Genomic DNA, 288,358 nt, shown 5'->3' with positions numbered 1-288,358 from the left:
TAGGCTTGCTCTGCTTTCGACGAAATGGCCTGGCCGAAAGTTTCTCAGGGCCAGCGCGGATTCCGTCAGCACTTACCACGTGTCTGTTGTGAAACCCAAGTAGCACTTCTGTGGTTGAAGAGCGAAGAATCAGGTTTATTGAAAAAGAAGTACAGCATAAATTAGTACGAAAGCCAGCAAGAAAGTGAAAAGTGCATCTAAAAAAACTTTATTTAGCAGGGCAGCGCTCACAAAGAACCGATTGACTCGGCGGTGGCGTCGCAAACAAGCGTGCTCGGCGGTCGTCGAACAGAATGCCTGAAGTTATTAGCCACGCTGGAAAGCTGCCACGCTCGAAAGCTGCCAAGGCTTCGATATGAGGAACCAAAATCGACTCCAACAATCTGAAAAACTGTGGAAGCAGTGGCGCATGGACGCGATAAATCGATATAAGACTGGTGGCATCGCGCGTCAGTGAATGATAAAGCCGCGTGCCCGCATCTTTGAGCGTGAACGAACAGATTCGCGGAATTACCCCACTCTCAAAGGAGCATCGCCCTGCAGTTCTAAAACATGCAACATCAAAAGAAAACAAAATACAAAATACCGCACAAAATAAACACGGAGAGTAGTAACACTGTCCTTGAGGTTGCATAAAGGGCCTTTAGACGGACGAAACGGAGTACTTCTAGTCGTGCGCAACGTCACTGGGGAGCTATCATCCCCTCAGGAGCTACCTCCTAGTGCAGCTCATCTAGTCGACGATTACCCTTCTACAGGTCGAAATAGCTGTGCAAGTTTTTCACTGAATCCGCGGCGATGAATACCCGTTAAAACCCAGACTCGGTCCTCTAGCTTGTATTCTGCGTTGCGTCCTCGTAGGTTGTAGCGTTATGATTTTCGGTTACCTACGTCAAAGGATTATCGACGAATGGATTTCTAATTGCGATTTTAAGTGAAAAGATCATTTAGTCGCATTTCTCGAAGGGTGTGCACCCACCTCAACCTAAGATTACGAGGTGCAAGTAAGGTTGAGTGAGATCTCCAGTCGCCTGTGGAAAAATAAGGTCACGATGCCTGAAGAGACCTGAACCTCAAATAAGTAGGTTAATGTTAACTAAGGTCAGCGACCGTGTTTGAGTTTGCATTTGAGACTGGGTGCTGGCGGGCAGAGAGAATGCAGACGATCCTAGCCTCCTTTCTTCACCCAGTTTCTGTCTTCCACTTGGACTTCCCCAGCTGCCCTGAACAAACTCCCTGCTATCGTGTACCAGACGGAGGCCATCGCCCGCATCGAGTTGCAGACGGCGGCAGTTCACCGACCAGTTCTAGTTTACATGTTACATCTCAAAATCGCACTGGTGCTCCTTCTGTCCTGTAGTCAACTCTATCTCGAAATGCATCACCGGGCACGCCGTATTTAAGCGACCAGTGATCGCACGCACGTTAAGTGTGTCTTGGCGGGCAGCAAGAATGCAGACCCTTCTAAAGACTTTTTTTTTCACCCAGTTTCCGGCTTCCACCTGGACTTGGCTAGCTGCCCTGACAGAACACCCTGCCATCATGTGCCAGAGCGATGCAATCACGCGCACAGAGTTGCTGGCAGCGGCAGTTGACCGACCAGTCCTTGGTTCCTTGTTCCACGTGGAAGCCGCGCCAGTGCCCCTTCTGCCCTAGTCAACCACATTAGCAAAAGCAACACCGGACGCGCCGTATTCAAGCGACCTGTGGCCGCACGCGTGTTAAGTGGGTGTTGGCGGGCAGAGAGAATGCAGACGATCCTAGCCTCCTTTCTTCACCCAGTTTCTGTCTTCCACCTGGACTTCCCCAGCTGCCCTGAACGAACTCCCTGCTATCGTGTACCAGACGGAGGCCATCGCCCGCATCGAGTTGCAGACGGCGGCAGTTTACCAACCTACTATTGTTTCTGTGTTTCAAATCCACCTAAGCTTCCTGTGCCCTAGTCGACCATATCACGAAAACCATCAGCGGGCGAGCTGTATTTAAGCGACTGGTGATAGCGCACGCCTTTAAGTGGATGTTGGCGGGCAGGAAGAATGCGAAGCCTTCTAACGTTTTTCATCTTCACCCAGTTTCTGTCTTCCACCTGGGCTTGGCCTGCAGCCCTGACGGAACTCCCTGCCATCGAGCCCCAGACGGAGGTCATCGCCCGCAACGAGTTGCAGACGGCGGGAGTTTACCGACCAGTTCTAGTTTCCGCGTTCCAGCCCAAAACTGCACCTGTGCTCCTTCTGCCCTAGTGAACCACATCACCAAAAGGATCACCGGAGGTGCCGTTTTTAAGCAACTGGTGATCGCACGCACGTTAAGCGGGTGTTGGCGGGAAGTAAGAACGCAGTCGAGCCTAAAGCCTCTCTTCTTCACCGAGTTTCTGACTTCAGCCTGGACTTGGCCTGCTGCCCTGATGGAACACCCTGCCACCGTGTCCAGACGGACCCAATCGCCCGCACCGAGTTGCAGACGGCGGCAGTCCACCGACCAGTTCTTGTTTCCGTGTTCCATCTGGAAACCGCACCAGTGCTCCTTCTGCCCCAGTTAACCATATGACGAAAAGCAACACCGGGCGAGCGGTTTAAGCGACCGGTGATCACTCGAGCGTTCAGTTGGTGCTGCCGGGCAGAAAGAATGCAGGCGCTTCAAAATACCCAGTTTCTGGCTTCCACCTGGACATGGCCAGCTGCCCTGACGGAACACCCTGTCATCGTGCCCCAGAGGGATGAAAAGCCCGCACAGAGTTGCAGACGGCGGCAGTTGACCGACCAGTCCTTGGCTCCGCGTTCCAAATGGAAGCAAGCCACACCTGTGCTCCTCCTGCCCTATTCAACCACATCACTAAAAGCAACACCGGACGTGGCGTATTTTAACGACCGGTGGTAGAGCGCGCCTTTCAGTGTATGAACCTAGGAAAAGGTGCAGCGCCAAAGCATGCAACCACAGTAGAAGGAAGGAGAAGACACAAGCGCTGACTATCGAATGAATATTATTCAAGGAAGGCACACCTTAAATAAGGCGAGGTACACTGGTGTAGAGGAGGTGAACGAACAATCGTGAAACATAACCGCAAGTCCAAGAAAGCAACAAGACATGTTAGCCGCTTCTAAACTGCCGACCTCTGCTGCAAAGATTGATAATGAGGGTGTGCTGATGCAAGTGTCACCCCATCTCTTAATATAGTACACTTCCAGGCTAACATGCGCAGTCTTGTCGGCACTCTTACCCAGAATCCTAGTCTCACCCAAACGAGCCACGCATCCTCTGTGCTTACTTACGTGCGCAACCAAACATGCGTGCTTATCTTTTAATAGACTTAAATTTCGGGCATGTTCGTTGATGCAGAGGCCGGTTTCGCCTCAGTGGATGTTGGCGGGCAGCAGGAATGCAAACCCTTCGACGTTTCTCTTCTTCACCCAGTTTCTGTCTTCCACCTGGACTTGGCCTGCTGCCCTGACGGAACTCTGTTCCATCGTGTCCCAGACGGAGGCCATCGCCCGCACTGAGTCGCAGACGGCGGCAGTTCGCCGACCTGTTCTTGTTTCCGTGTTCCAACTCAAAGCCGCACCAGTGCTCCTTCTGGTCCTCCTCCTTCTCCATCTTTCGGTCATGCACTTGACGCTATCACAAACCACATCACCAAAAGGAACACCGGGAGTCCGTATTTAAGCGACCGGTGATCGCAAGCGCCTTCAGTGGGTGTTGGCGGGCAGCAAGAATGCAGGCCCTTTTAATGACTTTCTTCTTCACCCAGGTTGATCTTTAATATTCCTTGCATTCTAATTGCTCGAGTAATCGCTGCTCCCTGCTCGTCCGACACCCCTTCGTTCTGTTACGTTTGGTTACAGATTGTTTTCACATATTGAAAATGTTGCTTTTTTCCGGTGATATGGAAGTAAACCCTGGTCCATCTGACAGGGAAGTAAACAAATGCAATGCTGAAGTGCTTGCTGCCATAAAAGCTCTCACGAGTACGATGAAAGCACGTCACGCTTAAGTGATGTGTTCACTTGAGGTATAGTAAAAGCCAGTCACAAACTCTCAGAGGAACCAGTGTCCGGTATCGCCCTGAGATTAGAAACTAAGAAAAATTAAGGGTTCTGGAGAGTACTCCAAGTGTGGATGCGACCCAAGTTCATTGCGCTGTTGCTGGTGTAGTGCAAAGTTAGGATGTGGCATTGCAAGCACGGCTTGACGACTCTCAATTGAGGATGGATCGTGCCATGAAAACTTAAATTCTTATGGACAGAAAGTCGATCCTTCAGAAACCTAGGCCACAGTGAAGAAAATGTGCGCACCGTTTTTACAAATCATTTGTCTTTATAACTGCTTGCGGATGCTATTTCATGAGCGGATACATTTGCATCTTTTGTCACCGACACAAATCGTCGTAGAGTTGTGAAGTTTGCTCCATTTAGAGCCAGAGAGAGTTTATTAGCAAGAAATGCAAAACTGCAACGCAAAATACGAACACGCCCGAACTGCAAAATACGGGTGTCGTTCTACTGGAAGGTTTTTAAACGCCAATGATGCAGTTACTTAAAAGCCCATATATTTCGCCAATGCTACCACTCAAACCTACAACCTAAGGTATAATAGAGTATACATAAAATGCAAATGCTACATCCACTGCAAGGAAACCGATAACGCCTGCGAAGTAGATCCACCTCGCACATTCGCCTCTGGCAACCCCACATTTTCTTTAGAACCACAACGCGCTGCAGATTCTCTATAGCGCACTTGGCTCTCATAATGTCGCAACTTGTTCAGCACGCACACCTGGCTCTCCGCCCTTGGATTCAGCGGTCATTCAAACGAAGCACATCGGTGACTATTCATTCCTTCTTGCGAACATAAGAAGCATATTAAACAAGCGAGGTACCTTATCATGTTTTATGGACACGTGCGTTATTGTCGTTTTAACTGAGACTTCGTTGTCAAGTGAAGTCATCACTTGTGAGCTATTTTCTTGTGAAAAGAAATATGCAGTGTATAGACATGGTCGGAGTGACCGATCAGGGGATAGTATCTTGCCTGCTGGTTCTGAAGGCATACGATTTTACGCTCTCCTGATGCAATCAGAGTTTGGATTTCGTTGTCAATACATTACCTTAAACCATCATAATGTAATTTTTTGTGCGCATGATCAGCCTCGGCTTTCTGCCACCATATTCCATGATGGTTATATGTTTGAACAAAGCTGCGTCTAGATACCCAAAAATGTCGATTTCGCTTCTGGGAAATTTCAGTTTTTCTGGTATTCCGTCCAATCCTCTCAACCCCGTCGTAACTACTAATTTAACCGAATGCTTAGAAGAAATGCTTTCGCATTAATATATTCGTCTGCGGCGAGTATATAGCGAGAGACGTTCGCCATGGTTTAACCTATACTTAAAACACCTAGTAAAAAAAGCACGCTTTTCATCGTTGCAAGCAATTTGACGGTGACAGAGGAAAGTTAGCTTATCAATCTACTGCAGTGCAGTATAAACATGCCCTCGTCCATGCAAAACCGAATTATCTCCATAAAACTCCTCCTTCTTTACTAACTTCATCATCATCATCAACTGCCTGACTACACCCACTGCACGGCAGAGGCCTCTCCCATGTCTCTCCAATTAACCCTGTCCTTTGCCAGTTGTGGCCACCGTATCCCCGCAAACTTCTTAGTCTCATCCGACCACCAAACTTTCTGCTGTCTCTTGCTATATGCTTGCCTTCTCTTGGAATCCACTCCGTTACCTTTAAGAACCAGCAGTTATCTTGCCTTCGCATTCCATACCCGGCCCAAGCCCAATTCTTCTTGATTTCGAGTAGGATGTCATTAACCCGCTTTTGTTCCCTCACCTACTCCGCCCTATTCCGATCTCATAACATTACACCTATCATTTTTCTTTCCATAGCTCCCTGCGTTGTCCTCAACTTAAGCTGAACCCTCTCTGTTAGCCTTCACGTTTGTGCCCCTTAAGTGGGTAGCGGTAATATAGAGCTGTTGTGTACTTTTCGCTGAGGGATATTTTTAAACTCTCATCCATGATCTGAGAGAACCTGCCATATGCGCTGCACCCCGTTCTTATTCTTCTAGTTATATCCCTCTCATGATCCGGATCAGCTGTCACTACCTGTCCTAAGTAGACATTTCTCTTACTATCCAGCCCCTCGCTACCAATTGAGAACTGCTGTTGGCTTGCTAGACCGTTGGTTTTCTGCATGTTAATTCTTAGCCCTACCGTTCTCCTCTGCATGTCTAACTCATTGATCATACTTTGCTGTTCATGTCCTGAGTGGCTTAGCAAGGCGGTGTCATCAGCGAATCGCAGATTACTCAGGTCTTCTTCATTAACCCTTATCCCCAACTGTTCCCATTCCAGTCCCCGGAATACCTCCCGTAAACAGGCAGTGAATAGCATAGGCGAGATCGTGTCTCCCTGCCGGACACCTTTCCTTATTGGAATTTTATTGCTGACTTTATGGAGAACAATAGTAGCTGTGCAATCGTTATAATTATCTTCCAATATTTTCACATAACACTCTTATACGCCCTGATTCCGCAATGGCTGCATGACAGGTGAGGTATCCGCTGAGTCTAATGCTTTCTCGTAATCAATCAAGGCCACATTTATTTACTTTTCTATTCAACATACGCATAAAGGCCCTCGTTCGAGGGTATAACATATGGTCAGTGTAAAAAAAAAGAAATACATGCATAAGGATCATCGTCAACAAGCAAAAGAACAATAAACAATGTAGGTATAACATGGAAAAATAATTGAGCAGAACCGAGTAAATGCAGCTTTAAATGCAGAACCGTAAATGCAGTAGCAGTAGCAGTAAATGCAGAACCAAGTAAATGTAGTAGCTTTAAAGAAGATGATAAGGCACAGCGGCATGAGAAATATTACAGTGTACGTATAACGCGCGAAAAGAACAGAAGCAAACGCAAAAATACAGCAAGTGGAAAAAAAAATTTCAAGTGCCAGCGTCGCTGCGGATGAGGTCATGAAATGTGGAGGCGTTAGATTCAATGGCTTTGTGCGCTGGTAAATTGTTCGACCCTATGATAATGCTTGGTATCAATGACTTCGCAAGTGCAGGTCAACGACACGCGATGCGTTGGTCGTTGTGCGTATGGTCGAGACGCGGAAAGAAGGCTGATGGTGATTGGAAAAAATCCGGGTGAAGTGATGGATGGTGATACAGTTTATTGAAAAGTGCTAGTCATGTTAGTTTACGGCGGTAAGACTAATTCGGCGTGGTTATATTCTGCTCATTTCTCTGTCACCTGATTGATAGTGTCAATAAGGTCTATTGTCGAGTACCCTTTACGAAAGTCTGCCTCATCATGGTTGAAGGTTTCCCTGACTCTATTGGCGATTATCTTATGTAAATAACTTGTAGCCACCGGACAGTAAGCTGATCGGTCTGTAATTTTTTAAGTGCTTGACGTCTCCTTTCTTATGAATTAAGATAATGTTAGTGCTCTTCCAAGCTTCTGGTACTCTCGAGGTCACAAAGCATTGCGTATACAGGGTGCCTAGTTTTTCTAGTACAATCTCTCCTCCGTTCTTCAACAAATCTGCTTTACCATTGAGGTACGAGGGTTGGCTGGGACTAAAGGTATTTGAGTGCCTGACGGAGGTCCCAGCCCCCTCGTGTACAGAACCGACAGCAAACACGGAAAAATACAAAATGATTACAATCAAAGTTAAACAACCAATTGTACAAAAAATGCACTGAGGTACCACTCTTACATAATGAGTAATAATCTATACAAAAAAGGAGTCTTTTTTTTACATAGTTCATTCATTCATTCTGAATTTATTTCAGACAACGCAGAGGTTGTCCAGAGTGCCGTGGCAAAAGGCAAACATTGCCTGACGAGGTCACGCCACCCGGGTGATACAGAATAAACGGATACCGATAAAGTGGAAAATATGTGCTCTTAATATATGCAAATCAATTGCATACCTGTGCTAAAAGAAAACAAAGAAAATAATTGTCAGGCGGTAAAGCGGAATGAAACAAAGGAGATCAAGCACTTCCCCTTTTACGTTGCTCCTAAGGCTTTCTTGACTTCCTTCTTCGTTACTGGCGGGATGTCCCATTGCTGTGCTCTACTGCCTCTCGCTTCTAGATTCTGATTACATACGCTACTCTATAGGTTGGTGTAGAACTCCTCGGCTACTTTAATTATCATATCCATATTGCTAATGGCACCGCCCTCTTTGTCTTTCAGCGCATGCATCTGATTTTTAGCTATGCCTAGTTTTCTCTTCAGTGCTTTTTGCTGAAGTTTACAACGTTATCGGCATGCGTGAATCTGAAGAAGTTCGTTTCAAGAACGATCAAGGATTTTTTTTGCAGATAGATAGTGATGTATCCTACTCAATAACACATTTTCATCATCCTTTTTACATGTTGCACCAGTAACCTTCCCTATTATTTCTGCACATGACTTGTTACAGGCGGACCCTGTGCTTATTGACTGTATAGACGTTTCTAAACTCATACAAGTTGCGAAAATTTCATTGTCACCTGGTATTGATGCTATTAACTACAAATTTCTGAAAAGCACCACGACTCACTCATCTATAATATACTCGTATGACTTTTCTCAGTAAGTGCAAAGCGCCACGTTGCCCGACGACTGGAAAGTGGGAAAGGTGGTTCCGGTCCATAAATCTGGCGACGTCCAAAGCCCCCACAACTAAAGACCAATCTCAATAACGCCGATTTCATGCAAGCTGCTTTAACACATAAAATATTCTTGCTTTATGTCTCATCTTGAACTTAACCTTTTCTTCACGCCTAATCAGCACGATTTTCGCAAACACCATTCCTGCAAAACTCAGCTGCTCGCTTTTATCAAAGATATGTTTTCTGTTCTGGATTCTTCATCAGTTGTGGATTGAATCTTTATCCTTTTGTGAAGAAATTTGATACTGCTTGCCATCAACTACTACTTTTAAAGCTTAGCGAACTAAACCATGATACTAACTTTATGGTATGAATTGAGAGTTTTTTGCATGACCATACCCAGCATGTTCGGTGACTCACCTGTATCTATATACTTGACATCCGGGGTGCTTTTCCCACCTATATTATCAGCCTCTGTGATTCCACTCAATCACAGTTATACTTTACGCTGATTTTTGTGCATTATATAGGGAAATATCTAACCCTTCTGATACAGTCGCCCTTCAATCTGATCTTGATAACATCTCTAGTTGGTGCCACACCTGGTCTACAAAACTAAATATCGGCAAGAGCAAAGCAACCAGAATAACACGTACGCTCAACCAGACTTCACACATGCATTTCCTAAATAATTCTCCTTTAACTTCTGTCACCAATTACAAGCATTTTGGCGTATATATTACCGCTAACCTATTATAGAAAAGGCACACTGAAGATATTACTAATTATGGTAACCGTAGAATATTTTTCTTCGCCGTGATTTTTTCCTCGCTCCTGTGTCCCTAAAACTACTTCCATATATGTCTCTTTATTGTCCACCCGAAAGTAGAGTATGCCTGTTCTGTCTGGAATCCCCACAGTAAATCATTATTGCAAGCCCTCGAATCTGTCCAAAATAGCTCTGCTCGTTTTATACTTTCTAATTACTCACGTTTAGCCACTGTAACGCTTCAGTTAGAAGAACACGTTAAATCTTCCTGATCTTCCCTTACGCAGCCGTGTTTCTTGTTTGCCTTTCTTCAGAAAATATCTTTCACCAATGATTATTTAAAACAATCGCTTTTTCTTATCCCTGCGTATTTCTAGTCCCGCATGGAGCACCGTTTCAAAGTTGGCGTTCCAAGCTGGATGACTCATCTTTATTCCGATTCATTTATTCCAAAGACTAGCACGGACTGAAACCACCTTCCCGCCTCCGTCGTGTCCATCACTGCACCCGACGCCTTCAACTCTGCTCTGTATAATCACCTTAAATAATCTGTCTATTACACTTGTATTTTTGTCAGTCACCCAGTCCTCTCTGTAACGCCAATCGGGCCTGAGAGTAAATAAATGAAATGAAAGGTGAGGTCAAGTGCCCAACTCTGAGCCCCAGTGCCCCTTTCACAAGACGCGTCCTTTAGCAACACGATCTGCAGGGCGATTTGGGCTGGCAGGACGACGAAACAGCGGAATGGCACACGGACAAAAAAGTCTGTTTCGCGCTCCTTTTTTTTCTTTGTTCGTGTGCCATTGCGCTGTTTCACCTTGAACAACTCCATAGTTATCGCATTTCCGCCAGTTTCACCAACAGATCCGATTTTGTAGTTTTTTGGTTGACGGAATGGCTACTGGAGAGGGGGAACGTAACAAAGAAATGCGATGAAAAAGGAAAGTATTCACATTTCGGGACCCGTGAGGGTCCCTTGCTCAGAATACCTGTAGTGAATGAGATCATTGTGAACAACTCTGGCCGCCAAACGTAAGTCTCGTTTCATTTCCCCCGTTCCTCTTATGGTCTCAACTTGGTTTGGGGCCACAAATCGTTTTAGAGATGAAAAGACATTTTCCTTGATGACAAAGCGACATTTGTCCGCCGGCGTGTGCCAGATGAAGACCCACTGCGCCGCAGCAATTGAGCCGCTGCGGCCGGACGGGGCCGGCACGGGAATGTGGGGGTTTGGCATGGGCGGGTCCGGGCCCGGGGCCCCACACGTCGCCGCTCCGCCTCCTGTGGCAGCCCCCGTCCTCGCGCCGAAAGGGCGCCCGCCATCCGCTCGCGGCTCCTCCTTCCCCCATGAAATGAGAGCAACTGGGGCGGCACCTTGGCAGCGGGCGCGGCTCTGAGGGACACTTTAGACAACTCTTGGCGGGAGTAAAAATCGATTCTGTCCCTCTTTTTGCTATGCTCGTGTTCGTACGCAATGTATTACGTGATCACTGTTGGGTTCCGAGCGAATGTCGATGTTGGCTAGCCCCAGGGATCCGTGCAAGAACTGCCTTTGCGTTGCCGCACTTTGCTTTCAGAAACGAACGATGGTGGCAATCAATACCTGCATTTTATTTTTCGAACTTTTCCAGACTACACAGCTCTGTATTCAGTGAAAGCGTGGTTAGAGCGCAGTGGTCTAGCGGAACAAGCCAACTTCAATTCCTCCCTGCAATAATGCCAGGGCGGCACGAGTAAGTGCGGCAATGACACTATTTGGCGAGTTACAGCTGAGGAGGCTTCCCCGAGTTGGCTGCGGGTGAGGATGTTTTTAAGGCTGCGACACAGCGTGCATGCCGTCAGGAAAGACATAGGCGCCAACTTCGTGAGCTGGAAGTGTAACACTTCCAACTGTTCATGAATGCTCAGCTGTCATGCTTTAGAAATGAGGTTGTTGGTATTTGGCAGCCATGTGCTGTAAAGCTCGGGATTTTAGAAGTGTTGAGGCCTAAGGGATTCGGATTCAGTGTAGGTATTCATGGGTGCTGTCGCATTAGCCATCCTCCTTTAATGCAAATAGCAGCATTTACTAGTTGCCTTTGCACTGGGATCATTATCGCAGTGTATATCATAATAAATATATAATTTTTCTCCCTTAATCTTCAGGCATTGTCGCTGCACACAGATAGATTCAAGCTGCCATCAAGGCAATGAAAGATATTCGACTTTCTCGGAAAAGATGCACACTATGACGCGAGGGGCCTCCAGTGTGACTCATTCGCTGCTTTTGTCTACTAATAAAGCTAAGGTTGCTCTTAGGCAAATATGAGTGTTTTTTCTGTTCTTTCAATACGTGCCCTTCATGCTTGTCAAGAACACGAATCATGTAATAATTATGTGCATGCTGCTACGTACTATCGGGCTCAAAGTTAAGAGACCCCTGCGAGTGCATGCCGAACTGTACCAAACTGCATGCGGGCGCCGCCTGACGAAGCAATCCTGCTGTCGAGAGCGATGCTCATATGCAATATGGCACTTTTCAGCATGCACCTGCATTGGCCTCTTAATTTTGCTCACGATAGTATGTCCAAACATTTGAGTATCACTATGAAGACATGTTAGGTAACAAATTTCTTTCTGGATGCTTCCTTCCTTTTACGTAATCATCCCGGAATGGTACACCAACCGCTCAAGGAAACAGTAAACCAAAGCACGCCAGAGCTGGTATCAGCCGGCTGCGTCACACCAGATGGGAACACACTGTGCCATGTCACAGAACCCATTTCCGAAACCCTGGTCTGGGAACGCCAGGCACGATAATTCGCGAATTTTCTTTTGTGCAAGTGTATCACGGTCCTCTAATTTTGAGATTACCACACGCACACAGTGGAAGGACTATCTAGCTCGGAACACTCTGGCAAGGTAATAAACAACCAATAATCTCTCGACTGGATGTATTTAGATCTTTCAATAAACAGTAAGTTAAATGTGAACTGCAGGTCAATCAAATAAAAATGGGAGGTAATAAAGAGGCGATTAAAAGTTAACTTCCAGGAAATTAAATATGAACTGAGAGGTAACAAACGTGCAACAAAATGGGAATTGAGAGTTAATAAACTCTCGACTGCATGCATTTACATCTATAAATAAACAGTATATTAGGTGTGAACTACATATCAATTAAATATGAATTGAAAACTAATAAACACACAACAAAATGTGAACTGAGAGTTAATAAACTCTCGACTGCATGCATTTACATTATCAATAAACAGTCAATTAAGTGTGAACTGCAGATCAGTTAAATATGAATTGAGAGATAATAAACATGCAACTAAATGTGAACTGAAAGTTTATAAACATGCAACTAAATATGAATTGTTGGTCTATCGAGTTGAGTTAATAAACAGCTAATTGGAATACGGTGGCCAATTTTAAATTGAAACTCGACACAAAAAGTATATAAGTTGTGAATTGAATATCAAAAGAATTTATTGCCAGGAGTCAGTAAGTAGTTAATTAAAATTTGATAAAAAATTTTGTAAGGGGCATGCAAGGCATTCCCGCTTCACCTGGGACGCTCTTTATCTGTTGAACTCTTTCCTTTTATCTGTAGTGTCGTACGCGTGTCGAGTGTGTGTTTTTCTTGGTGTTTTCGTTTTTTATTGGCTCCTTTCTTTTAATAAATACGGCTTCGTTTTGTTTTGTCTGATCTGTTTGTTGTCTTGTACGAACCTGCACGCGAAAGTGCTCCCCTTCGGCAGTCGGGGACGCGTCACCAATTCGCGACACAGTCACTGAACTCAGAATCTCCACAACAGCAGTAGTATGAACCATAAGCTAACGCATTTATTCCCTATCGAGGGAGCCCGTCGGTTGCAGCGGCCATTGGTCGGCTGGTCCCTGAAGTTACTAGGGTCCGTGCCACTATATGGGGCTGGATATGATCAGTTCAATGACCACTCTACGAGTTAGGAGGTCTGCAGGATTGTCCGGTCCGGGACAATATTTCCATTGTGATGGATTAGTTGGTTCTCAAATTTCTGTTCCCATTTTGCAGACAAATGGCTTCCACTTGATTGCGTCGACTCGTATTCAGGTGAGAGCGATTGTACTACTTGTGGTAGTCGACCTTGAAACTCGGATAGCTGCGGCATATGCATGGTTGAACAACCTCGCACTTGTCAGTGCTGCCAGCAGCCCTAAGCGAGGCAAGATCGTTCCCTTAAGTGGGGCCAGACGAAGCTTTGTGAGAAGCAAGCGTGGTTCTCTGGGAGTGGTCGTCATGATGTAGCGTACTCTTAGTACGCTAGGTAGCCTGCGTCCGCCACCGATTTGCTGCGGGATTGACAGTGCTTGTATTTTCAGCAGCTGTCGTACCCACTCATGCCATTCCTTCTGAAGGCCTTCAGGGAGATCCTCATCCCACGCGACATCACGTGACCAGAGTTTTATTGCGAAAGCAATACTACTTGCACTTTCACGCCGTTGCCGTGCCGCGGCCGGTGACCACCATCGTGCCGCGGCGGTGACCACCATTGACCTTCATTTGACCTTGATTGCATTAGATTGAACTAGATTGGATTAAATTGGATTAGATTACATTGCATTTGACTGTATTGGCTTGGATTAGATTACATTGCATTGGATTGGATTGTATAGGATTGCATTGGATTGGATTGCTTTAGATTAGATTAGATCACATTACATTAGAGTGGATTGGATTGGATTGCATGGAATTCGATTCGATTGGTTTGGAGTGGATTGGATTATATAACCGATGCATCACCACAAGTCTAACCACAAGCACCACCACCACCTACACTACCAGCTGTACCATGGCGTACGTACGGATATTGCTTTCGCAATTACCGGGCTTAACCAAGCTAAGCCACAGCGAATTTTTTAAAGAAGATTCGTACGAAAATGAAAGAGGGCCAAGTAGACCTAAGGGGTCGAAAATTTAATTTAACTGAATGTTTATTGTTTCACGGATTCTCTCCGTGCAGGGGGCAGAGGTAAAGGCAAAATGCCTGACAGAGCCTCTGCGCCCCTACAGTTCAAGGCAGCATGACGTATCATTCACATACATATTTGCCAAACATATCTTTAACACATAGCAGACAGCAACGAAAAATTCAATTATTCAGAACGCATATATCTTCAAAGCATTTTGTACTGTCCGACTTTGCTTTAAGGAAGTGGAATAGTCTCGATATTGAAAATCTGAAGCTGTCTTGTTCGGGACGTAAGGCAATGCCGAGAACATTGACTGACGTCCCTCGGACGTCAGTCAATGTTCTCAAATGGGGACTGACGTCCCCATTTCTTTGCCAGCTGAGTGCTGCTCCTACTTCAAGACTTTTATTGACCCGTGCGAACTCCTAATCCATTTCCGAAGGATCATGCCCGCTTCGTGCATAAGGTCTCGCGCCTCGCGACACATTTCAAGGGCTTCTTCGTCTGTGTCTGCACCACTTGTGACATCATCGACATAAAACGATTCGGCAAACATTTTGGCAGCCGGTGCTTTGTCGGTGGGTGCTTGTTTCAAGTGGTAAAGAATGATCGCGTTTAGCGAAAACGGACTACAGGTGCTCCAAACAGCACGCGTGTCATTCTCCACTTTAGCATGTCGTTTTCAGAATACTTGGAAATGGCGCCATCTCTGAACCAAAAGAAACGAAATGCATCTCGATCGTTATCTCGAATGGAAATCTGTAGAAAATCCTTTTCGATGTCGGCTGTCAGGGTAATGCGGCGTTTTCTAAAGCGCATAGACAAAATTGTCTACAGACTGTCTATAGACAAATCCTAGACAAGAGTCTATAGGCAATACAATGCCATAGACAGTCTATAGACAATCTATAGATTTATGGCCATACACATTAATATACTTTCGTCTATAGACGATAAATAGATAAAAAGCAATATCTATAGGAAGTCAATAGAGTCAATAAGAAGTCTTAGAGTGTCTATAGACCATTTTTATAAGGGCGGAATCTTCACTAAGTCTAGATACAAATTGTCCTCCTTTTCAAGACACTCATTAAGTGAACTGCATCCTTTTGGCATGTGAAGATGCATCAAATACTACCCTCACCTTTTTAGTCAGGGCGTGTTCTCTGATAACTTCTTCGTGCGGCATGTAATGAAGCTTTGCGGGGTTTGTAGCAAGGCTATCAAGCACTTCTGCATGTACTGCAGTGAGGTATTCTCTTATCATCTTGTCATAAATATCCGAGTAGGTGGCCGTTGCTCGAAAGTCCCCATAAAAGCTTCGTAAGTCTCGTTACGGCTACTTCTCGGTTGTCGGAAAGCTCGGCTGCCTGCTTCAACGGTAGTGCAACTTCATATCTTCTATCGCGCAATCGGATAGTTCGCCCAAATTCTCGCTTTGTCGTACTAGTTGATACACGCTTTACATCAGGATCCGAGATTCCCACGCTTACAAGTTCCCAAAAAGAGCGCAGCCATTCATAGCTTTCTGCTGCGTTCGCTTGGAGCACACAAACCATCATCCATGACGCGCCTTGCTCTGCTCTCAAGCACGTCGTAATACCTTGGAAAGTTCATCCGAGTGTAGACTCCAAAGCTGTTAGTGACTCAGTCGAGTCACATCTGTAGACTTGGGTAGTCATAACAGTCCTCATCTGGTCTGAGCCAATAAGCATGCTTTCACCATCTCGCGTGCCGATGTTGGGATGTATCAGCTCGTCTGCGATGGTCTCGCCGATCTGCTTAAATGACGCCACAAAGGACGAATCCATGGGCGTCTCTTCTATATCCTGTGAAGGATCTCAAAGGCACGTAAACTGACCTCAGTTTCTGAAAACTCCATGGCTTCTCAAATGCAGTTCTACAATTCTTCGCGTTTTTAGCCACCTGGTGGAGACGTTTGCAAACGTATTAAGAGCAATGGTGATAGAGCCCATAGGCTTCAACTGCAAATGCCTCGACAACGCTTTGGTGACGAATGTGCGCTAACTGCCCCCATCGAATATTCCTCTAATATAGCGCACGCATTTCGGCCCAGTGTTCAGGCACGGAACGTTTGCAAAAGCACGCGTGAGTGCAATGAGGACGGCTCATTAGGCCTGTCCTGTCCGAAAGATGTGCAGACTGCCGAGACTGCGCTCATGTGGGCTCACCTCGACCAGTTTTCCGGTTCGCACCCGCGTTGCACATACTCTAAGCATGCCGACCGTTGCAGGTGGAGCAGGTAATCCTGAGACGGCAGTCTCGCGCTTGGTGCCCCTTTTATGGTGCAGCGGAAGCAGCACATGTTCTTAGAAAGAAGTTTTTTCTTCTCCGGAAGAGGAAGTTTGACGTGGCATGACTCTGTGAAGTGTTCAGTCGACTGACAAAGCACGTCGGCCTCGACGATCTTTGGAGAGTCCCCATGAAGGACAGTCGACGAGGGTCTTGTCGCACTCTCGTAATAGCTGGCCGAGTAGTGACTGGGTTTGTGATGGAATTACCGGGTCTCCGCGGTCTTGGTAGTCAGTCTTCTCCAAGCTCTCGATTTCAATTACCAGAAACGCCTGCAAGCGATCCAGCTCGGGCGCAGTTGGAGCGGCGTCTTGGCCATAAGTTGCTGAGCCAGTTGGACATGATCAATGGTACTGCAGGACCATGCCATGCGGTATACCGTCTGGAGAAGAATATCGCAGAGCATTCGGGAAGATGATGTTTTGCGCACACCCCTAAGCTCTAGCCTTCAGAAGTTCTTATGTATTTGGTCATGGAGCTTACGAAGTCCCGTCGTGTCAGTCGGTGAACGAATGGGCGGCAACATGCGAAGCCTGCAGAAATACTCCTGCTCCAAATGTGCCCCGTCTCCGAAGCGTTTCCTGAACATTACAACTGCATCTCGTAGCAGGCTCCGGTTTTAGAGAGGCCCGCGATGGCTGAAATTGTGTTTCCTTTTAGGAAAAGTAGCAAATACAGAAACTTCTCTAAGGCAGTGAGAGCAACGTTTTTATGCATAATTTGCTCAAATTGTTCCTAAAGCTCGCCCCAGCGGTTCAAGTTCCTAGAGAAAGGAGTGATGGTCACCTTTGGTAACTTGGCTCCAGGTCGTTCTGGAGATGTGGCGACAGCTCGACCAACAGCTGTAGATGGCGGGGTAACCATCGATGAAAGACGGTTCTGGTAACTGAGAAGTTCGGACAAGGTGCGCGTCGCGCGTTCTTCATACTTGAAGAACGCCGCACACTCAGCTTCAAAAGTTTAGTCATCGCAGATGTGGAGTTGGAGCTCATCATTAATCCTCTTCAGCTCGTCTTTGCCTTCAGGCGCTCGTACAGGGACGTTAGTTGGCTAAGTGTCGGATTATCGGATGCCAGGAGGGCACTTGCCTGGATGATAAGTTGGGTGCTCTGCGCCCTGGAGCCCTCCGCCTGGATTTCATCCTCTCCATGAGGAAGCCACTCTCGGAGCACTCGGAAGGTCCAGGGTCCATTCTCACTGCGCCTCTCGGGTTTCGGAACCCGAATTTTGAGGATGGGCCACGGGCAGGCACCCAAAGACTGTAATTCTAGAGGCCCGTGTACTGTGCGATTTCAGTGCACGTTAAAGAACCCCAAGTGGTCAAAATTTCCTTAGCCCTCCACTACGGCGTCTCTCATAGCCTGAGTCGCTTTGGGACGTTACACCCTCAAAAACCATAAGACAAACCATGAGTTCTTGGACGGTTGGAAGGGGGATTTAATGAGTGTACCATAAACAAAGGTGGAGTCCAGAACGTCCCATCGCATGTCCCCTTGCGCGCACTCCCAGTGGTCTTCCTATTCTTCGCTTGCTGGGCAGCAAAGACGATAAAGAGGTTTCAATAACAGGCAAGCTCCTTTTTTCCGTTTTCTTTTTTTTAACTTTCTATGTATAGGGGGATGCTGGAACATGACTTTGAGGAGTGAGTATAGTACAAGCTTCCTATGGCCGTATTTTGAGAATCTATTCTCCTTTAGTCTCCCTCTAAAACGGGTTAGAAATCTTTGAATTAGCGCTTAAGTGGCAGGAAAGTTATGCTTAGAGGAATTAGAATGGTATACCTAAGTAAACGGAGCACGCTGTGTAATCGCCTCTTCCCTGCCGGAGATGAAACATTGTTTAGCCATGGTGACACGCACTGGCGTCCACTACCATCATGCGCGTACCATAGCTCCGCACTCTGAATTACGCAACGCACGAAAAATATTTGAAGCATCATGGCAAAGTTACATCTCACCTATAAACAACCGTCACGTAAAAAAAAATGTGGGAGCAGATTCATAAATTAAATGGCAGTCTCTCACCGCTCACAATTCCTCTTCTGACAACATCTGGCGCATAAACAAGCATAAGGGAACAGAAAGACATATTATGGAAGCACTTTTCTGCAGTTCCTAGTTCGTCACATTATACCCATTCATTTCTAAAATACAAAAATATAGCCGAAAAGCAAAGACCCCAACAAGTGGAGGTACTAACGAGCAATACAATAAATTGATTACCCTCCAGGAAATCAACAGAGTATTGTCTGCCGGCAAGAAGCTGCTCCCTGACCCGAACAAATACACTATAAATGATGGCCCGTCTTTCCCAGCCTGCTGTCGAGGCGGTTTTAAAATTCTTTTAACAAGATATTAAAACTGAGAAGAATACCTTATGTACAGAAGAAATCTATCATTGTACCATTTCTTAAAATCCACCAACCTCCCATAGCAGCTATAGACCGATAGCACTTACGAGTTGCCCAGCCAAATCCTTCGAAAGTTTTGAAAGTGTCCTGAATATAAGATTGAATTTTGTCCTTGAATCATGTGAACTCCTTGACATTCATCAATGTGGTTTTAAAAAGGCATGCTCGACAACTGACCATCTAGTTCGCCTCAAACATACAATCAGAGAAGCTTTCCCTTACAAAAATGACTTTTGAGCTTCAGTTGACGCCTTGTCGAGCTCCTGTTGAATCAACTGGAAACCAACATGAACTCAATGTATGTTGAGCCTACTCAACACCTGCTACACGGAATTTTTGTTGAGCGTAGTCAAGAGATTTACTGTTGAGCAATTTCTGTTGAATTTAAGTTGAATCATCTCAAGTCAGCCGTTTCTTAGCCTAACTAAATGAAATCATTTCGACATGCATCGTGTAAACAGAACCTGATCACATTACACATATTAAGAACGCATGCAGCACCCATTAAAACTCTCATAAACCGCTCAAAGTCATTTTCTTGCATAGAAAAAAGGGCAATATGCTCATTCAGGCATACTTTGGAGGATTCGTATGTGCTCTCATAAAAAAGGGCGCTTAATTAATGCTTTATTTAAGTTGTTTATGAATGGATCAAGGTCGTCAAATAATAGACCGTTGCATATGAACTTGATTACTTCTACTACACATAAAATAAATAAATATTAATAGTAATAACTGACATAACTTTGCTGATGGGCAGGCCACAACCTGCGCAGGTCGGACACCCCTGAGTAGGACTATATAAGGGCGAAGCCGAGGTTGCACTTAAGATCGTAAGATGAACTCTGTCAGTTCTTCCTATAGCCTCGTGTGCAGCACTGTCCCATGCTCTTTATCTGATGGATGTGTACGGCTAGGGTCCATGTATGTATATATATTTATATACATACGTGTTTGTGCGTTTGTGTGGAGCACTACGTCACAGGGGATGACGGCTTCACGTTAACGAGAAATTGCAGCAATAAATATGAATATACCGCCGAAAATTGCATTGGTAGTCGGTCCATCTGGCGCAATACGAATGTATTCCCAGAATGTTTTTGCTTTTTTACCCCAGCCAAGATTCAGAATGGCGTGTTGATTCACTCCCGCAATTCCAACATGAATTCAACATGAACGCAAAGCAGAAATTTCATTGAGAATGCTCAACTCTAGCACAGTGGCCACTTTTCCAATGAGTTTCAACTCGGCCTCAATAATTCCCCAACACTAGCCCATCCTGGTCACAACAAAAATTCAACACGGCGTGTTGAGTCTGCTCATGAGAACTTCAACACTGTCTCAAGAACCATTTTTGTAAGGGTTTAAACAGAGACAGCGCTGTCTTGCCGTCTTCTTTGATATGGAGAAAGCATACGACACAACGTGGAGGTTTGGGATTCTTCGCGACCTTGCAGAGCTAGGCATCCGCAGCAGCATGTTAAACGGCCTAAATGATTTCCTGTCGAACGCTCATTTCAAGTACGCTTGGGATCAACCCTTTCCAGTTACTTCGTTCAAAGGAACGGCGTTCCTCAGGGGTGCATTTTAGGTACAACGCTCTTTGTGGTAAAGATGAATTCAATTAACAAAACAATCCTGAAGTCCATTGTGTATTCAATCTACGTCTACGATCTTCAAATAGCCTGTACGTCTTCCAACGTAGCAAGATTCCAGAGACAAATACAGTTAACACTAAAGAAACTAGAGACATGGGCAAACAAAAACGGATTCCAGTTCTCACTAAAACGAGGCCTACAATCCGGCCCCACCTTACATTTAAACCAATCCGAACCACGAATAAAAAATGAAGCAAAATTTCTAGGCATTACTTTCGACAAAAAACTAACTTTCCTACCTCAAAAAAAAAAAAAAAGCCTCGCAATCCTTCCGAAAGCAGTGGGGTTCCGATAGGACATGTCTTTTACGAATTTAACGCTGTGTAGTACGCTCTACCTTAGATTCTGAATGTATAGTTTATGGGTCAGCGAGACTATCGTACCTCAAACGACAGTATCCAGTACACAATTTAGGTTTGCGTCTTTCCACTGGTGCACACAGAACACGCCCATAAACAGTCTTTATGTGGAGACCAACGAGCCATCACTTACAGATAGATGAGCTATGCTCACATGCTCATACATTCTAAAAATCCGTTCACTGCAGAAACATGTATGTTACTCTATAGCCACAAAACGCCAATCTAGAACACTCCTTGACAACAAGCCGCGGGCTACCAGGCCGCAGATATTGCGATTGGAAGAAATATTCTAGGACCTTGGCGTACTAAACACATTGACCGGTATTGCGCAAAGACGAGGTGCACTGCCTCCATGGTACAATATTCCTGCAATCTGAGATTTCACTCTTATACAGTTCCGCAAAAAACAAACTCTACAACCACATATATTACAAGAATTTCTTGCACTCGAGAAAAAGCACAGTACTTTCACAGCTTTTTATAAAGGTGGTTAAAAAACAGATCTTTAATGCTGGAAGCGCAGTGGTACAAGGAGATTGGAATCAAATAGTAAGGCTTCCGCAGTGTGCATCCATCTTCACTGACGAATATCACGCTAGCTCGGTAGTCATACAAAAAAAAAATAGTAAACAAGAACCTCTCAAAAATTATTACATACACAGACTCGCTATGTTTGGTTTCGTTTATGTGGTTTAACGTCCCAAAGTGACTCAGGCTATGAGGGACGCCGTAGTGCAGGACTCCGGAAATTTCGACCAACTGGGTTTCCTTAACGTGCACTGACATCGCACAGTACACGGTGACTCACTAAGTGCACTTACAACCATTCACTCTGGAAATGCAATCATCACGCTACTTGGTGACGTTATACACAACATAGCAACAGCCATAGCTCAAGGACAAAAAACAAACTCTGCTGGGTGCCAAGCCGTATAGGAGTTGAAGGCAACGAGAGAGCAGACTTGAGTGCTGCAGCCCGCTGCAAGCAAGTAAACAAATCAAACATACCCTTCAATGATTGCACTTAGTACGCCGTAAATTAAGGAAAAAAATGGCAGTTAGCGTGGAACAATGAAGTAAGTAACATACTACAGTTGATAAAGCCAGTTTTAGATTAATGGAACTCCTGCACGCACCAGGAACGTTTCAAGGAAGTTATTATCTGCCGGCTTCGTATAAGACACACACACCATACTCATAACTTGCTACCGACAAAACAAGAAAAACCTCTTTCTGAAAAGTGTGCTGAACAATTAACAGTAAATCACCTTTTGCTTTCATGCATGAAAGTCGAAAACTAAGGGAAAGGTATTTCACACAGTTTTATAATGACTACATTCCTTTGCACCCAATGTTATTGATGGGAGAAGATGCAATTGTTGACATGTCTTGTGTGTTTGGTTTTTGAAGAGAGGCAGGTTTACTCGACAAGCTCTAAATTTTACCTACTGCCTCGTTTTATTTCTAGATGCACTTCAGCCACCTTCTCATTCCTGAGAAGAGAATTGAGGTTTTCTTTCGGTCTGTTGGGAGGCTCAACATCCTTGGCTAGGATGGCTGCTGAGGTTACCTGACCTTCTGTAAAGCTTTTACCATAGGCCATTTCTAAATTTTCATCTTTTATCTTTACTAGGTAGCACGAAATAGCGAATTAGGAGGCCTCTGTAAAAGAGTAAATCAAGAAGATCAGCCGAAAAGCGCGTGCAAGATCAAGCACAGGGCATCATATCTAAGACCCTGTGTGACTTCGGCTGTATATGAGATACCGCTATTGTGTGGTGCGTCCTACATTGGACAAACAGGAAGGTGCATCAACGAGCGTCTGATGGAGCACTCGAAGTCACTCAAGACCGGCACAGGCACCAACCTGGTCATTCACTGTTATAGAAATGCTCTTGCGTGCCAGCCCTCGACAGGACAGACTTTGAAAAGATATTACGGGAAGCGCACGCGTGAGATACATGAAGCTTACAAAATTCAAGATCGAGGTGACACATGTGTGAGCAGTCTGTCCATCAACCTACTGTCGAAAGAGACTGCGTATCTGAAGAAGTGATCTTATCTCTAGTAGAAAACTTTTTAACCCTTTTAACCCTTTTTAACCCTTTTCTACCCAACCGCATGCCCATTATCCATCCTTCACCTGCATCTTGTTGTTTTCATTTTCTCATGTCACCCTTCCCACAGGCATCGTTCCTTATTAAAATGTTATATCTTTTAAGATTTTATCGCCTTTATCCGGCCTTTTACACCGCCCCTGACGTTGACTCAGCTCACAGCTTGCCTCGAGACTATATAATGAGTGTGCACCTTTCGAATAAACTTCAGTTGTAAGTTAGCGGCTGTGTTGTACGCCCTCTGTCCTGTGTTTGCGCTGTTCCCATTTAGCAATAACTTTTTAGGCCCATTCCACCAACGGTGATTCACAGTTTTGTATAACATCCTCTATAAAACATTTCTTTATACCTTGAGCTTTGCGCATGATTGCCTTAGCCGCTTATGCGCCAGTAAACCCAATACACCACTACTTTCTCCGCGCCTGTACGTAGAAGGTCCTATATCAGAGCAAACTAAAAGCAGCCCTCTACATGCAGGCATTATAACCGAACCTATAAGGTGCCTTGCTTTGAAAACAATAGCAAAAGTCGTGGGGTCACCATGTGTAGCCACTTCACTGCGTTTGAAACATTCGCAGTTTATTTTCATTTCCCACCTTATGTAATATGCGTTGTGGGGCCAGTTGGTTCATTCTCAGAATTCTTTTCTGCGCTCACAAAGACGGCACAATAAGACAAGGGAGACAGGACGGACCGTCCTGTCTCCCTTGTCTTATTGTGTCGTCTTTGTTAGCGCAAAAAATAATTCCCGTCCTGTCTCCCTTGTCTTATAGTGTCGTCTTTGTGAGCGCGAAAAAGAATTCTCACCTTATGTCCCAGTTAATGGTAGTTTGAAATGCTTAATGCCAAGCTGACTAATCCCAGCTTCTGGTGTCATCATCATGACCATCAGCCTGACTACGCCCACTGCAGGGCAAAGGCCTCTCCCATGTCTCTCCAATTAACCCTGTCCTTCGCCAATCGCGGCCACCGTATTCCCGCAAATTTCTTAATCTCATCCGCCCACCCAACATTCTGCCGCCCCCTGCTACGCTTGCCTTCTCTTGGAATCCACTCCGTTACCCTTAAGGACCAGCGGTTATATTGCCTACGCATTACATGCCCTGCCCAAGCCCACTTCTCCGTCTTGATTTCGAATAGGGTGTCATTAACCCGCGTTTGTTCTCTCACCCACTCCGCCCGCTTCCGATCTCTTCACGTTACACCTATCATTTTTCTTTCCATAGCTCGCTGCGTTGTCCTTAACTTGAGCTGAACCCTCTTTGTTAGCCTCCAAGTTTCTGCGTGGAAAACTTAACCGTACCTACAGAAATGTACCTTAACCGTACCTAAGATCGAGGATTAAGGCGACTCTGGTTCGCCCGACCTTCGAGTGCGCTGCGGTTGTGTTGGACCTGGGCTGCTAAAGATACTGCCTTTTTTTCTTTATCAGGTCTTGAGCTTACGTCATGAGTTTCCAGCATGCTGAAGAAGCTTGGACTGGGACCTCTCCATATACGACAGGAAAATTAAAATTCTTTTGAATCTCATCAGAAAGAAGGTTTACAAAAGTTTTACAGGTTTACAGCGCTTTACAGAAGGTTTATAGCGCTTGTGTTTGCATCCTTCTCGTCTCGTCCTTGTTACTGCTGCGCTGCGATTTTCCAGTATGCAGAACCAACTACCCAGTCACAATGTTTTAAGCAAATTTACAAAAAGGTTGTTATTTTATTCCGCCACCCAAAATATCGTCACGTCCTCACGCGCTTCGCAAAGAAAAAGTTACTTCAAAAATTGTTATTTTGCGCATGCCACCGAGACGCGGAGCTGTCTATTTGTTGAAACCCCTGACGTCTCTGTATCTAAAAACTCAGTAAGGACTGCTGATGTAATCTCTCTTGCCTAAGCTTCGTTTCGCTGGCGCTTCAGTATGTGAAATGTTAAATAAACTAGCCCGCAAAACGCGCAGTCACTCATCGCTGCAGAGTAGCATAACTGATCCGCCAACCACCGGTCTTCCCCTGAGCGTCGTCTTTCTTCCCCTCTTCCGTTACACCCGCCGCGTCGTTCCGTTCGACGAAACGTGCTCGCTTTCCCTTCACAACAAACGACTTTCTGCGGTGTACGTGTGGGCGGCTATGACGACCTTCCGCGCCTCTTTTTAACCGACTCGGCGGATGCCTCGACGACGAACGCCAAGCCTTTTGTTAGAAGTTTAGGAGCCAGTGTCACCCTTCACGGGATTTAGCTTGGCGGCATTGTCGGCTGGTCGCTGCAGGAGAGCCCGTCGTTGACCCGCCGCTTCGCTTCAAGTGGCGCAGGAGGAAAGAGATCGTGTTTGCTCGTCCCTCTGCCCGGCTGACGCACAGTTTGTTTAGTGTGCGCCGCTCTCGACAGCCCGGCGAGTGGAAAGGAGGCGCCACCTGACAAAGCAGCAGCTTGATTGGTCACCGGGGGAAGCCGCATTCCAGGCGTATCGTTCCCCACTGGGACAATTACTTTGCTCACCGCAAAACTGGCTCCCAGCGGACCCACCGCGGAGTCAGGCAAGGGCCTCGCTCTTTGTGGCCGTCGACCAATTTTCTGGCCGACGGATTTGCGACCGCTTCTCGAAACCCGCGGAACCCTTTTCAGGGAGCTTTCTGGCGGTGTGGCTTTGTGCGACGGCGCGCTGGTCTCCGCTTGTGGCGCAGTCAGTGGCGAGGTCTTCTGCGCGTGGAGCGGTACCTGCTCGAAGCTTGTTCGAGCTGATTTTCTAGGGACGAGGAGCGCGTTCGCTCTTTCACACGCTCTGACTGCGGCGACATGCGAGGTGGGCTGCCACCGGAGGGGAGGCAACGAAAGGTGTAATTTTTGTAGAAATAAACAAGTTCTCTTTTAAAATTCAAGATTCGTTTTTGAAGTCGTGTGTGAAGGTAGGAGGGAACGAAGAAAGAGGTGCCGCAGTGGAGGTCTCCGGAATAATTTCGACCACCTGGGGATCTTTGACGTGCACTGACATCGCACAGCACACGAGCGCCTTTGCGTTTCGCCTCCATCGAAACGCGGCCGCCGGGGCCGGGTTCGAACCCGGGAACTCGAGCCACTTTTCCTGTTTCGTCCTGTCCACACTTTCAAGAATATTCAACATTACGACCAGCTTAACAGCGCCCACTGCAGGAAAAATGCCGTTAGTTCTGACCTCTAGTTGACTCTCTCCGGCGCCTCGTGTGACTATCTTATTCCTGCAAACTCAGAGCACTACTGGTTAATTTAAGCACATTCAATACTGGCCAGTATTTGCTTCAAGCATTATTGTTCCAAGCACATTTCTGCTGACGTACTTTTAAATCGGAGCCGAAAGTTTGAAAAAACGGCGACAGAAGGCGCTCTTCTCTGAAAATTTTCCAACGGAATCGCACTGACCATAGCAACGCACTCTTTCGCGTGTGCGTGCGCTCTTAACATATTTTAAACGCAAAGGTACGCGCTGTCAGATCAATCGTGATGTACATGGCATGCACCGACGCCACATCCATGTTACCGGGGGATGCCTGGTAGGAGCGATGGCGTAGAAGTAGAGCATCCTCCTCGCGTGCAAGAGCACCCTGGTTCCATTCCTGGTGCCGCGCAACTTTCCACCAGGTTTGAACAAAAAATCACATGTCGATTGAATTGCACAACAACGCCTGCGGTGCGGCCTGATCTCGGTGACCAGAAGCGACAATGCACTCCCCAACTAAAGCAGGATTTGGCCCCCCTTGTGTAGTACTTCCCCATAACCTTCTATGAACGGACCAATTAACCCTCGGCCCTCAGACCCCAGCAGCTGCGGAGCAATTGACCAAGGCGACGGTCTAGCTGTGACGCAGCGAAGGGTGCTACGAACGTCTGGTTCCGGATAGGCCACCATTGAAAACTGAACCTGGCAATGTTTAACACTAGAACCTTAACCACTGAGCCTAGCGTAACAGTGCTCTTCCAGGAGCTAGATGAGGCGTATACATTACTACGGGGCGGGTACTGTGCTCTCGTGGATTAGCAGACAAACAAGAACTAGGTGTTGCATTCCATATCAGTAAGGATAGTGCTGCCAACATGCAGGAGTTCTGGAGTATTAACAAAAGAGTAGCAGCTATCGTAATTAAGTTAATTAAGAGCTACAAGCAGAAGGCGGTGCAGGCCTACGCGCCTGCATTGTTGAAAGCTTCTATGAAGACGTGGAATCTGTAATGAGAAAAGTAAAATCGCAGTACGCACTGCACTGGTCGGCAACTTAATACAAAGGTATGCAACAAGCAGGCCGGAGACCAGGCGCTGCACAACTATGGCATAGGCTGCAGGATTAGCAGAGGGGAGTTATGAGTACAGTTCGCACAGAGAGAAACAATATACGGATCATGAGTGCCTTCTTCCGGAAACGACAGAACAGGAAGTGAACTTCCTTGCAAAAGCCCCAATGATGACATCAACAAGTAAATAGATTGCATACTATCCCAAGCAGCACATGCATGAAACTCAAGCACTAATCCCCCTGCAAGCTGTCTCGCGGAAGACGCAGGCTTTTTGAACACGGTCTGCCACGCTGGAACAAATGCGTACCAAGAAGTTGTTTGAGTGCTTCCAGCGGTCGCATGCCACAGGGCCTTTGGGCGTTCGATCGGTCATGATTGTTCGTTCGGGAGGATAATAAAGAAAACGAAGTGCTTGCTTGTTCAGCCAATAATACATGGGCGCACAAGTAACCCAGTAAATCTGCTCACAACCAAGCACAGTGCGTAGATCCGGTAAGCGACTGATGTCGGTCACGTTGCACGGCTACAAAACCCATTTTTTTGTTGCTATTCGAAGGAGCATATGCGGCTGGTCTTGTTCGCACTCGGCGGCATTGAAAAAAGCAGAGCAAACTGTCACTACACGAGACCGAATTCATTGGCCCACGCCGCCGGCAGCGTAATATTTGGCAGCCACTCCAAGACTTCACACATACATGGGCAATGCGGACAAACACGACAATGTGGTCGCGCTCCTACTGCAGGTCATAAATCTAATCAAGCAAAGTTGCCGCGCTCATCCCGGAACGATCGCCGCTGCCTGTAGCACTTTGTCCTTTGCGGCTTCCCGTAAGCGAGCTCCTTCGATCACAGCGCATTTTAGGATGGCGACCGGGACTGAACAGTCACGTGACAATTTTTAAGTTTCTCGGACCTTACTATGGTCTCAAGAAAAGAAACCACGCTAAAGTTACACTGAAGAAAACAGCACAAATAAGAAGTTCTCAACATCCTCTAAAAATTTGCTAGAATGTTTTGCGCAAAATTTAACGACGCATGTGTTGGATAATTTATCTTTGTTAAACAATTAGCAACTTAAGCGGGTTTAAAAACTGTGAACAACGGGTTAAGGAGAGTGCCTGTATCACTGCTCTTCCTGGAGCATGTTGTTTTTAAGGCTTGGGGCGCCTTGGCTAACACGTCAGGCATAATTGCACTTTTTACTGGTCGCGTTTCGAGCGTCCGATTTAGTGTGCTGATTACAAGGATGGAATTCAATATGGCTGCCTCCATTAGGGAGTTATAAGCTGCACTTCTCGCGTTTCTGGTTTCACCGTGTTTAACGCAAATCGTAACCTTGCGGTTGCCATGGTAACATCCGATATATATATATATATATATCCCTGCTTGGCAGGCGTCAGAGTCGGGCCACTTAGTCTCAACATTCGTGTAAAATTTATGGGCCAATCGTCTGCCTCAGAAGCTACCGGATGCTGTCATATGATTCAGCGTTTCATCAACAAAAGAAAATGGCTGTGGCTCAACTTGGTTAAGCCGGGAAATCGCGAAAGCAATAACCATGGCTACGCCCTCGCTCACATGATAGTCGTGCTGTTGTGGTGCTTGTGTGAAACTTGTTGTACACCTTGGTGCTGCTGTGGTGATCACTTGGCTAATCTATGTAGCTCGCACGTTCTCGCCGAGCCGCATACTGGGCACGTCGCTTAGCGAGTCTTGTTTCACGCTCTTCCTCTGTCTCTGTAGCTCGCCGCTCTCTTTTACGCGCATTACGACGAGCCTCCCTAGTGGTAGGCGGCATCGCCGCGAAGCAATGTTAAGGCGCTGGTGGTTGGCACAGCTACTGCTTTCTAGCGACGTGAGTCGAGCCTAAATCTCTTCAGCGTAACGCCACAATCGCGCTCCTAGCGGAGAGCGCAGGAGTTAAGGTATGACGCTACCTTTGAAAAATCGTTTTTTTGTAAAAATGACATTTTTTCTTTTTTATATTTCGGTAATCCCAAAACATTCGAAAATGTTTTGCAGCATGAATAATGTTCGTATCTTTATTTGTTCAAAAGTTATAGCCAACTTTCGAACAGGTTGTGTACAGTTCTGAAACCGAAACTGATATGGTTTGGTAACAGAAAATGATAACTCAGCGATAATCAGCGGCGTATATTGAAAATTTTCCTGTTTTGTTTTAGTCTGATATGTAAAAGATTATTCAAAGGCCATTTGTAAGGCTTACTTTTTTTAAAACATTGCTTTAAATTTCCACAAGAGGGATGCAAGACGCTACAAGCGTCTCAGTTGTTTACTTCGCGCGCACTTCACGCTATCGCTTTGAATGCTAGCGGATTCGTCCTTCAATGATGGCAGCAGAAGTACAGCAGATATTTGCAGGGAAGCAGGCATCGAATCTGGCCACCACACTCTCGTAGCATGTTGCACCAGAGACCATTACCGTGTGACGAAGGCCCAGCGTCAATCAACGGGCGAGGCAAAACATCTCCGCAAGAAAAGACGGGCAGCAACAAATGCCAAAAGAGAGCTCGTGTCAGCTAAGGAGGGCCCTAGCTATGAACCTGGAGGATTTGAACTTCCTAGGGCATGATGATCTTGTTTCTACAAGGATTGAAAAACTTTAATCTTGTTTTTCTCAAAACTTTATTTTTCGCAATTTCGTGTTGCGCAAACAGTGATAACTTCCAAATGCATAAATATTTTTCAATTAAATTTTGCACGCTCGTTCCTTTTTTACTAGCCTGTGCAATGAACTAGCATAAATGAAATCGAATCATGAGTTTTGATATAATCATGTTTTATGTGGAGGAATGTAGGCAAAAATGACACATTTTTTGTTTTCTTTATCATTTTTGCTATAACTTTTTTCTTAATTATCGGATGGCAAAGATCCTAGTTGGTTGCACAGTATGGCTAGTTGGCTAACGCTGTGCCGAAAAGTTTGTAATTCCTGCTCTTCATTCACCAGTTATGAATGTTTCCATAACAGCCATGTTTGGGCAATTTTTTGTGGATAATAAATGCCAGCATGGCTTTTTTCACTCTTTTGTGCTTTTGAATATCATATAAAATGGTGCTTTATAAGGTAAATGTGAAATAAAAATTTAATGCTCAAAATTTAAAAAAAATTTGAAAAAAGTGGCGTCATACCTTAAGCGCCGGTGGTCGTGGCCGCCGCGATCTGCTCCGGCGGTGGCGCGCGCCGTTGCTCAAAAGCGCGCTTCGAACGCGGAGGCCACTCCGTGGTGGCAGTGGCACCGCCGCGGCTTGCGACGGCGCGAGTCGGTCGCCCTTCTCTTCGGCGTGACGTCACAAAGTACCTGTTGCGCTCCTAGCGGAGAGCGCAGGCGTTAGGCGCCGGTGGTGGTGGCACCGCCGCGCCACGGCAAAGGCTGAAAGTGCAAGTAGTAAAGCTTTCGCTTTAAAAACTTACAAGTTGAGTTAGGGCCTAGCTTGTGGTGGGGGTTCGAATCGGCGACCCATGTACCCCCAATTCCACGCCTTTACGAATCTTCATATGAGCATTGTGGCTCAACCCTTTGTCGCAAAGTGTTCGGGGTGGTGGCATATGATTTAGCGCTTCGTGCATCATAAACTGTCTAGTTAAGTTAGAGCCTATCTCACGGCAGGGATTCGAACCGGTGACCTATGTTATGTGTTTTAACGCTCGATATTCGATCGCTGCCTCAGCGTCGGCTAGTTTTTCTCTGTTATTTCTAATTGCGGGCCCCTGTTACAAAACACGATACAGCTGCTATAAAGTGGAATTTTCGCCTCCTACAAAGCCTGCTACAAAAAGCTATTCGCCATTGCCACCACTGAGATGGGGACACAACATGCCAAACGCAGGCGACGCCAGTGGATGCGTTGCTTATTAACCGGCCGTGCCAGTAACCAGAAAAAGTGGCACTCACGCACCTCCAAACCAGGCTTATGGTCACAGCGTCTTCTAGCGGCTGAGCGGCGAAATCTAGTCCGCAGAAAGAAAAGAATAGCTGAACTATCTCGTTGGTATGGAAGGCTACTGGACTCTTACTTATTTTCTGTGAAGAGTTGAAGGGCATCTTAGTTATATCAAGTCACGTTTATTGAACATCAATAATAAAAGCAAAATTATTATTTGAAGTTAGTACTTTAGGACGTCCCATGATTTAAAAACCGTCAGTGGGACCTCCTAACACAAAATAGGTAGTTTAAACAGATACTAAGACAGTGGTTGCTAGTTACAAACAACGATAAAAGACAGTCATAAAATCGCGTATGTACAAACGAAGGCGAGAAGCATTAAACAACAACAGTTAAAAAGGCAAATTTACGGGAGTGACAATCACATTCTTGGCAGATGGCTGATACCACGCAGGTGCAGTAACTCACGTACAACTTGTCATTTTTATTGAGCAAATTCCTGCATGAAAATCTTGAATTCAGCAGTTTGAACAGTAAAAATTGGAGGACACTTACACTTCACCTTGAGAGTAGATGCGATAGCGCGCTTTCCTTATTTTCTTTTGCACTTTCTCTCACCTTCGCGTTCACTTAGTGCCCCTTTAACACGTTTGAACCAGCGGCTCTTGCGGTAGAGGGCCTGGGTTCGAACCCCAACGCTGACGAATTTCTCTTTTCTTTTGAAACTTTTGGGAATAATTCCGCCACGTTTTTGAGGTCTTCCTGTCAATGGCATGTCACGGCTACGGCTTTACGGCTTTGCGACCAAACGAACTGCATACGCTATCGCGTGATAAACGCTTCGAGGTAAAAACTGAAAGCACGACACCCTTGGCTTTACACGGCCTAGTGAAGTTATCGCTTCAATAGATACGCGATTATATTGGCAAGTGATCCCAATTTCTGAGCAAATAATGGCACTAACTGCATTTTCATTTTCCCCCAATTTTTCTACCTTGTATCCTTTCTCGATAAAATGTATTCATAACATTCTTCTAAAATGAGCCTCATGGCATTCCGTAGCAATGTGATACACCGTACTACATCGATGCACTGAACTACACTCAGGTGAAAGCACTTTGTCATGTGCTCAAATGTCTGCACATTATTCAGCGTTTTGCACAGTGTTTATGTGCATGCAGCTGCACGGCCACGCTCAAGCTGTCAATGGCAGCTTTTCTCGCGTAATGAGGCCCAGCTCTTCGTCGGAAATAACTGAAACCTAAAGCTAACCACGCCGTACACGTGTGCTAACCTTTGGCTGCCATTTCTACGGAGGTATTAACGATTGTCATTACCTAAAGGGGGCATTACCGACGCAGCACGAAACACGATGACAAAACTAGCACACGGACAGCGTGTCCTGGTGTTTCGCGCTGCGTTGGTAAAGCCCAACTTACTTGTCCACTTTGTCTAGAGGGGGCGCCTCAAGAAATCCAGTATGGCAGCAGCGTTAGGGCGGACTCCTTCTGTGGGCAGCCTGTAGGTTATATCAAGCTTTTTTTTTTAATTAAGGCAACCTTGTGCGAACCAGTTCATCTAGGGCGCAAGAACTAAACGAGAGACAAGAAAGCAATCGCTATCAAGCGTCTGAAAACGGTAAAGAGTGAAAGGAGCGGCTGACGGTGGACGAGTGTTTTGTAGTAAATTTAAAAACAGTGAAATCGAGAACGAAGACTTTAATAAAACGGGTGAATGACTTTTGATCTTTGATAAACCAGCGCAAAAAGACAAAGGACAAGTAGAAGAAGGAAGACGTGGACGGAAGCGCTTTTTTTCTAAATGAACAGAGCATTAAGTACAATTCTCTAAATTCAGCAACATAGCGTGCTGCTTCCACACAAATGAAGCTAGTAAAGTCACACCCATTAGTGCTGCTTTTTAAGCGAAGGGATTTTTACATTTAAAAATTTTATTAACCACCTTTTGATCTAAATATGAACCGCGCAGCCAGTATAACGTGTTTGAAAATTCATTTAAGCAGGGTGTGCCGATGAGGAAGACGTAACTGCTAGCCTGAACAAAGACAGGCGCAAACAGAGGAAACTCAAGTTCGTCTTGCCTGTCGGTTCATAGGTTACATGTTTGTTCAAGCTACCATTTATCTGAAGCATTCATAACAGTAACCCCTCTTAACCTTAAAATATTTTGGCTTTCTGTATTTCACAGCATCTATTTTGCCAACCCCACTTGTCGAGCTGAACTGATTATTCCGGTAGCATGCGTTTCATTGCGTACAGATGATGCATCCATAAAGTAGTACTTTCATGCCGTAAAAAAACCTTATTTTCAGGCATCTATGCCTAAGACTTCAAAAGATTGGAACCACTTTCCTGGCCTCACAGCCGACATCCAATATCTCCTCCAATTTAGGGGAAACCCCTAGGGTGCCGTAAATCTCATTTCAAGGGCAATTTCTCATTAGCATCCAGCTAAGCGCAGCAACCTTACGGCTAAAAAGAAAACAGCCTTGCAGTCAGTTTTCCTTTATACTATGTCCGCATATCGGTGCGCATCACTGCGTTTCCGCAATGGCATGCCTTACTGGCATATGCTATTTTTCATGCGCTGTATTCTAGTGGCGCTTTCCACACGTTTTGTCACTTGAAGTTGAAGTTGAAGTTTATTTCCTTTGTTACGAAGGAGGAGCCGGGACTAAAAGCTGTGGTGACAGCTTGACAAAGGGTCCCGGCTCCTTTACATTCCCGACAGTACAGGAGGAAGACGATGGCTATACTCATACATACGTACATACATACATAAAAATATATCAGCAAGATTAATACATCACTCACTGCTGAAAAAAAATAAATCAGCATTTTACAGACCACTTATGCACATCATGCACTAACGAACACACAAAAAAGGAAATGCCATAAATCATCACAAAAGAACACCGCAAATAAAATTAAATAAAAATAATAAACGGCACCTGAAATTCAAGGAAAACAGTTTGTCCGGCAATATTCCAGAATTTCAAGTTTTGATTTGTTGGTTATATCAAAATTTTCTTGGATTAATTTGTTCAGCAGAGTTGGAAGGTTATAACATACGGATTCATTCACATAGTGGGCTTTTGGTGTTGGGGCAAACCAGGTTTCTCTATGTCTCGTGTCACGGCAGCTGGTGTTTTCTCCGAGTTGTGCAAGCAAAATGATGAGATTATTGGGGCGTTTTAATTGAGATTTATAATTTAATAGTAGTCTGTAAGTATAAAATGCGAATATGGGAAGAATTTCATACTTTGCAAAAAGACTAGTGGTAGAAGAAAATAATGGTACATTGGCAATACATCGCACTGCTTTTTTCTGATGCAGATGTATCTTTCGAAGATTAGTTATGCCTGTTGTGCCCCAAACTATGTTACAATATTGAAGATGAGAAAGTACTAACGCATTGTAAAGCATGATTTTTACCTTTGTTGGAAAGATGTGTCTAAAACGCGCAAGTATACCCAGGGCTGAGGCAACTTTAGAACGAATGTATTCTATGTGTGCATTCCAAGATAAATTGCTTGAAAAGGTTACTCCCAGTGTTTTTACAGACTCAACGAGTTCAATAGGCTGATTATCGAATACGGCTTTGATAGCATGTGATATTTTCTTTCCCTTAGGACGGAATAACATAATTTTTGTCTTTATCAGATTTATTCGCAGATAATTTGCTTCTGCCCATAAGCCGAGTTGAGTAAGTGCACTGTTTGTTTGTTTTTCAATGTCTGTTTCGGAAGTACCTGTGATAAAAAAAGATGTGTCATCAGCATATGATACTATATGAGCGCTACTTGTGCAGTGGAAAATATCATTTATGTAAATTAAAAACAGTAATGGCCCAAGTATGCTGCCTTGGGGCACTCCGCATGTTATAGAGAGGGTAGAAGAAGTTGCTCTGTTTACATCTTCGTACTGAGCTCTGTATGATAAGTAGGATTCTAATAAATTTAGCGCTACGCCACGTACACCATACCTATTTAATTTAAAAAGAAGAATATTATGATTAATGAGGTCAAATGCCTTAGAAAAATCGATATAAATACCAATGGCGAGTTTATTTTCTGTGAAAGACTTTATTATAATTTCTTTCTGTGTTAGAAGCGCCGTTTCAGTAGACCTGTGCTTTCTAAAGCCATGCTGGAAGTCAAGTAATAAGCGATTGTCATCAAAATATGAGGTAATTCTGGTGTGGATTATTTTCTCAATACCTTTAGAAAGCACAGGTAGTATGGAAATCGGTCGATAGTTATTGAGTAATTTTTTATCTCCATGCTTAAATACTGGTACCACTCGGGCAATCTGCATTTCTTTAGGGAAAACGCCAGTGGATAAAATTAGGTTATATATGTAGGTAAGAACAGGGCAAATGACGTCAAGAACATGCTTGACAGGCAATATTTGCATACCATTCGAGTCCTGTGATTTGCTATTTTTGATATTATTTATGCAAGCGAGAACTTCAATTGAATCAGTTGGGGCAAAAAAAAGAGATTGCGTACTGTCGTTACCTTTCACGTACTCAGCGTAATTGCGGCAGATACTCACGTCCTGGTTAAAGTGTTTAGTTTGTTCAATAAAGAAGCGGTTAAAACCATCTGCCAACAAAGTGCCGGTGAGTAGCTTTCCCTCATGTGTAAGGGAGTCAAGCGTAGATGCATTGATGCCGGGATGTAATAATAGGTTCAAATTGCGCCAAACAGCATCTGGACGTTGTGCGCATTCACCCCGGAACATGTTTATTAAGAAAGAATCTTTAGCCTGCTTCAGTTTAGATGTAACTTTATTTCGATAGGTCCTAAATTGTGCAAGTATTGTTAAATCTTTTGTTTTTACAAATTTGGCAAACAACGCATGTTTATGCTTAATCATATTCAGTAATTCTCGCGTTAACCAAGGTTTTCGCGCTTTCTTCGGTTTCTTTACTTGCACTAACGGAAAATGTAGGTGGTAAATATCTTTAAATATGCTTATAAATTTTGAATATGCAGTATTACTATCACTGTGTGTGTAGACGGACTCCCATGTTTGGTGTTCGATTGCGCAGCGGAATGACTCAAGGCGAGAAGGATTAATTACTTGGCGATAAGTAGTTTGCTCTGTATTCCATTTGATCGGCAAGGGCTTATTCACTAATAGAAATATTCCCAGATGGTCGCTCATGCTAGTATAAATAGTTCCAGCGAATATTGTGTCAGTGTCAACATTAGTAATAAACACATCTAATAAAGTAGAGCTTTGCTCTGTGATCCGTGTTGGATGAGTGATAACATTTGATAGCCCATATGCAGAAATAGTAAGGCTCAGTTCATTCTGGTTTGGCGTAGGTATGAGCATGTTGACGTTCAGGTCTCCACCCAAAAATATATTCACTTTCTGTTCCACAGCATACTCAAAAACTTCGTCTAAAAAGGTCAGAAAGTTGCTAAATGTACCCGATGGTGGTCTGTACACCACGCAAAACATATTATCAAGATGGCGCAAGGTGAGCACTTCAAAGTCAGGTGTGATAGCACAGAATCGTTCTTCGGTATCACAGATAATATTCGCTTTTACAAGAATAGAAACACCACCCCCTTTCTTGTCCTGATGATTGCGAAAGAAACACTGATAACCTGGTAAGTGAAATACAGCCGATTCTTCTTCATACCACGTTTCGGTAAGCATTAGCACCGTGAATGACACTCCGAAAAGATCTAACAAGGCATTCATTTCACTTTCTTTGTTTTTTAAAGAGCGAACGTTTTGGTGAAAAAAAGATAGGGCTGGTTTTTTGGTCAGAACTAATTTCTGAATTTCCTGTGGTAGGAAGCCCATATTGGCTGGACAACAAGTTATATAGGTTCAAGAAATTTACACCATCTTGGTCATGTCATCCACGCAAGTGATAAGGATGACAGGTGTGGTATCTGATTTGCGAACATAAATTTTTCCGTTCTTGACCCACGCGTACTTCCAGCCCTGCGCTTTTTTCGCTGCATTTGCAGCACCGAAGAGGCGCTTCATGGCTGGGCACAGGTGTTCGTTTACAAAGATTTGGTTGTTTGGTTCTAGCCCCAGGTCATTTGCCGTAAGTCTGCACTTTTTAGCTTTTTCCAGGAAAGAGTTTCGCCGAGCTCTGCGTGTAAACTGCAAAATTATGTTAGGGGAGGCAGTATTTCCAACAGTTTGAACACGATGACAAGCCTCAATGTCACAGTCCTCCAGAGGCATGTCAATTTCTTGAGCCAGTTTTTTGGACAGTTCTTGTAAATTTTCGTTGTCTATCTGTGGCACTCCTTTAATTTCGATGTTGAAGGACCGTGAGTGCTGTTCGTTCTGCATGAGTCTACACTCTTGTTCCTTTACTTGTGCACACAGAGTTTGACGTTCCTCCTGCAGCGTTCTGATTGTTTCTTTCAGATCCTTGTTCTCTGTTTCAACTCTTTTCACGGAATCTTTTATTTCTTCATAGCTTTGGTTAATAAAGCCCATGCTAGTCTTAATTTCTCTTATATCTTTCCTGAGGTCTCGCTCGATACTTTCTCTCATGTCGCGAAACTCTTGTTTTATTTCACGCTTCAAGTCTTCAAACATTTTCTGAAGTTCTTTCGTCATTTCTCAGACGTTTTACAACCCAAAAAGGCACACTAGTTCTAAAACAAGACGCGCATCAAAGTGCTTGGCAGCAATATGGCAGCGGATTCACACTGAATAGTTTTACATGCAGTAAATGAAAATGTTTGGTAGCCAACCTGCAAAATATGGGCGGAAGATATAGCACGGCCGTCGTCTCCGCTACCGTAGCTGCCAAGTGATGCTTGATGAAGCTCTCGCAGATTATGTAGCCTCAGTCGATGTGACGTCACGCCGGGACATCCAATGGCTGATGGCCTCCTTTCCCGAATGACAGTGTTGGTGCAGTCACGTGGAGCTGCACTCGGCAACAAAGTCTGGCCGCGGGAGCTGCAGACACGTCCGGTAGAAAGCGATGCTGCAAAATATGGGCGGAAGATATAGCACGGCCGTCGTCTCCGCTACCGTAGCTGCCAACAAATGGTCAAATGAATTTAAATTTTGATTGGTGCAAGATCTGGGGAATGCGGCTTAACACTTTGGAGGCGGTCTTTCTTTGCTTCTCTCGTCAAAGCGCTCCGCTCTCCCTTACAGCGTCTGTAGAAAGAAACCAAATATAAGAATTTGGGTGTCACAACTGATAGCAACTGATCATGGAATTTACAAATTGAAAATGTGTGTTATTCGGCCTTGCGCAAATTATATTTTTTGCGACAGAAACTTAAAAACTGTCCACCTAACGTAAAATTACTTGCTTATTATTGAATAATTAGACCTGAACTTGAATATGCCTGCATTGTTGGCGACACGTTTACTCAGTAAGATATAAAATGTCTCGAAAGGATACAGAATAAAGCCTTGCGATTTATCTATTCCAAATTGTCTGGATATGACTCTCCCTCACAAATAATGTGTCTTAATGACATCGAGATTTGTGAGAAGCGAACTAAAATCTATGATTGCGGTTACTATCCATGCTTTTTAATGGAGATTTAGCAGTTAACCCTTCATCCTGTCTCTCTCGTTCAACTTCTAGGCTTACTCAATACCATCATCCGAATTCACTAACCCCTTATTTTGCACAGACGTATGTATTCAAGTTTTCATTTTTTTACCCGATCTGTAACAGACTGTAATAACTCGTTGTTGCCTGTTTACATTGACTGATGCATTGTTTATTAGTATTAGTGTTGTTTTTACCACCCTGCTTGGACCTGAGCAAGGTCTGTGGTATGGAATAAATAAATAAATAAAAATATTTTATTCGAATTCCTGCCTATCGCCTTTAAAACGTCTCAAGTGAGGAAGAGTATAACCAATTAAATTAAATTAAGAACAAGGACGCGATGCGGGTTGGACACCGGAGCAGAAAAGCCCTCTACTCATCAGCAACACAGTACGGTTGCAGGCGAACACGACAAGGCGGCCGTCGCTAATGCCCAAGAAAACCGTCTTCCTAATCCCGTCTGTGAACTGGCCGAGACTAATTGAGACAATGCGGCTGCAAGAGCCGCCCTAAAATATACTGCGCCAGTAGTTCATATAGCACTTCATGCACGACTGGTGGCGACATAGACCACAGGTTTTTGCTCGTTCAGTGATCGGTGTTTTGCAGAGAGCCCAAATTATATTTCCTCTCGACCACTTTGCGCACGTTGGTTCCATTGCTCAGAGTGAAACAAACTGGGGAACTTTTTTTGTCCATGATGTTCCCACGTTAGGTTAGCCAATCCATTAAAGCCAAGAAAACGAAGCTTCTGAAGTGCTAAGTAACCTGGTGACTGCTGACGCCATCTTTCTGGGGGGTTTGGAACGAGAACGCTTGGTTCGCGAGCATTTCCAAGTCTTGCCTATTTATAGAGATTCCTCCGTAAGCGCCGGTTAAGGCCGTCCCACCTCTGCTGGCCGAAGCAGACAGCCGCGATGGGCCCTCCCCTGTGCGCCGGAGTAAAAAGAACTGCGGGTGATTCCGAAAAGCAGACGACAAACAGAGAACAGACGCGCCACCGCCAGGCCGTAAAGATACATCCTCCAGCAAAACAAGCCGCTCCGTGGGCGCTCATGGCCGAGAAGGTAAGCACCGACGGGGCTGAGGCAAATTTAGACGCACATCAGTCCCGGCCGACGAAGAAACGCGGCTGCCGGCGCCGACTTGGGAGGGCAGAGCATATGGCGCCATCTTCAGTCCATTAGCGGGATCGCACGGACCTGCGCAGATCTGCAAACAAACAGCCCGGTAGATGTGAGGTGCAGCGGGCCTGGAACATGTCGGTCGCCGTGGAATGCCATATGCGCCAGGAGCTCTTACGTGTCAAGGGATACCAGGAAGGCGGAAAGAACGCTTACAGGACAGCAATACTCGTGACAGTCCGGGGCCGATAGGCGTATACCAAATTATCGGCAACAGAAACTAGGTATTCTTTTTCTGATAGCACTTTTCTAACAGCGATGCTGGCGGGTTCATATTATTTCACTTACGAAGCCTGTCAGTCACCACCTGTAGGTAATTATAGGAAGGGTTTAAGGGCAGCAGCGACGGCAAACCGACTGTTTCGCTGATTCTTGTGTGTTTTACGCTGCAGAAAGAAGAGAGCTGTACCCATCGTCGCTGTCACCTGGACGTTTCATCGACCATCGAGGGCATTTCTGACGCATATGACGTCACTACCGACGTCACCAGCGCAAACCTAGAAAGAAGGCTCCCACCCCGGATCTGGCACTCGGCAGCAGCGACGGAAAACCGACTGTTTCGCTGATTCCTGCGTGTTTTACGCTGCAGGTTGGTGTATCAATTGGACTTTGTCGAACGGGGGAACTGTGTAGCTTTTGCTGTTGCTGCTGCCGAAGCTTTTGTTCTTTGTATGTACCAAGTGAATCCCGTAGTGGTGCCTAAAGGCTCGGCGAATGATGACAGGGATGCCAGAAGCGAACTACGTGAGCTTCGTGCTGAAATGAAAAGTTTGAAAGACTCCATGAATTTTATCAATGCAGAATTTGAGGAAATCAAAAAGAAACTAGCTGAACAACAAGATTGAAAACTATCCGTTGTACCGAAGACCAAATCGTTTTGAACAATAACCTTAATGCTGTGAACCAGTGGTGTAATCTTTGGTCTATGGAATTAAACAGAGAAAAATCTGTCCTTCTTCGGGTAACAAACAAGAAATCTGCGGCTCAGTTTTTGTACAAAATCAACGAATATCCAATAGTTCAGGTCAACGAGTGTAAATACTTAGGCGTTACGATAACTAACGACTTGAACTGGACCAGCCACATTAATAAAATCTGTACATAAGCCCTCAGGAAACTAGGGTTTCTTCGTTTCAAATTAAGGTCGGCCCCTTCCAATGTTGAGCTGCTTGCATACAATACCCTTATCAGACCTCAGCTGGAATATGGCTGTACAGTATGGGACCCTCACTTGAAAAAAGACGTAAATAACCTAGACATGGTACAGAGAAAGGCAGTTCGTTTCATATGCAATTCATACCGCAGATTAGAGTCACCATCGTCTCTAATGAGTGCTAACAACATTTTCACCTTAGAAAGCAGAAGAAAGATTTCCAGGCTGCGGTTTCTGTATCGGCTTTGCAATCACCAACTTGGTACCAACGCGCGATTGTTCATTAATCCACGTGAGGGACGTCAAACTCGGCACTCCCATCTTTACAACCTGGAACCAACCTTTGCGCGTTCTAACAGGTTTAAAAACTCATTTTTTCCACGCACTGTCTCCCAATGGAATGCACTCCCAATAGAAGTTTTTTCCGCGCATGATGTATAGGTTTTCGAAGAACGTGTACGAAAAGAAGAACTTGTTGTTGGGCTAGTTGGCAGTTATTCATAATTAAATTCAAAGGCGCCAAACCATACGCGCACACACACACACACAGGAGAAGAAAGAAAGACGAGACAGAGCGCCACTCACAACTGATTTAATGTGCAGAAAGACACGTACATATATGTCACTGTCGGTGCATGCGCAAGGAAGACATTCAGCTTCGTGAGGATAAGCAGCGATCAAAAAACGCTTTTTCAGCCTTATACAGGTTTATCGCCGTTTCGCTGAAGCACAAGTTGCCCCTCTTTTCGATATGGAATGCTTCTATCAGTTCTCTGGCTTTTGTCACACTACTCTTTGCCAAAATCCGCACATCAGAAAAGCATGGTTCACAAGTGCGCGACGGGCAGGTTCTGATGTACATGGGTAAATGGGGGCCATCTTTATTTTGTTCTACATTTCTTTGGTGTTCTCTGATACGCTCATTGACACATCGCCCGGTTTGTCCGATGTAGGAACTGCCGCAGGAGAGGGGAACTTCGTACACAACCCCTACCGCACATTTCGTGAACGGTCGCCCATGCCTGGTACCGCAGCCACTTTCTTTTACTTTTTCTTTTCTTTTGGCTATTCGAGAGCAAAGGCTTCCAAGCTTTTGGGGGGCGGTAAAAACGAGTGGCACCCCATGCCTACTCTCAACCTTCTTCAGGTTGTGGGACAACTTGTGCACATACGGCACAGCCACCGGTCTCACCTCTTCTCGAGGGACCTCCTCCCCTACTCCTACTACCTTCTTCTTCAACTTCCATAGGAGGCTTTCGGCAACCTGTGTCACGACCTGCAGAAGGCCGGTATCTGCATTGGTTCGTGTGCCGCCCCGGTTTTATGCAACATTTTTCGGTCACAAATTGACGAAAAGCTTCTGCAGGTTTTGCCAACTACCATGTTTTTAAAGTTTTTAGATACATTGACGATTTCTTGATTGTTTTAACTAAGGACGGCAGCTCTAACTTCGCTGGTACAGTAAACAGTGTTTTATCCCTTTTTAGACAACATGGAAAAGGCTTGGATTTTACTTATGAACTGCCTGAAAACAATCTTTTACAGTTTTTAGATTTAAACATTGAGTTCTGTATGGATCAGGTGTGTTGGGCATATGCTCCACGTGCAAAAAAGGGGCTTCTGCCATTTGACTCTTCGCATTCAAAACTAGTCAAAAGAGGAATTGCTTCACTTTGCCTTGAGTCTGCTCTAGGGAAGTCATGTGTTCACAAGATGCGACAGAGTTTTGATAATCAATTGGTTAGGCTGGCTTCAGCCGAGTTCCCTCGTTCGGTCGTGACACAGGTTGCCGAAAGCCTCCTACGGAAGTTGAAGAAGAAGGTAGTAGGAGTAGGGGAGGAGGTCCCTCGAGAAGAGGTGAGACCGGTGGCTGTGCCGTATGTGCACAAGTTGTCCCACAACCTGAAGAAGGTTGCGAGTAGGCATGGGGTGCCACTCGTTTTTACCGCCCCCCAAAAGCTCGCAAGCCTTTGCTCTCGAATAGCCAAAAGAAAAGAAAAAGTAAAAGAAAGTGGCTGCGGTACCAGCCATGGGCGACCGTTCACGAAATGTGCGGTAGGGGTTGTGTACGAAGTTCCCCTCTCCTGCGGCAGTTCCTACATCGGACAAACCGGGCGATGTGTCAATAAGCGTATCAGAGAACACCAAAGAAATGTAGAACAAAATAAAGATGGCCCCCATTTACCCATGTACATCAGAACCTGCCCGTCGCGCACTTGTGAACCATGCTTTTCTGATGTGCGGATTTTGGCAAAGAGTAGTGTGACAAAAGCCAGAGAACTGATAGAAGCATTCCATATCGAAAAGAGGGGCAACTTGTGCTTCAGCGAAACGGCGATAAACCTGTATAAGGCTGAAAATGCGTTTTTTGATCGCTGCTTATCTTCACGAAGCTGAATGTCTTCCTTGCGCATGCGCCGACAGTGACATATATGTACGTGTCTTTCTGCACATTAAATCAGTTGTGAGTGGCGCTCTGTCTCGTCTTTCTTTCTTCTCCTGTGTGTGTGTGTGTGTGTGCGTATGGTTTGGCGCCTTTGAATTTAATTATGTGTACGAAAAGCTCCGCGTTGATGTTACTCTTCGCTTTTGCGATTCATTTCTTTTCCTTCTTTTTCTGTGTTTGCACTGCATGCTGCGCGCTTTATACCATTCGATTGCTTATGATTGCTTGTGTTGCTTTTTTGTGATTGCTTGCTAATGGTGGCGCTGAATTGCGTTTACTTATTACCTGTATTGCCCTCCTGCTTGGTCTTCAATGACTGCAGTATGTTTTAAATAAAAAACAAAAATAATAAATAAAACAAAGATCTTAACAAAGAGAAGAGAGAGAGGTCTGCGAAAAAGGGTCAAGGCTAATGAACATGCCATTGAACAGCTTCAGCGAAGAATGGTTCAAACAGAGCAGTACTCTCGAAGATGTAAGACGAAATAAAAGGCCTTGTGCAGAAAGAAAATGAAAATGTTGCTGAACTGGTAACAAAGGTAGGCAGTGCTATAGGGGAGACTATCACTGCTGATGACATAGAAGTTTGTGATCGCGTGCCAACTCGTGAGGACGGCAAAAGCAACATAGTTGTGCAATTCAAATGCCGCGAAAAAAAAAGATACTCTTCTGGAAAAGGCTCGAAGCAAATACATAACGAATGAACAAGTTGGCTTCGTAGATAAAGAAAGTGTGTTCGTTAACGAACCTTTTTGCCCTACGCTGAAGCGACTTCTTTCCTTGGCGATAAAAAAGAAATGTGAGTTTGACTGGAAGTTTGTATGGGCCAGGAACGGAAAAGTTCTTGCTCGGAAAGCTGCGGGAAGCGACGTGGTGCGAATCGAACACGATAAAGACTTGTCAAAGATTGACTAAGGTGGTTTGTTGCTAGTTCCTTGCTTTCATCCTCATCATGTTATATCGAGAGTTCTGCTCACCTTCTGATATAACACTGCAGGCACCAACCCAGGCCTTAACATCGGCTGTCCATATCAATGCACGTTCGTTGGCATCAAAGCTAGAACAATTCACTATGTTTCTCGACGAATTCCGGTTCCGAATGCATGTCATCATGATTGCGGAAACATGGTATCACGATGAAAGCCAGACGCTAACATTAGCAGGCTATAAACACTACTACCAAAACCGAACTGAGGGACGTGGCGGCGGCGTAGCGAGGCATATCAGGGATGATGTGTGCTGCGAAGTGGAATACCGTTTCACGTGTACTACTGCTGATCTGGAGGCGTTATGTGTTTGCAGTGGGAAAGATATGTTTTCCGTAGTATATCGCCCTCCTTCCGAAAACAAAAACGATTTTTTGACTTTCATCGAAGAAATGTTGGAGTACGCTTTCTTTCATCAATACCGTTTTCTTATGGGAGGCGATTTCAATATAACTTTGCTGGAAATGACGCGCATTCAGTTCAGTTCTGTAACACACTTCTGGCATCTGTCTTTTATTCTGTTATCAATACACCAACACGGGTAACCGACACAGGCGAGTCTGTCCTTGATCTTTTCATTGTCAACTCGGACATTTCTGTACATACAGCTGGCACCATATGCTATGACTTAAGCGACCACTCTCCAATATTTATTGCGTATTCCAGCTATAGACCACGAGAAAAAACAAGCAAGGACGTACCTGTGTATAGGAATATATCGAATGGTAGTATGGAATCCTTTCGGGCCCGCCTATCAAACAACGACTGGTCTCCAATTTATAACGAGAATAATGCCTCTGAAGCTTATAACAAATTCCTGCTCATGTTCTGCTGCCTCTATAACGAATGCTTTCCATACAAGAAAGCAAGAACAAAGAAAAAAATAAGGAAGCCATGGATAACACCCGATCAATTGAAGGCGATTAAGGAGAAACAAAAACTCTTTCAATATTTCTTGCGTACGAGAGAAATGACAGCACTAACAGACTTCAAAAAGTACCGAAATAAATTGACTCAAGAGTTAAGAAAAGCAAAGATTGCTTATTATAATAACCTCATATCTGATGCTTCAGGAACCGGTTCTCGGGAAGTGTGGAAGGTGATTAATGAAATTCTTCAACGGAAACGTCGGAAGTGCAGCCCCCCTGAAATGTCAATAGATGGCAAATGTATTTCGGGTGTACCTTTAGCTAAGCATCTCAATGCGCATTTTGTAGACATGATAAAACCAACCTGCGACGAAACAGGGTCAACGCCCACTGGCAAACAAAATGCCACCGTATTTCTGGAATCAACGTGAAATCGAAATTTGTAGCGCATTCCTAAACCAGAGAAACACCAACTCAGTCGATGTCGACTATTATCAGATAAAGCCTGTCAAGTTCGTAACTGACGTTATTGCGCCTCACATGACATATATTCTTAACCTCGTCCTCACAACTGGCTGTTTCCCAAGTCGAATGAAACAAGCAAAGGTATCGGTCATCTTTAAAGGCGGCAAAGAAAACGACGCGGCTAACTACAGGCCGGTATCTATATTACCCGTGTTTTCAAAGGCCCTAGAAAAAATAATATTGGTGCGCATAGAAAAATTTTTCTCCAGACATAACATATTACGAGAGTACCAACATGGTTTCCGTCGAAGCAAATCAACCGAAACAGCGCTACTAACAATGAAAGAGCTCATCATCAAAAATATTGAATGCAAGACGCTTACGCTCGGTATTTTTATAGATTACAGCAAGGCCTTTGACTTTCTAAACCACAAAATTCTGTTGAAAAAACTTAGTGCTTACAGTGTCCGCGGTGTATTTTTGGTGTTGTTCAACTTTTACTTGAGTGATCGAATGCAATGTGTCAGTATTGGGGGCCACACCTCATCCTTTAAGAGCATTTCATTTGGTGTGCCACAAGGCAGTCTTTTGGGGCCATTTCTTTTCAATGTATATGTCAATGACATTGTTTAACCCAATTCAGATGCTTGTTATGTTCTTTACGCTGACGATACCAGCGTGTTTCTTTCTGGCCATGACATACAAGATGGTTTATTGGTTTATTGGGGTTTAACGTCCCAAAGCGACTCCGGCTATGAGGGACGCCGTAGTGAAGGGCTCTGAAAATTTCGACCACCCGGGGTTCTTTAACGTGCACTGACATCGCACAGTACACGGGCCTCTAGAATTTCGCCTTCATCAAAATTCAGCCACCGCGGCCGGGATCGAACCCGCGTCTTTCGGGTCAGCAGCCGAGCGCCGTAACCACTGAGCCACCGCGGCGGCGCCATGGCATACAAGAGGTGATTGCTAAAGCAGAAACTGAGATGACAAAGACAATCAACTGGTCCAATGCCAACGGTCTTAAGATTAACGTAAAAAAATCTAAAGCCGTAATTTTCAAACCAAGTGGCAAACAGGCTGTAAGGCATCATCTTTTAACACTCGGTACTGCTACTATTGAAGTTGTCAACCAACATAGGATTTTAGGAGTGACATTCTCGTCTGATATGAAATGGACACACCACATCGATTTCTTGCGCAAATCCCTATCACCGGCTGCGGGAGCATCGGCTGCGGGAGATAATGTCGGCCAGATGCCGACATTATCTCCCGGAAAAAATAAAGGTTCACATTTACCACGCATTACTCACGTCACATTTAAACTATTGCTCGCTTGTTTGGGGAACAACGATCAGTAATATTAACGCAATTTTCCTTCTACAGAAAAAAACTCTTCGTAATATTGCTAATGTATCGTACTACCATCCGACAGAAGAATTGTTTGTGAAGTATAAAGCAATAATAGCAAAACATTATCTAGAATTTCGCTTACTGCACACTTTCTTTTACGCAAATAATGCCCTTCAAACGTTTTTAAAGAACACCGCAAGTTTACGTAAACAAAAAAGCGATGGTCGTACTCGCAGTTGTGACAAATGGTTTGTACCACATCGCCGTACCGATTATCTCTGTCAGTCCCTAAAGTACCTGCTTCCATTTCTTGTGAACGATTATGAAAAGAAGGATGTATATTTCGAGACCTACAGTAAAAAACAACTGCGACAATATTTTGTAACCCATCAAACAACATGTGTACAATAATCATGCTAACTTTGTATTAGAGTACGACTGACATATGTGAATTCCGCTATGTTTTCTGGTGTTCAGGAAGAATTGAGGCCGAAATCCGATCACCTGAAATTCTCATTAACAACGATTGTTTTGTTAATTATTGTACTGTATAGTTGTTCGAATGATTGTTTGAAGATGTGTACTCACAGTGTAATTTAGTCTGTAACCACTGCTGCCTTGTATGGGCCCCCAGGCACCTTTCAAGCTGTCGTAGAACAGCTTTTTCGCCTGGGGGCCTTCTACCTCGAGTTGAAAATAAATGAATTGAAAGCGACATATATCCAGTTTTTTGGGGGGAATAAGCCTCAGGTAAGCCGTAAGGTCTATAGGGATCACGAAGTGCAACAGCGATTTCCAGACGTCCACTCCACTCTTGAATAAAACTGGAAAAAATAAAGGAGTGTTCCTGCATGCAGCACAAAGCCGAAGTGCAGCATTATGGTTTAGTCGGGTGATACATTTGAAAAACACTGTAGCGCAGCAGAAGTGGAAAACACAAACAGAAACGAACAGCATGGGCGCTTACTTTCAACAACTTTTATTCTTCACGAGCAGCATACTTATACGCCAGAAAGAGGAGATGTAATCATTTGTGCAAACAGTGTCAGTTAAATACAAATGCAAGTTCTTTATCGCAGAGGAAAATGGAAGGTGTGCTTATGCACGTGCGACCTTTCAGCTTCGATGATCTCACGCGTTATGTTTTCCCTGTTTTTCCTTTCTGGTTAACATCCCTGCCTTTCCCTCTCTCTCTCTCTCTTCTCTCTCTCTCTCTTCCCTAAAGCAACACATTTTTCAAAAAGTGGCTTGCAATTTTTTTACTCGCACGAGAGAACGTGATCTGCTAATGTTCGTCTTCGTCCGTTTCTGACGTTGCGAGCACGTTCCATTTAGGCGCTCGTTTAAGCACCTTCCCGTCTGGCCCATATACTTCTTCCCGCATTACAAGGGAATTTAATAGATGACACCTTCCTCACACGTGACGTACGGATTCTGATGTTTAGTTGTGCATCCACTTAAAGAGGATATGCGTACAGCTGTCCTATCTATCGTTATGTTTCCGCGAAAATCTGAAATATTAGATTAATCACTTCGCTTTATTAAACCGCTTACGCAATTCAAACCAACCAACGTTGCATCCAAGTTGCAACGTGGTTTCAGAGTCCGTTATTGCACGCTTTCAATGCATATTATAGCTAGAGTACATGGAATTCCTTTTGATCTTATACCGATAACTCCGTTACCTAAATGGATTATACGCCATACAGGTGTCTTCTATCGCTAACACTGTACAGTTCTTTAATAAGCCTCAAGCGTTGCGGTGACGGCTTAGTTGCCCAGTTTTCAAGTTTGTTCTCTATAATTTTGTTCTCTACGACATAACTGACACGGAACTCCTCGCTGACTTGCCAAATTTTTGTGTTTATCGCAATGACCGCAAAGATAGGAGGGGAGGAGGCGTGCTTATTGCAACCAGGCAAGAACTGTCATGCACGGCCATCAACCTTTCATCAGACATCGAAATATTATGGGTCCTATTCCACTCTTCACCAAAGTCAGTTATCGTTGGCGAATGCTGTAAACCCCCTAATAACAGTCCAAATTTTCCGCACAAATTTAATAATGCATTAAATGAAATCAAAACTATGCATCCTAACGCCGGCATTTTCGTCTTTGGTGACTTAAATTTTCCTAGCATTGATTGGCAGAACATAACCGCTGCAGGATGAAATGGAGCTAATGAATTTCTTGATATCTGCCTTAATTTTAATCTGGTGCAAGTAATATCCTAACCAACGCGTGTAACAGAAGACAGCGCTAATACTCTTAATCTAGTATTAACCGATCATCCAGAATGTGTTCATTCCATCACGTATCATCCAGGTGTTAGCGATCACTAAATAATACATGCATGCCTCATCATTAAACCGCTGCCCCGTGTAACAAATAGGCAGACCATTCGATTGCATGATCAAGGAAACTATGCTGCAATTAATAACGAACTTCGCACCTCCTTAGCCCTTGTGGAACCCAACTTTCATCAAAGAACGATTCATGAAAACTGGGTATTTTTCAAAAAGAAAATTGAAGAATTGGTAAAGAAATTTATTCCAAAAATAATCATACGAAACAGCCCACGAAATCCATGGTTCAACAACTGTCTAAAACGTCTGGAAAACAAAAAGAAACGCCTCTTCCGCTCAGCGAAATTGCATCCCAGTGAGAACGCTTGGAATAAATACTATGTGGCAGAAAAAGCGTACCTAATAAAAACTCGCGAAACCAAGCGTTCTTTCTTTCAGTCGATTTGCCTAAAATGCTGACAACTAACCCCCGTAAATTCTGGCAAGTCATCAACCCACAGCACACGAGCAACATTTCTCTTGCCGACGCATCAGGTGAACCCATCTCAGACACAGACTGCGCCAATCTATTTAATGAGGCTTTTTCATCTGTCTTTACGAAAGAATCACGTATTTCACTGCCTTCAGAACCAACATAATATCATGGAACCTATGCCTCCGCCAATATTCTCTCCAACAGGAATCTCATCATTAATAGAAAAAATGAAGCTGTCATCCTCCGCCGGCATCGATCACATCAACACTAAAATACTAAAAAACACAAAATATACATGTGCATCTTCCTTGTTGTTATTCACGCAGTCACTCCTCACTGGCCAACTGCCCAAGGATTGGAAACATGGGAAGGTCGTTCCAGTCTACAAATCAGGTGACAAAAATTCGCCCTTAAATTACCGCCCCATTTCCCTAACCAGCGTAGCCTGCAAAATCATGGAGCACATCATCTATACCCATATCATGGCCTTCCTTGATTCTAACAACTTTTTTCACCCGGCGCAGCATGGATTTCACAGGGGCTACTCCTGCGAGACCCAACTGGCAACTTTCTTACATGATCTGCACATCAACCTTGATTCTAATCAACAAACCGACGTCATATTTTTAGATTTCGCTAAAGCATTCGATAAAGTACCCCATAAACGCTTACTGACAATACTTTCCAGATTAAATTTGCACCCCTACATACTGATATGGATTGAAGCCTTCCTATCTAATCGCTCCCAAGTTGTTTCTGTTAACAATACAAACTCTAACTCTCTCCCGGTAACGACAGGTGTTCCTCAGGGATCTGTACTCGGCCCGCTACTTTTTCTAATATACGTTAATGATTTGCCATCACAAGTCACCTCAACATACGCATGTTTCCTGACGACTGTGTAATTTATCGTGCAGTTACTAAACCCGCAAACCAAGCATCTCTTCAGATTGATCTTAATGCGGTCCAGAACTGGTGCGACCAATGGCTAATGGAACTTAACCCCCATAATTGCAAGCTTTTATCTGTCCACCGCCGTCGTAATCCTCTCATTCGTTCCTACGAAACCTTTCATGTGCCCATAGAACCAGTTCAGTCCTACAAGTATTTAAGCGTAACTCTTTCCACTGACCTTTCCTGGAGTTTGCATGTCAATAACACAATATCATCAGCCAACAGAACGCTATAGATTCCTAAAACGCCATCTTCGTCGCGCTCCTCAACATGTTAAGTTACTAGCCTATAAATCGTTCGTCCGGTCAAAGTTGGAATTCGCATCACCAGTTTGGAATCCTCATCAAGCTTAGAGCCGCCGCGGTGGCTCAGCGGTTATGGTGCTCGGCTGCTGGCCCGAAAGACGCGGGTTCGATCCCGGCCGCGGCGGTTGAATTTCTTTGAAGGAGAAATTCTAGAGGCCCGTGTACTGTGCGATGTCAGTGCACGTTAAAGAACCCCTGGTGATCGAAATTTCCGGAGCCCTCCACTACGGCGTCTCTCATAGCCTTAGTTGCTTTGGGACGTTAAACCCCAAACCAACCAATCATCAAGCTTATCACATTAATTCTCTTGAGTCCCTCCAAAATCGCGCGGCCAGGTTTATTCACGCATCCTATGCTTTTGACATTAGCGTTTCTGGCTTGAAAACGGCATCCGGTTTACCGTCCTTATCACTCCGTCGTCGCACTTCCAGCTTATCATTATTTCATAAAATCTTCAATAGCCCCATGCGCGCCACTCCTTATATTCTTCCTCCCCCAGCACGCATATCACACCGCACCAGTTATTTTCATGTGGCCCGTCCACTCTCGCGCACTGTCACCTTCGCCAATTCCTTTTTCCCCGAACAGCTGCAGACTGGAACGGCCTGCCAAGCGACATTGCCACCATCACCTGCTCATCCCAGTTCAATGAAAATGTAAAAAATTATGTACAGTTGTAAGAACGTCTTCTTTATATGTTACCACCCCTTATGTAATACCCCGGGCATGGGGCCTTTAAGGAAATAAAATGAAAATGAACTTTCTACATTACGAACAGCCCATACCTTTGCCACATAAGTCGTGCAAAACCCGCGCTTTTCCAATAAAATTTTAGTTGACAGTCAGCTTCGTCTACGTTCTGTGTGTTCCTTTCTGTGTCTGCGTTTTGTTATTTCGGCTGTTCCCACCAAGAAGTATGAACCAACTAGTTCAGTTTTCTACCCTTTTAAAATGTATTAGTAGTGATAGAGGGGTTCGAACTATTCCATTCTTTTATGGCAAGCGGGAAAAATGAATATCTGAAACAGTCGGTTCGGAATGCGCACTCTCTAAGGGTTAATGGGTGCTTATGCCGGGATGGTCTGGATTTATCTACAGATATATATAACGAAGTATCTATGTTTAATGTGTTATGTACTAATTGGAACAATAATTTTAGTCGTGCTAGCCTGGCGCATCTCTGTAAAGTCAGGATACATGCTTGTTTTAGTAGTTGGGATGGTGAATCACTGGTCCTGTGTTAAAGATAAATCCAATTGCCTTTCGCTGCACTCCTTCTAGTTTGTTAATGATCTGTTGTGTATAGCGAAACCAAATCGTGTTTCCATATTCGAGAACTGATCGTATAAATGTGTTATATGCTAACAGTTTGGTCTCCGGTGGCGCTTCTGGAAGCCGTCTTCTAAGGAAGAACAATCGTTTTAAAGCAGATGATACTGTACTGTTAATATGTGATTCCCATCTTAGGTCATGTGAAATGATTAATCCAAGGTATTTGTGTTCGTGAACTCGGGTGAGCGGTATGTTATTGATGCTGTACACATATTCGGATCTTTGTTTTTTACGGGTTACAGATGTCTTTCGCCACAAAACATGGCATATGGGTGCCAAGCGATATGCTTTCGATGAGCCTTCGCAAACAGTAAAAGAAATATCAGCAAGTGCTTCACGGTCACATCAACAATCACCTCTTCCTGAACCGTCAAAAACCGCGCCAAAGACGCTCGTCTATCTACCTTTTGCCGATATATACACTAACATTCGTACTTTTATTGTTTCCATTCTTGTTTCCATTCTTGTTTCGTCATCCTGCATCAACCTGCTGATCTGAACCGAAACTTGGCTGAAAAGTTACATCGCAGATGACGAAGTACTAGCCGCCTTGCCCCATTTCCAGCTTTTACGAAACGACCACGAAGAAGCACGTGGCGGCGGTGTACTTGTCGTAGTCAGCCAGGACATATGATGGGTTCTAGTTTATTTATATTTATTCGTAGATACCTTCAGTGCCCGAAGGCATTATTGCAGGGGGGACGTACAACGAAATCAAGCATTTTCAAATGCTGTAGTCAGATGATGAGGCACTCAAACCACACAAGGAACAGCCATAAAATACAGCAAAATCAGGCATACACGCGCGTACAATAAATGATGCAAAGTTAAGATTGAGTGATTCTATGAATAAAAGCACGCAACGCTTCCACAGATGTGCAGTCAACGATATTTTTGAGGAGTTTGTTCCAGACAGATATGGCATATGCGGAAAGAAAGAGTTCTGATAAACATTAGTTCGACATTTGATTTCTCGCACCTTACGAGCAGCGTGCTGATACAAAAGGGGACATGCAAAGTTTTATCAATCCCGGTTTTGCTGTAATAGATGCGATAGAACATTTCTAGTTTACTGTACATGCGCGTATGACTGTGAAGTTCCCAGCCAAAAGATTCATTTGTTGCTGAAACGCCGTGTCAAAAGTCGTAATCATTGGCGACAAAACGGGCTGCACGGTTCGGTACGCTTTCTAAACCATCCGATAATGTAATCATATATGTGTCCGACACCACGATAGCACACTCAAGAATAGGTCGCGTGTGAGGTACAAGTCATCTATATTTGTTGGAGCTTTATGAGAAGTTCCCAGGAGTTGTCTACGCCATCCCTTGTGCAGATTGCAACGGTGTTTACATCGGCGAAACCGGAAGTTACAAGAAGCGCTTACAGCAACATGCTCGTGATGTGCAGAAAGAAGATACCCGCAATAACGCCTTGGCAGAGCACGCGGTGACGGCAAATCACAAAATAGATTGGGACAAGGCAAGAATCATCGAAAAAAGAAACTGACAACATCACGGCTTCATCTCGAGTCCCTGGTGATACAGACGACGGCTCACACGCTTAATCGTAACGAGGGCAATCTTAACCCGATTTACGCGCGATCCTTACGGCGATTACTGTAGCTTTTAAAAGACGAACCCTCTTGGTGTGATTCCATTGTGAACAAGGCCCCCGTTCTGGGCGCCGAACCGTCAATACAATTTTTTCATTTTACTGGTCGGCGTCTCATTGTTTTGAAATGTATCCCCCCGGCCAGACGGGATTCCGTCACACTCTTGACTTCATCAGCTTTATGGAAACTATGCCGGAAGAAATTCAACATTCTGGATGCTTTGTCTATCACATGTTCAATGTGGGTTCTCCACGTAAGGTCCTGTCCGAAATGTACACCGAGGTACTTAGATTCGGAAAATTTTTCCAAAGGAGCAGAATTTAAACAGTACACAGAGTTTATTGGGTTACGTTTTCTTGTAAAAGCAACATGCTGTGACGAAGACGACATAGTTGGCAGTGGCGCGGGACGGAGCGCTCGCGTTAGGCCAGCGGCCATTCAATAATCTCTTGCTTATCGTTCATCTCGCCTCATTCTTCGGCTGCCTGCCACGTAACAATATTTACATTTATTTCAATTCAGTGTCATTTTCCACTTCATGCACCATTGATGGATGCTGTCTAGATTTTGCTGCAGGGTGCGAACATCATGTTCGATGACTACTGGGCTGTGCACGATGCAGTCGTCTGCGAACAAGCAGATTTTGCAGCAAATGTTCTTGACAGCATCATTAATATAAATTACAGACAACAAAGGCCTAAAAACTGACCCCCTGAGGTACACCGGATGTAATACCTGCAGAGTGGGATGTAACGCCATGAAATGCAACATATTGTAATCTACAGGAAACGTAGTCGCGAATGCATGTAATTACTGCGTATTGGATCCCGAGGGAAGTAAATTTATGCAATAAAAGGGCATGCGGTGCACACTCAAACGCTTTTTTAAAAACCAAAAATATGCAGTCAGCTTGATTTCCACAGTTATAAAACGAAATAATATCGTGACTGAATTCGAACAGCTGTGTAGAACAAGAAAGCCCAGACCTGAAACCATGCTGTACATACGCACAGAAATTCAAGTGGTTTATAATGGCATTGTAAATAATATGTTCGATAATCTAGCCGTTTACGCTTGTGAGAGAAATTGGTTGGTAGCTTCAAACCTCACTTCTGGAGCCATTTTTATGTATTGGGACTATGTTAGTTACTTTCCATTCAGTGGGAAGACAACTAGAGCCTAATGACTTTTTATGCAGCGCAACCAAATAATGTGCTACCGCCTCAGCGCATGCTTTCATAACATCAGGTGGAACTTGATCAGGACCAATAGCGGTATGAACATTGAGCGATTGCAGTTGCTTCAAAATTCCATTATACGTAGCGGTAATAGGTGGTATAGGTACAGAAATAACTTGAGTGGCTTCAGGAAGGGAGCGAAAGGGAGCGCTAAAACCAGACCGAAAATAGCGATTAAAACAACAAGCTTTGTCGTAATCATCAGTGGCGTGAGCTCCGTCAACCGATAAGTGTGGAACGCCAGCCTGTTCACTTCCATGAGATTTTAAATACTTCCGTAGCCTCTTAGGGTTACGCTGAATTTTTTTTCACCCAAAGAAGCAAAGAATTTATTTTTTTAATCTTAAATTTAGCTTTGATATCCCCCGAAAGGATCTTCATTGCTTGAAACGTGCGTGAGCAACGGCTTTTCGAGTACAAGGTGAGAAGGCGGTGCGGCATGTTGACAAGGGGACGGATATCCTTATCTAACCTGGCTTATCATTCCGCTGCTTGCAAGATACCACTTTTGACGGTACATGTATGCCAACAAGAGCTTTGAAATTGTTTTTACAGAGTTCCCAAGTTTTCTCACAGTCTAATGCATGACTGATGTTTAAAAAATCAGGCAAGAAGGAAACAAGATCATGTGATGAGGATGCATAGTTACCTTTGTTGTAAAAATAAACGTTCCCCGATTGCTTATGCACGGTCCATGCAACTAACACCGTAAAACACGCAATGACACAGTTATGATCACTTAGACCAGGGATTATCAATACTTTATCTGCTGCCGAGGTTGTGCTTGAAAAAACTAAATTTATTATCATTTATTTATTTATTTATTTATTTATTTATTATTTATTTATTTAATTTTTATTTATTTATTTATTTATTTATTTATTTATTTATTTATTTATTTATTTATTGGTACACCAAAGGCCCCATTGAAGGGGTATTACATGAGGGAGTGGAATACTCAGCAGTGCATTTCTTTTATGGACGATATGAATGACGATGAGTCAGACTGATGGTGTTTCGCAGGTGATTCCGGTCCCTGGCTGTATGAACAAAAAATGATGACAGATGCGCAGAAGTGCGCGCAGGGGGAGGGTAGACGGCCATCCCGTGGTTTGTACGATTGGAGATGCGATGTGCGGGGCTCATAATTGAGTTAAGAAATGAATTACAATAGAACTTATGAAACAGACATAGTATGAAAATTTTTTGGTGGTTCGCTAAGGTTGTGAAATCAGCATTGCGTTGTAGTTCAGTTACACTTACATGATAAGAAGAGGCTGAGAAAATGAAACGAGCTGAGCGATTTTGTACAGATTCGAGAGTAGTGGAAAGGTTATTTTGATCAGGGTCCCAGATCGCGCATGCATATCCTAATTTGGGACGAATAAGTTTTAAGTAAGCATGGGATTGCACTGATGGGGGTGCTAGTCGCAGGGTTCGCCGAAAGTAACCAAGCATACGATTTGCCTCGTTAGTAACCTGAGACATATGAAAAGACCAATTTATTTGATTATTGGATTATTGGGGTTTAACGTCCCAAAGCGACTCAGGCTATGAGGGGCGCCGTAGTGAAGGGCTCCGGAAATTTCGACCACCTGGGGTTCTTTAACGTGCACTGACATCGCACAGCACACGGGCCTCTAGAATTTCGCCTTCATCGAAATTCGGCCGCCGCGGCCGGGATCGAACCCGCGTCTTTCGGGTCAGCAGCCGAGTGCCGTAACCATTGAGCCACCGCGGCGAAAAAGACCAATTTAGATCAGGTGTCAAATGAATGCCTGCCGCCGCGGTGGCTCAGCGGTTATGGTGCTCGGCTGCTGACCCAAAAGACGCGGGTTCGATCCCGGCCGCGGCGGCTAGAATTTCTTTGGAGGAGAAATTCTAGAGGCCCGTGTACTGTGCGATGTCAGTGCACGTTAAAGAACCCCAGGTGGTCGAAATTTCCGGAGCCCTCCACTACGGCGTCTCTCATAGCCTTAGTCGCTTTGGGACGTTAAACCCCATAAACCAACCAAATGAATGCCTAAATACATGTAAGTGATACTGAAGAGATTTCTGCATTCCCGATTAGATATCTTGAAGATGGTTGTGAATGACGGCGGTGAAATGATAGCAGAGATTTTTTTTTTCACATTTAAGGACATTAGCCATTTATTACACCAGGTTAGTACGTGCTGAATGTCAGACTGAAGCAGCAAGATGTGAACGCTGTTAGTTATAGGCCCGTAGATAACGCAATCATCAGCGAACATGCGAATGTTAGAACTTATGTTAGCAGGCAAATCAGTCATATATATGAGAAGAAGGGAGCCCAAGACGGTGCCCTGAGGCACCGCAGACATAACATAGGAATAAGAAGATGAACATATATTAGCAAAAACAAATTGCTGTTGATTAGTGGGAAAGCTGCATATCACATTAAAGACAAGTTTGTTAAGATTGAGACGCGAAAGCTTTAGGAATAGTCGTTTGTGAGGAACTTTGTCAAAACCTTTTTTCAAAATCAGGGAAGAGGGCGTCAATAGGAATGTTAAGGTCAATGCTAGAGCTGAGGTCGTTAATAAAGAGGGCTGACTGTGTTTCGCAAGACAAACCTTTTAGGAAGCCATGCTGGTTAGGATGGAAACAGTTGACGGACACTGGGAATTTTATAATTTGAGAGAAAATTATATGTTCCATTAGTTTAGAAGTGATACACGTGATAGATATTGGTCGATAATTATGGCGGGAAGATTAAGGCCATTTTTTGGGAACTGGGATGACTTTGCCTATTTGCAGTCATGTGATCTGAAAGCTATGAGACAATATGACGCTAGATGCATGCTTTGTATTTTTAAACATTTTATTTTTAAATCCGGCGACACCAGCTGAGGAAGTTAATTTCACAGAGTCGATTTTTTTGACAATACTATCAGATTCGAAGCTCAAGTCCGGCATAGGTGGAAACTTGAAGGGAAATCGGGTAATGCGTTATTTGGTTCGTGAGTGAAAACTGAGCTGAATGATAAATTCAAGACTTCAGCAACGTCATGATCTTCAATTGGATTATTATCATCGTCACACAGTGCTACATTTCTGATGGGGTTAGGATTGATACATTTCCAGAATTGACGCAGGTTTGTACGAATCATATCGGGTAAGGTAAAAGAAAAAAATGAGGGTTTAGTTTTATATACTTGTAGGTTATGGGATTTTTCTGCTCCGTAATAATTTTGCCACGTGATGACGTTATTAGATTTTTGGCGGTTCGGAAAAGTCTTTTCTTTATGTTATTCATTGTTTTAGTGCGGAATTGAACCAAGGAAATTCATGGAGCTCGGTTACGGTGATGGCAGGTATAAATTTTTCTATTAGAGCGTGCATTTTGTTTTTGAACAGTAGCCAATTAGTTTCAGGAGTGCGATCTTGAAAATCGGTTAGAAACCAGGTTCGGAACGCATCAAGTTCACTGTTGATGCTTTCATAATCTCCTTTGTCATAAAGTGTGACTGTTTTAGTTCTTTTTTTGGGAAATTGAGCTAAGTGGTTGAGAAACGTGGCGTGTATTATTTAGTGGTCACTGATTCCCGGTAGATTCAAGAGTGATATTAAGTTTTTTGTATGTGACGTTAGTATCAGGTCTAATATATTAGACGATTGAGCGTTTCTTGTTGGGCTGGTGATCAGTTGGGTCAGACCAAAGTATGACAAGTATTCAAGAAATCGCGAGCACAAGAATTAGTCGCGTCAGACGGGTTCTGCCAATTAATTTCAGGAAAGTTGAAGTCACCTAGGACCAAAAGACAAGCGTGCGGAAGTTCAGAAGTTATCATATGAAAGGCGTTGCGAAAGGAAGGAATGAACGAAGCATCACTGTCTGGAGCAGGATAGCAAGCGCAGATAACTGTCGGTGGAAATGAGGATTTAGCTTGCAAGGGTGGAAGAGCGGGCTAGTTGGTAGTTCATCTTGAGGAAAAACACAGCGCACTCCTAAGACACGGACAAAGAAAGGCAAGACGATACAGCGCTGACTTCAACTGATTATTTTATTGTGGAGCAACATATATATACTTTCGAAAAGTGGGCGGGAAGACATGAGTAACATCTGCTGTGTTTGCACGCGACCGAAAGATAACAAACTGCAATTGAAAATAACGTGAGGGCAAGGGTGACCCTTGGAGGCAACAAAAAATTAAAACTAGACAAGATAAAGAGGCAAGTGGAGGGGCGATTAAAGGGATCACGCTTAAAAGGATGACGCTCAAAAGGAGCAGATGTTACTCATGTCTTCCCGCCCACTTTTCGAAAGTATATATATGTTGCTCCACAATAAAATAATCAGTTGAAGTCAGCGCTGTATCGTCTTGCCTTTCTTTGTCCGTGTCTTAGGAGTGCGCTGTGTTTCTCCTCAAGATGAGGATTTAGAGCAGATGAATAATATTTCGATTGGAGAGTCAATCGGCATAATATGAAATTTCAGGCTGACATGCTGCGATGCGTTGCTACTAGAACGCCACCAACTGGTCTACCTATGCGGTCGCGGCGGAAGACATCACAGTTGCGGAATGCGGTCTGTATACTTCGCTATCCGTTGTGTTCGCATTTAACCACGCTGCTGTTAGTATCACTACGTTGCTTTCCGTGGCGTTGATAATGCTAAATAGAGCATCGCGTTTAGGCAGGAGGCTTCCAATGTCAATGTAAAGGACTGAGAGTGAGTTGGCAGAGCTTTTTGTGTGTGCTTGGATGATAGCTATGGCGTTAGGTAAACCTGATTGCGATGCGCGATCGAATGTATACGTGATGCCTTCGATTACCATCCTGTCGATGACGGAGGGTAATTTTGTTGTTGACTTTTAGCGCAATCTATGAGGTTTTTACGGGCAATACGAGTGTTACGGGAGTAGTTTTCGAAAACGCTGTGATCGGTACCCTTAAAATGTTTTGCCTTTGAAAGAAGCAGTTCCATAGTTTTGAAGTGTGCAAACTTGACAATTATGGGCCTGTCTGTCCTTGTTAGTATTGAAATGACCAAGCCGGTGGGCCCGTTCTATGTCCGTAGGTTGAATTGTGAGATTTACTTCAGATTTGCAAATATCGATTATGAGTTTCTCGGATTCGACCCAGGTTTCGCGGTCAGTATCCTTCACACCAAAGACCAAAGAATACGAGGTTGGGACGATGGGCCCTGTCCTCGATGTCGTCTAGTCTATGTACAAGGTCTGAGAGATTGTTCGCGTTTCTTGGGCGAGGCACTGGACGTCGTTTACTTGGGCTTTAAGTGGGTCTAGGGAGGCGCAATCTTCTTCAATTTCTGTTAGTCTTGATTTTATCTCTCTAAACGCTTCCTCTTGTTGAACCAGTTTTGTATGAATTGACTTCACCTCGTTGAGAAAGGTTGTTTGCCCATTTTTTAACTCGTCCAATGCTTCAAGCAATTCATTGTGCGAATCTGCATTGCCTGAGCGGCTGTTATGTTCAGGTCCAGGATTTAGTTGAATGCCCCCACATAAGCAATAGAAAGTGGAAAATGACTAGGCGTAGTCACTCGCAATGGCAATACAAGAAAGTGGACTCGGCAGCATTATCAAGCCAGCGTAACAAGTACGCTTCGCAAAAAAAGGGCAAGAATTGTTTACCTGCACGAAGTAAAGGCGAGTCAATTTAGCGTGACTGTCTTTGGAAGTGCTGCCGAGTCCACTGAAGGGAGTGTTGATTGATTCTGGGGGGCTTTATACGTGGTGATGGCGATGTGGATTGGGATCTTCCATCCAAGATGGAAGTCCTCGAGTGTTGCTGTCTAGTAGGCTCATTTACGGGCTGCGTTTGATCCCTAACTGCGATTAATTCTGCAAAGGCTAATGCCAGTGCAGACTTGTTGGTGAGTATGGATTTTTTATCTTTCCATTCGACGTTGGGCATGTCAAAATCACCACCCAATATAACATGATTATTCAGTGTGGAAAGGAACCGTGACAGGCCGCTGTAGCACTCGACACAAATTTGACCAGGTGAGCGATGAAAGGACCCTACTGTTACGATACCGCCACTGCGCTTAGAAATATTGCACCATTGCAAGCTGCACTTCACTGCACGCTGAAGACACTGCTATTGACTTCGAACAAAAGCATGTCCTTGCAAGTACAAAACACCGCCCCCGTGAGTGTCCCTGTCACTCCGTTGCACGTCATAACCCGAAGAGAAAACCTCGGCGTCACCAATACAATCATACAACCAGCATTCGGTTCCGAGTACGACGTCAGGCTTTACTGAAGTATCAAAGTGGCAAAATCGTCAGTTTTATTTTTTAGGTTACGACAGTTCACAACAAGGAAGACTAGTTATCCCCGCCGCGGTGGCACAGTGGTTACGGCACTCAGCTGCTGGCCCGAAACACGGGGGTTCGATCCCGGGCGCGGCGGCTGAATTTCGGTGGAGGCGAAATTCTAGAGGCCCTTGTACTATGCGATGTCAGTGCACGCAAAAGAACCCCAGGCGGTCGAAATTTCCGGAGCCCTTCACTACGGCGTCCCTCATAGCTTCAGTCGCTTTGGGACGCTAAACTCCAATAAGCCAAACGAAACCGAAGACTATTATCGGCCACTGGATTCGATCGATGAGAATGGGGCAACCCGGGATATCCACAGCGAACTGGCCACATTATCGAGAGCCCCGCACATTTTTTGGAAAACCTGAAGAGGACGTTGACGAGTGGCTGAAACACTACGAGCGGGTGAGCAAATACAATCGCTGGAACGCTGCTACCAAACTGGCTAACGTGGTGTTTTTCCTTGCCGCCACTGCCCTTGACTGGTTCGATAATCATGAGGATACACTGAGTTCATGGGCTACCTTTACGACCGAAATCAAGAAAAATTTTGGGGATGAATCGGCAAAGAAGAAGCGTGCGGAACAGACATTGCTTCACCGCGCGCAAGTACCCGGAGAAACTTGCACGGCATACATCGAAGCCATCTTAAAGTTATGCAAGCTAGTTAACTCCAGTATGCTTGAAGAAGACAAAGTCGGCCACCTTCTAAAAGGAATTGCGGAAGATGTTTACAATTTCCTGATTAGTAAAGAGAGCCTGAGCACCACCGCTGACGTAATAAAACATTGCAGAACATTTGAATCTCTTAAGCTGCGTAGAATCACCCCTAAATTCGGAAGATTGGCCAATGTCACCTCTATAGCCAGTGTTGAAGCCTGTCCTCCAAATTCAATGGCTGATATGATTCGAGAGATTGCGCGCGAGGAATTGTCCAGATCCCGGGACACCTTCTGCCGCACAGATTATCTGCGGCACAGTTCTGCACCGGAGGAAGATGTTGCCGCCCTGTCGACTCCGTGGGCTCAACCTAACCGCACTTTACCCATGGACGATCGGAACGTTGCCCAACGTTATGGCCACCAGCCGACGGAAAGGAGGCCCACCTACCCAGAAGACGTGGTTCGTCAGCAGCGAGATCCTGGCTCCAGCCAACGTCGCGGCTTTGTTCGCCAGGACTTTTATGGCGGTCGCTGGCGTTCTCAACCTTCGTGCTACCGGTGTGGCATTGCAGGGCATATCGCCAGATATTGCCGCCGTCGTTTCCCGACTTCTCAAGACTGCCAACCCCCAGCGCCTACTTACGGACAAGTGCACACCGCGCAGCAGCGACCCCCAACGTCCGCTTGGGACCCGTACCGTACGAGCACTTTGCGGAGTTCATCACCTGCATCTGACCGCAATGTGACGCCGCCACCTCAGCGCCAACGGCGGTCACCTTCTCCTCGACGTCGTGCATCCCCTCCGCCTCCGGGAAACTAGGAGGCGCGGCCGATGGAGGTGAGGCCGCCGGCAAGTCGATGACGTCCAATATACCTCTGCCCGTGTTTATGTTGAAGAACAAACTGGAAGTGTTTATTGATGGTGTGAAAACAATGGCTCTTGTGGACACTGGTGCTACCGTATCCGTTATGAGTTTGAGGTTTAAGAACCGTTTAGGTAGGAAAGTGATGTTTAGTGGTGACCGTGCAGCGTTATTCCGTGGTGTCAGTGGTGAACCTTCGGTTCCACTTGGTGTGTGTGCTTCGGATGTTGTTATTGGTGGTCTAACGTTTAGAACAGAATTCGCAGTGCTACCACGGTCAACGCATGATGTGATCCTTGGGATTGATTTTCTGCAAGAGTGTGGTGCAACTTTAGACTGTCGTACGGGAGAAATTGCTTTGAATTCTTCACTACTTTCAGCTCTTGTGGATAACTCGACACCGGATTTTGGAGCATTTGCGGTGGAAGAAGACACTATTGTACCAGCTTTCTCCGCAGCATTCGTGCGGGTTTCCTCTATTTACAATCAGTGCGAATCTTTTGAAGCTGTGGTAGAGCCTACGACACTCGCCTGCTCTAAGAAGAGTATCGTCGTGCCTCGCTGCGTCGTTCCCGTGGTGAGAGGCCGTACCGAGCTGTGGACAGTGAACCACTCTGAAGAGCCAGTTGTGTTGCCCCGGGGCCTCAAACTCGCCCGTTTCGAGGAAGGTGTGTCAGGTTCCGTCGCGACGTTAACCAACTCTGTCAGTGAGCAGCACGTGAAAAGAGATATGGAGACCCAAGTTAAGGCTATGATTAATCAGGCTCTTCCCACAACCGAGCGTCGCACTCTAGTGGAACTCCTTCTGAAGCACGTGTTCGTGTTCGACTTTGCCAAAGACGATTCTACACCACCGCCTACCAGTCGTATTCATCACACGATCAACACCGGCTCCGCACCTCCTATACGCCAGAAGCCCTATCGAGTCTCAGCCACTGAACGTAAGTTAATAGATGACCAAGTTCAAGAGATGCTAAAGCGAGGCATAATTCGAGAGTCTTCCAGTCCTTGGGCAGCTCCAGTTATCCTTGTTAAGAAAAAAGATGGCACATGGAGGTTCTGTGTTGACTACCGTCGCTTAAATACGGCCACGAAGAAGGACGTCTACCCGCTTCCACGTATAGATGACGCAATTGATTGTCTGCACTCCGCTTCATACTTTTCTTCTATTGATTTGAGATCCGGCTACTGGCAAATCCCCATGCACGCTGCAGATAGGGAAAAAACGGCATTCATAACACCAGACGGACTTTACGAGTTTAACGTTATGCCTTTCGGATTATGTAACGCACCTGCAACATTCGAGCGGTTCATGGATACAATCCTGCGTGGCCTTAAGTGGCAAATTTGTTTATGTTATTTGGACGACGTTGTAATTTTTGGCAAAACGTTTAGTGAGCACAACAGCCGCCTGGATATTGTGCTTGATTGCATGGAACGAGCTGGCCTTATCCTCAATTCCAAGAAATGTCATTTTGGGAACCGTGAAACAATTGTTCTTGGTCATTTAGTTGATAAAGAAGGTGTTCGACCAGATCCAAAGAAAATTGAAGCTGTCAAAAGTTTTATTGTGCCTCAATCAGTGAAAGAGCTGCAGAGTTTTTTAGGGCTCTGCTCGTACTTTCGACGCTTTATAGCGAGGTTTGCGGACATCGCTTACCCACTCACGTGTTTGCTGCATAAAGATGCACCGTTCAATTGGACTAGCGAATGTGACGCAGCTTTCCGACATCTGAAATTTCTTTTGACCTCGGGCCCCATCCTACGCCACTTCTGCCCATCTGCACCAATTGAAGTGCATACTGATGCAAGTGGTATCGGTATCGGCGCTGTACTTATACAACGCCATGGTCACGATCAGCACGTGACAATATAAAGAAGCGTTGCGGCGCCCATCCTCAGCGACTAGCTATCTTGCAGTTTCGACAACCTTTCCAGAGGCGGTGTCATAGGTGAAGCACCGATTGCTGGCGTATAACTTGTTGAAACGCAAGTGAGCGCTCATGGGCAACAATCATAGACTCGCATAGCGCACAAAAGACTCAAATCTTCTCGGATCGCAAATGACTTGCCTTTAAGCTTCCCACCAAACGACCAAACGCGGTCCTTGTCTTTGAAAGCGCAAAATTTGAGTATTATCGGCAGACATATTTTCATCGTATTTGCACAAACGGTGTGCACGCTCAATGTCAGCCTCTTACACCGATTGTTTTAGTTCGGACTGAAAAAAAGCCAGCGCCTTTTTCTCAGATTGCTGCCAGGTCTTAGTTGCACTATCCTCTACAGGAAAAACTAGTAGGTTATTTCTTCGGGATTGGTTGTTAGTTTCATCAATGTCAGTTTTGAGAGCGAGAAGATCACGGCACAATTCAGTCAAATGCAATTCATGACAGTTCACTTTAACCATATTTTCTTCCAGAGGACGTACTCGATTTAGTAGACTGTCGAGCGTGCTAGCCACGGCACAGTGCTGCACTTTTACGGATTGCAAGTTCTCGAGCACTTTGGCTTGACCTCCCTCTAGCTTTTTTAAGGGTCATCAACACATCGTCAATGGTGGCCGCAGCCACATCCTAAGGGCCAGGGTATGTCTCAACATCTCCCGACACTATAGCAACATGAAATGCGACCAAGCACTGTACGCTACAGAGAGCATATCGAAACATTTTCGGATTCGGTAAAACATATCTATTGTTTGGGCACGACACCGCATAGTGCATCGGTTCGAGGTACGAAAACAGTATGAATTTCGCACGTAATTGACCTGGGTAAACAATTGATGCGAGCACATCGAAGAGGCGATGTCGTGCTCCTGGTGCCGAATGCAGTAACGCCCCTTATGTAGCTGGGCCATATCGCTGGGAACGCCTATCACTCCTAGTTGCCAAACGATTTGTTGTCCAGAAGCCAACGCCGGGGAAATTTCCTTGACGATAGGGAGAGTACAGCTGCAAGTAGGCCGTGGCTTTTCAAGGGACTTGGAGCCGGGACAGAAGAAACCGGCGAGGCTGGTTCCAGTGAAGCTGGAAAATATGTTCACGCCCACGGTGCCAGCTGTGTGAAAGCCAGGACTTGGGTAAACAACTGACGTGAGCACATCGAAGAGGCGATGCCGCGAGTCTGAACTGATCTGACCTCGAAATGCTGTCTCTTAGCTTTCAGGCTACACCACACTTGCTTTTACAAGGTGTCTGTTACAGGCCACCACATCAAAATCGGGATTTTTATTGTCAGCTGAATAACTCACTGAGTCAACTTATAACAAAGCACATTAATTCTTCCTTATTGGCGATTTTCATTTTTCGTTATTGATCGCATAACCAGACTTTACCGACAGGTAACAGTGGGGATGGAAGAGAATTTATAGATTTTTGCCATAATTCAAATCTCACCCAGGTAGTAAAAGAACCGACTCATGCAACACAAAATTGCGCAGACATCTTAGACCTCTAATTAACGAATCAACCAGAAAGAGTTCAGCCTACTGCATACCTTCCTGAAATTGGAGACCACAAAGACATTCAGGCTAACGTTACTCGCCGCGGTGGCTCAGTGGTTACGGCTCTCGGCTGCTGGCCCGAAAGACGCGGGTTCGATCCCGGCCGTGGCGGCTGAATTTCGATGGAGGCAAAATTCTAGAGGCCCGTGTACTGCGCGATGTCAGTGCACGTTAAAGAACCCCAGGTGGTCGAAATTTCCGGAGCCCTTCACTACGGCGGCCCTCATATAGTCTGAGTCACTTTGGGACGTTAAACACCAATAAATCAAATCAGGCTAACGTTGAGTTTGCACCCATTCATCACCAAAAATACGACAAAACTCTCCGTCTCTATGATAAAGGCAATTATGTGATGATAAATAATGAACTTAATGCATTTCATTAAGTTTTTGCCCCGTTTTGACTCACGAAGCATTCATGAAAATTGGTCACTGTTAAAGTAGAGAGCCTTGTCAATAAATTCATTTCGCAATTCAGTTTTCGCATTACTTCACAGAAGCCATGGTTCAGTAGAACACTCAAGCATTTGGAAAACAGAAAGGAACGTCTTTACCGCTCATCCAAGTTTCAGGGAACAAGTGGCGCATGGGCAGAACACAGCGAAGCTGAAAAATCATATCTGGCTGGTATACATGACGCCAAGCGCACTTTTTTTTTCATTCAGACCTAACTAATATGCTTGTCAGTAACCAGAAAAGTTCTAGCAAACCATTAACCCGCACTATACTGCCGAGATAACACTCAGAGATGAATCCGGTACAGATGTCACTGATGCTGAGTACGCCACCTTGTTCAACGCAACTTTTTCATCCGTCTTTACTAAAGAAACAGAAACCTCATTTCCTACGCCACTTTCAAGGATCGATCATGCGATGATGCCGCTCTCATTCACGTCATCGGGTATTTCGTCCTTAATTGATAACCTGAAAGTTTCATCTGCATCTGGCGTTGACAATATTAACTTGAAAGTTTCAAATACCAGCGATATTTGTTTCCAATTTCTGTGCCAATTTTCTCAGTCATTATGGTCACTTCAACTGCCAGGCAATTGGAAAATCGGAGAAGTCGTTCCAGTCTACAAATCAGGCAACAAAGATTCACCACTTAACTACCGTCCTATTTCTCTCACTAGCGTACCCTGGAAACTAACAGAACACGTCATCTACACGCACACCATGAGCTTCCTCGATTCGAACAACTTTTTCTATTCTTCACAACATGATTTTCGCAAAGGCTTTTCATGTAAAACGCAGCTGGCATACGACGCCAGCGTGTCATCAGTGGAAGCAGATTCCGATTGATTACTCCTTTAACTGCGTCGCCGTGTTGCCAGTCTTTGCTTATTTCACAGCATTTTCCACCGTCTACTTGCCTGGGCACCCTACGTTGCACCATCAGACCGCATATTTCACGGTACACATCATCCACTCAAAGTTTTCCGTCCATGTGCCCGCACTGTGACCTTTGCCGATACATTTTTTTTTTTCGTGCTGCTGCAGACTGGAACGACCTATCTAAAGACATCGCTGCCATCACATCCTGATCCGTTCACCTAAAATGTTGCAAATCTACTTTCATTCTATTAACACTTGGTCATCCCAATGTTTGTTTCAAGCCGTTATGTAACACCCGTCGTCGGGTCTTCAAGGAAATAAAATTAAACAAAATCGCAAGAGAAATCGAAGTGAAAATAACGAAAACGCGACCCACGTTGGTCTGAATCAGTACTCAGACCTCCGTGGGTTGCGTTTCTCTGATGGCACTTCCCCAGTTAGGTAGCGGTGCACTCTACGCACGGTTCGTCTCTAACGCTACTGTCTGCTTGTGCAGGAATCATCTGTCTGCTGTATCAATGAGCGACCTAGGGCAAAGAAAGCCATAGCGACGACTAGAATAAATGTGAATAAAAGCAAGGATGTTATCTTCCGACCGAGGTATGAACTTCTGCGTACTAATAAAAAAACTATTATTTAATTCAGAAAAATTGAAGTAGTAGAAAAAATTTAAACACTTGGAGTCGTCTTTCACGAAACAATGTCGTGTCATCATAATGAAGATACTGCCTTGTCTAAAGACGCTCGATTCGTAAGACACGTATATCGCCTGAAAACAATGTTTCCAGCCAGGATTAATGAGCTTATATACAAATCTGTTTTTTATCATAATAAAGATACTGCCTTGTCTAAAGACGCTCGATTCGTAAGACACGTATATCGCCTGAAAACAATGCCTCCAGCCAGGATTAATGAGCTTATATACAAATCTGTTTTTTATCCCATTTGAATAACTGTCACCTTGTCTGGAGCAAGACCACTCTAAATAATCTTGACAAAATTTATCTGCTTCAAAAGAAGGTGATATGATGTATATTCCCGTTTAGTTTCAACCAGAATACAAACCAGTACTTTGATGATGCATGTATTATGAAAATTTTTTGCATTTATAGTTTTCAATTACTTTCGAGGTACAAGAAGGAGCTACTTCGTCATACTGGTTATTTAGGGAGACTCGCCTGCCTAACGCCGAGAGGAAAGCTGTATAACACTAACCAACACTCCCCGCAACAGACTAAAACTCCAAGAACAAACTACGGGTTACAAATGATTGCCTCCCAGCTACCAAAACACATAAACACGTTACATCATTAAAATATCGATGTAATCAGTACGCCGATCGGTGCTCTTTGTAAGCATTTCCTGCGCTTAGTCTTGTTCTATAATATTTTCGTTTTTCCTTTTGGTTCAATGTGTGCATCATAAGTTTTTGTTATCGGGATATTGTTGCGTAATGTGTATTCTTTGTCCCCTGATGCCTTTGTATATGTAGGGACCGAGGGCTCGTCAAGCCTTGCTGGCTTTTTTCCTCAGCCTTTCTCATAGTTCTTTGAATGAATCTGTATTATTACAATTATTATTATTATTATTATAACCTGTGTTTGATCCCTCACCCACTCTACCACTTTCCGATGTCTTAACGCTACATCTAAAATTTTTCTTTCCATAGCTCTCTGCGTTGTTCTTAACTTAAGCTGAACCCTCTTTGTTAGCCTCCATGTTTCTGCCTCATAGGTGAGTACCGGTAAGATACTGCTATTGTGTATTTTTCTCTTGAGGGGTTTTCGTAAACTGCCATTCGTGATCTGAGAGAACCTGCCATATACACTCCACCCCATTCTTATTCTTCTAGTTATTTCCCTCTCATGATCGGATTAGCTGTCACTACCTGCCCTAAATAGACATATTCTCCATGGGCGTCCGGAGGGGGGGGCAAGGGGGGGCGGTTGCACCCCCCTGGAAAATCACTCACTCGAACCGTGAGTGATGGCCGCACACCAGGGGCGGTGGTGCGCTCAGTCAAAAGGGTAAAAGCAGCCCCGCATGGTCACATCTGCGAAATGCCGCGTCCGGGCGTGCGTCGTTCCGCCGTTTTCAAACCACGCCATCGTTAGCTCTACTGAAGGGCGACCTGTTCCAGACATACAGCGGCACCGGCGAGCATGTGTTTCGAGCCGCCTTGAGATGGGTGTCTGTTTCTTTGATCTCTAGAGAGATAGCGACACGGAGGCAGACAGTGCACGGGGCATCTTGTTTTCGCCTATGTCGTTACGCCGGTCACCGATGAATTCTTGAGGAGGGAAGGACAAATCAGCCGTGTCCACCCCCGCTTTGTCGGGCTGCTCAGGGGCAAGCGGGCGATGAGTTGGCGCCGCCGCCGCTCGCTGTCTCCTCCGATCCACGTGTAGCGCAGTTCGGTAGAAGCGCCGCTTTCAGAATCTCCGGCAAAGGGGATTAGCTGCTTTTGTTCACGGCGACGCAGTCTCCCGAGGCGCCCCCACACCAGCGTTCTTTGCGTCTTCTGTGAAAACCAGCGCCTTTGGTCAACGCAGCCCGATGGCGCCTGCCTGGTTCGCCTGTCACCTCTGGCTGGGCCTCAAATCACAACAGCGCCCATGTACTGTGCGTGTCAGTGCATGGTAAAGAGACCCAGGTGGTCGACATTACCCGGAACTCTGTACTACTCCATCCCTCATAGCCTGAGTCGTTTTGGGGCTCTGAACCCCATAAAAACACAAAAACAAATTTTCCGACCGGAGTGGCGAGTGTCCCTTCCCCTCGGAAGTTGCGCGGCGTTCCTTTCACCCCCAAAGTGCGCATTCGGGGATACTGCGGCAAGTAAGCCCTCGCACGTGTGCGCGCCTCTGTGTTTGTGCTTGGGTGTTTTTAGTGGCCGGTTGTCAGCGAAGCTGAGAACAACAAGACAGCGGACGAGAAAACGACGAGCGGCGAGCAGTGTGTGTGGGGTTGCTCGACTGTGCGGATGCGCAAGCAAGATGGAGCGAGGTGTATGAAGCTGCGAGCGTGCATTTATCTTGTAAATAAGTTTTCGTTGTATATATAGTCATCTTTTGTTTTCAACGTACGCGTTCAACAGTTTTTCCAATCAATGTGTATGATGAGTGTGCACCGAGAGCGTGTAATGAAGCACAGAAGTGAATTTATCACACGTGTAATTACGCAATTCGCCCAGAAAAATCCGAGGCGCCTACAGTTGCTGTTCAAGGAAGACTGACTGAGTGACTGTAGTTGCGTGTTTGCGAACATATTGTGCTGTGTGCTGGTCATCAATCCGGGTGAGTCGAGAACCCGTATGCAGGAAGACTGAGCACTCTTCTCCACGAAATGATATAGCATCTTTTTGCATTTTTTATTAATTTTAGTTGTTTCTTCGTTGATAAACTCCAATGTACCTCTCCTAGCCGCGCTTTAATTTGCTGTTTGTAATTTTTCTTTCATGTGTGCATTTTGTTTAATTTTTATTTATATATAAATAAATAAATTTACTCCGCAAATAGCGCCTTTTTGCTACGAACATACCCCCCCCCCCCCCCCCCCGGGGCACCAACGGGGCCCCCCCCTGCAAAAAATTCTGCGGACGCCCTTGATATTCTCATACCACTTCCAGCACCTCGCCACCAATTGCGAACTGCTGTTCTCTTGCTTGACTATTGAATATAACTTTGGCAATGCGGTGTCTTCGAAAGCGCTGAAGAATCTTCACTAGGTCTTGATACGAATTGTCCTCCTTTTCAAGACACTCATTAAGTGAACTGCATCCTTTTGGCATGTGAAGATGCATCAAATATTACCCGCCTCACCTTTGTAGTCAGGGCGTGTTCTCTGATAACTTCTTTGTGCGGCATGTAGTGAAGCTTTGCGGGGTTTGTAGCAAGGCTATCAATCACTTCTGCATGTCCCGCAGTGAGGTATTCTCTTATCATCTTGTCATAAATATCCGAGTAGGTGGCCGTTGCTCGAAAGTCGGCATAAGAGCTTCGTAACTCTCGTTACGGCTACTTCTCGGTTGTCGGAAAGCTCGGCTGCCTGCTTCAACGGTAGTGCGACTTTATACCTTCCATCGCGCAATCGGATAGTTCGCCCAAATTCTCACTTTGTCGCTCTAGTTGATTCACGTTTTAGATCAGGATCCGAGAAAATATTCAGTGAGTCTAACCCCTTTATCCGTACGCCGTCGCATTGAGTCACTGAAGTTTCTGCATTGCATTGTCCCCGCTTCTTAACTAACTCACATCACGTGCATACTCCTCCAGATATTCCCTGATCGACTACGAGTCACCATAACCTTAAAATTTATTTTGCTCGCACTGATGATTTCAAATAGTTTCTTGCCGCGAACTATTGAATCCTGGAACTTAATCCGTGGAACAATCAGGTCACTGCCATTAAACGCCTTCCTGTTAGAAATTAATTTCACCTCATTTTGTGTTTTGCTTGTTGGTGTTACAGTGTATTGCTGCATTTACTTTTTGGTACTGCCTCATTGTGTTCTATTATGTTATTCTTCGTTACTATTTTAGTGCTCTGCCTTATTTCTAGTTTTGTTTTAATTATTTATTGCCTCGTATTAAGCTAATGGGGCTACAGTATGCGTAAATAAATAAAACAAACACGCTTCGAAAGAACGGGCATCGCGAGTTGTTGGAAGCGCCAGCTATAGTGTTGCAACCAGTTTTGTAGGTAGGGGGGATCCTGTTGGCGTAAGTGGGCTCAAGCAGTTACACTTACAGTGTAGTTACACTTCACTCTCGGCGAAATTGCATTAGATCATCTCTGCTACATATGCCCAAACACAGTGCCCTGCCAAAAGGAGTGTCGGGTTTTGAGAAGGGGAAAGGTATATATCTCATTCTTGGAAGAAGCGGTCCATGCAAGGAACGCAAAATTTACGTTTGCAAACAGAAAAATGGCTGATATTTGTATTACAGATACTGAAATTTACTCAACAGACCGTGGGAGCGGTAGAAGAGATGTCGCGCGTTTCCGTAAAGCTGTTCAATGAGACGATCGTCGTTCCCTGGTTGGAGCACGTTTCGTGCAGATATGTCCCTTCAGATGTAAAGAGCGGCACCATGGGAGAGCTTGAAACGTCGATTCTCTTAGCAATGGCCTGAAGGCAGCCACATGCCTCGTGACTGTTAGTAGTGACCACAGAGTGCCTCTGCGGGTGGCTATTTGCACCCAGCAGCCCCTGAGCCTCCCCATGTACAAAACATTAGCTTGCTTTACCCCTGCGATTGAGTCGGGAGCCCACCGAAACGGTACTCGCCGCTGCAGGCCATGATGGCCCTTTGGTGGTCGCGCCAGATGCTTTGTCGATCTTTCTCACGTAAAGTCCGAAGAGAGGGAGGCGCTGACTGCCCTGCTGAAAGAATACTCGGAGGTGTTCACTGCGACCAACTTGCATTTGGGCTGCTGTGGCTTGTACAACAAACTCATGTTGTTGGGCAAAGCAGTAACACGGCCCCTTGTATTCATACTATGCAAATCTGAATAAGCACCGTACTGCTGCTTCAGCAGACTCCCCAGCACTTTGCTAGCTCAAGTTGAGGGCACTGCAGTTTCTTCAAATAAAGGTGCCCGTAAAAGAGACGCACGAATTCGCAACATTTCTATGGCCGGCTTTCGGTTTGCTCCGCATGCTTGATGAACGGGAGAGAACTGTTCGCAACAGGATAGATGAAGTGTTGGTTGATCTGCCTGCATTCGCCACAAGTGGAGACAAGCAAAGATCAGCCGGTTAGTGAAAGCCGTGCAAAACGCAGGTTCCTTGATTTCAAGGAATGGCACGATGCTGGCCGGGAGTTAGGCAGCGATCCTTGCGAGGCTGCTGAAATGACAGAGCAAGTACCCAGCACTTTCATTTCTTGCAAAAAGAATTCTTTGCATCCCAGCCACAAGCGCCAGTAGCAGACAAATTTTTAGTGCAGCCGGCTACATATACTCCAAGAGAGGAGGACCTGGTCAAAACCGGAGACAGTGGATAGCTTACTTTTCTTGCGCAAGATGATGCAGACACTTTTCCTGCTTTGCCCACTCATGTTCCTGTGGAATAGTTTCCGGATGAATCGTTTTGTGTGATTAAGCAAAGAATTTGCCCCAAGAGCTATATTTACTAATAAGCAGCCGTATTTAAAATGCCTATAATCCATAGTTCTTTAACGTTGCATTGCTCACAATAGCTTAAAATAAAATGCCTTGGCAAAAATTTTTTAACCAAGTCTTTGCTTCTGTCGGTTCTTTAATTTTAGCTGTGCCCTTCTGTGTTGAGGACATTCTCTAAGCTCTCTCATTTTCATGTAATTTTATGTGCTATCGAGGAGAAAAGTTTGCGGGACGCGTGTTTATGGAGCGGTTGTTGTAGCTCCGCCTCGCTCCCGGTTTTGTATGAAGGTAACACAGACCTAAATGCTCCTTCCTGTGGTAACAATATCTGGGTAGCGAGGTGGAGTTACAACAAACCTTTTTCTTAGAACTCGCGTCCCGCACCCTCCTGTCCCAATAGTAAGCAGCATTGTTTTAAGGCATCTGCGCAGAATTACTTTGGTGGAAGAACCTGGTCCATACCAGAGTGCCCGTGCAGTGCTCTACAAGGGGCAGCGTTAGTGCTTTGTCCTGCTCGAGCTTTTCGCTGGCCTCCTTGAGGGGTTCCAAAAAGTCGATAAGCGTCAATAATGTCTTGTTGATGTCCTCCAAGAGTGAATTTCCCCTCGAGTCCAGAAAGTCCTCCATCCCATCGTACTCCGCTAGCACGGACTTAGCCACGAACTTAGTCGAAATGACGACAAAGCGGTGGTTGGCTCGAGAGGTGCGCTTGGGCTCGACCAGGCTCTGGGACTAAAAACCTGACCTCATTCTTGGGTTCACCCCTACCTGCACGGCTCTCCTCGGGTCACGCAAAGTAGGTCACGTGACAGCATGATGTCACTCGGTGCGCTGAAAAGGCGCCTACCGAGGCTGCTCTCGCCACAGACGGCGGCGACATGGACAGGAATGAAGACGCAGCTGCAACTAGTCGCTTGGACGAGCTCCGGTGTTGGCAGTTGTGCGGAACACACTCATCGTTACAGCCGCCAAGCCGCGTCTAGCTTCCCGATACACCAGAGCTTTCGCTCTATAACCAGGTAAAACAGTAGGCAAGCCACAGCACGACCCAAATAGAAATGTAGAATCCTGGGAGACCTTATTACTCAACCACGAAGCAGAAGTGCAACTTAAAAAGTCATCGGTCTCGCCCTGACCACCACAGAGTACCAAGGGATTCCGGCTGACGGTTAGAGGTAAGTCCTCTCCCGTCATTTTTGAGCAATGCTAATAACATTCATTTCTAACTCTGCTTGCACGTTCAAGAACTAGGAGGTCGGAATTTCCGGAGCCTTTAACTACGGCGCCCCCTGGCCTTCTATATTTGGTCTGCTCACAACCCGGCGGTCTGGTTGCGACGTCACACAGGCACGTGACCTATCTTGATCAATTTGCGAAATTTGTGACACCAGATGCAGGATAAGCAAGGAAGGTGGCAGCCATGATGTCGCATCTGTAGCTTCCAGCAGTACCTACTATGGGTACATTATTCTAGTACACTACGCTATGGATAAAATGGCCTGCGAAAGGAGCCACATGCTTTGTACCTATCATCATCAGCCTGACTACGCTCAAAATGGTACGAAGTTTTGAGCTCTGTACAAGAATTGGGGCAAAAAATTATGACGCACCAGAAGTCTTGCAGCAACCAATGATTTGATGACGTGGTTTTGTGCCACGTCACTGATACAGGAAATATTTACATATCAATCTTCGCACGCACGAGCCACACACCTTGTGCACGATTCATCGCATCCGCCACAGGCACGTTTAGACATGATGACAAAAGCAGCTCTCACTTTGACAGAACACAAGGAACAAGGGAGGCACCACGAGCGCTGGTGGAGTCTGTGTTCTGTCAAAGTGTGCACTGCCTTTGACATCATAAATCTGCACCAGCTTGCCCAAACGTCTGCTCCACTACGTTTAGACAAGACGGAAGCGCGTGCGACAGGGCTGTAACCAAAAGGGGTGCTGCAGTGTCAGCTGAATTTCTCCCTCAACCCCTCCTTTCGGACTTTTTTTTTTTGGCCCGTGATATTTACAGCGCATTGATATATTAAAATGTAAAGGTGAAAATAAGACTGTCGGGTTGTTAACAAAAATAGTTCGTGCTCTGAAAGGAAGTGGAGGTTATTGCAGAATATAGCCACTCTTCTTTGCCATCGCACGACGTATGGCACTCCAATTGCAGGCACAGTTCACCCAATATAAGATACCTTTTCATGTCAGCCTACTTGTTCATTCTTTGCACTGTACTCAAATGATCGAAGTGTCGCAAAAGGTTTTTTTTTTAAGCGCCTCTCGCGTCCGGGCGCAGGTTCACATGCACGGGGTAGAAGTTTTGACAAATGCCATTCGTTCGCAGTTGCTTAGTTGTAGAGCATAAGCTTTTGTGTTGTTGTATATTATGTGAAAATGTAAATATCCACGATTTTTTGTAAGAGTTTTTTGTGACAATAAAAACGTTCTTTACGAATCAAGTCCTGGAATACTGTGTGCACTCGTATTATGTAGATATTGCAATGAACGAACAACTAATCCTTTTTTTTATTTTTTTTTTCCAGAGGCGTATAACACTCCCTGGAAAATATTTCTTGCTAGGCCACTGACATGCGTCACCAACTCCCGCCACATCAGACTTTCTCCTCTCATCTCCCTAGCTTACTGAAGGACTTGGACGCCCCTTTCCTCCATTTCGAATGCGCTTCTCTTTCCCGCTTGCTCTTCTTTCCTCTCCACTCTCGGCTCTGCCTCACTCGATTTTTGCCGTCATCGGCTGTCTAATACTTCAAGCATTAAAATGTCGCTGCACAGAAACTGCCCACACAGTGGCGGCGAACGCCACAGGCACAACAACGAGGTAGGGGTACAGTGTCCCGTTTATTACAGCCGGAACGAGAAGGAAGAGGCGCCATCCTAGGGATAACCGCCGTCGTCGTCCTCATCCGCCATCTCCTTGGCGTACTCCAGGTCCTGTTGCTCCCGCTCCCGCCGCTCCTGCACACGTGGGAGAAGGCAGGGGTACCGGGAAAGAGAGGTTACCGGGAGCGCTCCTTCGGCCTACCCTGCTCGGTAAATCAGTTGAGATGTTCACCGGCGCGCGTGGCCAAAAGGGCAGTCTCCCAGCAGGGATACCGATTGGACATTCCCAGTGTGTGGGGACTGGCTCCGCAAGTGGTACTATGGCAGGAACTGCGGGGACGAGTGGTTCGGAGCTGTCTCCAGCATGTGCTTTGCAAGTGGGCTAGTGTGGAGGAGGGTATATGATGCGGCTTTGCCTGTAGTGCTGTAAGACGGCACACTGATTGAGGGGCCTGGCAAACACATGAACGCGCACATTTCCGAGGATGCCCTCATACCCAGGACCGCATATAATACCCATTTTCTGTTTCCTCCACTCCATTTTTAAGAATTTATGCAAGTGTTTGCTGAAAAACAAAGTATATTAAACTTATAAAATTTCATTAGCATTGACACTTTTGCTAGGCCTCTCTTACCTACGGTGTATCATGATATGGCATTGTATGGTATGCCACGTGGGCTTTGACGTCCCAAAGTGATACATGGGCTCAGAATCGATTTGAACCACATGGGGCTCTTTAAGGTACATGCAAATTCCTTGTGCATGGGCATCTTGCAATTCTGCCCCCATCGAAACCTGGCAGCTGCCACCACCCAGAGCACCCGCGTCTTTGCACTCAGCAGCTGGCTGTGCTAACCACTGAGCCACTGTTTACGAAGTAGTTCTTACCCACATCTTCTAGCAGAAGAGATTGCAGGTATCCTGTCCAGTTAGCCACCTGTACGTCTATCCACCACACGATTCTAGTATGCCAGAGCATGCCAACCCACTGGCATTCGAACTTAATTCATTGACTGCCTCTACGCCAGGGGCAAAACCCCAATGACTTTCAAAAGGTGCCCAGGAACCCCATGTCTCATCGCTTCCATCTCTTCTTGCCCAATATGCATGCAAAAAGGAGCATGAAAATGTGTGGCACCTCAAGAAGTGCCCCCGTTCAATTAATAATGCATGGCTATACAGGGAGGCAGTCTGAAATGAACAATCGCAGTGCCACTAGTAGCCCCAAAATAAAGTGGGTGAAGGAAATGTGGGGGGTTGAGGCATGCATGGATTCAGGTGCTTGGGGAACCCCCAAAAGCACCCCAAGGAATCCAGTTTGAGAACCCCTGCTCTACACTAAGGTCCTAATCCCCAATTAAGTGGACCATCTCCCTCTTACCATCAACCTGCTAAAGCACTTCCTCCATCCCCAATTCAATCCCAAACAGTTTCCACCATCCCTAATTGAAAACCTACTGTAATCCCAGACCTAACTATTATTCAGTCACTACACTGCCTTGACTGACAATTCCTACTACTCCCTGCTCTTGGCTTGTGGAAGAAGGTACTGAAAATTCTTACTACTCCCTACTCTTGGTTTGTGGAAGAAGGTATTGACAATTCCTGCTAATCCCTACTCTTGGTTTGTGGATGAAGGCATTCACAATTCCTACTACTCCCTACACTTGGTTTGTGGAAGGTAATGACAATTCCTACTACTCCGTACTCTTGGTCTGTGGAAGAAGGTACTAACAATTCCTACTACTCCCTACTCTTGGTTTGTGGAAGAAGGTACCAACAATTCCTACTACTTCCTGGTCTTGCTTTGTGGAAGGTAATGACAATTCCTACTGCTCCCTACTCTTGGTCTGTGGAAGAAGGTACCAACAATTCCTACTACTTCCTGGTCTTGGTTTGTGGAAGGTAATGACAATTCCTACTGCTCCCTACTCTTGGTTTGTGGAAGAAGGTACCAACAATTCCTACTACTTCCTGGTCTTGGTTTGTGGAAGGTAATAACAATTCCTACTGCTCCCTACTCTTGGTTTGTGGAAGAAGGTACCAACAATTCCTACTACTTCCTGGTCTTGGTTTGTGGAAGGTAATGACAATTCCTACTGCTCCCTACTCTTGGTTTGTGGAAGAAGGTACCAACAATTCCTAATACTTCCTGGTCTTGGTTTGTGGAAGGTAATGACAATTCCTACTGCTCCCTACTCTTGGTTTGTGGAAGGTAATGACAATTCCTACTGCTCCCTACTCTTGGTTTGTGGAAGAAGGTACCAACAATTCCTACTACTTCCTGGTCTTGGTTTGTGGAAGGTAATGACAATTCCTACTGCTCCCTACTCTTGGTTTGTGGAAGAAGGTACCAACAATTCCTACTACTCCCTACTCTTGGTTCATGGAAAAAGGTACTAGCAATTCCTACTACTCCCTGCTATAGGTTTGTGGAAGGTAATGACAATTCCTACTACTTGGTACTCTTGGTCTATGGAAGAAGGTACTAACAATTCCTACTACTCCCTACTCTTGGTCTGTGGAAGAAGGTATGGACAATTCCTACTACTCCCTAGGGACTCTTGGTCTGTGGAAGAAGGTATTGAAAATTCCCACTACTCCCTACTCTTGGTCTGTGGAAGAAGGTATGGACAATTCCTACTACTCCTTAGGGACTCTTGGTCTGTGGAAGAAGGTATTGAAAATTCCTACTACTCCCTACTCTTGGTCTGTGGAAGAAGGTATGGACAATTCCTACTACTCCCTAGAGACTCTTGGTCTGTGGAAGAAGGTATTGAAAATTCCTACTACTCCCTACTCTTGGTCTGTGGAAGAAGATATTCACAATTCCTACTACTCCCTAGGGACTCTTGGTCTGTGGAAGAAGGTATTGAAAATTCCTACTACTCCCTACTCTTGGTCTGTGGAAGAAGGTATGGACAATTCCTACTACTCCCTAGGGACTCTTGGTCTGTGGAAGAAGGTATTGAAAATCCTACTACTCCCTACTCTTGGTCTGTGGAAGAAGGTATGGACAATTCCTACTACTCCCTACTCTTGGTCTGTGGAAGAAGGTATTCACAATTCCTACTACTCCCTAGGGACTCTTGGTCTGTGGAAGAAGGTATTGAAAATTCCTACTACTCCCTACTCTTGGTCTGTGGAAGAAGGTATGGACAATTCCTACTACTCCCTACTCTTGGTCTGTGGAAGAAGATATTCACAATTCCTACTACTCCCTATTCTTGGTCTCTGAAAGAAGGTATTGACAATTCCTACTACTCCCTACTTTTGGCTTGTGGAAGAAGGTATGGACAATTCTACTACTCCCTACACTTGGTTTGTGGATGAAGGCACAGACAATTCCTACTACTCCCTGCTCTTGGTTTGTGGAAGAAGGTAGTGACAATTCCTATTACTCTTGGTCTGTGGAAGAAGGTATGGACAATTCCTACTACTCCCTACACTTGGTTTGTGGAAGAAGGTATGGACAATTCCTACTACTCCACACACTTGGTTTGTGGAAGAAGGTATGGACAATTCTACTACTCCCTACATTTGTGGAAGAAGGCATGGACAATTCCTACTACTCCTTGGTTTTGGTTTGTGGAAGGTACTGAGAATCCCTACCACTCCCTACTCTTGCATTTTGGAGAAGGTATTGACAATTCCTACTACTCCCTATTCCTGGTTTGAGGCAGAAGGTATTGACAATTCCTACTACTCCCTACTCTTTATTTGTGGAAGAAGGTATGGACAATTCCCACTACTCCCTGCACTTGCCTTGTGAGAGAAGGTACTAACAATTCCAACTACCCTGTCTTGCTTTGTGGAAGAAGGTACTGAGGATTCCTAGTAATAGCTCACCCAGCTGTCCTGCTTGCCCAAGGTGCACAGGCCTTGTTAACCAACTTGCACAGTCACTGATAAAAGCTTGCAGTTTGGCATAAAGAAATTTATTTGGCACCAATGAGGAGACATGTAGCTACATCTTCTGGAACAAGCACCAACTGACTGGCTAGCGATGAAATGCAGGAATAAATCGTTTACTATCCACAAATGCCACGTACATCTTATATTTGAGGTATGGGTCACTAAAGAATTTGTTGCCTTCTACATCTTATATCTTAGTGAACTGTGACAGCCGGATGTAGTCACCAGCAACCTAACTAAGGAGGCTGCTTATGTCCTTCTAATGAACCTTGCCCCAAGACAGCTGTGCCCCCCCCCCCCCCCTTCCTTATCAAGCTATCCCCTGCTCTGCTTGCCTACTCTGGCCATTCCCTCCACTTCAAATGCCCATTTCAATTTAGACTAGGATGCGATTAAGTAACATTTCTTCCCAGTAGCGGGCAAAACATGTGGCCACCACCCTTCAGCACTGCATATTCCTTGTACTCATGAAAACTGAGCTGAAAAAGCAGTGCATTTGACACTGACAAAACATCTCCTCCACCAGAGGAGAGTAGTTATACCCCTATATACACAGTTTTGAGGCCACTGGCACAAGTGATGAAGAGAAGAGAAGGTTTGGTTTGGTTGATGGGGTTTAACGTCCCAAAGCGACTCAGGCTATGAGAGACGCCGTAGTGGAGGGCTCCGGAAATTTCGACCGCCTGGGGTTCTTTAACGTGCACTGACATCGCACAGTACACGGGCCTCTAGAATTTCTCCTCCCAAGAAATTCCAGCCGCCGAGGCCGGGATCGAACCCGCGTCTCTTGGGTAAGAGAGAAGAGAAGACTACTTGCACTAAGCATACCTGAGAAAGAATGTTAAGAAACTTTATTTTAACAACAAAAGTGTTCAAAATGTTCAGACATACACACATGCAAAGGTATATACAACAGGCTACCCAGCATCGCTTGGACATGCGAGAGAATAATGATAGCACCGCTTTCAACACAACATCCAGAGGACTGTACAGCAGCCATAGATCTGCTCCAGACCAGAGTGAAACAAGGTCCACACGTGGGCCAATAACAATGCAGCGGACACCAGTGCATGCACGACCTGTGGCAGTTTATCCTCTGTCAGTCCCAACTCCTGCCTGCTGGCACAAGCTGCACCGATGCTCTGGACGACAACAACACTCCAGCGGGGGGGGGGGGGGGGGGGGGGGGAAGCAGTGGCAAGCATCATGCACAGCACCAGAAGGGAGAAAAGAGGGGTAGCGGCCGAGATGCATTACACCAGTGGAGCAGCAGCGGCAGCAGCTGTGGGGGTCAGCGGGCCAGTCTCCGTACAATCCGCCTGCAGACAGCTCTGGGCCGCCGCTGTTGGCACAAGGGCAACATTGCGACCACAGGCAGCAGCATCGAGAGAGAACAACGCACGGCCTGCTGCTGAGCGTCAGCCCTTCTTTCGTTCTCTGTGGCCTTCGATGCCAAGTGACAGTGATTTCGGAACAGTCGTGATGCCGGTTAACAGCTCACTGTCAGAAAACTAACTGAAGCTTACCCAACACTAATGTCCTTTTCCTTTCTACACTATGGTTCTCACTGGCCCCCTCTGACTATGATCATATTGAAGGGATACTGAACAGAATTTCAATTACAGGCTGCTTGAGCACACAACTGCTCATGGGGCCAAACCCCCATCAGCTAGTAACTAGGAAGGGAAGAGCATCAAAACAGAGCGGTCCAAGCCAAGCCCACACAGTAGGCAATTCGAGAGTAAAAGATGAAAGCTAATGATCCAAATAGTCTGGCAAGGAGGGCTGCTTGCTCCTTCTTTCATAGTTTGTTCTTTTTTTTCCCACATCATGTTCAAAGTTTTTGGGTCCTTCTCAGGAAAGCCCAATAGTGACAAAGAAAGGAATGGTGAACTATTACAGTCGACAACCAATTATTCAGACCCTCTATGGACCATCAGGTCCAAAAAATCACTTTAAATTACTTCCAAAATTCCAGAGAAAGAGGTCAGTAGTTCTGTGCACATTCTGAGGCTTCTCAGTCCTAAATCTCGCCATGCATCGTGTGCACACATGATGGCCAACAACCACTCAGGTTGATTAGAATATTGGGGATGTAACCGCATGGAACATTCCTTTGGCTAAATTTAAGAGACCGACTCTAGGCTCCTAATATGTTTTGTTGTCACGCACAGGTTCAGACAAAGCCCCCACTAGGGCGGAAGGGGGTGGTGCAGTTTGTCCTGCGCTTCAAATGTTGCACACGTAAGGGGAGGGATGCGGCTTCCAGGTCACAAAAATCGTGACAGTATGTTTTTGACTAGACCATCCTCTTACAGAAAGCGTAGCATGACAATGGCCTTATGCATTTTTATGTGGTTTGTTGCACTGTGTTCCTTGATAAATTGTTCATGGAGTGAAGTTCCCATATTTCTGAATTACTTTCTTATTCCTTCACTGTCACTAATTTTACATGACAGTAATGCATTATGCAAGCATGTACAGTGTTTGCCAAAAGTAACCAGGCAACGGTGGTTTGTTTCTTGAGACGCATAGCGAGGCACTCATGGCAGCCCTACACCCTTTCGGCCCTAGATTTTCTATTTTGGTCATAGATTTTGTTGCTTCGTGTTTTTACAATGCCCAAGGCTCCTTAACCACGCAGTAAGAAGCTGAAGCTCATGGTGCAAGTATGAATTGATTTACAGGTATGGTGTCAAAATCTGACATCAAGGCTCAACGGGAGTAAAATGCGAAAGAGACCATTTTGGTTACCGCTACCGGCAACAAAGAAAAGAATGAAAAAGATCTTATTCTGCAGTGTGGAGAAGAGATAGATGGGTCTTGTGTTTTGCATCATGTCTGCTCGTTCTTGTTGCTGACAGGCCCGTGATCCAGCTTTTGTACGTCGCGTCAACAACACACAGGTTCAAAACATGCATAGCCTTCCTGCAAGGCGACTAGGCTTTCCCCAAATCTGTAATGCCCTCCTCTATCGAGCTTCATGAAGCACTTCGTTAACGCTCAGCGTGGAGCCCCGCACATCTAATTTCGAAGCTTGCTCTAGGCACAATGCATCTGGTGTGTGCCTGTCTTCAAACTGGCTGTTTACTGCACAAGAATTCATAAACTGGAAGATAATCTGCCCTGTCGGTATCTTGACCAAATGCTACTCTCTACAGGTAACGAGAAATTCCCTCTCATCAAGTGGCTTACGCTGTGCGGATAGCTCTCAGCCAGGGAGAAAGAACAAGGAGTTATGTGCACACCAAACACGGGTTCTCAGAAAAACACAGCCAAACACACTGCACTGATCCGAACGTCGAGGGTGCGCCACACGAGCGGAGGTGCGCGAGTTACAGTGTGAATACCCCGGTTGCTTCCTGAGGCTCACTGCCGATGCTCACAGTACGAGGAGAGTGGCAGAAAAGAGGAATGAAAGCGCACAGTCAGGCATGCATTTATTCCCACTACCCCTTTGCTCCGGCTGCTGTCATTTCCAGGCGCGATCCGAACATTCACCTTGTAGGATAGGGAAAACTTCCATTTACCAGTTCGTCAGAAAGCCAAATTTAAGATTTGCTGCGATGAACATTCATGTCAGCAGTGCAACAAGCTCATTAGTGTAAACGCAATCGCAAAAGTTCCAGCAGATTCTTTCTCCAAAAATCACCTACCATCACTCAATGGCCACCGCTGCCAACCGTTGAGCCCTGGTGGTGTCAAAATCGCACATGCCACAAAACGAGTTCAAGCGCAGCACCTCCGCATTCAATAATGTTTACGACGAGAATATGAGCTTGGTTTTACAAAATATTTGAAAAACTGAGCGGGAAAGACCAAATGGCTAGTGATATATAAGCAAAGCCGAAAGTTGGGCAAGCTGGAAAACTTTCATGGTGTAGAAATTAGCGCACAGGGAACACAAGGGACAGAAAGTAAACGACGCAGACAAGCGCTAACTCGCAACTGAGGTTTATTGCTGACGCGCGCAATATAAGGTAGTTAATTTAAAAAACATAAAACAAAAACCACAAACAGTCCCTCCTCGAAAGACCAAGTCAGAGGGAAAAAATGAAACTGAAGCATCAGGCGCCACTCAGCGCTGTGGAAGATCACTTAAAAAACCGTTATCAAAAAAAAAAGGTTGTTTTTGTTTTTATGTTTTTAAAGTGACTACCTTATATTGCGCGCGTCAGCAATAAACCTCAGTTGCGAGTTAGCGCTTGTCTGCGTCGTTTCCTTTCCGTCCCTTGTGTTCCCTGTGTGCTATTTTTACACCATGATATATAAGCCTACAAATTTGCCATACCTCTGCTTCTTCACATGCCTACCATACTGCTGCTGCTTCCTTGTTAGACCGCACAGCTCACTGGAAATGCGTGAACAGCGATGCCAACAACAACAGGGATCCCGAAGCAACTATTTTATTAAAAAATTAATAGTATTTTCTTCTGTAACTGTGGTGTGAACAGACTCCGCCAGGGCCGAAAGAATGTCACTGCATAAAACATTCCTTTGGCTAACATTTAAGAGTGACTCTGGGCTCCTACCATGCTTTGTTGCCACACCAGGCTTTCTGCAAGTTAGGTATAGCAATGATGCACAAAATTTTATAATGTCAATACTAGTATTCAAATATGAGTGAAACTTTGTTCATTTATGCATTTCCCAATAAGCGTGCCAAATTCAGCACTCTATGCCACAAAATAAAAAAATTCGCCTCCGAAACCCACTCCCCCCTTTGAGTTTCAGTTTCCCTGTCTGCCGATAAATGGCAACAAAGAAAGTGAGCAGTCCAGTAGTTCAGATTGTCGTCGTCCACTTGCTGTGGATGCGTCGTTAAACATAAATTGTCTTCAGCACGGACTTCAATGCTATACGTAGCATTGTGCACATGACTGCATGTTGACTGCGGGCAGTCTCTGGTGCCTTGACGATAGGGCATGAGTGTCTATTGGCTTCCAGGGGTTCAACGTCCCAAAGCGACTCAGGCTATGAGGGACGCCGTAGTGAAGGACTCTGGAAATTTCGACCACCTGGGGTTCCTTAACGTGCACTGACATCGCACAGCACACGGGCCTCTAGAATTTCACCTCCTGCGAAATTCGACTGCCGCAGCCAGGACTGGGAATGAGTGCTTCGCTCTGAGATGCACGGCAGATTACAATTACAGGTCATGCAACAAAAAAGTGTTGCTGTTTTCGGCACATGAAGACAAAGAATGTGTGAATGTATTGAGAAATTACATGCCGCATGAAGATCGTTTGCAGGAAGCTTCTTATTTCTTATGCAAAAAAACATTCTCATCCTCGTCTCGCGTTGAAAATGTGGGAAGCACTGTACAGGGGCAATTAAAAGTAAAGCAAATAGCGTGGTGCCCACACACTCCACTATTCGCATTTCTTTTTATCACGCTTGTACCGGGTTGGCAACAAAAAGATGCCAGCCTCATTAAAGGTGCCCTGCGACGTAGACAATGCATGTGGTCTTTATTCTTTGTATGCAGAGTAAGGGACATTGTGAGTCCCGAACGCGCAATGAGATCACCGAAATAATAATATTTGATATTTTAATCTTCGCTAGAAATGCTTGTTTCGAGCCGATGGTGTCGCAACGCGGCGGCTATTTGCGGCAGCGGAAATGAGGTGGCATCCAGATAGGGCGCTGCCTTTCTCATTGGTTGGGTGTCCAGTTTGCATATTGTTCCTTTATACTTGCGAAGTGAATCCAAAATATTATGTCTCTGAACACTGAAGGTTTTTTCGCATGCCACAAAAACTGGAAAGAAGCAGGGAAAGCGAACGAAAACTAACAAGAATACAGCTAGGGGCGACACTTTCCATTCCGCTTCAAACCTTGGTGGCGGCCAGCGCTGTTCAAAAAACGTGGGCTCGAAACAGAAAGCGCGCGCGTCGAGACCGGCCGTGACCATACCAAGACGGCAGCGAAAAAAAAAGCCAGTCGACAAACCTTGCCCAGAATTGGGAAGAGAAAGGCCGGACAGGAGACGGGAGTCGAGTTTGGGGGGGAGGGGGGCTACTGCCCACAGCCTTCCAGTCCAACTAAAAAAGAAACTTCGGGGAGCTTCCTTTGTGGTTAGTCACCCCTGCCCTGACTACACGGGGGGAAGGCGCCGTCAAAATGCGCAGCTGTCTACAGCCTCAACAAAGCAACAACTGCATGCACGCTTCCGCTGCGTGTGCGCTAGGCGCGGTTCTGATTGGTAGCGCCCAATCTCGGTACTGGGTGAGTGAAATGGGCGAGTGAAGTGAGTTTTCGTCTGAGCTTTTCATTTCGAATTTTCAGTGTGGAATAACTTTCGTTTGCATGCTCCGATTTCAATAATTCTTTTTGCTCTGGTCTCTGGAAAGCATGACGAATCTATTTAATGATATCAACTGGTACTGAAAAAATCATCGCCGCGTTGCCCCTTTAAGGGGGGAGGCTACCCTTGAGCATCAACTTTTTTATTTCTTGAGATATATGGACGAAATTTTCAGGGTAAGCTTGTAGCACAAACATTTGAAGAACTACCAAGTTTCATGGAGCTGTGCCCTCTGGTTCTCAAGTTACATGAGTATATCAAGGTAGTTTACATGGGTTCCTTGGGACATGCCTGGAGAATTTGCAAAATGTGCTAGCACTTTGAAACTCAGCACAGTCATTCCTGGATAGGTACCCCAGGGCAAGACAAGGCCCTTTTTCTAAATTTCCTTGCTGAAAAATTTTAGCACAGCCCTGAATTTAGTGTTACTTACTAGACCTGCATTAACCAAATTTTAATTGTTTATTACAAATTCCAGAGACAATATCTTAAATAAGGGGGCTTGTCTTGACCTCAGAAATTTATTCAGGTATGTTATAAAAGAAACCCCATAAAATTCTGATAAGTGGTTCCCAAGATATGGCTTTCCCTAACAGCCACACCAGGCAAAATATTGATTCCGAGAAAATGGCCTTAGAAGATTGAGAGAACAACAACTTCTTTCTTGAGATATCTTGATGAAACCACTGCTGCAATGGTTGGGTGGTTATGGTGCTCGTCTCCTGACTCGAAAATCCCAGGTGGTCAAATTTTCCGGAGCCCTTCACTACAAAGTCCCAATAGCCTGAGTCACTTTGGGACGTTAAACCCCCCTAAACCAAACCAAACCAAATCTCGATTGAGGGTTTTGGTGGACACCTAAATTACTTCCCAGTTTCAAGAACAACTGCTGATGCATTAAGTGAAGTGCTCAGTTGGGTTCCTGCATTCGCAGTGCCTGAAAGCTCACACACCTATGGGAAAAGCACAGGGGACTGTGCAATTTGCGAAATTTTGTCACCACCATTACCAGCCTGACTCTACAGGACAAAGGCCTTAAAGGGACTATGAAATAAATTTATCGAGATTACGTAAAGATAGGCAATCCATCACTCGTCTCCCCAGCGCAAGAATTTGAGCTAGCATCAATAACAACGCAGTTATAGACGATTAAAAATCACGCTCCTCCTCTCCCCCCCTCAACTCGTACGCGCGGGGCACCATAAGCAAATAAAGAAAACAGCTCCAGGACTGGGCACCGCCTATGAATATGTCATTCGCTGACATTCGGTTTACGACTTCCGGTTGTCCCACTCCCGAGGAGCAGCGTGCGTCGGCAGCATCTCTCCGGTCTCTGCGCTTTCTTGGCTCCCGAACTCGCGACAGAAAGAGGCGGCAGACGTAAATTGAAAACATATGCGCAAAGGCAATGCTCTGGATCGCGCTTGCCCGAGGGGGTCGCGCGGCCGCTCGAGCAGATGATTTTCACCGCTGCCGGAAGTGTGCCCGTGACGTCGTTGCTGCCGCGGCTCAAGCGAATGACAGCGTGCGGTGGCCTGCCGACGTCATGGGACTAGTGACGTCTGTTTTCCCGATTTTGGTTCCAAAATGGCTCCCTACGAAGACACCAAACGGTCCACGAATTTTAAAAAACACGATTTTTAAAAATTCATAATAAATTGCCGGCTCAGTTCCGAAGACTCATACTTGGTGTCAATGCTTCTGAGCATCACTTCTAACATGTACAAGCGGCTTTTAATTCTTTGCGTGGTCCCTTTAAGCCTCCTCCTCAGCCACCTGATCCCTGCCTTCTCTTAGAATCCACTCCATTACCCCAAAGGACTTGGCTCTGCATCCCACGCTTTGCCCACTCCTCCCCAGCAGTTAACAAGGAGTTAGCCAAGAACAGAGCAAGGCCACCGTGGTGGCCTGTTTCCCGCCAGGCAGCAGCAGCAGCGTGCGAGAGAGAGAGCTCACCTCGGCTGACTCCAGGTCCTTGTTGTACGACTTTGGTGGAAACCGCATGGCCTGGGAGGGGAGACACACACACCGATCAGACTGCACGGCGGCACTCATCAGGAAAGTGGTCTTCTTGCACTTTCTACTGCCCAAAACACAGGCAGTGCCACCAAGCAACAATCCATGTCCTGCATACACACTTCAAATGTCTGAATGATAAAAAAAATTTCGAATGATTCAAGTTGGAATTAACCTTTCACTATACTACAATTAACAGACATTCTGAATGCCCAATGTCTTGCCGCACTGGCAAGCCTTCAGCACTCTCAACTAAGCCACATATTTTACAGGCCACCAGCTTTAAGAGCCGCATTTTTTTTTTTTCAATTCAGGTATCGTCCCCAACCAGGTGACCTACATGTGAAGACACGTTGGAAATAAGTGCTGCAGCCTGTACAAGGTCATGGACACCTTAAAGGACACGCAAAGTGACAACTGACAACTGCATTTAAGAACTGTCTTCTCATAGCAAGAAACGCTAACAGGGAAATAGCGCTAGCGTACGCACGCAATCTTCAAAAGTTAGCGTTGTGGCTTTTGCGCATTTAGCGTGAAAACATGGCGGCGTCCTTCCAAGCAAGAGCCGCCCGCTTCACCCGATTCAACAGTCCTTGCGATTCTGGGTAGCATGTTTACCGGCAACTACTGGTGTTGTTGCTTTTCGCTATGACTTAACTAGGTTCGACGATCAAGTTGAAGCCGCTATAGCCCAGTTTTTGAGATACACTCTCGATTCTGGAGCAATCAAGCCTAATCAGACCTCAAGTTGCACTGCTACTGTTTGAAACTGCCCGGAAAGTAACACAAACTTCCGGAACGAAGCAGCAAAAAATACACTTCAAGCCTTATTATGTAGTGTTATCTACTTAAAAGATAGAACACAATGATTTATATTAAATTTACAAAGTTTTTGAGCCTTACATGTCATGCGATGGAAATATTCTTGCTCTAATGGTTTGTAGTTAACAATGCCTTGACTAGATGGCGCCACTGTTTCATGTTTCTTATTTCACTTCTGGGACATTTTGTCGGCAAAACAAGTGCAACTGTATTAACTGGCTTTAAAGACTCAAATAAGACATTCTGGCACATTAGCAGCAGTGGCAAGAGTTTGAAAAGGACCGTTTGCCTCAGTGTCAAGCAGATCGCGTTTAAAGAGGTTGAGACACCAAATTTTAAGGCTATAAAAAGCTTGTTTTGGGCTTCCTCTGTACTTAAGGTCACCTCTGGCCAAGTATTCGATGCGACCAAAGCTTGAAATACATTTCAATTCAGCTACAAAGAGTCTATAAATGCTCTTTCTCACGATCGAGACCCATTGCTAGCGTGGCATTTGCACACGTATAGCCATAGGAACGATATCAGTGAACATTAGTGACATTACAGCACACTAAAGTGACGCACAATGAACGGCGACACGCAACATCGGCCAGGCACTACGTCGAAGAATTGGAGGTTCGTGTGCTGATGGCAAATACCACATAAACGCGTGTAAGGGCCGCACTTTTGTTTCCAGGTTCAATGGCAAATTTTCGGGGTGTAGCCCATACACGCGATATTGGAAAAAAATATTTTTTTTTTAATTAGAAACACTGATCAGAGAATGAGCGGCATTTACTCTACGTTCAATCATCGCTCGTGGAGTCTTCCGACCCCGAGCTGGTGCTGTGCTCTGGTGCTCGCTCATCCCAGAAAAAGTCAACGCGTAGCTGTTGTTCCGTACTTCCATCACATAGCAGAGCAGCTCTTCTTCCAGTTCTGGAAACTCGCACGGCTTGCCTTGGGCTTTTTGCAACTTGTGCTCCTCAATGCATCCTTGTGGTTGCATCATTGTTGGACGCACTTCTTCGCCACGTCAAATTTCATGACCCCCCACCCCCACACAATTTCCGTATTTGAGAGAAAACTCCCAGCTGTGTAGGTACAGTCAACAACCGACCGAAAATTCGGACATGCTTGATTATTCGGACTTTTTTGTGGCACCGCGACATGGCCCATAAAGCCAATGTATAAGAGCGCCTGAAATTTCGGGCGCATCGCAACTGGCCACTCGATTTTCCGGACCTCGTTCGCACTCGCCTCCAACACCCAAGCTGCCAAGTACCGTATAAACGTGTGTAAGGGCCGCACCCGTGTATAAACCGCACCCCGTTTTCCCGAAAGAAAATAAATCCGTGTAAGAGCCACACCCGAACTTTCCAAGACCAAGGTGGGAATAGCCTTATAAATGCATGCGCTGTGGCCTCCGCGATCGACTCTGACTGCGAGCATTGGTGCGCTTCATCACGGAGGCCACGCACACGCACAGAAGCTTCCAAGTGCCATTCATGGATGGCGCCCGAGGCCGCGGTCATATGCAAGCCACCGCAAAGTGCATATCGTTGGATACGATGCCGATTTTGGCTCTAGTCGTCAGGCCTAATGGCGAAGGCAAATGCCGACGAAACGCTTGCTTTGGCCGTTTACCCTGTTCTTATCGTTGCGCCATCTTCGCGCTCTCATTCCGGGCCCATCGTACTGTGGGCGCAGCGCAGTTCCCGCAGTGGTGTGTTCGCTTTCCCATTTAGACTTTGTCCCAACCCCTGCGTTCATCGGCGACACGCCGAGGGCAGCACAGCCAGGCCGAGCTCGTGAAAAGCGGTCGCTGCCCGTCGTCCGTGCACATGTCGTGCAGCGAAATATGTACAGTCATGAGGAGCTTTAGAGTGTGTGCCATACAACTGGCTGCTTCGTCCGGCATATTGGTAATAAGTAATTTTTTCGGTGAAATTTGATTTTCCAGACTGCCCATTTTTCGGTTGTTTTCGCGGTCCCTAGAGAGAGTCCAAAAAATCAGTCGTCGACTGTATTAAGGTGCTTGCCCATCATGCTAAAACTGCACCGCTCGGTGGCAGCACACGAAAGCCACAACGGTGGTGAACTAATACACTACCGCAACTCCCGTCCCTTTGACAGCCACAAAAAGCCGGAGCTGGCAGAGCTGGTGACAGTGGTCCCAACATGGATAGGGAGAGCTCGCAGCGGGAGAAAAAGTTGACGATAATGATGATGAAATGTGGCCTTGAGTGCCGTCCATGGGAAGCACCTGGAAGCTCCTGTGTGCGTACTATGTGGCCTCCACGAATAAGCGCACTGTTGCTCGCAGCCAGAGCTGATTGCGGAGGCCACGGTGCGTGCATTCCGTGGGTCATGGAAAGTTTTGAGTGCAGCCCTTACAGGGATTTTTTTTTTCTTTACATTTCCTTCAGGAAAACAGGGTGTGGCCCTTACACACATTTAAACAGTATCTTGAGGCATTCATTTAGCAAACACACGGACTGTTTGCTAAGCAAGCAGCAGAAAGAGCGAGCAGCAGTTATCGTAATCAGCAGCCACAGAACACTGAGCAGTTTTGCAGCAAAGTGAAGACAGTGACAGGAATTGACCGGCACTAAGAGGGAGACATCGTGCCGCTCTAATGCGGCCAGGAGACCGGTTGATGTAGTCCGCGCTGTCAGCTATGGGCCATAGACTCAGATGTCTGCCGAGCATCAGCATCGGCGTAGTGTGGCAAACCGAAATACAATGCAGAAGGCGCGTTGGCAAATGTGGTATGCCAACTGAGCTCGGCACAAATAAGCCGCTTGGTTACAGAATTTGGTGTCGTCCCTTGCTTGCTTGGCTTTTCTCAACCTATCACAGTGCCAAGCTTGCCGGCATTTCGAAAGTAGCTGGTATGCAGCACGTGCAGAAGAGCGGACGATGTGGCAGTCGAGCAGGGTTGCTGCTCTTCCCTGATAATGACCTCACAGCACTTCCCTGCGCTCAGAAACCGGAATCACTCAGCATACATGATGAATACATCATTTACAGCGCACACATGAACCCCGAGTCCTGGAGCAACACTCAATGTTTGAAACACACAACATGCCAGCCAAAAAATTTGGTGCCTCCCCCCCTTGAGGCTTTCAACATGCGCCCACCTTGACTGACTGGTTGTGGATGTCGAGGCAGAAGCAGATGCGCTGGTGGAACGCCGCCTGGGGCTCCCGGGTGCAGTAGATGTCCATGTTCTCCTTGGACTGCATGCAGCCCCGCTCGTGGTCGATGGTGGCCTCTATCACCCCGTCACGGATGGCCTGCACAACCATCACCACCTGCTCTCTCTCTCTCTGGGAGAAAAACACTACTGCCACACTCTCGCAGGCCTCGCCCCACGCTGGCAGACATGGGCACAGAAAGCAGGGCTCGTGTGTGTGTCTTTTCTATGTGTGTCCGTGTTTCGTCACGCTGTTTCTTCCTTCAAAAGTAGGGCTGTGCTCAGAACTCTGCCACTCTGCTTTGTGGGCGGGCTGGCGGAAGCCAAGCATGCCATGTGCATCTTCATTCCACACTCATGCTACTGAGCTAAAGAGATACCCTTTCAGGCGGCAAACCTACAACTTTTTCTGAGAAACTGGAGCACTTGACAGTGATTTCATTACTTCAGTCACATTGAGCACCCTTCTTGTTGCAAATAAGTTGCCTTCTTTGTACCATCTAGCAAATGCAGTAAACAATATTTCCCATAAGAGTGAGCTAGGTCCACCGTTTTTGTGCAGACAGATTTTGCCGCGAGTGAAAACATCGACTGTTTTTGCTCAATTTTGAGCGTAATGTGAATCTCCGAAACACAAAGCGATTCCACGATCCCTTGGGTGTTTACCTCACACACGAGAACATTCAGATGTCATTATTTCTAACAAATCTAACACTTTGTTCGAGATTTTCCACATCGTTGTAAAAACTTACTTGCTGGTCTTTCATGTTCAAAAACTAACAAATTCTCTTTCTTGAGGCCTGAATATACTACCTAGGTGAAAAAATAATTGATTTCAGTCAAAACAAAAAATGGCGCCTGAAAGGGATATAGTACACAAGCATAGAAATAAAACACCACACAAGTGGTACCAATTTTCACACACAATTCTGCTGAGTAATACCATGCACCTTAGAAGAAAGCAATTTTTCAACTATACTTCTCATTTTCTCCTTACCTGAAGACAACAGTCGTGCTCAATTCAAGTTTCACAATTCCCCAGCGCGGCCCTCATTGAAGCGGGTGGATTTGAGACCTCCATGTAAGGTAGGTGTTGCAGTGGTTGACCTTGATACAATGAACTGGCTACGCCATCTATCTGTTAGCTGGTGCTAAGCTACTTGAGATTCGGCAGCACCACACAAAAGTTTTGCTACAATAAAGCACGAAATGACACGAGCCGCCGCAGTTGACACAACGCACTGTGCTTCAGTGCTTTCTCTTTTGGAACGTCGTACCACGTGGCATTACAACAGTTTACGCTCAGAAGCAGCCAAAATAATATGGCACAGCAACAAAAAAAAAAACGAAACAAGCAGTGCCCGGCCAACACCGCAGCACAGTTGCTCGCATGATTAAGCGCAGATTAAGTGCAGATTAAACACATATCATTGTTTGTTGTAACGAGGTTTGAATGTGCGTAATCCAGGGGTTATCAGTCTGTTCCACTGACCCCTTGACCCTAGGGCCACTGACCCAAATCCCCATGTGCCTCAACCCCAGCGTTCCTATAGCCAGATTGTGGGACTGATTGTACTGATCATTGATCAGACACCGATCAAGCACCGATTAAGCACCGATTAAGCACCGATTAAGCACCGATTAAGCACCGATTAAGCACCGATTAAGCACCGATTAAGCCCTGACAGCTCTCGTGCGCTGGGAGCGGGGATGGCAGAACGGCAGCAACACAAGGTGAGGAGTCCGCAGTTGCGCTATCAGCGTGACAACAAATTGTTTCTCAGTGTTTGTAACTTTGAGTATTGCTGTTTTTTGTAAATTTTCAAAGTGATTTCACCCTCATTAAGGTATTTCATATTCATTTTTTCTTTTGGTTTCTGTTCTACACTGTCCTTTCGATTCTTCTTGCGAAAACTGCATGTAATGAAAAACGTGTAGTGAAAAATATCAGGCTTTTTTCAATTTCGTTATAACCGGGTAACAGAGTAAGTACAAAAGTTATACACCACAAAAATTGCAACACTTTCACAAAGACGATTATGCTGAGCAAGAGAAAAAAACGACAAAAGAAAACAATGCCTCTCAAAAGTAGCCAATTTATTAAAAGGACTTCTGTTTTTTTCTACTGCTACTATTCAGGAGGTCTTCAGGTAAACTTGAAATGTCTTCACAGTTCTAACGATCCACTGCTTTAACGATCTGTTAGGTGGTAATTATTTATTTTAGTTACCCCAGATGATTTGAGCTCAATGTAGCGCATCGTAAAGAACCCCAGGTAGGCTAAATTAACCCAGGGCCCTCCACTATGGCGTCTCATAGCAGATGTGGTGCTTTTGGATGTGAAAACTCACAACTTACAATGTATACAGTAAAAGCTCGTCAATTCGACACTGACAGGACCGCGAAAAATTGTCGCATAATCCGAACGTCGAAATATCGAATGAACAAGAAAAAACAATGTTTGCCGCAACAGGACATACTTTTATTTGGCAAAGAAATCTGTTATCGTCGTCTGATTTTTCGAGCAAATTTGAGCGACTACGATAGCTTCAACAGCTGCCAGGTGCGTGGCTCACGGACCGTCAGGGATTTGTTCACAGAAGTCCTCCCGCACGGACAAGGCTTCTGCGGCTTCTTTCATCGTGCACTTTAGCATCTGGGGCAACTGCTCACAATCATCACCTTCTGACGAATAGTCGTTGTCAGCGCCTGTCACTTCTTCAATTATTTCATCCTTGGTCAGCTGACAGGACACAAAGGCATGGCGTGCCGGCACTGCGTGCTACCCACTCGAAAGCAGTGCAGTACACACGCTGGCAAAGCGTGCAATTACCAAAAAAGGCGCCGCCTTAAGGTTAAATAACCGCTATCATAGCAGCCAGAACACGTGGAAACGACGACACACGCCAAAACGAGACTGGCTGTCGATAGGGTCAAGTGGAAGACACCAACACGACTGCTGCGACACAACAGAGCCCAATGAGACACCAGCTGCCGCTAACCTCGCTTCTCTCGCCCTCTCTCACGCTGCTGATGACGATGGCCGCACGGATGGCCTATCAGTCGTACAGGAGTGTTTTTTTCTTTTTGCTCTCGGTGCACCGGCTTGGCGGGCTGTGGAGTGAAGTCGAATTAACCGACGCACGGCAAAATTTGTACAAATTAACGAGAGTTCCCCCCCCATAGACTCCTATGTATAATTGTAGGGACCTCGCATGCGCGTCGAATTATCCGATTTTCCAAATTAACGGGGGTACAATTAACGAGTTTTCACTGTAGTTACTCGCGTAATGATCAGTTTTTTTTTTTCAAAAAATTGACGCAAATTTAGGGGTGCGATCATTACGTGGGGTAAACTTTTCAAAAAAATTTTTGAGCACCGAAAATGCAAACAAGTTGCAAGTCAGACTTCTTGTGATAGCTATCACAACAAAGACTTGCCTTTGTAATAAGCGCACACATTGCATAGGCATCACATGAACTGCACAATGCCCTTTCATTTTTCTCGTCCAGTAATTACTCTATTCCGAGTCTAAATCCCCACTGCCATTGCTGCATGATTCATTGTCGGAAACGGCACTGTCGTCACTGAGGCCATCTTCGCAGACCCACAGAAAGTCATCTTCTGTTCCATCCAGCGCGTTGGATATGCCAGTGTCTTTAAAGCTCTTGGCCACTACCTGGTCGGGGATACCGCTCCACGCTTCGACGATCCACGAGCAAAGCATCTCCACGGACGGTCTTCTGATTTTGCCGGCCAGCGTAAAATGATGTTGGCCCGCCGCCATCCACTCTGCGTAGAGCCTTCAAACATTGTCCTTGAATGGTTTGTTAAGTGACACGTCGAGAGGTTGTAGAAGGGACGTCAGTCCCCCAGAGATCACTGCAATGTCTGTGTGTCGCTCTTTAAGCTTAGCACGTACGCTATCCACAAGGTGTCCCCTAAAACTATCCAAAACAAGGAGCAAGGGAAGCAGAAGCACCCCCGGTCTTTGCCCCTAAACAGTCGTTACCCAGTCGACTATCAGGTTGGCAGTCATCCATCCTTTCATTTGAGCGCGGATATGGATGCCACGGGGAGTTTCCCTTTGGAACAGTCTTTCGTTTAAATACGACATATGGTGCAGCTTTCGCCCATCGGCCGTCACAGTGAGCATCACAGTGCATCGCTGCTTCCCTGTGCCAGATGACTTCACGAGGACACCCCGAGCGCCCTTCTCGTTGACAGTTGTGTTCCGGGGCATGTCGAAGGTGAGCGGCGTTTGATCGGTATTCCCTATTTGTGACAAATGGTAGCCGTTCTTTTCGCGGATCCTGGTGACGAAACGATGAAAGTCCACCACCTTGCTTTCATACGCGGGTGGGAGCCGCTGGCATAACGACGTCCGCTGCCTCAATGAAAGTCCATTTCGTCGCATGAAGCCAGTCGTCCAACCGGAGCTAGCGCGGAAGTCCTTTGCGGCGATTCCCAGTTTCCTGGCAGTTGTGCGCGCCTGTGTCTGTGTCATTTCCAATGACAGAGCGCAACCATCTTTGCACAGATCCCTCAAGTATTCAAGGACCGCATCCTCCGGCCCGGCGAGTCTTACTGCTTGCCATCAGCTTCTCACACTGCTTTTTCCAATAGTGTACTCGGATTTCGTCGCTGCCGAAATGCCTGCCAGCAGCATGGTTGCCATGCTCCAGCACATAATCAGCAGCCTCGAGCTTGAACACGGCCATGAAACTAGCATACCGCCCCATGGTGAAATGGCACTGACACGCACACACAACCACAAAGCACACCACCGACTTGCAAAAACGGCGAACGCACGTTTTTATCGAGACTCGCGAGAACGCACCGGGACGCGTTTGCTGCGGGATGACTGTGGGTCAACCAACAGGCGGCTGCCGTTGTTAAAGTGCGGAACACCAAAATAAAACCGCAGTCACATGAACGTGTCGCCGAATGAAAGTCCACGGCACCCGTCTTTCCCCGGGCGACACGCAGCCGACACACGTTAGCAGGACCATCGCGTGCTGGAGACGCGAAGCTGGAGAGCGCGTGCTGGCAACGGAGATGCATTCTCCTTGCACTATGCGTGGACCCGTGCGGGGGTTACGATCATCGCGAGCTTGAGCTGGCACGTGGCAAATTGCAGTGGCAAGTTCGGGGTGGAATCATTATGCGGGGAATAAAAAAAAATAGAATTTTGACAACAAAATTTAGGGGTGCGATCATTATGTGATTAAATATGGTAGTTTTTTTTCACCCCCTGCAAAACGGCATTTTTTGAACGCGCTCCAAAGATGTGGTGCCATCAAAGCTGCTTGGCAGCCTCCGCATGTGTGCCACGTGCTCTAAAACCTACCAAATTTTAGGACTCCATCCATCTGCGAGTGATTTTATCGACGACCCAAGCAACAACAAGTCTGAAGATGATTCAGTTTTCACATCGGTGATGATAGAAACCAGCCTGAAACACAGGCGGCCGCGCTTCGAAGCACAACTACAGGGTTTCCAGTTATTGTTTTGCAGCAAGAATACTGTTCAGGATAGAATTTTTTTTTTTGCAGATAGTGGCCAATAGAGTAACAAACATTTTGCATATTCCAAAAATTTTTAACATTTTTTTTAAAATATAAGTGTGTTCTTGAAAGTTTTGTTAGATTTTTTTCCTAAAATCTTGTTTTTAGCAAACAATTTTTTGCTGCAACACGCAATTTGTTGTTGAAACTTATATGAATAGAAAGCACCTTTATTCAGCTATGTTTCTGGGTATTGCAATAAATAATGAATGCAATAGTTTTTACAGAACAAAAAAATGTACTAAAACCTTCAGAAAATGGTCATTTTTCCCCATGGTAAGGAAAGAGTTCAAAGACTTGGAGCTGTGCAATCAAACTGCTGACAATATCACCAACTGTCATTGTAATATTGGACTGACTGAAAACAATGCTTTTCAGATAGGCATCTAACAAAAAAACAGAGAGCAGTAATGACAACATCCATCATGCTGTTCCCTCACCTTGGCGACAATGAACTCGGCGTCCTCGGAGCTGTCCAGCTGCAGCTTGTGGGCCACGTCAGCCAGGGAGATGCGCAGGTACGAGAGGTTGATCATGCGGACGCCTGTCTTGATCACGTTGTGCCGCAGGCGGATGATGAGCGTGAACGTGTGGTCCGCCTGGAACTTGGGCCCAAAGTTCTCCAGCACCTCGTTGAAGCGCGCCAGGTTGCCTGCCCGCACCGCTGCGAGAGGAGGACAATCGCCATCATCATCAGCCTGACTACACCCTCTGCAGGGCAAAGGCCATGCCTCCCATGTCTCTCCAATTCACCCTGTCCTTCGCCAGCTGGGGCCACCGTATCTCCACAAACTTCATAATCTCATCCGCCCACCGAACTTTCTGTCGCCCCCTGCTACGCTTGCCTTCTCTTGGAGTCCACTCCCTTAAAGGGGCCCAGAAACACTATCTTAGTTGACTATTTTGCCTGTTGATCGCATACAGTAAGTTACAACGCTGCTATTAGCGTCGGTAATACCGCATACATTGCGTTTTTTAATATTTTAATATCCTCCCAAAAACAAATTGATGGCTCTGATGGTGTCCCCACACAGTGGCGGGTTTCAGCTGCGAATGACATCACCTGGAGCGAGCTTGATGATTGTACAAACAGTAAATATACTGCAAATTGTGTGAATAAATAGAGAAACATTTTGTTACCTGTCTGCGTTTTATATTAGATCAACAAAAATGTCTTTCTCTTAGATAAAAGCCCTGCAAAGCAAGTAAAATAAAAATACACCACCAGGGGCTCTGGCATGGAAACGACGCTGCCAGACTCAGCAAGAACGAGTTAGAGAGCAGGCAACCATGGAGTACAAACTTCCGTGACGTGCTCTGGCTGGCTGTTTTGATTGGTTGTGCCAGGTGCCGTCATTGGGAGAGCGAAATAGGAGTGGGAAGCCCCGCCAAAATCGAGTTGAGGGCAGCGTTTTGCTTGCTTGTATTTTGAAATTTCTTCATTGAATAACTCCCGTTCCTGTGCGATTCCTGTCATTCTTTTTAAGTCAGCATCTGCGTGACATAAAGAATCCACCTGAAGTATAGCCGGTATCCCCCCAAGCAGTGTTTAGCAGCCCCTTTAAGGACCAGCAGTTATCTTGCCTTCGCATTACATGCCCTGCCCAAGCCCACTTCTTCCTCTTGATTTCATTTCAACTAGGATGTCATTAACCCGCATTTGTTCTCTCACCCAGTCCGCCCGCTTCCGATCACTTAAAGGTGCACGGAAGAGAATTCTGAGCTTGTCTTTTTGCCGCGGGAACTTGATCTACATGTTCCTAGAATTCTTAGAAACTGCGACTTATTGCCCTGTATGGCTGATTTCCCAAATTAAATCGAAGTAACGTCCGGCTCCCGCCTTTTTTTTAATTCTCCCCCGAACGGTGGGCGGAGTCGACCAACGCGTGGAGTGCCTTTCACCCAGTCCCGTGGCGGCTTGCCGCTCTGCCATCGGCGGAGTAATACGTAGTAGTCCGTAGTAGCAAATAGTCCGCGCGTATTTTTATTTCTGCGGGCTTATTTTGCGGCTATATTATCTGCGAATGAAACTATTTTATTCATGGAAACCAAAAAAACAAAATAAAGCGAAAGCAAAGCCTCCACGGAGCTGGCTGAAAGGAACTTCACGCGTTGGTGGACTCCGCCCATCGTACGAGGGAGAATTAAAAAAAAAGGGCGGGAGCCGGACGTTAATTCGATTTAATTAGGGAAATCGGCCGTACAGGGCAATAAGTTGCAGATTCTAAGAATGCTAGGAACGTGTAGATAGAGTTCCCGCGGCAAGAAGACAAGTTCAGAATCCTCTTCAGTGCACCTTTAAGGTTACACAACTGCCTTGTCTAACAACTTGGTTAAATCTGGCATTCCACCTGCTCTCAAGGGGCTGCTCACTACACTCTTGCTACTTTCATCCATGGGACACTGGTCCTTTGTCAAAGTTGGATATGTCTCACCATTCTTAATCTAACTGCCAAGCTTCATGGTTGAATACCGTCGAGCTAACGAGAAATCAACAGGTGAAGATGCAATCTTGATAAGACAGCTCAGAAAAATTTGTTTCCTTTTCCGTTGCTTGCACCGTCAAAAGAAGCCAGTGCAGCACTGCGAACTTGGTCTCTTTTGAAAGAGCGAAACTTCAGTTTTTTTTCCCCTGCCAGAACAAAAGGTCGACTGAGATTGTAGCTAAAAAAAAGAGAGATCATAAAATGAGGCAATGCAATTGGCTGTTAGATTTCAGGTGGCAAAATTCAAGCCTCGCATTGCCCGGCACCAGTTACTTGGCAGCGGCGTCAGCAAGCAACAGCGGAGTGCCCAAGCATGAACAGGCGAACGATGTGACCCTGGCAGCCGCTTTGGAGTTTGTCTCTAGTGTGATGCACTTCACGGCTACAGTGGACAGTGGCAGAGAGCCCGGGGACCGTTTCACAGTTAAACCCCGATTTAAAGGGGCCCTGATGAAGATGCAGTATGCCTGTGATGATACCCACTCCATCCCGCAGGAAGAATTTTCTTGATGTGCTGTGTAGAAGCTCAGTCATCTGTGGTGAAATCTGAATTTTCGGCACCTTTCCCCTCTCCCCTAGTCATTTACTCCCCTGGCCCCACCGCTTAGAGCCGCTCAATAGAGCTACACCCTTTATTGACTGCGGCCATGGTAGCTTCTGAAAGTGTCCAACCAATTCTACATCTCTGGACTGGTACAGTCGCCGACAGATTTTTCGGACTCAGCGGGACCCAGAAAATGGTCCGAATAATCGAACAGTCCGAAAAATCCGTGAACTTAAAAAAATAAACAATTCTGCGAAAAAACAGTTTTCAAAATCGCGAAAATCATCGCTCCCCATGTTCGGCCTACATGCGATAATATTAGACTCTGTCTGAGTCATAGCCATGCTTTCTTCATGTCCGCACCCTATCACATCATGATACCAGATAGTGCAACGCGGCCGCGGTCTTGCGGCAAATGAATGCACTCGCTGCACGAAGCAAGAACAGTCAGTCTGCATGAGGCAATGACGTTCGCAAAGACTGAGCTAACCCATGGGTAACCCACGGCTAAGACGCGAGTGGAAGCAGGCACCTCCGACCCCCCCCCCCCCCCCCCCCCCCCCACTCCGCGTGCAGCAAGGGGGGGGGGGGGGGGGGGTGCTACAGCTGTTCTGCTATACCATTCGTTTTCCATGCGATCGTGCGCCCTTTGTAGGGCATCTCGATGGCAATGGCGAGCATCTTATCTCGAATAGCAACGGTGGAGAACAAATAGCCAAGCCTATCCAAGCCAGTCCGATTCCGTTTAAATCCAAGATGGCGCCTTTCGCGGTGGCGGCAAACGGGTTGGTTGTGACAGTGATGCCCGCTCACGTCTATATTAAGCCGAAATAACGAACTTTCGGTTGAAAAACGATCATCACAATATTGTTGGCGCCTATTTTAGTCCGAAAATTCGAACTTTTAGACCCCACAAAGTCCGAAATATCGGTCGTGAAAATGTACACATTCCTATGAGGTGCGCGACGGTTCCTCAGCGAAGTCCGAAATATCGCGCTAGTCCGAATTATTGGAGTCCGAAATATCGGTCGGCTACTGTATATGCAGGCACGGTGCAAGCATGAATAACTTCTCGGAAAGGGCTCACCAACTATTGCGCATGACTGCGGGTTCTCTCCTGCGAGCAGAGCAGAAGTCTGCGATTGACTGAGTTGACATGCTCTCTTCGAAAGAGAGCCCCTTTAACGAAACCAATAAAGTCGGCAATTTACTTCGTAGCACTGAAATTTCACTACATCGAAATTTCTGTCAGCATGCTCAGAATCTGCCAAGAATGTGCTGCGGATAACTCACGGGCAAAAAAATGTTTACTTTCGATTTAAGTGGTCCTTTAGCACCAATGGCGCTACGCGAGTCTTGCTTATGTTGTGAGCCGCCTCGGCATGTATGTCGCGCGAACTCCCTCCTGCGTGACGGGGACGATGCACCCGGCTCTGCTGCCATCACCTTAGAGCCCCGACCGGCGACACGATGGGCTTACTTGATTTTCAAGTCCCGGACTACTGGCTGGCAGGTCTTAGCTTCCACTCTGACAGGAAGCAGCGTCACGGTCACACGACCTACTTTCCAGAGGCTGTTTGCGGACTCGCCGCTGGGCTCCCCCTCGGTTACACTACCAGGACGCTGTCATCTAGGTGACGCCGCAAGCCATGGCCGCCTTAAGCAATGCCATGCGTTCGATCACGATCACTAAGTCAATTTGAAGATCACACTGTCAGCTTAGCGTAGGTGCATTACAGAACTCAGCTTCGGAGGTATGCTCGCCGCTACTGCTGGCAGCGAAGTTTGCACAAAGTAGCCCAACTCATTGTGGATAGGAAGATAGACGAAAGCCTTCGCAAAAATGTTAGCAACAAGCGCTATAGCTGCTCCAGTATACGAGTGGCTCACCTGCGATGCTTTCAGGTAAGCGAGCAGACAGCATGTCGCGAAACAAGCGAACAAGAACCTCTGGACAACCCGAGCAAACAAAAATTCAGGGTGGCACTTTGTTGACCCAAAGTGCAGTGAGGCGGAAGCCTTAAGGGCGGACACTGGTCTTGAAAAAAAATTTTTTATTAATGAAGTCACAGTTACGAAATCTTCAGGGAATATGTATTTTTGTGTGCTGATTCTAAATATGTCATATAATTTCATGTAAAACAATTCCTTGAGCACTTATGTACTTTCTATGCTAGTATTTTGCGGAGAGTTTTGAAGAAAATTCGCTGCAGGAAACTCGCTGAAATGTATGCCATTGGGTTCTCTTGACACCAAGGAATACAATAAGGGTGAAATTGACATCCTGCCTATCATAGAACTTAAGTTATAGAGTTTTGAAGTTGTCGCTTCAGAAATGAGAAGGAAAATGTGTGTTCCTGTGTGTGAAGTGGCAGCTTCAGTACCCTATTACTCAAGTTCTATGATAGGCAGGATGACAATTTCACCCTTATTGTATTCCTTGGTGTGAAGAGAACCCAATGGCATACATTTCAGCGAGTTTCCTGCAGCAAATTTTCTTCAAAACTCTCTACAAAATACTTGCATAAAAAGTGCATAAGTGCCCAAGGAATTGTTTTACATGAAATTAAATGACATATCTAGAATCAGTGCACAAAAATACATGTGCCCAGAAAATTTCATAGCTATGACTAAATTAATAAAATTTTCTTTTCAAGACCAGTGTCCCCCCTTAAGCGTGGTGTTGCTGCTTGTGTCACTGATGTGTGGTTAAGGTGTTAAGCTTCCCCTCTAAGAGTGGAACACAACAGCGCCTTGCAACGCTGCCAGGGAGTCCAAAGAACACCATCACTGTTGGGCTGTGCGCTCAGTAAACTGGTTTTTGAGGAAAGGAAATGTATCTGTCTCCCATGTCTCGGTGGACACCTGAACCTGGTGGTAAGGGAAGGAACAAAGATGGAAGTGAATGAAGACACCTAGACGTGACTTTGTTCATTCCAAACCATCGAGCTGGCATGGTGCAGTGGTTAGCAAGCTCGTCTCGCACTCTGGAGACCGGGGTTCGATTCCCTAACTCGACCAATTTCCTACTCGGCTTTATTTATTTATCTTGCCTGACTAGAAAGGTTGATTAGGCTACTTGGATAATTAAGCAATTAACTAAGCTCAGTTCCACTTACTTAGAGCATCACTATACGATCCCTTCAATTGGTTGCATGGTTACTAGCCAAAGTACCATTGGCCCAGTTTGAAAATTGTGCACTGTGAGGTCACGACCGTTTTGACCAATTGAAAAGCGTGACATTTCTGTCGACAGCTCCTGCTTACAACGATGAGGCATTAAAGGCTTCTGCCTTAATACGCGCTCGCAGCTCAGAATGCCTGGCCGTCTGTGGTGGATTACTCCTCCTCCCTTCTCCACACCCACCCTGGGTGAGCTGGAAGTAGGGGGCCAGGGTGCGGCGCAGGGGCGGCTGCCGGAAGACGGACCGGTCCGGGATGTCCCCCAGCAGCAGGTCCACTGTGGTGGCCAGCTTGTGCACCGTCTGCTTGAAGCCCAGGGCGGCATGCTGAGGGGCCTTGCGGATGGCCTGCAGCAGGTGGCGCCTCGCCTCCGAGTAGTCCAGCTGGATGGCCCGGATCCGGCCCAGGTAGTACTGGTAGCGCGCCCACTCGTTGTTGGACGCCGCCTCCGGGAAGGCCGACTTGGACACCAGCTTGGACGCCTGCGTTAGGGGGACACGCGGGGGGTTCTCCTTCAACACGCACCACTGCACACAGGTGCCCCTGAATGCAGCAAAACCTCGTTTTATCATTCATTGTGAATTCCCACAAAACGCCCATGTTGGTGGAAGCTTACTTATTTGGTTTATTTACCCAGTTTATTTATCACGCTTATGGTTGACAGGTCTCGGTACCTGATTTGCTCAACAGATCTGGGCTTCCCAGGCTTGAATCCCGTCGCAAGCTGCACAGATTAAAAATGTTCAACATCATAGGTAATAAAACAAAACTGAATTTTCAGAATTACATGCAATACAACACAACACGCCCCACCCGTAACAAACACAAAAGGACTATCTTGATGCCACGATGCCGAACAAAAGCACATTCTTGTTCCTTCTTTCTACACACCATTTCCGAATGGAAGCGACTGCCAAGCGATATCACCAACCTGGTATCTTCAGAATCTTGTCTGCTGTTTCGTCTCATGTATCACAGTAGCGCGTCTAGTACACAGTGTATTTCAATTTCTCTGTTTTTATTCTGTTCACCCAGTCTGGTTGATGACAAATGATTTGCCTGTACTTTTTTTGCTTCCCGTTCGTCTTATTGAATTTATTTATTTATTGAATTAATCGCCCTTTGTTGCTGTTATTTTCTTTTTACTACTTCGTAATTTTCTTTTTTAACTTTGTGCACTCCTGCCTTGACCACCAAATGGCAGATGGCAGTATGTATGAAATAAATAAATAATTAAATAAATTGGGGGGGGGGGGGGGGCTTCCCAAGTAGTGATAGGTTGGGGTGTGACCTCATCGACAAGTGATCATTCATACACTGTCGTCTCCCCCGCCCGTCTGACGTGCACACAATCAGATGCATGTTGGTGATCGGCAGGACCGATGCTTTTTGCAAACTGGTTCTGTCTTAGATCCAACATCTGTTGACTGTGCACAGGGTTGCCGGGCTGAGGTTGCATCCCTCCCGTGCCAGTCCTGTCCACCCTCCTCTCACTGCTGAAAAAGTGGGACACTCGGGAGAAACTGAAGCAGACCTGCACCAACAAGAGATTTCTTGCCGTAGGTTTTCTGACAAAATTGTTCCAAGTGGTGGTTCCCCTCCAACACTAGTTTTGAACAGTCAAGTTACACCCCCACGGACTCTGGTGGCCAATTTATTTTTGTCTACCGCTGATCCTGTGGCACACAAGCTGGAAACACAGCAGCGAGCGTCTTAAGGTAATTCATTTGCACGATTCGCTGTGACACACAGAGCAGACCACTTCTAAAAGACTATTACGAAGGTCCTTTTGTACAGTCACAGACTATGCACGTGTGACGCAAGAAAGATGTGTCCATTAGAAAGGCATTGCTATTAAGAGAAGTGCACACGAAGGGGAAGAAGAAAACGAAGAGCTTGAACTGGAAGCTATGATGTGGTGCACAATGTGGTGAGAACACATATAGCAGAAACAAGTGGTACAACGGACCACTGAGGGCAGTTTGGTGTGCGACGTGGTGTTATGGACAAGCTGGATAGACTGCACGACAAACGTACCAGTCACTTCAGATTTCACTAACACAAGTGATCATGTTTCCATGCGCCAGGGCCTTCGGAGTACATTACACCAGTGCAGATAAGCCGGTCGTGGAAGAACTTTACTACGCAACACTGGACAAGTGTATAATGTCCCGTCTTGGTGTTTTGTGTTGATTTTCGGCGTTTTCTGTCCCGCCTAGTTTCTCTGTATAAAGTGTCGCGATTTCTCTCACATCACAGTTGGCGGGGGCCCGCCCTTCAGTTCATGGCGCCGATGTCACACATGCAACAGCACGGGCCACCCATAAGCACTGCTGTCCCCACTCCGTGTTCTAACTTAGCGAAAGAACCACTGATTGCATCATTGCCAAAGTGAATCGAAAAATGGCCGCCACACCTGCAGACTGCCTGTGTGTGTGGCCTCACCACTGTCGTCAACGATGCTCATCTTTGCCAGGCCAGGCACGGCACCATTCCTCTTATCCGATGCGAAGGCGCCACTGAATGTTTCGGGTGGCCCTTGGAGTCTAACCATCTCCACTTGTCTTTGGTTTGGTTTTTTAGGGTTTAAGGTCCCAAAGCAACCCAGGCTACGAGGGATGCCATAGTGGAGGGCTCTGGAAAGTTCCACCACCTGGGGTTCTTTAATGTGCACAGTACACGGACCTCTGGAATTTCACCTCCATTGAAATTCGGCCGCCGCGGCCGGGATCGAACCCGCGTCTTTCGGGCCGGGAGACCCACCTGTTCGTAGAGGTTGTAGTGCAGGTAGTTGCGCAGCAGGCAGTTGACCAGCACAGCCTGGCCCTCGTAGTCGCTGCGCAGGGTGGCCGTGCGCAGGCGGCTGTGCAGGAAGCTGCAGAGGACAAAGACACAGCTCCCACCACTGCCCTCCGACCAGCCCAAGAGGTGTACGGGAGGCATTCTCATCCTCCCCTTGCGACACCACATTGCACCGCAAACAGAAAAAAAGCCCTAGCGATTTGCCGGTGGCAACAGGATTACTCCGTTACGGCTGGAAAGCCACGGTTTTAGGCCACAGCAAAATCTCGATGACATATGATCATGGTTTGATACAAATGTTCCAGACAGTACGCATTATATCCAGGTACTGTCACGCTTCAGCCGTGACACACTCGCACAATTCCCAAGCGCACGGACCCCACACCAACAGCCTTTATTCCACTTCTCCCATCTTCCCACTGCTGCCGCTCCACCTCACGATGATGATGACTTGGCAATCCACTGGTGTTTGCTCCCGGACCTCGTCAGCGGTGCGAGGACGTTCCTACGCCGACAACCAGCTAAGGCAACGTGGCCGCATCGACTCCCTCCACCTGATCTTGCTCAACGCTCCTCTCGCGGAACAGCGGCGTCCCTTGAGACAAGCTACCACCTGGGGTTTTGCCCGCTGGCAACTTGAAAACCTACTAACTCGACTTCTATGCTAGGCGGGATGGTAATTTTACCTCGATGTCAAGAAAAAAAACAATTGCACGCGTATTAAGAAGTTCCCCGCCACAAATTTCTTGAGAGCTCTCAGCAGTAAGTCAGCTGCGTTACATTAGTGCACAAGGACTTGTTTTCCATGGAATTAAATCGGCACATAATACCACACAACTGGCCTAAGAATTTCGTAAATGTGACTTTGCCGATAAAAACGGTGGTTGATTGGCGTAGTCAGGCCAAATTACAGGCTTTGGGTGAGGGTCACTGGAAGGAGGAGGAGGAACAGGCACCTGCGGATGTCGCTCATCTTGTCGGTGAGCTCGTAGCAGCGGCTGTGGTAGAAGTAGCACTTGGAGGCCAGCAGGTCCAGGGTGCGCCGGTTCTGCGCCTGGATCTTCTGCATCAGCAGGTCCGAGCACTGCACCGCCTGCGCGGTAAGGGGAGAAGAAAGGACGTTCTTTATTGGCCAGTTGGTCCATTGCACTGGTCCTATACTAGTAGGTTCCTTACTAGTTCCTAATCGTTTCCCTGACACGGAGTTTCTGGGGACGAACATGCCGACTGAATGCCCTCTGGTTTATCGGCCTTTCTGCAAGGCAAATTTTGATCAATGTGGTCTAGATTTCAATCAGGCCTTGTGTGAATGACAGTGATGGTTATGCGCATAGGTTCACCCCCCTATATATATATATATATAGCGTTTGCTTTCCGTTCTCGAATAAACAGTTGGAAGTCTGCGCCTGTGTTTCCTCGTTCTCCTGTCCTGTCCCATTCGCGCGGTACTAATCTTTTCTGCAAGAAAAGGCACCCTGCATTCTTCAGTGTGCGCATGCGCGCGCTTTGGGTCGACTGCGTTTACAATTTTAAAAGCCCCTACACCTTCCACACTGGACCAATAGTGTAGGGGGGAAACAGATTACACAGCGCAGTCCACTTATAACGACACTGAGAAAATTGCAAAATCCGACTGTCGTAGCCAATAACCATTATACCTGGACCGGCAAAAAAAAAAAAGGCAAAATAGAACACACCCGTGCATTCCCCCCCACATGTAGGTATTACCCCATGCATATAGCCACTGCCACCCGCGCTCCTGTCAAGAGCGCACAGCATCTTGGCGTGCTGAGAACAGCGTAAAACAGGGAAATGCACGAAGAAAAGATAGTGCTTTAAATAAACATAATTCTCAACCATCTGAACAACAAAAGTGGGTAGGTGGGTGGGGGGTCAGAGATAATGCCTCGCGCTCAATCTGTGTCATTTTTACCCAGTTCACAAAAGCACAAACCGGTGCAAACTATACTCCACTTCATACATAGCAGGCAACACTGCTAAAGCTAGGGTGCCTGTTCGTGCAGGCTAAGTCCGCACGCAAAAAGTAGTTTGCCATACAACCACAGCGAACACAAGCATATTTTGTAGCGACAAATCTTAAGTGCCATGACTGGCACCTCCCAGACTTTGTTTTACCTCTTGCCACACTTTTGTCCTGCGACTTGTCGAGATTTCAAAACGCAAAGAGTACACGTGGTGGTATGATAGATACGCGGTTGGTAGGGCGAACCAACAGGAATTTCGAGAAGAACGAATGATCTGTGGCAGAGTAATATGGTTTCCCGAACGCACTACTTCAGCAACCTCCGCAGCATTGCCTGCTATGTATGAAACGGAGTATACGTCTGAGGGAGGCAGCAGTGCGCAGTGGCGGCCAAGCAAGCTCCTGCCTCCAGCAATTGCGGCGATGACAGCTCTCGGTTCCCAAGGCTCCCCCTTGGATTTCGCCAGGCCAGTCCATTTGGGGAGCTTCTAAGTATATTAATTTTCCTCCCACTTTCAGACAATTTTCTGTAGCAAACATCTTCCGGGCTGCATCCGTTGCATCCGTTGCATCCGCATTGCTGCATCCGTTATTCCACCGATAACTCTGTCGTCCTATGCGGTTCATTTTTACTTAAGGGCAATGGGAAAATTCATAGATCTAAATAAATAATACCGTTATAAGTGATATATCATTATATCAGGAATTGTTAAGTCGATTGCCCTGTACACACTGAATTAAGCAGCCTCACTTGATTCCCTAAGAAGCTCAAATTAGGTTCATTTTTTGTGCCGCGTTCCTGCTGAACACTGATGCTGTTTCTTGCAGCATACTTGCTGTTCAATTTGTTTCGTGGCTTGCACTTCATTTTGTGAAAAGAGCTGCCACCCTGCTGAAATTCCCTGTGTGGATGCGTAGGTACACAGTCATCGACCGATTTTCTGACTCAGCGGGACCCGGGAAATGGTCCGAAAAATCCGTGAACTTCAAAAAAGCTTTTCAGCAAAAAAAATCAGCTTCCAAGGCCACGAAAATCGCCGCTCCCCCATGTGGCCCTTACAAGCGATAATGGTAGTAGGTTGTATCTGGGCCACAGACATGCTTTTGCCATGTCCGCACCCTCTTGCGTAACGATACCAGACAGTGCAATGCAGCCACAAGTCATGCCACGTGAAGCAAGAGCCGTCAGTTTGCAACAACGGTCACGGAGACCAAGAGGTAACCCACAGGAAGATGAGAGTGGAAGTGAGCGCCCCCTTGGCCACGTTTGGTGCCCCACACCAACAGGTAGCGCTGTCCAAGCCGCGGCGGACGCTGCAGCTGCCCCTCTGCACTGTTTTCAATGCAATCGCAACACTTTCTGTATGCCGTTTCGATGGCAGCGAACAGTGTCCCATTATCTCGAATGGCAATGATGGAGAACCAATAGACAAGCCTATCCAAGCCGGTCCATCCGATTCCATTTAAAGCCAAGGTGGCGCTTCTCACGCCAGCGGAGAACGAGTTGGTTGTGACAGCAATGCCTGCTCGCATCTATATTAGGCTGAAATAAACTTTTGGGTGAAAAGCAGTCAATTTCAGCCCAACAACTCAAGCATTTAGATTCCATAGTGTCAGAAATATCAGGCAGAGAAGTCTGCCAACCCTGGTGTAGACACACACTGACCTTGTCGTAGCGCTGGGCGTCGATGAGGTAGACCAGCACCAGCAGGTGGATGTACACGTCCAGCTCGGGCAGCAGCGGCAGGTGCAGAGTCTTGGCACTGCGGATGCGGCCCTCCTTGGTGCTGCCACTGTCCGTCTCCATGGGCTGCACACCAGACACCCAGTCACACACCCTGCCCCCCATTCTGTCTAGCAGAACCAATGGAGAACAGTCAACACACTGTCTGCGAGCCTTGGCAGGTATTTGCAATACTACCTCCACTCAGTACTGCTGTAACCCCCCCCCCCCCCCCTTCACAGTGATGCCCCGTTAGGTGCTCCAGGCATCTAGACAAACAAGCAAAATTACCACGACCATGAAGGCCCAAGCTGAATAAGGTGGACCTAGTGAATGCATTGTGGTCTTTGACTTAGTTCAGAAGTTTAGTTTAGTTTAAGGGGGTTTAACGTCCCAAAGCAACTCAGGCTATGAGGGACGCCGTAGTGGAGGGCTCCAGAAATTTCGACCACCTGGGGTTCTTTAACATGCACCGACATTGCACAGTGCACGGGCCTCTAGAATTTCGCCTCCATCGAAATTTGACCACCGTGGCCAGGATCGAACCCGCGTCTTTCGGGTCCGCAGCCGAGCGCCATAACCACTGAGCCATCGCGGCGGGGCTTAGTTCAGAGGTGTCTTACAGACATATACTGATACGTACACAAGCAATAACAAACACGCTTATCAGGAATTGGGTAACCAAGAAGATGATGTGAACAGGACCCAATAACTTTTCAACACCAACTGTTGCAGTTCCACCTGCTGTGATACTACAAAAGCAAAAGCCGCAGGGTTTGCCACGGAGGGGCGCCGATTACACAAGGGCATAGCAAGTTATGTCAGCTAGGCTTACTCGTTGCAATCAGAGACTTTCCTGTAATGGGGGCTGGTGCTTTATCGTCGTGAAGCATCATGGTTGAAAAAAATTTCAAGTAATGCAGCCCTTTCTGATAGACTGTCGGTGCAGCAACTTGATTAAGGTCAACTGTTGCAACACGTCCATTACATGGAGTTCACGAACACACAGGCCTCAATGCACGACGTGGTATTAGAGAATGGAGAAGCAACACAAGAGAAATTTGCTACGCGAAGGTTTTGCAGTATTTCAATTTTTCTTTCTAGCTCTGTATACAGGTTTCAATGCACCGCTGACATTCTGAGTAAAAGTTGAGAGGCTGAAAAAAAGGGAGCCCATGCCAGCAGCACCAAGAAGAGAAAGTTGGCAGACCTCTTCCAGGAAGGCCAGCAGTGAGTCCCTGTCCTGGTTGGAGTGGGTGAAGAAGCCCGAGACAATCTTGCGCAGGACCTTGTCGTTGAGCCGCTTGCGGGTGGGCATCAGGGCACGCAGGATGCGCAGGATGAAGCGGGGCTCCTTGCTGTTCACAGCCTTCTCGATGTGCCGCGCATGCTCCTTGATGTCTGCACACAAGTGTGTTGGAGATGCACGTTGCAGAGGCAGCACGCTACGTGGGGTGCATTGCTGCAAACAGGCTGCGAGACACACCCTACCATAGTGGACAGCTGCGGGCTAATTTCGACCACCTGGGGTTCTTCGACATGCACCAACATGCACTTCACCCCCACTGCACTTCACCCCCACTGAAATGCGGCTACCATGGCTCGGATTTCATCCCATGGCCTTGGGCTCGGCCCCTAAGCCAACCGCAGTGGGCCCATGTCAGAATACAACATCTTACTACACAATACGGAGCTTAGAGAAGCACAAACGCAAGGTTTCTTTGGTGTTCTCTTGTCTGCTTTGCCGAGTAGCTTCCGAGCCCCCAGTCTTAGCACAGCAAGTGGATTACACTACGTTCACAGCACAGAACTCGCATGCCTCCAGGGTAGGGGATGATGAACTCTCAGGAACAACAAATTAAGACAGCAGTTTCGTTTTTACTGTACTGAGCGGACAGCATGCAAGGAAGCTGCTAACTGCCTGTAATCCATTTCTTACACCCCTGTGAAAAGAAGCTGGCCAGCATGAAAAAATAAAGGGAGGCGTGTTACTTCACACTTGTTTCGTGGCCGAGTGGTGCAAGCCAGTAGAAAGCATGTCGTCCGCAGTAAGAGTGCATGCGATCAACCTGATGACAAATGCATCATGGAGTAAGCATGCGAGCAAAGCATTTACTAGTGTTCGCTCCCCACAAGGAACACACTACTTTTTTTTAATTGCGGATGTAGGCAGCGCAAGAGACAGTGCTGGCTTTGACAGCGTTGCACTTGATGTACGAGACTGAGTATACCCAGCGCGCCATACTGTACACCACAGGCACTAGCAGGTCACAAGTCACTACACTTTCTTACCACTCGTGCGCCCTTCAAATTAAACGCGCACCTAAACGGGCAGGCACGTACCTCGAGTTTTTAAACAATGTCCAAGATCTGCTCGTCAACGCATGCATGGCCAGGCAAAAAGTGCTCTCACCTTCAATGGTGAGCGTGTCGGGGTCCGCCTTGGCTGCCTCGGCCTCGGTGCTCACTGCAGCAGGGCTCTCCACATTTTTCATTTCCACGTCGGGCTGCTCTGCAACCATCTTGACCTGGCGACAGTGACGACGCACTTTTTGTCACGCCACCTCGTTCGTTCACGCGTGTGCCAGACAGGGCAAACCAAGAAAAGCGCTCGCGCTGTTCACGAAATCAGTGCGGCGCTACGATTGCCGCTACGCTCCTTTGCTGACGACTCTGGCCAGGCGCTGCTTTACCAAGACGAAAGCCGAAAAAACAAGGTCGCCAAACCACGCCAACGATGCAACGTCGGGCAGCTGACGAAGCAGTTAATACGAGAGGCATTTCATTAAGAATTTCTGCATGCTGGCTGACGTCAGGGCTGACAATTTGTTAAACAAGGCTACAAGAATAAACTCGAGAAACACTTCACCTTGCTGTCGGGACAAACTCAACTAAATCCTATTTAGTCGACAAGATACTCCGCCAAAGCAGAAACAGAAGAACTCGAACTGAATAAGGTGAATAAAGGTGGACAGCAACAGGTAACCGCCCAAGAAATTGTTATTTCAATGAAAACGAAGCACAGATATCAACCTATGCGCTCTTCGCTAGCTGGTGATTTAAACATCACAGACAAAACATGAAACGACCGAAAATTAAAGGAGCTGGACACAAGCATGCACAGGAGCACGTTAGAATCGCAAGACAATCATTTCATGCAGAAAAATACCGGTAACAACACAAGCTGAACGTACCGGTTTAGATTCACGGAGTGCCAGCGGCGGAAATCCTTAGTAATGATGGCTGCACAACATTTGTACCGCAGCAAAAACTAAAATGTAAAAATATACCTAATAAGAAAGTTAAAGCAATATATAAATACCAAAAAATAAATAAAAAATATTTTATGCGTTTATAAATTAAATGCGTTTATCTTAATCTCATTATAGTTCAGAGTTTGCAGTAGTGAGCCAACATGGCAGACGGCAAAGGTGGATCGTTTACCAAGGTCGTCCAAAAACACGCAGGACGTGCAAAAGAAAGAGTAAGTTTTCATTATTTCTCTCGGCATACAAGACTGCACACCTATCCTTGCTGCTGCACCATTTTTACTTAAAATTAGGTGCCATTTCTTGCCATTAGCGATCACCGTACCACTCGCAATCGTAGGACCTATTGCTACTTTCTGCTCGGCCGCCGCGCCTACGGGCGCCAAGTTTAGTTTTGCGCCGTGGATTTCTTCGCTGTGCAGCGTGGATTGACCTAGCAGCAGCAGAATGCCTCTGGTGACCTGTCGAGTGAGTGTGCGTAGTCGTTTCGCGTGGGACCGGAGACGCTGTCTGTCCAGACAGTGCACTGGTTCGGGAGAAGTTTCCGCAACGCGTCGCGGGAACGCCTCCTTTCGGAGCTTGGTAACGTTGCACCGATGCGCGCGTCGTGCTTGAGGACTGCAGGTGCGGGCCCATCGCGTCGCATTGCGATCGGACCCACCCGACACCGGTCGCGGAAAAGAAAAAAGGGCCGCTGATCGTGAAGTGGGTTACGCGGCGCTGCGCATCTCCGTCGTGTTTACGTCGGGTGTCAGCGGCGCCTTTCCGACCCGTATAAGGGTGCGCGTAGGCTGAGCATATATTCATTCGAGCGAGACAATCGCTGCTACGCTCTCTTGTCCCATGACGCCGCCTTCGACGGGGCGTCATTTGTGTAGCCGTATACCTGGGCAGCGGAATTAGCGTGTGTTGAGGCTGCGATGGACGACGGCAGTGAACTTCAGTTTGCGCGCTTGCTCTGTTCCGTGTTCTAACGTTGTTTCCGGCGGCAGTTGACCTGCCAGCGCGTACAGCTGTAAGCTTCCGACGAGTGTAAAAAACGTCAACAAAAAATACAATGCATTTTTCAACGTCTTCGCACTTTTCGCGTCAAGTCTGTGAGCCCCGCCGCGAGGTCGTTGCTGCCAGGGAACCTCGGTGCCAGTTCTGAAACGATACTTCGATGCCTGGCAGCAGTTTTGTACGTTTCGCGCCTCAGAAATGCGGAAATTCTGCTTCCGCATATGTATTTCGGCGTGACCAGTTTGAGCCAGTGTTCCAGAATGGTACTGAAGTCACCACTCTGTTTGCCTGCCGAGCATGTTTTAAACGGGGAAGTTATATCAGTGCTCTCATTCTGAGATGTGTTGTGTTAATGATGCAGAAATGTATTCTCGGCTTCCGCCTCGTACATTCTGAGCATGCAGAAAGCGATCCGGTTTCGTGTTCTTCGCCGCAGTCGTCGTTAGTGGGCGAGACGACGCACGATCGTAATGACGCCGCCTGGAGCTTGGAAACGCCTCTAGAACGCTCTGCGAGCCTCTGCGCAGGGGTTGTTCCAATTCTTTAAGGCAATTCCTCAAGGTGGGGTATATTTGTAATAAGGGAGTAATTGCATTTGCATCCACCCTAGCACAGCCATACGGCTACAAAGCAAAGCTGTCGGCTTTCACAGAAACTTGGCAGTTGAAGAATTCGACCTGGGGCCCGGATTACAGAATGATGAAATCACAAACTTGTCACAAAAGGATCCATTAGCCTATGGTCGGTATGTCCGCCAGTCGGCGCCGTTATGGGATTGCGATCGTTCCGTGATTCGACCCCTGGTCAGGGGCTGAAGCAGTTTGCAAAGACGCGATATCAGTACCTCCTATATTGGGTGTTTATCTCCACAACACCCCTGTGAAAGAAGCGATTAAAGAAAGGATCTTATCGCCCGGTTTCGCGAAGCGTAAGCGCACTGTGGTCGGATACAGCTCAAGAACGCCCTTCAAAGGGGGCCGATTAAGCCATGGTTATTCCCCATTCATCTGCCACCGCCTGCGTATCCAATGGGATCGGTGATGGGGGCATTTGCCGCTTCGTTTTTGGCTGTAGCAGACCGCATTCCTGCGCCTGCACAGATACATGGGGCTCGGATGGGAAAGCATAAGGAGAGCTGTACATCTTGTTGTCAAGATAAGACAGGATCTGGGCGAATGTGACATTAAGGAATATGATTAGGCAGTTTTAGTTGTGCGGCCGGAAAAGCTTTGCGTACGATACGGGCGCACGTTACGGAGCGTTCGCGACGACAGTTGAGTTGAAAATTGGGTTTGAGGAAGTGGTTTACGGGGGTTTGACGTCCGTAAGTGACTCAGGCTATGGGGGACGCCGTAGTCAAGGGCTCCGGAAATTTCGACCACGTGAGATTCTATGGTATGCACTGACATCGCACAGCACACGGGCCTCTAGAATTTCGCCTCCATCGAAATTCGGCCGCCGTGGCCGGGATCGAACCCGCGTCTTCAGCCGAGTGCCGTAACCACTGAGCCACCGCGGCGGCTGGTTTGACGAAATGATGATAAGCGCAGTCACTTCTCGGTAGACTCTTCAGCCGCGCCCTGATGGAAAGGTGGGAGCGATAGGACGGGAGAAATGGGTGCCGTAGTAGAGGGTTGTGAAATGTATTCAACCACGTCGTCCACTGAGATCGCACGGAACACGGGTGCCTTTTGCGTTTCGCCTGCATCATGCTGCGGCTGGAATCGAACCCGCGTCCACGTGCACAACACTCGAGCGCTCCCCCGCCACCACGGCGGGGTGATCCAAGAATGAACCAATTTTTTTTTTTTTGCAGCCGCTCGAAACTTGCGTACGCTTTGCGGGGAAATGCACGTAGCGTGACGGGCATACGTTGGACGTGATTAGCCGTGGACTAACAGCGAAGTCCGCCCGACACCGGGCCAAATCTTTTAACTGGCGTGATTTTTGAATCCCTAATTGCACCTTGTGAGAGGCTTCTCTGGGCTAAACCGCTGGTATATGTATGTTGCACTTTGTGTTGTCCATTTTCTTTTTTCATATTATGCTTGAAGGGAGCACTTGCCTGAATGGATAAAAATTAGAAATCCGCATAGTTTGCAGCTGCGAGGAGCCAGAACAGGCGGCACCCGCAGCAGTGGTTATTATTATGGGAACCGACTGGGTACGTCCGACCTATCTTTAGACACTTCTTTTCGGAGCGGTAGCGAAAATTTGGTAGTGAATTAACTATGCAGGTGCACACTGTCGAGGCACTTTTTGCGTCGCCTGAATGTGCTATAATGATGAGAATATCGTCTGCTACATGGCGGCGGTGAAAAAGCGAGGAACCTGCCAGGTTGACGGGTGTTCCCTCTGATCTGGCGGCTTATCGAGGCTTGACAAGCCCATTCCCGGCCACGACGCGACGTGGGCCCCGTCGGCCATTAAACGCTGCTCATCATAATCTGACCTTTGACACATTTTGAGCCACGGTGCATCTTCGAAAAGGACAGACTCTGTCCGTATTATGATGGTTGGTTTATTGGGGTTTGACGTCCCAAAGCAACTCGGGCTATGAGGGACGCCGCAGTGAAGGGCTCCGGAAACTTCGACCACCTGGGGTTCCTTAAGATGCACTGACGGTCGAAATTTGGCGTCCCTCCTCATAGCCCGAGTTGCTTTGGGACGTCAAACCCCAATAAACCAACCATCATAATACGGACAGGGTCTGTTCGCGCTGTCCTTTTCGAAGATGCACCGTGGCTCAAAATGTGTCAAAGGTCGGACCTTCGAGTTCGTAGTCCGGTCGAGTTCACCGACAGCATCCAGCTCGTGGCCACCCCGGTTACGTGTTGTCAGGAGGCTAAAAAAGTGCTAGGGTTTTAACGTAGTCAAAGCGAGTGGACGTACGAAAGCGCGTGTTCATTCTTCGCCGCCTCTTTCTGGCATCGGCACGTGCGCGCGGAACGGCGTTTCTCGCTCTTCATCGTCGCACACTCTCTCTACTCGGCTGCGGCAGCTGGCGCGACGCTCCTCCGAACTTTCCCGAGCTTAGCCGAGTTACTCCGACGCTTCACACAAGATTCCTCGCTAGGGGTTGGTTCGTCAGGCTTTCGCACAAATCGGACCGGAGTCTGGCCACAGCTGGGCCTTCTTCTCGGTAGCCCGGTGGCGGCCAAGGGCGAAAACGCGCGTCTTTACCTGTAGGCGCATTCACTTCTGGGGAAAATGAGTTCGGAGAGTGGAACGTTTCTTTTGTTCCCGCCTCTCATGGCGTCCTGGCGGAAAAGGGACTCCGTGATGGCCGTTTGGAAGTGAATGAATCTATCTCGACGTCACTTTGCTTGCGAGAACGGTTGGTTGTGGCGGCACCTGTACTTGATTTTGTGACCTCTAGCTCTTCGAAGCTCCAGCGAGTCTGCTCTCTTTGTCTTTACAACCCTGCAATCTATCGGTGCAGGCGAACTTCAGTGTTTTTTTATTTTCTATTCATAAAATACCGCGGGCACATACTCCGAGCAGGCTGGCCTTACAAGTTAGTGAAATCACAAAGAAGGAACATTGTAAAGAGAGCCACTAATGGCGTAGCTGGCTGAACCTGACGAAGGAGTGGTCGAGTTATCTTATTCCAATCTGTTATTGCGTGCGAAAAAAAACTTCTGACTGTTTTAGCAAATATGAGGGTGGTGATGCCGAATTCGTCTTGGCATTAAATATATAAGGAGGCGTTCAGGTCTAGTTTATCATCTATGCTCCGTTTCATACATAGCAGGCAACGCTGCCAAAGCTAGCGCGCCTGTTCGCGCAGGCTAAGTCCGCACGCAAAAAGTGGTACGCCATACAACCAAAGCGAACACAAACATATTTCGTAGCGGCAAATCCTAAGTGCCGTGACTGCCACCTCCCGGACTTCGTTTTACCTTTTTTTTTTTCGTTTTTAGCCGCATTTTCGTTCTGCCACTCGTCGAGATTTCGAGAAGCAAAACGTACACGTGGCGGTGTGATACGCTGTTGGTAGGGCGAATCGCTTCTACTAAATCCGCGCCCAAAAAGTAGTTCACACTCCGTGAAAATCCTGGCCAGAGAACCCGAAAACTTATTGCCTCACAGCTTCGACCGTGATTTTCGATGCTACACATCTTTTTATACCGCTCTTTGTATTCGTCCAAACAATGACCGGAGTTTCGAGAAGAACGAATGATTCGTGACGGAGTAATATAGTTTCGCGGACGCACTACTTCAGCAACCTCCGCAGCGTTGCCTGCTATGTATGAAACGGAGTATAAGTGAAGAAAATTGGTTGCCTCAACTTTCTTCTCCGGAGTAGAATAGTCTATAAGCGCTAACTGCTCCGCTCTTGGCGATTTTTAAAGTTGCGTTTGGTATACGGCCGGGTTGATTACAGTTCAGGTCCTCCTCGTCGCCCCCACCACGAGTGGCCGGAATGGGACGCCATGGTTAGGCTTCCGGACGCGTGAGGAGGGCTTCCTCTGCTTTGTGGCGCGTCCGCTGACCCCCCAGTGCCATTCGCCGGGGAGTCGACATTTCAGCCGAGATGTGCCCGGGAACGCGGAGCGGACGAGCCTCAATCAGGATCATCGGAATAAGTTTATTTAAACGAACAGACAGTACATCCCCGTATTGGATAAATACAAGAGGAGGTCCCACCCTTACAAAAAAAAAAAGTTTTAGACAGTCTATAGAGTGTCTATAGACTTCTGTCTATAAAATCTGTAGGCTTTCTGTAGATAAATCTTAAACAGTCTATAGGCAATACAAATGCCATAGGCAGTATATAGACAATCTATACATAGGTTGCACGTGTCGTCACTTCCGCCCCCATCAAGCGCTTGCGGCCATGCTGCCGAACCATTTGGCCGTCCCCGTCCGTCTGCCCTGCGATGCCTGGCCACTCCTCGGACACTTTGGATTATTTTCTTATCTTTCGGGCGCGGTGCCTACTCCACAGAGGAATGAACCATTCAGTGCAAGCTACTGGTCTGAATTTATTCGATCGGCGCGCGTACGCTACGCAGACAAAGTGAAAATTTACGACGATATAGATCCGTACACGCTGCGACCGGGAGTCGACGCGACGATGGGTGTTGATGTGTTCCTTGAAGTGGCCCACGGGGGATATCGTGTACTCTTTCCAGCTTTGTGAAGTTGGAAGAAATGAAAGCCTTCGAATTAATGAAGGCACACAGTGATTTCTACAGCAGGTGGGTGAGAAGCCTGTCTGCGATGCGCAAGCAACGAGACGAAAAGCTCGGCCTCGGCACGCCGCTTTCTCTGCCGTCATTGCTCGCTGCGGTCGTGGCGATCCGAGCCGGCTTGCCTAGTGCTGTAGCTAAGATGCAGCGACACGGGACCCAGTCTGGGTTTGTGTTGTCAGACAAATTGGATGGCGTCAGTCAAAACAGCAACATTCAAGAGTGTAGTCATTGCTTCCCACGTTTTCGTAAACATTTAGTCGACGACACAAGCCTCTTACTTGTCACAAAGTGCATGCCGCACAAAGTAAATTTGGGTTGACGGGTTGCTAATCGTGGCGCTTAATGCGAGCCAGTCACAGCTCGCGCAGATTCGTACTCAGTCATGGAGCGCTCGCACTTGCATGCATACGATTATCTTACGAATGCAGATGAAGTTCGTGTTAAATGGCATCTTCTTTCACCTGGTGCTGTCGCTACGGTCGTAGCAGCCAAGCGTGGCACACAAAACCATACCGAATCTACGGATGGACGAGAATCGACACGTTGCGAGCTAACATGGGCAGCGGAAAGCTAGAGGCGGTCTGGCTGTGGTTCGGCAGCATGGCCGACTCGCAACCAACGGCCACCGGATGTGACGTCGGTGCAAGCTATGTATAGATTTATGGCCATACACTTTTAGCAGACTTTTATCTATAGACTATGAATAGACTATGAATAGTTGTCTATAGACTGTCTATAGACCATTTTTATAAGGGCAAGGCTTAAGGCTGCACAGGGGACGTCCTGTTACAAACTTAAAAAAAAATCACTATGTACAAACGAGCGGATAAAATTGAAACATATTACAAAAAAATTATTAGTAAAACGCGCGAAAAAGCAATAAGGTGCAACTGTAAACGAAACACGAGTAAGGTAAATGTGCATAAATGCATAGAGGAGAACAATTGAAGTGTGCACCGTATGCTCATAGAAGAAAAAAATTATTTCGATAGAAGAAAAGTACGGAAACCACGCTTGAAAGTGTGAATTTTAGATTGCTTTATACTAAATGGTAATGAATTCCACAAAAATGAGGCAGAGAAATTTACTGTGAATTTACCGTAGTTAGTTTCTAGGCTGTGGTGGCAAGAAATTGTGTTGGCATGAAAAGCGGGTGAAACTTCGTCGAGTAAACTAGATACTATTAATTAACGGAAGGGGAAGTGATCCTTTCGTGAACTTTAAGATGAGAATGCCAAGCGAATAATGAACCACGGATGCGACCCCTAGGATTTTATGATCTTGCAGTAAGGGTGCAGCACTGCGTAAGGTAATTAGTTTAGTTTAGTTTATTGGGGTTTAACGTCCCAAAGCGACTCAGGCTGTGAGGGGCGCCGTAGTGGAGGGCTCCGGAAATTTCGGCCACCTGGGGTTCTTTAACGTGCACTGACATCGCACAGCACACGGGCCTCTGGAATTTCACCTTCATCGAAATTCAGCCGCCGCGGCCGGGATCGAACTGCATAAGGTAATAATGCGTGTGGCTTGATTCTGTATGGGCTGCAGCAGTGATATGCGTGTTCTGTAGGTGTTTCCTCAAGAAGAAATAAAATAGTTGATATGGCTATGGATGAAAGCATGGTACAGTGAAATGAGCGTTTGTAAATTAAAGTAATTTCGTGCCTTTATACCCTTATGCCATATGCTGTTTCTCTTGTTAGGCTGTTTATGTGCCTGGTGAATTATAATCGAAATCGAAAATTAATCGAAAAATTAATGTAATCGAAACGAAAAATTATAATTTTCGCATCAAACGGGAATCTAACGAGAAGGCGACGCGCAAGTTCCGCTTGCACGGTGTAAGCTGCTATTTGGTCGCATGCCGTTTGCGACTCGCAAGTCTGTCTTTAGGGTCAGTGCAGCAACTGTCCTGCTAAGTTCCCTCCGCTGCCTATATATTTCAGCCCGGGCTCATTCTAGATCTCACCATGGCGTGGTCGCCACGTCTCATCCTGCCTTACGCGTAACCTCCGCACAGCATAAGCGAAACTAGGACATATATAGGGCGGAGAAACTTGCTAGTTTTTCTCCCGTGACCACTGTGGTCGCTTCATTGGTTGGGTGGGGATTTCTTCATTGTCGGCACTCTACTCAGTTACTGACGTCATATGTAGTGTTTTCCTCCTCGCCGCGAGAACGGTGCATACATAGACACCCGGTGGCCTTTAGTTCGAACTCCTATGGGTTGAAGGCGTTTACCCTAGAGGTCTGACAGGAGAAAAGTATGTGAAACAGCCAGCTATATCTTACCGGTGCCCACCTGTGGGGGCCGAAATGGGGAGGCTAACGGATAGGGCTGAACTTAGGTTCAGGACAACGCTGTGAGCCATGTGAAGGAAGATGGTAGGTGTAACGGTGAGAGAGAGATGGGCCCCAATACCGGGCCTTGATGGCATGTAGCCGACACCGGCCTACACATGCGCTACCTGTAACCACCCTCTTATGCCGAAGGGCACATTTGCGCAATAAAAAGAGAGAGAGAGAGACTGGATGAGAGCCGAGTGGGTCAGGAAATGGGGTCATAGTTGAAATCAAGAAAAGAGATGGGATTGGGCTGGGCATGAAGGCACGAAAACCGATGCTCGTTACGGGTAACGGGTCGCATATTCCGAGGAGGCAAGCGAGGTAGGGGGTCGAAATTCAGTCCCCTGTTTAGGCTCCGCCCTGAAATAAGGTTCTTCCCTTTGTGCGTGCCGCAGGTGACTGCTTTTTCAGGCTTTTCATCCGCCTTGAGGTATTTCATGTAGCGTCCCGCCGCGCTACGCCTGTCGTCGCAGTCGAAAATCTGGGATGGTGTGTGTACTTCCTGTCGCCCCGAGGGATTACCGGCAGCCGTTCCGCCGCCCACACGTTCTTGCAGCAGCGGGCTGTTGCCGCCACTTTTGCCGCAGAGGGGAGGCCATTTGTTGTCGGCCCAGCAACGCTGTTTGTTTTGTTCCAGCGGCTCTAAAGGGGCCGACGGGCGAGAAGCAGGAAGAGAATCGGCGGCCCGTCGTCAGCTCGATACACGGGGTGTTTCACGTCGAGGGTTTGAAAAAAAAGTGCCGGACCGGAACTGGGTGAAACCAAACGCATATTATTGCGAAAGCAATACTACTTGCACTTTCACGCCTTTGCCGTGCCGCGGCGGTGACCACCAAAGCAATACTACTTGCACTTTCACGCCTTTGCCGTGCCGCGGCGGTGACCATCATTGACCTTCATTTGACCTTGATTGCATTATATTGGATTAGATTAGATTGGACTGGGTTTTATTAGATTGGATTGGATTTGATTACATTAGATTAGAGTACATTGCATTGGTTTGGATTGGATTTGATTGGCGGCGGTGACCACCATTGACCTTCATTTGACCTTGATTGCATTAGATTGGATTAGATTGGAGTAGATTACATTGGTTTGGATTGGATTTGATAGGAATGGATTGGAGTGGATTGAATTGGATTGGATTGCATTTAAATGGATTGGATGGGATTGGTTTGTATAACCGATGCATCACCACAAGTCTAACCACAAGCACCACCACCAGCTACACTACCAGCTGTACCATGGCGTAGCTACGGATATTGCTTTCGCAATTACCGGGCTTAACCAGGCTAAGCCACAGCGAATTTTTTTCCCGTCCCGCGGCGCTCCTCAGAGTATCTTTTTTAAATTCCGCGTAATTATTTGATTAACTTAGATTAAATACGTAAAATTTTTAATATTCACTTCAGAGTAACTTTCGTTTCGTTAAGTTGCAGAAGGGGTTACTAAACAACCGATCAAGTTTTTTGTAGCACAACATATATTCTAGTTATGCGCCTTTCCTTTGCTTTCGAAGGTCAAGGTCATTTGAAGGTGAAAACTAGGCACACCGCGATCGAAGCACGAGGTCCCGTAGTGAAGCTTTCGCTTCAAACCTAATTTATTTTTTCAGTTTCTTTTGCGAGCTGCTTGCTGATCTGGCAACCTCTGATCGCTGACGTCACAGGGGCATACCCGCCCCGCGTCGTCTGCTGCGCGCTGTTGGCTGCCTTGAGGTGCTTGCATGCACACCGTGGATGGCGGCCGTTCGAAAAGTTTGTTCTGTAGCTTATCGAAATAAGATGCATTTTCCGCGTTTTCTTTTCGGAAGCCTTCACCTTGGTACGCGAGCTTACACTGATCCTCGGGATCACTAAGCTCGCGTGCATGCCTTCGCTTATGTTCGTTCTTTCGCTGGCTGCAAAGTTCTTGCCCGCTCTTCGTCGGCTCGATGGTTACGCTCAGATTATCACAAGGTGGCACTGTAGAGCAAGCTTGCGGCACGAAAGCAGCGGAGAAAAATGCCGAATGCTTCCCCGCTGCATGTGTGCAAGTCGAACATGCATTCCTTTCGGCCCGTAGAACCCTTCTGCTGAACCATTGGCCGCTGGCGAAAAGCAGGATTGCAAGTATGAGGACAACCGCAGCCCCGCGCTGAGGTAGTTTACACAGCTGTGCACAAACTTGGCATGAAACGCAAGGTGTGCTCAGACGTTGGGGTTTTAGTAGCTTACACACTGTACGCAAAAAAAAAATGGTAAAGTGGTTTTCGAGGAAAGGCAATGGCGTAATATTTGTCTCACATACCACGGTGGACACCTGAACCGCGCCGTAAGGGAAGGGAGGAAGGTGGGAGTGAAAGAAGAAAGAGAGAAAGAGGTGCTGTAGTAGAGGTCTCCGGAACCTGAGGATCTCGAACGTTCACTGACGTAGCACAGCCCAGGGGCGCCTCTCGCGTTTCGCCTCCATCGAAACGCGGCCGCCGCGGTCGGATTCGAACCCGGGTACTCCGGCTCGGTAGACCGCGGCGGGTTACGATGACACAAAATCAGCGCCGATTGGGAAACGCTTCCTGTAAGACCGGCGCTTTTCGCTAATTGTTGCTTGTTAAGATTTTTAAATCGCTTTGCGTAAAAATACGTTCGGACCCCACTTTCGCTATTAGACACCTTTAGCATACCGTGTACCGTGTTACCGGTACCGGAGTACCGGGAGCCCGCCCACCGGCGATGAGCGCGCGCTGATTGGTTCCGACGCTGCGGGCGCGAGCACAGCTGCCTACAGTTGCCGGGTCTATGGCGCCATCTGGAGCCGTCAACGCAATTCGCGCGTGCGCATTAGCTGCGCGCAGGCTCCCGGTATTCCGGTACCGGTAACGGTAACACGGCACGCGGTATGCTGAAGGTGTCTATTGAAAACAGCTTAATTTGTTATCCACAGTGGACGCCGACGACTGCTGCCGGCTGCCTTCAGCTCGCGCTCTGCCTCTGCAGACCGGGTCACATCGGCACTTCTCTATTGTTCGCGATGTAGGCAGCCGTCGCTTTGAGGTCGCTGTAGCCAAAACTGCACTCGACGGCTATTTGCATGCGCTAAAACTTGTGTATTCGCTCTGCGCAATCGCCAAAATCGCACACACGAATCTCGCGGATTCGCTAGGCTTGGTCACAGTACCGGCGATCCCGCCGACCGAAATCTGGGATCTGGCAAAAGTTCTCCGGTCACTGTTAGAGTGTCAGATATGAAATGCGACCGCTTGTTTCGGTGCGGATAAGGCACACACAAGCGCAGTTTTTCAGGCTGTCGCCTCACCGGTCTTTCGCTAGGCCGCAGGCACCAGCCCGGGCGACGGCGGCGAGCGGCAAGCGGCAGCGTCCTGCGGTGTTTTCATTGCGAAAGCAATACTACTCGCATTTTCAAGCCTTCGCGTGACCCGGCCGCAGTTACGTTTGACCTTTAGCGGAGGGAATGCTCCTTCAGATAGCCCGTTTGCAGTTACACCGCGCCGCGCACCTGTGGCGCTACTACCGCTGTGACGTCATACCAGCTGTAGATTATGTTTTCTTTCTCTCAGTCGCAACATCAGAAACAAAATATAAAAAAATACCGAATACGCTTCGAGTCGTCGCGCAGCGGCGGCCGGTAGCCACGCGTGACCTGTAGACGCGGCGCACTGCGTTCCTTCAGTTGGAGGCGCTGTGCTTTTGCTTTCGCAACCTACCAGGCTTACCCAAAGCTAAGCCCCCGCCATTTTTTTTCCCCACTCGCCGTTCGGTTCTGTGCGCGGGCACTGGCTGAAACCACATCTTCGCTGGTGCGCGCACGTCGCGTGTGTCACCGCGGCTAACATGGGGTGCAATAAGTTTTCAAATTTTTAAGTTTATAAAGCGTCACACCAACTAGCCCCTCACCAGACTCTCCTGTTTCCCTTTAAACTCAGTGTTTACTGCGATACGCGGTCGTTGGTCATACGGTCGTCGTCATCGGTCTAGCGTGACAGACCGGTGCGTCAGCGACGGCATCTGTATACGGACCGGACCACCGACTGCCCATCGGCGTCGCATCGGCCTAGTGTGACCGGACCCTACCTATACCGAAGAAGAACTACGTTAACGTTATCGCTTTTGCGATACCAGCCACTCAGATACGAGGGACGCCTCTACTTTGATCAATCGCGAAAGTATACAGGGGACTAGAGAGCTCGCTGCGCGCATTGCAGCGGCAGACGACGTTGTGTAAGGCGTCACGAGAGCATTCAGTACGGCAGTCGCTGCCGGTGGGAGGAGTTTCCTGGTGTCAATTTCGATCGCATTTTTTATTGCGAAAACAATACTGCTCGAGGTTTCCGCTCTTGGCCGTCGTCCCGGAGAATCCACCATCGACCTTTAGCGTGACCTATGTGTGACGTCATGCCAGCTGTGGAAAAGCGGGGCCCCAACTCGGCTCGTCGCGATCGTCCCAGCGAATCCTCCACGCGCCGCTGCCGTGGGGTAGGCGCTCGCTCTACGTGACGTCAAAAGCGCCCCCCCCCCCCCCCCCCAACTCGGCTCGTCGCAGTCGTCCCAGCGAATCCTCCACGATATGTCGGATGATGTTTATAAGGTGAAGCTGCAGCTAAGAAGCGGCGGCGTGCGGAAGAAACAGATGAAGAGCGGGAACAACGTTTAGCTAAACGGCGTGCATATTGTGCAGCCAGGCGAATGCGTTCAACACCTCTTGATCTGGGTGCCGTCCGTGTAGAGCGGCGGTAGTCACGGCGGATGCTTCCTGCTGTGTGCAGCCATGCCGTCTACAGCGAAACATAAGGAGAAATCAGCTCACATTGCTTTCGCAATTTCCGGGCTTAACCAAGCTAAGCCTCTGCCAATTTTTTTTTTCGAATCTACAGCGCGTCCTGGGCACCCAAATTCTGGGAATTTAATCATGAATTAGTTGCTCAAGTGCAAAACTGCAATATGTCGAAAAGCCGTCGGCGTATAGCCAGTAACGCGTATCGGACGTAATCGGGAGCAGCGTAAGAAATCATGCCGACCGTTTGCCGCAGGATGTTCCGTATGATGTTATACGATTCAGCGTTTCGTGCAGCATAAATTTACGGGTTAAGTTAGAGCCTAGCTCGCGGGAGTGGTTCGTACCGACCACCTATAATCGGGGGCTGCGTAAAGAAATGGCATCACGGTAATTTGTGGTTCTAGTGATTGATTATTGATTTATGTGCGATGGGCGGTCAGGAGTCAGTGCAATCGTTGTAATTAATTGATTAATTAAGTAAATGAATTGGAAAAGGTGGACTCCAAAGGTGCCAAAATGCTCAGAATGAAAAGCCGATGCTTGGTGATGCCAATTAAGGAAATTTACAGTGTGCAACTGAGATTGTAATGAATAATGGAGAGGTCTGCCTGGTTATAGGCCTGGCATGCTATTTCAGATGTAACTGATCAGTTAATTAATTGAGACAATAAAAAAGTAAAATATGCGTTCAAAGGACTGCTCAGAATGAAAAGGCTAACCGACTACGCTATGGCCGCTGAGGCGGAGCTTTACTGTCCTCTCCAATTTTTCCTCCTCGTATTTCATTTCCTTCTCGTACCGATGACCAGTCACTGTCATTACACACTGTGCGACATACGGCACTACATACTCGTACACATACAGACCATTTGTTTCAGTAATGAGGCACCATAACACCGCCTTTTCGGTCTGCGCAGTTTCTGACGCCTAATTAGCATATTTCTTTGTGGGTTTGTTTTTTGTAAATTTTTATAACATCAGTACACATCCCAAACACACGCGACATACCACAACGCGTTCCCATGCAGGCGCTGCTCTAACACGCTGATCCACTTCGTGGCCTATGCGTTGCGGGCCCGGTTGGCAGGTACAGGGTTCGAACACCGATGCTGGCTGGTCAAGCGGTGAATTAGCAATACGTGCTAAGAGCACGCGTAACTCTGTGAGAAATGTGAAACTCGTGGGATTTTTTCCGACTGATGCAGGACGGCGGCCGACGCCGGGTTTTCCGCGGAGCGACGTTATCGCGTCCAAAAAGTTGCTTTTAGGGGAATGCAACAGGTGGGATATCAGTGCACGTTGAAAATGCGCAGGGAAGGGGGGTGCTTTGTTGGCCTAAAGCGCGGTGTTGCTGCTTGTGTCACTGATGTGTGGTGGTTAAGACGTTAAGCTACGCCTGTAAGAGTGGAACACGACAGCGTCTTGCAACGCTGCCAGGGAGTCCACAGAACGCCATCGCCCGTTCGGCTCTACGCCTTGCGCGTCGGTAAATTGGTTTCTGAGAAAATGACATGTATTTGTCACGCATATCTCGGTGGACACCTGAACCTCGCCGTAGGGGGAGGGATGAAGATGGGAGTGAATGAAGACACCGTATTCACTAGATGCGCCTTTGTTCATTCCAAACCATCGAGATGGCATGGCAGAGTGGTTAGCGTGCTCGTCTCACGCACTCGAAGAATTTCCTACTCGATTTTATTTATTTATTTTTCTTGGAGCACCACTGTTAAGGCAGAAGCCTACGGCGCCCGTAGGCTAATTCCCCCCCTACCGTGTCCGTCGGGAGGGGTTAGGAATGGCGACAGCGGGTCGCGCGCTTCGGATGCCGTCCAAGGATGCGGGAAAGACCGCGACCGCCTTGTCGGGGACCAAGGGGCCGACGACCCCTTGAAAGGATCCCTTGACAAACATAGAAGTGGGAGTTGGGGACAATAAGGTCGACGACTCCTTAAACCCCCGACTGTCTAGCTAAGCACTACTGGTGGCTACGGTGGGGGGGGTACGCTCGCATTCTGCCACCCTTTTGAACGGGGGCACTGCTTGGAGCGGATAGCTAAGCAGTGGCGCCTCCAGAGTCGGGCCCTGGCGTGCACTGGGCTCCGCCTACTTGTATGCGCAGTGCCACTGCAGCAGTATTGGTTGGAATTGGGCGAGAGCCGGTTTATTAAAGCTCCGCCCAATTATCGAGGGGATAAAAACCGCTGCAAACAAAGAGCGAAACGAGCGCGCCGAGTCCCAGTCTCGGCCGCTTTTCGACGGCCTTTTTTTTAACAGCCTTTCTTTAAACCGCCTTTTCTTTAAGTGTTTGTATTTCGGTCTCGTCTTGATTAAATCAGTTTGTCTGAAGAAGGTTGGAGTTGCTGCCCCAACCGGCAACGTGTCGCCGGACGAGCGGACAAAGTACCGCTGACCAACGTACGATCGGACCAACCGGCCATTCCATTCCGACCGTTTCCTTTAACTACCACTATACCATACCTTTAATTGTTTGGTGGAAATTCGCGCACTGTGACGTCCCGACCGTTTCGACCAATTGAAAAGCGTGACATTTCTGTCGACAACTCCTGCTTACAACCATGAGGCAATAAAGGCTTCCGCCTTAAAATGCGCAGGTGGTCGAAATGAGCTCTTTCTGACCTTCCCCCGCCATTCCCTCTGCTCAGAGACGCAACGGGGACAAGGAAGATGCACGGAGTGGTCACCTCAGCCCTCGCTGTCGACTTTTAAATTAGGCGGCAGGGGGAAAAATAGAGAGTTGGAAAAACTAGCGCTGTCCTACCCCGGCTGTATCATCTCGTGGGAGGTTCTCATTAAGGAAAGCCTTGTAAGCAGCCACCGACGAATGTGTGCGACATGTCCGCTTTAAAACACCGCCTCTTATCGGCGTTCGGCCATTTGTTTGTAATTTTTGTTTACCTTATGCGCGCCAGCCACAAAGACTACGACACTCGGAAGAGGGCGAAGATCGCGTGCGAGGGAGGCACAACAGACTTGGAGATCCCCCTCGATCGGCTTCCTCTGTCTACTCCGATTCTCCTGTCCTTCGGGGCAAGCGCCAAGGGATGTGCCCTGAAACCAGTGTGCGATTATATTCACGATGATATGATTTCATCTGGTAGATTCCTCTGCTAGAATGTGAATCCACAACTTTTCCTTGTCCGTATTTTTTGTTTTGTACTAATCCCAAAATTATCAAAATACTCCATTCCCTGTACATGAGTGTATCCGCCCCGGCCAATCCCCCGGCCGTGGGTATGTGCCTGAGGACATCGTCATCGCAGAGAAAGAGTTCGCAAGGAAGCAGAATCCCGTCCGCGGAGGCGAGACGCAAAGGCGACCGTGCTCTGCGCGGTGTCGGCGCGCGTTAACGATCGAACTTTTTCCGGAGTCCTCTTCCACCGCGGTTCGGGTGTCCGCCGATATGTGGAGGCGGCTACTGCGCCGTTTCGTTTCCTCAAAAAACCCGAAGCGTGTGTCCCCCTTTGGCCATCTCGTTATATAGCGGATAATCTCGTACGGCGTCCCTTCCTTCCTTGTGCGCGAAATGAGAGCCGGTTTTTGAGCAACGCTGCAACATCGATCGCAAAGTGCACGGTGCTCCCGAGATTCCCCAGCACGCGTACCAGTTTGCGGGAGTTGGACGCGGCCCATTGGGAGATAATCTCCGGATGAAAGAGGGGTGAAAATGAATCCGTCAAACGCACAAAGAAACTGGTTGCGGAATCGAAGGCCTTCACGGAGGCCTTGTCGCCGCCGCTCGCGCGATTCACGGCCGCCGTAAGCGTGCCGCTGCTCGACATTCCTCGCCGCGGGTGGCGCCGTTTCTGCGTTCGGTCTTGCCTTCGGGGAGAGCTACAGACAGGGAAGGGGATGTTAATTATCTCCGATTTGCTGACGTACGAAAAAAATTCAGGGGGTACTTTGGCTCTCCAAAGTGCTGCAAGGCGAAAGCGTTTCCTGGCACACTGTCTGGTTTTATTTACTTTTTATTTCTTTATTTTTGCTCCTTTCCTATTTTTATTGTTTTTTATTTTTATTTCCATATCTTATTTATATTTCGTTTTATTTTTGTTCATTTTCTTATTTTCATTTTACCTTTTCTTGGCTTTATTCCTTTTATTTTATTTATGGAACCCATGCATTCACTAGATGCGCCCTTATTCATGCTCGAACCTTGAGCCTTCGTGGCGGAGTGGTAGCGTCTCCGCTTCAAATGCCAAAGGCCCTGGTGCGATCCCCACCCTCGGCGCAGTTTCTTTTCAAGCAGTGACGCCGAAAGGCGGACAAATCTGCCGACGCGTTGCTAACGACAGTATGTGAGGCAATAAAGGCTTGCGCCTTAAAGGTGTTCGCGATAGGCGGCGAAGCACAGGAAGGGAATACAGGAGGTTGTGATGGCAGGCGAGGAACGGGGCGGAACGCATTTGGCAGCACTGCTCTCCTATACGGCTCAACCTTGAATCCTGCTGTTGAGCATAGTGGAGCGCCTTTCCGAGTGTAGGGGAAACGTATGAAGCAGGGTGGAGTACGAATACGGATGCTTTTGATCGAATCAGTGGTGACAAAATCGGAACGCACGCCAGAGTAGTGTCGTCGTCACTGCACCGACCTGTGGCGATGCACAACTTCATGGCGACGCTTCAGATAAGATTTCAGTTGAGTGCGTCTGTTTGTTTCTTCTCTGCTGCAGTGTTTTCAAATGGGAAAGGAGAATAATCGACGTAAAATGAATCGGCAGCCGCAGTCGGCACAGTTCATCGGAGATGTTCCGGTCGACGCATAGTTGGGCTGTGGTGAGCCACTGATAGCAAACCGGACAGGCAGGCATACTCTCGGCCGGCGTTTTTGTGTTGACAGAAGCCCTGTGTGAACACGTCGATGCCCTTCTCCGTAAAGCCTTCAGGCTTCTCGTGAGCTTCTCAAGTGCTGGATCTCCACTGGATGGATGGCTGTTAGGCTTAGTGATCCTTACGCTCATCTGACGTGGCAACCACAGGTGGACAGCCTGTTGCGTGGTTCGTGCAAATGGACGCCCGCAGAACCACATTATCGCTAGCGTTAAAATACACACAAAGGACAGACGCTAGACTTCGTTTATTGCACACGCATGTGAAGAAATCATCATGCGCATGCTCGATACACAAGACATATTTGATTAGCACCATCGCTGGTTATCGCCGACGCAGGGAACAAAAAGAAAATGTAAAATCACAATAGATTGAAGCGCGTGCTTTTCGCCAGGTATGCAATTTTTTTACTCGTGAGGGCTATTGAATGGTTGCTCCTCTCATGCTTTATCGATACAAAAGGCCTCTGAAATTTCCCTATCGACCTGCTTGTCGAACCGGCTAGTGCTGCGAAACAGAGGGGTGTAATCTTGCTCCCCTATTTCGCCATCCATCTTTGTTTTGCACTTGCGGCACCTCCCATCAGAGCTGCTGCGGCTGTTGTTCGATGCTTTCATTCAGGCACTGGCCTATGCAGCAGTTACCACAAGGGAGCATGATGCGGAACGTGTTGCTCCCTCGCTGTGTTTGGGCTAATTTGTTATGCACCACCTTCTGGCACACCCTGGTGCAGCGAGCCAGACCAAAGGCACAAAATGAACAGAAACGAGCGCACCAACTGAGTAAAAGAGGCTGCTGATTGGACAGTTAAACTACGTATCGCGGAATCTCCTTCCGTTCGGATCTTTGGGGAAGAGGTGCCGATTGTCGCTCGGTGCTTTGGAATCTCGGGCGGCTCGAGGTGGTGCTGCTGTGACACGACGCTGCGCGATAAAAAGAGAGCGGGTCTTTTACTGAACGGTCTCTCCTCCTCCGTCGACGCCTAGCAGCGGGAAAAGGGGCGCCGTTTTATATATGTCCTCCGGCGGCGGTTTCCTAGACCAGCGTCTGGCCGAAAATAACCGAAGCGCGGCGGACGCCGAGTCAGCCCTGCGGAGAGAGGCCGGGGGCACGAGTGCGGCGGACTGGGCTTGTGTTGGTCGCGATTAAAACAGCGCCAAAGACGGGACGAAAGTCAACACAAGCGCTGACCGACAACTGGCGGATTATTATTCCAGGAAGCACAGGTTCATAATATTGATACGTGGCGGCCAGCCGAAGAATGAGGCGGGATGAACGACGGACAAGAGATGATTTTTAATGGCCGCTGGCCCAGCGCGAGTGCTCCGTCCCGCGCCACTGCCAGCTTCGTCGTCTTCGTAACATTATACCCGGGGCCACCGAGCGATCGTCCCGATCGCAAACTGATGAAGACGTGGACGAAGGGATGCGTGATTCAGCGATGGCTTTCAGGGCAGGAAAGAAGTGGCAAGGTGATCAAGTGCTGGCCGCCTCGGTGGATGAGAGGATCGAAGGATGAGTCCCGGTCCACGAAGCATCCGGGCCGTAGGGTGCCAGGAGCTGATGGCCGAGGTCCTTGGACGCACCGAGCGGCAGGGGGTGCGGTGTCCTCACGTGTGGGCAGGGTCTTGGATCGTTCGGGTCATTCTGGTCGTGGTAGCGTCCTCAGTTCGTCGTGTCTTGCGGTCCGGGCGGGGGACGGGGCTGGGGTGAGCGGCGAGGTCGGTTCAAGTCGGGCGGGGCGGATCAGGTACTCACGGTCGACGTCCACGGCAGGCGCAGGACGCCGAAGCTCCGTGACCAGGATGGCCATGAAGGGACCCCAGTACCTCACACCAAATGTAATATAACAAAAAACTCAGTTATAAGCAGGAATTGGTGCACATGCTAAGCATTACAAGGAATTAGGCACGGGCCCGGCCGGGCCGCGAAGAGCGTCTCAAGAGAACAACCGGAAACTGCAGAAGCTGCAAAAAGAAAACAACAAGAGTAAACAGTTCGCAACAAGACAAGTGTATAAGAGGGCTAAAATCTAGTGGCAGGGCGCGCGTCGAAATCTAATGATCTTGAAATGCGGCCGGCCACGTGTCTTTTTTCCTTGTAATGCTTCGTCGTGCAACCACTCCCCCTCGTAATTGTGTTTTGTGTTCATCTTTTTGAACCGATATATATATATATATATATATATATATATATATATATATATATATATATATATATATATATATATATATATATATATATATATATATATATAATATACACTCCTGTGCTTCTTAAAATGAAAATCCGCCAGTTGTCAGTCAGTGCTTGTGTTGTCTCCTTCTTTTTATCTATTTATTTATTTATTCAAGTTACTCACTCACAGGCTCCTTTACATTGGAGCATTGTGTGAGTGGGGCAGTACATAGAAGTTAGAAAACAGCGCAAAAAAAACAAAAAAACAACTACAGAAGAGAAACGTTATACAATAGTTAGCAAGAGGCACTCAGTAGAATACAAATAAAGTAATACAACACACAATAATTACATGTTTCAAAATGTGGCAACATGGAAATGGAACACGATTTGACAGTGAGGCTAAAAAGTGCACAAGTTAGTTCACACTAAGCAGCAATAAAAGAGGTTTTTCGCAAGAATACAGAGAACTGAGACACTAGGCGAGGATTGCGGTTATTTTATCACGCAATGTAGCAGGATTTCTGGTATTAGTAGCATCGTCAGGAAGGCTGTTCCAATAGTTAATGGCACGTGGGAGAGCAGACATGTTGAATGCTTTTGTATGACCAAAAATACGCGTAAAGCTGCTATGATTATGGAGGCGATGAGATTTGCGACATGGCCGTGACAAAGGTAATGTGTGACTGTGAAGACTGAAAACCGTTTTATGAAATAAGCAAAGAAGTGCTACGGTACGACGTGATTCTAAAGACTCAAGTGATAGCGATAACTTGATCTTAGTGACGCTGGAATGCCGGTTATAATCGCGAGCGATGAAGCGTGCAGCATGGTTCTGTATAGATTCGAGATTACGTGTTAGGTACGCTTGGTCCCGTCTTTGGCGCTGTTTTAAGTGCGAACCTCCCGAGGGCGACGTACTAAGGGGGAAAAATTTCGCGGGGCTCCGTAACGCGAGATTCATCGACAGTTGTTATCGACAGTTGTTTGCAGCGGTGCATTGTTTACTGGTCTTCTCTGCTCGAGAAGTAATTGTATGCCGCCACTGGTGGCGTCGCTGCGTTCGGGTCCGGTCACTGTCCCCGTTTCTCGCTGCTGGGAAAGTCCTCCGCGCTCTCAGTCATCCGCTGACCTACCGGCGCCCGGGAATTGTAAGGCCCGTTCACACTTGCCCAAAAACTAGGACCTGTCCTCACTTGTACACGCGTGGGCGAGGCGGATTCGGCGCGCCGCCGCTGTTTCTCGCTTTTCCACACCACGTCGCTGCTAGCGGCATACACAGATATAGCGAGAAAAGAGCGTAAATTTACGCTGTCTACGTAGCATAGGCGTATGCATGCTTGCGTACGATAAAAGCAGGCACATTCTCAGTTTTAGTTCAGCGTATGCTAGCAGAGACGCAAAAATAAACTCAGCGTGTAGTGGCGCCATCTGGTTGTCAGGGCGGGAATCATTACTGTCAACAAACCGACTCTGCTGTTAAGCCTAGAAGCGGCGGAATCGTCACTCTGAATAAAAAAGTAAAGCAAATTTATCACTTTTACGTTTTCTTGGAGGCGAGGAAGCTTGTAGCGATGCGGTGGGTGCAGCGTTGAAAGGGCTCTGAAGGGGCTTCCAATAAAATTTCGGTATGCCTAGGATGTTAAAAGGGACACTGAGGAGAAATTGAAGTTGGCTTGTATCGACAGAATACCAGCTCCTGATTACAAAAACGCCACTCATACTGACAACAAAGCTCTTGTAACGTAGAAAAGAGCAAGAACCAAAATACAGGTATCGCCGCCACAGGCCAAACTCGCAAGTACAAGCGTCATGACGTCATATAACAAAACAGTGTTGCTAGAACCAATGGTTCTAGCAACGCTAGGACACGAGAAGCACAAATCACTGAGGCGCAGCCAATGCATGCGCAAATCTCCTTGACGTCGCCAGATGGCGCCACGTGCCGGGCAGCTACGCGCTCGCCTGAAGCATCGGGACCAATCAGCGCCTGCTCGCCGGCGTTAGGCGGGCTCCCGGTATTCCGCTAGCGGTATCAAGGTACACGGTATGCTAAAGGTGTCTATTTGCGAGAACTTCGTTGACGACTTCGAGAACGAGATCCATCGTAACGCTGGCAAAACGCCGGTGCAAATGTAAACGAAGCGACGGCCGCAATAGCCGATAGATGCCTTCAACGTGCGGCCGGCGGTAGCTTTCTTTTCGGCTGCTGCTAGGCCGCACTGCTGGCGGCCGGAAATCACGGAGTCTGCATCACGTCATGTCACGTCATGTTTCACGTCACTTAGTCCTCTGTCGTCATAGCCGAATCCCAAGTTTGAATCATAGCGGCGGGAAAAACCTTTTCAAATTCGAATCCAAATTTCTTAGAAACAAATGCATTTTTCGCTGCCGGCCAAGTGGCAACAAAGCCATGACATGCCGAACTATCGGATTTTGCTATAAAAAATATATTAATAGTGCTCTCCTCAGTGTCCCTTTAAAGGACGCCGCTTCACGAATGTCCTCCAGCAAGAATTTTTAAGGCGGAAGCCTTTAATGCCTCATCGTTGTAAGCAGGAGTTGTCGACTGAAATACTTTGCACCCTTTTAGGAGGTTGCTAGTTATAGTCATGGAAATGCACCCTTAAGGGTGCAATTTTTTTTTTTTACAGTGTGCTCTCTCTGGCCTTAAACGACATCCTGCACTTGAAAAATCAATACTATCGCAGTCGAGGTCTTCTGGCGCGATTTTCACGTGCTGCCATGCTGCGATTCGCCCCCGTTTGGCCCTTTCTTTGCAGTTAGTCCATTTAGTTTGCGCGCGGCGCGCATTTGTGGCAAGAAGAGTGTCGTGTGCAAATTTAGGGACTAACGGGGCATTTTGAGGAGTAAAGCTGTTCCCCTGGCCCGTTTCTTTTTCTTCTTGGTGTGTATGTAGCGACTGGTGCGTGCGGGCATATTTAAATTCTGTAGTAGTAGCAGTCCTCGTAAGGCTTGGTACGCAGCCCTGCGTATTGTACATTGACGATGAGAACACGCCGAGCGGTGCGTTTGCTAACCGCGCTGAACGTTGGCTGTGCACAGCTCTTTTTCCCTGTGTCACGAACTTCGTCCGAGGGGCACTTGGAGGTCCCCTGATGCTCCGCCCTTGTAAACGGAGGCGCGTAACGAAACCATGCGGGCACGCAGAACGCGTAGCCGCGAAGCACCCCAGAACATCCCGAAGCTCGGCTGGCCGCCTGTTGCGCCGTCAATCACTGGTTTTCCTTGACTTCCAACATTGGTTTGGTTTCGTTCACGGGGTTTAACGTCCCAAGGCGACTCAGGCTGTGTAGGGACGCCGCAGTGAAGGGCTCCGGAAATTTCGACCACCTGGGGTTCTTCAACGTGCACTGACATCGCACAGTACACGGGCCTCTAGAATTTAGCCTCCATCGAAATTCAACCGCCGCGGCCGGGATCGGACCCGCGTCTTTCGGGTCAGCAGCCGAGCGCCTTAACCACTGAGCCACCGCGGCGGGGCATGCACTTCCAACATTCAGGTTGCCTCGTGTGGCAGAAGTGCACTGTTGGTTAGAAAAGAGAACTTGTCTACTTCAATATCGATCAAACGCGTAATCTTCATGCACGTTTGTCAGCCTTAGAGATCTGTGCTGTCTTTTATCCTATTTCATCATCACGCTTGTACTTGCGAGATTGGCCTGTGGCGGCGACACCCGTATTTCAGTTCTTGCTGTTTTCTGCCTTACAAGAGCTTTGTTGTCAGTATGAGTGGTGCTGTTGTGTTTAGGAGCTTATTCGATCGATGCAAGCCAACTTCAGTTTCTCCTCAGCGTAGCAGGGGGCGGCAGAAAGTCAGATGGGCGGATTAGATTAAGGAGTTTGCTATAGGATAGGGTAGCCGCAGTTGGCAGAAGACAGGGTTAATTGGGAAAATATGGGAGAGGACTGTGTCCTGCAGTGGGCGTAGTCAGGCTGATGATTGAATTCCGGCCGAATTCTTCTTTTTTTTTGGTGTACCGCCCCCTTCTCGGACTACATGCGGTTGGTGCCTCCGAGATAAAGTTGAGGTATCCGTCAGCGGCCGTGTGTAGTCGTCGGCGTGTCTCGTGTTCTCCGCGAGAGCGAGTCAGTGCATCCGTGCAGTGGCGGCTTGGCTCTCGGCCGGTTTTCTGGTCCGGATATCGGCCGGCCTTGCTTCCGCCTCCTTGGCTTCGCAGCAGAGCGCCTCGCCGCGGGCGGCTCTGCAGCTCAGGGTCGCCGAATGGAATCCAGGCCGCATTTTAGAGGTTCCATCGTTGCTCACGGCAGGGGGCTACGTGTTCATTAATGCGAGAGTGCTAGGAGTGTCATGCCTCCACCTGGCAACAACCGGCTAGGTAGAGTTAATCCCCAGGGGGATTTTCCTTTCTCCACTCGTACGGAGCAGACGCCGGACTAAGAATCACTAAAAGAAAAAAATTCGGGGGCGCTGTGGCTCTCCAAAGTGCTGCAAGGCGAAAGCGTTTCCTGGCGCATTGTTTTTTTTTAATATTTTGGTCTTTATATATTTAATTTTTATTTGTGTTTATTTTTGTTTCCTTTCTTATTTTTTGTTTATTTTTCATTATTTCATTTTAATTATGAAACCCACGCATTCACTAGATACGCCTTTATTCATGCTCAAACCCTGAGCCTTCGTGGCGGGAGTGATAGCGTCTCCACTTCAAATGTCAAAGGCCCTTGTTCGATTGCCAGCCTCGACACAGTTTTTTTCTAAGTAGTGACGCCGAAACGCGGATGCACTTGCTAACGTTCCTTGGTCATGACAGTATGGGGCATTAAAGGCCTTCGCCTTAAAATGAAAGTCACTATACTCGGTTCCATACGTAGCAGGCAACGCTGCCAAAGCTAGCTCACCTGTTCGCGCAGGCTATGTCCGCACGCAAAAAATAGTTCCCCATACAACCGAGGCGAACACAAACACATATTTCGTGGCGACAAATCTCAAGTGCCGTGACTGGCACCTCCCGGACTTCGTTTTACCTCTTGCCACATTTTCGCCCTGCGACTCGTCGAGATTTCGAGAAGCATAAGTACACGTGGCGGTGTGATACGCTGTTGGCAGGGCGAATCGCTTCCACTAAATCCGCGCCCAAAAAGTAGTTGACACTCCGTGAAAATTATGGCCAGAGAGCCCGAACACTGTGCGCCTTACAGCCTCGACCGTGATTTTCAATGCTACCACATCTTTTTATGCCGCTTATTGTATTCGTCAAAAAATGGCCGGAGTTTCGAGAAGAACGAAGGATACGTGGCGGAGCAATATGGTTTCGCGGACGCACTATTTCAGCAACCTCCGCAGCGTTGCCTGCTGTGTGTGAAACGGAGTATAGAAAGAAAAAAAAAACAGCAGGCTTACGTGTAAAAATGAGGCAGTTGTCTCCTTCCCTTGAGATGTGTAACCTAGCACCCTCTCTTTTTTTTTTTTTCATTCGCCCTCCCTCCCCCCTCCTCCGGGCGTGCTTCTTGGCAAGAGATATTTATTTTTACTCTCAGGATAGAGAGTACATTACAGAGGGGAACGGCAATTAAGCGCAATATAGGGGATAAAAAAGAAGGCAAGGGGGCCAAGTACTGATCTTAGAGGAACCCCCGAACCAAGTGGTACAGCAGAGAAACCATCGTCATTAATGCTGGCAATTTCAGCACGAGAAGAAGGAAATCTACGATCCAGTTAAAAACTGCGGGGTAAATTTTCAGCACTCTTAGTTTACGTAGTAGCAGTGAGTTATTAGCTTTATCGAATGCTTTAGCAAAAACAAATATGGTGAAAAAGCGGAGGTCGTAAGGGAACTGAATGTCACAAGAGAAGAACTTTCGGAGGCCGTGCTCTGTAAAGTCGAGAGTATGACGGAGTCTTGCCGGGAGGACACATTTCATAAAACAGAGACGCCAATCAGAAAAGGAAATTTGATGTTTACGTTTCGGCAGGCAGAATTGGGGCCTTGTTAGAAGAAATTTTTATCCTCCAGAAAATTAACAAGATGCGTAAATATATCTACGATTGTTTTGCATGCTATTGTTCTCAAAGGTGTGGGTTATTGGTTAGATGCATACGGTTTATCTCCGGCTTTATGTACTGGTATGACCATAGCAGTCTTCAGTTGTACATCATGATGATACGATTGTGAGAACACGCATTTCATGATGATAGAAGCATACTCTTGAGCATTCCGTATAAATTTGCCTTTTTATACCTTCAATTCCACTAGAAGGTGTTAGTTTCAAATCGATAATGGTATGATGCCTTGCAAGTCGAACAATGTGGGATCCATCGCGAAGTGATCGCACAGTTGGAGATAGGTACGTTAGATAACATTGGGTGAAGATGGAAACTACTTAACGAAATTATAATTTAGTACAGTAGCACAAAGGTGGTCAGGAGCAGGCTCGCCTGTGGGTGCAACAGCGACACTTTATTGGTGTTTCCAGATTTTATTTTATTCCAGAAGCGTTTTGGATTAGTCTTCAAAACCTTCAGGAGGGCTACTTTAAAGGGGGCGGACGACGTAGATGAGGTCTTTATTCTTTGTATGCAGAGTGAAGTACATTGTGAGTCCTGAACGCCTAATGAGATCGCCGAAATCGTAATATCTGATATCTTAATCTTCTCCAGAAATGCTCGTTTCGAGCCGACGGTGTCGCAACGCAGCGGCCATTTTCGGCAGCGCAAATGAGGTGACATCCAGGTTGGGCGCTGCCTTTCTGATTTATAGGGCGTCCAGTTTAAATTATGTTCCTTTATACTCACGAAATGGATCCAAAATATTGTGTCTGAGCACTCAAAGCTCAATGCCACAAAAACTGGAAAGGAGCAGCGAAAGCGAACGAAAACTGACAAGAGTAACGCTAGGGGCGACACTTTCCATTCCGCTTCAGACCTTCGTGGGGGCCAGCGCTGTTCAAAAAATGTTGGTTCAAACCACACCAAGAAGGCAGCGAAAACAAAAAAATCCATCGACACACCGTGCCTAAAAATGTGAAGAGAAAGGCCGGGCAGGAGGCGGGAGGCGAGTTTTGGGTAGGGGGCCCTGCCGACAGCCTTCCTGTCCGACCAAAAAAGAACCGTCGGGGAGCATCCGTTGTTGTTGGTCACCCCTGTCTTGTCTACGGCGCCGCGTACGCGGGGGAAGACGCCGTCAAAATGTCAATAGCCGACAAAGCAACAATTAACACAGCGCAATGGAACGAGGACGAGATAGGAGATATACGAAACACTCGTTGCCCTTGTTCCGTTGCGCTGTGTTAATCTGTTTGTTAAAGTATGAACCGACTAGCCCACACCCGAAACCTCTTGCAACAGTTGCATGCACGCTTCCGCTGCGTGTGCGCTAGCCCCGGTTCTGATTGGTAATGCCCGATCTCAATACTGGGTGAGTGAAATGGGCGAGCGAAACGCCTTTTCGTCTGATCTTTTCACTTTGAATTTTCAAAGGGGAATAACTTTCGTTTGCGTGCTCCGATTTCAATCATTCATTTTGCACTGGTCTCTAGAACGCATGATGAATCTATTTAAGGATATTAATCGGTACTGAGCAGCGGTGCCCCTTTAAAGAAGGTGGATTCAGTAGACTTCAGTGCCCGTTAATATGCTGAAACAGCTGTCTTCTGTGCTGTCCAATGGGCAGGTTTTAGTGAATACTTAGCATTTCGAAAAAGTCTGTTCTTTTTGTTAGAAAATCGTTTTAAATATCTGTTATAACATAGAGCATGGCTACGCCGAAGGGGGATAAGACACGTCGAAGAGGTATAAGACGATAAATCAGTTAAGACACTTTATTTCGGTACATGAACCAGTTTGCTTCTACTGAGCGCTCGGGGTGATAGCCTGGTGAGAAAATATCTAGAAAAGAGCCCATTTATGAAGGGCTACAAAATGAGCTTTGTTGTAGTCGCTAATGGTGTTGGAGCGTTTTCGCTCAGTCTCCGGGGAGACTGAACATAAGATGGAACTCGATCAGGACCAGTAGCGGTTTGAAGATTAGGCGGTTGCAGTTGCATCAAGCAATATAAAGCAGAGTTTCGAAAAAAAAACGAACGCAAAAAAATCTCGATGGGGAAACGTACCATTTATTAATGCATAAACATTGTATGGCTATGTAGGCGGTTTAGGCGTGGACCTAAACTCGGTCCTATAACGCAGGAACTATAGTTGGTATATCGGAAAAAGAATGGTATCCTCAGATACAGCACCGAAGGAGGACCGACAACTACTGGTGCTGTTGCTTTTCGCTATGACGTACCTTGCTTCGGCGATAAAGTTTAAGCTGCAATTCAGCCCAGTTTTTGAGATACGCTCTCGAAACTGGAGCACTCATTCGTCCGAAGATTGAATATGCATCAGCCATCTGGGATCCTGAACAAGCCTATCTCATAGCAAACATTGAGTCCTTGCAGAACCGTGCTGCGCGTTTTATTTTTTAAGACTACTCCCATACTACCAGTGTCACTGCCCTAAAGAATCGTGCCGAATTAGAAGACTTGTCTTTCCGCCGCAAATTATCACGACTAGCTCTTTTCCATAAACTGTATCACCATCCATCGCTCCACCACGATTTTTTCCTATCACCATCAGCCTTCTTTCCACGGCTCGACCATCCGCACAAAGTTAAACGCATCGCGTGTCGTTTTGCGAAGTCATTCATGCCACGCACTATCATAGAGTGGAACGATCTACCAGCACACATAGCCACTGAATCTAACGCCTCCACATTTCTCGATCTCATCCGCAGCGACATTGGCATTTGAAATATACTGTTGATTGAAATGTATGTGATTGGGTCTGTCTCTCTTTATGGGCAATACGTACACGCTGTGTACGTCCATTTCTGTTATGCCTTATTGTTTTCTTAAACCTATTATTATATTGCTTCCTATTAGCCTGTTTCTTTATCCTCTGGTGCTTAATTATTTTCCCATGTTATATTTAGCCTATTTATTGTTCATCTGCTTGTTAATAATGTTCCTGTTACATGTGACCCCCCCCCCCCCCCCCCCCCCCCTATGTAATACCCTCGAATGAGGACCTTTAGGGGTATGTTGAATAAATAAATAAGTAAATAATGGGACCTCAGGCCGCACTGCAACCGTCTGCAGCTGCCCGGAACGTAGCACAAACGTCCGGAACAAAACGGAAGTAGATTTCAGCTTTGTCGCTGTGTTTTGTGTATTTAAATGATGTAACACTGCAGTTCATATTAAATTTACAAGAGTTTTTTAAACATTAAACGCCATGTGACGGAAAAATAATTCGCGGGGGTGCTTTGTTGACCTAAAGTGCGGTGAGACGAAAGCCTTAAGCACGGTGTTGCTGCTTGTTTCACTGATTTGTGGTTAAGATAAGCTTCCCCTCTAAGAGTGGAACGCTGTCGCGTTCCACTCTTAGCGACAGCCGCAGAGCCGGCCGTTAGCAGACAAGTAGCGTGCACGTGTTTATATGCAGAGAAAAAGACGATTACATCATCTCACTGCAAAGAAATGCTTGCAATGCATGCGTATTTTTGTTGTTTGTAATTAAAATGTTGGGGCATCTGCCGTCATCATCACTCGTTTTCGCCTTACGGCAACCTGTTACGGGAGAGACGGTATGCTAAAACGTCTTCTAGCGTGCGCAGCGCTAACCGTGGAGTCCGGTAACAAAGGTGGGTCCAGGCGAGCGGACCGGATCGCGGATGGTCCGGGCGCGTCAGCGCTGTCCGCGTGCCACGTGACGTGTACGTCACTGCTCTGATCGACCTTGAGCGGGCGGCGGCGCGGACTTTTCCGTGCCCGGACCGCGTACCGGATGGAAAAGGCGACGGTCCGTTTGTCCGCGGAACGCGCATCACGTGTTCGTACGCCACTAAAAACTGGCCTGCGATCCCAAGACGTCAAGCGGACGCGACGGACCAAAAGAGCAGACGACGCGCTGGGTGTGCCACAGTTGCCAGATTATTTTAAAGTGTTTGGCAACGCTGGTTGAACTGGTTTTTCCTCCCTACCCATGACTGTGCGAGTGAATGAGAGAAAAGCTGTGTTGAACTACAGAGGCTCTGTAGTTGAACTGCGGGGGAAGTCCTCCAGAGTGGGTGCGGCCCTTTGTCCAATTCCTCAATGGCCTGGGCCGCCTTGCTAGCCGAGTTGCCAGAGCTTGTGCGTGCATCTTCGCGGGCCGCCGGCCTTTCGTCCGGGGGCTTGGTGGCGGACCAGGATTGTAAACGGAAGAAACCAGTCACACAAGACGACGGACAAGAAGAGTGTACACACCACAACGACTGGAATGTACCAACTGCCCCGCATTTCAGCCCTTCTGCAGACCAGGATTGTTTTGCGCTTTTTGCTTATAGGTCTGTCAACGTTGGCTCGAGCGCCCGTCTGGCCACCTATCAGGAATGAGTAATACTTGTTGGGGGGCTAGTTGGTGCATGTTTGCAGACAAGGGATGTAGCGCCGAAACAGACAACACACAGCAAGATAGACGGGACAGGCGCAACTTATCACAGGTGCGTCTGCTGTACGATTGGCTGCAAGTGATAAGTTGCGCCTGTCCCGTCTATCTTGCTGTGTGTTGTCTGTTTCGGCGCTACATCCCTTGTCTGGTATCAGGAATGAAGTCGGCTTTGCTCCGTGCTGGTATGGTGGCAATGCTGGCTCCTTTCGTTTTGGGTCGCTTTTCGCCGCATTTACAGCTCGAGTGCAGCATCGTGTGTCCTCCTTTTCATGCGTCACTCCGTGTTTGCTGCACTGCGTCGTACTGTGTGTTTGAGCTTGTGCGCTTGCGTGGGTGCCCGCTTTGCTTCGTTCTTTGTGCTAATATGAGTGAATTTGGAAAGAAGGCGCTCCGTGAGCCAGCATCTGGTAAAACTTGTCTGGACTCAGCCGCAGCAATGGTCGCATTCAAGTGGGTCTTCGTACAACAGGTTCACTTTTTTTTCCAACCATGGCTTTGTCCAACATAACCGATTTTTAGCCGCGACTCGTCGTCCTCAGACGCTTCAGGGGCCAGTGCAGCGAGGCGACGTTTTCGGAGCCGCGCAAGCACGCTGGGGGAGAGAGTACGTGCGGATCGTGTGAATGGGTGGCGGAACTACGAAATATCTTGGGGAGGGTATACTGGTTCCGACGTATGTTGGCCAGCATCACTATTGAGGACCAGGAGAAAGGGGTAGAGGGAATGGGGGGGCAGGGGAAGCGAGGGGGAAGGCCGTGTGAATGCTCGACGTCCGGACCGACTCGCGGATGCTTGGCCACGTGTCACGATAACCGCGCGGACCACCCGCGATCCAGTCCGCTCTTCTGAACCTACCTACGAGGGGTGTTCAATAAAGATTTCCCCTGACTCACTTCTACTTAAAGCAGGATGCTGAAACTGCGCATATGTAATAACTGAAGTCACTATAGGTCACGTGCCAATTTGCAACCCTCAAGCAATAACGGTCTTACTTTTATAGGTGCTAAAGTGGTGTGAGGTGTGATAATGGATGCATTGAATAGACAGCAGTCATCAAGTTCCTGTACTTGAAAGGCCGCACTCCAAGGATACTTTTGATGAGATGAAAGAGGTTTATGGGGATGATTTCCCATCATATGATGAAGTGAAGTACTGGCATCGTCAATTCAAATGTGGTCGGAGTTCGGTGGAAACGGCTCTTATTGCAGGACAACCCCACTCCGCTATCGATGAACACACTATCCAGCAAGTGGAGTCCGCCATTTTAGAAAATCGCCCAGTAACCGTTGGATACCTAGCCGAAAATGTCAAGATTAGTGTGGGGTCCATGGAAAAAATCATTTAGGACCATCTTCATCTGCGCAAGATATCCGCTCACTGGGTTCACCAGCTGCTCACACCTTTCCAAAAGCAGGAACGAGTCGAATGTTCCCAGGCTCTTTTGACTCTATGCCATGGAAACCAGGAAGACTTTTTCCACAGTCTGATTACACAGGATGAAATCTAGGCCCATCACGATTATCCAGAGACTAAAGTCTAGTCGATGCAAGAGAAGCACTTGGACTCACCGCCTCCAAAGAAGGCACGCGCCCAACCCTAGGCGGGCAAGGTCATGCTCACAGTCTTTTGGAACCAGCACAAAATAGTCATGATGGATTTCCTAGCAAAGGGTACCACGATTACTGGGGCATACTGTGCTTCACTCCTGTGGAATTAGCGGGAGGCCATCAAAAGCAAGAGGCGTGGCATGCTCACCAAAGGTGTCAACCTTCTGCAAGACAACGCCCCAGTTCACAACTCACATGTTCCCCAGATGAAAGTACGCTGCTGCGGCTTTCAAATTCTGCCGTATCCCGCTTATTCACCCGACCTCGCACCATCATACTTCCCCCTCTTTCCAACAGTGAAGTCATATTTGAAGAACAAGCATTTTCCAGATTATGAGACTCTGATTTCTGAAGTCACAACATGGCTTTTGGAGAAACCTGTCGACTTCTACAAGCCAGGTGTTTACAGTTGCATAAAAAGACGGGAGAACTGTGTGTCCATGGGAGGCACCTATGTAGAGAAGGATTAATAAATCTGCAAAGTTTCGTTGCTCTCTGTCCAAAGGAAGTGGGTCAGGGGAAATCTTTATTGAACGCCCCTCGTACGTGCGCCCCAACGCCGCTTACGTTCAGGCACCATGGCGGCGCCCGTCGAAGCGGGGCCGCTCGCTTCACCACCGATTCGTTGTCGCCGCTACCCTGTGCACTAAGTTCACGACAAACGAAAGGCGCACGAAGCTTTCGCCTTCTCTGAAGTTGGCAGCACCACAAAATTTTAGCGATGAAATGCGCCGAATTCTCATATTGATTCCATGTTTATAGAGCTGCTAGGCTTAGCGAGCATGCATTGTTTGGTCGCCAAGGGGGATGACTGGTGTTGCCCCCTGAAACGGGGGAGCGGTGTATTTTTAATATTTGGCTCACGTTAGATGACACATATGATGCGGTGCCACAAGAAGAAATATGCCCGAGATGGCGACACGTTCGGTTGATCATATTTTGCCTGTACGTGGCAGTATCCGCCCTGATGTTGATGGATGCTGCCACAGTAAGTATCCGCGTGGACCTATAATAGCAACAACGTTAGAAACAACAGTAATAACAACAACTGCTATTGCACTCATAAAGTGCGGGGAAAAAAGCTTTCAGTTCAGCTTGACTGGTTGCCTGCTCCCCGGAGTACAGAACAAAAAAAAAAAAGCTTTTGGCATATCAACATAAAGCAACAAAAAAAAAAATCAGTGATGGTGCAGAAGTAACGCGTTCACAGAACTCACAACAACTGATTCTAGAAATCAAAGAAAAACAAATCATTTATCACTCAACTGCATGAAACACCGATGGTAAAGCAAAGGGACGCATCTGAAATAACTTGCAAATTCCAAACGCTGCAAATGTTGAAAGCCTGTCCGAAAAGAAGGTACATGTTAGTTTGGTTTTTGGTTTTCGGGTGTATAACGTCCCAAAGCGACTAAGGCTTTGAGAGACGCCTTAGTGGAGGGCTCCGGAAATTTCGACCACCTGGGGTTCTTTAACGTGCACAGTACACGGGCCTCTAGAATTTCGCCTCCATCGAAATGCGACGGCCGGGATCGGGTCAGCAGGGGAGCACCATAACCACTGGGCCACCACGCGGCTCGTGTAGTTTGAAGAAGCCATTGTTACTCTACACAGCGTGCAGTGTACTACATAAACAGCAGGCAAAAAAAAACGTATGAAAGTCGATCATGTGAAAGGATTTTTCGCCACGGAAATGCAATTTTATTTCCTTTTTGAACTTTTTGTTTGTTTGTTTGTTTTTTTTTTTTTTTGGGGGGGGGGGGCGGGGGTAATACGATGCCTGTAGCACAAGTTTAACAAATGCGGTCGCGTTCTGTTTGCCATTTGTAATTAATATCCAGTACGACACGGTTTTATTGGCCATAATTCTCTACTTATGCTCTCACGAGGTACCGTCGTTTCACAAGAGATGCCAGCCGCGTACAGAGGTGATGAAGGCGATATTATTAAGGCGGAAGCCTTTAATCCATCATTGTTGTAAGGAGGAGTTGTCGACAGATATGTCACGCTTTTCAATTGGTGGAAATGGGCGTGACGTCACAGTGCGCGAATTTCAAACGGGGCCAATTGTACTTTGGCTAGCAACCATCCAACCAATTAAAGGGATGGTATAGTGATTCTCCAAGTAAATGGGACTCAGGTTAGTTACTTCCATAATTAACCAAGTAGCCTAATTAACCTATCAAGTCAGACCAGATAAATAAATAAAGCCGCGTATTAAATTGGTCGACTTGGGGAATCGAACCAGGGCCTCCGGAGTGCGAGACGAACACGCTACCACTCCGCCATGCCAGCTCGATGGTTTGGAATAAACAAAGGCGCGTCTGATAAATACGGTGTCTTCGTTCACTCCCATCTTCCTCCCTTCCCGTTACGGCGAGGTTCAGGTGTGCACCGAGATATGCGAGACAGATACATTTCCTTTCCTCAAAAATCAATTTACGGACGAGCAAGGCGTAGAGCCGAACGGGCGATGGCGTTCTGTGGACTCCCTGGCAGCGTTGCAAGACGCTGTCGCGTTTCACTCTTACAGGCGAAGCTTAACATGTTAACCACATCAGTGACGCAGCAGCACCAGCGCGCTTAAGGCTTCCGACTCACCGCACTTTAGGTTAACAAAGCGCCCCCTGAATTTTTGGATCTGAATTGATGGCTTCAACGCAGGCCAGGGACAGACAATATGGCTACTCAGTGGCCATCTGGTTGGGCGTGATGGAATGTAATGTACGCGCTAATTAGGAGATAAGTCACAAGTGGAGAAAACGAAACGAAAAGCGTAAGCTTAGAACAGTTTATTAGTCTTTTGTTGACGTATATATTCGCGCGTATTTATGATATCAGGGTTACAACCGGGGTGCCGTCCGTCTTCCCTGTTGTGTCGCCGCTCGAGAGCAGTCATTTCGCTTTTGATGGGTCGCGTACGCACGTTCCTTCCTCTGCGTTTGCAGTCATGATCAGAATTATGTAGCGCGTGTCGGTGACTGACCTAGAGGTACAAGTTGTTGATTGAAAGCTGGTGTAGCATGAAAGTCTATGGGAATATTTTGCGTGTGTGCGGGTAATGGAGCTGGGGATGCGCAGTCATGTTTCAGCCTCATTTATTGTTCATTGTGAGGATCGTGGCCACACTCGCACTTCTCGGCGCCAAAGCCATGATCGTCATCAGCCTGACTAGGTCCACTGCAGGGCAGAGGCCTCTCCCATGTCTCTCCAATCACCCTGACCTTTGCCAGCTGCGGCCACCGTATCCCCGCAAACTTCTTAATCTCATTCGCCCACCTAACTTTCTGCCGGCCACTGCTACGCTTGCCTTCTCTTGGAATCCACTCCGTTACCCTTAAGGACCCCCGACTATATTGCTTTCGCATTACATGCCCAAGCCCACTTCTTCCTCCTGATTTCGACTAGGATGTCATTAACACGCGTCTGTTCCCTCGCCCACTCCGCCCTCTTCCGATCTCTAAACGTCACCCCTATCATTTCCCTTTCCATAGCTCGCTGCGTTGTCCTCAACTTCAGCTGAGCCCTCTTTCCGTTATCCTCCACGTTTCTGCCCCGTGGGTGAGCATGCCGGTAAGCTCTGCCGGAGCAGCAGCAGCCCGACCTTGGCTTTCATTCTCCGAGAACTCGTTTCCGCGTTCTTTCCCCGTCGTTTGTGGGGTCGCCTCTCGCACGACCCGTGGACTCCCCAGCTCTGGAGAGAGTTTAATCCGCGGACAACGGCAGCAGGGCGATTGCGCAAGTTTTCCAAATAAGACGCACCTATTTTATTGGAAAACTGCACATGGGGATGGAGTCCGGAAACATTCCGCCGATGATTTAAGAGAACTTCTTGCTGGGCTAGTTGGTAATTCATTGTAAAGGCCCCAGAAACTACAGACACACTCAAGACAAAAGAACGGGACAAAGCGCCACTCGCAACTAGTTTATTTTGCAGAACCCAGATACATATACGTATAGGCCTGCGACCTTTCATGAAATGTGCCGAAGGGATTGTTTATGAAATTCCCCTCTCGTGCGGTCGTTCCTATATAGGACAAGCAGGGCGCTGCGTTAATGAGCGAATCAGGGAACATGAACGAAACGTAGAACAACATAAAGAGGGCCCAATTTTGCCGAAACATATCAGATCCTGCCCTGCGCGCTCTTGTGAACCATGAGTCTCATTCGTGCGGATCCTTGCCAGAAGCAGCAATACCAAAGCCAGAGAACTCATTGAAGCGTTCTATATTAGTAAGGGGCAGTTCGTTTGTCAGCGAAACATCTGTTACTCTGTATCAGGCGGAAAAAAAAAGTTTTTTGACCGTTCGTTATCACATTGATGCGTAAATTTGTTCCTTGCGCAGGCGCTGGCTGAGTGTACATATGTATGCGGGTTCTGCAAAATAAACTAGTCGTGAGTGGCGCTCTGTCCCGTTCTCTTGTCTTGAGTGTGTGTGTGTGTGTGGTTTTTGGCGCCTTTACTTTACAATTCCGATGATTAGCTCACGCAGCTTCTTTAGCGATCGTGTCTCTGGCATTGCTCCAAAAGTGGCTTGCATTCACCCGTTTTATTGCGAAAGCAATACTACTTGCACTTTCACGCCGTTGCGTGCCGCGGCCGGTGGCCACCATCGTGCCGCGGCCGGTGGCCACCATCGCGCCGCGGCGGTGACTGCCATTGACCTTCATTTGACCTTGATTGCATTACATTGGATTAGATTGGAGTGGATTGGATTAGATTAGATTAGATTAGATTAGATTGCATTGGAATGGATTGGATTGAATGGGATGGGATTGCATTGGATTGGATTGGATTTCATTGGATTGGATTGGTTTGGATTGTATAACCGATGCATCACCACAAGTCTGACCACAAGCACCACCACCAGCTACACTACGAGCTGTTCCATGGCGTACGTACGGATATTGCTTTCGCAGTTACCGGGCTTAACCAAGCTAAGCCACAGATTTTTTTTTGTGTGTGTTTCACGCTATGCTGCGCAATGTCACTAAGCCGTGTGTCGCTTCGGTGCACCCTGAAATGCATCGTCCTCGGGGTGAACTTCCGTGTCGGGTCTCCGCTGTGGCCGGGAGAGGAAGCTCGTTGTTTTGCCTCCCAGCCTAGCCGGCTGTTGCTGAGATTTGGCGCGCCTGCCGGGAGGTGCACTAAGTGAATGATCGTATATCTTCGGTAGTTTCTATCTCTTTCATTCCTATGCCTAACGTGCAGAAATTCTGCTGTGACAACAAAACGTGGTGGCAGTCTAGAGTCATTCTTGAATTTGAGAAAAAGCAAATAGTTCATGCACTGACATTCTCCAAATATCTTTGTCAGCCCGAGTTTCTTCTGCTCGTAGCGTTATATTCATGATTGCATGATTCACTGACTACAGTCGGGTCAAATTAGTTATTGTGAAAAAAATGAAAAAGTAATTAAGAAATACAGGAAGTAACTGCATAAAGAGTTCATCTTGGGAACACAATGCACGGGGTTGGCAGAAAGCTAGGTGGGTGGATGAGATTAAGAAGTTTGCCGGGATAGGATGGCCCCAACTGGCGAAGCACAGGGTTAATTGTAGAGACATGGCAGAGGCATTTGCCCTGCAGTGGGCGCAGTCAGGCTGATGACGGTAATTTAAAAGTCGCGTCGCCCCTTAAGGAGAATATTTTCTTCACTCTCCACCTCCCTCCTCTCTCTTGAACACTGCAGTGTTGGTGTACACACATTAGTGTTTGATGGAAAGGGAAAGCGCGAACAAAGAGGAGACTTTAGCGAGAATGCCGGGGGAGGGGGGGTCGAACACCACTGGTTAGGGGCACAAAATCATGGCTCCTCGGGCTTAGTGGGGGACAGGAGTCACTGCGGCTCGTAGAATGGGCGTCCGCAACGTGCATCCGCGCCGCTTTTGTCTCTGCGTGGCTGCCCTCCGTCCGCTCGCAGACAGCCATCTCTTGGTAAAAACGGTGCAGAGTGAAAGAATTCAAGCTCGTGACGTCAGACAGCTCTGCGTGATTATGGCGGGCTGCAGTCCACTTCGTTCCTTCTTTCTTATCATGGGTTGCGGTTTAGAATGTGTGCTGTTCTACTGCGAATCGATAATTCGATGACCTCCACGCTCTTGACTGTTTGTGTATTTTCTCCGCGTTCTAAACTTTTGTTGTACCCCCCCATGTAATGCCCACACGGGCCTTTCCAGTGTCCGGAGCGCACTCAACGTTACAGACGCCGAGCCGCGTACAGTTAGTTGCCCGATACGCCATAGCTTTCGCTCTCTTAAACAGGTTCAGCTGTAGTTGAACCGCAGCTAATTTTTTTTTTTTTTTTTTTGATAGCGACGCTCGGGGGGGTGTTTTTCGCAAATTGCGAGGTCCGTGGTTTACATTTTCTGCAGAACTGTTAATTAGTTGGTACTGCAGTCGGGGCATATTCATAGGATAACAGCGCAACAGCTCCATGCCAAAGATAACTCGCAGAACGAAGGGCAGGAAGGACGAACACAACGCGATCTTTTCCGCCCTTCGTTCGTTGCATTGTTATTCTGTGAATATTCTCAATTATGTTTTCTAGGGAAAGTAGATAACTTGGTAGTTTTGACATAATCGATATTTTCCTAAATAGGCGTGGGCGATGACTGGGGATGTTACGGTAAGTTGAGCCCTTCTGATTAGCCTCCACGTTTCTGCCGCATAGGTAGTACAGTCGGGGACAAAAGTCTCCAGACCACGTGTTCTTCTAACGAAGCCGATATATTAGTCGGCGGCTAGAGACCACACTTGCGCAGGTAAAAGTTAAATTTTTGTTCTTTCATCTCCACAAGTACGGTCTCAGCCGCTGTCTGATAGTAGCGCTATTAGCTTCGTTTGAGGAACACGTGGTCCGGAGACTTTTGTCCCCGACTGTACGTACGCACTCCGCCCCATTCTTATTCTTCCAGTTATTTCTCTCTGGTGGTCCGGGTCAGCGGTCAGTATCTGCCCTAAGTAGGCGCATATTCTTTTACCACTTCCAGCACCTCCTAACAAATTGTAAACTGCTGTTCCCTTGCGAGACTGTCGACCGTTACTTTGGTTTTCTGCATGTTAATTTTAGACCCACGGTACTGCTCTGCCAGCCTAACTCATTGATCATGTTTTGCAGCATGGGTGAACAATTTTATAATTAGAAATTATTTAGGGGTCGTAGGTGAATTAGCTTGATTACAGCACGCACGCATCCGTCTTGGAGCCTCTTTTGAGACTCGCTTCTTCGCCGCTCCCCATCCCCCACAGTCACGCTGTCAAATGAAGCGACGCACAAACCGCTGAACAGTGGCAACTTTCTACACGCTCTGACTGCCCTGCCAACTTCTCTACTCTCCGTGCCTAACGTCATGCTTCGCTCTCATTGGCTGCCTGGAGTGTGACGTCATGACCTGGGCCGACCAATCCTGGATTAGTGTCACAGCGGCTTTTCCTGCGAACATCAGCTCTAACGATCTCGCGTTAACAAACGCGGCTAAAACGAGTAGGGGTGTGCGAATATTCGAAATTTTCGAATATAATTCGAATATTATATTATTAGTATTCGTATTCGATTCGAAATCCAAGTATTCGTGCTGTCTCGAATATTCGACCCGACGCGAATATTCGTATCTAGCCGAATATTCATTGTGAGCACCGGCGTTCATTTCGGTCCGCAAACCCTATCGGCAAAGACATAACAAGGTGGTGCCCAGAGCAATGCGCATGAACCTCCAAGGGCCATGCCGTAGCTGACTGCGCTGGTGAGCTTCTTTGTGGCTATACCTGCGAAGCTGGTATATTCAGAGCTGGGCACGAAGTACCTCGCAATACGTGCCAGTTCAGTGCCAAGTGAGAGGGCATTTTCTGTGGCTGGAGGAGTCGTTTCAGCTAGAAGGGACTACTTCTGCCTGACCATGTGGAGCAGCGTGTTTTCCTTCACGACAGCCTTTTATGTTCTTCCCAGCAACGCGCGTTCGTGCTGATGCCAAGTTAGCCTAAATCAATGCTGTGTACCAGCCATCTTCTCTGATATTTCCACTCTTCTAAAAATAAAGTTCGAGACTGATACTTTTTGTGCAGCCACACACACCTTTTGTGTTCATTTAATCATCGATAGTTGAACTGTGATGTTCTTGGGTGCTCAAATAAATGTTTTGTAGTGGTTAAATGCGTCTGTCCTTGATTATTCGATATTCGATTCGATATTCGGAGCCAAGTATTCGTATTCGATTCGTATTCGAAGAATTTGATATTCGCACACGCCTAAAAACGAGACATCTGTGGTTCTTTGACGTCGGGAAAGTTAGAAAATTCTTTACCGGGGCACATGAAACATGCGACGACTGTGTACGCTTTCGCACAGCTGTGTCCGCAGTTTATTTTTTTTAACGATGTCAGTGCACGTTAAATAACCCCAGGTGGTCGAAATTTCCGGAGCCCTCCACTACGGCGTCTCTCATAGCCTCAGTCGCTTTGGGACGTTAAACCCCATAAACCGAACCAAACCATTTCCCCAGCCGCCGCGGTGGCTCAGTGGCTATGGTGCTCGGCTGCTGGCCCGAAAGACGCGGGTTCGATCCCGGCCGTGGCGGTTGAATTTCTTTGGAGGAGAAATTCGAGGCCCGTGTACTGTGCGATGCCAGTGCACGTTAAAGAACCCCAGGCTGTCGAAATTTCCGGAGCCCGGCACTACGGCGTCTCCCACAGCCTGAGTCGATTCGGGACGTTAAACCCCATAAACCGAACCCTTCCATTTCCCAGAGAGCGTCCCATCGAAGCGAGCCACGGTGACGCTGTCAGCTCATGCGCATCGTTCATTGGGGGCGGTACACCAATTATGGCGCCGTCTTTTAAGAGCGGGAGCTCGTACTGCTTACGTTCGTCAAGGACGCGTCTGCTTGCAATGAAGGTCAAATTCACCGAAACGGTAACCACATGACCACACTATATCGCATAGCAACAGTGGGGACTAGCGCCCTCTTTACTTTCGATCCGTTATACCAGCTGTTTCAGGGAAGGTGATCAGTAATTTTTAAGAATAGGGTTTTTCAGTTAAAGGCAAGCTTTTTGCCGCATGGTAATCGCAGTGCTAGCGAACGTCAGAAAACAGGCGAATCATATGTTAACTAGCGAAGTTTTAATAGTTAACTTTTCATCTGTTAGGTGGCCGCTTGCAATTAGTGATTTGTAGCCGACCGTTAGTAATAACCATATACGTTTTTAGAATTCCGAAAATGCGAATCTGCTTGTCCCTACTCGGCAAGATATTCCGAGTCTTCGCGGCGCGTGAAATCGAAACCGCGTGGCCGATGCGGGCATACAGTCACCTGGCTTACTGTGTGCCGCCCGTCTCCTGCTGCCTTGCTTTCTAATCGAAGCGGAGCCACTGGCTCCCGCACTTGGCCTGAATGCTACAGAGCAGAACTGTTTGCATCTTGCGATTTTTGTTTATCTGTGTATCCTTCCCGTTCCGACATACCAAGAGCATGATCACCGACCTTTTTGCTAGGAAAGCACCGGCAGGTCAAGTTCTTGTCCTTCCGGCAGATGTAAAATGATGATACGCGCGTACTGATCGTTTTTTTTTTCTTTCTCATTTTTCCCGTGCAGGTAATTTTGAGGCAAGAAATGCGCGCTCAACGGTTCTTTTCCTTGCGCTGTCACTTTAAACGCGGTAAATTATGTGCACTTCTTTTTTTTCATCTCGCTCTACGTTCCGTTTTTTTTTTCCGGGTCGAAAATTGATGATTTGATAATAGCTTTTGCTCGAAAGGCTTTTCTTGCGCCACCTGCCCTTCGTTGCTTTCGCTCTTATTTCTCGTTTATTGTTTGCATTGTTGTAGAGTTTTCACAGGCTTTGAAATTTGTTAGGCTCCGCCTAGTGTGCTCAATAACTGCAACGTTCACAGCAGTAGCATGCGTATGTAAGGACATGATCGGGGTTAATTGGTTTTACGTTATAATTAACAAGCCCCGCCGCGGTGGCTCAGTGACCAAGGGACAAAGAGTCCTTTTTCATGCATCCATGTTTTGACCGACAGTGTTCCGGTGTGAAGTTTGAAGAAGAAAGTTTTCAAAGATGGGTAAACTGGCATTCTTTTAACCCTTTTGAGCACATCTGCTCCTGGGCCTCCGCAGTTTGACAATCGGTAAATGGGTACAGGGAGCATTGATTCAATTAAATCTTTATACAGATTTTTTTCTAGTGACATTGGAGAGGTACTGCATTGAAAATCGCACGTAACATTCTGTACGCAAGCACAACTTCACGCAGATAACCTCTCACGGTACCACGCATGTTTTCAACAGAGCATACTACAACTCCTGGTAGCAATCGACATAAACGAACTTGCATAACTGTGCGAAGAAAAATATCGTTCTGGTCGCGAAGAAACATAAAGCGGCACACGATTTGTCGTACAAATAAATGAACAAGACCGAGACCTCCTCTCTCCACGGGCAAGAATAAGTTTGTTCGACTAGTTCTTTCCCATGTCGACGCCCAAATAAATAGAGCAAAAACCCGATGGATCCTTTGAATATTGATCCGCGAGGCGCTCAACACATTCATGACATACCATATCTTGGAGATGAGTAACAGGTTACACACAGTGGCGCGCGAGAACATTGATAGTGGTCGCCCCTGCCACCCACTGGCCTTTTCCTTTGCCATTGCCACCTATTCATTCCAGTATGGTTCGGGGTTGCTATAAGAGTTCAGCGGTACTCCAAGATACGTCGTCGGAGTTGTGGCCCACCGAAGTCGGGAGTAATAGTCTGGCGTTTCCTCCCAGTCACCATGCCAGAATCCATAACTCTTGCAGAAGAGTTGAAATCTGGGTTAGTTGGTACATTATACTTAAGAAAAACCAGCCAAAAGACGGGGACAAAGGAGAGACGAGGCACACACAACGACCAGTCGTTGTGTGTGCCTCGTCTCTCCTTTGTCCCCGTCTTTTTGGCTGGTTTTTCTTAACCATAACTCTTCTCCCAATTTATTTGCGCCCCGGTGCATTTGCAAAACTTCTCAACAACAGCCGTGGCTTCACAGATACTCTGTCTACTTGAGCAGAACACGGCGATGTCGTCAGCATTAGCTAAGATTTTTACATGCGCTGACAGTAACCTGAAGCCAGTTATACACTCAGAGTTTAGTATAGCCAGACAAAGGGGCTCAAGATAGATTGCGAACAAGAGGGGTGACAAAGGACATCCCTGCCTCACTGAAGAGCTTACGTGTAGGCTTTCAGTCAGCTCCCCATTAACAATGACGCGCGTTGTGCAGTTCGCGTGCGCCATTCGTACGCCCTCCGTTATTACACAGCCCACATTAGCATGATCTAGCAAGCTGAACAGAACCTCATGAGATACACGGTCAAAGGCCTTTGCGAGATCTAGCTGCATCATTGCCACCTTGTCGCCTAGTGCATCGCAGCATTCAAGCACACTTCGCGCTATGTGTATGTTAGTGGCGATGTTCCGACCCTTGATACCGCAAGTTTGATGACTCCCCACTAGCATGGTTATGACGCCCTGAATTCGCTTTGCCCGAATCTTCATGAATATCTTATAATCTACGTTGGTGAGGCTTATCGGGCGATAAGAGATTGTTTTCTATGTAAAGAACCTGAAACAATAGATCACGTGTTTTTAGATTGTTGGGATGCGCTTTTCTTCTGGGATGTGCTTCAGAGAACCTTAGAGAAAGATTTACCGCTGCACCCGCATGGCATCAGGTTCTTACCGGTAGGAAAACAGGACATCCCTTATGACACTATTATGCTCCTTGGCCTTCGTAGTTTATGGAAAACAAGGACACAATTCAACAATGCAGAAGTAGTTGTGAGATCTCCACGCGAGCATTTCATTGAAGGTGTCATACGTCTGAGGGAAGTGTATCAGGCACTGCCTGGTCAGCCAACTTGGTTAAATGTGTTGGATGACTTGGTTGAACTGAAAAAATTTTAACCTGCCGTGTCAGTGCAAGTGTTGCTGACATGTTTTACTTCTTTGTACCCATTGTGAAAATGCAATAAAGAAAAAAAAAGCCGCGGTGGCTCAGTGGTTACGGCGCTTGTCTGCTGTCCCGAAAGACGCGGGTTCGATCCCGGCCGCGGCGGCTGAATTTCGATGGAGGCGAAATTCTAGAGGCCCGTGTACTGTGCGATGTCAGTGCACGTTAACCCCAGGTGGTCGAAATTTCCGAAGCCCTTCACTACGGCGTGTCTCGGCGCCTGAGTCTCTTTGGGACGTTAAACCCCAATAAACTATTATAATTAACAAGGTAGTGACTCGGTCGTATTCAACAAAACGTTAGTGAGCAAACGGCACGTATAAAGTATTCTGCGCTGATGTCTTTTTCCGAACGATAGTTTGCAAAATAAAAAGAAGAGAAAACACAGGCCCTAACAGTATGCTGACATGAGTTTATGAATTCTCTTTCCAAGCTACGCAGGTCACCTTTACAAGGCTGAGTGCAATAACGTACGTTAGTGACATTTAGGCGGACGGCAATTACGCTTAAGCGGGCTTAATTAACCTTGAGGCTTTAAAAACTCTGTCCGACATATTCGACAGTGCAACCATGAGGAATGAAAATCTATCTGTAAAAATCCATTTATTACACGGCAGAAAATTTGCGCGTGTGGAAGAGAAAAAATGTGTGTGTCTCAGTCAGCAATGACGCTGTGTGTACTGTCGTGATGGTAAGAAACGCGAACGCGACGCCTACGCTCTCTGCGGTTCGAATTTCTTTTCATGGCGGTTTTGCCTGGGTCCCAGAGAAAAAAGCCCAAGGGAGATAAGTTTGGTGACCTCGGAGACTAAGGAGTCGGTACACCTCGCCCAATCCACTGCCTGGGAAAGTTTGTGCCCAAAACGACCACAGCACAAAGAGATTGAGATTGGTGGAGCCCCGTCATGATGAAACCACATCAACTTCAGCACGTTAAGCGGAAGTGCTGAAGCGAAGTTCATGACCACATCATTTAGGATGCGCTCGGTGTTGTTTCTGCCGGTGGGGTTCCCGTCAATAAAGCAGGGGCCTACAATGCGTCCTCGAAATATCCCGCGCCATGCATTTGCGGCCGACCAATAATGGGCGTTGTGCAGATGGAATCTCTGAAGAAGTGCGCTTCATCGGTCCACATCACGTTGTCTCAAAAATCCAGGGCTCTCCTGGCATTTGATTGGGCACCAGTTACAGAAATGGAGCCGGCGCTGAAAGTCAGACCCTCCCAGTGCTTGGTGCAGGCATAGCTTGTACGGATACATGTTGTACTCATTGATAATTAACTCTCCAAGCAGCAGATGAACTACATGCCAATGCATCGCCGATTTCTCCCACGCTAGCCTGTGGGTTGGCGGTCACATATGCCAAGACGCCAGTTTCAAACTCAAAACTGAGCCACTTCTTAGACGTTGAGGGTACACCGACCCTGTTCTCGCAGAACGAGTGGAGACTGTTGCGAAAGTGCGGCGAGAGGGCACACGGCAACCAGCTGTATGCACGTCTTCGTAGAACCGTGCCGCTAAAGTGGCATTCTTCTGCACGCGCACGTACGCGCTAACAATGTCAACTATTTCAGTGGCCGAAAAGTAGTCTCCAACAGTTGCGGCCATGTCAGCGCTCAACTGATGCGAAGACAGTCTGCTTACACGGTGACCACTCCAAGTCATTTCCTAAGGTGTCCGCGCTGCTTTCATTCTTGTGTCATTTCTGGATACTTTGCGCCGCTTTATGCTGCGTTGCGTGTGCTGTCGGCGTTCCTCGGTGGTCACTCTCGCCACGCATCACCAAAGCATATGCTCGCTACCGTCGGAGCGCCTTGTCACTTTCCACCGGCGCAGCGCCAGCAGATGTTGTCACCGTGTTCCAGCCTGGGCGGGACAGTGCAGACCACGTGAGAAAGTGATTGACGTCGCTTTTAGCCCTGCCGCCGGCGCGCGGTTTTCGAATGGTGCCAGAAATGGCCCAAAATAGTTGAGCCACAGCGGCGATGGTAATCGCTTTTTCGAAATTTTGAAAGCTGGTATGGTTATTACTAGCGGCCGGCTACAAATCACTATTTGCAAGCAGGCGCCTATAGACAACAGTTAAAAAGTTAATTATGAGAATTTAATTAAAAACTTTACTAGTTAACATAATTCGTCTGTAGGTAAGGGCATATGTAAGCTATGCGGCTGATCACAAAGTGTTGGGGTTATGAGTCACATAGTTTGCTGTGAGGTTCCCTGAAGCGCGTGAAGCCATGGGCGTCCGGAAGGGGGGCAAAGGGAGTGGTTGCCCCCCCACCCCTGGTCTTAAGGATATTATTTATGCACTAGCAGAAAACAACTACACAGCTTGATTAGCACGCTTAGGTGGTATTAACTTATCGGATTTTGCTCATTGAATTCAATTCTTTGTTCATTAATAAATTCTAATGTTTGTTCTCCAAGCCTAGCACTAATTTGCTGTTTCTAATTTTTGTTTCATGTGCGCAGTTTAAACCGCAAATAGTTCCTTTTTGGTGCTAACCTACCGCCTCCCCCATAGCCGCCTATCGGGTGCACCGCCCTGGAAAAAGTTCTGCAGACGCCCTTGCATGAAGCCGTGTTTCAGAATCAGTTTATTGTAATGAAAAGGAAAATGTTAGAAGGAGGTCCCGTAGTCAGTGGCTGTACTGTAGCATTAGGGCCAAGATTTTAATTCTAGGTACTCGAGGAATGGGGACTCCGCGAATAGTGATATCGATGGCCGGTGGGGGTTGCGCAAGGAATCTGGTTTTGCGGAATACGAGAAATGCAGGTTTGTCCAGAGAGCGCCGAAGCCCCCTGGGGTCTACAAGTTCCCCACGATACAGTTCCCCGACCTTGGGGGGATTGTATTTCCTCTCCGCAAAGTGGAGGCTTCCTCCCTCGCTGAGGAAAGGGAAGGCCTGGGAGACGGGGCTGGAAGATAGTAGTGGGAATAGTAGGGCTGGGAGTAGTAGCGTGGTCGGGGATTCAGCGTGCTGCCTTTTCTCCTCCGTGGAATAAATGGTGGTTGTGTTGTAGAAAAAGAATGTGTGCAGTGAGTGATGGATAACGTCGGTCCAACCACTCCGTTGCTGCACTAATTTCTGGCGCCGATACCCGGGTACGATTCTGCAACATCAACGGACCACCAAGATCGACTCCTCGAAAGACATGGAGATCTCGAAGAAATAAGAGGAAGGCCCTGCGAACTCAGGTGACGCGCCTGGTTGGTGAGGCAGAAGAAGCCTTGCTGAAGTCTACCGCATCGAATGCCGAGGATCTGGAGGTCGTTATCGAGCTTCTGCAATTGACTCAGTTACAACTGAACGGTGTAGACGCTGCGATCGGTCCTCTGATTGCCGAACAGGAAGCCGACTCAGTTTGCAAGGATCATCGAATATGGCGAAAAGATTGTGATTTCTCTAAGAACCAAGCTGTAGCCTGCAGCGAAGCATTGCTCAGAGGGAACGAACGTGGGCAGCGCTAACTCGAACGAAGATCGAGCCAGAACGACAGGAATGACTCCCCAAATCGGAACAGCTGAAATTTAACAGCGAAAGAAGTAATTGGCAGCCATTTTGGGAGTTATTCGAAACAGCGATCCACAAGAACTCGGGCCTGTCACCGACAGAAAAATAACAATATTTGTGATCGGCACTAACAGGAGACGGAGCATCCGCCATCGCGGGGTTGCAGCCGACGACGGAGTGCTACAACCGCGCCCCCAAAGCAGCGATTCGCTAATCAAGCCATCCTCACCCGGGGCCACATGGGGGGGTCTCATTCTGCGGCGCTGGTGTGGCCGTCTTTGGGCTCTCATGCGAGGCCTTAAGGCGGAGAATCGTACTGCTCTACCCTTTTGCTTCCGACCGACCTGAGCCTGCTGTACAACAGCGTCTGATGGCTTTGATGGACGCTTCAGCAACGGCAACACCTCAGCCACCGACACCCTGCCCTCGTCTTCGCAGACGCATGTCCCGATTAATCAAGGATGCTTCTGCGCTGGCCCGACGGAAAGCCAGCTCGCAGTTTGGCGACGGCAGTGCAGCTTCTTTTAGCGTCTCGCAAACTGGTCGTCGGTCGGCGCGACACCATTCCCGCGGCGCTCGCATCGGCAGCGGCGGCTGTGCCCGTCCGAGCGGAGCGTGCGGCCGCGACCTTTTGCGCGATTTGCGGTGCTTCCCGGAAGCGCGACGGAGCGTGTCGACGGCGAAAGCGACGAGGTCGGGGCCGCTGGGGTGGAGTTCTCTGCCGCACAACTGCGGGCTTCTTCCAGAAGGGAGGCGTCGTGCCCCACTCGGGGCTTCCGGGCTCTGCACTTCGACGGTCGATGTGTGTAGCTGCTGCTACTCGGACGGCTGTCCCGCCGAGGGGTTTCGCTCACGGGGAAACGTGCCAGAACGGGTTTTCTCTGCCGCCGCCGCCGCGATCGGTGTCACGATACCCCCCTCCCTCCGTTGTTCTTCCGCCCAACCTGTCCGCGCGGCCGAGACTGTGTGTGTGGGCCAAGGTCACGTGCTCGCTGCAGCCGCTCGGTCAGCCGGCGTTCCCATTCACCGGTCAGCTGTTTTAGGGCACGCTGATTGGTCGGCGTGCAGTGACGTCAACGCGCCGCACCGAGTGGTCCCGATCACGCAGCGGCGCACTCGATAAGCAGTGAATTGACACAATGTTTGTCCATTACTTTTTAACGGGACCACGCCGGGGTTGCTAATCTCCCATAACAATGTTCTCCACCTCGGGCAGCTGTCGCTGTCACCGGTCCTGTGGCCACGTCGAGGACCTCGCCACGTTTAGAGGGCCTCCGCCAAGTTACTGCTCTTGGTGAAATTGATTTGTGGGGCTTTCTCTGGCTACGTTGATCTTTGTACGGCGGCGCGAAATTTGTACCAATCGATTGAGAGCTGTGCCTAACGAAAGTGAACGGCGGTGTAACGTAGCATGACTGAAGTTACGGTGGGCACTTAATGTCGCTGAAGGCATTTGACCTAAAGGCCTTTGACTTGAAGACCTTCAGAGGGCATTGCCCACAACCCGGAGGGGCCGCCTGTCGCAAAGAAGGCTTCAGGGACGTGCGTACATATGCCCGAAATCGGAAAATGCGCTTAGTAGTGCTATACCGCACTGAAATCGGAGTCGGCGCACCCTGTGTTTAGCTTTTGTTCTTTTAAAAGCTGCATTTTTAATGAGAGTGTTTCTGTGTGTAATTGCAGCGCAGTTCCGTATCAGCCCTCAGAGAAGCTGACTGCAGTCGGTGCGACCTTTTCACTCGCTTTGGGACCGAAATCACTGTTGGCAGCAACTTGGTCCCGTCCTGTCGAGTGTTACCTCTGTGTCGTTTTTTGCACTGCCCTCTGAACGATTCAAGCGTTTGCGAGCATCGCGGAGCGCCAAGCCGTCCCGCTTCGAGACGTCTTCCGTTGTATCGTTTTCCGAAATGTTATACAATGCCGTAAACGATGCCCGACACGGCACCAGCGCTGTTGACAGGGTGAAACTGCTCGCGTACATGCATTACACTTCTTGCGAACGTGGTATCCTGTATGAAAACGCGTCATCATTGTAAGTTTTCGTTTGTGTAGTGCGTCGATCTGTGCATGGTATTGTGTATCCATGAACTGGAGCCGTTTAAGCGAAAGCTTCACTACGGGACCTTGTGCTTCAATCGCGGACCGTGTAAATTTGACCTCCAGCTGAGTTAGAAGTCAAGCCATGGAAAAGAAAAAATCTCTGGCTTAGCTTGGTTAAGCCCGGTAATTGCGAAAGCAATATCCGTAGCTACGCCATGGTTCAGCTCGTAGTGTAGCTGGAGGCGGTGCTTGTGGTTAGACTTGTGGTGATGCATCGGTTATACAATCCAATCCAATGCAATCCAAACCAATCCAATTCATTCCACTGCTATCCAATCCAATCCAATGTAATCTATTCTAATCTAATGGAATCTAATGGAATCTAATCAAATCTAGTCCAATACAATCCAATCCAATCTAATCGAATCTAATCCCAACACCTGGCCGCCTCGTAAGTGCCCGGAGAGCGAGGCAAGCTCCGCTTTATACCGCTGCTGTAGCGTCACGTGGTCAGCTGCAGCGCCTCTGATGTGGAGCCTCCACCGACCGCGCGAGCCGGCAGCCCATCTCTCCTCTGCTGTGACGTCACGTGCTGTCGCGGTGGCAGCTCCGCCGCCGCGCTCGACGGGCTGTAGTGTAGCTATGCTTCGCATAAAAGACATTCAATCAATATCCATGACTGGGAGTCGCGGCTGCGCGAACAGATCTTCAAGGGCCGCAGCCAGCACACTGTACCCGCGCTGTGCATTGGAGAGCGTCGTCGACTGCTCCGTCGTCTTCTGCGCTGCACAAATCCGTGCTTTCGCTCCGATTCGAGTGTAGCAAACATTCTTTTTATTAGCCTCGCTCGTGTTCGCGCCGCTGTACCAGGGAACCGTGGCCTCGTCTGGCCTTTGGGATCTGTCTTTCATTTGAGAAAGAGAAATAACTTGGTGATTGTGCCAACGCTGATTTTGAACAGCGTCGCATTTCGCCTCGGCAGGAAGCGCGGCCCCCGAAGGCGCCCTCCTCAGCGTAACGTGAGACGACGGGATTGCTCCGCTATGCACACCGAGAGGCTCCACGGATAGCGTCTTCTGCTCCCACCCTGCCATCACCCTAGTCGAAACCGTCACTTGGTTTTCGCACAGCACGTAAGGATACTGTGAGCGTTTGTGACCTAACAAGCGTGACGACAAAGTGTTCCGCAACGGTGTAGCGGCACTTGTCTCCATCAGGCGGGTACGTTGTTCTTGTCAAGTGTCTGTGTTCCTGCATAATTCGTTCAGTGACTGAATCATCATCATCATCATTTATTGAACCCTTAAAGATCCCGTCTGGGACATTACGTAATGGGGCGGGGGGGGGGGGGGGGGGAGAGACAGTGGTGTGAAACGGTCGTATACAAAGGCATGTAAACATAAAAAAACATAACCAAAATAACAAGAATAACAAGTTTGACGTGAAATTAGCGTCAGGTAATTCAAATAGTACAGAATATGTAAGGCAAAGCAGTAGTATATAAAATTAAACATTAAAATGTACGGAAATTAAATAAGTGGGAAAACACTTGGGGGGTGTCACAGTGTCCTTGCGTGCTGTGCGAAAATGAGCGTCGACTTATCTTTATCACAATCAGATAAAGCTCTTGTGACATGAAGGCGACTAGGCGGAAAAGCCTGGTTCCACTTGCTTTCATCATCATCATATCATTTTCGCCGGCCGCCATGATTGAGGTGCGCGTAGCAGACGAACTCCTGCTCCGCAAGCATTTCTTCGCGTGTCGCATTCGGACAGCCGTGTGGAATTATCGGAGATTGGGCCGGTAGTCGCTGGAGTGATAAACGAACACCACTTCGAACGGGCAGCTGCGCTTGTTAGCGCGGCTCGAGCCTGTCGAGGAAACGGGTGCAGCGACGAAAGTTGGTCGCGGGTTTGGTTCCCCTCGTTTGTGGGATAGAAGCTCAGAGAGTGGTCATTGACAGCAACACGTCCGTGAGACCGGAGAGCCGCATGTAGTTCAGGCATATGCGGAAAAGTGATCGGTGATATCCGGCGCCACTCGATAGCTACGGCGCCTCTGCGGTGCTCCTTGCATAACTGTGGACCGCGTATACCTGCGCTGAGGCATTGATTTCCGAGCAGTAGCACATACCTGACCTTGAAGTAACGCTTCAAATTTTAATCGGGCTGACCTGGGAAAATTTTTGACGAAGTGCATCCTAAACAAGCCCAGGACGGCCACTGAAGTTTGCTTAAATGAAAGGATGTGACCTCGTGCTTTCTTTGATACTGAACTGAATTCTTGGGGCATGTTCACTTCGCTGGCCAGTCGCAACAGTAAACGAAATCAGCTTTTTAATGTTTGACTATATCAAGCAATCCGCGTGCCAAAATTCTAGAGCTCATATTTTTTTCTTGTTTAGCTTCTAGTTTAGCTAACACGAAGCGTTCAAGCAGCGGACTACTTTTTCGTCGTGGAATTCTGTGCGCGGAGGCTAAATGTGGGCGGAGCTTCACTGCAGACTTGAGTTGTTTCCGACAATAATAAAAAGCTTTCAAACTGCAATTTGGAGCATTCAGAACGCCTTATTAATTTATGCGGACTTGCAGAGAACGTCTCTCATCTATCCTCGTGGTCATCAAGGGTTCTAAAGTTCCATTCTCGCGCATAGAGTATGGGCGGAAAGGCATTTCGCACACATTACCTAGCATGCTCAGTGATTTTAAAATTTTTTGCTATCACTGAATATTTTTTGCGATCGTATCTTTAAGTCGTACGTTTTGTCACCCATGCGTGCAATGTACGAATGATGTTTCAGTTGTAACGTTTTCTGTGTACCGAAATTCCTGTTATTTATGCTCTAAACGTGTACGTATGTCATTGTGGTTTGGCGATTAATAGCCTCTGTGCACCGTTGTGAAATACAGGGTGTTACCCTTTTAACGTTACATGTAAATTTTTAAAATTTGGCTTTTTGAGTTAGAAGAGGTCTTTTTTCGGCTTAGCATTGTCAGCGGTGTAGTACATCGCTAGCTTGCAAGACATGCTAACTACCAGGCTGGTTAACTAATATCGAATAGGTAACTTTTAACTATTACTGTTAGGCACCTTTATTACTGAGAGGCATGTAGCCCACCGTAAGTGATATCAGTTTATAGAATTTCGAAAACTGTGGGCGTCACATCGCGCCAAAATACACGCGCTTTCAAGAAGCTCGCAGGCAAAGCAACCTCTCCAGTGAACGTAAATAGTCGGAATTTATTGGGCCACTGATTCGGCAATTCTAAAAACTGATATGGATATTACGGTGGGCGACACGCCTCTCATTAATTACGGAGCCTAAAAGTAATAGTTAAAAAGTTAACTATTCAGTGTTATTTAACAGTCCTGCTAGTTAGCACGTCTTAGCTGTTCTCTGATGCACTGCACCACTGGCTGTGCCGAAAAAAAAGCATTCTTCTAACTCAAGAAGCCTACATTTAAAAATTGCGTAAAGTCTTAGGTGAAAAGCCCAGCATATCTTGCCACTGTTCCCTCGGCGAGGGGAGGGAGACTCGGTCAAAGTGTATTTGTAGATCTTTTTCCTCGCCTTCGCTTTGTGATGTAATAACGATTTGATTTATTTATTTATTCAGAGATATGTGTATTTAGCGCGACTACAAATTCGGTGGGAAAATTTGGGCTGAGCGCCATTACTTTGTCAACTCATGCTTATGGACGGTTCATTTGTGCCGTCACGGCAGCGGAGTGGCAGAAGGCGTAAGCGCGCCCGCTCACTGTGTGTGAACGCAGTCGCTGCGCGGCGGGGTGTAAACCGATGCCACGAATCTGGCAGTTCAGCATGGCTCTACGTAGCCGCCGATCTCTGCCTCAAGGGCACGAGGCGGTAGCTAATGCCGATATACTTTATATTACCCTGGGAGTGGTGATGCCACTCCTGGCGCAGTGGTTAAGCGGTGGATGGCAGGTTCCTGCCGGGTTGCACGAGGACGCCATCTTTTATAGGTACCATCGTGGGTTAACACGCACGCACAGAAAGAGGCAGGCAGACAGACGGGTCTTCGTTCAGTGGGTCAAGTAATGCTTGAATTCAGGGACGGCAGAATTCCTGATTCGATTTCCGTTTTGTGCTCGGAGCCTTTGATTTCTTGACTGTGAATGTCTCTGCAGGGATGATGGTTCAGTTGAGACTGTCTCGTAGTATTTTTTTGCGCTGCCATTTCAACTAGTGTGATGTTTGGTGTGCTGGTTTGGTTGGCAAGAACTTTATTTGAGCCACTTCAGTGGATGAGAGCGATGAGCAGGATATGGCGGCGGGCTGGGCACGGTTGGCCCTTCAAGGCCCATCTCTGTGGGGAGCTGTAGCTCCGGTGCTCACTCCCGTCACTGCTCTGGTTCCACCCCTTGAACGCGAAGTTTTGGTTTGTGAGGGCAAGTTTGGTAAGTGTGCTTGAAATGCGCGTGGGCAAAATTTACAGGTTGGAAATTTCTCCCCTCTGCGTATGAGGCTCGATTTTGGTCAGGGGAGGGAGGGGAGGGGGTTCCTATAATGCCGAGTCCACGGTGCGCTGGAACCCAGAGGCGAGTAGATTGGAGGATGCTCGGATTGTTTGTTTTGCAAAATTGCAGGTGGCTGTCTTTGAACATAAATTGAAAGTGGGTAACCGTAAGGGTTATTGCCGCCTCTTCCATTTCAATGGACTGGGTCGGGTCAGGTAGCGAAATATGAGCGTTGTCCTTCACTGCAATCGCGAATTCGGACTGCTGTTCAGCGGTGGTCACATAGATGTCAGTGGTGGACGGGAGTAACGCTTGCGAAGGGACTTAGCTTTGGCATTGCGTCGCTCGTGATTCTACTCCGAATGAGCGTTTTTCGGCAGTGGCTGGATGTATGTATTTGCGCTGATGGTTTCGGGAGGGAAATATAGAGCGTTGATTTGGCCAGGGAGGTGAGTTTGTAGTCTATTTGAGTTGCTGCATCGTCGGAGAGAGTCGATGGTATTGGCCCATTAATTAAGTGTGCCTCGACTAGCTCTTGTGTAGCGATTGTATGTTCCCCTGGCTGGAGAAGTTTAGCGGTAGCTGTGGTTTTCTAACTCTGAGGGCGAGAGGTAGGAGTGGGTAGTTTATGGAGGTTTATAGCGTCCCAAAGCGACTCAGGCTTCTTTAACGGGTTCTTTAACGTGCACTGACGTCGTACAGTACACGGGCCTCGCCCCCATTGAATCCGCGTCTTTCGGGTCAGCAGCCGAGCGCCATAACCACTGAGCCAAAGCGGCGACCGTAGAGGAGGGAAGAGGTAACTCAGCATAGGTTGCAGATGCGTTCGATTAGTGTGGCAGTGTTCTGCGCAGATTTTATGCGATACTTCCGTTGTGTCGTACGTGTTCTCCGCAGCTAAGGGGGACGCGAATTGAAGTGACTGGCAGTAACAAACAGAGCTTCAGAAGAGGAAATACTTTGGAGAGCAGAAAGTTGTACATGCTGAAAAAATTGTGCAGAAACATGGACTAAGCAGAGACAAGGACGAGCGCTACTCACAACTGAAGTTTTATTCCAAAAAACATACACAAATAAATAAGAAAAACAAAACAGACCACACCAAGCTATCATCAAGAACATCGCATGTGTATACCCGAGTGATTTGGCCAAAAAGCGGAACTCCCTATCGGAGAAGCGAACGGAAGTCGGGCTGATGTATTTATCTCCGCTGATACGCATATGAAACGCTTCCATGAGCTCCCGCACAAGTTGATCCCTATGCCTGAACATAATTGTTTGTTTTGTCAAAGAGCGGTTTACATTCCGTCTTCTTATCGCTCGCAACACTAGTGGGGCAATGTTTTGGGAGGTTGTCGAAGGAATCTCCCATGAGTAATCTTCGGTGTTCTCCTAATCTTTCGTTGACGCATCGCCCGGTTTGGCCGATGTATACAGCTGCACCACAGGATAGCGGCAAATTATACACAACTCCCCTGCCACGTGGAACGAGCTTGATACTGCACTCATGTTTTCTTCCTTTCTTTCTGCCGCCTCGTTCCTTCCGGCTGCTCAGCTGTGAACAGATTGAAGCCAACTTTCTAGGGGCGGAAAACTACAGGCGACCCTTCGCCGGTCTGTTTCCCCGAGTTTGGGTCGCGACCCTGCCTTGATCCACCTTGGCAACCTCCCGCTCCACAACACCGCAACACTTTAATTGATGACATGCGGACACGACTTGAAGATGGCCGCTTTAAGAAAGGAAGTGACTATCCCGTTCTTGTCTTTGTCTCGGCTTAGTTCTCGTGTTTCGGCGCAATTTTTTCTATAGGAAATACTTTCACCGCTTTACGGTATTGCGTCGCCAGTAACTTGGAGTAAAGCAGGCTAGGATAAAGCCTGCAGCGGCAGTTGTTGCGCACTGTCAGGTGTCGTTCGTCCACCCAGGCGGTATGCTGTCCGATGCGCCTCGGTCTAGAGACGGGCTCCGGCCGGGAGTGGGCGCTCGAGGAAGGAGGCTCGCGTCCTTGCGCAACGGCGGCCGCGCCGGCGGCTCCAAAATAGCGGGCCGCTATTTCGGGTCCTTCCGCGAACGCTGCTCCGCGCGGCGCCTGTCCTCTCCCTCTGTCCCTTCGTCGTGTCCGTTGCCCCGAGGACGGGTGCTCTAGGCCCACTATGCGTTCTATCAATGGAGTACATTGCCACGTTCTTCTCCGTGAGTTAGAAAAGGGTCAGGTGTGTTGCCACCGCCGGCCGTTTTCGCAATCAAACTGCGGATCCCTGACGCTCCCAATCAACCACTGTACGTCCAGTGGGCGGACGTATGACGTGTACGACCTTTTTCGGATATCCGTGGGAGATCCGCCGATCTCCGACGGACCTCCCACGGACGTCCGACGGAGGTACATGTGTAACTGCAACTATCTCCCACGGACGTCCGATCCGGATATCCGAGGATATCCCCCGCGGATCTAATGAGGCTATTTGCATGCCAGATGAAAAAAATCTAGCTGGTTTCAATTGGTTCTAACTGGTTTCAGCTGGGATCCATTGGTCCCAGCTGGGACCAACTGGCCAGCAGTTGGGACCGACTGGCCTGCAGTTGGGACCGACTGGCCTGCAGTTGGTGCCAACTGGCCTGGAGTTGGGACCAACTGGCCTGCAGTTGGGACCAACTGGCCTGCAGTTGGGACCAATTGGCCTGGAGTTGGGACCAACTGGCCGGCAGTTGGGGCCAACTGGCCGGCAGTTGGGGCCAACTGACCGGCAGTTGGGGCCAACTGACCGGCAGTTGGGGCCAACTGACCGGCAGTTGGGGCCAACTGACCTGCAGTTGGGGCCAACTGACCTGCAGTTGGGGCCAACTGACCTGCAGTTGGGGCCAACTAGCCTGCAGTTGGGGCCAACTAGCCTGCAGTTGGGGCGAACTGGCCCCAACTCAAGTCCGCATAACTGCATTTTGATTTAAGTTAAAAACGTGGTTTGTCCTGACTATTACCTCAATCCTGTTATTGATCACCTGTGTTTAAAGACACTTTTTCAGATCTTGCAATAGAGCATCAAAAAGCAGGCAGAAATTATGCACACTGGACATGCAACAATTCACATCTGAAAGGAAAAACTATAAACCAAGATTTATTTCAAAATTGACACAGCAGACTTTATCATTAGTGAAAGTTTGATTTTATAGCATATATGCAAACAAAGAGCATATTCACTGCAAGACAGCATACAGTAACAGGCAGTAAAAAATCATCTCGACTCTAGACAGCAACATTGCCTTGGAAGTCTAGATGTGGCCACTTCGTCAATGACATGAAAAAAGTGCGCACCTTATTAAACAATTGTCCCCGTTGCATTTCATTTTTATCAGAAATGATGAGGATAGGCCCAGCATCAATCTTCACGTCAGAAATCTTGAGTACCCCACACACTTCATGATATGGAGTCGAGGTATCGTTTGTGAGGCCGCATTATGCTGTTTCGATAACGCGACTAGGAGATCAGAACAGATTGCAAAACATGCATCAAAACAATCAAAATAAACCATGCACGGAGCACACTTCAACGCGCGGCCATTCGGATTCGGATATGTGGCTTTCCCTTTGTATCGGGCGGTCCTTACAGAGAAAAACCTCCGAAAGTGTCCTAGCCTATTTTGGAGTCTTCCTCGTCTTCATGGAGATTTCTCTCCACAATGTCAAACGACGTTTGGTTGTTTTCACCGCCAATGCTGATGTTGATGTTGATGCGGCTGTGGATTTCGCCGATGTCTCCCCAAAAAGTACAATTTCTAAGCATATTCTAACAAGTATCTTTATACGGTTGCTGCAAAACCTCACGACAAATACGAAAAGTACTTATATTTTTTTTTGCGCATTTGGTGCGACATCTCGCATTTTGTCTGGCATCGTTCAACCGCGTTGAAACTTGAACATAACCAGCGGTAGCCATCGCCATCGCTGTCACTGGCCGCACTGGCTACGATTGTGTATTGTCTGTGAGTCGTCGGCAGGGTTGCCAGGTTTGGCTACTTTGCGCCAAATTGGCTATTTTTAGGACCACTTGGCGACAAAAATTTGAACTTGGCTACTTGGCTACTTTTTGGCTACTTTTGAAATCGAAGTTAGGACTGTAAGGGACCTCTTTTTCTGCCAATGGTCCATGCATCTTTGCTTGTCAGAATGCCATACGTGAACACCATTAATCTGCGGTGCCAGTCTTTTTGTTGAAATTTTGCCTGTAATCATGTCCCAGACTTAAAATACTTCTCGCTCCTGTGTTCTCCTAGGCGAGATTCCGCCTCCACTATGCAATGCTGTTATGTAGGTTTCCTTAGAACCAGCACGAAGAAATGTCCCATCTTCATTCACTCAATGCGCTTCAGCTAAATAAGGATGTGAATTGCTACTTAGCTGATATACCTTGTTTCCTCAGTTGGATACTGGTTCAAAGCGCGGTGATCGGCCACACATGCTAGCCCGACATTGGATGATGCTGGGAATTACAGTCTTGGTTAAAATTTTTCAGGGCAAATACTGTTTCCTTTTAGCCGATTACCGGGGAACGGGGAAGAGCAAAGGGCTTTGAAACGCGATGACGAAGACTCTTTGTATCGTTCAGCGATATCCGGAGAGCCATGAGTTCCCCAGTATACGGCTGAAAAGGAAGCCACTGTGACCTGAAAAAATTTGAACAAGGATATGCTTTTTATGTCTTTAGAACATATGAACTGCATGTGGCGATCAGTCTGTTTTTGCAATATAAAGCTGAAAAAAGATCACAAGGGAGAAACGGAAAAAGAAATAGGCACATCAAAATCAAACTCTTGTTTATGGAGCAGTGAAGAAATTTCATGCAAAAATCAATGCCAGGCATGCAATATATATATACACACACATATATTTGGGAATTAAAATTGCCATGGCTGCGGCTTAGGAACACCAATTATTTCTCCTCTGAAAAGAAGAAAAACTTTTCTGATTACTTTTCCCACACTCTCTTTCCCTTCAGAAATTCCTCGCGCGTTTCTGTGCTTCTGTCCCATGGTGTTCATGTATTTCCTTTCATTTGATTTGCGATGCTTTTGTAATTCAGAGTTATTCGCATTCTCGATTGCCCTGCGTCCTACAAGAATTATATATTTCTTGCGCCCTTTATGCTTCTGGTGACGCTTTTCTGCAACTGTGGCGCTATTTTTGGCTAATTTTGACACTTCGGCAGCTGGTTGGCTACTTTTTGGCTACTTTTCTTCTTTTTGTGGCTCCTTTTAAAATTTTGGACCTGGCAACCCTGGTCGTCGGGTCTAGTGATATCCCTAATATATTCTGAGCAGTAGGTATGTTTTAGATTATTTGCCCCATGTTTGCCTTAATAAGATTCCTCGAGGATATCGACAAGAAGCCGCACGTGGTGCCAGCGTCCGATATTGAAGACTTTAGCCCGATGACAACAGAGGATTTCGGCAAGTCTGTCTACTCGGTCTTCTTGACAGACAAAGAAGGGGACGGAGAAGACACCGGCTACTGCGTCGCGTAGGTCCTCTTACTAGCCGGTAAGTTTTAACCCTGTGTCAAGACCCGGCACTCTGACAGTTACTTGGCGTTCGGTTACTGATTGTAAAATCGCGAATCCCGCCTGCGGCGGCATTTCTTTTAAGAAATGCAAAAACGCCTGTGTACTGTGCGATGTCAGTGCACGCTCAACTATCCAAGGTAGTGTAAATCAGTCCGAGCTCTCCACTATAGCGTCCCCCATAGCCCACGTTTGGAATGTAAACACCACGTACTGTACACACTATGTGACGTGTCTATCGTACTGGCATAGACAGAATCAGACATTCAGCGCGCTTTGGCGTTCGAGTAATTGCCTGAGCGGATTGTTATTTTAGTGAAGCGCAGCAACCAGCACCAGCAAGAACTTAATTCGCGCTGCGATAGGGTGTCAAACACGTGTAGCGCTGGTTCGACCAAGCCAAAGCATGCTTAATGGTATTAATTCCTTTACCTACTAGAGAACTGAAATTAAGGGCATATTGCGATCGGAATAGAAAAATACGTGTAGGCTGCAAAAACACGGACATGGAAGTGGATTACGTGGGCCAAGCAAATATGAAGCAAAATACCTGGTCTGTTTTATTTAGGTTGGCTTGTTTTCGTTGCTGGTTCCCGTGGCGTGAGATTAAAACTAGTGCAGATGTGTGTGCACACTAGTTAGCTTAATTTTGGCACATCCCGCCAGCCGAACTGCCGTGGCTGCTTCTGTTAGCGTTTTTGGTAGGTCATAATATATTTCATCTGTTTCAATTATCTGCATAATTGTGAATGGCCTCAGAAAGGGTCAGTGCTGATCTTGAGCTAAATTTTCAACCAATTTAAGTGTTAACTGTCTGCTGAGCAGTGCACTAGTCGGGCAATGTATGACTGTGATTGCTCACTACTTCAAGAAGCATGGCTGTTTATTTTGAATTATTTGGCCCTTTTACCACGCATGCTGTATCGTACATTGATAGCCATAAGAGATTAAATATCCTTGCATATAGTATTTTTTAATGTTCTACAATCTCATTTTCCCTTTCCTCTGTAAAATTTCACACAGCAGGCGATTCCAATTGTATTTGTAACTCGCAGTTGCATTTGTGCCTTGTGTGACAATTTTTATGGAATGTAGGGCTGGAATTTTGCATTTTCTCATGTTGCTGCCCTTCCCAACTATTTAGTTTGGGAAGGCGTACGCCAGCAAGACTGCTGCATAATGTGCACGTCGACTTTAAAGTTTGTTTGTTTTTTTCTGTAATTTTTAGATACAGTCTGGCTGTGGGGCTCCCAAAAAGGCGTGGATGTGGAAGGGACTGTGGCCATCATCCCGGGACTCCTGACCCAGAAGATTTAGGATGTGAAAAAACCTCTCCTCAGGAAGCTTGGAAGCACCTAAGCGCATGCTAATAAATAGTTTTGACACTTTTCATGCTGTGGGCAGTGTGTGCTGACTGGAGGGTCACTGCCTGCCTTTTTAGCGGCTTTTGACCAGCCTCGGTGCACTGTGGCAAAAACAGCACCAGTAGTAACCATAACCAGCTGGCAACTGGTCCCAGTTGGGACCAGTTTGCAATGGGTCCCAGCTGTTGGGACCAGTTGAACTGGGTTATGGAGTAATTCCCAATTGGGACCAACTGGCAGTGGGTCCCAACTGGGCAGCTGGGACCCATTGTCAGCTGGTCCCAGCTGGGAATTATTCCATAACACAGTTGAACTGGTCCCAGCTGGCACCAGCTAGGACCAGTTGTAATTTTTTCATCTTCTGCACTTTCATGAATTCGCCCATGGTGATGGCATCCAGCAGTTTCCATGGCCTTGTAAAAACCCCACAGAATGCCCTAAATCAGACATATGTCCAGCATATGTATGTCAGATTCATGCCTCTATGAAGGAACTAATGGCACTAATGGCCGCAAAGCACAATGTATCAGGTTGAAGCCAATTTTATTCAGGACATTAAAGCTGCTTTCAGTCTTCAAGAGGAATTCTTCAATCTGGTCCTACCGGCAGAAGTTTAATGCAGTAGGAAGGGTCACTGTGTGCAGGCAAAACACAAATAGAATGCTGTTACTGTATGGAATCTAGGAAAATATTGCCAAATATGCTAATTTAGTAGCTTCCACAAAGCAGTGCAGAGCGTGGCCCAGCCACCCAAGACATTCCTCATGTGTCTAATACGTCTCTTCCTTAACAACCCAGTTCCCCAAGAAAGGCCTTCCTTTCTAAATAAATAACTCATTCATTCATTTAGCGCACATTTAGATGCTTGGCAGACATGTGTGTGAGTGGCCCGTGGCAGAGAGCACATAGTCTGGCGGCAGTTGGCCCATTACAACAGCCGCACTGCCCGTACCGATCTGTCGCCGTATCCACTTCGCCCCGCGTGCACTGTCCCGTGGCTGTTGATGCTGCTTGTTTAGCAAACAATCCTTATATTTGCTAAACAAGTGTTTCGATATAATGTAGCACCATTCTGCATTTACTGTGCGAGCACGTAATTTCCCCAGGAATGCACCCATGATGACTGCACTTTAGCACTGCTTTTGTTTCCACCTGATTTCACTGAACAGTCTCGTGATTGTGGTCACCGTCAAACCTACCGATATGCAGCGTTCATTATACAACATTGCCTGTGTATACATGGCGTCCAGGCTAACTTTAGCCAAGGGTTAAAAGGTAAATTTTTTGAAGTCTTCAGGATAAATATGCAGAATGCTGTACATAGTTCAGTGTCACGTGAGAGATGTCGCTGCGCTCTTTGTCCTCGAATTCAGTTGCCGACATTGCACACCTGAACACTCCACGGACTCTGCGCTGTACTTATCACGAAAGGGAACCGTCTTCAATTAAAAATAAACACCTTCGCATGATACACGTAGTGCTTCGGGAATATAGAGAGGTGCAGAACAACCTACGGACAGCAGATGATTAAACAAAAGCTGCCAAACTCATTGAATCTTTGTTAAAGCATCAATCAGGAGCTTAAGTGTATTTCTTTGAATGTCATTTACTTCCATCCTAGTATACATCTATTGACATTCTTTTGGTTGCCTTTACAATTTTCCTGCGCTTTTTTCTGTTTGCAGTTTTTTTTTTGTGGTTTGAAATATACCCTTTTCCATGGGGAAACTTGCATTTGTTGTTTTGCAAATGTCTTCAACTAGAGACATGTGAATATGAAATACCTTCAATACCACTGAAATTATGCCATTATGTACAAATAGGCCTCATTGTTAATGCCATGTTTCATTTTGTTTCATGCTCGCTTGTTCTAGTGCGTGCTATTTTTTTGTCTTTCTGTTTCTTATTTTTCTACTTTCTCGCAGATGCTTGTAATGACTGCTGTTGTTTATACCAGGTGTTTCAGGGAAGACTTTAAGCAGTTCTCAAAAGTAAGGTTTTTGAGTTAAATCGAAGGTTTTCGCTGCATGGTGATACGAGCGTTGGCAGACGTCAAAAACAGGCAAATCATGTTAACTAGTAAAATGATTCGCTAAATTCTAATAGTTAACTTTTTGAACTATTACTGATAGGCACCTGCTTCCAATTAGAGATTTGTAGCCCGCCGTTATTAATAGCCATATCAGTTTGTAGAATTTCAAAAACTCGATTACCCTCTGTGCTGTGGCTCGGCAAAATTGGGCTATTTAGACTAGCTACGTGCACTGGAGATATTGCTTTGCCTGCATGTTTTTCGAAAGTTCATGTATTTTGGCACGATGTAGCCAGACTTTGTTGAGCCACAGTGCCGAGGATAATCTCGTTTTCGAGATTCTATAAACTGATAGGCCCCGCCGCGGTGGCCCAGTGGTTACAGTGCTCGGCTGCGGACCCGAAAGACACGAGTTCGATCCCGGCCGCAGCGGCCGAATTTCGATGGAGGCGAAATTCTAGAGGCCCGTGTGCTGTGCGATGTCAGTGTATGTAAGGTGGCCGAGATTTCCAGAGCACTTCACTGCGGCGCCCCTCATAGTCTGAGTTGCTTCGGGACGTTAAACCCCGGTAACCAACCATAAACGGATAAGTCTATTACTAACGACCAAAGGCCGGCTACAGATAATTGCAATCAGGTGCCTGTTGGTCATAATTAAAAAGTGAATTATTAGAATTAAGTTGTACACTTTACTAGTTAACATGATTCGCCTGTTGACGTCCGCCAACGCTCATATCAATATGCAGCAAAAAGCTTTTCCTTTCCTCAAAGACCCTAAATTTAAAAATTACTTAGTCTTCCCGGAAACACCTGGTATAATGGAAATTGAAATTTTCTGTTTTGTCGCCCACTGAACTTTACCTTTCTTGATGCAATTATGAGAGAAGCCAACAGCCAAAGAAACCAAGGAGCATAGGGGATTATTTTTTTAAATCTGTGGTGTTAATCAGTGGAGATTATTAGTGAATATTCTATTACTTAAACATAATTAATTATGTATTTTACATGAAGGGGGGGGAACTAGTCAAGCTATCCTGCTTTTTCCTCAAGCTCTGCCATTACGTTAATGGAAATAAAGACAGCTATTATTATTATTATTATTAACACAGTGTTTATCGTTGATGAGTGTTGAATTGTGAACACATACAGTATTATAGCCTCAAATTGTTAACTTGCCTTCCACTGCGCCGAGACTGTGCACTCGGCGCAAGCTTGGGGTGCAGCCTCTTGGAATATGCAACGCCGCCACTTGGGGGAAAGCTCCAGTGCTTCCATGCAGGGGCCACTAACATTGACTAAACGGCAGAAAATAAAGGCACACGACGGCGGCCTAGGTTTTCAACAACCAAATGTCCTCCTCGCAGAACGTGTACAACGAAGTCAAAATGAAGGCAGTGTGTGAATTCTCAGCTGCCGTCACTGACATTTCGAGGAGCTGCAAAGGCAGCTTCAGAAATGGCACTGCAGATCGGTGTCTTCACGCCCGGTAGTGTGCGGCGGGCACTCGTACCAGGTTGCTTGCAGCCTGCTCGCAATTTAATCAGGCTGTCAAACACCTGGCATTTTGCACACACCTTTGAAGCTCTCCCGCACCTGGCACAATGAGTATCTCCCCATGCAGAACAACCCTAAGGAATGCTACACTAGCTGTATTTACTGGCAAACAGAGTAAATAGAATGTTGATCATTTTAACTTTTATGCTCTAGCTCGATCTGCTTACTGAACAGGAGAGCAAGCTGGAAGCTTGAATGATCTGCCTCTGTGCAAACAGCGACGTTCTTTAGCGCAGGCAAGGAAAGTGCCCAGCCCACAGTCTTGTTTTCTCGCTAAAGTTTGCATATGTGGAGTTTAAGCCCCTGTAGGTCCGTGGTTAGCATCGCCACAAGTGAGCAGAGATGCAGCTTACCACAAGGAAAGCCTCAAAGTTTTATTTATTTATCTGAAAGTACTGCAGCGCATGCATGGGCCATGCAGTAGTGGCCTATGTGAAACATATTACAATATACAATTTCACATACCAAGAGCACATGGCAACAATAAAATATAAGCACAATACCTCCACACGTCACAGATACTCAACTGCAGACACACAGTCAGAATGCGGTAATGAACGTATTTTGAGTTCCAGCAACAATAAAATATAAGCCCAATACCTCCACACGTCACAGATACTCAACTGCAGACACACAGTCAGAATGCGATAATGAACGTATTTTGAGTTCCAGCAACAATAAAATATAAGCACAGTACCTCCACACGTCACAGATACTCAACTGCAGACACACAGTCAGAAAGCGATAATGAACGTATTTTGAGTTCCAACTCCGCCTGACGTGCCTGCCACAGCAATTGAATCCGTCCGCGTACATGAAAATAGTGTACCGGTTGCTTCTGACATACCATTATGATGAGGAACAGTTTCTGGCGATTTAACAGCTCTGATAATTAATACGCTTTTTGATCTCCCAGAGGTTTGCTATGCTTCGCAGCATGGTATCCCGACTTGCTGTGTGGTACTAGAGGTCCGCCTCGTCAATGCCTTGTTCTGCATCTTATTTCAGGGGGTCGCTTCATTGTGCCTTCGTCCAGAGCGTTAATGTTTCCTTGATCATGTTCTGCGCAGATACTGCAAAACCTTGGGCGGGCTGACAAGACAAAGGATGAAGTTTTTGAAGTCTACCTGTACAACTTCACCAGGCAACAGGTGAGATGCCCACAGCGCCAGCTGTGTGTTATGGTCGTGTGGTCGCCGTGCACCGCCAGCTGGATTTCAGTGTCATTCTTGAGCAAAGCAGAGAGGAAATGCAGCCGAACTCGAAGGCAGCACTCGAAAAGAACTCGAAAGCAGCACCCCAATCTTAGCTACATTCCCACTTGTGATGAAACATAAGGGCCTCATTCTAAAAGTGAAGCCTACGCACGTATAGTTGCCACGGCACTGGTCATCTGCACCTAGAGGGCATCACCAAGCAGTGTGAATGTCAGAAAATAAAATTGCATAATTGTTGCAGTGAAATCATCCTTTGCAGCAACGGCAGGAGAATGTGAGAGACTTTTTTTCCTTTTCTTTTCACCAGGGCTGTGTGAATATTCAGTTACGGATATGAAGAGAGAACTGCGTGAACGAGACACGGATGGGGAAGAGGCATACAAACGCAGACTAACAACTTTACTACATGAAGGAATACATCTCACACATCTGCCGCGGTGGCTCAGTGGTTATGGTGCTCGGCTGCTGGCCCGAAAGACGCGGGTTCGATCTCGGCCGCGGCGGTTGAATTTCGATTGAGGCAAAATCTAGAAGCCTGTGTACTATGCGATGTCAGTGCACATTAAAGAACTCCAGGCGGTCGAAATTTCCGGAGCCCTTCACTATGGCGTCCCTCATAGCCTGAGTCGCTTTGGGATGTTAAACCTCATAAACCAACTAACATCTCACGTGCAATCTGATAAAAAAACAAACAAGTGCCCAGGCAAGATTTCAACTATCACGTACAAATTGATAGTCATAAATTGGGCCTTCTATGAAAATATGAAGAACCAAAAAATCACTTGGCGAAAGCACACACTCGAGTGCCTCATGATCCAGACAGTGGATACGACAGCCATTTGATAGCAACAAAGAAGCCTAATCTGTCTGCAAGAGCACAAGACATCCATAGAGATGGCACAAGCCAAAACTGTGGTTTTGGCCTGGGTGGCTTTCTGGCAAACGCCCAAATTTTCAAAGAATAATTTTGTGAACCGAATAACAAGCATATCCGATTAATTTCATATATTCACACACTTTTCACATATCCATGTGACCTAGTGAGCAGACTCCTGGTTCTGACCAGCATTTTGCATTGCTCAAAAAGCTGACATTTGGTTTTCAGGGTCCATCATAGACATCAAAAATTACTCTCTTGCTAATGCATTTATCTGCAAGTAGCACGATAGCACAGTGGCACCCATTCAGTGCATCTGTACTGTACCATCATGATTGTACAGTTTTAACTCAAGCAACCATCGATATCCTTCGAACGGCCGATAGAGGTCTGTTTCAGATGTTCCGGATGTCCGCTGAGCATCTGTCAGTCGTACGATAGGAGTACAAAGGTCTGTTTGTCTCGCTGGCAGACGTCCGTTCAAGGGTGTTCGTCGCCATTCTTTCTCAGATATTCGCATATATGGTGCATGCATGCTTTTTTTCACTCCTGTGAGGCAATCAAAAGCGCAAACATTTATTGTATAGCAGGCATATTTTATTGTGATTGATGCACATCACCAGAGGACTGGGTTATATTCATAAAATTTATTAAATCTGACTCTCCAGATATGACAAGCTTGTGATGCACGTTCATAATCTTCCCACCAACAGGATTTCTAAAAAGAAACAGAAAGAAACAAACACCACTTTTGTGAAACCCATGCCAAAATACAGTAGCCTATGTAAAAACGTCTGGAAGCAATTAACAGAGGTGTTCACGGATTGCTTGTGAGTCATCAAGCAAGCATCCCACACCAGATATTAACAATGTTATCTTTATGTCACTGTGGGAAAACAGGTTAGTTACACAGGAAGGAGTGAATCAGCACTTCTGCTCGTGATAAAACATGACATGAAAAATAGATAAGTGAGCCATCACATGTCTATCACATATTGTACGATAGATTATGATCACAAGATTTTACTCAAAGTGCATTTGGATCAAATTACCTAAAGTAGTTGTACGAAGTAAACAACACACTGAATACCACGCATCTTGCGTGGCAAGAATTTGTTGTTTGCGGCTAGCAAACGGCACAGTCTTCCCATAATAGTGATGCGGCATAAGAGTGCACTTAACAGGTCCTTTCTCTTCTGTTCATTTGGAAAGGTCCTCTTCAACACTGACCATTTTTTAGCTACCAAGGGAAGCATCAACCAAAACCAGTTTCCACAAAAATCCCAGTGCTGTTTGTGCTGGAAGTACTTCTCAGGCAGTGCCATTGCTACATTTTAGGCTACGTTTGCACGAGCATTCTGCGCATTTTTCTTGTTCAGTCAGCACATTGTAGGCATCATTCGAAAGCTTTTTGTACACTCCGTTAGTCTGTGCACACCACTATAGTGTAGCTGTATTGTTACGCGGCGGCCAGCCGAAGAATGAGACGTGGTGAACCATGGCTATGAGATGATTTAATGGCCGCTGGCCTAGCGCGGGCGCTCCGTCCCGCGCCACTGCCAGCTTCGTCTTCGTCACAGTATTATCAACTGCTCAAGAGGTGCTATGGCAGATGATGAAGTCGGTAGTTTCGTTGATATTACCTACTTCAGAGAATAATTCTGAAGAAACTACTACACATAGGATAGTTTTGTTCATCCGACGTGTGGAATAGATGTTTATTTAGTATTATAGCATGCCATCGGTCCGGCCGCAGAAGACGACGACAGCCCCAGCACGCCTTCCTGGCACGTGCAGACTGGATTTCGTGGCTGCTGAACTGAATGCTAGCGGCACGCTGTCCTGTTCCTGCTTGGCTTAATGGGTCCTGTCAAATATATTTGTGGAGACCCGACAGCGACTTGTGTCAGCAATTCATCTCCACAAATTTAGTGACTCCAGACTTCGTTCTCTGCTCCTGCCCTGTGCTTGCATCAGCCGCTTTGCTAGGCCTACCACCGCCCTGAGCCCGAGACCCCGCCTGCCTTCCATTGCGTAAGCTCTGGCCATGGATACCTCCACTCATGTACCGTCTCCGTCGCCTCTTATGCCACCACCTCATGAGTCAACGGTCTCCCCCCTCAAGCTCCCAGACTTCTGCTCATCAGACTCGGAACTTTGGTTCCTCACCATCAAGGCCTTGCTCCACCAGCACCGTGTCACTGCGAAGGTGACCAGTTTGACCACGTCATTGGTGCAGTCATGCCTACTACATCTGTGGCTGTTCCTCCGCTCTCCACCTGCCGATCGTCCTTACGATCATCTTAAAGCGACGCTCGTCCAGCGAACTTCTAAAACGGAGCCGTGTCGTCTGCAGCAGCTCCTTACCTCAGAAGGGCTTGGAGATCGCAAGCCTACCGAGCTATTGCATCGCATGACCACCCTGGCTGGAGACTTGGCTACTTCACACGATGGCACTCCCATGCGGGAACTCTCCCTGCAGCAACCTGCCACTGCAGGTGCGCATGATCCTAAGCGTGTCTTCTGCAGCAGCTCCTTACCTCAGAAGGGCTTGGAGATCGCAAGCCTACCGAGCTGTTGCATCACATGACCACCCTGGCTGGAGACTTGGCTACTTCACACGATGGCGCTCCCATGCGGGAACTCTCCCTGCAGCAACCTGCCACTGCAGGTGCGCATGATCCTGAGCGTGTCTTCTGCAGCAGCTCCTTACCTCAGAAGGGCTTGGAGATCGCAAGCCTACCGAGCTGTTGCATCACATGACCACCCTGGCTGGAGACTTGGCTACTTCACACGATGGCGCTCCCATGCGGGAACTCTCCCTGCAGCAACCTGCCACTGCAGGTGCGCATGATCCTGAGCGTGTCTTCTGCAGCAGCTCCTTACCTCAGAAGGGCTTGGAGATCGCAAGCCTACCGAGCTATTGCATCGCATGACCACCCTGGCTGGAGACTTGGCTACTTCACACGATGGCACTCCCATGCGGGAACTCTCCCTGCAGCAACCTGCCACTGCAGGTGCGCATGATCCTGAGCGTGTCTTCTGCAGCAGCTCCTTACCTCAGAAGGGCTTGGAGATCGCAAGCCTACCGAGCTGTTGCATCACATGACCACCCTGGCTGGAGACTTGGCTACTTCACACGATGGCACTCCCATGCGGGAACTCTCCCTGCAGCAACCTGCCACTGCAGGTGCGCATGATCCTAAGCGTGTCTTCTGCAGCAGCTCCTTACCTCAGAAGGGCTTGGAGATCGCAAGCCTACCGAGCTGTTGCATCACATGACCACCCTGGCTGGAGACTTGGCTACTTCACACGATGGCGCTCCCATGCGGGAACTCTCCCTGCAGCAACCTGCCACTGCAGGTGCGCATGATCCTGAGCGTGTCTTCTGCAGCAGCTCCTTACCTCAGAAGGGCTTGGAGATCGCAAGCCTACCGAGCTGTTGCATCACATGACCACCCTGGCTGGAGACTTGGCTACTTCACACGATGGCGCTCCCATGCGGGAACTCTCCCTGCAGCAACCTGCCACTGCAGGTGCGCATGATCCTAAGTGTGTCTTCTGCAGCAGCTCCTTACCTCAGAAGGGCTTGGAGATCGCAAGCCTACCGAGCTGTTGCATCACATGACCACCCTGGCTGGAGACTTGGCTACTTCACACGATGGCGCTCCCATGCGGGAACTCTCCCTGCAGCAACCTGCCACTGCAGGTGCGCATGATCCTGAGCGTGTCTTCTGCAGCAGCTCCTTACCTCAGAAGGGCTTGGAGATCGCAAGCCTACCGAGCTGTTGCATCACATGACCACCCTGGCTGGAGACTTGGCTACTTCACACGATGGCGCTCCCATGCGGGAACTCTCCCTGCAGCAACCTGCCACTGCAGGTGCGCATGATCCTGAGCGTGTCTTCTGCAGCAGCTCCTTACCTCAGAAGGGCTTGGAGATCGCAAGCCTACCGAGCTATTGCATCGCATGACCACCCTGGCTGGAGACTTGGCTACTTCACACGATGGCACTCCCATGCGGGAACTCTCCCTGCAGCAACCTGCCACTGCAGGTGCGCATGATCCTGAGCGTGTCTTCTGCAGCAGCTCATTACCTCAGAAGGGCTTGGAGATCGCAAGCCTACCGAGCTGTTGCATCACATGACCACCCTGGCTGGAGACTTGGCTACTTCACACGATGGCGCTCCCATGCGGGAACTCTCCCTGCAGCAACCTGCCACTGCAGGTGCGCATGATCCTGAGCGTGTCTTCTGCAGCAGCTCCTTACCTCAGAAGGGCTTGGAGATCGCAAGCCTACCGAGCTGTTGCATCACATGACCACCCTGGCTGGAGACCTGGCTACTTCACACGATGGCACTCCCATGCGGGAACTCTCCCTGCAGCAACCTGCCACGCAGGTGTGCATGATCCTGAGCGTGTCTTCTGCAGCAGCTCCTTACCTCAGAAGGGCTTGGAGATCGCAAGCCTACCGAGCGTTGCATCGCATGACCACCCTGGCTGGAGACTTGGCTACTTCACACGATGGCACTCCCATGCGGGAACTCTCCCTGCAGCAACCTGTCACTGCAGGTGCGCATGATCCTGAGCGTGTCTTCTGCAGCAGCTCCTTACCTCAGAAGGGCTTGGAGATCGCAAGCCTACCGAGCTGTTGCATCGCATGACCACCGTGGCTGGAGACTTGGCTACTTCACACGATGGCACTCCCATGCGGGAACTCTCCCTGCAGCAACCTGCCACTGGAGGTGCGCAGGATCCTGAGCGTGTCTTCTGCAGCAGCTCCTTACCTCAGAAGGGCTTGGAGATCGCAAGCCTACCGAGCGTTGCATCGCATGACCACCCTGGCTGGAGACTTTGCTACTTCACACGATGGCACTCCCATGCGGGAACTCTCCCTGCAGCAACCTGCCACTGCAGGTGCGCATGATCCTGAGCGTGTCTTCTGCAGCAGCTCCTTACCTCAGAAGGGCTTGGAGATCGCAAGCCTACCGAGCTGTTGCATCGCATGACCACCCTGGCTGGAGACTTGGCTACTTCACACGATGGCGCTCCCATGCGGGAACTCTCCCTGCAGCAACCTGCCACTGCAGGTGCGCATGATCCTGAGCGTGTCTTCTGCAGCAGCTCCTTACCTCAGAAGGGCTTGGAGATCGCAAGCCTACCGAGCTATTGCATCGCATGACCACTCTGGCTGGAGACTTGGCTACTTCACACGATGGCGCTCCCATGCGGGAACTCTCCCTGCAGCAACCTGCCACTGCAGGTGCGCATGATCCTGAGCGTGTCTTCTGCAGCAGCTCCTTACCTCAGAAGGGCTTGGAGATCGCAAGCCTACCGAGCTGTTGCATCGCATGACAACCCTGGCTGGAGACTTGGCTACTTCACACGATGGCGCTCCCATGCGGGAACTCTCCCTGCAGCAACGTGCCACTGCAGGTGCGCATGATCCTGAGCGTGTCTTCTGCAGCAGCTCCTTACCTCAGAAGGGCTTGGAGATCACAAGCCTACCGAGCTGTTGCATCGCATGACCACCCTGGCTGGAGACTTGGCTACTTCACATGATGGCACTCCCATGCAGGAACTCTCCCTGCAGCAACCTGCCACTGCAGGTGCGCATGATCCTGAGCGTGTCTTCTGCAGCAGCTCCTTACCTCAGAAGGGCTTGGAGATCGCAAGCCTACCGAGCTGTTGCATCGCATGACCACCCTGGCTGGAGACTTGGCTACTTCACACGATGGCGCTCCCATGCAGGAACTCTCCCTGCAGCAACCTGCCACTGCAGGTGCGCATGATCCTGAGCGTGTCTTCTGCAGCAGCTCCTTACCTCAGAAGGGCTTGGAGCAAGCCTACCGAGCTGTTGCATCGCATGACCACCCTGGCTGGAGACTTGGCTACTTCACACGATGGCGCTCCCATGCGGGAACTCTCCCTGCAGCAACCTGCCACTGCGGGTGCGCATGATCCTGAGCATGTCTTCTGCAGCAGCTCCTTACCTCAGAGGGGCTTGGATATCGCAAGCCTACCGAGCTGTTGCATCGCATGACCACCCTGGCTGGAGACTTGGCTACTTCACACGATGGCGCTCCCATGCGGGAACTCTCCCTGCAGCAACCTGCCACTGCAGGTGCGCATGATCCTGAGCGTGTCTTCTGCAGCAGCTCCTTACCTCAGAAGGGCTTGGAGATCGCAAGCCTACCGAGCTGTTGCATCGCATAACCACCCTGGCTGGAGACTTGGCTACTTCACACGATGGCGCTCCCATGCGGGAACTCTCCCTGCAGCAACCTGCCACTGGAGGTGCGCGTGATCCTGAGCGTGTCTTCGTCTCAGACCTTGGAATCCCTGGCTACGCTGGCAGATAAGATCATGGACGTCGGTTTTCCCTCTGTTGCAACAATTCATCGCCCTCTCGCCCCTCAGCTACCCACGCAGCTGCTGGCGATTGCTATGCCTGGCTCATTGCTGCTAATGAGAAGCTAACCCGGCAGGTAGCGCGGCTTACAGCTGAGGTTGCAGCCCTTCGTACTCACTGGCCACATTCCTCATCTCCACCCCGCCGTACCAGCCCCAGTACATCTGGCAACCGTTCTCTGCCCTGCACGACCCTTTGCTGGTACCACCACCGCTACGGCTCTCACGTGTGCCACTGCCACCAGCCGTATTTCTTCGCGGGAAACAGTCCGGCCGAACACTGAAGGCGACCGCTGTTCTCGGCCCCCGATCCAGTCGCCTCTTCCAAGTCACTGACCATGTAATGAAAGTCCGCTACCTTATCAACAGTGGTGCCAAGATCTGTGTTCTTCCACCTATGTTGGCTGAGCGACGCCGTCCTTCAGACTCTTTTCCTCTGACCGCAGTCACCTGATCGACAATACGGACATAAGGCCAGGAGTTGGTGGCTCTTGACCTTGGGCTTCGCTGTACCTTTTGCTGGGTATTAGTCATCGCGGATGTGCACTCACAAATCATTGGCACCGACTTCTCATGGCACTACAGGCTCCTATATGACATGCGGCGAAACCGCGTCCTGGATTCTGCAACGAGCCTAGTTGTTCAAGGCGTCTCTTGCCGCGATCCACCACTACGGCTCCTCCAGGCGCACAGCACCGTTTCCGACTCTTGGTTCAGCGTACTTGGCGAGTATCTAGATATCTTCCGGTCTCTTCAAGCACCGGTCGCTCACAGCATGACTCATCATATTGTGACGACTGGGCCTCTTGTGTTTGCTCTTTGCCTCACTTAGCAGTCGCCAAACAAGAGTTTGAGCATATGCTGGAGCTTGGCTTCATCCGTCCCTCCTTGGACATCGCCCCTCCACATGGTGCCCAAAAAGACCGGCGCCCGTGCGGCAATTACTGGGCTCTCAGCAAGGCCACAGTCACTGACCGCTGCCCGATAACACACATCCGGGATTTTACATCGGCCCTTCATGGCGGCACAATCTTCAGCAAGGTCGATCTTGTGAAGGCATATCACCAGATTCCTGTGGAGCCCTTGTATATCCTGAAAGCTGCCATTATTACGCCTTTTGGCATGTTTGTATATCTGAGGATGCCTTTCGGTCTTCGCAGTGCAGCCCAGACTTTTGAGAGCTTTGTTGACCAAGTCCTACACGGTTTGACATGCTGCTTTGCCTATCTTGACGACATTCTCGTCTTCAGCCTTATGGCAGAGGCCCACAAGCCCACCTGCATCAAGTGCTCACATGACTCGGCCATTTTGGTCTTGTGGTCAATAAACTGAAAAGCGTGTTTGGCGTTGCAAAGTTAGACTTTCTCGGCCATCACGCCAGCGCCCATGGCATTCGCCCGTTATTGGCTCGTGTCACTGCCATCAGTCAGCTTCCCCGGCCCACCACCACCCGGCAACTGCACGAATTTCTTGGCCTCGCCAACTATTATCGGCGTTTCATTCCTCGCTGCGACGCAGTACTACAGCCTCTCCACAACCTTCTTGCGGGCCACAGCAAGCCGACCGCTTTTATTGCTTGGACCGATACTGCTGACCGCGCCTTCAGCAGCGTCAAAGCAGCTATTGCCGGCATGGCTCTCCTGGTTCATCCCAAATGTGACGTGCTCACGTCCATCATGGTTGACGCATCGGACGCTGCTGTCGGTGCAGTCTTGCAACAGTTCGTCACTGGTGTGTGGCAGTCAGTCGCCTTCTTTTCCAAGAAGCTTGTGCCCCTGAGCACTGCTTCAGCACCTTCACCCAAGAGCTGCTAGCAATATATCCAGCCGTGAAGCACTTTTGTCATTTTCTTGAGGGACGCACCTTTCATAACCTTACTGACCACGCCAAACGTCTGACGTCCGCACTGGCATCCAGCAATACCTCCTTTGCTCCTCGTGAAATCAGGCAGCTCACCTGCATTTCCGAATTTACTTGCGACATTCGTCACGCCAGCGGCAAGTCCACCATGGTTGTCTACTACGAATGTGCTGTCCTGCCACCGCATGCTGAACCCCCAGCCCCGTGGGCCTGCCAGCCAGAGTATCTGTGCCACACAGCGTAATCAGCGTAACAATATTTTTACCACTTAGGGCTGACATTATTGCGGTACACAGTCACGAGGCGAAGGGGACATTGTTCTGTCGCTGCGCTGTTGACGACAACGGGCACGCTGCAGCTAGTACTTGGGTGACTTGGTTTTGTGTGCCTTCTGACTGCGGCCTGTCTCGCCTGGGGCTGAGCTAGCCCCCGTAATATGGTACTGGTGTTTAAGCAACTTACCTTCATTATTCCATTTTTAATTGTCTTTTCAATTTGAATGTTTCTGCAGTATTGCCTCACGAGCTTCAAATTGGAGAGACAATTAAAAACAAAGCAATGGCAAGTTGCTTAAACTTTGCACACTGCACTCTTGCATTGTCCGCCCCAGATGGCAAAAATATTGATGCTGGGCACAAGGATGCACAACAGATATTCATGCCCAAAATAGCCACGTTTGTTATATTTAGAAGGCCGCTGATGAAAAAGAATTCAGCGAATGCAGATTCTGAGAGCATATATGATGCTATATAGGCCAGACGGAACTGTCCTGAGTGAAGAAGTTTTTTTTTTTTTTTTTTTCAGAATTGTTTCCTCAAGTAGGTCATATCAAAGCATCTGCCGACTCCGTCATCTGCTGTACCACCTCCTGTGCAGTTGATAATCCAGCTGCACTGTTATAGCGGTGTGCATTGATTGACAGAGTATACATTAAGTCTTCGAATCATGCCTACACTGTGCTGTTTGAAAAAAAACAAAAAAAAAACATGCAGAATGCTCGCGTGAGCCTAGCCTAAAATGCAGCATTAGTGCTGCCAAAGTGGGACCGCCCCTTCTTAACAAACACCTCGCTTATTAAAAGGTAATGACAGCTCTCTTTTCCACAGCAAATACTATGACAATGTATCTTGACTTTAATCTGATGATTTTATACTTACAACCGTCAGTTCACGGCCATAAAGCAATGTCCTACTCAGCACTGTACACGAAGCTGCTAATCTTCCGTTGCGAAGTACAGCAAATTACGCCTGCTCCACATGGTTCGCGTGTTGGCCCTCTTTATTGGAACAGTGAATCTGGTGATGCCTTAAGAATTCGCAACGTGCAAAGATGCTCTGTCCTAGAATTTTTTGGGAGAGGAATGGGAATTAACGCCGCGAGTTGAGGACTCCCGGAGCTGTGGTGTATGTATGCTCCCGAAGGCATGAGTACAGCACACTTGTGGAAGTCATCGCCTCGCACTTTCAACATCAACCCCTCTGCGAGCGAGTGTTATAGATCTTGCGCCATTGTCATCAAAGTAATTTCCAAGCAGTGTGCTGTACTTACCTTCGTAGGCAATTACACTAAGCCTTCTTTCATCTGAGGTCGGCGTAGTGCGGCATTCCAGCGTTCCAGGAGAGCTTCAGGCACTTTCCGCATCTTTCGAATTGTTCGAGTTACACACCACTTTTGGTAACAGAGTGCACTTTTGTAACAGAGCACAAAAGCAGCACCACGCTTTGCACCAGAGTGACAACGGCGCTATTCTTTACTCCATCTCATAAGTTCCTTGCAGTGCTATGGAAGCTAGAGACCTCCTCAGCCAACCAGGAGAGCGCGTTAAACATGCTCCTCCGCGACTCGTCGTCTGCTCGCGGCGTACACAGATATGGTTAGAAAAGAGCCTGAACAGACGCTGCCTACATACCATTAGCGTATACACGCTTACATATGTTAAACGTAAGCATATTGCAGGATGATACGTCATTTGTCACATTCTTATTTTTAGTTCAGCGTATGCAAATGGAGACTCAGTGATAAGTTCAACCTGTAGTGCCATGTGGTTGTTAGAACGGGAACCATTTTTGTCGACAAACCGATGCTCCTCATAGGACTTTTTAAAAGCAGCAAAATCGTCACTCAAAATAAAGAAAAAAGCTAATTTATTGCTCATGTGTTTTGTTACAGGCAAGATTAGATGAAGCAAAAACCCGAAACCCGGTGGCCCATTTACGGCCAGTGAACATACTAAAAATAGCAGTAACAACGCCGAATTCAGTCTGAGGCAAGAGGCCCATTTTCAAAGAGGGCCGCCATTTTGGAAACTATGTTTGAAATCCGACGTGGTAACCCGCGCTAAAAAGGTACGGCCACAGAAGGAAGCGCCAGGACACGCGTTAATGTGTGTCCTGTCAGTGATGGAACTGCCGCTCATTTGTTGTGCTAGCCAGAACAGGATACTTTTTTGTGACTCGGTGTCATACATGCAATCCCTACTTAACAGACAAACTTCGCTAAGTGGGTGATGACAGCAAACAAACAGGGCTTAGGTAGCTGGCAGCAAGGAGGTAATGCTTCCCGGTCTGCAGAGGCAGCGGAGCAACACATCAAATTGCATAACTGCTTTGCTAGTCCAACAGTACCACCATCTTTTCATGCCTCTCACTTCCTTATTTGCTTTGTTAATTTTCAACTTTGGCCTAGTGTAACAGATGCTTTATACCCAGCCAGGTATATCTTGCGTGTCAACAATATTGGCTATTGTCAGTTTAAACCAAATTTCGAAAACTGAATTTGGCATACTTTTATCGCATTAAAGTGACAAGTTGGGTGAGCTGAATCGGATTCATGGTCAAGGTAGCACAAAAGACAAGGACAAAAGGAAGAAGCAAGGCACAACACGAGCGCTTGTGTCATGCCTTGTTTCTTCTTTTTGGTCTCATCTTTCATGCTACCTTGACCATGAATACGTTTCTTTTTTTTATGTTAAAACCAAACATGATGTAGTCAAGGGTTCGACGGCATACCGTCTGGTCAGGAATCATGGCTTGATGAGATTCACTGGTCACTGACCATGGTCAAACAAAAAAATGACGTTTCGGGAGCACTACAGCTCCCTTGTTCACAATGAGCAACCGGCTCGACGTCCCGGGCTTTTTGTAGCGGTTAGTATCGTTTTTAGACATTTAGCGTAGATAGGGTGCAGTGTGCCATCATTCTTATTTATTGTGTTAGGCGTAGTCTGAATGATTAGTGACTCGAGATTTCGGCGGGCTGATACATTGTTTGCTGTTGTCACTATACCTGCTTCGTCCCAGTTAATTTCATGGCCAGTCTCTTGCGCGTGCTCCGCGATTGCGTTCGTTGTCGCTTTTCCTCTTCGTACGTCATACTGATGTTCTTTCAGGCGTCTCGTGAGATCTTTTGTTTCGCCTATGTAAACTGATGAACAGTCGGCGCAGGCGATCTTGTAAGCTACGCCGGGAAACTATGCACGAGGGAGCTGATCTTTCACGTTTACCAGCTCATTTCTTATCTTGCTCGTTGGTACATGTGCAACATGGACGCCGTGCTTGCGGAACATCCGCGCCAGCGCCTCGCTGATCCCTGATATATACGGGATAGGGGCTCGCTTCGGTTTCGGTGCGTCAGCAACACAATAAATAAGAATGATGGCACACTGCACCCTATCTACGCTAAATGTCTAAAAACGATACTAACCGCTACAAAAAGCCCGGGACGTCGAGCCGGTTGCTCATTGTGAACAAGGGAGCCGTAGCGCTCCCGAAACGTCATTTTTTTGTTTGACCATGGTCAGTGACCAGTGAATCTCATAAAACCCAACAGTCGAAGCCCTGTTCATAAGCTAGAAGTGACCGGGCTATGATAGCGTCCAATGGTGTGCTGTGGATTACCGAGGCTAGGCTGCACACCTCGCCTATTCCCGCCAGTGTGCACGAATAGTTGTCACAAGTTCGATTGAGCGCAGCCAGGGGACAAAACACCTACTTGGGTGCGAGATTTCCCCGCAGTGCGTGGACTCTTCTGCTGTCAGGCTACTGCCAGGTGCTCAGTGGTCGGATTATACTTATTTTGATGGAGTTGTCACGAGTGTTCCTTTAAGTGTGTTTCATTTGTCTCAAATGTGGCAACAAGCACACGACCCAGTAGTTGGGCAGGTAGTAGTGTGAGGCCTAAGGCGAGAGACCTCGGCCGTACCACTGCTTCGTAAAGTATCATGTGTCAGCAGTGGGGTGGTAAGTTCTCGGGGGAACATTTACCGCGGTGTGAGAGCAGAAGTGAATGTTTGTTGCAGACAGCGGCAGCCAAGCTGCAGAAGGAATTCAAGAACTATGTGCTGTGCATCAAAAGCCTGCAGCTGGCCAGCAAGGCGCTCATGGACACGCTCAGCGAAATCTACGAACAGGAGTGGGTGGGCCACGAACAGATACCCGTCAAGGCTCAGGTACTGCCCTTCTCCTTACAACCTGCATGCACCACCCTGCCTCCAGGTGTTTCCCGAGTAGCACTGGAGCCAGTGTTCGGCCTTAGGCAGGAGTGGATGTCATTCTAAAGGCTGGATCGCAAAAAACCTAAGTGAAAAAAAAAAAGCTAGGAAGTGAAAGCAATTAAAGAACAACACACACACACATTCTCGTCTTTGGCAAGTGGAACCAGACCCTTCTTTCTAGTTGCCTTCATGTTGGCATAGCTTTATCTGGTTGTGATAAGTGCGCATAAATTTGTTTCTCATGCCACTCTGCTCACTGCTTCAGTCACAAAACAAACTGCGAAAGCGGTAAATGCTTCATAAGAGCAAATTTTCAGATTGGGAGGAAAGAAAAGGCCACTATGGCCGAAATCCAGAAGGAGCCAAAGGGCCTCCGATCACGTAGTCCGCATGACGACAACAGTGGAAGTGTCGCTACAGCGTTGTGCCGCCACAGCACATGACGCTTCAAATGCAATAGCATTTCGGCTGTCATCTTGCAAAAGCCACGGGGTTTCTCCGTAACGTAACGTAACGATTGTTCGAGAGGTTGTGATGTCATCACCTCTACATTTGAAAATCTGAGGACTAGATTGTTTCATTACCTTTCATCGGATTATCATATAGGATTATACCAGCCCCACACGTTAATCCATCCTAATGCACTCACCAGTCCTCAGAAGCTCTCCTTAATGCAGCCGCTATACCCATCTAATCAACCTTTATCCACCCATCAGTCTACTTGAGTCCATTTTCTGTGGTGCATGTACTTATTTTTGGAGGTCCTTCGGAATTTTTGGTAGGTGGACCAACTTCAAATGCTGTCATTTTGTTGAAGAATGTGGTTGAGAAGGCCCTTATTGCATGCTTTCTAGTTGGCGATGGCTTGTTACAGCTGCGAGCATTGTCAGTGTCCCCACTTTCTGTGCGAAAACTCTTTAACCAAGCGAAGCCTCTGATAAGCTGATGGCAGTGTGATAAGCTGAAGGTGCTGTGCTAGCAGGCTAGGCTTGACGAGGTAGTGGAACGTCTGGGTCGGCACCCGATGTTTGTCTGAAGTATGGGAGCAATGCTTGAACGAATGATCCCATTGTCTCACAATGCTCCTTGTTTCTGCACTTGATCACTTCTCCGCTTTGACCAATCACAACCCATGCTCAGTAGCTGGCAAGTCATGGAGTGCATGTGAATGCTACTGACCTGGCTCCGTTCGAGGTCATTTGATTGCAAAACATGTCCAAAATGGCACTATGTGGCGTCATGAGTCAGCGTCGTATCAAGTCACGTGACAGTGGTGTAATGTGAGGTCATACCAAGTCACATGACAATTAGGCTACATGCCGGTTATAAGAACATACCCCAGTCGCCACCCCCTAGTCCATGAATGTGTAGATGAAATCCGCCTCTGGCATCACTGGCTGACCTCGATGTCGTGGCAGTATTCCCGAATAGATTTGCACCAAAATTTTGAGCGACCGTTCATTGTGCAGCATTCCGGGAGGTGTCATAACATTTCTTTGCATATAGCTTACAGGCTTTAGTCATGTTGGAGGCTAGCTTGCAACAGGGGTTCGGACCAATGACATATGCACCTTCACTTGCATTCTTTAAGGCGAGGATGAGATGAGATGTCTAGATGTGAGAGCTACTGCACCCTTTCCTTTCCTCAAAAACCAATTTCCATATTAAAATTGTGACTAACCAGAAATCACAAAGTGGTGTCATCATCAGTCTCACCATTGGGGCTTCTCCACATCCACTTCCTGTTATCTCATTTACGGGAGAAGGTATTCATGATCCGTAAATTATTTCTATCTGCTAACTCTGTTAATAACTCCCCTGTGCTATTCCCCGTGCTAGTCGCCTACCACCTGGTCTCCAGCCTGCTTCTTGCCTACCTTCGCATTGAAGTCGCCCATCAGTACAATGTATTGATCATTGGTCATTGCGGGTTCCATGTCTTCATAGAAGCTTTCAACCAACTGGTCATCATGGCTTGATGTAGGCACATAGGCCTGCACCACCTTCAGCTTGTACAGTGGTGAGCAGCCTTGTCTAGAGCGCTCGGGCGGTGCACTTCCTTGCAAACAAATCCAGATTTTGTGGCAGCCTCTAGGGTCCAGCTGCAACGCTTGCACGGAAGTAGCGCCAGATAGCCTCGTAAACAAAGCAGGCACGAAAACTTTGCCCTGTAATGAGGGGCTGCTCTCTAATTTCGGTTTTTGTTACCAAGTGCGCACTGCTCAAGCGCTCTAGACAAGGCTGCTCACCACTGTACCTCTTATTAAGCCTAATTACGATAGCTGCCACCCTCTCGTTAATACTATAAAACTCCTCTATGTTGCCAGCTATATTCTGATTGATGAGGAATCCTATACCTAGTTCGTGTCTGTCCGCTAATACATGATGTAATAGTTTGTGCCACCCCTCAGCACTGTATACGCCTCGTCTGTCCTCGTAACCTCACTAAGCCCTCTGACATCCCATTTAATGCCAGCTAATTCCCCCATCAGCACTTCTAAGCTAGCCTCACTGGATAAGGTTCTAGCATTAAACGTTGCCAGGGTCAGTTTCCAATGGGGGCCTGTCCGTAACCAGTGATTCTTAGCACCTTCCGCTGCATCACTGGTCTGACCACCGCCTTTTCAGTTGCTCCACAGCCACTGGGGACTGAGGGTTAATTGATTTGTGCATAGAAGGTTGCGGCCAAGTACTACACCAGAGTGGCCAAATCCTGTTCTGGTGAGGAAGTGCGTTGGCGGTTCTGGTCACCAAGATCAGGCCGCATCCCAGGCGTGGTTATGCAATTCTATCGACACCCGGGGTTTTTTGTCTGTTTTTTTTAAACCCAGTGGAGTAGCGTAGTATGTAGCAGTGTGTAGGGTAGGAGTGCAGAATGTTGTAACTGGGATGCCAAAGTGGTGTAGTATGGCGTAACCAGAAATGACGAAGTGTAGTATGTTGCGACCAGAAATGTCAATGTGTCGTCGTATGTCGTAACCAGAAATGTTGACGTAGTGTAGTGTGCTATAACTGGCAATGCCGTGTAGTATGTTGTAACCGGAAATGACTAAATGCCACTCTCCACGTTATATGACAGAAAAAAGAAATCATGATCAAAACATTGTTTCTCATTCGTCCACGTAAGCAGACTTAAAAGTGCCCTGTGAATTTTTCAGTTAAAAGAAAATGAATTTGGTGACTGTTTGTTATTCTCTTTTTTGGTTTGAACCAAGAACTCCAGCCCATAGTTATTACTTAGCAGTGAAGGAATACTGACATTAATTGCTGACCTTAACTCTGCTTTGGCAGTGGGAGCAGCGCAGCATTGGGCCAGACAAATGTGACTCGTCATTGGCGATATTGGTACAATCTCCCATGACGAGTACAGTTCGGGGTCGGTGGCTAAAGGATTAAAAATGTGTAATGTAACACCAACAGTGGTATTGTACTTAGTGCCGTTTCAAGAGACGCATTCTTAGCGTGGATGTGAGCGTGCATAAATGATGGCAAAAATCTAATGTGAAGATGAGAACTCATTTGTCCCAGAATGTCTTTTTTTTCCAAGGACCTGTAGGAAATGGAATATGCAGAGTGGTTTTGTGTGTGTTACAATAACAGGCTTTTTTCGATGTTGTGAAAGTGCATGTCTAAATGTCCTGGCTTTTTTTTTTTTTCTGTTGTTCCTTGTGCTGCGTAATTTTACCTCTGCCTAGGGGCAAAGCTTTCGTAACTTTTGTATTTCTTATGGTGCATACCTCCCACTGTTATTCCTTTGGTGCTGTTGGCCACTTGGTAAATAAATAGAAAACAAATTAAAAAATGTACCGAAGCGAGATAAAGAATAGCAGACAATGATCGATCAGAAAGGAAAAAGGGCCAGTGTATATCTTGGACGATTCCAATGCAGACTCTGGAACTTCTCTGGGATGACTACCACCGGAAGATGAATGACCAAGTGATGATTCCACTCAACAGCTACATCAACCAGTTTGCTGATGTCCGGGTGAGTGGCCATACATATTGAGCCCTGCTACTGATGCTGAGTCACTTGATCGTTGAACTGTGTGCCAGTACCCTGCTGTGATGAGCGCTGCCTTCCTTTTGCTCCAGCAGTCGCACATCTTGCCTACTGCACTTGGCCTTTTTGACGGGACCCTGCAGTTCTACAGGGGCAGGGGCTGCTCTGGATGTGTCACAAGCTTGTTGCTAAGCGTTTTACTTGCCTTGTATGGACTGCTTCAGGGACACTGAAAAGAAAGGCCTTTGGGGGGGGAACTACTACCAGTGTCACTTTTTTGTGGGCACAGTTACTGGTTCCTAAAAGCAGGGCTCCTCTCCTACTGCGTTTCAGCTGAGCATTGCTGTCGCAGTCTCCTCATGTGAACTCTGCTGAATGGTGGATAGAGGAAAGACTGAAAGAGACCCTTGGGCCTTCCTCTCCATCCAAGGAGGTTGAGGGGGGGGTGGCTCTGATACAGTGAGCAAGGGACTGGTGGGGGATGGGAATGAGTTAGTTTGAAGGTAGCTGTGGGTTCTTTGTAAGTGTTCAGTTGTGGAAGGGTGAGAAGGGTATGTGATGCAGCTTTGCCTGTAATAGCGTATTACGATTCTTCATTTGAGGTGTGAGCTTAATGTTTGGGGGTTGGGGAGACCATCCACCATCACCCGGACACTGAGTCTGTAGGCAAATGCGTGGACGTGCTAACTTTTTAGGCCCTTTACACCATAGACATTTTTATTAAAAAGATGCACAAAACAATTTTCTATATGTACCTTGTGTTGAGCACATGATAGCCTTAGATGCTTATCCGTCACTATACCCAACACAACACAGCTCTCGCACTTCTAAGTCATGATGCTGCCGAAGTTTGATTCGAGGATGGTTATTTTCAGATTGCTAAATATTTGACCAGCAGTGTTAACATGTCTCGATAAGGAGAACTAGACATCATAGCTTCAGTTAAAAGGTAGTGCCTGTCTTGTCTTCTTCTCTGCCATCTTTGTTGTTTAGCACTATGATGCATAGTTCAATCCACCTAGCCCAACTATCCGTTATTCTAAGTTATGATAAGGGGAGATTGGGAAGAGATTTAGCGTGTGCGTGATGATTATTGAACCGTATTCGGAAGCGTGCCGGCGTTTGGGCAATATATTGAAGCTGGCACATTGAACACTCAAGAAGGTATATACCACGTTCGAGCTGTCACAGTTGAAGTTTCCTTTGAGTTTGATGGAAAAGTCAGAGTTTTCCTTTTGCAACCCCTATAAATACTATAAGCAATACTGTAAGTAATATTCAGCAGTCTAGCAAGAGAACAGCAGTTCTCAATTGATGGCGCGATGCTGGAAGTAGTTAGAGAATATGTCTATTTAGGGCAGGTAGTGACAGCTGATCCGGATCATGAGAGGGAAATAACTAGAAGAATAAGAATGGGGTGGAGTGCATATGGCAGGTTCTCTCAGATTATGAATGGTAGCTTACCAATATCCCTGAAGAGAAAATTATGCAAGGGCTGTACCTTACTGGTACCCACCTACGGGGCAGAAACGTGGAGGCTAACAAAGAGGGTTCAACTTAAGTTAAGGACAACGCAGCGAGCTATGGAAAGAAAAATGATAGGTGTAACGTTAAGAGATCGGAAGAGGGCGGAGTGGGCGAGGGTACAAATGCAGGTTAATGACATCTAGTTAAAATCAAGGGGCAGAAATGAGCCTGGGAAGAGCATGTAATGCGAAGGCAAGATGGTTGCTGGTCCCTAAGGGTAACGGAGTGGATTCCAAGAGAAGGCAAGCGTAGCAGGGGCCTGCAGAAAGTTAGGTGGGCGGATGAGATTAAGAAATTTGTGGGGTTACGGTGGCCGCAGCTGGCGAAGGACAGGGTTAATTGGAGAGACATGGGAGAGGTCTTTGCCCTGCAGTGGGCATATTCAGGCTGATAATCATGATGATGATGATAAATACTCGTCTGGAATAATCACGTAGCACTCTGAAGAACACTAGTCTCCAAGTGTCAGTTTACTCTTGTTACGTTTTCAAGCATGTGTTGATCTATAAGCACACACACACACACCAGCACGCACGCACGCGCACACACCTGGCAACCTGCCTACTGGGTCAGGCGGCAGTGCAGTCATGAGAGGCTGCTCGGGAAGAGCGACCTGAGTCACAGCCCAGCCCGAGTGCTACTGATGGCAGCACCTGCCAGTGGATGGGCAGTAGCGCATCGCTTGTCTGCTCCACTTCCAGGGAGTTGGGAATAGAGAGAATGACCAGCATTAGCCCATTAAGGCTGTCTGAATAACTGTCATCCGTGAACACTGGGTCTGAACACCGGAGCTGAGGTGAAAACTGAACTGCTGGTGCACCTCATGCGCATTTGGACTCGGTACACAAATCGATCATCGTTTTTTTCACTGTGTGTATGGGTGTGTTGTCAAGGGCTACTTGTATGGTAGGGGGCATGAATGGTTCGTTCGATTATAAGTATAGGCTGAACTTGGGGGTTCGCAGGTGAGGCCAATGGATTATGTGTATATCACCATGCTGTTGCCTGCTGTTTTGTAAGGCATTCCTGTACATGCCCTGGTGCCCCAGTGCCAGACCAGAGTGCGGTATCATCGGCGTGTAATGCGTGCTGCGCAAATAAACGCACGCCGTAGAATGCTTCTCCCAGCTAAACGGGCGCATTGTTCGAGCTCGAATTTCGCACAGAAATGGCATTTGGTCAACAGAATTGTTTCATGCTACATCTGTTTGGGTTACTTGCCTGAATCGATCAAAAAAAGTCGTATATTCACATCGTCTGCGACGACTCCGAAGGAAATCAGGCTTTTGTGTCAGCGATCACACCGGTGGCGCCATCTCGTTTGGTGGCCGTGGAGATTCAGCAAAGGAGGGGGGGTTTGGGAGGTTTGGAGACGCTCTTTCAACTGGTTTTTTAATGGTCACAGAAACCTTAGTTTGGCCAAACTAAGTTTTCAGCAAAGTAAATTTTCTGTGACCATTAAAAAACCAGTTGAAAGAGCGTCTCCAAACCTCCCAAACCCCCCCTCCTTTGCTGAATCTCCACGGCCACCAAACGAGATGGCGCCACCGGTGTGATCGCTGACACAAAAGCCTGATTTCCTTCGGAGTCGTCGCAGACGATGCGAATATACGACTTTTTTTGATCGATTCAGGCAAGTAACCCAAACAGATGCAGCATGAAACAATTGTGCCGACCAAATGCCATTTTTGTGCGAAATTTGAGCTCGAACAATGCACCCATTTGGCTGGGAGAAGCATTCTACTGCGTGCGTTCATTTGAGCAATACACGATATTGTGGGGTGGGGGTCCAGGATATTTTCAGTTTAGCTACAGAGTGATGGCATTGTTGACGATGGTGACAGCACTGCTCAGGAGCTATCATACCGGAACGTGACCTTAGTGTGGAATCCACGTTTTGCTCTCAAAATAGCACAGCAATGATGCGGTCTTATATGTGCATGTTTCAAAAGTGCCCTTAACTTCTTGGGGATTTACGGAGGATACATTGCTGGATGGTCTGCATTGGGAAGTGAATCTCATGAGGGCCCTGTGTGAAGGTTAGTGGATATTTGAAGGGGGGTCTTAGGACCGTACGTGTCCAAGTTCCTATGTATGTTCGTGCACTGAGTGAGCACTTGTGAGGCACAAAACTTGTGGTGGATGATGGCCGCCATTGCTTTTCTGCCTCTGCCAGGGTCGGATAGCCAAGAGGGGCCGGAAACTGGTGGACTATGACAAGAGCCGGCACAGTGTGGAGAGCCTCAGGAACTCGGCGAAAAAGAAGGACGACTACAAGCTAGGCAAGGTGAGGAGGGCATGCACTTTTTTTTCCTTCTTTTTGTCAATGTTTGATACCTGATGAGAAGGCGAGTTGCGGTGTGGTATGGTAGGTTTGTGTGCCACCTCATCTCTGGAGCTTTCTCAGATTCCATCTTGTGGCAGTTCAAAGCCAATGATGTGTCCACTGAGATTCCTGCAGTGAAAACTAGACTCATACAAATAGGAGAAATGGGTGGCATGTCTGGAAAGTAGCATTTTTCCCCTCGTGTGTCTTCATTCTGTCATTGTTGCACATTTTCTCTGCGAGGTGCCCATGGCATCCCCACTTTCTCTGCTGAAAGCAAAATAACTCAGACGGGGAGAGATTATTTTAAGTGCGGCGTACGTACAAGTAGAATGCCAGCATATTTTAGGTCAAAGATTGGATTCTGGAAAAAGGTTTTGTTTCCTCCAACTCTGTCCATTTTTTGGTCATAGTTATGTTGATGATGGTGTGGGTACTTGGAGCTCTATGCTGGTATTCGCTCACTGGCTGAGGGTGTAGCATTTACCACTGAGAAGTGCAGAGTTACAAACTGAGCTCCTGCCCCTTGATGCAGACACACAGTACTATTGGTGATGACATTGAGTGCATTGATGGCTGGAAGTGGATGGTCTACTTTCGGGGTTCCCCAGTAAACAAGCACTGGACGTCATCACAGTTTGCATGAAAATTTCCAGTGGCAGCAATGCCTGTACTTTGTTTTTTTTGGTATCGTAAAAGCTCTGTTTTCTGTGGCAGTAACCTGCCTTTCTATCATTGGAATGTGGCTGCATTTTAAAAGATTGATGTGAAATAGAAAGATTCCCTTGTGCTCTGCAATTTCAGTGCACGTTAAACAACATCACATGGTCGTAATTGACCTCAAGGCCGCTCTGCCACGGCATTTTTCATAGCGTTGGGACCAACTTCGCGTACTATACCGGAAAGGAGCAGTACAGTCGACCACCAAAAATTTGGACGGCTAATTTCTCGGACATGCTTGATTATTCGGACTTTTTCGCGGCACCGTGACATGGCCCATAGAGCCAACGTATAAGAGCGCATGAAATTTCGGATGCACCGCAACTGACCACACGATTTTTTGGACCTTTTCACACTGACCGCCATTACTCAAGCCACCATATAATGTGTACAGTGGAACCTCATTAATTCAAACTGCAGGAGAGATCAAAAACTTGATATAAAATAAAATTAAATTCAAGCTTAAAGGGAGCCTTGCTTGCGATGCTGAAATTCTGCGCGAGTCGGCACATTGCGCCCGCGTGGTTTTGAATTCGTACTGTTCTTGAATATCTTCTGCCGCACGAACTTGAACCGTAGTCTGAGTTCACGGAACTCATCTGTGCCGAATATTTCGTCCCGAATACAGAAAGAGGTAGCAGCGAAGCGCGTGGGAGGAAACGGTGGTGCATTTCAGAGCAAGGTCAGCGTACTCGCGGCAAAATGCACCCAGCCCGACCCTTCTATTGTAAAACCGTAAAGAACGGGCATTTTGATGACAGGCAAGACGCCTCATTATACGCAAGCCACCGCAGAGTGCAGATCGCTGGATACAATGCCGATTTTGGCTCTAGTCACGAGGCCTAATGGTGAAAACCAACGCCGACAGAACGCTTGCTTCGGCCGTTTACCCTGTTCTTATTGTTCTGCCATCTTCGCGATCTCGTTCCGGGCCCATCATACTGTGGGCGCAGTGCAGTTCCCGCAGTGGCGTGTTCGCTTTCCCATTTAGACTTTGTCCCAACCCCTGCGTTCATCGGCGACATGCCGAGGGCATCACAGCCAGGCCGAGCTCGTGAAAAGCGGCCACCGCCCATCATCCGCGCACATGTCGGGCGGCGAAATATAGTCATGAGGAGCTTTAGAATGTGTGCAATACCACTGGCGGCTTCCTCCGGCATATTGGTAATACGTTCGCGATTTTTTCCTGTGAAATTTAATTTTCTGGTCTGCCCGATTTTTTTATCGTTTTCGTGGTCCTTGGACAGTCCAAAAAATCGGTCGTCGACTGTAGTTTGTTAAGTGAATGATGCACAGACAACAAACGATGTATTAGCGGATATGGCTTGCCTGGAAAAATTAAGATCTGAGAAATACGGAACATTCTAGTGTGTCCTCTAGCTTTTGAGGATGCCATGACGGGCTGCAGTTAGTGCAGTTATTTGTAGACTGAGTAGCACATTTGAATAAAAGGTAGGACAGGACAGGAGACATGGAAACTAAAATGTCAGCACGTTGTCTCTGTCTCTCTCCTGTCCCATTCGTGCAGTTCTACCCTGTGATAAAATGAACCAGCCAGCCCGCATGAACGTCCTACTACAGCATATTCGATCCTCCTAGGTGCCTTGCATGCTGGCTGAAAAGTATCGTGTTTACTCGCATGATTTGTGCACCCCTAATTTGTTATCTGGAATTATGTACAACTGTTGTGAGGAAGGCACAATGATTCAGAAGTTATATACTTATAAAATAGACTGACACACGCTTGAAAACATAACAAGGGTTTACTGACATTTCGACGGGGCACCAGTCTTCTTCAGAGTGAAATACTCTGAAGAAGACTGGTCCCCAGTCGAAATGTCAGTGAACCCTTGTTACGTTTTTTAAGCGTGTACATGTCAGTCTACTTCATATATATATATTGGTTCTGGCAGTCTTGACGCCATAGGAGGCATAAGAGGGTTCTCACACAGCTTCGAATGACGTTCTACGTCACAACAGCGGTAACTCAGGACGTGCTACGTCCACCGCTTAAGAACGTGGGTGGCACTGATGAACACTCTCAAGGTTGGGTCATTTGTAAACATAAATATCCCCGAAAGAAGATCTGACAGCCGTCGCTGTAGCTCAGTTGGTACAGCACCGGACGGGTAATTCGGAGGTCGTGGGTTCGGTTCCCACCGGCGGCATGTGGTTGTTTTTTCTTCTGCTTTTCTAATCAATTAGCTTTAAGCGATAAAATATTCAGTAATATTTTCCATTGATCAACACCACAAAATAAATAAATATACAAAATATTTCTTGTGTTCCTTAATTTCTGTGGCTGTTGACTTCTCCCATATATACAGGGTGTTTCGTGTCACATTGTCTAAGGATTCAAAAAAGTGGGGCACCAGAGCTGGTTGAAACCCGTCATGTGGCGCTCCTCGGAGTATTTTTTAAATTCTGCTTAATTAGTTAATTAGCTGGTGTTGGTTGTGCAAAATTTTTAATATCCGTTTTTGGGTCATGTGCGTTTCATTAAGCTCTAGAAGTGTTACGAAACAACTGATCCAGTTTTTTGTAAGAATGTATGTTCTACTTGGGGTTTTTTTTTCCAGCATTTTAAGAAAGCCCACGAAATCTGAAAAGAAAACCACGTGATTGCACTCTTGCACTACCGTATTGTAGTGCCGCCAAGCGCGTGGAGTGATCTGCAATAAGTGATAAGCGGGCCACCGACGGCCAGTTCAGATGGCGCTTCTAGTAAGCCATCGCAGAGGCAAAACAAAGAAAGAAGCGAAAGCATTGAAGTCGCCTATTTCTAGGTGGCCTCCATTTTTTGTTTTTATTTTTATCATTTTGCAGCCCATCGATCTGAGCGGCGGCCGCTTACTTGGGCACGGTGTGCGTGCGCGCCCTGTTTGTTCGAAACACAGTTGGGAGCGCTGGAATATCGTAATGCATGAGCGCCGTCACGTGGTTTCATGTTTCGTGGGCTTTCTTTAAATCCTGAAAAAAAAGGACCCCGCAGGAGATATGTTGGTGCAAAAAGCTGGATCGGTCCTTTCTTAACCCCCTTCTTAACCCGCTCGTTGATTTTGGCCAGCTCCAATGCGCCACTTTTTTTAAAATCCTTGGTTCATTTTGCATGAAACACCCTGTGAAACATGCGCGCACACATACGCACACGCACACACGCGCGCGCATATGTGTGTGTGTGTGTGTGTGTGTGTGTGTGTGTGTGTGTGTGTGCGTGTGTGTGTGTGGAATTTCAACTTTTACTCGCACACTTTATGCTTCCTGCTGCACCAGACCACCAGCCTGCATGCAGGTGCGGGGAAAACATGCTTGGGTAAAAAAATGCTGCTGTGAAAAACTTGTTATTTCTCCTTTTATTTGCAAACTAACGCATTGAGTTTGGCTTTTGAAGTATAAGTGAAAAATTTTCACTGTGGCTTTTTATGCTTTCTTGTTTGTGTCCACTGCTTGGGTAGCTGCAGTGTTCAGAGGGAAGTGGTTCATATTTACTTTGTGCCTTCCCACGTGGGCGTGAATTAAGTAGGGGTTGTTTTCACGAGGGGGTAATGTTCTTCCTCCGTTCTCAGGCACGGGAAGAGTTGGAGGAGGCCAAGCAGATGTACGAGGTGATCAACAACGAACTGCACGAAGAACTTCCCGCCCTGTATGACAGGTACGACTGTTGGCTTCAGCGATCACTTGTTTTCACAGTGAGCAGAAGAGTGGAAAGTGAACAGACATGCACTCACATGGCGTCAGGAGGAAGGGATATAAATATGCCTCTATTTTTTGTCTGCTGTGACCACGAAAAATTCAGGGGGCCACTTTGTTGACCTAAAGTGCTGTGAGGCGGGAGCCTTAACCCTTTGAGGGTTGAATTATTTTGAAGAAAACTTTCCCAGGTGGTCAAATTACTTTATTGCGGATCTTGAGTCTACAAAATGTATATAATCAAGAATACAGTAGAACCCCGTTCATACGTTTTTCACCGGACCGGGGAAAAAAAACGTAACAGCCGGGAAAACGCAACAGTGAGGAAAGCACCGAAAATTAATGAAAACAGTGCAGCTTTGACTTGAAACAATTCATTTCCGCAAATTGACCCTCGGACTTTAAAAAATCGAGAATGGTGGATTGCAGTTTCTTTCGCTCGCTGGAAAGAACAACGCATTTCTCAATAGCAAAGGCCGCATTGCTGTCAGCGTCGCTTTGCGGTGCGGCCACACCGCACGCACGCAGCAGTGCTGTGCAGTTCACGCGCTCACTGCAGTCCACCCTGAAGCAACGTTGTGCACAGCGTCAAGCACTGAAATGTTCGTAGGCTGCTCGCCGCGCTGCTCCGCGTAAGCCGCCCTGGCTGCCTGTCGACTGCGTTTAGTACGTCCAGCTTTTCCTCAAGGGAAAGCCCCTTCCGCTTACTCAACGCTATCACGCCATCAAAGCACAATAAAGATGTTGTTGCGACTGAGAAGGATGAAAAGGAAATTGCACGGGCCCTGCCGACTGGCTCCAGCCGAGCCACCACCGCTGTCACTTGCAGATAGAGGAGAGTTAAAAGTTAAAAAGAAAGAGTGAAAGAAAAGACGCGCTGATAAGCGACCGCAGCCGCGGGCCTCCTCCTCACCACCTCCCACGATAAAGATCGCGGCGTTCGGCGTGCGAGGCAGATAGCCATCTAGTGGCGGCCTCTCCCAACTCGCGTGCGGCTTCTTGCAGCCAGTTCCGTAGCCAAGCCGGGCCAAGACTCGTCAAAAATCAAAATGGCGGTTGGCGCGCATTGCCCGGGCGGGTTCGGGGAGCCCGGTTGCGACGTATCATGTGGGATCGTTTCCTCGGCTACGACGTAACAGCGGGGTTCCCAATACATTGGATCCTATGGAAGCTATGCCGGGACCCGAAGAAAACGACGTAACAGCCGGGAAAACGCAGCAGTGAGGAACGTAACAGCGGGGTTCTACTGTAAATAGTAAAAAAAAAATTAGGAACAGTACTTTGGTGACAGCATCACTCACAACTGGAAAATGTTCAATAGAATAGAATAACAACGGTGATAAGCAAGCTAAGAGCAGCACCAATAAAGATAGAAATCAACTTTCGCCGCCTCTGCAAAACAGTGCCCACAAAGAGAAAACACGTTTCGCGCAACTCCGTTGCGATCCTGCGGCGGAATCGAAACCGTGTAGGCGCGTTGCCACAGAGGGCGAGAGTACCTCGCGAGGAAGGGTGATAAGCAAGCTAAGAGCAGCGCCAATAAAGATAGAAATCAACTTCGGCAGCCCCTGCAAGATAGTGCTGACAAAAAGAAAACTCAAATTTTGCGCGACTCCGTTGCGATCACGCGGCGAAACCAAAACTACAAAAGGGGTGTTGCCGCAGTCTGTGCCGCCGCGCTAAAGCTAGACATAAGTTCTGCTTATCTCCGTAAGAAGGCAGCACAAAATTCAAACACTTCTTGTAAGTCCTAAGAGGTGGCAGCACCCCCCAGTGAGCACGCATTCTTGTTTTGGCGCAAAATTTCAAACGGAAGATCGAAACCGTACCCGTACGGCAGAGACCTTGCGGGACACAAAACCGCCGCCGTACATATACGGCAAAAACCTTCAAAGGGTTAAGCACGGTGTTGTTGCTTGTGTCACTGATGTGTGGTTAAGTTGTTAAGCTTTGCCTCTAAGAGTGGAATGCCATACTCGTGGGTAAATCGGTTTTTGAGGAAAGGAAATGTGTCTGTCTCACATATCTCGGTGGACACCTGAACCTTGAGGGAGGAAGATGGGAGTGAACAAAGACACCCTATTGACTAGATGTGCCTTTGTTCATACCAAACCATTGAGCTGCTCATCTCGCACTCTGGAGACCCTGGTTCCATTCCCCAACTCCACCAATTTACTACTCTGTTTAATTTATTTATTTAATTAGTTTTCTTGAAGCATCACTATACCATTCCTTTAATTGGTTGCATGGTTGCTAGCCAAAGTACAATTGGCCCCGTTTGAAATTCGCGCACTGCGATGTCATGACCATTTCAACCAATTGAAGAGCGTGACATTTCTGTCGACAGCTCCTGCTTACAACGATGACGCATTAAAGGCTTCCTCCGCCTTAATATTCCTGGCCTCCTCCTTGCTTCACTTTGGAGAGAGTGAGACTGGTGCATTTATTAATGGGCCCTGTACTCCATCTCACAAGTTGTTTGCAGCACTGTGAAGGTTGTGATTTGAGCCAATTGGAACGTCATTGGCTACAAAATGTGCTCCTCCGAGCCTCTCACTTCGCTACTGGTGGCTCCATCTATGGGGAAAAAAGAGCACCAGTGTCCAGCTGCTGCGTGCTGGAGACTCGGCGGGCGCCTTGCATGTTTATGAATATCGGTGCACCCCTTCATGGCAGGCCTCTGTAGTGCTGCATTCATCGGACTTCCTCTGCTAATTTAATGAGTGAATGAAATGCTCACTGTATTTTTAAGAACAACAACCTGAACTATCTTTTCGGTTAGCGCAGTAATTGTTTAAAGACGAGTCACTACATTGCTGAGATATTTAAGAGTCTATTTTTGTTGACTTCCTTAGCCCTGATTGGACAAGAGAGCTCAGACTTTCATAGTGCAGCAGAACGTTTTATGAGATGAAGTATAGTATTGGTTCCTGGCCTCGTCTTTGCTTCACATTTAAGTGAGGGAGACTCGCCTTTATGAATGCACCCTGGGCACCTTGCATGGCCTTGGGTGTGCTCCATGTGCTTTTTTGGCTGACCCAACAGGCTCTCTCGGGGCCGTTTCACATGCATGCGATTCTCACCTGCGACGCTGCGAATTCTGTCGGTCTGCGACTAGGGAGGGCCGTCGGTCTAGCTGCAGACGGCCTGCGACCAAGTTCCGTCCGGTTGGAATTCAGTCGCAGCGTCGGTGTGTTCGCCCTGCGACTGACCAATGGGTAGCGCCGAGACGGCGCGTGTCACGTGGGAGCTGTTGCCGCGGCGTAAGCAAAACTGTTTATTCTAATCACAACATACGAAATATTGCCTTGCATCTAAAAACACGCTGGTCATAACATCGTCAACACATTCCGTGCAGCGTTTCTGTCGCATTTAATCGTGGGTTACCTATGCGAACATCGAGCAACCTTGCGTGTCTACTCCGACCGAATTCGCTGGGTACGCGTTGCATGTGAAAGCACTGTGCAAAAATCGCAATGCGGCGTAACTGACTAGGCCAGCTATTTTCATTCTAGTCGCAGCATGTGAAACGGCCCTCAGGGTGCTGCATGCAGACAACTTCTCTGCACAGCAGCAGCTCAACGTTTTTCTGCATTTATGCCCTTGGGAGGCAAATTTTGATGTCGCAACGTGATGATATCGCTCGTCACTGTGTGCAGACCCCATCTAAGTGCTGTTCAGGGCACGGGTTGAGTGAGCCTCTGTTGGAGACACTTGATGATGCGGCTGTCATCGTCGCTTCATTTTGAATCAAGGGGGGACGTGCGTTCTCTTCTTTTTTCTGGGCTTGCTTACTTTTTTTTTTTTCGCTCCTTGTGAGCTTGTTCGGAGCCCTGAATAGTGGCCTTAGGCACTCTGGATGAATGTATAGTATAGTTACAGGAAATGGATGTGCTCGGGGAAAACAAGTGATTGTAGCCCTGCTCTATCCTGACAGTATGGTTCTTCTTTTGGGCGTTGCCTCAGAAGGTGCTGAGACTGTTCCCGTGCATCTCTTTCACCGGCAGCAGTTCGTTAACAGTTGTTTGGAGCACAGGAAGTGGTCAGGGCCAGTTGCGCACAGGCTAGGGAAGTCCATCTTTTCACCAATCCTTGAGCAAGTGTAAAAGAGTCTCTCTTGTAATAGTAGGCTGCAGTGGAGCCAGTTGAGGACAGTTTGCAGTCCCTCTTCGCTACTTGCAGATCAGAGGAGGAGGAAAATGTGGCACGTACTAGGGGGAGCTGGGCCAACTTTTGTCCGAGCCTTCAATGAAAGACAGCATGCCAACATTTTCTGTGCTGCCGAAGAGGTGTGGTTTGTGAAAAGTGAAAGCCTTCGCAGCCGCGTGCATTGTTGCAGATGGATTGTGTCTTTTGGGGATTGTGAGTTGTGGCCCTCCCTGTATGAATGCGCCAATTAACGCTCAGTCCACCTGTGGAGGTGGCCACGGCTGGCAGAGGACTGGGTTAAGTGGGGAAGATATGGGAGGGACCTTAGTTGGCGTAGTCAGGCTGCTGCTGATGAGTGAAGCAGTGCTCAGCCTGGGAACAAAGCTCACTGTGGAGTGACTGCGCAGAGCCACTCAAGATGATCTTATCAGCCTGCTGTGTGTGAGTTCGGAGAGGTCTTTGTTCCGCACTGGGCTGAACTAGATCCATGGTGCGGTCAGTCTGAACTTGGGTCAGCCAACAGGTTTTTCCGATGGTGTCATTTGACACCCGTGGCCAGTGATTCCCTGGATCCACGCAGAGAGGCAGGGAGGTGTGGAGCAAGTCTCTTGTCTCTCTGCAGCCGCATCCCATTCCTGGTGTCGAACCTGCAGACCTTCTTCACTGCGGAGAGCACCTTCCACGCGGAGAACGCCAAGGTGTTCTCCTTCCTGGTGGAGACCATGCAGAAGCTGGCCTCCTCGGAGGGCCAGCCCAGCACCAAGACCCTCTCCTACAACCTGCCCAAGTGAGTGTAGCCCCGCTCAGGCACACACGTGGCTAGTCACCATCATCATGCCACAAAACTTGGTAGTACTCCTGGATCGCCCTTTGGAAGTGAATGGCATTGGTGTGACCCAGCCTCAGGGATCAGTGCACAGACATTGTCCGGGTGCATTGATCAGCTGGTGGAGGCAACGCCTGCACTGTTTCATTTCTCTGCCTGACAGCAGCTCGAGTTTCAGTTTCCACTACCAACACAGGACTAATTTTATGCCCCTTTAATGGGCACAGTGCACATGCAAAAGCATGTCGGCAGTAACAGCGGCGTAGTCACTCAGTCATCAGTACAACAACCAAAGTGCTTTGGCTGGTGGGTATATTCGCATAAAAGGCAGAAAAAAATTATTCCAACCAACAGAGTTTGCCAAATTTTACTGTAAATGATTTCTAGAAATAAAAGTTTCAAAGCTATATTGCTGAAATTGACCCAGAATAGAGGATAGCCGGAAAAGTGCTTCTTGTCAAGAAAAGCCTTACTACTCGGCGAGAGCACAAAGACAAGCTCAATTATTAAGACATGGGTCAATCCGTTCTTCCCAGCGCTTTCTCTACATTCTGGTCCTCATTCATTGCTTCCATGGTGGTGAATGCAGCCTTGGCTAATGTGGTCTTAATTGGCACATTTGAAGCAAGCAGTTCAGTAGGTTGGTAGGACACAGGCAAGCTCTGCCAGCGGACATCATCATCATCATCAGCCTGACTACTCCCACTGGAGGGCAAAGGCTTCTCCAATTAACCCTGTCCTTTGCTGCCAGTTGCGGCCGCCATATTCCCGCAAATTTCTTAATCTCATCCGCCCACCTAACTTTCTGCCGCCCCCTGCTATGCTTGCCTTCTCTAGGAATCCACTCCGTTACCCTTAAGGACCAGCGGTTATCTTGCCTTCGAATTACATGCCCTGCCCAAGCCCATTTCTTTCTCTTGACTTTGGCTAGGACATCATTAGCCCTTGTTTGATCCCTTACTCCGCCCGCTTCCGATCTCTTAACGTTACACCCATCATTTTTCTTTCCGTAGCTCGCTGTGTTGTCCTCAACTTAAGCTGAACCCTTTTTGTTAGCCTCCACGCGTCTGCCCCATAGGCGAGTACCAGTAAGACACAGCTGTTGTAGACTTTTCTCTTGAGGGATATTGGGAAACTGCCGTTCATGATCTGAGATAACCTGCCATATGTGCTCCACCCCATTCTTATTCTTCTAGTTATTTCCCTCTCATTGCATTCTTGCATTTTTTGGCAAAGAAAAAGAAAGAATAATGTAAGGCAGCTCTGCTTGCATTTGAAAGGAAATGAATCCTGGCAGACTCGCCACTTAACTTTGTCACGGATCCCCCGAGAACACTCGGGCCGAAAGAATGGACTAGGCGACAGGTGTAGCCACACAGACGCATATTTAATACGCCCTGCACGACACAAACACTAGCACACAAAACTAAGTAACAAAACTAACACAAAGACTACCAATACACACGAGCCGGAAACACCCAGTCGACTGGCGTTCGGCATTCGTGCTCACAGTTCGGTGCTGAGGAAGCATTGCATGGGTCCAGTCAGTGGCATCTAGGCAGCCGGCGTCGAGGCGGTGTTCGAAGTGCTCAGGCTCGCGTCGCTGGCGGCGTCGTTGGCGGCGTCGTACGAGCTCCCGGTCCAAGTGCCCGTGGAGGCGATCCTGGCGATGTTGGCATTATGGGCACCACCCTGGTGGGTGGCAACAGCGCTGGAGGCACCCCTGGCATTCCTGGGCCTTCTTAATGCGATTCTTTAAGTATAAAATTTGATAGCATTTAGGTTGCCTCCTATGCATGGTGTCTACAAACTCCGGTTGGAACAGGTTCCATTACCCTTATATGGCCAGCATGAGTCATCACCTTCTAGAATGTCCGAGTATGTTCCATTGGATTATCGTACGGGATTACACTAATCCACACATTAATCCAACATAATCCACCCACTAATCTGCCTCAATCCATTCTTTGGGGTGAGTCTACTTACAAAATTTTGGGCGTAGGTTTGAATATTTTGGAATTTGGGATTTTGGCAGGTGCTCACTGTGGTCACCTGCCATGGTGGGCATGTTTTGATGACATCACAAGGTCATGTGACCTCTCTCGACCAATCGGCTGCCTGGCCACCAGATTGTGATGGCATCGTGAGCTCGTGTGACCTCTCTCCAGTAATAAGGGAATTTCGTGACAGAGAAGCCAGGAATTTTATGTGATATGACAACCTCAGTGCTGTGGCGTTAATGAAGGGTTGCATGTTTGCACAGTGCGCTTGTGTTTGACCTTTTTCTTTCAAGTGTTCAGTTTCAATAGGTGCAGTGAGAAGAATTGAAGCATATGTTCTGATCAGAATGTTTTCTGTCACCTTAGTAGTGTAACAGTTGATCCAGACACTAGTATTTCTTTTTGGTGTTGTTCAGCCTCCTTCTTTGCGGCCCTCAGTTGTTTTTGGTCCTTTGGACATGTCGCAGGGCCATGCTTTTGGCAATACTTTGTGGACAGCAGCCGAAAAGTGTACAGCAGGGACAGGAGGTTTGGCCTCTGTTCGTGCCATTTTTTTGTGCTGTCTGTTGCACCTCTGAGTGCTGTGATCAGGCCTGTAGTCTGTATTGTTCTGGGCCCTGTATGCTGCCATCAGAGGTCGTGCCTTTGGTGCCTTTTTTCTTCACAGCTGGCAGTGCTCAGCTAGTGTTTGTTGCCAAAAGAACTGCCAGATAAGCTGATCTGTGGTGCCACAATGGTGGAATGGCCGCATAGGCCAGTGCCCTAGCTTGTGCCCTAGCCTGGAGTTGTAGTGCACTGGGCCACTGTGATATGTTTGCCATTGCTCAAATAGCTGCTGTGCCATGGGGGGGGGGGGGGGGGGGGGGGGTGTGGTTACCCATTAGTTGAGTGTGGTAGTCAGCAGGAGACGCGGATGGGAAGAAAAAAAAAAAACGTGGGCTCTCTTTTCTCTTCTCTCTTCTCTCTCCCTTCCTCCTGCCGCATGCTCTGCTTCTTAACAACTCCCCACTACCCTTCTGTCCGCAAAGGCGCTACTCGTCTGCGACCCGCATCGATGCACTGTCGCACAATGCCGACCTGTCCGCGGCTCACTTCCGAAACCGCGCGGCGGGGCCAGTGTCGCTGAAGCGCTCGCACTCCGACCGCCGGGAGGAGCGGCCCTCACTGACCGCTGGAGTGGACGGCGCTCCGCCAGCCGCGAACGACATGAACGACTACCGAGCGAATGCGCGCAGCGGGCCTCCGAACCACCCGCCGAGGCGTTTCTCGTCATCCGACGCCTTCAGACAGCGGGCGGGGAACCGAGCTGTTAACGACCCGAAACGCGAGGACTGGGGGAGCCGAACTAGCAACTCGCCGCAGCTGAGGCGCGAAGAAGACGGGGACTCGGAGCGCAGCAGGGCCATCGCAGCCCAGTACGCTCGCATCAGGCGCCATTCGGCGCAGGGGCCTGACCATGCGCCCAAGAGACCAGCGTCAGTGGACTGCGGCACCAAGTGCTACCGGCGCTCGGTGGAGCGTAGCGGGGGCCTGCTCGAGCGTAGGCAGGTCGGCGGCAGCTTTATCTCGCTCAGTGCAGCCGACTCGAGGGGGCCAAACAGGCCCGTAGAGCTGTACCTTGTGGTCCGGCCACCCACGGGCGCACGACCGCCGCAGCCGCCACCGGAGGCACCTCGCTTGGAGCCCAGGTATAGACGTGTAGGGCTCCCTGGGTGTCGCCGTATTGCTCGCTGGGGATGCTGTGTGCACAGTTCAGAGGGGGCTTCATTTCTTCTCTTTCCAACCATGTCTCTTTTCGTGGGTCTGCTCATGTCCAACAAGTGTCCACTGCAAGGTTGTCAGCCGGTCATCAAGCAGCTCACGCTTGCCTTCTTTGTCAGGATGCCATAAACCTGCCTGGCTGCAAAGACAGAGACATAGCATTAATCTGAGACATGCCACTAGAGCTGAACACGTTCTTCAACCTGCTCGCAGAGTTCTTCGGGAGGCAAATATTGCGACACATATTTGGCCTGGAGAGCAGAAACCGTGCATGACCAGGACATGTCACGCTCTGCACCTGGCTCTCTTTCTGTCTGCTGTTTCCAGACAAAAAGATATTTGGAACCTTTAAGCCTTCAGTTCTTCTCATGGCAGTGTGAAGCACACAAACAATGCACACTGTGCATCGCTATGGCTCATTCTGACAAGCGATCTTTCTGTGCTGATGTCTTTCTGACCAGTGGCACTCAATGGCCTGTCACAACCATCATAGTGGAAAGTTTGGGGGGTCAAACAAAAGTAATTGAGAAATTCTCCCACCAGCAAATATTTCTTATTGCCTGCAAAAAGGAAAGACCAGCTATTTGCGGCCAGCGCTGCAAGAGACAAGACAGAGAAAAAATGGACTAACATGGCACTGATGTCTGTATTGCCACGTATCATTGTAGTGTTTGTTCGTTCACGCTCAAGGCTGCAGGAAAGGGCTGTTATCATTTTTGTTCGTGACGCGAGAAGCGACCAGTCTAATCTCGATTGATCGCAGCCATGAAAGGCTGCATCTAGGTTTTTCCAGATTACTGTAGATGATCTTGTCCTGCTATCTGGAAGTTTCTTTGCCGGCTTTAAATTGAGCGATGCCGCGAGTGGCGGGCATTCGTAGTTCGACGATTGACGAGCACGGTTGTTGCTTACGCCGCCACCGAGTGATTCAGTTCTTTAGCGGGCGTAAGTCAGCCCTAATAAAGAGCTTCGTTTGCAAGTATTTCTGGTGTCTCCTGACCGCTGGACTGCCGTCACTAAAACGTGACATCTGGTGGAGGTGCTGGGTAGCCTTCCATGTACCGGACACCCCCTACAAGCTGTGTCGCCACCAAGCCGTGGCGCCCGCTAAAGAACTGAATCACTCGGTGGTGGCGTAAGCAACAAGCGTGCTCGTCAATCGTCGATCTATGAATGTCCGCCGCTCGCGGCATCGCTCAATTTAAAGCCGGCAAAGAAACTTTCAGATAGCAGGACAGGATCATCTACAGTAATCTGGAAAAACCTGGATGCAGCCTTTAATGGCTGCGATCAATCGAGATTAGACTGGTCGCTTCTCGCGTCACGAACAAAAATGATAACAGCCCTTTCCTGCAGCCTTGAGCGTGAATGAACAAACACTACAATGATACGTGGCAGTATAGTAGTTCTTTGTCTTGCCTCTTGTAGCGGTGGTTGTAAATTTCAAAAGTTGTGGGCAGGTGGTGGTGACGGCTGTGACGGCTTTGCATCTAATGGGCTGCTGCTGATTGGGGACAAGTTCTGAGGGAATATGGTGCAGCTGAAATGTCAGGCACTGGTCCACTGCTCTAGCTGTTTAGAAATAACCGCTGTGGCCACCTTGACTGTGTCTTCCTTTTGGCACATGTGGCCCCTTGCAAGCACAGTGCAATAATGCAGGCCTCTCGAAGCACAGGGCCAGACAAATTGAAGGCACTGTGATGATGAAATTCTGTGTTGTTTCTCGGGGGGTGGTTTGCAAGGTGGAAGCCACACATGCAGATGTGGCGCGGCAGGCATTCCTTGGGCTCACTTGGCCGCACTGGCCAGGCGTTCATTACCCGACGTAAAAAAAGGCTGGAGCCATGAAGCAGAAGTGGGGGCCGAACACTGTTCTGAATGCGCATTATGGGGCCATTGTTACAGCTGTGTGCTTCACAAGAGGGAAGGCTCGGATTTATTGGCCTTCCTTCTCTTGCCCTTGTCTGTTCATTCATTGAGCTGGTACGGTTGGCTGGTGCTAGCTGTCCTCCACTACTTGTGCAGGCTTGGGAAGTCTGAAAAAATTAGCCTCTCTGAGATTTGGCTGAGTGCCAGTCTGGGCCTTGGGAGATGACTTTGGTGCTGATGGCACCTCTCTGATCTGCCACTGGTGCATGGGAGCTCCAGTGCCACAGATGGTCTGTGGATGTTTTCACAAAACTTTGGGCCCATTTTAATACGTCGGAGGTCAGAAGGAGGATCCAATGGCTCCTCCAAATTCAGCCTCACTAGCCTGTAGCATTGCAGTACCAGAGCGCGCATACAAAGTTGCCCACCGAAGCCTCTCACGGGTAACAAGCTGCCCAGTGCTTTATGATTGCTAGTTAACCCTTTGAGCAGCTGCACGTGTTGTTACCTAACCCACTGTGCTCATCACATTGAACTAGGCCGGGGCTGTGGCCTTCCTCTGCTTGCTGATGTTAAAACTGGCACCTGGTGTCTTGTGCGTACGCTGTAGCCGCCCCCTGAGTCCCCTCAGTCGGATGTGTGGTCGCTGTCCCGAGCAGCTGTCGCTACTTTCCCCACTGCCCCCCCCCCCTCGTCCTTTGCAGCGTAGGCGCCGCCAGAGCCGGCGCTTAAGAGAGGCGCGCGCAGGGCTGTGGTGCGCACGCGACCCGTGGTCGTCACTGGGCAGCCGTCCTGCAGCTCCCTCTTTTCTCTCCCCGTTTTTTTTTTTCTCTCTGCCCCCGTCTAGTTCGGTCTCCAAGGAGGCGGACACCCGGCCCTACGAGGAGATCGAGTTCAAGAAGGGTAAGAGCAATCGTGCCAGCGACATTTCCATCAAGGTTACCGAGACAAACGGCCAGCTCAGCAGCCCATCCCCCCTGATGGTGTCACCCGTGCGCAGCGGTGAGTACTGCCGCGCCCATCACTGCCGCCTCTGACAGACACCACAGGGCGTTGACCTCAACACAAGGTGCATGCTTGAGAAGGCTGTGTGTGTCAAGTTCTGCGCTGGAACATTCAGTGTCTTTAAGGGAATTAAGCGCTGCTGCATGGCTACGAAGGAAAGCTATGCAGCTTTCACTCAAACTTTTCTGGGGATGACCACTGCCACTGAAAGATGTGGCAGTTGCCTAGGTCAGCGCTTTGTGGTGTCTGTGTCCTCTCTCTGCGCTCTTTTCACCACTTCATTCGTGTCACGCTGTAGCAAGCCTGATGGTACACGTTGCCGAGGCCATGCTAAAATGACGGCTAGCCGTCGCCAAAGCCATCCATCAGCATTCAGATATCAGTGTTCCGGTTCAAAGACGAGGGACGAAATAACTGTGACAAATGCTCATGTCTGCACCCTGCGTTCATAGTCGCAGGGTCGAAGCCCATTCCTCGGAGACCTGGCTGCAGTGAAGAGCGCGACAGGGTTTTCAACACTGCACGATGCAGTGCTTCATGCTTTTTTTCGAGAGCATTGGCTGCTGCACGTGCTCCCATTACGGGCTGCAATGTGAGCCTCGGGTGGATGAATTGCATAGTTTTAACAATGACAGTTGGACTGAAACAGGCAAATAGCGCTTCGTTTTGTCGCTGTCAGAACTATGCATGTACCGCGTGTGCGTGACGCACGGCCTTGCTTTTGTCTAACCGCGCACTCTGCGTGGCGTGTACGCTGTGGCCCCGGCTAGAGCAAGCTTAGGCTTGGAGAGATACCTTGCTTGCGTCGGTATCATGTCGGTTGCGTAGCACTTGGCGCGAACATGCGCCACACTTCTATGGCAGAGCGGGGCATTGGCTCCCTGCACTTCCGGGAACAGCAACACCATGGCTGCCTTCACCAGACATCTTGCGACAACTATTTTAAGCGCACCTAAACTGTGCCGTAACCATTTGAGGCGTGACATCCCGTGCTCTCCAAGGGTGTACCAATCCGAGTGAGAGACGTGTGAATGGGGCTTTACAGTTGGGCTGCCAGAATGTTTTCTGCCCGTTAATCCGCATGCTTGACTGTTTCCACTTGTCCCAGGTGCGGTGCTTAAACCGCACAGTTTGGCACTCTAGACATGCACGGTCTGTCCACAATAATGTAGAAAGCCTGGCTTGCCATTTTTCGCTTCCTGCCTTGGTTTGCTATGGCCATTCAGTGTTGTCATTCGCACGAGATGGCACCGAGGCACATGTTGCGGCGAGCCACCTCTTCCAGTCTCTGGGATGAGGGGTGGTTTCATGCGTCAGATATGCAACCTCTGCCAGCATAGATAGTGATTGGCAATTGGCACCGCAATCTCGGCTGCTCGATCCTCAGTGATTGCCTTGTGCGCAAGCACCTTGTCGCTGCCGTGTGGTGAGTTGGGCTCTTCTCGAATCTTTGGATGACCCCGTCTGTAAAGACAGGTTAGTGAATTCCACTTCTAAAGGTTGCACGACGTTTTGCATGATGTAGTTAGTGACTTGCGTGTAGTCTGGAGCTTTACTGCTATGTTTTGTTGTCAAGTATAGTCCCCTTGGGATCTGCACCAGTCTTAAAGTATAGGCTAAGAGTAAAGTCGCACATCAACTCACTTTTCTTTTTTTTTTTTAAAGACCTACAGATGACCCTATTCTTTAGCGACCACGTGTTGTGTGTCAAAAGTTTAAATTGCGGAAGAGGCATGCATGATACAAAGCGACGAAATAAGTGGTTGTTTGTTGGTGCTTTCCACGTCTCTTCTCTGTGTGGCTTTTCATGGGTTGAATAGACTCCCCAAGCTCAAGCTTGGCGGTGCGATAGTAGTAGTGCCGCATGAATCCCCTGCTGGGAAGAGGCAGAATCATTGGTTCGAGCAGAGTCGGTTCAGCGTTGACTTAGTCTACGTGGAAAGTTGAGATACAGTGCTCTTTTGTTGTGTATTGCCGTGACAGTTAACTGGACATGAAAGGCCTAGAACCACTCATCAAATTATTCCTGTCTCCGAGGCGAGTAACATGAAATGCAGGGGCATAGTGCGTGGATCGCTGCAGGCCGCGTAGTCAGGTGTTGCTTTTGTGGTTGTATCTGGCTGTTCTTTCATTCCATCTGGCAGCAGAACTATTCATCATAGCCATATGTGAGTCAAACGTGAGGGCAGGCCCTGACTCCTAGTGAAATAGAAACGCGCTGAATGCTCAATCTCATTTTTCTCCATGCACTCCCAGGCAGTGCGTATTTCTATGCTTTAGCATAAAAAAACATGACAGGATTGGAATATCGCTCCTCATGAGAATTTGATGTCCAGATGTAACTTTGCCAATAATGTGTCAGCACTTCTAGCAGTTGCTGGCGTCGCCTGGTAAGTGCACCACGATAAGTGAAGCAGTGCCAGACGATTTATGTGGAAGGGCCTCTGTACGAGGCTCATGTAAAGGTACGGGCACTTTGGACAATCCAGAGCTTCCTTGTTTACACACCGTTACCGCTGGCCGGATCATTGTTTGCCAGTCATAAGCCTTGCGTGGCGAAACAATGTCTGGCGAGGGGGAAGTAATGTAACTAATAGTTTTGAACAGTCACTGGCCAAAGTGAAAAGAAGTAGTTGACGGGTCTTGTTCCATGTGAACCCTTGTTCACTACGAACAATTGTTTGCTGATCTGGGTGATATTTCCACCGCGTTGATTAATGGAGCCGTTGCGTCGAAGATTTTGCAGTGGGATCTTGATGCCATCTCACTGTAATCGCCATTCTCTCTTCCCCTTCGATTTGGTGCCTGGTTGCGGGCAGGTGCTTTATGATAGAATTTGATAGTTGTGTGCTTTTCTTGCATAATTGTGGTGTTACTTCGGTCGCCTTGCGAAGATGCCATATATTTGTCCCATGTGGACCTCTTCACAATCACTGCACAGGTTTCTTTAGACGGTGCGGTGCCCTTGGCGCAAGGGAGCGGGCCTCTGACATCCATCAGCTCTGTGCGCGGCTTTCTGCTGTAGGCACGTGCTCAGTATGCGCGTCGTGTTTACGGTGAACAGTCGTTCTACAGCGACAGCTGCTAAGCACCCGCTCCTTGGTTTCGCATTGTCGTAGTAGTAGTACGCCGCAGGCGGCAGTGTAACCGGTGGGCGGGTTGTCTGGGGAACCACTCGGAGGGTGGCTGCCCCGGAAGGAGGAAGGTCTGACATGAGTGGTGGAGAAATCTGCAACTGGCCAGGGGTTACCGTTAAAGGGGGCTATCGTGAGAGTAGAGGAAATGCCAACCAATACTGTGGATGAAGGGTATGGCGGGAGCGTAAAAAGGTGCAACCAGTGGATGGTTGCTGCGCAAACCATCCGAAGGGTAACTACTCTGGAAGAGTGAGGGTATCACAATAGTGTCATCATCATCATCGGCCTGACTACGCCCACTGCAGGAAAAAGGCCTCTCCCATGTCTCTTCAATTAACCCTGTCCTTTGTCAGTTGCAGCCACTGTATCCCCGCAAACTTCTTAATCTCATCCGCCCACCTAACTTTCTGCCGCTCCCTGCTACGCTTGCCTTCTCTTGGAATCCACTCCACTGCCCTTAAGGACCAGCGGTTATCTTGCCTTCGCATTACATGCCCTGCCCAAGCCCAGCTCTTCCTCTTGATCTCGGCCAGGATGTTATTAATCCGCATTCGTTTCCTCACCTACTCTGCCCGCTTGCGGTTTCTTAACGTTACACCGATCATTTTTCTTTCCATAGCTCGCTGCATTGTCCTTAACTTCAGCTGAACTCTTTTCGTTAGCCTCCATGTTTCTGCCCCATAGGTGAGTACCGGTAAGGTACAGCTGTTGTATACTTTTCTCTTCTGGGATACTGGTAAACTGCCATTCATGATCTGAGAGCACCTGCCATATGTGCTCCACCCCATTCTTATTCTTCTAGTTATTTCCCTCTCTTGATCCAGATCAGCAGCCACTACGTGTTTTAGGTACACGCATTCCCTTACCACTTCCAGCACCTCACTACCAATTGTGAACTGCTGTTCCCCTGCTAGACTGCTGAACATTACTTTGGTTTTCTGCATATTCATTGTTAGACCCACAGTACTGCTCTGCCTGTCTGGCTCATTGGTCATGATTTGCAGTTCATCTCCTGAGTGACTTAGCAAGGCAATGTCATCAGCGAATCACAAATTACTCAGGTGTTCTCCATTAACTCTTATCCCCAACTGTTCCCATTCCAGACCCTGGAACACCCCCTGTAAACACGCGTTGAATAGCATTGGTGAGATCGTGTCTCCCTGCCTGACAGCCTTCTTTGATTGGAATTGAATTGCCGACTTTATGAAGTGCTGTGCAGTCGTTAAAGATATCTTCCAGTATTTTCACATGAGGCTCTTTTGCACCCTGATTCTATAATGCCTGCATGATTGTTGAAGTTTCAGCTGAGTCAAATGCTTTCTCGTAATTAATGAACGCTATATATAGGGGTAGGTTATATTCTAGGCATTTCTCTATCACCTGGTCGATAGCGTGGATATGGTCTAATGTCAAGTATCCTTTACAAAAAACCTGCCTGATCATTTGGCTGATTGAAAACTAAGGTTGTCGTGATTCTGTTTGCAATTACTTTAGTAAATACCTTGTAGGCAACAGAAAGTAAGCTGATTGGTCTAATTTTTCAAGTATTGGATGTCTTCTTTCTTATGAATTAAGATAATGTTAGCGTTCTTCCAAGCTTCTGGTATACTCGAGGTCATAAGGCATTGTGTATACAGGGTGGCCAGTTTTTCTAACACAATCTCTCCTCCGTCCTTCAACAAATCTGTTGTTACCTGATCCTCGCCAGGTGCTTTCCCCCTTTGCATTGCTCCTAAGGCTTTCTTTACTTCCTCATTCGTTACTGGCGGGATGTCCCATTGCTGTGCTCGACTGCCTCTCTCAGTAACGTTCTGATTACATTCGCTACTGTATATATTTGTGTGGAAACGTTCAGCTACTTTAATTATATTATCCATATTGCTAATGACATTGCCGCCTTTGCCTCTTAGTGCCATTCACTACTGTATATATTTGTGTGGAACCGTTCAGCTACTTTAATTATATTATCCATATTGCTAATGACATTGCCGTCTTTGCCTCGTAGTGCATACGTCTGTTTTTTTTTTCCTACGCCTAGTTTTTTCTTCACTCCTTTGGGAGTGCCTTCATTTTTTAGAGTATGCTCGATTTTCTCCATGTTAAACTTCCTTATATCGGCTGCCTTGAGTTTATTTATTAACTCTGATAGCTCCGCCAGTTCTGTTCTGTCTGTAGGGTTAGACGCTTTCATGCCTTGGTGTTTCTTACCGAGATTTTTCGTCTCCTTAGATAGCTTCCCGGTATCCTGTTGGACCATCCTACCGCCTACTTCTAGTGCACACTCCGTAATGACAGCTGCGAGATTATCGTTCATTCTTTCAACGTTAAGATTTAACGTTCTTTCAACGTTAAGACTCCCCCAGTTAGAGCCGAATATCTGTTCTGCAGCAATATCCTCAATCCCTCTACTTTCCCTCTGTCAGTTAGCTCGTTAATGGGCTTCCGCTTCACTAATTTCTTCCGTTCCCTTCTCAGGTGTAAGCTAACTGGGTCCTTACCATTCTGTGTTCGCTGCAACACACCTTTACAAGGACCTCCACATCCTGCACAATACCGGGGTGAGCGCGTGGTATGAAGTCTATTTCATTTTTAATTTCATCATTGGGGCTCTTCCACGTCCACTTTCTGTTCTTTCATTTCCTGAAGAAGGTATTCATGATCCGTAAATTATTTCTCTCTGCGAACTCTACTAATAACTCTCCCCTACTGTTCCTGGATCCTATGCCATGGTCGCCTACCACCTGGTCTCCGGCCTGCTTCTTGCTTACCTTCACATTGAAGTCACCGATTAGTACAGTGTACCGTGATTTTACTTCGTTCATTTCCGATTCCACGTCTTCATAGAAACTTTTTAGTGATCTGGTCATCATGGCTTGATGTAAGCGTATAGGGCTGTACTGCCTCCAGTGTGTACCTCTTACTAAGCCTAATTACGATAGCTGCAACCCTCTCATTAATACTATAGAACTCCTCTTTGTTGTGTGCTATATCCTCATTGATGAGGAATCCAACACTTGGTTCTCGTCTTGTCCGCTATTCCACGATAGCACAGTGTGTGCCCGCCCTGTAGTACTGTATACGCCTCATCTGTCCTCGTAACCTCACTAAGCCCTCTGACATCCCATTTAATACCCGCTAGTTCCTCCAATAGCGCTGCTAAACTAGCCTCAATGGATAAGGTTCTCGCGTTAAACGTTGCCAGGTTCAGTTTCCAATGGCGGCGTGTCCGGAGCCAATGATTCTTAGCACCGTCCGCTGCGTCACAAGTCTGACCGCCGCCTGGGTCAGTTGCTCCGCAGCCGCTGGGGACTGAGGGCCAAGGGTTAATTGGGGTGTTCATAGAAGGTTGCGGCCAAGTACTACAGCAGGGTGGTTAAATCCTGTTTCTGGTGAGGGAGTGCGTTGGCGGTTCTGGTCACCGAGATCAGGCCGCACCCCTGGCCTGGTTTTGCAATTCCATCGACACGGGAAGTTTTTTTTTATTCATTTAAACCCGGTGGAGAATTGCGCTGCGCAGGGATTCGAACCTCGTTCCTCTTGCACGTGAGGCGGATGCTCTACCTCTACGCCGTTGCTAGCTCCCATGGACATGACACACATGACATGACAGAACATGGCGAGAATGTAGCGCAGTGCACCTGCAGCGGCTGCTGCGAAGCTCACCACTGAGCAGAGAGTCATCGGTGGTGCCGCATGCCTAGACATGGAGAGGAAGGCTAGTCGAGAAGCAAGTATTTGTGGAAAGCTAGAAAAGTACGCTCTGGAACTATACAGATATGAAGTCGCTCTCGTATTGTGTACACCAACATACCTTAACAGCTGTCGCTGAATCTCACGTTGTAGAGTGGTAACCGTCCTGTTAATTTGTTATTTGCATCAAACAAGGTGATGCTGGGAGCGTGGTAAAAAAGCCTGCCGGGCTGTTGGTTCGACAAGTGCCAACCCTGCCTTATTCCTGGTATGGGTAGTGCACGCTCCACTTTGGCTTCATGTCGTGGTCTCCGATAAATTTTTTTGCATATCCGCACTGCTTTCTTGGTGGTCTTGTGGGTGCAGTTCTCATGGTAGGCATTTAAGTAAAGGTCGCTTGAGGCTGGCTGCATCAGAGCACATGATCGTGATATTAGTATGATCCACCAAGCATGCTGTCTCAGGCTGTTTGTGTGTGATTGGATGATCTAATTCGGTTTGTAGGTACCTTCGTGTACTCATGGGTTGTTTGTAAATGCAGAAGGATATGTGCAAGTCATGGAGCTCTTTACAAGCACGCCTTAAGAAGACAGTCTTCTTTAAGTTTCCCTTTGTCCAAGATGCAGAAGTTAGCTGATCTGTGAAAAGTTTCCAAGGGTTTGGACTCTGTAGTTCACCTGGCTGTGGTGACGTAAGTCGAGGCCCCCATGTGGTCCCCTAAGTTTGTGAAAGGGGCTGTCGTGAGAAATAACTGTTTGCCAGACAGATGGTGTTCGATTTTGAGATGTTCTCACTTTGTCTAATAGTGAATTCCAATGGCAGATCGGGATCAAGTTTTTCTGCTCGGTTTGGATCAGTCGTATTCCAATGGTAAAATGGGAGCGCGAGTTGTATGTTCCAATGGCAGATCGGGATCAGGCGTAAATCCCGGATCGCTCCGTGGAGCAGCGATTCTTGATCTGCCGAAATCGGCGGATTTGACCGGAACCTCGCGTGACGTTTTCTTTTCCGCCGCGTCTGCTTCCGGTCGCGACCGGCAGCAGCCGCTTCGTTCCTGTCGTCGCTACGTGGTGAGCCGGGCGAGCCGGGACAGATGGGCACTTTCCAGTCAACAGTGGACGGCAATGATCTTGCTTCGAGCCGTGCGGCACTAATTTTGCTTCATGGAAGTGACAGTTCCGACTCGGGCACTGAAAGCTCAGAGTCCAGCAGTGAAGATTCGTCTGAAACGGACAGCGAGTGTGAAGCTGCCGGCCTGTATATGCCTGCCGCCGGCGTCAGAAAAATGCGCTAATATTCTTTGTTCGCGTTCATAACAAGCCCTGGAGTAGAGGAATGTAAAAAATGAATCATTTTTGAGGATCGTTGGCCAATACCGAGTTGCTGGTAGGAGTGATAACTGCGATACAAGCAAATTTCTTCCTGATGCCCAGTGCGGCTGGCCTGCTGTCTGCTAGCTCCGCTGTTGGAGGCGTCGCAGAAATCGATCATGTCTTTATTTTATTATGAGATGAGGAGCACAGTAAAACGGTGACGCGAGTAGCACCTTTACTACAGCGCTGGCCAATTCCGAAGCGCCCTCAGCTGCGGCATCGATGAAAAACAGTTAGGCTTAGCAACGACTACGGCAGCCAGGGAGAAACGTTGGCCGGGGGGCAGCGCAGTTAGTCGCTCGGCGTGTCCGCGGGCGGCGTCGTTGCCGAAAGCTCGACTGTCTCGCTGATTGGTTCAGCGGCTTGCGTCTCGCAGTCGCAAGGCTGGAAAATCGAGCAGCGAGCAAATTGCCTGCGCGTCATCCGCCACTTCTTTCGTGAACGGTAGGGACAGGCTCACCGGCTCTCCGAAGACCGCGGCCGCATACTCGCGTGTTCACGGAGAGTGGACCATCCTGTACATACGCTTTGGTTTTACATTACGGCCTTCGTACTACCTCCTTTTTGTTTCGCCGAGACGGCGTCTGTCAACGCGGAGATCGCGCCTCGCGCAACTCCTGTCGCACTCGAACACGAAGCTAGCAGGGCGTCCGCTCCGGCGGCGCGCCTAGTTTCCGCGGTCGCCGCTGCGGCGCTGGCGTCGCGCTCCCGAGGGATCACTGGCATTCCAATCGCAAACTGGGAGGTGGCAAATCTACGCGCTCCGACGCCCTCCGTACGCGATCCGACGGAGCGGTCTCGATCTGCCATTGGAATTCAGCATAAGAGATGCACGCACACTGCTAGCTCAGCAGGAACGCTGGTGAAGAGTGAATACATAGAATGATGCGAGCACGTCATTAGAGGAGGGGCGAGGAGCTGACACTCGGCATCACCAGTCCTCCGTTCTTGTGCTCCGACCACAAATTGGTGGCAGTAATACGTGAGCTCAACGCAGATGCAGTTCTTCCTATAAGGGAGGGCCCTATGTTGCAGAGACACTTTAGCAAGCCCTACTGTTTTCTTGAGGTAGGGCCTCATGTCAGCTTTCGGTACGTGGAAGTGGGTGAGTGAACAAGACTTGATTGGGGTATACATCAAGTCTGCATAGGTTGCGGCCACTGGCTCCTCGCACTGTTCACCAGCTACTGCTGGCCGTGGCATCGGTCAACCATTCCTCCTAGGCGGTCAGTGAGGGACTGGGAATATGTGCTGAGGGTAAGGGATGACGTGGCATTTCCGGATCATGCACGGGGTTCGGGTGATCACTGCAATGTGTACACCATGGTGGACCAAGGGTGGGCTTAAGGAAAGAGTAGAAGAGTGGTGTGGGGTATGCAGCAAGGCAAAACTAGGTAAGCTGGGCTAAGGAAGAGAATGGGGATTGTGGGTGTTGTTGGCCCCTTATCGACGATGTGTGTGTGCCCGGGGCGGGGCTAGGGTAGCCGGGTGCACCGTGCCCCTTTCGCGGCTCGCGACCCGGTGGTCACGAGCCATAAAATGTACTAACTTTGTGTAGCAGGGTGGCATCTCTGTTTAAGGCTTCTAGGAGCGGACAATGGCTCCGCATGTGCAGAAAAATGGTAAAGGCCGTACCTCATCTCGCACTCCCTTGTGGAGTACTTGGACCACCTGCTGCCCAAACCATTCTCGGTAGATCTTGACTGGAACCTGAAATGTCAACTGTTTCCGGAGCATGATCATTCCTAAGCCCATTTTTGGTGCGAGCCCTGAGGAATGAACATGTCCCTTCGATGAAATCAGCAGTGAAAAGCTTAACATCTATGCAAAGTACCCTAATTGCATGTGCTGCCAGTTACACAGATTTAGATGGACTCCTGGAGCGTTCACACGTAGTCGTATCAGCTGAGCTCTAGCGCGCGGACACGGCATGTGGGATGTGCTGTTGCGTTCCCTCTGCGTCTGTACGCTTCCAAGCAACAGCTCGTAAATGTAAACAATTATATATCTATGGCAGTTAATGAAACACCAGCTGAATGGGTGATGACTGCAAGAAACAGTTCCTTGCGCAGAATGCGCAGAGAAAAAAAAAAAGTTTACCAGTAGCCGCGAGAGCGCATTTGGTGGCTGAGATGTCGGAGACGATAGGATCGCTGATTTGTGGCCCACATTTAGCTTCACGGAAAGCAAGATCGATGTGCACAACTTTATGAAAAAAAAACAGCGCGAACAAACGGGGACGAGACGAAGAATACACAGGAACAAGCGCTGACTCTCAACTAAAGTTTAATCACAGGAAACACGCTTATAAAAGGAAACAGAAAACAAAAAAACACCAAAAACAGAACGCATGTGTTACTATGTGATGTCCAGATATGCAACCTCACAGTCACGCAGGAGCAGGGATGGTTTGCTAACGCACAGTCTTGTTTTCTTTGCCATGTTGTACGCCTCGATAATTTCCCTGGTCAACTGGTCGGGGTGTTTTTACAAAATGTCAGTAAAATGTAAGGACGGAAAACATGATCGGCACTCTCGGCAGTGATCAACTAGATTAGTGGAGCGATTAGATTCTAATGAATTGAGATGTTCTCCGAGTCGTGTGTTGATACAACGTCCCGTTTGCCCAATGTATGTCTGACCACATCTCTGGCCACGTCTGACGACATATCTGACCACGTCTCGTCCCCGTTTGTTCGTGCTGTTTTTTTGCATAATGTATCACCAACTCGCCCGCTCATCTATCCTGTTGGTGCACAACTTGTTCAACGTGCCACGCATGAGGTAGCAGCTGCTCCGAGCTAACGATCAGTTGCGACCGTGCAGAGTAAGCGCCGCCTGGCCGAGGTTTGGGAGTCTATCGTGGGCATGGCATGCATGGTAGAGGCGCGAGTAGGGGCGGTGTGTTGTACGGGCACCGTGGGGGCCGGCGCAGATCCCCAGTGCGTGGCGTGCGGCACTAGCTCCCGCATGAAGTGCATCTGGCTGAACGACGCCGAGTTCTCTTTCCTGCGCTACCAGCCGTGGCAGTGCCTTCGCTGCGCTGTCAACCACTCTTTCGAGGCGGCGCACCCGGGCGGCCCTGCGCCTCGACGCAACCTGTGCATCTGGTTCACGCGAGTGACCCGGCTCAAGGCCAACTACACCGAGCTCCAGTGCAAGATGGTCGCCGGGGCCGAAGGTCAGCCTCGCTCCCCACCCCTGCCGCCGCAGCACATTTATTTTCCACGAATGCAGCACCTCCTCCGCACGTCACGGCCGCTAACACGCGCGGGGCAGTGGTAGGAGAGCCCCATGTGCCGTGCTGACGCAGTCGTACGAGTGCACGTGCACTGCGGTTACGCATGGTGGAGGTGTGTAGCTGCGCTTGTTAAAGGGCAGCTGCATCACTTTATTGAGAATTTCGCGATATTTAAGGATTCAAATCTGTATAGGTTGTAGGTAAAGCATGCCAAGTGTTTTTGCAGTAGCATTTAAAACAGTGACGTAATCGACAATTGAATTTCGCGCTTCTCCGCAATGCACCGGAGGAGTGCGGGAAAACTCAGCATGACGTCACGGAAGGGATGATTTCAAATTACCGCAGTCGTCAGTCAGCCACACCCTGCCCTGACTCGTTCGACGCTGCCAAACAAGTCTCGGCAGGGTTCGCCTTCGGTGGCGTTGGTTTTTTTCCTTCAAAGCAGGTGTTTTTGCGTTGGAAGTGTACTGATACCTTCGATGATGTCATCATGCGCCCCCCACTTGGTGCTGTGCGCTGCGGAGAAGCTTGAAGGGCGTCCAGATTTTAATCGGCAATTACTTCACTATTTCAAGTGCTAGCCCAAAAAGACTTCGCATGCTTTACCTGCAAGTTTCACACATTCGACCCTCTTAAGCTCGTTGATTTCTAAAACCTATGCAGTTTCCCTTTAAGGTGCCTAGGCACCCCCTCCGTCGCTCCGTGAAGGGTGGGGACAACCATGTTGTCTGCTACAGAGTCCGACATATTTGTGCCCACTCCTTTCATCGCGCTTCGGGAGCGCGCACTGGGGCCGAACGCACTTCCCTGAAAGTAAGCCGTTTTGCTCATGGAGCGACACAAATCATTATTAATAGAAGGCGGATGACTCAAATGATAAAATGTCATACTTTTGGCGAAGTCAAGAACCTCAGTGGCTGCCTATTAGAAGGCAGTTATTCTTCGGAAGCGCACACGCAAGCGATGCTAAAGTGCGGCATTTGGAATGTATTGCAACATCCAGTATTTTACGATATTTTTGCGAAACCTGTCATTTTATTTGGCCTTAAAAGTAACAATTGTGGTTATAGGAAACAAATGGCACGGTAACCGTCGCTCTCTTTTAGGAGCACACCTCAACCGCACTGTGGGCCAAGCAGTAGAGTAGGGAAAGAGAGAAGTGCTGTAGTGAAGGGCTGCGAATAATTTCGACCACCTGGGAATATTTAACATTCGTTGTTAATGTACAGCGCACAGCCGCATTTTGCGTTTTGCCTCCATCGAAACGCCGCTTCAGTCGAGTTCGAACCTGGGTACTCCGGTTTTGTACTCGAGCGCCTTAACTACTGAGCCACTGCAGCGGAACGGCGTTGAACAGCATTTTCTTAACCTGCAAAAAAAAGTTTGCTGGTAGCACAGCTGTTAAAAACTCCCAATCAAACGAACAATTCCAGCCTATTGAGCTTACTTTGGCAAAAAGTTTGCGACATGTTAACTGAACACTTATTTTTCATTATAGCAAACCACTTATGTAGAAATCACTAAAAGAATTCACAAAAAATATGGTGTAGTGATAAAAAGCTTTGTGACACCACTTCATAAATTTATTACAATATGCGAAATATATGAAACTGCTATAGAAAAAAGTTATAAAGTACACACAAGCTCTATGCACTCGGTCAAAATTGTGGTGTCACTGTAAGTTGACTCGAGCACATGTTTTGCTTTCGCAGCCGTTGACTTCTCTTTTTTTTCACGCTGACACAGGTGAATGGGTAACCTCATTCGGGCATAGGTGGAGATGACAAGCTTCTGAACAGTTGCAATGTGTACTTGGCAAGCCCTCACATTGAACTTTGCCATTTTGCTCTAATACGTCACAACAGCCTGTGAAGGAGATTGTACAGTAAGAATGCATTGGGTCCATTCTCTGGTCCCCTTGGATAGTTCCTCGCACGACTTTAGCATACTCGTTATTTGAGCACTGGGGTAATGTAGGTTGTCGCCGTTCCGGATGTATTCCTTGAGTCTTGTCAGGTAAGAATGCTGACTGTCTGTCGAACCTAGCAGAGCAGCTTTGCACTGCTCACAACTGCTTATCTCTTTGATAATGCCTTTCTCAAGGAATCCGGCAATATGAAAGGGTGTGCTACATTCTGTAGATGTCAGCTCTTCAATGAAGAGTATCTCGAAGTCATCAATTTTAGATGAGTCTGGCTCATCTAGCTTACGCTTGCCATGTGTCAGTAGATCGACCAGATACTCCGAATCATAGGCAGCATAGCTGGTTGTCTTTGGTGTGCGAAAATTGGCTAATGCACACAAGTTTGAGAGCATATTTCGTGTGCAAAGCGTCTGGAACCGGCTTCTTCAGGCGAACAAGAGAGAAGAGGTTCTCGAGGCAATCTTGTAGTATTCTGCCAGTGAGAAAGAAAGCGTAACCTTCAGAGCTCCAAAGAATGTCCTGGAGTTGAAGTACAGCAGTAGTGGTGATTAGAAGGCCTGCCTGTGATGGCTTCCACTGCGAGGTGCTGGCCATGTTCATGCCTTGAAAAGTATTGATGGCCAGCTTGAGAGTACAGACGGCGTCATAATGCTTCTCCATGTCTTGAAGACTAAGAGAAACAGCGGGGTGACGCAATGACGTCAGAGTATACAACCTCGATACAAGTTCTAAAAACCATGCTGCCATTTCGGCTTCTTGCTCCGGTATTTTTTCTTTCATCAAATACCGGATTGCAGCAGAGGTCTCTCTGAAAAATTGAGCTGCGAGTCCCACCTTCATCTTTGTGAAATGTCCGGAGGAAACGTGCTTCAGAAAGCTTCGGCACGAGCTTCAGCTCCCTTTGTTGAACTCTGGAACAGCACATACGTGGTGTAGTTTCACATCCTGTGAAGGCAGGTTGTGCTCGCTGACGGTTGCATCGCTTAAAGGGACACTGAGGAGAGCTCTATTATTATTTTTTTATAGCAAAATCCGATAGTTCGGCATTTCATGGCTTTGTTGCCACTTGGCCGGCAGCGAAAGATGCATTTATTTCTAAGAAATTTGGATTAGAAGTTGAAATAGTTTTTCCCGCCGCTCTGATTCAAACTTGGGATTCTGCTATGACGACACAGAACTAAGTGACGTGAAACATGACATTCACATGACGTAACGCAGACTCCCGTGATTTCCGGCGGCCAGCAGTGCGGCCCAGCAGCAGCCGAAAAGAAAGCTACCGCCGGCCGCACGTTGAAGGCATCTATCGGCTATTGCGGCCGTCGCTTCGTTTACATTTGCACCGGCGTTTTGCCAGCGTTACAGTGGATCCCGTTCTCGAAGTCGTCAATGAAGTTCTCGCAAATAGACGCCTTTAGCATACCGTGTACCTTGTTACCGTTAGCAGAATACCGGGAGCCCCCATACCGCTGAGAGCAAGCGCTGATTGGTCCCGGCACTGCAGGAGCGCGCGTAGCTATCGGGTACGTGTTGCCATCTGGCGACGTCAAGGAGATTTGCGCATGCATTTGCTGCACCTCAGTGATTCGTAGCTTCTCGTGTCCTAGTGTTGCTAGAACTATTGGTTCTAGCAACACTGTTTTGTCCTATGACGCCATGAAGCTTGTACTTGCGAGTTTGGCCTGTGGCGGCGATACCTGTATTTTGGTTCTTGCTCTTTTCTATGTTACAGGAGCTTTGTTGTCAGTATGAATGGTGTTTTTGTAATCAGGAGCTGGTATTCTGTCGATGCAAGCCAACTTCAATTTCTCCTCAGTGTCCCTTTAATGTGAACACGATAGAGTTTAGAAGCTGACCCTTGATATTCTTGAGTGCATGGGCAGTGTCTGCATTGAAAACTAACTCCATTTCACTGAATGACGGATGTGTTGCAGAGCACTTAGTCTTGGAGTTCCGACGGCTGGAAAACTCGAGATTGCGCCACATCGCTCGGTTTGATGCGCCCATATCCGACGTTACTACTCGGACTCTGAGCGAAATATCTGCACAGAGGCGGACAATTTCGAGAACGCAGTCCTTGAGAGTACTGCCGTCATCGTGGCTCCCAGTAAAATGGTATGCGATCACCTGTTTCCATCGGCTGTTGAGGCTTCCTACCATGGACACCAGTGCATGACTAGCGGGATTACCTGGCTTAGGTGGAAGCGTCACACCTCCGATCACAGTGTCTTCAGCACAGTCAAACTGAAACACTTGCGCTATCTCCATTTCGTCAAGGAACAAAACACAGTCTCTTTGAATGTCTTCCGTGCCTTGCGTTTTGATCCTGATGAGTTCGTCAACATCGTTCAAAACTCCCAGCAAGAATTTCAACCCCTGGAGGCGACGATTCAATGTTCTATCTCTCGGCAGTGGATACCCAGGCTGTATTGGAGCTCTGTAGCCCGACTTTCTCCAAGCAAACCAGTTGCAGCCTCTGTTTAATTGTCTGCAGCGACCACGTAAAACCTTGATTGCTGCTTCTCGAAAGCGCCTGCACTTGGTGTTCATTAAGAAATTTTATTCGCTTTTCAAAGGTTTCTATTTTACTTTCTAGTTCTCGCACCTTCTTTTGTAGAGACTGAATTGTCACGCTAGCCTTCTTGTGAACATCTTGATGCTCCATGTAGCTTTGTCTTGCATCGTCTAGTTGCTTTCTTAGCCCAGCACAAGAGCTGGAGGAACAATGTGGATTGCATACTTGTCCTTGTTGTGTTTGCGACTCATTGCGGACTGCCTCCGGATTGGAGTTCCTGCTGTCTTGTGCACTGCCAGAGTGGACTGGCAAAAAACCTTATCTACGAAGTATCTACGAACTACGAACTTATCTACTTATCTACGAACTACGAAGTTTCTGTGAAAGCTGTATAGCTTTCCTTTGTAGCCGTATGGCTGCGCTCGGGTGGACGTCAATGAGTAATTACTCCCTTATTACAAATCTACTCCACCTTGGGGGATTCCCCTAAACATTTGGTCAACACTGTTCCCACTTCGTGTTAGTGATCAATTCGCTCTCGCCCTACCATAAGCTTGCCGTCCCGGTTAGCTCAATTGGTAGAGTGACTGCTCCGGTGTAGCGGTGGTCCTGGGTTCGAACCCCGGACCAGGACGAATTTTTCTTTAACTACGAAGTTTCTCAGAAAGCTGTATAGCTTTCCTTTGTAGCCGTATGGCTGCGCTCGGGTGGACGTCAATGAGTAATTACTCCCTTATTACAAATCTACTCCACCTTGGGGGATTCCCCTAAACATTTGGTCAACACTGTTCCCACTTCGTGTTAGTGATCAATTCGCTCTCGCCCTACCATAAGCTTGCCGTCCCGGTTAGCTCAATTGGTAGAGTGACTGCTCCGGTGTAGCAGTGGTCCTGGGTTCGAACCCCGGACCAGGACGAATTTTTCTTTAACTATGAAGTTTCTGTGAAAGCTGTATAGCTTTCCTTTGTAGCCGTATGGCTGCGCTCGGGTGGACGTCAATGAGTAATTACTCCCTTATTACAAATCTACTCCACCGTGGGGGATTCCCCTAAACATTTGGTCAACACTGTTCCCACTTCGTGTTAGTGATCAATTCGCTCTCGCCCTACCATAAGCTTGCCGTCCCGGTTAGCTCAATTGGTAGAGTGACTGCTCCGGTGTAGCGGTGGTCCTGGGTTCGAACCCCGGACCAGGACGAATTTTTCTTTAACTACGAAGTTTCTGAGAAAGCTGTATAGCTTTCCTTTGTAGCCGTATGGCTGCGCTCGGGTGGAAGTCAATGAGTAATTACTCCCTTATTACAAATCTACTTCACCGTGGGGGATTCCCCTAAATATTTGGTCAACACTGTTCCCACTTCGAGTTATTGATCAATTCGCTCTTGCCCTACCATAAGCTTGCCGTCCCGGTTAGCTCAATTGGTAGAGCGACTGCTCCGGTGAAGCGGTGGTCCTGGGTTCGAACCCCGGACCAGGACGAATTTTTCTTTAACTGCGAAGTTTCTGAGAAAGCTGTATAGCTTTCCTTTGTAGCCGTATGGCTGCGCTCGGGTGGACGTCAATGAGTAATTACTCCCTTATTACAAATCTACTCCACCTTGGGGGATTCCCCTAAATATTTGGTCAACACTGTTCCCACTTCGAGTTATTGATCAATTCGCTCTTGCCCTACCATAAGCTTGCCGTCCCGGTTAGCTCAATTGGTAGAGCGACTGCTCCGGTGAAGCGGTGGTCCTGGGTTCGAACCCCGGACCAGGACGAATTTTTCTTTAACTGCGAAGTTTCTGAGAAAGCTGTATAGCTTTCCTTTGTAGCCGTATGGCTGCGCTCGGGTGGACGTCAATGAGTAATTACTCCCTTATTACAAATCTACTCCACCGTGGGGGATTCCCCTAAATATTTGGTCAGAACATAGATGCGATGCTGAAGACACCTCAAATGCTGCAGAAACTTCCGGTTCTCCTTGTGGCACCCCTGTGATGTGGGCAGACGGTATAACAGGTGTGCTTCTTTCCTTCGGCACCTTTTGGTGGTGAACCAAAGCTGCACAGTAAACAGGAAATGAATATTTAGAGCTTAGTGGACTCAGTCAAAAGCATCGAAAGATGACACTATAATTTCCCAGTTGCGTGAACGGCAAGGCAGTTTTAAGTAAAGAAATGTAAGGTAGAGAAGTATGTGCGCTTACAGTAAATGAAATCTTAAAATTCAATAATTTGTCGTGCAGCCTTTGTGCCTTTACTTTTCTTCAGAACCTGGGGTAAAAGCTACAGTGTAACAATCCCTGACGGGTTACCTTTCATCAGTAATCAGTAACATAGACATCTGCAGCTTTAGGCAAACAGGTTACGAGTGGCAGGGGGCTAGAGCATAAAGGTCCGGGCACCACTGCAATGCACGCATGTATTGTGTTCTGTTCAGATCAAGGTCCCTTATTCCGTGCAACTTAGTCTCTTCACACTAAACGTGCGATTCATGACCGCAACTGTGCGTCCTGAAGTGTACGTTGGCTAAGCATTTTAAACACAATGCATGATATCCCGGTATATGTTGGCATAAACATTCGCTAAATAGAAATGAATGCCTACAAAAACTCTAACGCCATTTTTAGCACGCTCGTTGGGTATTAATTTAAAGCAGTACACATAACTATGGGGCAGGGAAGCAGCAAGGAAACGAAGCAAGGAATATAGTACTTACTCTGCATAGGCGTGAAGTGTTGACCGGCTGCCACTTGTCACGTTTCACGTTTACAGTCCACAGGGGCCTTCTTTTGGGATCTCTCGGAAATGAAAACATTCTCCAGCCATTTCGGGAGTGATTTGTGCACGCAACACCCCGGCATGTCTTCCCTGTCTTGCGGCCAAGAAAAATTGCAATCGACGGGAAACAGGCCGCCGCACGTGTAACTGACGCTGGCGCGACAAGGAGTGGGCACAAATATGGCGCGCGCCCTCTCCGAGACAGCACTGACCCCTTCAAAGGATGTCCACACCCTCCACGGAGCGGCGGAGGGGGCGCGTGCATCGAGGCACCCTATACTCCATTTCATACATAGCAGTCAACGCTGCCAAAGGTACGAAAATAGTCCGCTGCAAAAAACAAGCGAAATGTATCCGTCCGCCTCGCGTTGTAGCTGAGTGGCACGAAGCGCGCACCTGTCTGTTCATTTTATAAAGGGCCGAGGTTCGACTCTAGGCGTGGCTGGTTTTTTTTTTTTTTTGTTCTTAAAAGAATTATTAGGTAGAAAGTCGAAACTGTCAAACTAATGCCTACTGTGAAAAACGCAGCACTGTTTACTTGTTTCGAAGGGAAAAGGCAGTGCAGTGTATTGGCGACGGAGTGATTGCGAAGTGCTGTTCTCGGGCATTTAGTGACTTTTTTGCATGCGGCATACAATTAATCATTAATTGTGTGGTGATAGAATTCAGTGCGGCATCGATTATTTGGAGCAGCCTTGGCTAGTGGCAACCGGGCATTGATAGGTGTATTCAGAGGCTTTAAAGTGAGCAGCGTCTGATTTGGAAGGTCGCCTCTTCGAGCTGTTGTCACAAGGCAAATTCTTCGAGGTTCTTGCATTCGTAGTAATGTTTTGTATTAGATGTCGGATTCAGAGTGTTATGGGTGTGGGCTGGGGATTGTTGAGAGCTGTACATTTGGGCCCTGAGCAGAGATTCCACTGCGCAGGCCATCGAATGCAACAACAAGGTGTCGTATATTAGCGCACTTGCCGCTGCAGTTGACATTGTTATTGTGAGAAGCTGTCGACAAGGTTCCATGGTTCATGAAGAGGCCGCACGAAGAGGTTGACGAAAGCAGACAACATGACCGGCTGGCCTAGCTACGAAAACCTGATACAGAGGGGCCGGAAAAAGAACAAAAAACTAAGGCACTCTGTTTTGAAGAACATAAAAGAAAAGGCAATATTTTTGCAAGAATAAAACACTTTTATCATTGTACTACAACATCGACCAACATTGACTTTAATTTTAAGTTGATTACTATTTTTACTTTTGACGCACTACATTACAATGCGGACGAGGAGAGTGAACAGGCGCCTCAGCCTTGGCTGCGTTGACTGCTATGTACGAAACGGAGTATAGTACTTGTCGTGGTGCTAGGCCTAAGAGCAGCGAATAATTCATCACAGTGGTTGCCAGCACTTAGGTTACGGTGGTGACTGCAAGGGCACAATTTGTAATTCATTGATTGCTTCTCCACTTCATGATGCCAAAAGTGGCTGCTACTGGTGCTACCTGACCCTGCTATCCTGCACCCTGTTTATTAGTAAATGCGGCCTGTAAATGGCTTTTAACATAGCAGTATAAGTGGACATAACTGATGTATTTCAGTTCTTTTTAGACCGCCGCAGTGGCTCAGTGGTTTTGCCACTCAGCTGCTGACTCGAAAGATGCAGGTTAGGTCCCGGCCGTGGCGGTCGAATTTCGTTGGAGGCGAAATTCTAGATGCCCATGTACTGTGCGATGTCAGAGCACGTTAAAGAACATGGAACACGAACAGGGAACGCGAACAGGGAACGCGAAAAGTGGCATCAACAAATGAAGTTTTTCTTTTGATGGCTCTCATGAAAACGAAGCGATCGGATAAGCATGGTGAACATCGAGACGAGTGTCTGCTTCATTAGGGTGGACAGCAGATCTGGTTCGTATATTCTTCAGAATACTGCAGCAGTAAAGTATCTGCTTGCAGCACAAAAAAAAAAAAATATCCTGAACTTGGGCTTCAACAGTAAAATAATTGCTTTAAGCAAGTGGCCCTGCAAAGTAACTCGTGTAGCAACAGAATATGCAGAACGAAAAGAATCAGCAGCCACAACATGTGGCACAGCTTGAGCAACCAGCCAATTTGCATGTTTATGCTAGTGATCATCACGAAAGTTGCCGAGCCAGTCGGTACATTATTTCAACGATAACAGCGCTGAAGAGAGAGACACACACACAGCGCTGATAAGTTTAGTGCACAGCAGTTAAAGGTGCATTGAAGAGGAATCTGAACTCGTATTTTTAACGCTGGAACTCGATCAACACGTTACGAGCGTTCTTGGAAACTTCGAATTATTGCCCTGTGCAGCCGATTTCCCTAATTTAAATCGGATTAACGTTGGATTCCCGCCTTTTTTTTTTAATTCCCTGCAAACAGTGAGAGGAATCGACCACCCTTTCAACCAGTCCCGTGGCAGCTTGCCGTCGTGCCATCAGCGGAGTGATACGTAGTGGTTGGCGAAAGCTAAGAGTCCACGCGTATTTTTATTTCCGTAGGCCTAATTAGCAGCTGTGTAGTCTCTGACTAGACCTATTTATTCACGGAAACCTAAAAGAAACGAAATAAAATCGAAAGCAAAGTCACCATGCGACTGCCTGAAAGGCACTCCATGCATTGTTTGACTCCTCCCACTCTATACAGGGAATTAAAAAAAAAAGACAGGAGCTGGACGTTAATCCGATTTAATTAGGGAAATCGGCCACACAGGGCAATAAATCGAAGTCTCTAAGAATGCTGGGATTGTGTAGATCGAGTTCCCGCGGCAAAAAAGACGAGTTCAGATTCCTCTTCAGTGCACCTTTAGTAAGAGCTGTTCTTTCATGGCAGGGTGTGTGTGTGTGTGCATCTGCTTCTGTGTCGCACCTCTACTCAGCGATCTGTTTGCAAGCTCCGATCATCGGCAGGAAGGTGCTTTGCACAGCACCAACGTAATAAGCACTTTTTGCTTTGTCGGCGACTTTCTTATGACCTACAAAATGTCGAACCAGGACCCAGTTTAGGATGTATGTTTAAAGGTGCACTGAAGAGGATTCTGAACATGTCTTTTTGCCGCGGGAACTCCATCGACACGTTCCTAGCATTCTTAGAAACAGTGACTTATTGCCCTGTGTGGCCGATTTTCCCAATTAAATCGAATTAACGTCCGGCTCCCACCTTTTTTTTTTTAATTCTGCCTCGTACGGTGGGCGGAGTCGACCAACGTGTGGAGCGCCTTTCACCCAGTCCCGTGGAGGCTTTGCTTTCGCTTTATTTTGTTTTTTAGGTTTCCATGAATAAATAGTTTCATTCGCAGATAATATAGCCGCAAAATAAGCCCGCAGAAATAAAAATACGCGCGGACTATTTGCTACTACGGACTAGTACGTATTACTCCGCCGATGGCAGAGCGGCAAGCCGCCACGGGACTGGGTGAAAGGCGCTCCACGCGTTGGTCGACTCCGCCCACCGTACGAGGCAGAATTAAAAAAAAAAAAGGCGGGAGCCGGACGTTAATTCATTTAATTGGGGAAATCGGCCACAGAGGGCAGTAAATCGCAGTTTCTAAGGATGCTCGGAGCGTGTAGATGGAGTTCCCGCGGCAAAAAGACAAGTTCAGATTCCTCTTCAGTGCACCTTTAAGATCTCCAAAAATCTGGGAGGCTTTAGACTGACAAAAGAATTGTCTGGCGTCCTTGGACGGTGCCACATTCTGACGCGATATAATCATTAACACAGGCGGGAGTTTTATGAAGTCTAAAAGTGAAAGGCACGACATGCGTAAGCACCCTATCGACACTGACAAGAAAAGAAATCGGATATCTTTGAACCCATGACGACAAAAAGTGACAAACAAACTCGTCATCGCCTTGACATTGTTTATATTTTTATTTTATTTATTTCTGTTTCATTCTTCTGGTATTTATAGTGAGCTGTGCAATTAACCATCAGTTGATAGTCAGCGCTGTGTGTGTGCGTATCTCCTATTCTCGGTCCAGTCCTTCGCGCGCTGTTTTCGTTGAAATTATTTTAGTGAGTTTAACTGCCCGGGAAACCCTCAGTTTTCTCATTCTCGCAGCAGTTTTTTTCCAGAGGTAGGAGGGCATGCGCGGCAGTACAGAGCGAGCAGGGTCCGTTCTGCTCCGGATTCTTAACCACCTTGCCGTTCATTGCATGCGTGACATTCGGTGAAACGCTCTCGAAGTGCCGCTCGCACATCACTCAGTGCGGCTGTAAAATATCAGCACAGTGAAATGCAGTATTCCGGGAATAAAACAGTTCTGTGTCCCGTGGCGCTGAAAACAGTGAAGTTCTGGATCTTCGCGGCTAGCATGTTATACCTGACTTAAAGGGACAGTGAGGAGAGCTCTATCCATATTTTTTTTTTACAGCAGAATCCGACAGTTCGGCATTTCATGGCTTTGTTGCCACTCGGCCGGCAGCGAAAGATGCATTTATTTCTAAGAAATTTGGATTCGAAGTTGAAAAAGTTTTTCCCGCCGCTCTGATTCAGACTTCGGATTCTCCTATGACGACACAGGACTAAGTGACGTGACACATGACGTGCACATGACGTAACGCAGACTCCGTGATTTCTGACGGCCAGCAGTGCGGCCTGGCAGCAGCCGAAAACAAAGCTACCGCCGGCCGCACGTTGAAGGCATATCTATCGGTTATTGCGGCCGTCGCTACCGTCGCTTCGTTTATGTTTGCACCGGCGTTTTGCCAGCGTTACGATGGATCCCGTTCTTGAAGTCGTCAACGAAGTTCTAGCAAATAGACACCTTTAGCATACCATGTACCTTGTTACCGCTAGCGGAATACCGGGAGCCTGCCTACTGCCGGTGAGCAGGCGTGATTGGTCCCGATGCCGGATACATGGCGCCATCTGGCGACGTCAAGGAGATTTGCGCATGCATTGGCTGCGCCTCAGTGATTCGTGGCTTCTCGTGTTCTAGTGTTTCTAGAACCATTGGTTCTAGCAACACTGTTTTGTCCTATGACGTCACCACGCTTGTACTTGCGAGTTTGGCCTGTGGCGGCGATACCTGTATTTTTGGTTCTTGCTCTTTTCTACGTTACAAGAGCTTTGTTGTCAGTATGAGTGGCGTTTTTGTAATCAGGAGCTGGTATTCTGTCGATGCAAGCCTGCTTCAATTTCTCCTCAGTGTCCCTTTAACAGTTCGTTGCGAAGCAAGTGGTAATTCTCTGCCGGTTTTCATTTGTTTAGAAGCCGTGATTCTTGGTCAGGGATCTGCAGAGCAGTTGTGCTTGCACAGGGCTATCCGCAGTCTTTGTTTCACTCCTCTGACTTTGAGATTAAAAAAAAAAAAAAGGCGCCAGGTGTCGCTGCTGTGAGTGCACCTGGGTGTATCGTCTGCTCGTAGCGGACGACAAGCGCCACAGCAGACAGGCTCTGACCACAGTGGCATTTTTGGCAGTGTGCAGCGGGGAAGCAGTGACCTGCTCGGGTCGGTGAACCTACCCATCTGGCCACCTTACTGAAGTCAGTCATTTCGGTTTCCACGCTGCAATTTCAGTAGGCGCACTTGCCTTCGCCGAATCGCCGTTTCTACATCGCAGCTCAATTGGAGGACAGCCGATTCTTCACGGTCATCTTCGCCGTCCAAGAACAGGCGCCCAGCTTAAGCAGTCACAGCTGCGACTTTTTTAAGGCTTCATGCTAAAGATGCACTAAACAGAAACGCAGAGTCAAGCTAAGTTGAATGACCTTACATTTTACTTGCTTTGGTTACATGGTGTATTACTCAGAGCTTTTGTTGCACAGAGTATTTCTAGAAGAAAAATGCAGTGACACCCCAAGTGAGTTCTTCAAACTGCACCTACTCACATGGTCGTTCGCTGCTGCAATCGGCTCTTTGCTTTCTTCTAAGTGTACCCTCAGGATTAAGTCCTGCCCTGTTCAACTTATGAGTCGTAGGTTTTTCGAGGTGAATTCACGCCATCGAGGGCTTGTCTGGTAGACGGCTCAAGTAGTGTTGTTTCTGCTTGCACAGGTGGATTTGAATAGTCCGTGCATCCTTTCAAATTGGGAAATGTGCTGCGTTTATTTCAACCTCCAAAAGTCTAACCTAGAAAGGTTTCGCTGGTGAATTGTAGCGATTGTCTAAGCCAGTTGAAACCAAATCAGTGGAGCTTTGGGTGAACCCGCGTCAGATCTTGCTCCACAGTCTTCCTTGGTGAATGGATAGGTGGAAAGGGGGAGGGATGCCACCGGGGTCGTTTCTGTATTCATTTATATTATTTAATCTAGCTTTCAAAAGTTAAGGTACCAAAAAGTCACCCTTCTTAAGTAGCACAATTGCCCTGACTTTTACCTGTAGCAAGTTTGAATCCTGAACTTGCTTCCTTAGCCATCTTCTGCATCTTTTACAAGGTGTGGTGCCTTCTAACAAGAGCACAAAACTCGTCTGATCTGCGGAATGCTCCTTGAAAGTGCATACGTGTGTGCTGGTCATCCCCACGCCACGGGTGCCACTGAATTTTGCTTTGGCGACCATTTGATATTGGCTATCTTCTAGTGATACATTCTGATGCCGCCAATGGCCTTTCTGAAAGCGAAAAGCTGTTATAAGAAGCTCACTTTCTGCGCGCTGCAGTCCACCGTAACATCCGTAGCCACCTCTGTGCTGCTCAAAGCCGAGGTCAGGCAGAGATGTAGAAACATGGACGCCAGGACAAGTGGTTGGTTCAGCATCAATGCTGGCTGCAGTGTGGGCTTAGTATCACCTGACTATGCTGTAGGCACCTCACTCGTCCGTGGCCACTTTGTCTTTGCGGCTGATAGCATAGATCACACGGGGCTCGGCTGGTGTGGCGTCATTGTTGCCGGGGGTACGGCATTAATATCAGGTGACTAAGGCACATGCACCGCACTCGTCCATGGCTTCTTTGTCTCTGCGTCTGATGGTGGAGATCGCATATTGGGGCCCGGCTGGTTGGAGCTCAGTGCTGCCGGGGATCTGGCAGCGAAATCACCTGACTAGGTCGCATCACTCGTCCGTGGCTGCTTCATCTTTGCGGCTGATAGCGGAGATTGGCTGGTCGGGCGTCGTTGTTGCCGCAGGTACGGCATTAATATCACGTGACTAGGCCTTATGCATGGCACTCGTCCGTGGCCACTTCGTCTCTGTGGCTGATAGTGGAGATCGCATACTAGGGCTCGGCTGGCTGAGGGTCAGTGCTGCCGGGGATGTGGCAGAAAAGTCTCCTGACTAGGCCGCATGCACATCACTCGTCAGTGGCCACTTTGTCTCTGCAGCTGATAGCAGAGGTCGCGCATTGGGCCTCGGCTGGTTGAGGCTCAGTGCTGCAAAATCACCTGAATCACCCAAAGCCGTCCCTCGATCATCATCTTCAGGCAACTACTGCAGACATCCGTGATGCTTCTGACCTGTGAAGGCCCGACCACACCGAAGTTTGTCTACTACGACGGCTCGGTGATCCGATGCTTCCCCTAATGACCGCCCTGTCAGTTTTGTTTGCCTGCATGCAACAAGGCCACCACTCTGACGTCCGCCCTCACCCTGACATGGTGGGTGGCCTGAAAACAGTACGGCGCGTCAAACAGCTGCTTGAAGACCAGCAGTGTCAGCCTATATGTGCCCTGTGCTTGGGGCACACACCACGGGCGCCAAAGATTGCCTCGAGGCAACTCAAGCCGACCAAGTGCCCTCCTCCCGAGCTCCCCAATGACCAGCAGCACCATTCACAGAAAGGCAGCCTGCCCCCCTTGCCCCCCACTAATCCAAGCAGTATGGTTCAGCTCGGAAGGCAAACCCTCCAGCCATAGCTGCGGCAGCCACCTCAGGTCAGTGTCTGCTGCCAGGTCTCCATGCCAGGACACCCTGCTGCTCCTGACAGCTGCAGTCTTGAGATGAATTCTGCGGATTTCTTTTTTCCATGAATGACGCCACAGTTAGGACGTACAAGACAAAAAAGGAAGTTGAAGTTGGTGTGCGCCTGTGAGAACACTAGCCATCCCAAAGAAGCCGAACCCATCTGACAAACAGGTGAGAGCTAGTAAAGGGCTCCCCCATTCCTCGGAATGCACACCCCCAAAATGCACCGGCTGTGAAGGACTAGCACACTTGGTAACACAACCACAAGCCCAAATCACAGAATTCAGCCGCAGAGTTGCGCCATCCAAGCTTCACCTCAGCCTGCATCGGTTATGGCTCCCCCCCACCCACAGTCCCCTCCCAAACACCCCCAGCCCCATCCTGCCGGGACCACACCCATGCAAGTCATCCCATACAAGCGTGGAAGGAAGAGCACCTTCATCTTGAGTGCCTACCACCCCACCCCCCTCCTCCCCTGCCCGGCCACAGCTGACTTCACAACCATCATAAATAAAGCCGACAAGCTAGCTATCACCAACCAGGTAGTCATAGTAGGCAATTTCAACACAGCCCACTGCAAGTGTGGCTACAGATCTAATTCACAACGCGCCATCATCACAACCTTCAAAACCCCTAATCGAAAGCGCCATACAGGCCCGGAGAACCCTCGAGCTAAGGCCCATCGCAGAACAGACATCGTGGGCATGGGCCTGCACTATGCAGCGCAGGAGGGCAACAGCATTACTAAAGACTCCTGCCACCACTGCGTTGGCTCAGCGGTTATGGCGCTCAGCTGCTGATCCGAAAGGCGCGGGTTCGATCCCGGCCGTGGGGGTCTAATTTCGATGGAGGTGAAATCCTAGAGGCCCGTGTACTGCGCAATGTCAGTGCACGTTAAACAACCCCAGTGGCCAAATTTCAGGAGCCTTCCACTGCAGCGTCCCTCATAGCCTGAGTTGCTTTGGGGCATTAAACCCCCACAAATCAAACCAGACTCCTGCCCATACCTTACCATAATGAACATTGCTTAAGCAACATGTACCAACTTAGGGGGAACCCTCAGCAAGCGACCATTACATCCTAAGTATATCCATCACATCCACAAGTCGCTTATGCGCCATTAAACCCAACACAACACAACCATCACATCCACAAGCGTTCACCGCACCGTTAGTGCAGCCAGAGTAATGGACTGGACCAAGTACCAACAACAGCCCCTATCTGATCGTCCCATTCGGTCCATCAGGAAAAGGAGCGAACATATTTGGTTGGCCTGCAGGATGGCCACAACAGAAGTCCAATGCCTGGCAGACCTGGCACGACCTTGTCCAAAGGTGAAAGCGCCAGCACTTCAACCGCCCTCTTAAGATCCTCATAACACAGCTCACGGAGAAAGCCCAAGATTACGCCAACCAGCTTTCTCATCAGATTGGCAGGAGTTCTGCGAGTCCCTGCGTGGCACACTAAGGAACATCCCGCAGAGAGGCCATCCTCCGCAGCTCCGCTCGGAAATGCACAACATGGCAGCAGTGGCTGACAAGATAAACAACGCCATGGTCTGCTACCTGAGCAAATCGCAGATCAGGACCCTTACCACATACGTCAGTGATGCCTTGTAAGAGAATGCAAACGTTCAGACATGGTGGAAGTCATGACTATTCCAAAGCCTGATAAGAAATGTAAGCCTGGAAGCTCTGCGTCCCATTTCTCTCACGTCGTGCCTAGGCAAACCGAACGAGCGAGTAATCCAGACCCGGTTCCAGAATCGCGTTGGGGACAACCACCATGCTTGGTTTCCGGAAGGGCCTCATAGCTCAAGACGCTTTCCTGCTTTTCAAACAAGTCCGCACCAACATTCAGAGCAGCAGTGAGCATATCATCATGGCGGTCAACCTGAAGGGAGCATCTGATAATGCCTCTCACGATGCCGTCTGACATGAACTCAGTGGCCTTGGTTGCGGTGCCAAAAATTTGATGTCAAGTGTTTTCTGAGTACGGCTACAATAGGCATGGGTGACACACGATCCGGCATACAGAATATGCCCAGCAAGGGCACCCCGCAGGGTTCCATTATTTCGCCATTGCCCATCAACATACCGATGATCGGTATGACGAGAGCAGTGTAACATGTTCCCAACATCGTCACTGTGCCGACGACATCGCGATGGACTACGCATGGCTCCCTATCCCAGAAAGAAGCAACCTTCCAAACAGTAGCCAACTGTGTTGAAGACCAAGTGACCTGCTGAGGGCTTCGTTGCACACCCGACAAATCAGAAGTCATCCGCATTCAAGGATACGGGTACAAGTCTCCCGGAGACCTCAGTATCCTCCTCGGAGGGGCTCCGATCAACAAGGTGCCCCTCATTCGGATCCTGGGCCTCCGGCTGCAATTCGGCAGAAAGGCAACACATACACTGCAACTCTTCGAGACCATGACACAGCAGATCTCCCGCATGATCCACCGCATGCAATAAAAAGGGTATGCGGGAAGAAGACACCATGAGACTGATACAGGCGCTTGTCCTCAGCCATCTTTCTTACTGGCTCCCTTACCTGACCCTCCTAGAGGCAGACATCGGCTGAGATTACCCTCAGACTACCTGCATACGCAGCCAACAACTGCCTGGACAGCCTTGGACTATTAACACCTTGGAAGACATCTGAGAAGTGGTCCTCCTCTGCCAGATGGAACACCTCCTGACCACCAAAGCCGGAGATTAGGCACCCGAGCTGACCTTCAAATCCATGCATACCGACAAGGTCATGGGCCCTACCCTCAGAGCTCACGTGCACAACTCCCCAAGAACATGCAGAAACGATGGCCGCAGAACAGCCAGAGTGGACCACCGCTGCCGGACCACCAGACACACTTCGAACACCATCTACGTAGATGTTGCGCTCTATCCAACTGCAGTGATGCTGGACAACTTGAATGAATGAATGTTTTTTATTCAGGCTGTCATATACAGAAGAATATGTACACAGGCAGGGGACTCTTGGGAAAAAGCTGATCTAGACAACTTGTCTGGCCCTGTCCCCTACGGTGACAAAAGAACAGAGCAGGTAGTGCAGCAGTACATACATGATATCTGACCCAGAAAAATTAACAGTCAGTGCTATAGCAGTAGTAAAGAGCATTCATGGTGGGCCCAGAGACATTCAGTAAAACGGAGAGTTGAGCTAGTTGGTGCATACTGCTGGGGAAAAAACAGCGCTGAGACGAGGGACAAAGAAAGAAGAAGACAACAGGACCGGCGCTGACTATCAACTGAAAGTTTGTTAGAAACAACATGCAATGTATGTACTCCATCGACAACCAAGAGCGCATGGCAACACTAAAAGCCATAGTGATATATCAATCACCTGAACCATGATACTTTAGTTCACAGTCATGAACTGTTACAGAGGGGGTGCTCACGCACGAGTCGCTGTTTTTGTGGATGTGAAATGCTTCACTGATTCACTGCACAAACATAAAGATAAACTAACAAGGGAAATCAGTGAAGCATTTCACATCCACAAAAACACTGACTCGTGCGTGAGCACCCCCTCTGTAACAGTTCATGACTGTGAACTAAAGTATCATGGCTCAGGTGATTGATGTATCACTATGGCTTTTGGTGTTGCCATCTCAGCGCTGTTTTTTTCCCGGCAGACATTCAGTAAAAATTTGGAGTGCAAGGGTATTACGAAGTATAACAGTACAAGACAAGCTGTTAGCTTTAAGTTCTACTGATTGTAAGCGATTGATTGACATATATATATGTAGGAGTGCACAAAGCATCAGTGTTTGAAATTAGTAATTTGTTTAGCTACATTGCGAGGGATCTCCCACACTGCTCACCCACCATGGTGGAAACAGCAGCCATCGCCCTTGGCATCCACTACACAGATGCCACCGGAAGAGAACTCAAAATTGTCACAGATTCTTAGTCGGCTCTTCCTGTATGGCAGTGCTTCCAAAGCCTGTAGCACCAGTTATGGCTAGGGACCACACCCACCTGTAAACATCAAATTGGACTCCCAAACATGAGGAGCTCGAGGCAAACGAGTCCGCGGACAGTTTCGCTCGACTACTAACCTCCCCAACTTCACTCGCCTCCTCTCAAACTATGAGAAACGCCTCCAATTTCTCTGAACACAAAGGCAAGCCTACCTCCTCCACACCGCAAGCTAAATGCGAAAGTCCGGGGACTGGTGACAGTTGCAAACACATACCCAAACCTTCACAAATGCCGCATAATTTTCCCATAAAGATATAGAGACGTATGCCCATGGTGCAACGACACCTCGACACACTACCATGTAACATGTGGCTGTGACGGGCTACAGCCCCTAGGCATACAAACACATCACTCCGTGGAGCAGTGGTAGGCCTCCCTGTCCATCTCTGGCGACCCAGCACAGACTGGTATCCCTGGCAAGAGCAGGAGGCGAAGCCACTGGTACGCTGAAATAAAGACTCCACCCATATTGTATATTTCCTTGTTACTTATTCCTTTACGCAATGAATGTTTTCAACACCCCCATATGTCGCCAGGGTGTCTCCTCTTCATATCTGAGGCCATTGTAGCGAACCGTGACGGGCGCACTTGATTGTCCGGGAAGAAGAGCAGTGAGGCACCGCCATTGTTGGCGTTGCTTTGTGTTCCCCTTGTGTGTGGACATGGACAGTGGGAAATCTGTCAGTGGCTCAGCTGGAAGGTTTTTGTTTGTCTGCCCATCTTTCTTTCACTCCTATGCACTGAAATGTCTTTCCGAGTTTGATGCCGCTGCGTGATACACCGACGGTCTATCCAGGGATGTTTTTATTGTGCCCCTTATTTCAACATTCTGGTTTCCTGTGTATCCTTCTGATTTAAAGGTGAAGAGTTGAAGCCGAAATGCATATTTTCTTTCTTCAGCACCTTATCTCTCTGACAGTGGCTTCAGGTTGCTGGTTTGCCATCGCCAGACTCATTTCAGGCTTCATCCCTTCTGTACGAACATTTCTTTCTTGTCCCTGCCGCGGTGGTGCAGTATTTATGGTGCTCGGTTGCTGATCCGAAAGACGCGGGTTCTATCCTGGTGGCGGCAGTTGAATTTCTTTGGAGGAGAAATTCTAGAGGCCCGTGTACTGTGCGATGTCAGTGCACGTTAAAGAACCCCAGAAAGTTGAAATTTCCGGAGCCCTTCACTACGGCGTCTCATAGCCTGAGTCACTTTGGGACGTTAGACCCCCATAAACCAAACCAACCATTTCTCTCTTGTCTGTGACAGCTTCTTTCCATGGCTTTGCTGAAAGCTCTGCATTGTCCTCCCCTAACTCCGGGAAGAGCTTTGCGATCTCTTTTGGCATTTTGGCGAATATGTAGCTTCCTTATGTACAATCAGTAGCGCTCGCGAGACAAAACAGAAGTGTAAATGGCAGGAGCAGCTGTAGAGGTGCGTTATTATGTATGACAAGTTGAAAAGTGAATGCGAGAAGGCAGCTGCTGTGAAATTCCACATCCAGGGACTCCATGTGGCAGTCACGTGTTGTGTCCCTTAGTTGGTCATTGTCATGGCTTGATGACAATGCTTGAGCCTACGTCGTCGCCCAGCGGTAGTTGCACAGTGCAAGACGGATCCAAGGGGGGCGACAGCATTCAGTTTTTGCAGCGGCCATGCGCAGCGTCATCACTGCGAGGGTAAGCAGCTGTAATTTTATTTCGCTGGTGAACTGTGGTCCAGAGCAGCTTTCGCAGATGCCGTCGGACGGCAGGTGAGCTGCAGTCGAAGCCTGGCCAACGCAGGTATGTACGTGCGTTGCGGTGGCTTCCCCTCCATCTAAGACTGACACGGTTTCTCCTGGCATGTGCTGCATGCGTGTGTGGCGCTTCGGTCGCCGCACCCACATTGCAGGTCTAGAGTGTCGCGCTGACGGGTTTGACGACGTGTGGAACCGGGAGTCGAGCAGCAGCGTTCGTTCGAGCAGACACAACTGCAGATCTGCGGCACGCACTGCTTAGTGTCCCTAAGCACTGTTGCTTTGCCGAATCTGGGTGGGGGGACTCACAAATAGACGCTGATGGTGTAAATGCCTTCAAAGTCCTGTTGGCACGTGCGTCGTCAGAATGCCACGGCTCTGGAGCGATGTGGAGGAAATCGCCATAGTACACGCGATGCCATGCTATGTGCTGCAGCCGTTAATCCGAGGAATCTTGGCCGTGATTTGAAAACCTTCCAAGGCCCGCTCGGCGTGCTGGTTCCTTTCGTGTGTGGATATCAATTGGATGGTGTTTCGGATTTGGCGCTACTTCTGAATGTTGTTTGCCTGAATCTGCCATGAAAGCATTGCCGTCTTGCGTAAGCAGCGCGCCTGTGATATGTGCCCTTCTCCCCGAAGGGCCCCCGTGCACGCTGAGGGGCATGTTGCTTTCCCACCTTCCTTTCGCTCACCCTCTGTTCAACCATGAGGGTGCCCTGCACTTAAAGCGACACTGAGGAAAACAGCATGCTACTTTTTTTTTTTTTTTTTTGGTAAAAGTCGACTCTATGGCTCTTTCTGGATGTGTTGTGTTTTCCCGGGTGCAAAACACCCATTCATAACTGAGAATATGCCAATAAAAATTTCCCGATACTCAACTGATACTTGTGATGTCTGCATAGAAAAGGACTCCATGATCAGTGTTTGAAACTGAATGGCGATGTAGCCGAAATCGGCCATTGGTTGGGACATCTGTATTTCATTTTTTTCACTCAGTTTTCAGTGAAAGCAGTGCTGTTATTAACCTGTCGGGGATACAGTGGCCGCAACTGGCAAAGGACAGGGTTAACGGGAGAGAGACATGGGAGGGGCCTTTGCCCTGCAGTGGGCGTAGTCAGGCTGATGATGATGATGACATGCCCACTTGAATTAGTCCCTTTAACCATTCGGCATCATCTGCCGCGCACTACTTGTCAGGAAAGTGCGCGTAGTAACGCTCAGTTTTCGCTCTCTAGAGTGCACGTAGTCCAAAGGGCTTCTCTGTGTGAGTCATATCTGCCGTGACGGTGCGGCTGCGCATGAGATTAGTTTTCCTCAATGAGGACATAAGTGCGCTTGGTTAGTCGTGCTTCAGTGCCTCTTCCGACAACTGCCCCTTCTCACGCTCGTGGCAAGATGCGCACTCATGTGAGGCGAACTTGAATATTATTGCTTCGCAAGGGGGCGATGGTTTCTCTCGCCCATTCAACGTGCTAGAAATTGATCGTATCGTTACGGATTCTGCTTGTTTTTTGAGAAGACAGGCGGTTGTTCTCGCGTGATATTGAAATAAGCGTGAACACATCCGACTTTTCATCGCTGTTCAAAGAATAGAGAAAGAAAGGGGTCAGTTCCAGCGGTGATGTCGTGCCTCATTTTGGTTCCTGATGCACAGTCATTGGTCGAGCTCGAGCAATATGGTCGCTAACTGGATCCCCGCATTTTTCTGCTCCATCATTGCAATGTTCGCCTGGGGCAATGTTATGTCACAGCTTGAACATGGGGTCGCCAAGGCCAGTCAGGTGGCCGCGAGCGAATTTTCCCTAGATCCCACTTAAGGTGCGTGCATGTATGCTACGTGAAAATGAAGGCAATTGAAATTATTCCTGAAGACCACATTTCAGGCTGCCTAACACACAGACTCACTAACACAGCTGGTGAGCATACAAGTCCTATTCCAGTTAGACATTTGCTGGCTTCACATTGGTCAGAAGCAAAATGACGTCTCCAAGCCGCTTGTCACCTCCCTGAACGAATGCGCTGGCACATAGACACATGAAGGCACCCGATACGTGGGATCCCCTTGGGGGCGTCATTGTTCAGCTTCAACATTTAGTGTCTACAGCCAAGAGAAAAATTACATGGTTTTGGTTTGCAGGCTCCATTTTTCGGTGCCGCCCCATTCTGAAAGGCCACATTTTCTGATGCTCCCATATGCAGCTTCCAAGCATGCTTTCACGCAAGGATTTACTAGCTTTGTATGTGCAGTCCTTGAGAAACAGAATCATGTCATCCAACCTATCAATGGTTGTCACCACATTTTATTTGAAAATACTGGAGCCCCATTCTAGGAGCTATAGCAGGAGTGGGTACATGAAATGTGGAACAATTCCACGCATACAAGGGTACATTACAAGCATTACAAATATAAACGCTGAGAACAACAACATACAATCCTACGACTCAATTGCCGACACAAAATCAGAGATTGATGATGCACGAATGTTACCATCCAAAGAATTCCAACTCTCCACAGTGCGTGGAAAAAAGCTGTATTTGAAAACGTTAGTGCGGGCAAACAAAGGTTGGATGTTAAGATCGTGATGGCTCCTGGTTGCAGATGGTTTTGAAAACGAGATATGCTTACCCTCTGAAAGGCATTTAGCAGAATGGACTATGGAGTGAAGGAGTTTTAAGGACTCAGTTTTTCGGCAGGATGCGAGCGGGCTTAAGTTTAGGGAAGACATCGCAGATGAGGGTGAAAAATGAAAGTCATAACCTTACTTCGATTTTCCCTGAGCATATCAATGGCGCTGCGACGAGTTGTGCAGTTGTCGCGTGTGGGCCGAGCCGTGAAAGAGGGCTGAGCAACTCAGAGCAGCCCTCTCCATCATCACGATGCATACCTAATTCTCGCGCGTACTGTGTTTTGTGTCCTCCCATGCTCGAGAGTTCTGGCAGCCGTCCTCTTGCATCTCCGTGCCTGGCATCTCACTAATGACCATGTGTTTATTCATTACAATTCCTTCAAGGCTGCAGGGGGCATTACAGAAGGGAGTGGAATAAAAAAGTTCACTCATAATGCAGCAGATTATGCAGCAGCGAGAAATGCATAAGTTAACGCAACACCCAGGAACAGGTCAGACAAAGCAAATGACTTATTAAGTACATAGTTTTCAGGTGCAGTTCTGAATAAGCACATGTCAGAGATATCGGCAACTGAGGTGGGCTGGTGGTTCTGGTCGCTGGCCGTCTTTGGAATAAACGAGTTTGTCCAGCAGTATGGAATGCGTAACTTATGGTAATGATCTGTGTGAGATGATGTGAATATGACTGAAACAAGATCCCGTTTTAGCTGCTGATTGTAGTAATAAATGTTGTCAAAAAGTTAGCATTCGCAAGAGTTTTCCATGTAAGGAAAGCTGGGAAGGTTCAAGGTACTTTTCATTGCTGTTACGCGAGTACAAATAAAATGTGTGCTGCGATTCTGTACCGATTCTGATTGATTGGTAAGCGTTTCAAAGCCCGGTTCTCACCAGAGCATGCATATTTTGATTTTGGTCGCACTGGAGCTTTGATAGAAGGTGTAGCCGTAGAATGGTTGCACCATAAGTAACCCAGCATGCGGTTAGCATTGTTAACAATGTAATTAACATGCGACTGCCATGAAAGGTTACCTCTTGCGTGAACTCCTAAATATCTATGCGTTGTTACTTGTTCAAGTACAGAGCCTGACATATGGTGCATGTACTGAGATTTCTGTTAGCAGGCCAGTGTGAAAGACGCATGGCCGTGTATTTGTTAGTGTTCCTTCTCCTGAGCCAGGCATACATCTGCTAGGGACCATCATCAATGACATCTTTTTTTTTCCCCTATCAAGAAAGCTGTGCTTGAATATTATAAGCTGTCGGGCTTGCATTATTTTTTTGTCAGCAGGGCCTAGCAAACGCAGACGGAGCATAGAGGAAGAACATGACGACATGAAAGTGCTGTGTGTCGGCGTGCGTCTCCTCGTTTGCTCGGAATTGCGGAAAAGCTCCGCTTTCTCGCTATTTCTGAACTGTTTTCACAATATAGTTCATGACCTGGGCAGGTTAGTCGAGCAAGGTGGGAGGCAAGCATTGTGAAAAAATCTGTACTTGTTCCCATGTTCATCCACAGCACAGCTCAATTAATGTGGTGCAGTTCCGGACCTGTTTCAATAATTCGGTCTTCTTTGTGCAGCTACTTTAGTTTATATTATTTTTACACTACACTGCAGGTATGTCCTGAGTGGAGAGAGTTTTATTGACCAAATATGCCACTGGGATTGTTGGAGCACTTGTAATTAGAAACAGTTCTATACTGACTGACAATTTATTGATGATTTTTATATTTCAGCCTGGAAGCAAAAGCTCGAGATCTTTGTGGTTAAAATTTCATAGAAATTTAGAGCATAACTAGATACTTGGCTGATGGTTTGTTTTGAAAACATGCATAGTGCTAAGGCTAAATCGCTTTTAATGGGGAACCAACCTTGCTGGCACGCAGGTCCCTTCGTTTTCAGTTTTCTTGCTTCCGGAAATCGGTGGGTAAAAATCGGGGGGATATTTTTGGAGCTGAAATTTGGGTATAAATCGCGTTGCTGAGCGAAGTGTTCCATAACTCGGCTGTTTACACCTTTTCTTTTTGTCCATTTTGCTGTCACTATTTTGTAAACGATGACGTGAGCAGGTTGCAACAAAACAACTTATTTATGAAATGGGTATTTATTTAGTTTTTCTTTTATTGCAGTGATAGAATAGCTTTCATTAACAACATCTCCCCACCTTCTCAAGGTGGCTTTCACACCCCACTTTGAGCAAACAAATATATCTTGTGCCATGGTGCTCGTTGGGCATAGATGCCCTTGGGCCATACAATTTCACTGTCATCATCAGCATCTCCTGCATGGCACTCCGGTGTCTGTGCATGAACTGTCTACCTTTCCTCACACGCCGCCAAAACATCCATTCAATATTTTAAACTCGCAAGAGCGTTGCATGGTTATAATGATGGCAACGTGTGCTGTCAGTACCTGCATTTTGGCGTCTTGTTTCCAAAAAATTTCCAACTCATCCTCAAATCTAGCCGCGTCATGAATAACAAGCGTTTAAAAAGGTTTAAAATCATCGATAAAATGAAAACATCACTATGCGATAAGTACAAGGCATCCTATGGTTTTTGTGCGGTGTCTTCAGTGTTGCGGATTGTAGACAAATTGTGTTCTCTGGAAGCCACATTTTTGGGTTGAAATTGGGTTTATTAAAATTATATTTGGGCGCAAGGAAACGAAGGTCCGTATTTACCCAGGTGAAAATCTTTCCCAGCTCAACTGGTTTATGGAACAATTCCCAGCTGGTTCCAGTCGGAACCAACTGGGTTCCAGTTGGTTCCAACTCGAACCAGCTGTGCCCTCAGTGTGCAAATGACGTGCCACAGCTCGGCAGGCCCAGCAAAGCCCCTGGGCTCTAAACTTTTGACAAGGGCTGTACGCTGCACACAGCACAGATAGTTATTGTGTGCAGTACAAAAGCGTGATTCTTATTGGAATTGTGCCCCAAAAGCAGTAATTTAGTGGGCAAAGAAACAAAAAATGATCAAGCAGCAGCTTAACCTTGTGAGGAAACACCTTAACACTAAACAGAAAGCAACTAATTTGAGGTAGCTTGCCTGGCGAAAATTTCTATGGACCTAACGTTTTAACTGAAGTAACGAGTCAAATATTTTGGCCAACTGGGTGTACTAATACCATTATGCAGGACAGCATTCATATTGCTGGCGTGAAATAAGAGGGCGTTATGTTTATCATTGTTAGCCATTATCAATAGGTAATTGTGTATTTTTTCAAGCAAGTTGTCTGCGGCTGTAACCAACCCCTACAGTGTCACTGGATGAAAGCATCATCGGCATAATGTGTATATTTGTTATTGTGATCCAAATTCACGATGGCATTTAAAACAATGTTAAAGGGGCCCAGAAACACAATCTTAGTTAACTGTTTTGCCTGTTGATCGCATACAGTGAGTTATAATGGTGCTATTAGCGTCGATAATACCGCGTATATTCCATTTTTTAATATTTTAATGTCCTCCCAAAAACAACTTCATGGCTCTGATGGTGTCGCCACACAGTGGCGGGTTTTTAGCAGCGGATATGACATCACCTGGCGCGAGCTTGATGATCGGTCAAACAGTAAATATACTGCAAATTGTGTGAATAAATAGAGACACATTTTGTCACCTGTCTGCGTTTTATATTAGATCAACAAAAACAACTTGTTTGTCTTAGATAAAAGCCCTGCAAAGCAAGTAAAATAAAAATACACCACCAGGGGCGCTCTGGCATGGAAACAACGCTGCCAGTCTCAGCAAGAACGAGTTACAGAGAGCAGGCAACCGTGGAGTGCAAACTTCCGCAACGTGCTCTGGCTGGCTGTTTTGATTGGTTGCGCCAGGTGCCGTCATTGGGAGAGCGAAATAGGAGTGGGAAGCCCCGCCAAAATCTAGTTGAGGGTAGCGTTTTGTTTGCTTGTATTTTTAAATTTCTTCATTGAATAACTCCTGTTCCTGTGCATCGATTCCTGTAATTCTTTTTAAGTCAGCATCTGTGTGACATACAGAACCCACCTGAAGTATAGCCGGTATCCCCCCAAGCAGTGTTTCGCAGCCCCTTTAAACAGAGAAGCACTGCCCTGCAGAATCCCAATCCTAACTATTCTCACTTGAGGTGAAATGCTAGTTGACTTGTGTTTCTTATTTGTTCATCTGTGTCTTCTTGAATCCAAGCAGGGGAAGGGGAGCAACATTAAAAATGAATTAGCAGGCAGGAAAGAAGTAACGTGTCATCATGCCACGTAACATCCTCTGTGTTGCTCATTTATTGTAAGCGGAAGAAAAGAATACCGTATTTTCCGGTGTACAAGACGCACCCGCCATATATCCAGGCTGTCATTTAAAAAACTGGTATATAAGACGCACCCCAATTTACCCAGTTATGCTAATGAGGCTTAATTAAACATGCTTATGCGACCATCGCAAAATGCACCGTACATGTGAGAAGTTCTTAAGCAACGCTAAGTGATCGAAAAAGGCAACACTCACGCCATACCCGCCCACGTTTTAGCACAAAAGAAAAAAAAGCGAAAGAACTCTCTTTATGTCCATAACAATTTATTTTTGCATAAAACCTTCAAAGTCTTCATTTTCGGATGCGCTATCGAAAAGGCAACGTGGTTGAAGCATTCTCTTCGCACTACGTACTTGCAAAGGGTGACTAAAAAAAAACGTCGGCTTCTCTTGGCTTGTCTTGACAATGGCGAGAAGCGTGACTGTCGCCATCTTTTGGCATTTCACATTACCTTTGCTTGGGGCCTCCGAAACGGCCGCGTGTTTAAGATCCCGGAAGCGGTCAACCCCGCCGTTTCATGATAAAGTTCACCTAAAAAAGTTGCGCACAGTGGTCCCCGTAATGAAGTATCAACCATGTTACAACCGCGTTATTGGTAGTAATATTTTTTCGGTGAAAAAAGCTTGAACATGTAATTTCTGAACTCGCCAAAAAAAAACCGAAAAACTCACATATAGGACGCACCAGCAAGAGTTTTGAAAAAAACCCGCGTCTTATACACCGGAAAATACGGTACTTGGTTTTCCAAGCAAAGAGCGGGGTTGGTGAACCGGGATGATGGTGGTCAGAAGTGTGTGCAGATATGTTTTTTGTCATTTTATTTGCGAGGAACTTGAATGCAAACATTGAAGTCTGTTTGTACTCAAACACAGGGGAAAAGCATGGAATCAGTGAGAACATGCATTGGTGACTTTTAGCGAGCTAGAAACTGTTCGAAAAAGTGACCATGAAGAGGAAGGAAAGTTTGCCGGGGGAAGCAACACTTTGTACGTATCCGCCATTTTAACAATGTTTTGTGCTCATGTGCACATTTTCTGCCCGCGCAATTCGCACCCACGTGTGGCCGAGAAATTACGATAACAGTCACTTGATTTTCAAGGCCCAAAAACGGGACGGGACGACAAGATGAAGGCACTTCATCTACCTTAGTGTTTCGTCCTGTTTATGCACCTTTAGAATCATCATCATCAGCCTGACTACGCCCACTGCAGGGCAAACGCCTCTCCCATGTCTCTCCACTTAACCCTGCCCTTCGCCAGTTGCGGCCGCCATATCCCCGCAAACTTCTTAATCTCATCCGCCCACCTAACGTTCTGCCGCCCCCTGCTACACTTGCCTTCTCTTGGAATCCACTCCGTTACCCTAAAGGACCAGCGGTTATCTTGCCTTCGCATTACATGCCCTGTCCAAGCCCACTTCTTCCTCTTGATTTCAACTAGGATGTCATTAACTCGCATTTGTTCTCTCACTACCCACTCTGCCCGCTTCTTAACGTCACACCTATCGTTTTTGCTTTCCATAGCTCGCTGCGTTCTCTTCTCTCTTAAGCCTTCTTTTCGGAGAAATGGTGTGCCACAGATAGGAAGCCTTATTTGTCCAGCCGAATCGGTGAATAGTGCATATGTGGCTTTGCAGCGGCACGCCTGGAGAACGAGGACTCGGCGCTGGTCAGCCCGCCCGGATTCCGGGCCAGCTATGTGGGAAGCGATCGCAACGGGGAGACTGCGCACCACCGGCGCGATGAGAAGGACTACGAACCGGTGGACGTTGGTGCACAGGTGGGATTCTCTCTTTTCACTGCTAGGTGGTGGTGGAGTCCTTATTCCGGGACCCCATTGGTCGAAGCCACCAGCCTAGCCATTCTAGCCATCCTAGCCAAGGCCTTTTGGGCCTTTCATTTTTTTCATTTCATTTCATTTTATTTCTACCCTTGCCATACAAATTGTCGAAACACTGACTGAACCCCTAGCCAGAGGCTAGCGTGGGGTTCAGGTACAAAATACATGGTGGCAGTGACACGGCACTTGTGTAAAATGAAAAGCACAAAATCATGGTGAAAGACCAAAGTATATCATACAGTGAGCAGAAAATGAAATAATGTGCGTTTTACAGCAGAATGAATAAAAATCTGTCATGAACAACATGGTGCAACAGACACAAACCGAAGACGACAGTCACATATGTCAAAGGAGGCTCATAAAGCATGTTCTTAATGTTTTATTTGTTCCGTGGGACTGTTTCATTTCGGGGTCCGAGCAACAAAGCAGGGCTGCCTCCCATTCTTCTCTGTTCGGGTGGGGAGAGAGAGCTGAGTTGTGCTGGGAAGCCCACACCATGTGGTAGGTGTCAGCCACCTCCCCACAGTGTAGGCCTGTGAATGCGGAATCAAAGTGTTTTTGTACTGCTGGGTACTACAGTACAGGCTGGTGTGGGTTTTAGTACAGTACAGTACAGTTTTAGTACAGGCTGGTGTGGGTGCTTACGGAACACAAGAAAGCAGCCTTGAGAAACCATTTAAGAATCCCTAAGGAATAACTTGACTATTCCGTCCAGCATGACTGGGCTTGTAAGCATTGCAACCAGGTACCCTTTGTGACACACACAGCAGTATTGTGTGAGTATGCTCCTAAATAACTATAGTTTGCAGATTGGATTGGAGAAACTTTATTGGTATAAGAGATCAATGGGGTGGAATTAATGGCCCCCTAACGGAGGGTGACTTTTCCCACCCAGTCCGCAAGCTTTGCTTGCGTGTTTTTTCCGGCTCCCTCAGGAGCCTAAGCCAGGCCGGCCGGGAGGGAGCCGGTAGGAGGTCCTTGAGAGGTGCATTTTCCTTACAGCCCCATAGGATGCGTTCGTCTGTTTCTATATTACCACAATGTAAGCAGTTGGGATGGAAGTGTTGTGTGGTAATTTTAGACAAAAGAATGGGGGTCGTGACTGTCCCAGTTTGGGCTCTACGCCTGTCTGGTAAAGTCCGGACGAGGTGCAGTTTCCGCGCCTCATGGAGCTGATTGTTCATTTCTCAGTAAGTGAAAGTTTCGTTGATGTCAGACTTCGAGACACTCCCTGATCCCTCCCTGTTTGCTGGAGCTCGGGCATATCATTTCACCTTCTCGTTTCCCTCATTTCCATCGTGTACAGGGACCCAGTTAATTTCTACGCGGCTTATTCTTTGGCTGTGGTCGATTAGTCGTGCAGCTGTTGAGCAAATCAGGCCTTTGTTATAATTTTGGATTGCAAACTTGGAGTCGCCAATTATAGTGCATACGCTCTCGTCCCTGAGAGCTAAGGCAATGGCGACTTCTTTGGCCTTAGTTGCTGACGTTACTGTTGCCACAGCAAAGAACCTGGGCTGGTCTTCTGTCGCTTGCACCATGGTGGCAAAGCATTTGTCTTCCTTTGCTCGAGCCGCGTCCACATAAACTGCAGCTGGGTTGCTACTGTATTGGTCTTCGATTCTTCGAGCACGGTGCGCTCTCCTAGCTGCATGCCTTTCCACTGTCATGTTTTTGGGGAGGGGTAGGATTTTGATGTGCTGTCGGATCACGATCGGCAGCATTTTGCATTACGATATTATTGCTGGTCTGAGCATTTGCTTTTCTGGTCAACCTGGTTTATGCAGTTATCTTTGTTCATAAATGTGCAGTGATGTGAGAGTGAGATACTTTTAAAGTGTTGTATTTGTTGTTTAGTTGCATACTTCAATTTTTTACATTCTAAATGTGTATAGTATCTTGGTATTCACGTTTCGCCCAGCAAGTCAGAGTTTTGTGTTTTTCGTGGGTCTCGCGGATGTTAGGTTCGCAAATTCGAATTGTTTCCATTAGTATATGAAAAAATAACAGCCAGCTTCCTCCCTGCATCACCATTTACCGCTGGATCGTGGGCGTTTCAATCACTGGAAACATGTTTTTTTTATCCGCCCAAGGTTGGCTTAGTTGGCAAAGCAACTGTCTCAGACAAGCGGTAGTGGTAGTAGTAGTGGTAGTAGTAGTATGTTTATTTGGCCATATTATGTACAATATGCCCTCGAGGTGAGGCTAAAGGAGGTAGACCAAGCATGCCTCCTGACAAGGCCTACACCCCGATCAACACATCATGGAAACGGGGGCCAAATGAACAAAAGATAGAAAAACGAGCTAACATGATCACAATAGAAAATAGTTAATGATAGACAATAACAAATATCAATTAGCAATAAACAAAACATTTCATGATATGCACATTAAAAAAAACCAGAAGACAAACACACACTCAAAAAACTAAGTATACAGAGTTAGCTGAAATTTAACCGGGGGGGGGGGGGGGGGGGGGGGGGGGGGGGGGGGAAGAATCGTCAGTTTTTTCTGAAATACAGACACGCTATAACTTTCTAAAGCAATCTGAATAAGAGACTGGTAGGCATTACGCAATGTTATAATTTGATAATCGGTTGTTTGTTTACCATAATTTGTTCTGGGTCTTGCAGTAGATAGGGCAACGGAACGTAGACCACGCGCAACGTTTCTTGAATTATAAGTGTTAGAAAAAGAGCTAAAGTCATGCTCTTGGGTTCGATCTACTCACCAGGGCAAATTTTTCTTCAGCTGCCAAGTTTCTCAAAGAGGACAGCAGGGGCCGCGTTTCCAGAAGACAGACAGGTGGAATGCCTTTAAGGGGGGCTCCGTGTCCAGTTTGTGAAGGGGAAAGCTAATCCGTCTATAACAAATGGGGCTTGCTGTTGGTGGTTCTCTGGTGTTTGTTTGACAACACTGAATGGTGGCATAGCTTCATTATAATCAGTGGAAGCAGCCTGTGTGAATTAGAACGTGGCACTCTATCGAAAATAAGCAGGTGTAACTTCAAGAGAGCCGACTGGGGCAGCGAGCAGACGTGGGTCATTGACATCCTAGTCGAAATCAAGAACAAGAATTAGGTATGTTATAGGAACACAAGGTAACCAACGGATGTTAAGAGTAACAAAGACTCGTTACCAAGAGAAGGCAAACATAGGTGGGGGCAACAGAAAGTTAGGTGGGTGGATGAGGTTAAGGGGGGACGAGGGTCTTAAAACTAACTTTTTTTATTTATGGCTAGAATCTCGTGAAATTTTGCACCCAGACGCGTTTTTATCTTCTGATTCCAAAAATGTAATCTTGATTGAGCTGGTGGTCCTAGATCTTACAAAGTCTAGAATGTAATTGGGTAATTCTTTACGCAGCTTTAATGAACTTTCTCATTGCATTTTGTTGCTTTTATTTACATGAATTGATAGCCAGAGAGTTCCCATACCTGGTGACATTCTTCGTTTTTCTCTAAAGGGATGTCATCATGATATACTATGTCGAGAGTAAAAGGTCGCAGTAGTTGACACTGCAACTCGTTAAGCTAATTGTAAATTGCTATTTACACGTGGCCTAAACAAAAAAAAGTAAGAATGTCATTGGGTATGGGAGTTCGCTGGCTATCAATTCATGTAATTGAAAGCAACAAAATGCAGTCAGAAAGTTCATTAAAGCTGCGTAAGAAATTACCTAATTACTCTCTAGAATTCAAGATAACTTTTGATCTAAGACCACCAGCTCAATTATGACTACATTCTTGGAATCAGAAGAGAAAAACGCATCGGTGTGCAAAATTTCATGAGATTCGAGCCGTAAATAAAAAGGTCAGTTTTAAGACCCTCGTCCCCCCTTAAGCAGTTTGCGGGTACAGGGTGGCCACGGTCGGCATAGGACAGGCTTTTGTCCTGCAGTAAACGTAGTAGGCGGATGATGAATGAATCGATTGATAACGGCCAACATCACTTTGTTTGCAGTGACCCTTTAAAGGGACACTGAGGAGAAATTGAAGCTGGCTTGTATCGACAGAATACCAGCTCCTGATTACAAAAACGCCACTTATACTGACAGCAAAGCTCTTGTAACGTAGAAAAGAGCAAGAACCAAAATACAGGTATCGCCGGCAGAGGCCAAACTCGCAAGTACAAGCGTGGTGACGTCATAGGACAAGACAGTGTTGCTAGAACCACTCCCGGTATTCCGCTAACAGTAACAAGGTACACGGTATGCTAAAGGTGTCTATTTGCGAGAACTTCGTTGACGACGCCGGTGCAAACGAAGCGACGGTAGCGACGGCCACAATATCCGATAGATGCCTTCAATGTGCAACCGGCGGTAGCTTTCATTCCGGCTGCTGCTAGGCCGCACTGCTAGCCGCCGGAAATCACGGAGTCCGCGTTACGTCATGTGCACGTCATGTTTCACGTCACTTAGTCCTGTGGCGTCACAAGAGAGTCCCAAGTTTGAATCAGTGGCGGGTAAAACTTTTTCCGACTTCGAATCCAAATTTCTTAGAAATAAATGCATCTTTCGCTGCCGGCTGAGTGGCAACAACGCAATGAAATGCCAAACTATCGGATTTTGCTGTAAAAAACATACTAATAGAGCTCTCCTCACTGTCCCTTTAACGACTCCCGAGCAGGACGTTCTTTGCCTAACCCGTGCCTCCCTCGCAGATGAACAGCGATGGGGGTGACAAGCCGGCTGCCGCGGCGGATGAGCTGTACGACATTCCTGTGGGCGCCACGACCACTGACCTTCCAGCGGGAGTGCTCTACAGGGTGCGTCCACCTTCCTTTCTTTGAGACTGCGCAAGCTAGAATGAGCTGATTTCACTCAAAGCTTTAATACACCAGTGCTGCCATGCAGCAGAGTAGTAGTTGCCGCCTTCGGTCCACGCTTGGCAGAGGAGTAGGTTATGAAGGCAGGATACACATGCTGCCAGTGCTGCACACCGGTACGCTCTGGAGAAAAGTCAGTCTATTTGGAAGGCTGCGTACATTTGAAATGAAACGTGTGTCTGAAATGTGAAATGAAACTGTGTCTCGTGTCTAGAACTGTATATAGCTCAGTGCCAAGAAGAGGTAATGTAAACGACTTAGCTTTCACGCGCTCTGTACTTCGTGAATAAGGTTCGAGTCACAGTTTACGAATATTTCAGGAAACAGTATTCGCAGGCACTGGGCAGGTTTATGCCACAGCATGCTGCTTGCGTAAAGCAGGCGTGTGGGCAGGGGGCACAAGGTTGAACTTGAGGGCAAGCATGACCACTCCCATTGGTTTATTGAAGTGGAACCCGGAAAACGCAAAGATATGCATATGCAGAATGGATATGCCATCTGGTGTTAAATTGTGAAAATATTTCGTGACACATTTCTCGCACTTAGCTAATGTTATCCAAGTGGCATTGCATAGATAGGCAGTTCCATGGCCAGTTCGATTAAGCCAGAGCCTAATTTTGTTTAGGTAACTGAACTAAGCAAGGTTTTTAAAAACTTCATATTCAGTTCTTTCAGACCCTTCTACCCAGCGCATTTGGCAAGGCTACGACTACCTTGGCGTAAAAATTCAAATCAAGCCAATCCACAGTCAGCAGTGTTTTGTTAGGGTTAGGAACGGCGGAATCGTTACACAGAATCCAGAATAGGGCAAGTTTATCACTCATTTGTTCTGCTGTTGGCGACAGAAGGCAAAGCGAATATCACGTGTACTATTTAAAGGCAATGAATATGCCTAAAAACCTAATAATAATAACATTGACGAATTCTCTCCGAAGCGGGTGACGTAGGCGCCACCATGTTGGCAACTCTATTTTTCCTACGTAAGCAATGGCAGGCACGCTAAATCTGAAAAACAGCGTACGTAACAAGAACATACGTAAAACCTAGATTCGAAATAGCGTCTGGCGCATGCGCAGTACGAAGGACGCTATTTTATAGCATTCTCTGTGCCTTTGCTTATGCCTGGGTACGCTCTACTAAAAGTCTCTAATGTGAATATTTCTCGTCTCGACACAGCGGAGGCTTTCTGTTCTAAGATCACTGCTCGATTAACAGCCATATTGGTGGCACTGCCTCTCCAGAGATTTACTCCTTCACCTAACCGCATGCCCTCCTTGACGAACCGTTCACTATGGGAGAACTCCATGCGGCCTTGGCAGCCACCAATAAAAGATCCTGCCCAGGACTGGACGGTGTCAGCTACACTGCCCTTCCTCACCTGGGAAGTAAGGCCAAGGTTCAGCTGCTCACTGTTTATAACACTTCTTGGGAGTCCGGCTGCCTTGAAACATGCTGGAAGTGTGCACGTGTCATACCTATCCTCAAGCCTGGAAAACCATCAACTGACTGAAACGCCTACCGTCCCATTGTGCTTCTAAGCTGCGTCAGAAAACTGATGGAGAAAACGGTACACTCCCGACTTACCTGGGACCTGACGAAAAGCGGAATTTTCCTTCCAACCATGCCTGGTTTCTGAAAAGGACGTAGCAGCTTTGACGGCGTTTATGCCCTTACCAATTTGTCAAATGCAGCAAAGCGGAGTGGTCTATGACCATTGCTGTGTCTCTTGATGTGAAGGGAGCCTTTTGATACCATCACACATGAGGCGATTCATTCAGCCTTGCAATCAGTTGGCATTGGTGGACGAATGTGTAACTGGCTGTGTGACTGTCTGCCCGAAACATTGATTTTCATGCTAACATGTGAAGGTGACATAGCTCTACATCAAACACCTCGTGGAGTGCCTCAAGGGGGGGGGGGGGACTTTAAGTCCCACCCTTTTCAGTATCTCACTTGTTGGCTTGGAAAAATGCTTGCCACCTACAGTTAAAATCTCCCTCTATGCGGATGACATCTGTGTATGGAGTTTCGGATGCAACAGCTGGGCGCATTTTGCACGCCCGACTATAGAGGGCAATAGGCTGCATCGAAATCATTATTGAGTAAGTGCGGTCTTGTCATGGTGCCGGATAAAAGCTATAGATGAAAGCTAAAATCCATAGATTCCTAGGGGTGACATTTGACAGGTCACTGCCATGGTCCCCACATGTGCAACAGCTGAAAATCAAGCTCTCCTCTTACGCCTCTATCCTTCATATGCTCTCCACCAGCAAAAGAGGCTGTTCTACACCTTCATTACTATGACTGTATGGAGTGCTCTGTGAAGGCCTTTCGTGCTACAGTCTCCCAGCTCTTCAGGGTATCTCGAAAACAAATATCAAACTCCTTGAAGCTACGCAAGCTAAAGCTTTGAGAATCTGCCTCAGCCTTCCCAAGAACATCTCCGCACTGGGTACTCTACCAGAGAGCAGTCATCTATCTGTATCAGTACTGATAACCCAGGAGCTGCTTCGTGCCCAGGTGCGGTGTGTGGATCGTGTACCTAACCATCCACTCGCAGAGTACTGCATAGACCTTCTCCCATCACAGTAACAGCGGGCTGTCACAACCTCCTCCCCACCGTGGAGGTTCGCAGCATGGCAGCTCAAGGCCACATTCCCTGGCATTAAAAGAAAAACAAACACCCCCGATTGTGCACTTGAGATACTTAGCTGTTGAGCACATTTATGGTTCCTACAGTGTGCAGCACCACATCTACAGTGATGACTCTGTCACATCCCTCTCTTCAGCGATTGTCGTCTCGATTCCATCAATGCGCACCACAATTTCAGCGACACTCACTCACCACACCTTGACTGCCGCTACCAAGCATTTACTTACATTCTGCAACAACTGCCAACAGCGTGGTTCATCTTCAGTGACTCTCGTGCTGCACTACAATCGATAAGGTCATCAGGAAGCCTTCAGGAGCAGATTGTCGATGGCTTGAACAGGTTACACACCGAGCCCTGTGAGCTATGTCACCGTGTTGTGCTGCAGTGGTTACCCGCTCACTGCGGCCTCGCAGGCAATGGTCATGCTGACAGTGCAGCGAGGTCAGCGCATGGCGACACCTCCTTGCCCCTACCCATACCTTCTTCTCGTAGTGATGGCGCGAGACTTCTGGCTACTAAATCCTGGCAGACTCAACGCTCTTTGTGGTGTGATCCACAGCGTCAGTACAGACCCCTTCTTCGTATCGACCCCACTTGTGACTTCCGCATGCCATGCAATTTTGATAGACGTGATCGCAATAGCGTGCTCTGAATTCGTGTGGACGTCGCCTTCACAAAATTCTATCTTCATAAAAACGGTGCATCAAATAGCCCGACATGTGGTGTGCGCGAGGACCTTCAACACTTGATCTGCCGCTGCCAAATTTTTAATAACCATCACAAGGCACTGAGGACTCCATCAGGACAGCCCTGTGCACCTGGAGCATATGAGTGATGTGTCTTCGGCTGGGCGAGGGACAAGAGCATTTTCTTAGGGACACCCTTTGATAATCGCCTGGAGAAGCGTGCTGGGCTAACAGCCAGGCAGACCTCTCCTTAAGTCTCTCTCCCCCTGTCGGCAGTGTAGGTGGCGCTTGGTAACTTGTTGCTCCTTGGCTCCCAGGTGCGCGCCACGTACAAGTACACAGCCGAAGACGTGGACGAACTGAACTTCGAAAGTGGCGAGATCATTCGAGTCATCGAGTACGACGACCCAGAAGAGCAGGTGAGCGCCGATTCCCCATCCTTGCCGAGCTGGGGCTACAAGCACGCTTTTCGTCTCTGCAGCTTTCTGAACGGCTAGCTAGCAACTCAGAATCCATTGGTGAATTCCAGTCGCAGATTCGGAGCACTTCCGGTTGATCAACGTTTTCTGCCCTTTTCGGATCAGTGCCTTTCCAGTGACAGATCGGGATCTTGTTCTAATGGCATATTGATAGGGGTATGTAAATATTAGAAAATTTAGAATAGCGAATCGAATATTTCTCTCTGATTATTCAGACGTGTAATTTCAAAATTATTCAAAACAAATATCTTTTGAACTTTTTGGATAGTTTTCAGATAATGGCAGGAGGTTTGAATAAGGCCCTCCGTATTTTCCTTCAACGAATGTTCGACAAATGGCCCACACCAGAGCCACGCACTGTCCTCCCGTGAAAAGCAAGACGGAGATGAAGGGTTCAGCGCCACGACATGATCCATTTGTGTGGTGGCGTCCATAATGCTTGTGCATGGCCTCTAAGGATGGGCGACGCGCTAAGACTCGGGCAAATTTAGGAAAACCCTGCCTTGAAGCTCAGTCTCAAAGGCCGTGACTCGTATGTAGGTGCCACCAGTCTCATTTCCTGTGGTGTGATTCTAGTGCTGCCGGCCACCCACCAGTTTTGTAATGGGTACAAGCCTTCCTCCAGCCTGGTGCTCGGTTTTTGTGAGGCAAAATGTTTGGGAAAAATGTCCTTGACCAAACCAAGCAAATGGTTATTTTCCTATACCTATAACTTGATGGTCTCAGAGCTAATATAGTGACTTCGTGTTGTGACCCATTATCGGAGATTAGTGTTGCGTCTTTTAGCAGCTATAGCTCTGACTTCATAACTTTTCAACTTATAGCACCGTACAGCAGTGCCACGACTGTTGCTTCAGTGTTTCGCACCATTGCTCGTTTTTGTACAAATAGGGCCTCAAGTAGCAAATATTATTACTGATATTCGATTCGTAGTCAATTCGGTTTTAACTACACTATTCATATTCGGTTCAGTTTGGGAAAAGTACTGTTCGCGCAACCCCACCGATTGGGAGCATTCGCCGAGCCAAGATGGCTCTGCGGAGCAGTCCAGAGCGCTCCACTGACATCGCCGGATTTGGCGGTCTGCCGTTCCATAGCAGATGACTGGCGAGTGCAAGAAACGCCGGGTACTTTTATCCGTCAGCGGTGCGCTAGAGCCCCTGGCTTGCTCTGTCGTGGAGCGGGCAGACCGCTCCGTACCTGCGGCTGGAATTCACCATAAGTAGCGCACACCCAAGAAAGAGGGTAAGGGATTTGCGTGGTGTTAATTCCAGGTTCAGGAGAAAAAAAAAAATAAAACTAGAATTTATTCCTAGCTACCACTGTACTCTTTCAAGGGTGCAGTGCTAATCCTTGCACTACAGGAACGATTTGGGAAGAGTGCCTACTGTTAAAGTGAGGTCAAGTTTCCTTAGAACATCATAGTGGAGGCCCCAGCGATTATGAGGGGGTCCCTGTTCGCCATTGACTGAAGTCTGCAAATGTGACGTTTGGAAGTTTGGGAGAGCTGTAAACATTGAGTACGTGTAAGGGGGGGCCCTATTTGCGTAGCGGAAGGATCGTCACCATCACATACGAGAAGGAGGAGCACAGGACTAAAAGCTTGGCGAGGTCCTGACCGCTTAGTGGTTGGCAAAACAGATACATGGTGATTGCAAATAAATGGACAAGCATTACAGAGTGTGGAGTAATGTAGGATCAGAGTGAAAAAGCGCTAAACAAACAAACAAAAAATGGCAATTCAATTAATCAACAACATGAACAGCACTGGTCAACTAATCTGCCACATGAGAATTGGTCCATTTTCGAACAATATCAAGTTCTTATTCATGAATTCTGAGATCACCTTCATTTCTCTGATCTCTTTCCTTATGTCCATTTCAAGACATTCACGCAGTTCTTTAAATTCATTCTTCAATTCACTTTTAAGTTTTTTAAACAATTTGAAATTTCTTGCTTGCTAGACATTGCCACTGGAATGCTAGACATTGCCACTGGAAGAGAGATAATCAAACAAGAACGCGGGAAGTAAGTTTAACAGCACGAAAATACAGAAGAATGAAGGCAACACACATGCGTCAGCGCAAATGCGCTCTGTAGAATGGCCATCACTTCATTTAAAGGAAGCATATGAGAACCACCAACCTGTGTAGGGGGAAAAAAATGACTCAGTGTATGTGCACGCAAACGCGACTGGCGCAGCTCTCACACAGCGCTCGGGCATTTTTGTATTTTGCCTCCTTAGAAATGAGGGCAATGCGGCCGGAATCGAATAATCCACGGCATTTGGATCAGCAGCCGAATGATAAAGCCACTGAGCTACTGAACTGAATAATCCATGGCGGGGACAAAGGCTTTAATCAAGGAGGTTTGGTTTGGTTTGTTTTTATGGGGTATATTAAAGAGGAAAGTTTGGCTAGTTCGTCTTGGTATGTAGAATGCATTTTTTCAGTGCAATGAACACAGGACAAAGAAAAAAGATCTATCGTTAGTCCTGCATGTATCTCTTTTCTTCGAGCGAAACAAAACTGCGCGCAGACGACGGGACAAAAGAAAGGCGCAAAAACACACACAGAAAGCGCAGACTTCCAACTGACTTTATTTTGTAAAAGCAGGGTGCTTATAAAGGCAATCACAGCAAGCTAGGAGACAAGCAGAAGCAACGTGCGAACGGCAATGACAGTGTCAACAAGACCACTTGTGATTACGACCCATGAAAAGTTCGGATGTGTCCATCTAAGAAATTGATTTCCTGACATGAAAGAGATAAAGAAGGGGCGCTAACACACTTATCACCCCTTTTAGAAATGAAATAGGCCTCGATAACTTCTCTTTCGGTTTTTGTTTTGGCCTTAGAAAGGAACTTTGTTTTTTCCCGGTAAGGAGAACAGTTTTTGGAGTCGCAGCTCTTACAGTGCAAGGGTAGATTGCTGCAAGGGTATATTTTCGGCTTCCTGCAAGCTGAAAAAAGTGTGCCCTCTACTGGCTGGAACAAGAAAGGAACCCACCACTTGCAAGAAGAACCACCGGAACAAGTTCACAAAATGTGTTTTCGAAGTTGTTTACGAAATACCTCTGTCATGCGGTCGCTCCTACATAGGCCAGACTGGCCGTTGTTTTAATGAGCGCGCTTTAGAACACAGGCGATCCCTTAGCAGCGGCACTGGCAGCAATCTACCCTTGCACTGTAAGAGCTGCGACTCCAAAAACTGTTCTCCTTACCGGGAAAAAACAAAGTTCCTTTCTAAGGCCAGAACAAAAACCGAAAGAGAAGTTATCGAGGCCTATTTCATTTCTAAAAGGGGTGATAAGTGTGTTAGCGCCCCTTCTTTATATAACTCTTTCAAGTCAAGAGATCAATTTCTTAGATGGACACATCCGAACTTTTCATGGGTCGTAATCACAAGTGGTCTTGTTGACACTGTCATTGCCGTTCGCACGTTGCTTCTGCTTGTCTCCTAGCTTGCTGTGATTGCCTTTATAAGCACCTTGCTTTTACAAAATAAAGTCAGTTGGAAGTCTGCGCTTTCTGTGTGTGTTTTCATGCCTTTCTTTTGTCCCGTCGTCTTCGCGCAGTTTTGTTTCGCTCTAACCGTGAACCGACTAGCCCAACATCATGTCTTACTCTTTTCTTCGTCTTTTCTTTGCATTTTCTTCGTATAATGTCCTAACGCTTCACTTTGGGACATTATACCCCATAAAATGCATTTTTTCCGTGAAACGAACATAGGACGAAGAAAAGAGATACACGCAGGACAAACGCTGTTCGTCCATCGTTAGTCCTGTCTGTGTCTCTTTTCTTTTTCCTATGTTCGTTTCGCGGAAAAAAATGCATTTTATGGGGTATAATGTCCCAAAGCGACTTAGGCTATGAGGGACGCTGTAGTGGAGGGCTCCGGATAATTTCGCCCACCTGGAGTTCTTTAACGCGCACTGACATCGCACAGTACACGGGCCTCTAGCATTTGGCCTCCATCGAAATGTGACCGCCGCAGCCGGGATCGAACCCGTGTCTTTCGGGTCAGCAGCTGAGCACCATAGCCACTGAGCCACCACGGCGGCTATTAATCTAGGCAGATGATGCACGTAAAGCGCCAGAAGAGACAATTCTACACCATTTTCCCTTAGTATACATCCCGATATTGCTGCAGACACCTTTGAGACACTGAACTCTGTTTTCACACCTCTCTCCACTTTGCCACCGGCCAACTGAGGAATTTTTAATGCTCGTGCATTTAAAATTCTGAGACTGCTTGTGAGAACCGCCGCCAGAGAGGACGCCTCTACCATCTGTCCTGTGGGACTGTGCCGTTGAGCACGCAGTCGTGCATCTAGGGTGATGTCTTGCACAGACGTTGAGGAGAGGTGTTTGCTCTAGCAGCAGGTAAATTGGGCTGTTACCAACCAGGGTGCTAGCCGTTCTTGGTCAAGCTTCGGAACGGGGTGAATTTTTTTTTCTTTGACTGCGAAGAAAGCTTCTCTTTCGAGAATGTAAAAGCTTGGGCAACTTGGTGGCTGTTCATTCTTGAAAGGCGCATATGAAAGCGGTGCTACTACATGTGCTCATTTAGCAATGCTGGTTTCATCATTGTCTTTCAATGCACCAACTAGCCCACACCTGACGTTTGATCATCCTTAGAGGGGCTCTGAAACACCTACTGAGGAGAGCGGCTCGATCACTGCATCTTGTTGTCATGAAAACCTGAGCCAAATAATATACATACACATGCAGCATAGCACCCACAATCACACACGAAGGTTATCGAGCTTTTTCATGCCGCACCCACACACCACTCCTGCGTATGCCAGTTCAGAAATGGCGATTGGCTTGGTTCTTTCAGACGTCAGGCAGCTAGCATGGCCACAGCCAGGAAGCGGTGTAGCTTCAGTGGGTCAGGAGCTCCACCTCCGGCAGTAGGGCCAGCGAGGGGCGCTGATGAAAGGAGAGGGAAAGGCACGAAAAGAGCTTTTTTACAGCTACCTTCAGAGCACCTTTAAAGCAGCGCAGACACGGCTAGGATGCAAGAAGAGATGTACACACGGGCGCCGAGTTACAAGTGTGGCTGTGTAAAGAGACACAATAGAGTTCCGAGGTGCACTATGTAATCGGCACTTGTTTGGAATGTTCTCTCTCTCTCTGCAGGAGGAAGGCTGGCTGATGGGCATCAAGGAGTCGACGGGCGAGAAAGGTCTCTTCCCGGCCAACTTCACGCGGCCCATCTGAGGATAGCTCGCCGCGTCGGCCGCTGGAGCTCGGCTGGCTGCCTCGCTGCTGCTGTGTTCTCGCAAGCCCTGTCTAGTGTACCTCACTCCTCCTCTCTGCTTACGCATGCTTCAGCTTACGCGTGCTGCAAGGTAACGAGGAGTGGGCTTCCCACCAGTGACGCAGCTGAGGCAACACTAACAACTCACCGTTGCACGAGCCTCGCGGCCGGTCGGCCAGCACAGTAGTCGTTAAAAAAAATCTCCTCTCCTGTTTTTCGCTCTCCGCTGGCCAAAACAGTTTCCCGGCACCCTTCGAACCAGGCTACCGAGCTTCCGGAGTGTTTTTTGGGTTCGCCCCCGCTCTTGAGCGGAGTGGCGAGACTGGGGCTCACGTTGTGTGTGCCGGCATTCATCTGTCCTTGCTCGTGTTTGCAGTGCCGTGTCGAACAAACGCTGTGTGCCTTTGTGTGTGGCTGGCGCCTTCATGGAGCGGGCCTCTTTCCGCCAAAACAGGCTCGTTGTGTGTGCAGCTGTATAACTGAGCTTTGTGGCGTGCACCATCTCTGGCGCTTCATTTCAGCCTCGAAAATTTTTTGCCTTTGTCCTGGACTTCACGGCGCGTTTTTTTTTTTTCTCATTTCGAAGGAAAGCTGTTAGTCGGCATATTTGCTGTTGTCTCACTTCTTCCAAGCCTTTTTCCGTGTGCGAGTCCAGTTCCCGGAGCGTTCGCGTTTTGTTAATCATTTTTGAGCACCGCGAAAAACAAAAGCGAGGTGTTTCACGTTATACTGCCGGCTATGCTTGAAGCTGAGCTGATGGCTACTCCCATCCACCTGCATTTCATGGCTAACCGGGGCTTTTAAGGGCTTACTATGCATCTGCGATAATCGAGAAGGGCGAACCTGACAGAGAAGAGTCGGACTCAGCTCATGGCCAAGCAGTATAGTGCTGGCAGCTCGGCACTGTTGCACACGCAGCAGTCTTGCTCCACTCAGTGTTGTGGCAGATGTCACCCGTACTGTTGGCGAGGAGGCTCTGTCCTCGCCCCCTTCCGTCCAGCGAAGCATGTCCATTATGGCCTCGCAGCGTTTTTGACGCCTTCACATTTGGACCCTGCATGTGCTGCACCAAGTGCCAAGCAGATGTCTTCCACACGCTGCCCTATTGCAGCCACCAATTTCGGGGGCCTTCTTGGTGGTGTTGGCAACCCGCCATACCACGCCGCATCAACTAGAGCACCGGGAACCGCAGCCTCTCTTTCACTTCTCTCTTGTGGTGGCTCCGGCGTCGTGCCCACATCCAACAGCGCTCGCATTAACAACTATTTCTACTTTGCTAACGCTTTTATCGGCAGCGGGACGACCTCTGTTGCGCGGAGGGAGGAAGTGCCTCTGGGCTCGAGTTGGGAATCTCCGTTGGGTTTTTCCGGGAGAAGTGCCTCGGGCACCCTGGCTAGCACGCGTTTTTTTGGAAGCCACTTTGACGGCGGAATTGTGTGGGACGTGTTCGTGCACCTCTCCTTTTCTGTCTGTCCGTGTCCGCGTCATCGTTGGCCTCCCGAGATATGTGGAGCAAAGCGAGAGAGAGTGTATCCGAGCTGTAAAACACTAAAACCTCACCCTGTACGTTAACCATGTCACCCACGTCTTCCGTGTTGTTTTCCAACTGGCAGTGTAACACAGAGATCTGAAAGTGTCTAATGTATTATGTATAGTAAAGGAATGAGTTCCCCACTGTCTGAGTCTCTGATTCTCTCGTGATGGAGGCAAGTTGGCGCTCAGGATGGACCACTCAGGTGAGACAGCCGCTGCTGCTGCTTGCATTCCTCTTTTGATGTGTGAGAAATGGCAGAGTGCTTTTTGCGGCCATTCTGAAATTGTAACAAGCAGGCTCACCCTCGCCTGTTTTGTTTTTTGGCAACACATTTAAAACCGTAGACGTGCGTCCCTACGTATAGGAGGGGCTTTTCGCACATAAGCTTTCAGAAGAATACGAAAAAGCAAAAATGTGCACAAGGCAAACCACGGTGCAGACAAGACGTAGTTCTGTTATTGTAGACTGTAAGCGTTAGCCAATGCAGCTGCGGTATTTATTAACGCAGTAGCGTTAAGGAGCTCGTGTCGCAGAAAAGCCGGTATCGGCGTTGCGTTGACATTGTAACAGGAAACACGAGAATCTCCAAATAAAAATGTCTTGTGGAGATGCGGAGAATCAAACCAAGGTCTATCATATTGCGAGGTGAGCATGCACAGAACATGCTACGAAGGCTCTTTTTTTTTCCAACATGGTATTTACTATATGAGGTTACGTATGTACAGGAGGGGCTATATACTGGTTATTAAATGCCTGAACTAGTGGCTACACTTGGCCAGCTTGACAGAAGACAACATGACTGAAAGCATGGCAATGATTGATGCCGAATGAGCAGCGAGAACCAGTCTGGTAGAAAATCTCTTCCATCATAAATATCCCTGAGCTGAAGCGTCATTCAGCTAAAATGGCTTCTGGATGAAACGAGAGGTTCCGCATTGCAGTGTAACATGCACGTTTTCCACAGGCTATAAAGTCCAGTGAGAAAAAAACATGTCATACGGTTTGTAATCAGGTTGAGTGGCCACAAGGTAACGTACACTGTATGAATTTAAAACAAAGTCCTTCTTTGGCGACCTTTACACCATATCCCTAAACAAAATTGCATCCTCTCAGTTGATAAAACAGTGTTCAATGGTTTCAGGTACATTGTGCAGACGACAGTTAACAGATGGTAAAAAAATGTCCTTTCCATGGACTCATGTTTCAAAAGGGAGAACTTTAATTGGCTTGTAATTTATAGAAAACTGTTTTGGTGCAAGGAGTAAGCGGCATCTTGCACCCATGATTTAAGACATGACCCATCAGGCCAAAGTTTACAGAATGATACCGCGTGTTCCGTATTTATCTGTCCCTGTTATGAAAAATTCCGCTGCGCAATCTAGTGAACTATATGGGCTCAAAACGCCGACTACAAGGTACCTTATGATGGTCTTCGTCTTTCGATAAGTAATTTAACACCTAAAATTGCCTGCATTTTCGGGAATCGGCGAAAAACTGCATTCAGCTGCGGCAGAACTTTTCGTCCAAGCGAGCAAAGAAGCCACTTTGACAGGTTGCGCCATCTGGCGAGCGGTGAGGCAACCGATGTCACGGCTTGGGGCTGGAATGCGCACCTCGCGCGGTTTCTTGGGATGTGCGTGTCGTCTGCTCCTTGAAATTAACACCGCTCGCCAGATGGCGCAGTCTGTCAGACTGGCTTCTTTGCTCGCCTGGACGAAAAGTTCTGCCGCAGCCGAATGCAGTTTTTCGCCGATTCCTGAAAATGTAGGCAAGTTTAAATGTTAAATTACATATCGAAAGACGAAGACTATCAAGCTACCTTGTAGTCGGCGTTTCAGCCCATACAGTCCAGTATTTTGCACAGGAGAATTTTTTCTAACACGGACAGATAAATACGGAACAGGCGGTACAATGAGAGTGGAATGAGCATCGCTATCAAATCTCTCTATAGTCTATTGCACGAAACAGAATATAAGTACTTGTTAGAAAATCGGAACTGTCAAAAACTGCCGAAAACTTCCAGCATAAAGCCTATTTCAGAGGGGAGCTCGCTAAAATTTGAAGAAACGACCAAGTTTGGAAACTTGATCCTGGTCAGAGTCATGAAATTAAACTGCAAGAATATTTCAATAATTGGATGATAACAAAAATAGAAGAATCTGGCAACTAACTGTCTTGCATACAGGTAAACAATCCTCCTGCACAAGCAGGCCTGAAAAGATTATCGCGTCGGCTCCAATTTGGATGCCCAAATATAAGTTGCAAATATTGGATGATAACTTTGGATATAAGTAGGATACAACTTAAAAAAACAGCAGTTGCTAACACTGGGTCGCGGTCCGCGGCATCTTGTATTGCTCCGCTGGACAATCGCAACAGTAAGCGAAGTGAGCTTTTTAATGTTTGACTATATCAGACAATCCAGGAATCAAAATTCTAGAGCTCATAATCTTTTTCTTGTGATAAGCTTCGTATTTACGTAACAAGAAACGTTTAAGCATCAGACTACTTTTTCGTCGTGGAGGAATTCTGTGTGCGGAGGCTGAATGTGGGCGGAGCTTCACTGCAGACTTAAGTTGTATCCGACTATAGTACAGTGCAAGATCTGGAGTGCATGATAATTTTTTGTTGACAGTAAGGTGGCGCAGGCCCGATTGCGAGCAAAAATTGAGACTGTGTGATCGACTGCTGTTCCACCTACTGTTGCGTAAAAGAGCCGCTAATAATGGTACAATCTTCTGATAAAGGAGTCACCAGAGATACGAAACATGAGATAATGTCTGAATTTTGTATTTCAGGAGTTTCACTAAACATGTACACCGAGTAGTAATCCACAAATGTGGACATATCTTCCAGTCACTAGAGTACCATTGGACATCATTCTTGGAATCTGCTTTGCAACCGCATGACAACGCTCGTCAAGCAAGGCTAAAGGTCAATTGAAATAGGTCGCGAAGCCGGAGCCTGAATGCGGTCCAGAACCCATAGAGTTTCTTACTATATATTACCTAGAGGAAAAGCTGGCGGCGCTGCACTTCAGCCACCATGGACGCTCAAAGCATCAAGGGGCGGTGAGCTACTTGTTGCGGAACAGTCGTAGTAATGACACGGAGTGTCATTACTAAGACGTTTCATTCCAAAAACGCTGTCCGTGTGTGCGCAGACGACTTTCGCGCGAACGCAGTGTGCAAAAGCCATAGTAGTGAAAACGCGACGACACACGACGCCAATAATTTACTCTTCCGAAATGCCATTAAAAAACCTCTTAAAGTATCTAAGCAACAACATTTTTTTTTAAACATATTTACTTTTAAAATTGCGCCTGTTAATTACGCAATATTAGTTTTTTTAGTGTTCATCACTTGACCAGTAGGAAAGGTAGTCATCTCTTATTTTGGGCAAACTTTGCACTTAAATGTTTTTCTGCTCGTTTGTTGCAATCATTAGACAAGATATTGAATGTTAGGACATTCGTAGTTATCTAACAGCTTTATTTTTCTATTATTTTTTGGCCAAAAGTTGTAGTTCTGCAGTCGGTAGCTCACTGCCCCATTAGAGATATGCTTTGAGCGCCCATGGTGGCTGAAGCGGTCTCGAGGGGTCGCCACATGGAGGAAAAAAAACTGAGGAGGGAGCGTCCGGCGACAACCTTGAAGCCTAGTCTAGTCTTAACAAGTAAAGATATAGTAAACAAAAGAGAGTGTGTCCCCCCGTGATCGCACCACGTGATAGCGTGCGGTAAAGTCTAGCCCCGCTGCGCGCGCGCATGCGCCGATTAGCGCGGCAGACTAACTGTAGATCAACTTCCTTGCTGTAGACGCCCGCGCCGCGGGTCGCGCATACGCGCGCACTAAAACATACCGGAATCAAAACATGAAGGACCGGCTCGGAGAGCGAGAAACTGAGGGAGAAAACGACTTCAAAACACTCGGCTTGCGAAAGCTGGCCGCGTGACGTCATGCTCCCTCCTTAGTTTTTTTTCCTCCATGGGTCGCCATGCAAACTCCCATAGAGGGGTCGCCAGCTTTCCCTCTAGGTAATAGTAAGAAACTCTATGCCAGAACCAAGTGCTAGCGACATCAAATTAGTGGTGGACAAGGAGGTTATAATAAAACTTTAATTATTAATTAATTAACTTTAAGTTTTAATATAACCTCCTTGGTGGTGGAACTAAAGCGCCAAAATTAAATGAGTGGACCGTTCGTTATATTAACTCTATGGAGCAGCGGCAATCAAGGTTGACGGTGCTCTGATGTCATACCCTTGTCATATCTTTTGAGCATTCTGCTTGCTTTTGTTTGAAACTCGATTCTGCTAGCCCTACTTTTTCCTCGTTGCTTGTTGCCATGGGCGTCCGGAGGGGGGGGCAAGGGGGGGCGGATGCACCCCCCTGGAAAATCACTCACTCGAGCCGCGAGTGATGGCCGCACGCCAAGCGCGGTGGTGCGCTCAGCCAAAAGGGTAAAAGCAGCCCCGCTTCCACGCTTTGGGTCACATCTGCGAAATGCCGCGTCCGGGCACGCGTCTTTACGCCGTTTTCAAACCACGCCATCGTTAGCTCTGTTGAAGGGCGACCTGTTGCAGACATACAGCGGCACCAGCGAGCATGTGTTTCGAGTCCTCTTGAGATGGGTGTCTGTTTCTTTGATGTCTAGACAGATAGCGACACGGAGGCAGACAGTGCACAGGACATCTTGTTTTCGCCTTCGTTACGCCGGCCAACGATGATTTCTTCAGGAGGGAAGGACAAATCAGCCGTGTCCACCCCCGCTTTGTCGGGCTGCTCAGGGGCAAGCGGGCGATGAGATGGCGCCGCCGCTCGCTCTCTCCTCCGATCCACGGGAGAGCGCAGTTCTGTAGAAGCGCCGCTTTCAGAACCTTCGGCAAAGGAGATTAGCTGCTTTTGTTCACGGCGACGCAGTCTCTATAGAGGCGCCCCAACAAAAGCGTTCCTTGCGCCTTTTCCCAAAACCAGCGCCTTTGGTCAACGCAGCCCGATGGCGCCTGCCTGGCTCGCCTGTCACCTCTGGCTGGGCCTCAAATCACAACAGCGCCCATGTACTGTGCGATGTCAGTGCACGGTAAAGAGACCCAGGTGGTCGACATTATCCGGAACTCTGTACTACTCCGTCCCTTATGGCCCGAGTCGTTTTGGGGCACTGAACCCCATAAAAACACACAAAACAAATTTTCCGACCGGAGTGGCGAGTGTCCCTTCCCCTTGGAAGTCGCGCGGAAGTAAGCCCTTGCACGTGTGCGCGCCTCTGTGTTTGTGCTTCGGTGTTTTTAGTGGCCGGTTGTCAACGAAGCTGAGAACAACCAAGACAGCGGACGAGCGGCAGTGTGTGTGCGGTTGCTCGACTGTGCGGATGCGCGAGCAAGATGGAGCGAGGTGTATGAAGCTGCGAGCGTGCATTTGTCTTGTAAATAAGTTTTCGTTGTATATATAGTCATCTTTTGTTTTCAACGTACGCGTTTAACCGCTTTTACAATCAATGTGTGTGATGAGTGTGCACCGAGAGCGTGTAATGAAGCACAGAAATGAATTTATCACCCGTGTAATCACGCAATTCGCCCAGAAAAATCCGAGGCGTCTACAGTTGCTGTTCAAGGAAGACTGACTGAGTGACTGTAGTTGCGTGTTTGTGACCATATTGTGCTGTGTGCTGGTCATCAATCCGGGTGAGTCGAGAACGCGTATGCAGCAAGAGAGCACTCTTCTCCAAGAAGTGACAGTATCTTTTTGCATTTTTTATTAATTTTAATTGTTTCTTCGTTGATAAACTCCAATGTATCTCTCCTAGCCACGCTTTAATTTGCTGTTTGTAATTTTTATTTCATGAGTGCATTTCACTTATTTTTTATTTATAAATAAATAAATTTACTCCGCAAATAATGCCTTTTTGCTATGTACATACCCGCCTACCCCCCCCCCCCCCCCACCCTTCCGGCGCCAACAACCAATGGGCCCCCCCCCCCTGCAAAAAATTCTGCGGACGCCCTTGCTTGTTGCTCGAGTTCTTGGTGTGCATCGTTCGTGTACAGTTTCCGCTTTTCCCTTTTGCCAGCGCTACTGCGGGCTGTGGCATGTTGCAAGTTGCGCGTCCGCGCCGAGGGTGGCGCCACGCTCGAAACGATTGCAGCGATCCTGGTATCGGCGGTAAACGCGGCTGCAGTTAAGCCTAATAAAAGTGAAATTTTTCGACCACTATCAATAATAAAAACATGCTTATGAACTAAATTATAACCATCCATAGGTATTAAAAATAAGATATCAAAGAAATTAGTTGCGAAGATGACGTCTCGGGTAACGCGGCAGCAGACGACAAGCAGACGACGACCGGTCAGCCGCGCAAGCGAAAACGGCGACATTCACACTGCAGCAGCGTCATTGGCGTCATGTCGAGTCACACAGTGAGCTTTTCTTGGAGTCTTTATACTAAGAACTAGCACTGAAGCATATTATGTTGTCCCTAGCCCAACGCACTGTGATTTCTTTCACACAAGTCAAAGGTTGAAAATTTTCGCTGCCTTTCTCTGCGTGTGTTTATTCATAGCCACAGACTCATGCGTTTCAATACATGTCAGATGTTTTACTTCCCTGCTATTTACCTAAATCTCTTACAAAGTCGTGTACAAACCTATATTCAGTCATGTAGCATTTTATTATGTATACTGTACCTACCTTGACACCTTTTTTATCCCCTATTTAAATTCTTTGTGCGCTCATGTCTTCTAGGTTTACATAATGGCGTTTTTTATTTTGATTTTTAGGATGCCTGTCACTGATATTGCAATGCCATTGATGCCCGAAATCACTAGTTTGTCACTGCTGATGTTCTATTAATAAATTGTTCTTTGTACAAAACCATTTATGCTTTTCGTTCTCGGGCGAGCGCAGCTGAAGCAGTCGCGCCCCTCGCCACCATACACCATGCTACATCAACAGTCACATCGAAATACAAAAGCGAGCGAGCAGATTCCGTAAGTACTTGGGATATCAAGCGTGAATGCAGCGCGCGATCAGTTAATCACCAGTATTTACAAAGCTTGGATCGAGCTAGGGGCCGCCAGCACCAGGAACGCGCGAGTACAATGCACTGTAGCGCGAGCAACCGGCCACAACCAGCCGCCTAAACGCGCGCCGCCATATTGGATTTTTGATGCGTTTACCGCCTCTCCCAGGTGCCGCCACCATCGCCTTCGAAAAAAAACGTCCCCATTGGCTCTATGAGAGTGTCACTCCCTTGCTTCTGGCGCTTCTGTGTAGTTTCGTTCGGTTGGGTGTAGTTCTGTCGCTTTTGCCCCAAAAGGGCATCGTCTGTGGCCATGGGGCCCCCGTACGCAAAAAAGAGGTGTGCGGATGTACGATGTGCGAGCGATAACCTGTCTGGCGGCGTCACATTTCATCGCTTCAGCGCGACACCTGAGGCGAGGACGAAGAAAAAAGGCACAACGAGAACTGACTACCTAAAAATAGCGTTGGTGGTCGGCACTCGTCGTGTCTTCTTTCTTCGTTCTCGTGTCGGGTGTCGCGCTGAAGCGTCGAGGCGTTCAGCAGTTTATTTTCCCGCCAAGCAGCACGTGACGCTGGCGTCATGAATATGACGTCACTAAAACACGTGACTTCAACGTCGCGTTTTTGTTTTAATTATGACGTCACTTTTTATTTCACGCATTTCGAAGACGGCGCTGGCCGCGCACCACGAGCCGCCATGTTTTGAACGTATGGGCTTTTATGCAGCCTACGCTACCATAGTACATGATGTAAAAAATAGCGCACAGGGAACACACGGGACGGAAAGTAAACGACGCAGACAAGCGCTAACTCGCAACTGAGGTTTATTGCTGACGCGCGCAATATAAGGTAGTCACTTTAAAAACAAAAAACTAAAACAACCACAAACAGTCCCTCCTCGAAAGACCAAGTCAGAGGAAAGAAAAAAAAATTGAAATTGAAGCATCAGGCGCCACTCATCGCTGTGGAAGATCAGTTAAAAAAACCGTTATCAAAAAAGGAATTCAATGCAACGCTGAGGCTAAAAAATCGATTTCACAGTCTGCCAAGTTAACAGAGGGCTCACTGATACACGGATTCCGACATTTCCTAATATGGTATGTCTCCATTATCTCGCGTACACGCTGATCTCGATGTCTGAAAAGTATGATGGTACTAGAAAAAATCGGTTTGCAAATTTTCCCCTTCTGCTCTTCTTTTTTGCTACATTCCCGGCAATGCTCAGGAAGATTGCCATAATGATCTTTTAGGGAGTTACGGTGTTCACCAAGCCTAACGTTGAGGCCTCGCCCCCTTTGTCCTACATAGACAGCTCCGCAGGACAACGAGTTTGTACACTACACCCAAGCTGCAGGGAACAAACGGGGCGCGGTGCCTAACGGTGCATCCGCGCTTTTTTCGCTTATCTCCAACACCTTCCTGCCTGTTCCGTATCTGAGAGCATAAACTGCTCAGCTTGCTTGGCCCGGAAAAAACCACCTGGACGCCGTAGCGGCTCCCTACCTTCTTTAACCCATGTGCCACTCTACCGGACTCAGCTATACCTTCATTTATTAGAATACATCAACCAGATCTGGGACGGGCGTCCACTCCCTCCCGAGTGGAAAACGTCACTTGTGACGTTTATCCCTAAAACAGGTAAGGCCGTGAATACGGACAACCTGAGGCCCATATCACTGACCTCATGTGCGGGCAAGCTTATGGAGACGATGGTACGGGATCGCCTCTCTCCATACCTGGAGAGTAAGGGCTTCTTTGCAGTCACCATGTTCGGGTTTCGCCCTCACATGTCTGCACAGGATGTCCTTCTCCAGCTGCATAGGGATGTAATACGACCCACAACTATGCAACACAATGACAAAGCCATCCTCGCCCTTGATCTGAAAGGGGCTTTCGACAATGTGAAACACGGAAGCATCCTGGCCAACTTGAGTTCTACCGATTGTGGGGCTAGGACCTACGCGTATGTAAGAGATTTCTTGTCTAATCGCCAGGCCTTTCTTCGGATTGAGGGCGAGGAATACGGCCCTTACATGATGGGAACACGGGGTACCCCTCAGGGAGCAGTGTTATCACCGCTCCTGTTCAACATTGCTATGATGCGCCTCCCAAGCCAATTGGCCCGGGTGGAAGGCATTCAACACGCGTTATATGCAGATGATATTACAATTTGGACCACTCAGGGGAGCCTTGGGGACATGGAGGACCGCCTTCAGCAGGCTGCTTCCATAGTCGATGCGTATGCTAATGACTGTGGGCTCCAATGTGCTCCAGCGAAATCAGAGCTTCTGCATGTCAGAGCGAACCCAAAGGATAGGACAGCAATACACATCTCTCTGTCAGGAGGTCCTATTAGAGAGGTGGAGGAGCTCCGTATTCTGGGCCTTTTCATTCACCAGAGACTCAGACCGGACTCCACTATTGCGAAACTCAAGAGAGTAGGCGAACAGGTAGGGCGCATGATCCGCCGCGTTTCCAACAAGCGGTGTGGTCTGCGGGGCAGGGACGCGCTTCGGCTCGTCTATGCCTTCGTGACTAGCCGGATCCTCTACGCCGTGCCATATCTCCGCACTACTAAGCAAGACGAGGCGCGAATAGACGCCATCATCCGCAAGGCAACTAAGCGAGCCCTGGATCTCCCGGTGGCTACCTCTAATGCCAAACTCAAGGCATTGGGGGTGCTAAACTCCTACCAGGAGCTGCGGGAGGCCCACCTCGTGAACCAATACACACGGCTCACGCAGACGGCTCCTGGGCGCCGCCTGCTAAACCGCTTACACATCCAACACGACTGCACTCCAGAGGAGGCGGAGCGTATCCCAGTACTATGGCGCCATATGCTCTGGGTCTCCCCGCTCCCCCGTAACATGGACACCGACATGCATGAAAACAGACGACAAGCGCGGGCTCGGGCTCTTGAGAGACAACACGGCTCCCGACCCGGTGTATATTATGTTGACGTAGCAGGGCCATCGCCCACGGGATTTTACTCGGCCGCTGTCGTTCACCAGGAAATGCACGTTGATGGACTCTCCTTTCGAGCCCCGAATTCAATGCGGGCCGAGGAAGTAGCGATAGCGCTTGCTGCCGCCCACGCCAATTCGAGAATAATCATCACGGACTCCCGAAAAGCATGTGAACATTACTTGGCAGGGGAGATCTCCCCCTTAGCTGCTTGTATTCTACGACGGACTGCCACTGATCCAACACCCAAACGAATCATTTGGGCTCCTGGCCACCAGGGCTTACGAGGTAATGAGGCCGCTGACGCGGCTGCCCGAGCGCTTACTCACCGGGCTCCTCATCCCAGCTCTTCTGGCTCGGAGACTAACCAGCCGCTGCTGCGATTCAGGGAAATATTAACACATTATAGCGACAACCACCGCCTTTTCCCGGCCCCTGCAAAAGGGCTGAGTAAGACGGAGGAGCGAACTTTAAGGCGCCTGCAGACAGGTACTCTACTCTGTCCTGCAATAATAAAACATTACGATCCTAACACGGATGGGCGATGCCCACACTGTGGGGAGACCTGTGATATCTTCCACATGGTGTGGGCATGTACTCAAAATCCCCACCTCCCCCCTTCCCCTACCCCTTCCAGAGAGGCATGGGAGACTGCTCTCCTCAACTGCTCCTCGCTTGAGTCCCAAAGGGCTCTGGTGAAACGGGCGAGAGACGGGGCCTCGTCGTGCGGTGTCCCGGACTAGGGACGCCGACCATGTAGCGGGGCCACTCTGTGGCTCACAAACTCTTTTTCCTAAAATAAAAGTTTTCACCACCACCACCACTCTATGCACGTAGGGCACCACGCCGACTTTATGCCGCTCCCTTCCAACGTCTTGGGATTTTTGTGCCCTTTTAATCCAGCGCACTAGTTTGCCGCACGTCATCGAGATGACATGCATGGGAAACCCTGATTCCTTGAGCCTGTTCACCTGTGCAGAGACGCTCTTTTGGAAGGAGTGAATGCACGATTTGGTGATGGCTGCCTTAATGCAGGACGTCGCGATACCATTCTTCACGATTTTTGAGTGTCCCGAAGCAAAATTAAGAAGGGCCTTGGCTGAACGGGGGCTGTAAGTCCAGCAAATGTGATCCTTGCACATGGACAACGACAAGTCTAAGAACTGTAGCACCCCTTCTTTGGGTGACTCAACGGTGAAATTCAAACCTGAGCTGCATTCTTTAAAAACGTTCAAAATGACAGGTATGCTATGAGTTAGATCACACTGATATGAAAACACAAGGTAGTCATCAACATATCTGCAAATTTTTTTAACCAAACCTGGTGAATTAAGTTCAATGTTTCGGTCCACCTGTGCGAGGAAAATGTTACTAAGTATGGGGGCTACGCAAGAACCGATGCAAACCCCTGTACGTTGAATGAACAAGCCTCCTTCCCATCCGATGACGGTTGAGGAAAGATAGAAAGAAATAATTTCCATGAAGGACTCTACTGAAACACCGCATCTGCCCATAAAGGCGACTTCATCATTGTCATCCGTGATACCTGTGTGCTATTTTTTACATCATGAACGTTATCCAACTTGCCCAACTTTCCGCTTTGCTACCATAGTACACCTACCTTGCAAGGCTTCTCGTTTCAGGCATTCACAATTCAAAGCACGCTTGGTATGAGATCGAACTAGGCATGGAGGTAAAAAAAACTAGGAGATAGTGCGCTCAACCTCTGCAAGCCACCCTCCTCTGACGCCGCTGCCGAGGGCCCTTTTGCGCACTGACTCTTGGGAAATAGGCCCTCCACACAGTTACCAGACTGCCAACCAGCGGTGCTTTTTAGTGAACGCCCGTGCTCCGATGTAGCGCAAAAGCGCAGCGCCTGTGTTGCAGCTTTGGCTGAATGCGTACCGAGTTCGAGGTTGTCTGAAGGCTCCGCGTCTCAGCACTTCTGTTGATTACACTCTTGAGTTTTTGGGTGCACTGTAGAAAACTGCAGGTAAACTTTTCATTAAAGGGTGCGGCCGCGACCTCGTCACTGTTCAACTGTGGTTCATAAAGAGAATGGAGAGGAATTCCTTTCGTCGTTATACACACATACGGAGCGCTTATTTCAGCGCATGCTATAAGCGGAGAACTCGAGAGTAGGCGAAGAAACGAGCCTCTAAAAAAGGGCGCAGCGCCTTCCAGAGCGCTCACGGCGGACGGACGTGTTTAACGAGCGCTCCGGCGCGCTGCGGCCCGCCCATGGGCCCGGCACAAGTCGTGCCGAATACGCTCGCACACATACGCGGTTCCGACGTGAAATGCAGCAGTGAAGTATTTCTCTCTCTCTCGCTGTCGAGAGAGAGTGCCGGCGGCTTTACGTCTGCCCCTGCGCGGGGTCTCCCGGGCACAGCGCACAATCACTTACAAAAAGAAGTAAACTGTATGTATACATAGCGGCGCGCTCGTAGCGTCCTGTCTCGGACTAATCGCGCGAGCGGCACCGTCCGAGGTAGCACCCACGGAGCGTTCGTGTCACGCGTGCACTACATGACGAAGAGCGAGCGGGAAGTCAAGCCCGCCTGCTCGATGAACGCACAGAGGCTCACCATTGTTCTGTCACGGGTGCGCGCACTGCCGCGCGGCCACAGGAGCGCTTCGAGACTGTCCGGGATGATTCCCAGCGCCCTGCAGGCCGCGAGAATCTCGCGACGCGGCACTGCAGAAGCGGCACAGCGAAGGTGCATGTGCTCCAATATTTCCACTGCGCCGCAGTCAGCGCAGCGCCGCAGTCAGCGCAGCGCCGCAGCGTCGCTCGGGGACGGTGGCCGCTGCGGCGAGCGAGCAGTTGGCGCTCACCACGGAGCCGTCAGTGAACACAAGCAGATGGTCGCGCAGTTGCTCGTACAGCGAGAGAGCGAAACCGAAACCGAAATCCGGCTAAGAACTACCGCTGCCTTGTCACGTGAGGGCCTATTTCCCATGATTCTTTCCATTATATTTTTTTATGACTAGGCTTCAAGATTGTGACGTCATGCTCCCTCCTAGTTTTTCTTCCTCCATGGAACTAGGGCACCCCTGCAGCATTCCGCATCATGCCTTTGTAACTCGTCTTTAACTCGAGCAGTTTCATCCAGATGTAGCATATTAAAGAACTCTGCCGACCAAATGTCATTTCTGTGCTAAATTTGAGCTCAAACAATTCACCCGTTTAGCTGAGAGAAGCATTCTACTGCGGGCGTTTATTTCC

The 288,358-nt window shown here is 47.7% G+C and overlaps 2 protein-coding genes, 1 long non-coding RNA gene and 1 pseudogene across 11 annotated transcripts; 3 read left to right on the top strand and 1 right to left on the bottom strand.

Annotated features, from left to right (window-relative positions):
* The first annotated feature begins 40,063 nt into the window (after nt 1-40,063).
* Nucleotides 40,064-52,369, top strand: LOC149338267 (uncharacterized). Its single transcript, XR_016283426.1, has 4 exons — nt 40,064-40,355; nt 40,524-40,720; nt 50,511-50,577; nt 52,032-52,369. It is a non-coding gene; the product is annotated as an uncharacterized LOC149338267 (long non-coding RNA).
* A 16,506-nt stretch (nt 52,370-68,875) lies between these two features.
* LOC149338266 (uncharacterized) lies at nt 68,876-73,812 on the top strand (annotated as a pseudogene).
* A 3,451-nt stretch (nt 73,813-77,263) lies between these two features.
* On the bottom strand, nt 77,264-115,122 carry Rpn3 (regulatory particle non-ATPase 3). The gene is made up of 11 exons (XM_089547584.1): nt 114,988-115,122; nt 114,207-114,321; nt 113,004-113,194; nt 111,737-111,880; nt 109,043-109,179; nt 108,048-108,159; nt 105,469-105,766; nt 99,512-99,735; nt 93,448-93,603; nt 89,444-89,494; nt 77,264-77,399 (listed from the first exon to the last, which is right to left on the bottom strand). Exons 2-11 carry the CDS (start codon nt 114,313-114,315, stop codon nt 77,319-77,321), a joined length of 1,503 nt encoding a protein of 500 aa, XP_089403710.1. The 5' UTR covers nt 114,316-114,321; nt 114,988-115,122; the 3' UTR covers nt 77,264-77,318.
* An 84-nt stretch (nt 115,123-115,206) lies between these two features.
* On the top strand, nt 115,207-275,290 carry Amph (amphiphysin). 9 transcript variants are annotated; one of them, XM_089547575.1, is made up of 14 exons: nt 115,207-115,277; nt 181,072-181,152; nt 194,664-194,813; nt 198,748-198,843; nt 202,562-202,672; nt 206,998-207,083; nt 211,893-212,057; nt 215,125-215,784; nt 218,574-218,629; nt 229,867-230,112; nt 259,502-259,644; nt 264,366-264,470; nt 268,188-268,289; nt 273,493-275,290. In XM_089547575.1, the coding sequence occupies exons 1-14, from the start codon at nt 115,209-115,211 to the stop codon at nt 273,571-273,573; spliced, it is 2,151 nt and encodes a 716-aa protein (XP_089403701.1). In that variant the 5' UTR covers nt 115,207-115,208; the 3' UTR covers nt 273,574-275,290. The 9 variants fall into 9 exon arrangements, with proteins under 9 accessions (XP_089403701.1, XP_089403700.1, XP_089403707.1 ...); XM_089547574.1 differs by having other exon boundaries at nt 218,574-218,728; XM_089547581.1 differs by lacking the exon at nt 215,125-215,784.
* Nucleotides 275,291-288,358: the final 13,068 nt, after the last annotated feature.

Source organism: Amblyomma mixtum, chromosome 6 (genome assembly GCF_055824585.1).
Source record: "Amblyomma mixtum isolate Tamu chromosome 6, ASM5582458v1, whole genome shotgun sequence".
NCBI classification, from domain to species: Eukaryota; Metazoa; Arthropoda; class Arachnida; order Ixodida; family Ixodidae; genus Amblyomma; species Amblyomma mixtum.
The sequence above is the reverse complement of the archived record's forward strand: the minus strand, read 5'-3'. Positions and strand labels throughout refer to the sequence as shown.

Excerpts from the sequence above, each read along its gene's own strand:
- Rpn3 (XM_089547584.1), bottom strand. The coding sequence starts at position 114,315 with ATGGTTGCAGAGCAGCCCGACGTGGAAATGAAAAATGTGGAGAGCCCT. Across the intron at positions 109,180-111,736 it reads ACGCCCAGCGCTACGACAAG|GCGGTGCAGTGCTCGGACCT; the intron begins GTCAGTGTGTGT and ends CTTACCGCGCAG. Across the intron at positions 105,767-108,047 it reads ACTACAACCTCTACGAACAG|GCGTCCAAGCTGGTGTCCAA; the intron begins GTGGGTCTCCCG and ends CCCCTAACGCAG.
- Amph (XM_089547574.1), top strand. The coding sequence starts at position 115,209 with ATGGCAGACGGCAAAGGTGGATCGTTTACCAAGGTCGTCCAAAAACAC. Across the intron at positions 202,673-206,997 it reads ACGACTACAAGCTAGGCAAG|GCACGGGAAGAGTTGGAGGA; the intron begins GTGAGGAGGGCA and ends CTCCGTTCTCAG. Across the intron at positions 230,113-259,501 it reads GATGGTCGCCGGGGCCGAAG|CGGCACGCCTGGAGAACGAG; the intron begins GTCAGCCTCGCT and ends GTGGCTTTGCAG.